The 288358-nt window shown below is 35.9% G+C and overlaps 11 protein-coding genes and 2 long non-coding RNA genes across 33 annotated transcripts; 8 read left to right on the top strand and 5 right to left on the bottom strand.

Moving 5' to 3' along the window:
* The first annotated feature begins 30242 nt into the window (after positions 1–30242).
* Positions 30243–35507, top strand: LOC114241719 (uncharacterized). Its single transcript, XM_028172687.2, has 3 exons — positions 30243–30524; positions 33899–34108; positions 35153–35507. Exons 1-3 carry the CDS (start codon positions 30482–30484, stop codon positions 35362–35364), a joined length of 465 nt encoding a protein of 154 aa, XP_028028488.1. The 5' UTR covers positions 30243–30481; the 3' UTR covers positions 35365–35507.
* LOC114252013 (polypeptide N-acetylgalactosaminyltransferase 3) lies at positions 35404–45723 on the bottom strand. 2 transcript variants are annotated; one of them, XM_089737593.1, is made up of 7 exons: positions 45564–45723; positions 45344–45492; positions 44727–44824; positions 43922–44102; positions 42816–42954; positions 41396–41581; positions 35404–41142 (listed from the first exon to the last, which is right to left on the bottom strand). In XM_089737593.1, the coding sequence occupies exons 1-7, from the start codon at positions 45573–45575 to the stop codon at positions 40105–40107; spliced, it is 1803 nt and encodes a 600-aa protein (XP_089593719.1). In that variant the 5' UTR covers positions 45576–45723; the 3' UTR covers positions 35404–40104. The 2 variants fall into 2 exon arrangements, with proteins under 2 accessions (XP_089593719.1, XP_089593724.1); XM_089737598.1 differs by lacking the exon at positions 44727–44824 and having other exon boundaries at positions 45564–45682.
* Positions 45724–48690: 2967 nt separating this feature from the next.
* On the top strand, positions 48691–52694 carry LOC149503291 (uncharacterized). The gene is made up of 3 exons (XR_016325232.1): positions 48691–50521; positions 50978–51098; positions 51189–52694. It is a non-coding gene; the product is annotated as an uncharacterized LOC149503291 (long non-coding RNA).
* Positions 52695–52998: 304 nt separating this feature from the next.
* Rhau (ATP-dependent RNA helicase Rhau) lies at positions 52999–65612 on the top strand. Of its 2 annotated transcripts, none has more exons than XM_089737580.1 (12): positions 52999–53342; positions 54065–54901; positions 55211–55380; positions 56902–57064; positions 57140–57428; positions 57718–58180; positions 59670–59900; positions 61147–61325; positions 61890–62214; positions 62795–63063; positions 63643–63820; positions 64346–65612. In XM_089737580.1, the coding sequence occupies exons 1-12, from the start codon at positions 53205–53207 to the stop codon at positions 64461–64463; spliced, it is 3360 nt and encodes a 1119-aa protein (XP_089593706.1). In that variant the 5' UTR covers positions 52999–53204; the 3' UTR covers positions 64464–65612. The 2 variants fall into 2 exon arrangements, with proteins under 2 accessions (XP_089593706.1, XP_028042284.2); XM_028186483.2 differs by having other exon boundaries at positions 63640–63820.
* A 2063-nt stretch (positions 65613–67675) lies between these two features.
* On the top strand, positions 67676–70281 carry LOC114252008 (enoyl-CoA hydratase domain-containing protein 3, mitochondrial). 2 transcript variants are annotated; one of them, XM_028186476.2, is made up of 7 exons: positions 67676–67855; positions 67925–68037; positions 68363–68498; positions 68708–68806; positions 69599–69690; positions 69762–69850; positions 69918–70281. In XM_028186476.2, exons 1-7 carry the CDS (start codon positions 67838–67840, stop codon positions 70205–70207), a joined length of 837 nt encoding a protein of 278 aa, XP_028042277.1. In that variant the 5' UTR covers positions 67676–67837; the 3' UTR covers positions 70208–70281. The 2 variants fall into 2 exon arrangements, with proteins under 2 accessions (XP_028042277.1, XP_089593686.1); XM_089737560.1 differs by having other exon boundaries at positions 67687–67855; positions 67925–68115.
* Positions 69719–72741, bottom strand: Arf102F (ADP-ribosylation factor 2). Its single transcript, XM_028186477.2, has 4 exons — positions 72608–72741; positions 72241–72503; positions 72018–72143; positions 69719–71282 (listed from the first exon to the last, which is right to left on the bottom strand). Exons 1-4 carry the CDS (start codon positions 72672–72674, stop codon positions 71196–71198), a joined length of 543 nt encoding a protein of 180 aa, XP_028042278.1. The 5' UTR covers positions 72675–72741; the 3' UTR covers positions 69719–71195.
* A 1035-nt stretch (positions 72742–73776) lies between these two features.
* LOC114252007 (uncharacterized) lies at positions 73777–113428 on the top strand. Of its 9 annotated transcripts, XM_028186475.2 has the most exons (11): positions 82635–83375; positions 95858–96187; positions 96452–96481; positions 99488–99624; positions 101340–101539; positions 102211–102335; positions 103515–103662; positions 106585–108276; positions 110283–110654; positions 111278–111504; positions 112167–113428. In XM_028186475.2, exons 1-11 carry the CDS (start codon positions 83324–83326, stop codon positions 112394–112396), a joined length of 3543 nt encoding a protein of 1180 aa, XP_028042276.2. In that variant the 5' UTR covers positions 82635–83323; the 3' UTR covers positions 112397–113428. The 9 variants fall into 9 exon arrangements, with proteins under 9 accessions (XP_028042275.2, XP_089593672.1, XP_089593653.1 ...); XM_028186474.2 differs by lacking the exons at positions 82635–83375; positions 106585–108276 and adding an exon at positions 73777–73986 and having other exon boundaries at positions 109071–110654; XM_089737527.1 differs by lacking the exons at positions 82635–83375; positions 106585–108276 and adding an exon at positions 78951–79030 and having other exon boundaries at positions 109071–110654.
* Positions 113429–115270: 1842 nt separating this feature from the next.
* On the bottom strand, positions 115271–120932 carry Taf11 (TATA-box binding protein associated factor 11). Of its 3 annotated transcripts, none has more exons than XM_089737496.1 (6): positions 120738–120932; positions 120334–120409; positions 120056–120160; positions 117136–117568; positions 116410–116594; positions 115271–115543 (listed from the first exon to the last, which is right to left on the bottom strand). In XM_089737496.1, exons 2-6 carry the CDS (start codon positions 120374–120376, stop codon positions 115410–115412), a joined length of 900 nt encoding a protein of 299 aa, XP_089593622.1. In that variant the 5' UTR covers positions 120377–120409; positions 120738–120932; the 3' UTR covers positions 115271–115409. The 3 variants fall into 3 exon arrangements, with proteins under 3 accessions (XP_089593622.1, XP_089593628.1, XP_089593638.1); XM_089737502.1 differs by lacking the exon at positions 120738–120932 and adding an exon at positions 120693–120710; XM_089737512.1 differs by lacking the exon at positions 120334–120409 and having other exon boundaries at positions 120738–120875.
* Positions 120933–123599: 2667 nt separating this feature from the next.
* SdhA (succinate dehydrogenase, subunit A (flavoprotein)) lies at positions 123600–146587 on the top strand. The gene is made up of 13 exons (XM_089737487.1): positions 123600–123958; positions 124340–124598; positions 125095–125168; positions 128053–128228; positions 131131–131283; positions 133318–133475; positions 135759–135923; positions 136524–136723; positions 137471–137668; positions 141226–141370; positions 143911–144146; positions 144838–145011; positions 145808–146587. Exons 1-12 carry the CDS (start codon positions 123911–123913, stop codon positions 144991–144993), a joined length of 1968 nt encoding a protein of 655 aa, XP_089593613.1. The 5' UTR covers positions 123600–123910; the 3' UTR covers positions 144994–145011; positions 145808–146587.
* A 3607-nt stretch (positions 146588–150194) lies between these two features.
* Positions 150195–154470, top strand: LOC114243893 (uncharacterized). Its single transcript, XM_028175540.2, has 4 exons — positions 150195–150392; positions 151574–151717; positions 153012–153138; positions 154324–154470. Exons 1-4 carry the CDS (start codon positions 150260–150262, stop codon positions 154421–154423), a joined length of 504 nt encoding a protein of 167 aa, XP_028031341.2. The 5' UTR covers positions 150195–150259; the 3' UTR covers positions 154424–154470.
* Positions 154471–155052: 582 nt separating this feature from the next.
* Positions 155053–157872, bottom strand: LOC114243894 (uncharacterized). Its single transcript, XM_028175542.2, has 2 exons — positions 157500–157872; positions 155053–155361 (listed from the first exon to the last, which is right to left on the bottom strand). The coding sequence occupies exons 1-2, from the start codon at positions 157751–157753 to the stop codon at positions 155184–155186; spliced, it is 432 nt and encodes a 143-aa protein (XP_028031343.1). The 5' UTR covers positions 157754–157872; the 3' UTR covers positions 155053–155183.
* Positions 157873–171071: 13199 nt separating this feature from the next.
* spen (spen family transcriptional repressor split ends) lies at positions 171072–277702 on the top strand. Of its 8 annotated transcripts, none has more exons than XM_028184400.2 (19): positions 171072–171496; positions 191500–191814; positions 246571–246762; positions 251282–251528; positions 251985–252311; positions 253058–253348; positions 255913–256113; positions 256303–256421; positions 256670–256792; positions 259232–259346; positions 259533–268681; positions 268784–268929; positions 269752–269816; positions 270074–270180; positions 270883–270989; positions 271895–272013; positions 272322–272522; positions 274135–274293; positions 274410–277702. In XM_028184400.2, exons 1-19 carry the CDS (start codon positions 171414–171416, stop codon positions 274536–274538), a joined length of 12195 nt encoding a protein of 4064 aa, XP_028040201.2. In that variant the 5' UTR covers positions 171072–171413; the 3' UTR covers positions 274539–277702. The 8 variants fall into 8 exon arrangements, with proteins under 8 accessions (XP_028040201.2, XP_028040200.2, XP_028040199.2 ...); XM_028184399.2 differs by having other exon boundaries at positions 259208–259346; positions 268796–268929; XM_028184398.2 differs by having other exon boundaries at positions 259208–259346; positions 268787–268929.
* Positions 277703–281496: 3794 nt separating this feature from the next.
* LOC149503290 (uncharacterized) lies at positions 281497–282203 on the bottom strand. Its single transcript, XR_016325216.1, has 2 exons — positions 282063–282203; positions 281497–281574 (listed from the first exon to the last, which is right to left on the bottom strand). It is a non-coding gene; the product is annotated as an uncharacterized LOC149503290 (long non-coding RNA).
* Positions 282204–288358: the final 6155 nt, after the last annotated feature.

The raw sequence follows: 288358 nt of genomic DNA, 5'->3' as shown, positions 1-288358 counted from the left end.
AATGATTAATATACAGATAGATGAACTGGAGCTAATTATTAGGGTTCCCCTTTTTGATATTTTGTGAACCCTAAAAATATAATAGTATACAGAACAGTATTTTGGAATGGAATTAGAAATTTTCAAATATGGATATCTTACTCAGTTCCCATTACACAGTCACTGAAACCTACATTATGTATCATTCAGTAAGAACATATACAAAAATTGGTGTGGTGGAAGCCATCACAGAACACAAGATATTTGACAGATGCCTGAATCTCAATTACGACATTTTGAAGATAAGCTTGCATATATACAAATTCTGAACAACAACATTCGAACTGTCGGTTTACCGAGCAATATCACCCGCTTCGTGGAAGATCTTCCCTCCGTCGCTATATCTCTCCACACGGGTGACCTGTGACGAAACAATTGCATTCACACTTCATCATCAGCGTGTCAAGAACTTCGACTACCACACTTCCTACACACAGCCACAACAGGACCATCGCTATCGAACCTTCCAAAGGTTGGTATATGTTTACTAAACTCCCACGATGAACAGATAAAATATCGTGTACTAAGAAAATTGTAATTTACATAATTACTTGCGGTAGAATGTCTTTTGAGCCCACATGAATAGATAACAAACACCATCTTACCTATTTCAAACCGAAATGGATTTCAAGGGTCCAGTCAGCAGCCCTTGTACTATAAAAACTGAGAGTTAAAACTCATATCAGAAGGTGAATGGCAGCGGTTACGTTATTGATGTCTATGGGCTCCGGTATCCTTTTAACGTTAGCTGGGCGGTGATCTCGTCCACTAAGCATTAAAAAAATAACTTTCCAAGTCTTTAAGTGTCTGTTAGAGCAGATTAGTGCACTCTATGTATCTACCTATCTATCATTAAGTCATTATGTACTGTTAAATTTTGAAAACGATTTGTCTAAGTTTTACGTTACGGAAAATTTATAAAACAATCATAACTAAACGACGAATTTCACAAATTGATCAATTATTAATACAGCAACGTCCCGTTGCGTTCAGCTCAGTTAAGAAAACAATGAACAGCCACTAAATACAAATAGTATTTTCTAATAGCAAAGTTTTGAAATGTGGTAATGTCCGTACTGCCACATTAGTTCAGATCTAAGAGTAAGGAGGTAGGAAAGAATGGGTCTGCAATTCATCTCGATTTGTCTCTTGGGTCACGGAGGCATTGTCGTGACTACAAATCAGGGTTGATACATGAAGTATTTTGATTCCATTTCATTACTCTAAAGTAAGTTCAAATTTACTAGGAACTATCTCTTATTGCTTTGTGATCATTTAAAATTTTATTTTATAGAGGGGATTTCCGTTTGGGCTTTTCCGCAACTTTTTTTCATTACACATCCCTAACATAGACCTCCCGGGTCGCGCGTGTCAACATGTGCGCATCTAAACTGTTCGAAATTACAGTACTCCGTTAGTGCGATCAATCTTTGCTTAAATAACTTTGTGTTTTGCTAAATACTACTAAGTAAAAGTAATTGTAGTAAATGACACGCTTTAAAAAAAAAAGTATTACAAAAATTATTGTAGTACCTTTTTTTATTTCTTAGGTGGTTGGACGAGCTTACAGCCCACCTGATGTTAAGTGGTTACTGGAGCCCATAGACATCTACAACTTAAATGCGCCACTCACCTTGAGATATAAGTTCTAAAGTCTCAAGTATAGTTACAACGACTGCCCCGCCCTTCAAACCGAAACGCATTACTGCTTCACGGCAGAAATAGGCAGGGCGGTGGTACCTACCCGCGCGGACTCACAAGAGGTCCTACCACCAGTAAAGTATAATAATTAAATTTTTAGGTACCTATATTCCGTTTTTATAAGCACAATTGTGTAATTGAAATAAATTTTTACAAGGCGATTTATTTTTAGTTCGTTTTGTAACGATTTAAAAAGGGGAAACATGAAACGATCTTAGTAAAAAATTTCTGTCCTATACGAATTCAAACACTACATTGCTTATAAAATTTGGTGGGTATGATCTTTATGAGTCATCCACAAGGTATACAATTGATTAAAACTTTACTGCAACGAAGGATCGTTTGATTTACGGCTCCATATAATATATAGGTTTAAAGTACCGGTCGATTATGTGAATCTGCACGCGAACAAATAGCTTTATTGGCTTCTGTCGTCATAAAATTCCTTGATTTACCTGTAACGGAGACTGAGCTATTTATAAACCGGTACAAACTATGTTATTGATCTAACATTATGAGTTAAACGACCATGTTGCAAGAGGGTAGAAAGCTTTTTTTTTCGGGCCGGGGGCCGAACCGGTACGAGGTCCCCGCGCCTAGGGGGCGCGCGGGGTATGTGGGACTTGACTTGATCTGCAGGTGTTCGGAGCAGACCGCGGGCACAAGGAAGTTAACCCTACCGCACTAAGCGACTCCCCTGCCCTCACTCTTACACCCGACGTCCGATCTCTGTCCGGGGTCAAAACCCGGTCAGGGTAGGGGGGTTCCCGCGGTCAACACTACAACCAGACACGCGGTGCCACCCGGAGAACGCCCGACCGACGGAAGAGGGTAGAAAACTAATTAATGCGAAATTTGATAATGGTTTTCCTAATAATTCACTTAACTGCGCGTGCTTAGAATTTTTTTTATACGCCAGAATACGCTATACTGTTTAAAAAAGATATACTTATACATTGCTTTTAAATTTTACGTGTTTTATTTTAATAACATGACGTACATGCATAATTCTTGCATTGCGGAAGTCGTTTGTGGATACGTATTTAATACGTATTTCCTTATAAAATTTGTACCTGCCTACGGAATTTGAGGATGGGCTTAGTCGCGCTACGAGTACACCAGATGCCTTACCGTTCAGTTTTTTTCCTAGTGTGATAATCTTTTCAGTGGTCGTAACTGAGGATCAGTAGCCTCGCAGGCAATTATTATTTTTAATAATTATTTGTAAACACATTACATACAACTTACACATATCTTGAACTTGTAGGTCTCAGACCCGAAACCACTCGCTAATAAATTCGAATACCACCACTACGTAATGAGCTCAAATACATTTATCATACGATTTCCTACCATCGCTTAGCAGACAATGACACATATTGATTTATTTTATTTTATTTATTGCATAGATGTAAATCAACTTAGTATGCCTATTTCAGCGGCAAGTGGCAGAAATAGTAGTGGTAATCTGTAAATCTGTTTTGGTTCGTCCGTGACCTAAAGGATAGGACCCCGCATTGCATTGAGTGAGGAGACTATGCCGGGACTTGTTCCGCAGACATCGGCATTTTAACGAATAAATTATTCGTTTTTTTTTTATTGCTTAGATGTGTGGACAACCTCACAGCCCACCTGGTTTTAGGTGGTTACTGGAGCCTATAGACATTTACAACATAAATGCGCCACCCACCTTGAGATATAAGTTCTAAGAACTCAGTATAGTTACAACGGCTGCCCTACCCTTCAAACCGAAACGCATTACTGCTTCACGGCATAGGCAGGGCGTTACTTAAATTGGGCTTCATATCTCGAGTTGGGTGGCATCGTTATACCGTCTATGAATGCTATTTACGTTACATTATCTAACGTCTATTTGTAGGGAGCGACTTAGCTGTAGCTCCGGTATTGCAAACATCCATGTATAAATGTAAATGGGCCGTAAGCTCGCCTGCCTACAAAGACGATTAAAAAAAACTTTGATAACCGCTGGACTGCCGCAGGACCGTGAACTCCTCAACCCATTAGCAACAACGAAAGATTGCATTCGATTGCGCGTTAATTTTTATAATATTCCGAACATTAATATAATGGACGTGAATTTTATCAGGCGCGTTGCGGTTCGTTTTAAAATTACACTGGAATTGTTCAATCTGTTTCGATCGCGAAGTAAAACAGCCGAAAGTGTTATCGAAAACGAAATCGGGCTACAAAAGAAACTGCGCCTGCACTTTCATTTTCCAAATAGTTTATGTATTCATTAAGCTAAACGCACAATTTTAACTGCAATTAACTAAATTAAAAAAATATATCAAGGATTCGCTAAATTAAATTAAACGTACGACTTTGTGTTTTAAAGGACTTTTTCGTTACATTATACCAGAAACAGGACAATACAAGTGCCCCTAGATTGTACCAAATATATTTAGAGCGCTGACTGCAATTGAGTGGAGCCAGGACCGCTTGGAACAATAGCCGGCGATGTACTATACTAACCATTAGAACCTTACGAGATTGCTCAATATCAATTTTATGGTGTACTACTGTTTTTTTTTTTCTGCTAAGCAAATAATGTTGACAAAAAGCTGCCGAGTCATCATAATGGACAGGCGACCGACATCAAAAATAGCGGAGCCGAATTGTGCAAGTCACATCTCGGACACAGGATCGACCAACAAGGTCCAATCAGTCGTGCGTGACCGTACGTGCAACGGCTGAGTTAAATTTAAATTAAATCAACTCTGAACACAAATCAGATGATAATATTACGTTAAATGAGAGACGATTATTGCGCCGCCGTCGAATACAAATAACTTATTATCTTGAAAAACTCGATTCTGGGTTAACAATATAATGTTGAGATTTTGAAAGTTAGCAATTGTTTTTTTAGTGAGAATTTACTATAGCGAATCACGTATAGCCGACAGATTCGTGCTACATCTTCGAGGAATATGGATTTATGGCCTGAGCCTATCCGTAAGTATATAAGGTCCTAAGGTCATATACCTTATCGTGGTCGCTACTGACCTCTGACCTATTGGACGCTTCTAGTTCTAACACTACCAGCAGCCAAAGCACAGGGAATCATACACGTCGAAAAGCTTAATATCACACTTAGCCCTATAGCACCAGCCCGCTGAGCTTTTCGCCGCATCTTCACAGCGGGTTGCGATTTCGACCCGGTCTTAAATACAACTACGAAGTAGTCGGCCTGCCATTAGGGGGTTAACTTGTCAATTGAATTGAAATAAGTAGAAATTAGCAGACAATGAAAAATGCGGGATTTTAATATTCGTAATTACACAAAATTATTTGGGGTTAATTTCAGTTTTCTAATAGTGGGCCCAGCAAACGTTGTACTGCCCGTACAATAAAAACATTCTGGATAATGATCGTGTCTGATCGTGATAGGAGGTGTTCAATAATAAATATACGTAAAAAATCATTATACATATTGATATATTTATTTATTTATTTTAAGATTCGTTCGTAATCGCATACCTACAACATCATCACCCTGGGCCTTAGAGCCCAATGTAGGCCAGGTCCCGGATGTCTTTCCAGACTCCTCTATTCATGGCTTTCTCCTTCCACTGTTCAACGACAATCCCTTTGAGATCCTCTTCTGTGCGCTCTAACCTGTTTGACCAGAGTTTTAGCCTGCCATGATTTCTGCTGCCATCCGGTTTGCTATATAGCACTTGTTTCGGCATTCTGGTCGCTCCCATTTTAACTAAATGTCCTGCCCGTCCTCTTACATGCCTAAGAAAAGTCTTTATCAGTACCAGGGTGAATCCAGTGCATAAATAGCTACATACAAGGTGCCTTTCACAATAGTTCACAGTTCACGAAATAACTCCATCTATCTGAAATATTTAATTTACGTGATGAATTTAATGTCTTCTTTAAATCAAGCATCTTTATGTATCGTATCGATTGGATAAAAGGAATACAACGTATCCATATTTATAGTGTATAAACCACTTGGCAAGTTCATTAATCAGTTATAGAATCTATGTAAATTAATCGAATTTAACATCAGATTATTTCGAATATATATTTTTTATTTTTTTATTGCTTAGATGGGTGGACGAGCTCACAGCCCACCTGGTGTTAAGTGGTTACTGGAGCCCATAAACATCCACAACGTAAATGCGCCACCCACCTTGAGATACAAGTTCTAAGGTCTCAAGTATAGTAACATCTATCAAGCAGAAATAAGCTTTTAAGAAGTTCTCAATACAAATTATCACTTGAACCACATATGACAAACAGATGTGAAACAAATGACAAACGTCATTAATCTCTCAAGGCAGAGTGACCGTCACTTTTACCATTTCGGCGACCAGGAAGACATCGTAAACTGGAGCAAAGCAGCTAATTGATGTTTAATTACGTATTCATGTAAAACAATATAGCGTATTCAATTATGATCTAAGCACACTTTGCCGACCAACTATGTTTAAATGTCACATAGTGATGTTTTTAAACATTGTCGACTTGCTTCGAAACGTGGGCATGGATCTTGAATTATTATAAATCGCAGTTTATATTAGAATAAGGAAGCATAAATGCAGCTTGATGCTTGTGAGATAATAAATTAAGCAATCATTGAGTAGATTAACATGTATATCATAGTTTGATTTGGTATTGGTGAAGTAAATGGTTTTTTAATGTTTTTTTTTAAATTGGATTAATGTCTGAACGAACATGCACCTGGTTTTAAGTCCTTATCGAAGCCTGTAGATATTACAACATGAATGCCACCACCTATCTTGTTAAACGAGGAGCGGTTTCACAAGACACCCTACTATCAGCAGGTTTAATTTTTGTTAGACGATTCTTTCGTTTGCAAAATCATTTGTGAACATATGACAAGTACATGTTTCATTAGAAAAGTTCACAGCTGCATGCGGGATTTGAATACTGGTAATATGACATCGATAAAATCGATAAGCGGCGATTTAAAAATTTTAAGATATTCGATTGTGATTTATTTTCGTAGTAAACCTGCTTGTCTCGCATGACTCAAAATTGAATTAAATTTATGGCCACTGTAATAACAATACACAATCTGAATATGTCTACTCGATAATTACAAAATGTTGAACATGATTTTTTGCTCCTATATCTAATAAACAGTTAAATACAGCGCATTGTTTGCAAGGTCACATTGTGGGCGTACCAGTTCAGTTTTTATCAATTGAAATTGCATTCGAACTGCAATAAAAGGTACATGTGTACAATAAACTCTACAATAATCGATTTTTTATCGAATGTCAAATCAATGTCCAGTCGTATCGAATCGATATCGCACTGAAAACAAAGTACCATCGAGTATTTTTTGCCGATTTTGCAACAATTGTATCTAATCGATTAAAAAATGTCGTTAGTGAATATTTTCAGACCGACTGACCTTGTCTCGTCTTGGCGCCCGTCACTGCTTCGAAAGCCTAAAGATCTAAATACAAAATAACTGACTAACTGACAGCGGAAAAGATACCTACATTCCAGTTAGATAACAAATGCAAGCCTCATAATTTTACAATACTTGATAGGATTACTGCTACAATTAACAACCAGAGAAAATCTATACATACAAAAATGAATTGCTGTTCGTTAGTCTCGCTAAAACTCGAGAACGGCTGGACCGATTTGGCTAATTTTGGTCTTGAATTATTTGCGGAAGTCCAGAGAAAGTTTAAAAGGTAGATAAATATGAAAATGCTCAGAATTAAATAAAAATAACAATTTTGTATTCCCTTTGACGTGTCCCCCGTCGGACGGATTCCTTTTGTTTGTTTCAAGTTTATTTTATACAAAAGTTTAGGTCTTTTATTTATAGGTTGAGGCACTACGAAGGCTGCCGGGTGAACTAGTAAATAATAAAGTTTGATATTGATTTGCTATTATATATATTTCAACTAATCATACATACTAAATAAAGATAAAACCACTATATATCGAGTTTATCTGGTCTGGAAAACCAAACGCTCTTTCGCGATGCACATACATACAGCCATTGAAAAGTAACGATGAACAGAAGCTGTCCAAGTTGCTTGTTGCCTAGAATTGAAATGAAAAAAAAAACAGTTTGGTAAATTGTCTTTTTTTTTTTATACTGGTAGGCAGCGGCTTGGCTCTGCCCCTGGCATTGCTGAAGTCCATGGGCGACTGTAACCACTCACCATCAGGTGGGCCGTATGCTCATCTGCCCACAAGGGCAATAAAATAAAATTAAAATAAAAACTTTATTTCAATTTTTTTTAAAACCATAACATTTTGTTAGTGAGAATTACTTAATTTATAAATTATGTTAGTAACTTAAAAAATCTAACACATAACTATCATTACATACATTTTATATCATCATTATTATACATGCTGACAACTAAAAAACGTCTCTCTGTTCATCCGTGCCAAATTCTTGTATGAGATACTATATAGATTCTCTAAGTTACGGTTATATCTTACGGTTTGTTCCGTCCGAAACACGTCTGCATGTCCCTAGACTGCCTCCGCTGAGCTTGTATAATCTCAGGCTTAGGCGTGGTTTTATTGAGTCTACAGATGGGTTTAGTTCATTTCCGACATGTCTCACCTTCCACCCCTACGCATAGCCGGAAGACGACGTTTTCATCACGACCCAAAAAAAACCTGAATATGTTTTTATTTATTTATTGCTTAGATGGGTGGATGAGCTCACAGCCCACCTGATGTTAAGTGGTTACTGGAGCCGATGGACATCTACAACGTAAATGCGCCACCCACCTTGAGATATAAGTTCTAAGATCTCAGTATAGTTACATTCAGTTCTCAGTATAGTTCATTATAGAACTTAATAAAACCTTAAATCCGAACCATCTCTTTTACTTTGCTGCACGCAGTTACGAAATCTCCTGAAGAATTGATACTTACATAATTCGCTTGCAACAATCAAAACCGATTTATTATTTTTAATTTATTCTTGTACAAGTCGATTTCATGCTGCCGAATTGGTAATTACCCTAAATACTCCACGTGTACGTTGAATAATTGAAGTGGCGACACATTTTTTACCTGGCTACCGATTCCTCGGAAGGCGACCTTCTCCACACAGAAGGTTAAATATGCTTATACTTATTTATTGCTACTGTTATATTCTAAATAATAGTACTTCATTTAACCTTTTGAACGCTGCAGGCATTGTCCGGCTCACAGGAACGGCACTCGATTAATAATTATTCATTGAACTAGACCTGCACGCTTACGTTTTTTTGCGAAATGCAGTTTACTTTGGCACATATTAATTGCTTTCGATTGTGTACGTGACGGACGTAAGCTACAAAACTGTTGCCATGGACACAATGAAACAACTTGACTTTAAAATGTCCGTAATATCGACAGCAAAAATTAACACCCTTCGTTGACTTTCCAAGTATTTTTTTTTTTATAAAATTCCGTAATGTCTAATGAAAAATCTTAGCGCCGCTATCGTAGCGGGAAATAAATAGACCAGTCATTAGATATAATAATCATGAATCAGACCAATAGCGTGAGTTGAGGGGCCGAAAAACAGAAATGGTTAGATTTACCCAAACAACATAATTATAATAGTATTTTTTGTAAATTTCTCTAAAGTTTTCATCGCGATATTTGAAGCACACTTAATTGCAAAAGTTTGTTTTCAATATAGACTAGTGGTGGACCTTAAATAAGTCAATGATCAGGCACACTCCTCTTTCATGACTAATGATATCGAAAAAATTGAAATGTCTCTGCTTTAAGAGTAACTCGGTTTCTGATAGTGGCGTTATTCTCTATCAGAAGCGTAGTACAGTAATATACTCGCATCATACAAAAACCCCTCACCAATTTCACGCAACATAAACTCCGCGATCGGTTTTTGCTTCTTATGATGACAAATTATTTCCTTGTCGAACTAATTGTGTCGGACTATTGTGCCCGCTGTGACTCGTCGATGTTTTTGTTGTATCGCACATTATAGGCCGTCACCTTGCACTTTCAATTTTGTTTGTGACTGTACTTAGTTAGTATGAATTCGAGCTACGAATCAAAAATCATTGTTTAAAATAAGTTGTAATCGTTACTGCTTTGAATCGCGCATATCGCCATCGTCTTTTTTTTATTGCCCTTGGAGGCAGATGAGCATTCGGCCCACCTGATGGTGAGTGGTTACCGTCGCCCATGGACGTCAGCAATGCCAGAGCCAGAGCCAAGTCGCTGCCTACCGTTCAAATTCGTTTAAACTAATTTTTATTTTATTTTTTGATACTGAATATATATCAACCTATTTATTTTTAAGAAATGAAGCTACAAACTCTTAGTAATTATATACAAGTATCAAATTCATCAGATTAATGCATTATTTAATTATAATCATGTTTCGCAATAAATATATCAGTTTCTACATAAATTATAACTTTCAGAAGTTCTTTGCGTTCTTTTTTCGAAAAACCACAATTAAGCTTTCTAAAAGGTAACAAGCCACACTTGCCCTTGGCAGTGAAGCCTTAAAATTGTCGCCAAGGCAGTCTACAGCTTGATTAATTACTTTCGAAGAGCCTTGCTTTATATATAACAAGTATATGGAAGTTACTCCCAACACAGCCGTTAACAACGGTCATGGTGCTATTTTCGTCTCCCCTAAATTATAGTATCAAAAAATGCGTTCAAATTTTATACGTTCTATGTAACAAATAGGTTTATTTTGTCTATTAAGCGTTAGATGGGGTTTGAATATTGTTACTAGGACTTGTTATCGGACTAATATTTAGGATTTACTGTTATGAAATATTGATAGCGATAAAAAATAGAATTCACAAAGGGCATACAAACATTTAAAATGATATGTTTTCGTGTGAGCGCAAAACTGTACAAACTAAAATAAAATTTTATATAATGATTATTGTCTGCTACTAATCTTACTGTTTTTTTTTATTGCATAAACAGATAAACGCGACACGTGAGCAATCGTTACCGTAGCCCATAGACGACCCAATGTGAATTTCACCACTTACTTTTAGACTAAAGGTCTACTTCTCAATTGTATAGTAAACGCACGATATTATGTAATTAATATTCAAAGAATTAGGAACCGCCCGCCGTGTTCGAATACCGGCATTACTTCATATTAGTATACCGGGCGTCTTATTCCTTATCCACTACGATCTATTATTCATGTACTGATTAACTGAGTAAATCATCAGCGCAGTCTAAGCCGCTGGGGCTAGAAACTCTTAAATTTTTTATAGTTAATAAAACAGTCCGTAATTTTCAAAGCACGAAATTTCACTGTTTTTAAAAGCTATGGTAGGCAGACGAGCTTTTGAACCGACAGTCCTTCTGATGATGAGTCGACACTGTGGCTTATGGACTTTAATAAAGCCAAGGGTACAGCCAAACCTTTGTTTATTGCTTATTGCTATTGTAATATAGAGTTCAGCAGATTTATTATCTATACAAATAACTAAAATTGGAGAGTCTGTTTGTAATAATAAAATAACCACTTTTTACTAAGTGCGTAAGTATGTATACACAGTACATATGCCAAAATAACATTTTTTTTAATTTTGTCTATCTGTCTGTTTGTCTGTCTGTCTGTTTGTTCCGGCTAATCTCTGGAATGGCTGGACCGATTTTGACGGGACTTTCACTGATAGGTAGCTGATGATATAAGGAGTAACTTAGTCTAGGTTAGAGTCTTTTCTTAGAGTAGCTTCGCCCCGCGTCGTCACCCGCGGTACGACAATAACCGCGGGTAACATCGCAGGACTCAGCTAGTAGTTAATAAAATTCAACCAGGACATCCTGCTACTAAGATTCAACCCCTAACAAATAGAACTAGCTGAGGATAGTTTTAGACTACGAAGTCTGGTCCAATCTAGTCTGCTAAGTCATTTAATGATTTCTTAATTAATTTAATTACGTACTGTAATATAATTTCGGTACAGTGTCATGCTTCACCCATACCAAACCTGAGCGGGCCGCTAGTTAATTATAAACTCAATGAGGGTACACAGAGCATCCGCTGTTGCGTAACGATAGACGTTTGAGGCGGCAAATAAAATAGAAAGTGATATAGTTAAGATTGGTTTCAGCCTTGTTAGGGTATATGCAAATGAAGTTGCATTAATATTCTCATTCGAAATAACAACGTCAGTCATTATTGATGTGTAAACTTGAATGTTGATTCCGTTTGCTAAGTTACGAGATGCGAAGTTGAAAATTATGATTGATTGAGTTTATTAATTACAAACGACCTTCTTTAACGATTAGGGGAATGTTATGTGATAGTAAAATTTCGCTCTATGTGGGCAGACAGGCTTACGGTTCACCTGATATTAACTAATTACAAATTTAATTTAAAGTTTAATAATATAAGGCATCCTATTCTTCGAATCCAGTGACAATTAAGTGTTTTTTTTATTGCTTAGATAGGTGGACGAGCTCATGGCCCACCTGGTGTTAAGTGGTAACCGGAGCTCATAGACATCTACAATGTAAATGCCGGCATCCACCTAGAGACGCGAGTTGTAAGGTCTCAGTTTTAGCAGTACATTGGCAGCCCTTCAATCTGAAACGTATTACTGCTTCACGTCAGATATAGGTAGGTTGGTGGTACCCACCCGTGCGGACTTCTAAGGTGTAATTACACCAATTATAATTTTGTAGGTTTGATTTTTATTTCACGATTTTATTCCTTCACAATGGAAGTCAATCGTGAAAAATTGTTAAGTATTTTATTAGAAAAATTGGTAATTGCCTGCGTGATTCGAACACCGTTGCATCGCTCGACACAAATGCAGCGGGCGTCTTATCCTTTAGGCCACGACGACTTCAAACTTGCTCGAATCAAATTGAAAGGATTAGAGGCAGCGATGCAATTCGAACTTAACTCTGTACAAAGCCGTGAACAATAAGCAATTTGTGAATTACAGCGCCGATTGTAAATTGCTCGGTGACTCTGGTTTTTATGAGGTAGCCAAGAATAAAAAGATTTAAGATCTCTCCAATTACTTCTGAATTTCACATTTCATCCATTTCTTGTTTACTAATGAGCATGCGAAAAAAAATTTAACGATTTTTTGTGCGTTAGACCGACGACTTACTTAAAATATAACTAAACTTTTTTTTAAAAACGGTATCTCCTGATTTTCTAACTAAATTTACTACTAGCAAATCTTACTATGTAACAGCTTAAAAGTTAAATCTATTGGCATTAATGTCACGAATTGCACGAAAATCTGTATGCAGTTCCATACCATTGAACCACTGGTCCAACTAAAATTCTCTTAATCAGGATAACTAACGCACGATTCGACATTAAATTAATTCTAATTTAAATTCCTCTATTGTGCGCTAAATACCTTTGACCTTTATCGTATTTACATCACATTGCGCTCCATCCGGTACAATTACTTTGCTAATAAGTACTACAATAGCTTAATTAAGACGTGTAGTTGCTAACACCCACACTCACAAAACATTCTTCAACTGACACAGATCAACAAATAGAGATGAGCTGAGCCGTTGTAAAATAGTACATACATTAGTTTTCACATATTCGAGTCTCGGGGATGTCGAAATCAACTAAATAAATAATATTGTATATAAGTAGTTGAGTGGCGGCATTTACGTTGTACGTATCTATGGGCTCCGGTAACCTCTTAACATCAGGTGGGCCGTGAGCTCGTCCACCCTCCTAAGCAATAAAAAACAAAAAACGTAATATATATATGCATGAAGATATGTAAAAGTTTTAATGTAAAATAAATATTGGGAGAAATAAATTCTGAAAGAATTTTTCACTATGTAAGTGCTAATCATAGAAGTTTAGATTTATTCTAAAATATTAAAGGGTTATAATATTTTAATTTTTTTAAATATCGTGAGAGACCACATGATGGACACGTGCAACCGTCCGTCCACCTTTATCAGCCGCGAAACTGTTATACGTTCCGATTTGAAGGATAGGAAGGAACTATATTTAAAATGACCCCTCGATCCACGCTTCTCCAATTAGGGGGCGTTCACGATGTAAAATCTTCCGGTTATCGGTTAACGCCATACCCGTGTACAGCATTAAAACAGCAATATTACTAAAACACTCAGCATCTACTTATTACCCAGTTTTTGAAAAGTTGAGCAAAATCTAATCACGAATAATCAAGAAAATGATTTGTCAATATCTGTGGCTTCTTTCGTGTCTTGTCAAGTTCTAAAGAACAAATCGCTGTTTTTTAAAAGCCTTCGACTGCACTCTACCAGAGTTGCGCAGCGGTCGCCGCCGGGGGCGCGCGTGTCCTGTCAATGATTTATCAATAGCCGACCGCAATGGCTGCACGACGGACCACGCCGATCACTCTTCCTATCCCCAACTATAAGCTACAAACTGAAAGCTATTATTTAATAAAGTATTCCTTAATGTGTAAGCATTTTCAAAGATTTTCATTGTAAAATAACAATAAAAAATAGATTTATCTATTGTAAATGGATACATTTTTTTTTTCGGGCGAACGTCTTAACGCTTATATTCTAAGAAACAAATTAGAACTTTTTTTTTAAAATGATACGCCAAAAATTGTGAAGCGCATGTCGGCAAACTAGTTTCTTCACCTGGTGTTAATAGGTTACCGGTGCCTGCACTTCACAACGAAAATACCACGATCGAGAAAATAAAGATTCATTTAAAATTATTAAGTAATTACTTCTTTGAATTACACCAATTCGTTTTAAACTATTCTGGGGACCCCTTCTCTCTTCCTATAGTCCCGTTGTCAACAGAAACAAGTTGCGCACGCGTCTCGCCACGCCCTGCCCCTACCGCGTTAAATATATCATAGGTCATCTAGTCAGGTTTGTCGAGCTCACGCGACGTTGCTACTAAAAGCTTGGCCTATCTCCTCGGATTCCAACAATGGTATGGCATGCAGTAATTAGTTAAGCAACACCGATAATTCTTCGAAACTGAAGTGATTCATTGAGCGAAATCATTTCAACTTTGTAATAAAATAGTTCCGTTTAGATTTCATTTTCTAATGTTTTAAACTTAACTGGAAGATTGTCGTAATCTGTTAGTAGAATTATTTCAATAAAAATTAATGTAACATTTGTATATTTGTTCTCTATTGTCTAAGGCCTAAGCGATTCATTCGAATGTGACGATTTTGGTACGGTTGGTATTGACCCATCAAGGGAGCTCATAATCTGTCATAGTTCCATTGGATACTTGAATGTAGGACAGTACGTCTGTAGTAGTTTTTTTTTTCATTGCTTAGATGGGTGGACGCGCTCATAGCCCACCTGATATTAAGTGGTTACTGGAGCCCATAGACATCTACAACGTAACTGCGCCACCCACCTTGAGATATAAGTTCTAAGGTCTCAGTATAGTTACAACGGCTGCCCCACCCTTCAAACCGAAACGCATTACTGCTTCACGGCAGAAATAGGCGGGGCGGTGGTACCTACCCGTGCGGACTCACAAGAGGTCCTACCACCTACTTTCATTGGGTTTCATACATAAAACTTAATTTGAGGGCAGCGTGTACCGATTTTACCACAGTACAGCTTAAAATGGTATTAGCACAATGCTACAAACTTTAATCAACGTAATTATGATTACTTTAATTAATATTACTTTTCCAAATCTGTACAAGTTAACAGTGTTGAATTTTTGTAAATTAAAAAACAGTTACTTTCTGTCGTGTAATTTAAGTCCCGATTTTCGTTGACGGAAAATAATTTCGATAATGCATCCAAGTAGTTAACTGGCCGTGATGAATTGATCGATATCTTGTTTATACCTGATTCCCCGTCATACTTAAATGAACGACGTCAGATCTGTTTCAGACTCGACTTTGTATGCATGTTGGAAATTCATTTAGCCTATAACTATAACGCACGTTCTTGTCTGTGTTTTGAATTTGGAACACACATATTATTTTAAAAACTTCTTTCGATTTTGCGCCATTTCACATATTTTTTCGTGTTTATTATCAAATTACAATATGGAATGGGGTATTAAAGAAAATAGGATTGCTGCAATCGCCTTGCACAAAGTGGGTATGGAACCGTCGGTCATGTTCCAGACACTTCAAAAGCTTAGTATCAGCCGTAAATACGTATATCGTACTATGAACAGATACAACAACACTTCGTCTGTCAAAGACCAGAAAATATCGGGGCGGCTGCGTGCTGTTAGAACTACAAAAGCTGTTAAAGCCAGAATTCGTCGAAACCCCATTAGGAAGCAAAATATATTATCGCGAGAAATGAAGATTTCCGCTAGGACATTGTCGCGTATTATAAAACAAGACCTGAAGCTCGGAGCTTATCGTCATTAGACAGGAAATGCCCTAAATCAATATTTACAATTAAAGAGAATCGATTGAAACAACTTCTGTCGCGATACGCGGGTGAAAGGCACAGAAATATTCTCTTTACCGATGAATAAAATTTCACAATTGCAGAATACTACAATAAGCAAAATGGTAAAATGTACGCTCACAGTTCTAAAGAAGCTGCTCAAGTGATCGGAAAGGTACAACGTGGTCATCACTCTGCGTCAGTGATGGTTTGGTGGGGCGTGTCTTATCAAGGAGTCACAAAAGTACATTTTTGTGAAAAAGGAGTGAAAACTTCAGCCAAAGTGTATCAATATACAGTCTTAGATCATGTGAAACCTCTCAGCTATACACTTTTTAAAAATACACTGTGGACTTTCCTGTAGGACTCTGAACGTTGTCAAAGGGCACGAGCTACCAAACCCGGGCTTGAAAACAACGTTCCGGACTTTATAAGGGCTGAAAATTGGCCCTCATCTAGACCAGACCTCAACCCTTTAGACTTCAAATTATGGTCAGTTTTAGAAGACATGGCCTGCTCTAAACGACACGGCGACATTGATCTCTTAAAAATCTTCGGAGCAAGCAGTGGCGAAACTCCCGTTGAAAACAGTGCGAAAATCCATAGGTTCGTGACCAAACAGCATAAAGACCTGTATAAAAGCCAAAGTCGGCCATTTCGAATAATTTTTTTTTTTGGCTGAGACTTTAATAAATGTGTAGTAAAATTTTATAATATTACATTTGTTCATTAAAAAAAATGCATTTTCATTTATAACAGAGCTTATGGCTGGGCTAGGTATATAATTCTAAATTAAATACTTAGTGAAAAACGAAAAGCAAACTCTATAATATCTTTTATAATATAATAGTTATTACACTATTAAAGTATATCTTGGATACTGGTAAAAGTATCAAAGAATTTTTAATGCAGTAATGTTTTTATTTAATTACTCTTTTATTAATGTAATATGACCGGCCCATAATGATATTAAGAAAATGCGTATGTACACATACATAGCTTACCTGTTACAAATAGATAGACGCTTAAATATAGCTATGAATATTGTCTACCCTTTGCTAAGCTGAACAAATTCTGTTTTACCCCCAAGTTCTTTGAAAACATATACACCTCAAAACGAAAGAATGAAGAAATTACGCAATATTGTCAAATATTATTACACAATACACTCTGGAATTATTACTATATATAGGTATATTTATTTTCAGGTATCTGTATACTTGAATCGTTGCAAGTTTTCGGTTTTATTACATAATTTTTGTACGTTGTCCGCTCATTAACAGGCCTGTGGTACAATCACCCCTTACCCATATGCTTATCTCATTATTTATTTGAAGCAATTTCTTCATTCATGGAATCGAAATGAGAACCGAATAATAATTTAAACATACGTCTTCATTTAGCTTATCACGGACGTAATAACGCAAAATTACTTCAACCGAAAACTTTGATTGTTTCATTCCCATTACACTAAGCGAGCCACTTAACCGACTTTTAACTAACTTAACCGTTATACCTCCAGACCATGAGTGAACATTTACGCAAATGTATGTTTAAGCTATTTGTATGTATGTTACAGATTAAAATGATCAAGTCAGATCTAAATAATTCATCTTTAGTGTGAAATTCTACTATACAAGTATAAGTATAATTTACATAGAGGCACATCTGTGATTTATTATGGTATTACAGAAATCTATACAACCATTCTTAGTATGTGTTTCTTTTTGAAATAAATGAATTAAACAGTATTTCAGTCCAGAGGTCGAGAGCCAACTAACTACCTACGGATTAATTTCTAAAACGATTTTTCCAAAAATAAATGCGGCATTATAGATGTATAATATCTTTGGTCCTATTTGTGCATCTAGTAAGCTATGAATCGCAAGAGATCGTTCAGTTTACGAAAGACAAACAAAACAACCGCACGGTCACGCTTACACAACTATGTAGTGCGCGTTTGTCGATTGAAATTTATCCAAATCTCTATAATTCACAAAGTCAGTGTGAAATTAAGAATTTGTGGCGAACGCACGATCCCAGATAGATTCAATTGTTTGACCACAAAACTCATTTCGTACTGTACGCATCGAGTGTGAAATGATTACTGCGAAGAGTTCAGAACAAAGTAAGCCATTGCAGTGGGAAATGCGATACTGCCAGTATCGTTCGGGCCAAATCTGTGTGGTCTATTGAACTGGTACGCGTTTTAATTTAAGCAGAAATTTATGTTTTTTTTACTGCTCTAAATTAGTAGGCAATTTCTCGGTCACCTGTTGTGAAATGCTTACCGAAGTCTATAAATATCATGTTGACTCATCCTGAAACATGAGCTCGGAATTAATGAAAGTCTCTTGTCACATTGCACAGCATTGTTGAAATTCACAACAGATTTCAACTATTTTACTTAGCCCTTTAAATCTCAAGAGACTGCAGCTATCAAAGACAGTCACTTATAGCGCATTGGGCAAACAAAGCGACATCAAACGCAGGTGTGGCTAGTCCAACGTGAGTCACCATGGATAGTAGAAATAAACGAATTCGCATAAAGATTCCGAAAATCAATGTTCGAGGTAAATGCTCAGGATTAGCAGCTTAGACTTTTTATAAATCCTATGCTGATTTGAGCAACGGTCAGCTGCTTCTGGTCGCTGATATGTACGTTTAATGATACCGGATCTTATGATATTTTAAACCGGCCGTTCAAACCAGCATTTTTATTGATTTGTAGTAGAAAATTAGTATCTATCTAGTAGACAATCTCAAAGCTTACCCATTGATGTGTGCTGTAAATCTTGTTTGGATAACAGGTGATTTGAAACTTCTACAATTCCTAAAAGACTTTTGTAATTTCTACAATACATACATACATATAATACATACATACTTTCTTTTATGTAACACTAGATTATAGATTTCCATTCGCGTGCACTAAATTTGCATTATAATTAAGATATAATTAAACATACTGGCACATTTAACAAATGAAATCTAGCGTTGCTCGAGTCATGATAGTAGCAATGATAAGACTATATGGTAATCCAGGTCAAATCTAATAAATAAACTATATTGTTGCAAAATTTCATTCAAATTTATTCAAACTTTTAACGGCCTTTCGGATAGTATTTATATAATTGACTTGATCAGTTTGATAAAATATTTTTTGGTGTTTTTTTCTTCTCTGCAGATTTTGTCTCTGTCATCTTCGATTCTTCCTTTTTTTTTCGAGTTCCTTCTAAGTTTGGGTCTACCTAGATGTAGTAGTGGCCTTTTAGACACCACACATTTAATAATATCGAGTATAATATATTGTAGCGCGTGTGAAAAATGAAACTTCCTGGATCCCAGAGACCATTAAGAAATTATCGGTCTCATCATAACATTTCAATTAATTAGCATTAACTTTTAAGCATGTTATTTTAAATATGTCTTAAAAGTGCATTACTTTTAATCGAACAATTTTACATAATCGTTTCAATGTTGATTTAAACGAGCGTTGATAAGGCGTAATTATTTATGGTAATGTTTTTTGCAAAACAAAACTTTCATTGTAATTGAATAACGTCATTCTTAACAAGTGGATTAAAAACATGTCCCCGAATTTTATTTATTTATTTATTCCATTCAATACAAAGTCAGGCTATCAGTTTTCACCAAAACGCCTGACTCGTTAACACAAAAACATTATTGTAAATATTAAGTACTATTATAATATTATGCTAAGAATAAAATTATTTTGGAATAAAGTATTCCCCAACTATCGGCAAATACGTCAGCATCCTGGATTTCGGACAGAAATTCGTTTAACAGCGCAATTGCCCTGGCCGTTGGACAGTTCCTAGCTCTACGGAATTCACACTACTAATTTTATCCGAAGTCAGCTAAATGCTCAACAATTCTGCTATACGGGCTATGTTAGATATATGTATGTAACATATATCTAACATCTAAAATCATAGATTTTATTTTACCTCTTATTTTTAGACTCTATTTTTGGATTAGGTTTTTAAAAATTCGAATTCGTAATTCTGTGAATAGCCGCGAAAAGGACAACTGCAGCTTGATTTGAAAATCTATATATGTAAATAAAAATGAATTGCTGTTCGTTAGTCTCGCTAAAACTCGAGAAAGGCTTTTTTTTTTTTCTTGGACTGATTTGGCTAATTTTGGTCTTAAATTATTTGTGGAAGTCCAGGGAAGGTTTAAAAGGTAGATAAATATGAAAATTCTCGGAATTAAATAAAGTTTAGGTCTTTTATTTATCGATTTAGGCACTACGAAGTCTGCCGGGTCAGCTAGTATCTGTATAAAATTCGATGTTCCATATTTCCCTATTGGTTATTCCTGGATTTCGATAACATTTAGTAGGCAGGTCGTATTGTAATTTCCGATGTGACCACCGCCCTGCCGAATTTTTCCGCGAGGCATTCATGTGTTTGAAGAATGACTGATTTGGGACTTTTGACTCATTTTTCTGAAGGTGGAGGTATTTACATTGTGTAGCACTTCGGAAGGCTATGACCTCGTTCACCGGTCTATGCATAAAATAGGCTTCTAATTTCTGTTCTATGAACAGGAGGTTCTTTAAAAAATTTACTAATGAGTATATTTCAATATATCACCGAAGCCCTGCGAGACATACAGTGGTTCTTTTTACGACAGATAAAAGGTTCACGGTATAATAAACTTATACTGTTGTACTTAGCTTACATAATTTGATTAATTGTTAGCACTTTCATGAACGAGGTAACGTAGGTACATTTTGATATCAATATATGTGATAGCATAAAATAGCAAATAAAATATGAATAAAACCTTAATGGTTTTTTTTTTATATTTATGTATTGAAAACACAACCAATTATTTCAGTATTATAAGTTCATCTCCATAATTACGTATCTTTTAATTAATCAACTTTGATACAAACTTTCACTGATGTATCGATAAGAATAGCGCTTTTTGATCAGATAACATTTTGCAATATTCATTTTGTACATAATAATATATAGTTACATACATATGTACATAATTTATTTAAAGTAAGCATTATTTATAACACATTTGTTTTCTAGAATTTTTATTAAAAAAACAAACCAAAAATATATGTGTATGAGACAAAAATATTATTCAAAATTGAAAAACCTTAAGTACGTTTGAAGAAATTCTTTGAAATGTAGTTCATAACTATTAAGCTTCTGTCTCAAATAAAATCCGCATTGAAATTGGTCGGAGGCTTGAGATAATAACAGCCCAAATTCCACTATTAATTAATTGAACAGACTATTACAAACTCTTAGTATATAATTGGTAACCACATATAATGCAGTGTCACTGTGTTTCAATCTAAAATTCGTCGTTATCTATACGAGCCGATAATAATATGCCTAGAGTTTAACTTTTTTCGTTACTTGAAAAATCGATTAAAAATAATCGCATATACGAAAATATTGTAAATGAAACAGGCATTCAATTTTTTAATTTTCTATGGGTAATAGAGACTATCTCCTTGATCTGAGCCAAGATCTGCTTGGATCACGAGAGCGGACTGACGAGATAACGAAAAGTGACCGCCCAAAAAACTGATGTCCATATCTAACAACGTAAGCCCCTGGTTCGCCTCGACGTAAAAAACGTTCACCGTGTTACATGACCTCCGCGACGACATGGACCTAGAGTTCATCAGTAAATATCTACAATCGGCATCAGTGCGCCATTTTAAAAAAGCGACACGACACGAGAACCTTCTCATCGTGGCCGCCGGTAACTACATTCCCGATCCTGCGGACTGAATGGTAAACAGTCGACGTCGCCCAAAATACGTCATTTCGGATCCACCCGATCCACTAACGGTGCTTTTAGGTACCTTAAGCACCGGTCATCGTTCTCTTGCTCTCGTGCTCTTGCTAGGGTTAGTGTTAGCAACGTCGTCAGGTTTGAGCCCCGTGAGTTCAACTACTCGCTCGGTTGCGCTGACATAGCCTCTCAAGACTAACAGCGTAGGTAGAAAAAAAAAAGGTACTCCTTAAAAAGAACAGCGCATGGTTTTTTTTATTGTTTCTCGTCTCGCAATCTTGGTTTTATATGATCACACAGTTTTTCATCAACGATTTGCCACTTTACAGATGTGTAAGTACTATAACAACTGGTGCTTGGGTTGGCGTGAACAAACAAACTTAATTAAAAATAGATGAGCCATAAGTGGGTAAGCCCACAAAATGTAACGACGATCTATTGAGGTTCGCGGGGATTCGCTGGATGCAGGCAGTGCAGGACCGGTCTTTGTGGCGAAGCTTGGGGGAGGAATATGTCCAGCAGTCGACGTCTGTGGGCTGATAAGAAAAAGAAGAAGAAGAGCCATAAGCTACTCTTGGCCAAACAGAACAAATAAAAAATTGAATTGTTGTTTTGAATTGCTTGTTATGAATATCAGTTTCAGTATTTGCCGGGTTTTTTCCCATTTCTTTACGAAACACAAACCAGTCATACTATTATTTCATCAGTTCTACAATGAAACTCAACCTTTCAATTGTACCTGACGGATAGGTCTCTAAGTATTCAAAATTGACAGTAAATAAATTAGCTGCATTCGTTTTTGTAAATTGAATTAATCATCCTTGAATCGAGTTCCGTTTGCATTCACGTGTTCGGGATAAACGTCACTATGTATAACGAACTATTTAAACAGTGTTATGTCGATTTAAAAACATGTCCGATTTAATCCGACAGGTATTTAAAAATAACATGTGCTGCAAATTTGGAACCGCCTTTTTTTATTTGAAAACGGTTTATATACTCTTTGAACTAAACAACTGGAGACGTTTTTTATTTCTATTGTAACTAATATTTTAATTGTTTTCGAATTTTATTTGGTTTCATTTTCAAATTAAAGTCACTTTTTATAAATTTTACAAAAAATGTTTTAAAATTACTAAAATTGCATATCTATTGATGGTATAGGATAAATCTATGTAGCAAAGCAATCGTAAATTCCGGCTGTTATACGATACAAGAGTTCAACATACTGATGGTAGGACGTCTTGTGACCCTGCCTATTTCTGCCGTGAAGCAGTAATGCGTTTCGGTTTGAAAGCGGCCTAAAAGTGAGACCGTACAACTCATGTCTCAAGGTGGCGGCATTTACATTGTAGATGTCTATAGACTCCGGTAACCACTTAACTACAGGTGGGCCGTGAGCTCGTCGACCTATTTAAGCGAGAGAAAAAAACCTCATGTCATGCAGTATTCGATTCGTTAGTCATGCTGTATTAGAATTAAATAGACACGTTACAAATTTTGCACTACTATTTCATAGGATTGCGAAGCAACGACCTATAAGACAATCAAGTAAGCCCATACGAAGCATGTTTTTTTTTCTCTCTTGTACGTAAAGCCGTTCTAGCGTAACAAGCGTCAAAAAAAGCAAACGTCGTAAGGGGATGATCGTAGCCCTCAACTAAATTCCTAGACGTTACCTGGAAGAACTCAGAAAAAAATATCTTGACCAACCAAAGCACAATGAGTGTGTTACCCGTGTCCATGAAATTTTTGTTAGGTTTACATAATTAAATTCACATTACTATCCACAAAACTGTTTAATTTATAACTTTTTTTTTTGTTGTTATTTATTTTTAAATATTAGTCTGATCACAACATTATATTCAGCTTGAAAATTGAAAATATTTATTTAAGCATAAAATCGTATGACAATGTGAGTAGTGAATTTACTAAAGAATAAAAATTTAAAATAAATTAATAACGCCGAAACTCAAAATCAATTTTAATTCAATTACTCCACGAGTCACTGGAACATGCTACTGTTTCGTAATGAACTGAACCACTCGAACTAATTCAGGCTACCCTTGACACTTCAATCTCATTTCTCGGCACGTCCGCCGATGATTGTGGCTATTTTCGGCAGATATAATCATTCCAATATTATTTGTATTAGTATTTTACAACAAATGAGTAGGTACGTGATTCGCTGCCGGCCTCTATCGGCCTATTTACCATGACCATTGATATTTCATAAGCACACGTACTATCAACTTCTTCCTAGAATTTCGTTCTTAAGTCGTGGCGCAGAAAGTTTAGATCTAGTCTACCATTATGTAGATATAATTTACACAAAAAGAAAAGGTATTTTCAACATATCAGACAAAATGAAACAACTTAGTTACTCCAATACAAAATAAACTTAATTAACGTGCATCCTTCCATTTCACTTAGTATCTGACCGAACAGGCATTTAAATCGAAATAGCATAATAAAATACTAAATAACATAGACAACTAAAACGTTTAATTGGATCATTACTGGTTGATTTTAATCAGAACTATATAAAACATAAAAGGCGAATGATCGTGTTTAATTAAACAAAATTACGCTCACAGAATTTATGTAACCATAAAGAATCAGAGAAGAAAATTTACAAGAGACACCACATATTATAAATACGTATTATAACATAATTTTTATATTAATATCTGAATGAGCTATCAATGTATAAAATGACAAGGCTAAGGTGATTAGATAGTTCTACACATCAAAGAGAACAATTTACATATGACTTACACTTCATGCCTTATACATAGTAGGTGGCTCATGCCTGAAGGTGTCCACGTTATGGCATCCGGAAACCTCTTCCTACCAAACGGGCCGTAAGCTCATACAATAAAAAATGTAGCGATATGAAAACCTTCAGACGCAGACATGAAATTGAGTAAGCATTCTCCTGCCCTTTTCCCAGTCACTTGGGGTCGGCGCAACATGTTTTCTCCTTCCATACTCGTTTATCATATACCACTTCTTCACTCACTCCCCACACATATCGTCTTACACGCAATCCATTCATTTCGTCTTAGGTCTAACTCTTCCTCTATATCCTTCCACATTCATAGTTAACACTCTCTTACCAACCTTATTTTCATTTCGTCTCATCACATGTCCATACCATCCCAATCGCGCACTTCTCAACTTCTCTGTCACAGGTGCCACTTTCAGAATTCCTCTAAAATATTCATTCCGTATTCTATCCATTCTCGTTACTTCACACATCCATCGCAACATTCGCATCTCTGCTGCATGCAATCGCCTTTCACGACATGAAATTGGGTAACGAAACTTATTACAAAAATTGAAAACGAGCGAAGCTGAGGTATTATAGAAAGCGCGAAATTCTCGGTATTTTGTATTTCCATAATTGACTAAATCAAAGCAAGAAGAGAAGTAACTGTATACGTGGCGTGTCTCGTAAAGCACGACGATCGAAGAGGCCTAATTACCATTTCCCCACTGACAGGCCTTAATGATATTTTAAACGATTTTCACACCCGCTGTATTTACCCGGCTCGCCGAATTCAATTAACACCCATCGATTTTTGGGGGCCGCTTAAAACTTAACTTATGGTTATAAAACACGCCATAGGCGGGGGACGGGTGATGATTCCGCCAAAACTTACATAAACAACCGAAATGATGGGCTATGGTGTGAATTCGTAATTGAGGTCGTAAATCTGTCAGCTCGTCCTCCCCGTGGAATGAGGGAGAGTTTCGTGTGCGCTCAGTAATTACAAAATTTGTTTTTAATCGTTTCTTATTGTATTTACTTTCAATGTTATCTTTGGTGATGTCACGTGATTTTATTAGTGTGGGTTTATCCTAGGTATTATCCAGAGGTGCGAACCAAGCCTCTTCAAACAACTGCTACTTCTCGATTTTCAGTCCGGAGTAATAATAACGCCATCTATTTTCCTTCTGATTGTCTATCTTCTATTCCCCCACTTGTCTACTTATGTACTAGTGTTAGTTGTAAGCTCGTATATAATTCGCCTTACTATATCCGACGGAAAACGTCGATTCCTTTCAAGGCATCTATATATTCCGCGAATTTAAAATCCGGTACCCCGTGTGCTTGTGTGCCTACCTTAACTAACAAAACAGTTCAACTATGGCATAAAAAAACTAGTCTACTTATACCTATCACAGATTATTAATTGTGTAATGAAATCAATATTAAATTAACAATAAACCATTAAATTAATAATATTTCATGATTAACCACCAACTAATATAACGTGCAAAGCGAACCAAAATGCATCTGAAATTCGTAACTTTAAATTAAGATATTTAGGCTATCACGTCGCAACGCCGAGTTCGAAACTTCATTGACGGTCACGCGATCCCATCGCGCCACAAGTGCCGATTGATACTTTACGATTTTGTAATGTTTTTTTTTTAATATTTATTTCACGGTAATTGCGGTCGATTTGTTTCAGACACGAAAAAAATCGAAACACGAAGAATCCTTTTCGCAACATTTAATCGAGATTACGAAAGCAACGGTACAAATATTTAATGAAGACACAAGTCGAAAAACTTAAAGATAATCCTTGCTATTTTGTTCGTAATAGTTAAATTAACCATTGCAATATTTATGTTTTTATAGAATGACGAACATACGGTCCACCTGATGGTTATTTGGTCATGTTGCTCATGGACGTCTGCTATGCCAAGCAGCTGCCTACCGCTAAACGTAAACGAAAAACAATATGGAACATACGAAATACGTAAGCAGAAAGTAAAAGATAAATTAAAGGTAACGTCTCAGCATCGTGAGGGCAGCCACAGACGTGCGCGCGAATATCGCACGCGATCGCAAGTCGCTTCGCACTCGCACGTCGAGTCTCGTCCTTCGAGATCGTATCGTGGGGTCACTGTGTCGCCGTCGGACATTCGCATTCCTTTGCCACGTACTAATCTTGCTATAATTCCGTCTAATATAAAATTTAAAGCACACAAAACACTTTCTAACGTTTTCTCTTTGAATAATCTGATGCCGCGGTGTTACATTTAAGTCAATAAGTAAGATAAGCCACATTTATTATACGTCTGAAATGGTATTTAGGAAGTTAGAAACAATTTCCTTTGCTGCGCAATGCATGACTCAATAAAAATGTTACATAAATTTCTTAACGCTACGTCATTTTTCAAACTATGCTTTGACTGTAGCTGTGAAAATGCGTACATCCAAGTGCGACGATCACCACTCTCTATCAGACAGAACCTGGGCACGATTACTTCCGAAAGCAAAAAAAAAGTACCCATAAATAAGATGCGTAAAATAATATGTTAATTATTTTAACTGTAACATTAAACATGATAAATCTAAATACACAATCTTCGACTAGATTAAACTGACAGAAGAGTCATTGCTACAACTTAAATAGACACAGAACGGCTCATTAAAGGACGGTAGCTTAATCCGATGTAGTTTATTAATCTTCGTATACCAGAAGATTCAATTAGACAACTACCGGAAGGCACCAAAACTGGCATTTACAAATTATCAAAGATAAATAAAATCTTCTGATCGTGCAGAGGAGTTTCCGAACTCGTTCGTGTTATCTTTGCGGCATTTTTCATTAAATTTATCGTCCTCTTAATGTATCGAACAAAAATTAATTGAGCCTCTTAAGCGAAAGTATGCCGAGCTGATATAAAACTTTTGGGAATCCAATGACGATAAGCTTAATTACGATGAATGAAACAAATGCGTGTTGGTAAGACAATAAATACAGCTTTCATTCACCTAACCAAACCCTTTCTTTTAAACATGTAGAAAATGGTGTATAAAGAATGATGAAGGTTTACGCATGACTAAATAATACAGATAACCAAAAGACAACAGAACTTAAATAACGCCACTGACTTTGATCATTATATTGATTATCCCTTTCTTAACAAAATAGAATTAGAATAGAAGAAATACAGAAATACTTGAACGTAATTAATTATTTAACTAATTAAACGCCATATACCTAAATATATAAAGCACAAATAAACAGGTTACAGAATCGAACAGAACGTAATCGGGATTCTTCGTGTGCTGTTTTCATGATAATTGCCCTTGGTAATGTGGGGCAGAATATGAAACCAAGTGAACTGATGGCTATCGTCTCGTAATAACGCTTTGAACATTATTTTCACGTCTTCGAAACTAGATCTCGGTGCGGAGAATACAAAAACTGCAATGTTGTACCTACGCACAATCCATATAAGTTTCAGAACATTTTTGTTTTTGTCACAAACCGATACCGAACGTGTGATAACGTACAATTTATCCCACGTAAACAGCTATGATATTCTATAACGCATTTCGTCTATAAAACTCATGAGTAGAGTTGCATACATGGGGATAGTTTTGCCAGCAAGAACGTGTTATGTTCTTTAGTTGTCAGCAAAAGCAAACTATAATATTTGGTACAGAATTCTACAGATGATTTAGCCGTTATAGATTTCATTTGTATCAGATTATTAAGATCATCATATATTAATTTTTGGTATACAGTGTGATGTGTTCGTATTACGCTGTGACCCCACCCATGACGCTGTTGAAAAACGGCGCTGGTTTTGTGGAAATGTACGTGCAACCCGCATCATGTTGCGTCGAGATTGGGTTTGCGGTAAATGCAAGCATAGTTTTAGTCGGTTATTTCATTTAATTTCTTTTGTAGTCCACTCCTTAAAAATCGATTCGCACTAAAAGAGTAAATTGTAGTTGCACGTCGGAGCTCAAATGTCCAGTTTTTATCCTTCTTTATTTCTTTAATTTAAAACTAGCGACCTGCCATCGCTTCGCTTCGGAAACATTACATTTTATTATTGATGATAGCCGAGTCCCGCGATGCTACCCGCGGTTATTTTGGTACCGCGGGTGACGCCGCGGGGCGAAGCTAGTCTAAAAAAAGTAGCCTAAGTTACTCCTTATATCATCAGCTACCTATCAGTTCATTCTATCTATTTATTCTATTAGTTCAATCCAGCCGTTCCAGAGATTAGCCGGGTCAAACAGACAGACAGACAAAAATGTTCATATGCATGTAGTAAAAAGCGGTTATTTCAATATTACAAACAGACACTCCAATTTTATTTATATGTATAGATAGTTTGATTGAGTATTGTCAATGTGAACTTCACTACCACATCTCGTCTTTTAACTCTCGAGACTTTTTTCCCATTTTTCCTGTAAATAGCTTGTCATTTCCAAGATGACATGTAAAATATAACTATACCAGCGTATTCGTGATGTAACAGTGGTTAAGTCGTGTTAACGGACGTCAGAAAATCAGTGCTTATCTATCGGAGGCATCCGTTTTACGTGCCGACACGATGCCGCCGTCGCATCGTTTATGGTAGACGCTATCTCAACCATTATTATTGCTCATACATGCTCTTGAATTACATATATTCGAATTATACAAGCACACTAAACTGAATTCGCGACGTGAGATTAGGAAACGCGAAAGTATTCGGGACTGAAGGATACCACATGCTAGATCACTACTATGGTCGTATGGCACTTTTCTAAATTAACAACTTGAAAAAATAAGGACAAATTATAGTTGAAGTATACTTCGCTTTTACTTCTTGAAAATTGTCGCTTAGAAAGTATGCTTCCAGATTCTAAGGATACAATAGAATCTACTAAATGAATGTTGCATTGTATATTGAGAATATACCTACTTTAAAAAACCCCAATGCAAAAAAACAAAAGCGTCTAATATTTAAAATTTCGCATTCAATTCGCTATGACAAAAAGTTGAGTTTCTCTTGGAATTTATGAAATTATGGCGATTTCACGGTTATATTCTCGTTAATATTGTTTCGGGTTCCCCTTTTAAGGACCGATATTATTTAATCCAATACAATTGGGATGTGCCTTGAGTTTAGTTTAAGTCCCAATGAACATTTAACGTGAATCTATAGATTCCGGTTGTCACTTAACACCAAACAAGCTGTTGGCACCACTCAAGCAAGCAGTCTAAAGTGAAAAATTAACGAACAGTAGGAAACGGTTGAAAAGAAATTGCGACCCAGCACGCTATGCTAAGCCGGCGCTAGATATATCGCACCGACCTAGTTTCAATTATTCAAATAATAAAACCAAACATCAAAACTGGTAACATCGGTCACGAAATAAATCAAGCTGTGACTATTTCACAACTTCACAAAAAATTTAAACAGTACCCATGTAATCAAAGTCAATTAATTTCTTTTACAATTATATCTACCTCGTGTACGCTGGCTTAGAGAACACCCGCCTAAATTCACGTCGGTCGTGACTACGAGATATTATTTTATTTCCGTCAGTAGATACGCGCATCGTTCCTCGACCTGTGATTCGGAAAATTCTATAATTTTCCAAAGGATTAACTTTGTTTTTCAGTTCATACGTCAAAATAATTTACTGTCCAGTGATAACGGTACGAACTAAAAGATAAAACATTTTGCCTTGGCGATTAGTGTGATAAAAGTTGTGTTGACTAAAGCAGTGCGTATTCCATTTTTAAATATATTTCCAATCTGCTATGCTGAAATGATTCTGTTTATTTTCAGTATTACGGCTGTGATTAATTTAGGTAAGTACAAAATATGGTGAACTAAATATCATCACAAAAACGTTTAACCGTTCCAAGCTATGATTTTCTGGTGTCATGCATTAGTAAATTTGTGCAACCATTAATACTAATGTTAATAGAGAAAACAGAAACATAAGCCAACCATTCAGTTAGAATAATGTTACGCGGTTACATCACAATGTTTAATTCAATTTGTTTGCATGAATGAGCGGGCTGGACGCCCGCGCCGCTACCAAACAATAGCATAGAGCTCATCTCGCCTCTGGATAAATATTTATTTATTCCGTTGTTGACAATCGTATTTACATTGTCAATGCGATGTGTCGCCACGACGCGGCGCGCCGCGTGGGCTGGGGATTTTATGTTGATCATCGCTAGTTATGAATTTGGGTCACTGTTTGTGAGATAAGTGGCTGTTTTATAAATAATGAGGACACGCGACAGGGTTTAGAATAATGTTTGGAATTATTACGCATGATCACTTCAATAAACTCACACTCATTTATACAACGAAAAATGTTGGCATTATACATCTTGTTATGTACTTTTGTAAAATAAGTTTTTACACTAATTCTAATTTAGAAGAAAAAGTTTGAATCGTGACCTTCAGTAATTTGTATAATGGTTATCTACTTGTATTACTATTATTACTATAATAATTGAAATAGCCAGTGGAAACTGACACTAAATGAATTAAACTACTGTCGTATAATTTTCAGATCAATGCATAACCCCACTGTTTTTACAATGTAAATAACAAAATTTTATTCCTTGGCTTATTTAGAATATGTTTTCCCTACACTACAGAGACAAAACATAATTGTAACGATGAAACTGTAAAATCTAGAATCGTTAAAAGCCGTGGTAAAATATATTAGGTACACACTAGAACATTCCTTATAAAACTAGGTGTTATTGAGAAGCTATATTTTTATGATAGTATTACATTTTATTAAACAAATTACAATAAAACAAATGCCTACAAGTTATTCTTATCATTGTTATCGAAATAATGTTTTGCAATAAAATAAACTGTGTTTTGATAAAAATCGTTTTGAAGTTTGCGAACTGAATAAAAACGTAATACACAATAAATCCTTTCTTTTTTTTTCAAATAAAACCTAACATTAAATACGATTAATATTAAAATCTCAGTCGATATCTAAGATTCCCGATATTTTAGGTATAATGCCATTTAATTATCTCAATCAAGCAGATAACTTGTCAATATAGATAAGATGTTCTTAGAATCTCTACTGTGCTCAATATTATTTAGAGATCATTCTTCTTTTTTGTTGAATAGATAGATATCCGAGCTCACATGCCGTCTGGTGTTGAATAGATATCAGACCTTAGACGTCACATCGTAGATGCCGTCACCCATCTTGAGGTATAAGATCGAAATGTTAATTGTATTGTATTACAGCGATCCCCAAAACCTAAACGAATGACTGCTTTGCTGCAAAAATATCTAGGATGGCACCAACCTTCCCATGGGAGCTAACGCAACGCCTTAATATAAGTAAATGGCAATTGTACAATATTCAGATAACCCTTTTGCCCATTCTCATGTAGTGTTATTATTCTAAGCCCAGACCGCATAACCTCCTGTTTCAGTATAACTACTAATAACTACCAATTTGGAAACTACACACTTTTGATATTCAACCTATAACTCTCAGAAATATCCGGATCAATCAAGACCCATCCATCAATCAAGAGCAAATTCTCTCGGTTCCATAATTACGCGGTATAGGTAAGCTCAGAGTCCAACGGAACGATGCCCTGATGACCAGCGAAATGGCGCGAAATCTGAGAAAATGACATGTTATTAGAGCAGTTAAAACCATCGGAACTTCGTATTAAATGAACACAGACATGTAGGGATGGTGAATTTGTTTGAAAGTGTGTTTCGTAATCTCTGAAATTTTCGTGCATACTTAATTTTTTTTTACCTACCTCTGTTGATAACCTAGAGGGCTATGCCAGCTTCATCGAGCGTGTAGGCGAGCTCATGGGGCTCTACCCTGACGCATACTTCCGCTGCCAAAACTCACGTACACGAAAAAGTTTCGAACATAATGAAATGAACTTAATTATAACAATTAAGCAATAATTATACACCCTGTGTATATAATTATAACATTGTGTGTATAATTATAACAATAACCCTGAATGAACAATATTCTTCCTTTTGATTTGAATTGGGTTAAGAGAGAAAACGGTTGTCCAGAGCTTATTACTTCTAAAGCAGCATCATATTTTGGTAGGCATCTGCTATATGAACGTGTAATCAAAAGACTGGCAATACTTATTGATAACGTTTTTAATTGAATGTAGGTCTCTTTATCTATGAAATTACCGTTTAGTATACAGAAAGATAAAAGTTTTTTTTTATATGTATTTGTTTTTCTGTCAATTAAAATATGCACCCATGATATCGATGCATCTTTACCAGCACAGTGGTAATTCTTCAATGCCCTTAGCTCACGGGGCTCAAACCGGAAGTGTTACTAAAACTGGTCCTAGCAAGAGCAGTGCTTCGCAGAATCTACCACCGGATCGGAAACGCGACCCAATGAGAAGATCCGGCGAGAAACTCAGTGGGCTGTCTATGGGTTAATTCGCTCATCGAGTCCTTCGTTGCAAGCGACGGGTTCGACGAGGACGGTGACTAGTGCTTGTTGTACCTAAAAGCACCATTAATAGATCGGAAGGATCCGTAATTACGTGTTTTGGGCGACGTCGACTTACACTGCCAAAAAGTGGTTCAAACTTTAGAAAAAGTACAAGTCTGTCGGCACAAGGTCTGATAAATACCGTGGATGGATATTGTAAGACGGCATCTTCAAATACCTATTATTGCAAGTTTTAATGTAACAGCCCTAGAGTGAAGTAGTCATTACTCGTCTAGTACGATGCGATCGGTTACGGCCAAAGGCCACTGCACAATATACTGGTATATACTAGAATACAGTAGGCCTGATGTCCAAAGTATTCCTAAGGAGTACTTACACGGTATTTAAATTGGCATAGCTGCTGATTACAAACCAAGTATCTATGAAATCACAGTGCGTCGACTTTAATTCGTTTTACCAACAGGAAAAGTAATAACACGACAAAAACTTTTATTAAATAGCTCTCAAAAACGAATACTGTGTATTATGTAAATGTATATTTGTAATGTGTTTTATCTAAATTTGAAACCAAAGGACATCTCTATAGCAAAATTTTTGTTGCTGGTTATCTAAATCAATGCAGTCATTGCATACCTTAGTCACACACAGAAATCTACTTATTACACATATTTCGATGGCGATCACCGACACACAAACAGAAGAGTTTTTGTAATTTTGTTTTCTTTTTTTTTTCAGTTGCCTCTGAAAGTTGTTTCTATCAAAGATGCCTTGGTTGCTATCCACAAGAAATGATTTCAGCTGGCTCGTTAGTAGAGTGTCACCCAAGAAACTGGGTGTCGGCCCAATGGGTTCTAAACTATGGTCACCCGCCACCAAGCACCGACTCGAGGATACCAATAGAATATAGCTGCTTGAAGATGGTGGCTACACCTGATGATAAGACATGTGAGGATACATTAACATAAACAGAATTCAATAATAGTTGTTGGTAGGGCCTTGCGAGCCCGTACGGGTAGGTAGGTACCACTACCTTGCCTATTTCTATTAGGATACCTTGCGGGTTCCAAAAGACTGCCTAACCGTTGGGCAAAATCAATAGTAGGTATCACCCACGGGCATGCCTATATCTGAAGCACTAAAAACTGCTTAAGAAGCACAGGGAGAAGGGACTTCCTTAGACTTCCTTAGAAGAGAGTTCTTATTTGTAGACGCTCGAGTAATTATCAATTAAAATCATCTAACGACTGAGCCCTCGAGCTGGACTACTTGTCCTGTAAAGACCTAGAAAGTCCTTCGAACCACAAGCGTTCCCTCCAACACAATAGTCAATCGTGAGGGCATTGCTCTCACAGATTTCCAAAAATTTGAGCGCGAATAAAAAAAGAAACCTTATTCCATAAACATTACAATATGAATGCCGCCACCACCTTGAGACGTGTATTGCCGATTGTATAGCGGCTTCGTCCCTTCACCGGATCGTGACTTTTTCGCGGCAGAAATAGGCAGGACCACGGTATCTAACCGAAACTGTTTTATAAAACTTGCGTAACTACGAGTGGTAGTCATATGTTGTAGTGGCAAAGGTTATTAACACTGACCTATTCCTGTCGCGAAGCAGCTATGGGTTGCGGCTGAAATAGTAGAGTAACCATCATTCCGGCCGTCTGGTGTAGTGGTAAGTGACATGGTCACTACACAAGGGGGTCGCGGGTTCGAATCCCGCCAAGGGAAGATATTTGTATGATAAATATAAATGTATTTTCCAGGGTTATGGACGTCTATTAAATATATGTATGTGTATAATAAAAATCTTACATTTATATCAGTTATCTGGTACCTGTAACACAAGTTCTTTACGAACTTATCACGGGACCAGTTAACGTGGCGTGATTGTTAGTAAAAAAAATAAAAAAAATAAAAAAAATAAAAAAATCCGTGACATTCAAGCTTGGATTACATGTATTAAGAAAAGAAAATCGCTTTTTTCAGACGGAAATACAATGGATGTAATTCGAGGCTGTATACCACGAGCGCAGATCGACTCCGTGTGCCTGGGTCTTATAGCAGTAGAAAAAGCACGAGGACATAGCGACGTGCGGTGTTTTATTTGCAACGGAGACAGCTGCAATTCCTCTACGCGTCTTCAAAAAACACCTTTGCTTTTCATCTTAGCTCTATCGCTATATTACATCTTTAGGTGAAAACAATGAAGCTGATATCTGGTTTCAAAACACAAGTTATTCATTAATTCGTTTTTAATGCATTATTGTTTTTTGCATACAACCATTGTGTGTGTTAAATATGAATTATGTAAAAATAAAAACATTTTGTTTTTTGTATCTTATTTCAGTCTCTCAATAATATCATAATACACAAATATTAAGAAGCACCTTTATATGTACATTTAGAACGTAACTATAACTTATTATGGCAAGGTTCTGTTTGCGTGTATTATTTTGGGCGGGTTAAATATTTTAGTTATAATAAACGTGGATTATTAACATTTTTGTTGATTTTAGATATTTTATAATCTACTATAATAATTATTAATAAAATGGAGAGATTATACTGAAACCGCAATGAGCTTTTTGGATGAATCCAATGTCATATCACAGTCATAATTGGTTTCAATTCTCGCGCTTGTACAAATTTTAAAATACTAAACAGTTGATTACAAAATTCGTCATTACTAGACGACATTAAAAAAAAAAAAAACATTCTTCAAGATCGCGCTAAAAAGTGGGCCCTTATTTTTAAACTACTGTTATTTTTACTGCATCGTTTGAAAGCCGCAGAAGCTAGGACGAAAGTAGCTAGGCATTTTAGTTTAGTAGGTAATAATGAGGATATGCCTTGCTTAATGTTTTTTTTGGCCACGCCAATAATACTTTTTACATATATTGAATGTACAAATCAAACAACTGTTTTCAGCGATTTCACGAAATATAGGTAGGTATATTATTATATGGTTTTTCGAATGGAAGTTTCTTGTTTATTATTAAAATATAAAATGGGCATAGTTGTCGTAAAGTACGAAGATCATTGCTGCTGGTATGCTATTTTTTAAATACCTTCGATCAAAACGATCATTTTCAATTTATTCACGAAAAATCCCGCATTCGCGATAAGCAACTGTGCAAGTTTCTTGACAAAAAATTACGATACTCAGTCAGTTTCATAAAACGGAGAAAGCGTTGGGCCCTATCTTTGCGACACGCAAGAAAAACCTTGCCGGTTTTTTTCTACATTACGTCTTATAACTGTATAAAATCCTACATATAAGTACATGGATGGATAAATCCGAAACTGTTAAAAATAGCAAGTTTCTCGAAATCACAAGATTAACTTTTAATAAAGATATATATTGAGGAGTGAAAGGCTCATTTGGTTTAAGCGACATTTCGCTTAATACGCGATATTTATCTTTGTAATTAAAGATGAGTTTTATTTAGCATTACCATCAACAATTCAATGTTTTTAATTGAACTTCAATTAAGTTTACTCCATTCAAATAGCTGAAGAAGTTTTTTTTTGTTATGATTTTTTTTTCCAAATTTTAAACTTTAAATGGATCTCCTGTACGTTGCAAAAATTAAACCAAATAGTCTTTCACCCTCGAAATTATTTTAATAGATTCGTATCGAAAATTCGATTGACTCCGAACAAGATTCCATCTCTGCAGTTTTCAGTTATGGTAATAACGTTACATTTAATAAATAAAGATGGCTCTTTACTTTACTTGTACTCTTACAGTACCAGATTTAACCCTCCAAGTCTACTACAAAAATACAACCTATGTTTCACTAACAATTACTGGAATGTAAACATTTGTTAAATATTGCTTTATAGCTAGCTTATAGCTTTTCTATTCGACGAATACCCGCCACAAGTACACTGTGATAACTAGTATTTAAACTTTAACGGTTTTAAAATAAAAAATTATAGATAAAGCCTTAAGCGACTATGTGAATGGCGAAGGCGCATCTTTGATTTTGTATTCCATACGGCAATAGTGCGAACAGATCTTTGATTAGTGCTCGGTAATGCAGACCTGTTTCTTTGAGTTTTCAAGTCATCTTATGTTACGTACACTGATTTTATATTTTGAAAATGTTGTGATTCATACTCACATGAGCGCAGTCTCCTCTAAGTGGTGAAACTACATTCCAAATTAATGATAGCCACAAAGATTTAAAAACGCCTGTAAAGTTCTGAAGAAACGAATAACTTTTGTATTTGTTTTACTAACCTCCGATCCGAAAAAGATCGCATTTCAAAAGACTTCTAAAAAAAAAAGAACTATCACATAGTTATTACATTTCTTATAGATAATATTCAAATACATTTCATATATATGGAAGACGAAAAGAGCGAAAATATTTAGAAAAAAAAAAACAATCTCTGATTATTCAGTACGTACCACTATCAAATTAAGCAAAATATACTAAGAAATTCTTGTAAATGATAATCATAAAACAAAGGGTGTATCATATTACATAATAGAATAAGCATTTTTTTAAACAATACAGTGAATGACAATTTTAAGAATTTCAAAAAACTTCTTAAAAAACCAAGAACTATCACATAGTTGTTACATAACTTATAGATAATATTCAAATACATTTCATATATATGGAAGACGAAAAGAGCGAAAATATTTAGAAAAAAAAAACATTCTCAGATTATTCAGTGCCACTATCAAATTAAGCAAAATATACTAAGAAATTCTTGTAAATGATAATCATAAAACAAAGGGTGTATCATATTACACAATAGAATAAGCATTTTTTTAAACATTACAGTGAATGACAATTTTAAGACTAGAAGACAACATTAAATAATTATATATTGTTATTATTTTATTTCATTGTATTGCACTTATTTCCTCCTCCTGAGGTAACGGCGCAATGCGAGTGTACTTCGGCAGTCTCTCCCCTGCCTATTATTAAATTGTGTTAATATAATACTATCTAAAATAATATACGCTTATATTGCCGGCTACTTTTAGATTTAATCGAACAACTGTCATCAGATCATTCGTTTCATTTTAAATTTATTTCATGTAAATCATGTTATATTCTAATCATGTCGATTTTCGTAGTGTTTTATGTACTCTTAATTTTGGAGTGTAGAAGTAAGGAGCACCTTATTGTTTAGGAAAAAAGTTGAAAAATTGTCCACCTGTTAACAGCAAGTTATTTAATTTCATTTATTGAAGACTCACCGAAATAGCGTTAGGGTAGAAAGTTGAAATGATATGAATATAGTGATTTTAGCAGACTGAAGTATGCTAGATTGAAAAACATATTATTTCATTTAATTTAATTTATTAAAGACTCACTGAAATAGCGTTAGTGTAGGAAATGGAAATAATATGAAAATAACGGTTTTAAACAGACTGAAGTGTGCTAGGTTGAAATTTTTTATATTTTTCGTGACTTGTGTAATTAAAAATTAGACAGTATTTGAAATCACAACTATTTATTTTGATCACTACTTTTACTTAGGAACTGTTTCTTTCCTTCTTTATTTTTATTGCTTAGATGGGTGGACGAGCTCACAGCCCAGCTGGTGTTAAGTGCTTACTTGGAGCCCATAGACATCTACAACGTAAATGAGCCACCCACCTTGAGATATAAGTTCTAAGGTCTCAACTCAGTATAGTCTCTCTTCAGTATAGTCACAACGGCTGCCCCACCCTTCAAGCCGAAACACATTAGTGCTTCACGGCAGAAATAGGCAGGGTGGTGGTATCTGCCCGTGCGGACTCACAATTGGTCCTCCCACCAGTAAAATCTTCTACCTTATAATTTAGTAGTCCACTATAACAGTTTATGGTGCTGTGTTTAAAATCTTTCTACTTGCTACTATGGCGCACCGTAAATGGATCCGTTTCACCCAATATTTTTTTAATACTCTGAGATAGCCCTTCATGCGGCCAATGATCGGAGGCGCTGGCGGGACATCACAAGGAGTAAAATCATGTCGAATTATAATGGTCACGACCCTCAGCAGTGAGGAAACGACGCGAGGAGGAGGGAGAGATAGTGCTCCTTACTTCTACCCTCCATATTCTTAATTGAAAGACACATTGCGTTACCAATGTCGTGTGCGACTTTTACTAAACTCGTCCCATACAGAGAGAGTTACCGTCGATGTTGTGACAGTTAAATGACCGAACTAAGAGACCGCTAAAACTTAAAATTAAATAAATATGTCAAATCTAAAGCACAGAGATACAATAACAGACCTTTTTTGTTATTCGCAGTAAATAATAATAATAATGTTAATGAGATTTAAAAAAAAACGAAAATAAATGCGATTTAAAGCTAAAGATTACAGTACAAAAAACTAATAATACTATAATACGTATTTTATATACTGTTGACACAATATCATTTATGTAATATTAGGCAGCGGCTTGGCTCTGCCCCTGGCATTGCTGAAGTCCATGGGCGACGGTAACCACTCACCATCAGGTGGGCCGTATGCTCGTCTGCCTACAAGGGCAATAAAAAAAAATAAAAAAAATGTAAATTTAAAAATCAGTTTTTGTTAATACTACTCCTAATTTTTTTAAATTAGATTTAATGTTCAATGCGATCGCTACAAGCATTGTCAAAAAATCTACTTAAAACCTATTATTGCTGTCTTTTTATATCGATTAATAATATCGAATTTTAATGAAACCTGTTTGCATGATGATCACATTTGAATATAAATACTTCGTTTAAAGTGCAATGTAATTATTTTTCTATTTATTCGATATTATGTATGAAATCACAGGTGACATTAGTGGAGATGCTTAAAAGCTACTGCAACTTGTAATGATATGTCTTTAAAGCATGTATTAAGTACCAAATTATCACTTATCTTGTACTCAGTTACTGCTTTTATGGCCGTACTGTTAACTATTTGGACTATTTACCTATATCACATGATCAGCGCCAAGGCACACGTTCAAAATGCCATATTTGACTATCGTCTTCAACGCATCGCTTAGACGTTAGTGCTTCGTCAATACCATCACTATTTTTCTCGGAGATTAGCAACGTAAGACAAGAACCACTTATAGTTTTTAATCTAGCACCATCTTGCTCCCAAATTTGCTTTTTATTGTCACTACAACTTTTCCACACGGCTCGGCCGTTTCCTTGCTGCAAACACAGCCCCTCGTCCGCCATTATCTTGCCTTCCGGAGTATAGACAAGTAGTCTATCAAGGTCTAAGTCAGTACCGCATTGTAGACCCAAAGCCGGAGCTCCAAGCCCCGGTGTTCCTCCAGTAATACCCAAACAAGCTCCCTTTTCATTCTTGATTCGCCCAAACCATCTCTTGGTTGTCGGAAAAAAGTGTTGCGGCCACACATTTTCTAAATACCATTCGAAACTTTTGCAGTGTAAATTCTTACGTAATTCCACTCTGTCGTAAACGTTTTGTTGATCGCGCATAGCAGAAATTGGCGGGTTGAATTTGAAAAAGAAATCTGCCCATTCGTCCATCCACACTGTGGCAGCGCGAGCCAAATTCGAGTTCAACACTTTAGAGACGCCCCCTGGGTATTTGTACGGACTATGTCTCCTGAATATATGTCCGACTCGTGAGCACGGCGTTATTTCGACCCTTGCACCGCACTGCCATGCCCTCCACGACAACTCCAAGTTCTCAGCGCCCCATATCAGCATACCTGAATCATAACCGCCCAATCTCCAGAACAAACTTTTTCTGACTGCGAACAACCCTCCCGCCATCGCCGGCGTGGGATATGGTTTTGACGGATTCCTAATCTTCTTTAACATTACATCTCCACTCGGAGTGAGCCAACGGAAATGTAAGCGCCAACTGAACGCACCCCAGTGGGCGTCTATACTTTTAGTATAGGCTAAAGTGTCCTCTGATAATAGATCTATGTGGGGACAAATGAAAACGTCATCATTACCTGCTCTGTCCAATAGGGGCTCGAGCCATCCTTTGGTAACCTGAAACACAATATTATAGGTGTCATTACAAGAAATACTCAATAAAGCGACCTTTGAGTTAATTTATTGTTACAAGTCTTCTTTTTTCCTCCTTTTTTCAATTGGTCCAGTTTGGTGGTCCAGTGGTCACCATTTTCATACGAATATGATCTAATCTTTTGTATTTATTAGATTATGTCTATTTGATAATGATTAAATTGAAAAAAAAATTATTAAAAAAAAATGAGAATCACTATAATATTGTTAAACAAACCTCACAATGTGCGTCCAAAAAGACTAACACATCTCCAGTTGCAACCCTGGCGCCCATCAACCTGGCTCCAACTAAACCATTCCTGTTTGAACTCCTCAGTATTTGCACTTTGTCTAAATTAGCTACTGCGTTATCCAATTCTTCACTTAGATATCTCCTGTCACTCGCATCGTCAACAAGAATTATCTGAAATTTTAATTTTCTTAATTTTAATTACTTAAAAATTTTCATTGAAGTGGTAAATCGAGATAATTTCTAGTTTACTACGAAATTTGAAGCAGAAGTATAAACACAACAAAACAATACCCCTCGGACTAAAATTTAGTAAAGTCGAAAACAACGTTTCCCCTTTCTGTTTCTCTGCTGCTTGCTTTAATGTTTGCCATGCTCTTATTTAGTCTTATCTTAAAAAATGTAGAACGCAAATTCTTTTGAGGCTCAAATCGATTTCGACAGCTGCCTTTTCTATCCGGGGACGATGCCTGCAGTATGGGAACAGCATTAAAATCCCAGTGACTAGCACGCTCAACCCTCGATTTCTGAATCGATCATTATCGATACAGACCCCGAAAAAGAAAATATGTGATGCGCCATACCGTGACAGCCATATTTGAATGAAACTTATAATATCTAATACAGTCGAAAATTAGATCCCGCATCGTGATATGAGATCGAAATCATTCGAAGATCGACGACAAAATGAACCTAACAAGTTAAGGAATATTTAAATAACACAATTTCGGCTATCAGCTATAGGTTAAGGAATATTTAAATAACTTAGTCTTAATAACCTCTTTTGTTTATGCCGAACGACATGACAGACTATGAAAAAAACTGGTGATTGAAAAAAAATGAACGACAAAAATTGAAATGCCAACAAAACATGTTTTTTTTATTGCTCAGATGGGTGGACGAGCTCACAGCCCACCTGGTGTTAAGTGGATACTGGAGCCCATAGACATCTACAACGTAAATGCGCCACCCGCCTTGAGATATAAGTTCTAAGGTCTCAGTATAGTCACAACGGCTGCGCCACCCTTCACACCGAAACGCATTACTGCTTCACGGCAGAAATAGGCAGGGTAGTGGTACCCACCCGTGCGGACTCACAAGAGGTCCTACCACCAGTAATAACATTCAAAATAATAATTTTACTTTTTATTGCTGAGCTCTAAATATCGGATAACTTTCAATCCGTTTTATTTTAAATATTATTTATGATAATTATTTAGAAGAATAAAAAATATTATTGCAATTGGACCAACAAGCTCACACCCCATCGGTTTCAAACGGTTATCGGAGCACACCAGGTTGCGTATCAATGAATATATAATATACTATACTATATAATATATAAAATATATAATATACTAAATTAGACAAAAAAAAACAATTCCTTAAAACTACATAGGAACCTTACCTGCTTTAGTAAAGGCTGTGGGGACCTCATCAGAACTGACATGATGGTCCTCATTAACGTAGACCAGGCCTCATTATGGAAGACTATTATAACACTAGCAGTCGGAAGTTCTTCCGTATCATACACGACGCTTCTACAACTAATTTAATATTTTTATTAAGTAATTGAAACTAAAAGGTAAGTATTACTCAATAGCCATCTCCTCTCCCGCCGCTATGACGGGTGGGCCAAAGCATCCTACCATTTTTGTCTAGCCCTATTGTCTTCCGATTTTAAAAACAGGCTAGCCCTGTTACACTCTATGTGCAAGTGCTAATCACCACCTGAGATATGTGAGCGGCAGTAAAGGGATTATTAAGACGCACATGATATATTTCGGAACGAATAAATCTTAAGATAATATTATATTATATTTTATATTATTATATTATTATATTATATTATATATTATAAAGAGGAAAGATTTGTTTGTTTGTTTGTTTCGAATAGGCTCCGAAACTACTGGACCGATTTGAAAAATTCTTTTTCCATTAGAAGCCGACATTGTCCCTGATGAACATAGGCTAGTTTTTTAATTTTTTTTTCATTTTTTTTTTTCATGTGTGTTTTAATGTTTCCGAAGCGAAGCGAGGGCGGGTCGCTAGTCTTAAGATAAAATGGAACAGTTTAAAATAATGAATCATTAATGTTTTTTTAAATTTCCAAGTAAATAAAATTTAACTCTTATATAAAAGTGTTGATTAGATATTATTATTTGTTTTAATGCTTAATTAAAAAAATAACGTTCTTCAATAAGCAAACAAACAATCCTTGGCATTGAGGATTATCGATGCAAGGAGGAGGATCTTGTGTCCATTTAGTACAAACTGTTGGAAATAAACATATTGCGTAACAATCGCGGAAGTCAATGGCAAGTCAACTTGGCTGTCTATCTTCAGACACCCTGCCGCTAACGTGTAGTTGTAGATATGACTAGCACTTACCCAGAATCAAGTCTTTCCAACTACAAAAATTGGTATAGTTACAGATTAATTATCTTGAATTTAATCTTTTGTTTACTTTTATCTATTATATAGTAAAAAATAAGTTATAAAAAAACCACTCACCTATCACTTCGCATATCAGGAAGACTTCTATTAATAGCTATCCTATCACTAACAAGTATATTATAAGAATGTAATGTATAGAGCTCCCTAGCAGTGATGAGCTCTCGTGGAGACAACTGCACAGGTCTACCACCCTCTCCGGCTCCAGGTACTGGTGAATAGTTATTAGTGTGCATTATTTCTGTAAAGAACACAGTATTTTAGACTTTCGCAAGTAAAGATAATTAATAGAACAGTTTTACACTCACTGAAAATGGTTTCATCATTTAAATTTATATTATATTTTTTAACTTCAATACTTCAGTGTTCAATCATAGCAAAGTCAATAAGATAATCAACAAGCTCAGATAAAATGAATCTGATCCATACCATAGATACCATAATTGGATTCACAGCCAGGGTACCTGGCGCCTGGTACCTGGCCACCCTCACTAAATTTGAAAGGCACTAAAGTGTTTTAAATTTTAATGGAATGAGCTCCCCTCCACGGTGTTTCCCGAGCGCTATGACATGTCCTTCTTCAAACGAGGCTTGTGGAGAGTATTAAGCGGTAGGCAGCGGCTTGGCTCTGCCCCTGGCATTGCTGAAGTCCATGGGCGACGGTAACCACTCACCATCAGGTGGGCCGTACGCTCGTCTGCCTACAAGCCTGCCTGAAACTTAGAACTCATGTCTCTAGGTGAAGGCATTTACATTATTGATTTCTATAGACTCTGGTAAACATTTAACTCTGGAACTCCAAGTAGTAAGTATTTGATTAAGTAAATTAAAAAACAATGTAACACAATTCCAATGATTCTATTACCTTCTGATATATTCCCTCCTCCTATACCACCAACATAATGTCCAACGATAACTCTCATACCACTTTCATCAACATATGAGTTCTTATCATACTTCAGTCTACAATATTAAATAAAATAAATTATATATAGTTGTACCTCAAAATAATTCAAAACAATTACTCCATACAAAACACAGATAGTCTTTAGGAAACACAAAAAAGAACTAGTTTTGACAATAATAAACAATGATATTGTCTTTGTATTTTGATCATTCGGCAAATGCTAGTTCTGATAAATGAAATTAACGTTGTGGACAACATTCAATTAAAAAATTGTTTTTTTTCTTATTGTTATTTTTAGGAAGAAAAACCAAGTATATTCAGAAAAGAATCTCTACCTCAAGTCAATGGCTCTCAATGAAATTGGTCAAATTTATGATTGTCTATCCATTAATTCCACCTCTTGTAGGCCAATTTACTTACACCTACTACTGTACAGCTTCTCAGTTCAAACAGCCTCATGTCTCAAGATCCATGGGCTCCAGCTACCACTAACACCACAAGGCCATGAGGTTTATCCATCTAGTGTAATGATATAGTGTATTTTTATGTGCAAATTTATAATGTAGAATACACACCTGTTGTACCAGAGCTTCTTATTTTTTCTCATAACTGTATTATACAATTCAAAACTAACATAAAACATAGCGTTTATTAAAAATATCAATATTAGTATCAATGTCACAATCCTTTTCTTACGTCCTCGACATAACAAAGCACCAAACTCCTGAAACAAGGTATATCATTGAAATAAATATTTTAAAACTTTCAAGCTCACTTTAAAAAGAAATAACCTACGGTCCGAAGCATTTTATTAAGAATTTTGTCTTTATTTCTCAAATGTGTTCATTTAAAATCAGTGAAACACATTATTATTTTGTAAACACATTAAATCTAGCATTTTTTAAATTTTCTGATTAGTAATAATAACTCATACTTTTTTTTTTTTTTTTAAGAGATTTTATGACCTGGTAACTGAGACCTTTAAGTCATGTCTTATTTTTAATTTATATTCATATTTTTATGAAAAATGATAATATGGAGTGAAACGAAATGAAATGAAGATGATTAATTTGAGATATTAATCTATTGGGATGAAATGACATGATATGGGATGAAACATAATCTTAGTAAAATGGTGGTCATTTACTGAGATTTTTTCAGTGGACTTTTTGGAGGATCCCGAGAAGTTACGTCCAGAGGCTTTGTTTCATTTTCCCACGTTTGTGCACTTTCACAGATATTAAATAGTTAATAAACCACCATTATTACACATTTAAACCCGAAGAAACACTAAATAGACAAAATAAAACAAATCACACAACTTCACTCCTCGCGTTCCCGCCAAAAAGTCATAACTCATACTTCAGTGTAATAACCATAGATTATACACTTAATATATTAGAGAGTAATAACATAATAAGTGTAGTTAAGTATCTTTAAGTGTATAATCTATGGTTAAGTACATATGTATGTAATCCTACATTTATAACGTAGGTAGTGATTATAAACTCTTTGCCTACATTGACTTTATTTGATTTTTTTATGGGATTTTTTGACCTGGTAACTAAGACTTTTAGGTATGCCTTATTTAAACTTATCTTCATAGTTTTATGAAAAATGATAATATTATGGAGTAAAATGAAATGAAATGAAATGAAATGAAATGAAGATGATTAATTTGAGACATTAATCAACTGTGATGAAATTTAATAAAATGAGATGAGATGGTATTTAATAATAAGAATGTTGTTGCAATAATGCATGAAAAGAGGGGATACGACATGGCGACAGTTGGAAGGAGGATGTCGCACATTTGATCCGGACAGAAGTATTAACAAGTTAATGGATTCCAAACAACTTTATGAAAATGTTACCCAACTTAAAGACGAAGAATTTTAAGTTTAAGTTTTTATTTTTTTTTTTTATTTTTTTTTTATCTAGAATTTAATTTTTAAAAATAACATTTGTCTCTTGAATTAATGGTGGTTTCTTTGTTATTTTTGTTATTTCATTGTTTAATCAAGGAAAAATTCATGTTTTTACGTTGTACATGACAGCAAAAAAAAGTATTATAGATTTTTAGTATTTCTCGTTCTCTTTTGGTAGAATTCAGTAGATTTTAACCTCCACAAGCAATAGATTCGTCAAATAAAATCTGGTCACACTGACCTATACTATAGACTATATTTCCACAGTTGCCAGATGGGGGGATTCCCTGCAAATTAGGGGGGTTTTTCGATCTTGGGGGGGAAATTCGCGGGGAAAGATTCTTTGGGGGGACATTCGGGGGAAAAAAGTTAGTTGGGAGAAAATTCGGAGGTTTTTGAGTATCAATAATTCATCCACAAACACAATTCGCAATTATACTATTAGAATGATAATTTATAATCTATCATACTATTCACAAGTCAATATTATAAAGAACAAATTAAGCAACCAAATGGCAATAGAAACTGCCGAAGCGGTTCGCAGGATTCGATTTTCACTGCCAAATAGATGCATAAATTTTGTTCCCACGTCGGACATGTTAAATATCTTTAACTTCGAAAACGTGTATGCTTTAAATAATAATAACGAAAGTGAATATGATTGTAATAATTGTTTAAAGATGGTTGAAGTTATAGGGACAGCTTGATTAAAAAATAAAAGAACCTTTTTGGTTTTTTATTCCTTCTTTAAAATAAGTAAAAACTGTTTTGGGGTTTTTTTTCTTCAAAAAGCCTATTTTCGGGGGGTTTTCGAAAAAAGTTGGGGGGAACTTCACACGGTCATCTGGCAACACTGTATATTTCACTATAATAAACACAATTTAATTCATATTAGTCAGGGGGGTGCAACTCAGGTGAATGAAGTTAGCCCCTCAACAAATTTTTTTTTTCCTATTTTATACTTATTTTCTATTAATTGGTTTGTTCATCATTTGTTCATGATTGTTCATTGTTAATAATTGTTTGTTCTGCATTTATTTATTTAAAAAAAATATTTAAAAATATACCTACAAGTTAGCCCCTCTAATGCAATTTTTTATATTTTTTCATCCTTAATGACTCGTAAATATTCATTTTCGATTGTTCTTATATAAAACACTTTTGTTCTCTTTCGAAATTACTCGTTTTTTGTTTAATTTACTATTTTTATTAGTTGAATAAATGTATGCAAAATATGTGTACTGCGCATGCGTCAACTATAATGCCTAAACTTTCTACGCGGTTTTAATCGTGAAAAAAAAAAACAAATATAAATCCTGAAGGAGCAATTAATTGGTATACAGTTTAATTAAAAAAAATAAAAAATAATTAAATGAAATAATGTGCATTGGCGTTAAGTTAGACCAAATACATTTTTTCCATCCTTATCGTTATGAAGGTATAAAAAAGATAGGGAGTTCACATAGGTAATATAAACGAATAAGTAAATATGTTCATTATTTATCTTTCAAGAGATAATGTAGGTATACATTATAATAACTTTTTTACACAGTCGAAATTATATTCCTAACATTAGTAAAATAACATTTTAATACGATAGGTAAGAGGATGAAAAAAATGTATTTGGTCTAACTTTACGCGAATGCACATTATTTCATTTATTTATTTTTTAATTTTTTTAATTAAACTGTATACCAATTAATTGATCCTTCAGGATTTATAATTGTTTTTTTTTCACGATTAAAACCGCGTAGAAAGTTGAGGCATTATAGTTGACGCATGCGCAGTACACATATTTTGCATACATTTATTCAACTAATACAAATAGTTAATTAAACAAAAACTGAGTAATTTCGAAAGAGAACAAAAGTGTTTTATATAAGAACAATCGAAAATGAATATTTACGAGTCATTAAGGATGAAAAAATATTAAAAATTGCATTAGAGGGGCTAACTTGTAGGTATATTTTTAAATTTTTTTTTTAAATAAATAAATGCAGAACAAACAATTATTAACAGTGAACAATCAAGAACAAATGATGAACAAACGAATTAAAAGAAAATAAGTAGAAAACAGGAAAGAAAAATTTTTTTGAGGGGCTAACTTCAGTCACCTGTGCAACTCCCATACAAAGGAAAATAACATACAACTAGCGTCATCTTACTCCTGTGGCGACGTCATTTTTGTAACTTTTAGGCATTAATGATCTAATAAACTCACTAGATGGCAGATATGAGTTCTGACTCAATAAAAAATGTAGCGTACTTTGAAGCAGTGCTTCCACTTTTAGGGAATTCTCCCTTTTTTAGGGAAAAATAGCTGATATTTTGGATGATAAAGACAATTTAAAAAATACCAGGATTTAGGATATTTCGGGGTAAAAAGCAAAGCCTATACTAGTAACTGTTGTGAATTTTAAAATAAACGATAATTAAAGTAAAACAATGAACATTTTATTTTATGGAGAGAGAATGACATTAAGTCGAGTTGACAAGTAAAAGAATAAAACAGAGTTGTGTATAAAAACTATAAAGGTTTGATTCAACAGTAACCCTCTAGTAAAGTAAATCATAGATTAAGCCACTGCTTTTTCTTAGGGATTCCCCAGAATCCCAATAAGTATAATCCGCCAAATTTTTATTTACCTATTTTCGTTGATGTCACCAGAACTTACTTGTATTGTAATATACAGGTACTTCATGTACCATGAAAGATTATCATGGTAATTTCATTTACGAAAACCTTGTAATTGTCATTTCACTTTTGCTAGCAGTTCCTTCTTCAAAGACTGAGGTGGAAAGATTATTCAGTGTTCTCAAATTTAAAAACTGACAAAAGAAACAGGCTTTCTAATGAAACCCTGAACGGCTTGCTTCATAGAAAGTTCCCAACTTTGCCAGCAAACAATTGCTCAATTTTAGAACCGAACAGTGTTAGGTTGTGCAGCAAAAGAATATAAAAGCAATGCGTCGACTTCCTTGAAAATTCTAATCCTATAGATCTATGATCTTCTGGGGGCGTTTATATTATATATACCTACATTAAATAATATGCTGTGGTTTATTTTCTGTATTTTATTTACGCTTTCTATATGAGTCGTCTATTATCAAAGGTGGCAATCTGTGCATTTGGACAAAAAAAATTTATTGATATGTCAATACAGATTTATTTGAATATAATCGTCTCCTTCAAAGAATACGGTTCAAAACCTGCATTAAATAAAGGTTAATAGTTAACCTGTTATTTATCTAAGATGTCGTTCCGAAGAGTTTTGTGACTGCCAATGGAATATAAAGTCAATAATTCGTTTTTCTGATTTACCAATCATTGTCCAAAAGTCAGATTGCCGGCTTTGATAATAGTCGACTCATATAAAGGATTTATGAAAGTTGTCTAGGAAATTTTAGGGTAAATTCAAAAGAAACTAGGGTAAAATGTGTTAAAAAAAACGTAAGTGGAAACACTGCTTTGAAGTTTTCAAAATTCCAGGGCCGTAAAACAATCTCAAAAAAAAAAAAAAGTTTTCAAAATGTCGTAACGATTTAATTTTTTAAATCGTTTTTTTTTGGTCTTGGTGTGAGTTATTTTACGTTGTAGTATTAATTTAGAGCAACTTTTAGCTTTATGAGAATATTAGACGATTAGACATTGAGAAACTCTGTTTTGAATTCTCTTTAGACATAACTTGGCTCCAATACTTTTTTCTTCGTTAGCGTTTCGTAAGCCTGTGTAACTATTTTCATTTCTTACAGAATGTTTATTATTAAAAATCAGCATGCCTCGAAGATCGAAAATGAAATGCTATTTCGGATGCCTTGATAACGGTGAGTTGACACTATTTTCCCGGTATATTATTTGCTAACATAATTATTATTCATAATATAATTAAATGAATTAGCACCAACTAATGGTCCTTCCTATTTCTGCTGCCTAGCTATCATATATGTTAAGTTTTGATCAAAACAGTCGGTATTAAGTCTCGTACTATCACACACACACCTCAGATAATAAAATTGTCTCGAGTGGGTGGAAGTATTTATGTTTTGCAACTCAGCGTATTATATGCTTATTGTCAAGTGGGCCCGAACTAGTTTTTTGGAATGATCAATCAGTCATGCTTTCCTGTTTAAATAAAATACAGCACAATTGATCTCACATCCAAAGTTAGATGATGGCATTCACGTTTTGTTTCCTGGTGTTTGATAACTAAGTTACACCAAGTGGCCTGTGACCACGTTCATCCTTCTACCCAATATAAAATAATGTTTTTATTTTTGTAGACAAAGGTTTGATAATGACAAAATTTTATGGAAAAATTATAAGGAGCACTAAAATGTCTGAAACATGAGAATATTGATGCACTATATTTGAACCAGAACGTGTTATGTAATATATTAATTTGTAAGTAAGATTACATTAACACTAAATTTTTCATGGTCGTATTTTTCAATATTTGTTACATACTTAAGATACTTTGTTTCTCCGTTTCAGAAGAGAAACTGATTCAGCAAGGAATGTGAACTCTCAAGGGATCTTAATTTTTTTTAAATATGTTTATAATTGATAAATTAATAATTGAAATAGTTCATAAGAACTAAATTGATGCCAATTTTGTTTTAAAATAGGTTGTTTAGTTCTTATAGTTATAGTATTACGTTTGAATAGTTGTAATTAGTAAGTTAGTAATATATGAAAATACTGATATAAATTTTTGTAAATAACCTTTTGTAAATTCTACGAGAAGATGATTTTAATTAATGATCAAAAGTCAACGGTCTTTAAAAGCATTATTTGCAATTATTTAGATTTACTGTGGAATATATTTGCTAAGTTGTGTTTTCTGTATGAGCAGATATAAATGAAAATGCCCAAACATGATTATGTTTCTTACATTTTCATTATGTGAAATCAATATGCTTGTGACTGAGTATATTAATAATTTATTAAAACTTAAGTGATAGACAGCAACCCCTATGGCACTGCTGAAGTTTATAAGCACTGGTGACCACTTATCACGGGCCGGGTTGCGTGCTCGTCTGCTGTTGAGTGCAATAAAAATTTTCGAAACCCTTTCTATTATTTAGATGTAATATTAGTGTACATTTAATTTGGATTAAAAGATAAATTTACATTTTATGTTTGCATGTGTATGTTTATAATTCATTTGCATGTAACGAACACCAGTTTCTTTTTTAACAAAATGTAAACTAATGGTTTGTAATGAATGTAATTAACTTTAAGATGATTTTCTTTCAATCTGCTGTTTGTTTCATCTAGTATTACCAAAGCTAAAGCATCAGAAACGTCAGAATAGAAATAATTTAGATAGGGAATAAAAGTATAACTAATGTAATCATGTCTAAGATTACTATAAGCGTCATTAAGTACAAACTATCAATATTTAAGAGTACTTTAAATCATCATTACATTTTTTAAACATTTTTTGTTTTTCAAATCATGTAATAAAACGTTTGTGCAGAACAAAATGTCACATGTTATGAACATGATTGTGGGTTAATCGTTTCTTAAATTTCTAAATGTTTATAAGAATGCTAAGAATAATTTAGTATTCACTTTAGTGTGTGTATTATCTCTACAATGCTAGTATAAATGACAATTATTGTATGACGAAGCATAGGTAGTGTTTATAGATGTAATATTTTCATACAAGGTCATGATCTGTCACGATCAACTTTAAGCAAGAACTGCTATAGTTAAGAAACAAATTTATTAAATTTAATTCAAATTGTCTACTATGTTTGTAATGGAAAGCTGACATGTTTATATTTCGCACAAAGACTTAAGTGACATTGAATGATTTGATTATCTAGACTTAATTAACTTTTAGATAACTTTCGATTTAATGTTAATAAGTACTCTAGTAGGATTAATCTAGAGGAGTTATTGTTATTCGAAATTTTATACAATTGTACGTTCATACTATCTTTTAACAGTAAATTGTTTGTAATATAGGGAAATTAAATAGCTTACAGAGAATTACAGCTTTTTATTTAAAAAAACTGTTTTCTCTCTGTATGAAAAGGTCTTATCGATTAGAATGCTGAACACAATCAAACGTTCTTTAATATTTCATAAGTACTACCGGGAATTTCAGCGATTCTAAACGATAAGATTTTTTCATAAAGAGAGTTAATTATAAAAAATATTAAAATTACTAAAAAAGCCACCTGGTGGGGGGTAGGGAGATTAATAATCGACAGCAGCGACGCCTGCTGTCCTGGGCTCTAACTAAAGCAAAAATAAAAATGAGAGTTGCGCATCTATCTCAAATATATTAAGTGTATAATCTATGATATTAGTTGAGGTTGCAAGAAGTAAGCAGGATAATGAGCTCTAATGCATAGATTATACACTTAATAATGCATTAAAAAACAAAGCGAAAAATATATACCAACACCATTTTTAACATATAATATTATACAATACACATCCCATACATTTGAAATTTTAACCCACAAAACTTATCTTACAGATATTTTTTTTAAAATGCCTCGGAGATATAATTCTTTTGATAGGTTTGATAGGCCACGACCACCGAAATCGGGTCTAAGAGGCAAAGAAATTGGAATGTATTATAAAGCTTTAAGTATTGAAAAAGGAAAGAAAAATAAGAAAAACAATGTGGTAAGGGAATTATGAGATTAATTGATAAAGTATTTGACTGTTGTAAATATTAAAAATTAATTAAAAAAATCACCCTCTAATAATAAGCCGAACTAAAGAAACCTGTTCATAGGCAGGATATTAGGCCAAAGTAATAAAATTAATATTTTGTAATTGATACAGTTGCAAATTATCAAGTTGAAAGGATTTCTTGAATTTTATGAAAATATCATTATATGAATATATTTGCTTGAAAGTGCTATTTAAAGTTAAATAATAGTTTAAATACTATCCTTTATTCAACAATTTATTTTTCTTATAAAACCAACCCTGCAAAAAATATTATTGTGAACAAATTTAATTATGTGTATGTTTTGACCCAGTAGATAAATTCTATTAATTAAATTAATTCTTATTTAAACATTAAGCATATATGCCAAATTTTTTTTTGGAGTGGCATTGACATACACTGAACTGCGAAACATTAGATGTGATATTTAGTAGTCCAATGTATGTGATAGCAAGTTCGCAAAGCTCTTAAACATGATCATATAATTGCCAGATTTGCGGAAATTGGAACAGTAATTTTATAATTCACATAAAAGCAGTTTTTAACATTATTTTATTTTAAACTTTTGCTGGTGTCTGTTTGTGGATTAGAGATTCCAAGTCTGTCAAGGTTCATATATGAACTTTATTTAATTAAACTTTTATCTTTTTGAGTATCAGTTGGTTAATTTCAGATACGCTTCAAAATTCCACCAAGCATTGTCTCATCACTGTATAGTAATTTAGCATCAATAGAAAAGCTTGCTAAAGGACTGAACATTTGCATAAAACCAATAGAAAAATTGACTATTGCAGAAACACAAAAAGGTACAATAGGCTTAAAACCTGAACTGTCATTACATGAAGCCAAGTACATGAACACGACTGCAGCTGAAAACAAAAACAGTGTTAAGGCAAGTGATAATGAAAATCTATGTAAAGCAAAAACACCACTAACTGATTTTAAAAAGCTAGAAGATATTTCAATGATATCTGAAGATGCTGAATTATGTTTACCAAGCGGTGTTGACAACAAATCAAATGGTATACCTGTTTTTGGAAGTATCCAAAAAGAAATAGATGATACTGCAATATGTTCACCAGAAAAAAAAAACAAAATTTTGGAAACTGATAACGATGTTTTAATGACCCCAGGGTCATCTAAGGATTTTATTTCAGTAAAGGATGAAACTGTGGAAATCAAATTAGAGAACCGTTTTTTATCACTTAGAAGTTCAGTTAACTATAAATATGGCTACGAAGACATCATAACTGGGACGTTTGATGAAAAATTAGATGAATGCTTGGCAAGAGGAATCAACATTAATATTAAGAATGAAGTAAATAATGATCTCAGTTTTGCCATGATAGAAGAATACAATAATATGTTGAGCAAAGATGGTTATAAATTGCACATGAAATTTCGTGACAAGTTACCTACATACCAAAAATATGAAGAGCTCTTAAACATAATCAACAATAATCAAGTTTTGGTCATAAGTGGAGAAACAGGATGTGGCAAATCGACACAGGTATAAAAATTGTAACCCATAGTAAAACAAGTTTTTCCAAACTGATCAAAGTTGACATATGTGTCACTTACGATTCTTGCATTGCAAAACTCATGGGAAATAAGAGAATATTGACAGTAACACTAATAGTTGACAATAAGAACATTAAAATGTGGAAAAAAAAATGTCTAAAAATTTAAACAGATTTAAACTTAACTAAATTTAAATGAAACTAAAAATTATGTCACATCTACACTTATTATCTACGCTACAGAAAATCATTTTAAAATCATAATTTGTAAAATACTAACAACATCTTGACGTTTTCAGGTACCTCAAATAATTCTAGATGATGCCATTATTAACAAAAGAGGTGCAAATGTGAAGATTCTAGTAACTCAACCAAGGAGAATCGCAGCTTCATCATTAGCTATGAGAGTGGCTGAAGAGAGAAATGAGAAACTGGGGAATAGTGTGGGATATGCTGTTAGATTGGAGAAGTGAGAATACATCACTATTCTATATCAAGCCCTTATTTGTGGTGTATTATTTAGGCATTTTTCATATAGCTAATGCTGGATTAATTAGTAACAGAATTCAATGGTATTCTTGGTTATGAATAAGTTTTTGATCGATCATTTGAATAGGTTGGCAAAACTCAGTTGGGCTTAGGCTTATTTGCTTTATTGAGTTTTTTTATTTTTATTGTTTAGTTGGGTGGCCGAGCTCACAGCCCACCTGGTGTTAAGTGATTACTGGCCCATAGACATCCACAGCGTAAATGCGACACCCATCTTGAGATATAAGTTCTAAGGTCGCAAGTATAGTTACAACGGCTGCCCCACCCATCAAACCGAAACGCATTACTGCTGCACGGCAGATATAGACAAGGTGGTGGTACCCACCCGCGCGGACTCACAAGAAGTCCTACCACCAGTAAAAGGTCCTAACAACAGTAAAATTATTTATGGTAATCTCCTGTTATATATGTCATTTGATTATTTCCGCTCTAGGCAGGTAAAATAGTAATAAAAATAGTCTAGAAATATATTTTTGTTTAGATGGGTGAATGATTTCAAGACCCCTCTGCTGTAAAGTGGTACCGGAGCCCATACTATTACAACAGGAATGTCGCCACCCACCTCGAGACATGAGTTCTAAGTCTCTAAGATGAAATCGTCTGTACTGTATAAAAGTTTTCTCATCTTACAAACCGGAACCCAGGACTTTGCCCCAGAAGTAGACAGGATGGTGGTACCTAACTGTGAAGGCTCACAATACGCCCTATTATCGGTATCAGACGGTTCAGTACTATTTTAGGTCTACATCACACAGTCCAAGTTGGAACACAGATCATAACGGGACAAAACTTAAAGCAATTTGTGATAATAAAAAAGATTCAATTTTTTTTTTTTGTATACTTGGGTGGATGGGCTCTCGGCCCCCCAGCCGAAGTGGTTACTGGAGCCCATAGACATCTACAATGTAAATGCCACCACCCACCTTCAGATTTGATTTCTCAGTCTCAGTCAGGTCTCAGTATAGCTACCACGGCTGCCCCACCCTTCAAACCGAAACGTTCCTACCCGTGCGGAATCACAAGAGGTTCTACCACCAATAATTTTTTTTTTTTTTTATTGCCCTTGTAGGCAGACGAGCATACGGCCCACCTGATGGTGAGTGGTTACCGTCGCCCATGGACTTCAGCAATGCCAGGGGCAGAGCCAAGCCGCTGCCTACATAATTGCGCAAATCATAATTTTGCGGGTTTGATTTTTATTACACGATGTTCTTCCTTGATCGTGGAAGTTAATCGTGAACGTCAAGTACGTATTTCGTTAGAAAAATTGGTACCCGCCTGCGGGATTCGAATTTCGAACATCGTTGCGTCGATAGATACGAATGCACCGGACGTCTTATCCTTTAGGCCATGACTATAGGTTATATTTTGAAGTACGTCCCCATAAATTCACCTATTTATTCTTTCATGTCCAAATAAGTCATTTTTTTTAAACTTCCAGGGTTGATCCAAGGCCTCTAGGAAGCATTATGTTTTGTACCACAGGTATACTACTGACTGAACTTGAAGTTAATCAAAGTTTGTCTAACTATAGCCATATTATCCTCGATGAAGTGCATGAAAGGGACACACATATCGACTTGTCTATGTGTATGCTAAAAAAGGTTGTTTTAGATTTGGCAATTATATTACGGTAACAACATAAAACAATTTGTGAATTAATAATGCGTATATTTTAGGTACTGAATAAGCGAAAAGACTTGAAACTAATACTTATGAGTGCCACAATAAATGCTGAACATCTCACTTCCTACTTTGGTGACTGTCAAAGAATCCACATTGAAGGTATAGCATATCCTGTCCAAGATGTTTATTTAGAAGAGATATTGAAAATGACTGGATATAAGTTGCCACCCGCTGAAAACAAAAGAGCTGATAAGAGAAAGACTTGGCAAAATCACACGAAAAAGGCTAAAGCTATGGCAGCCTCTGAAATGGAAAAAGACATACAATATAAAGCAGAAATTGGTGAGTACCGGTGTCACTTGTACATTTCATAGAGTAGACTAATTTTGATTAAATTAGATGGGCAAATGCTGCAATGACCAATCAGAATAAAAAAATTCAGTAAGATTCTGGGGGGTAGCAGTAACTATACTACCTATTAACAGATTTTTTTCCAAAGGGTTTAATGCCTCATTCATCTAGTAAATTCTAGTACTATTTTCTAATTCCTTGTAGGCTTTCGCTTGTAAACCTATATTAGACTATATTAGAATCCTATATGTAATAAATTGCAATATTTAATTTTATACAGGACCATGGCTAGAAACCATAAGAAGCAAAATCGGTTGGGATGTATGTACTACATTACTAGATGCAAGGATCGAAGATATTAATATTGATTTAATTGTAGAAGTTCTTAAATTAATTAGCAGTAAAGAACCCGGCGCCGTCCTGGTGTTTTTACCAGGAATCGGTGATATAACCAAGCTCATGTCCGTGATGGATCAGAGTTGCGAATTTCCGAAATCGAAATACGACGTATATCCTCTACATTCGCGACTACCTTCTTTGGAACAACACAAGATTTTCCAAAGACCACCGACCGGTATCCGAAAAATCATAATAGCCACGAATATAGCTGAAACATCAATTACTATCGATGATATTGTATACGTAATTGATTGCGGTAAGATTAAATACAGCGGACTAAGCATAGCGGACAACATCTCGACTTTGAAGACTGAGTGGATATCTCAGGCCAATTTGCGACAAAGGTATGATGATTAGTTTAAGTTTAAAAACTAATATAGTTTTTATCTAATTCCACAGCTTCCAACTACTAACAGAAATACTATTTTAATGACTCATTAAAATAGAAACGGAAATTAAACAATTTGATCATGAAGATTTTAGAAACTGTTTTTTTTTTTTTTCGATTATAAAGGCGGGAAATTCTTTCCGAAATTGAATAAACCAAAATATACTTAGGGACAGATTTGTTTGAAATGCAATCATAGATAGATTCATTTAACCCTTTTATCGTTTTTAGAGTCATGTGGAATGGCAAAATTTCTCTAATTTTTCTTTGCATGTTTACTTTTAGCTAAACAAATATTGAAAATAAATCTCGGCATATTATTTTGAAATTGTTCAACAGTTGGACATAACATATGCTTGTATAGATATTTATCGTAGATATAGATATAGTGAGAAAAGATTTTCCTTCGCAATTTTTTGGAAATTTCGTATTTATCGTGCTCTCTCAAATAGCTTCAGAACCATAATAAAATAATAATTTAATAAATAATAATAATTTCTCACTACATCTATACTAATATTATAAAGAGGAAAGATTTGTTTGTTTGTTTGTTTCGAATAGGCTCCGAAACTACTGGACCGATTTGAAAAATTCCTTTTCCATTAGAAGCCGACATTGTCCCTGATGAACATAGGCTACTTTTTTATTAATTTTTTTTTTTTTTTTTGGTTTCATGTGTGTTTTAATGTTTCCGAAGCGAAGCGAGGGTGGGTCGCTAGTCTATATATACTCGTGGTATCTTTGTGTGCTATATTTTGGCCATTCACAATAAATAAATAAATATTTACTAACAATCACGCCACGTTAACTGGTCCCGTGCTAAGTTCGTAAAGAACTTGTGTTTCAGGTACCAGATGACTGAAATAAATGTACGATTTTTATTATACACATACGTATATTTAATATGCATCCATAACCCTGGAAAAGACATTTCTATATTTATCTATACAAATATCTTCCCTTGGCGGGATTCGAACCCGCGACCCCCTTGTGTAGTGACCATGTCACTTACCACTACACTCACGTCATTTCGGATCCTCCCGATCCACTAACGGTGCTTCTAGGTAGTTCAAGCACCGGTCACCGTTCTCGTCGAACCCGTCGCTTGCGACGAACGGCTCGACGAGCAAATTAACCCTCAGACACACTGAGTTTCTCGCCGGATCTTCTCAATGGGTCGCGTTTCCGATCTGGTAGTAGATTCTGCGAAGCACGGATCTTGCTAGGGTTCGTGTTAGCAACGTCGTCAGGTTTGAGCCCCGTGAGCTCACCTACTAGTTAAGGTTACGCTGGAATAGCCTCTCAAGGCTACCAACTTAGATAGGAAAAAAAAAACCACTACACCAGACGGCCGTTAAATCAATCAATCAATCATCAATCTTATCGACAATCCATCCTATTTACGCATTTCGCGTACCCTTACCAATAGATTTACAATATCGCAGACGAGGCCGCGCCGGGCGATGCCAACCCGGCGTCTGTTATCACTTAGTGACATCGTTCAGAGCTGGGAAACTCGAACCGAGCCTAAAGCCTGAGATGCAGAGGAGCGACCTTCTCGAGCCCGTGCTTGCCATAAAACGGCTTCGACTCGGTAAAGCTGCTGATGCTTTAAAGGATATGGCGGCTCCACCGGCAGAAGAAACTATTAAAGCTGCCGTTAAACATTTACAACAGTAAGTTCACTACTAGCTATTGAAGCCAGAAGCTAATTCCACTTAGTAAATAATCGGCAATTAGGTTGGCCGTCCCAAATCAAGTGTGCCAGCATTTAGCAAAATGGTGGTGGTAGGACAAAATTTACTGGTGGTAGGAGCTCTTGTGAGTTCGCGCGGGTAGGTACCACCGCCCTGCCTATTTCTGCCGTGAAGCAGTAATGCGTTTCGGTTTGAAGGGTGGGGCAGCCGTTGTTACTAAACTTGAGACTAGAACTTACATCTAAAGGTGGGTGGCGCATTTACGTTGTAGATGTCTATGGGCGCCAGTAACCATTTAACATGAGGTGGGCTGTGAGCTCGTCCACCCATCTAAGCAATAAAAAATAAACAAATAAAATGCCTGTTTTCTTAGTTAATTTTCATAAGTCAGTAGTAAAAAATAGTGGTTAAAACGTATTATTTTTATTGGCAATAGCATCGGGATTGTTATTCAGTTTTTTACTGCATTCGTTGCCCAGACACGTTCAGTGGTCTCCGAAGCCCATACATAATAAACGTGAACGCAACGCCACGCAACTTGATACATAAGACAAATCAAACAAAGTTTCGATTGTGTAGCGTAATAGCTAGTCATCAAACTGGAAAGCATGACTGCTTTGTGGCAGTCGTAAGCAAGTTGATGGAGTCTACCCATGAATGCCTGACGAAAAGTCTTACCTCCAACAAATGAACAATTTTTAGCTTATTATAATTAATTTTAATTTCTTGTTAAGTAAAAAAAATTAAACCTGCCTCTGCGAGATACAAATCTTGGTATAATCAAATCGTTCGCTACGGGTACACTTGGCGTTTTATCGTTTAGGTCACAATTAATTTTTAACTTTGCAATACCAATTGTCAACAAATCTAAGATATAAATTATAGATAAAAAATAAAAAATAATTGTTGTTCGTTAAAACTCGCTAAAACTCGAGAACGGCTGGACCGATTTGGCTAATTTGGTCTTGAATTATTTGTGGAAGTCCAGAGAAGCTTTAAAAGGTAGATAAATATGAAAATGCTCAGAATTAAATAAAAATAACAATTTTGTTTTCCCTTTGATGTGTCGTCCCCCGTCGGACGAATTCCTTTTGTTTGTTTTAATTTTATTTTATACAAAAGATTAGGTCTTTTATTTATCGATTGAGGCACTACGAAGTCTGCCGGGTCGGCTAGTTATAGATAAAAAATAGATCCCCCCTAAAAATTTACTCGTAATTTTTAGATGTGGAGCCCTCAATGAATCAGAAATCTTAACACCTCTTGGTTGGCATTTGGCACGTCTACCAGTTCACCCTGCCGCTGGTAAATTATTGCTGTTGGGGGCGCTGTTCGGTTGCTTGGACCGAGCCGCCAGCGTTGCCGCCGTTTGGGGCTTCAAAGACCCTTTTCAGTTAGTCATTGGTAAGTCGGGTTAAAGAAGTGATGTTTACTTGTAGTGCCGTCTTCGCGGTAAAACTTGAATGTGACATTTTACAACGCCAATCGGTCTCCACGTTCGGATTCATAAAATAACAGAGCGAAGCAACATCGCATGCACATCATATGCAACATGCAACCAAATCTAAAGGACTCAAACATAACCGAATTCGACGATGGCTGGTGAAGTTCAATTATATTAATAAAAAAGGGCCTAGTGAATCTAGAAAAGTGCACGCGTTCAGAAACTCCGTGTGGCAGTCCCAAGTGCATATGTGCAATTACTCATTTATTGAATCCTAGACGTACATCGGCGACCTAGGATACCTTGTTGGGCAAGCTCCGTATATATACATCTACGACCAGGGATCGTTGGTTTGTCCAGACCCAGTGTGTGTGTGTCGCGAAGATAACCGACTGAAACAGAACTACCGAGCCGAGAACCAACGTTTCACATACACTTGAGGACATCGGGATCACAATGATTTCCAATTAATAATTGCTTAGACCATTATCGAAGGATTTAACCAAATATATTCTTGTTCACAGGAAAAGAAAAACAAATGGACCTAGCAAAAAAGGAATTAGCCCTAGGTGAGCCAAGTGACCACGTTGCGATATCCGAGGCAATTATACAATGGGAACAATGCCCCAGGCAACATCGTAATAATTTCGCATACAAAAACTTCCTTTCCATGAATACTCTGAAATTACTCTCTGAAATGAAGCATCAGTTGGCGGACAATTTGAGGCAGATGGGCTTTTTGAACACTGGCAACATTAAATCAGCTTGGGAAAATAGAAACGCTAATAATCTAAGCCTTTTTAAAGCTATAGTCGCTGCAGCGCTGTACCCCAATATTGGTTCTGTGAGGTAAGTTACATATGAAACACAATTAACTACTAGTGAAATTTTTGCTTTTGTTTTATGTTGCTATTTCTGTCGCTAAGTAATCATGCATTCTGGTAAAAAAATATGCTGTAGATAGCCAGACTTGCTCACGATCCCACCCTGTGTCAAGTGGTTTCTGGAATCAAGAAACAACAAAATATTAAGACGGCTTGGAGACATTACGTTGATGATTCAATTGCCCTATATTGTCAGCTGCTTTACCTTACAAACAAGGGAAAAAATATCATGATAAAAAAACTTCTTCAGCTATTTGAATCCGGTAAACATAATTGAAGTTCAATAAAAAACATCGAATTGTTGATGCTAATACCAAATAAATCGGACCTTAAATTACAAAGATAAATGTCGCATATTAAATAGCCAAAAAGCCTTTCAATCCTTGATATCATATTTATTAAGATAACTAGTCAAAATGCATACCTAATTATTTTAATAATAATAAAAATACAAGTTAATTCCTAATAATTTAAGATTTGCGTAAATCTAATAAAAAAACTGCATCAGTTACATACATAATTTCTTAATCAAATATCAATTTCAGATGGACGAATCTTCATAACCGAAATCCACGTAAGACTCCCCGCATCAAGGTTTGGACTCCGGAAGACGGCTCGATCGCGCTGCACCCCAGCAGCGTCATGGCGAACAAACACAACGGCGGCCTCAACGCTCAGCCGATGTGTGCGAGCCCGGGCGCTAACTGGCTGGTGTACTGGTTGAAGCGGCGCTCGACCGATTTGTTCTTGTTTGACGTCACTCTGGTCTATTCTCTGCCTCTGTTGTTTTTCGGTGAACTTCACGTGTCTCCAGGTAAACCACAACTCGGATTAAATGATAATAATAACAATAATAAATAATAAGACGCAACGGATTCCCAAGTGTTAAAAAAAATTTATCCACAAAACCACAATTCATTTTTTTTTTAAATAGTTTTGTGGTTGGTAACTAAGACCTTTAGGTTAAGTTTAGTTTTAATTTTAATGTAAAGTTTTTTTATATGAAAAATGATATTATTGAATGAAATGAGATGAGATGAAATATAATCTCACAAAAATGGTGTTCATTTACTGAGACTTTTTCAGTGGACTTTTTGGAGGATCCCAAGAAGTTACGTTCAGCGGCTGTTTAATTTTTTCACATTTGTGCACTTTCACAGCCACTGACACATTTACACACATTCACTGACATAGTTTCATTGCTTAAACTTATTCTTTAGGCTTATTCTTAGGCTTATTCTTTAGGCAACGACGACTTCGAATGAAGTTAAGTGGCGTTCACGTTACGATTTCTAAGGGAATGCTCTTTAAGCAGACAAACCGTGAAGTTATCTTTCCACATATGTAAAGCAAAAATTAACATCATAAAAATATCTTCTAATTTTATTAGCAGCTGAAGACCCAGATGATTGTATCATATCGATAGAAAAGATATCTGTTTGTTGCAAGAAGGAAACTACACAATTGCTGTTTGAAATGCGGTCGTTATTAGACCACGTTCTAGCCGACAAGATCATGGCGTCTTCCGAACACTCCGTAAAAAATAATGCCTTTGAAGAACAGGTTCTGAAGTAAGTCCTTACACTGATTTTAATTCGTGTAAATCGGTACTTCATGTAATAGATGCGTGTCTATATATTGACTATATCGATAAGAAAATTATTGCTTAGATGGCCCATATCTACAACGTAAATGCGCCACCCACTTTGAGATATAAGTTCTTACCCTTAGGTCCCGTTACAGGTACAACGGCTGCCCCACCCTTCAAACCGAAACGCATTACTGCTTCACGGCAGCAATAGGCAGAGTGGTGGTACCCACCCGCGCGGACTCACAAGAAGTCCTACCACCAGTAAAAATTAGTTTAGTTGACACTATTATTATGACTATATTATGACTTATTCAAAAACCAATTTAATTGAAATTGTTACAAGGTCAACAGAAATTAGATATTTTTAAAATGAAAATTAAATGTATAATACATATATGTATAAGGTTTCTAAGTTACTGTAAGACACAAATAAACGATATCTACAATACCTACAAATAATACGAATTATTGAGTATTTTTAATCAAATGTTTTTATTATTTTCAGTGCAGTGATAAAGCTTATTACAGCAGAGGACGAGGGCGCTGAATATTTGAACAGCGACGACGACAATTCCGAATCTGATCATTCAGAATACGAAACGAACAGGAGGTGGTACCGTTAAGCTCTCTCGGTCATTGTACACCAGCCTAACGTTTGTCGCTTCCCTCACGTGGACTACACTACATATGGGCGTGAGCGAAAATGCGAGCTCATCATTAACATGAAAAGTAGTTTAAAAACGATTTCCACGTCGATTTTCGTTAAAATCGATTTTTATGGCGTATGTAGGTAAAGGAAGCACTTGGTGGTAGTCAGTACCTTGCGATGCCATCCATGATCGAACACTGAAGGAACGTCACATGTGGTTGCGAACCTCAGCAGTGAGGGAACGACATAGAAGAAAGGCAGACAAACATACGGCTTATCTTTTTTTTTATTGCTTAGATGAGTGAACGAGCTCACAGCCCACCTGGTGTTAAGTGGTTACTGGAACCCATAGACATCTACAACGTAAATGCGCCACCCACCTTGAGATATAAGCTCTAAGGTCTCAATATAGTTACAACGGCTGCCCCACCCTTCAAACCGAAACGCATTATGGCTTCACGGCAGAAATAGGCAGGGCGGTGGTACCTACCCGTGCGGACTCACAAGAGGTCCTAGTCCTCCAGTATCTGGTGGTGAGTGGTTACCGTCGCTCGTGAACATCAGTAATGCCAGGAGCTCAGCCAAGGGATATCTACCGCAGAGTACTCTTTGCAAGCCTCCTTTGAAGAAGGACGCGTCATAGCGCTCGGTTCGACGAGTTTGACATAAAAACGTAACAGACACTTTCGTATAATATCAGTATCGTAATATCGTATAATTTCAGTATGAAGTTAATATTAATTCTAATGTAGATTATAGTAAGGTAATATAATAGCAAGGCTCGTGTGATTTGTTTTATTATTTCTTTCGGTTTTTTTTTGTAGATTGCCTATAGGGACATAATATTACATTTTGTTAGTAATAGTAATAGAAGGTGCAATGTTTATTAATAATCCTAGTTGTCGGCAAAGAATAAAGTACATTAATATGGTTTTCCATTATCACGAATTCAGTTTTTATTTTACAAGTAAAAATTGCAAGTGTCTTGGTTATATTATTTGTGCCTCGCCGAATTGGATACCATTAAATAGATGTGATTTTAAGAAAAATATAATGTAAAAACGGTTTTCGTTCATCTTGCTATTTGTTTTTCTGTTCCGCAAAATAAATGAATCTTAAGGAAGATTTTTTTACATTTTGGAGTTTATTACAAAAAGGGAAAAACGCGACCCGTTCCCGATCACCTTCTTCAGCCAATAAATACCCTGAGCCGGGAATATCTAGCTCCTCCCGGATGCCTACATGACATTTCGCCCACACATCGGTAAAAAATGTTCCTTCGAAATCAGATGACAGGTGTCTTAAAACTTTCATATGACCTATACCAGTGCCTGCACCCACATAGAGGCTCTTCAGTCCTTTCAATACGGTTTTACAGGAAAGCCCCCGTTGCGCCGTAGCGCTTTAGAAATGTCGACCTTCTAGATGATCTAAATTTAAAATCGATACGTAAGTATCTTAAAGTAGCGTCGAAACACTACTTCGACAAAGCGGCGCGACACGATAACCTCTTACCGTGGTCGTCGCTAATTACTTGTCCGACCCAAGCGATGAGGTGACGCAAAGCCGCCGACGTCCGAAACATGTCTCGTCGGATCCACTCTTGGTCATCACTTTTAGCTCCTCGAGCATCAGTTATCGTCCTTCCTCGTTAAACTCTTCAATTACGACGAACAGTGTGCTTAGTGCGAGTTTTTTAACGTTCTCGATAGCGTAAAAGTTAGCTCATATTTGTATGGAATGGGATCGTTTACGTACGTTTGCCGCTAGGGGCGCTGTTCTAACTGCATACAAAATTGGGTTAACTTTTACGCTATTGAGAACGTTAAGAAACTCGCACTAAGCACACAATTTAGCAAGCGATATAACCCACAGACACAACCCGCTGAGTTTCTCGCCGATATTCTCAGTGGATCACGATTCTGATCTGGTGGTAGAATCTGCGAAGCACTGCTTTTGCTGGGGTTAGTGTTAGCAAACTTTTTCAGATTGAGCCTTTGAACTCACTTACCCGTCCGGGCGTAGCTGGAAGCTGGAGGCTACTCTTCAGCTACTAGCGAATGGGTACAGAGAAAAAGTAGGTACCTACCTGCCTTATTGATTTAAACATAGAAAAATACCTATATAGTGCTTAAACTAATTTTCTGATAAGAAAAGACGTATTGTCAGTTTAACGTGAATTAGTAAAGTTTGATCTGAAATTAGAGGACTATATATTTAGATACTACAATACCTTTTTTGGAATATTACAATTTTTCAAAATATATAGTTCTCGGATTTATTCGGGCGGGAAATAGTATGTTAATTTAAAATGACATTAAACAAGGCAAGATTAAACGTACATTTATGTTTCCATGTTCGAAAATCGCAGAAAATACTATACTTTCCAAATGTTACTTGGCCTAGCTTTGCCCCATGCCATTATCCCCCGAGTGGCAATGAACCCATTCGATAAAATGAGCCGCCTGCTGTACTTGTCTTATGAAAATTAAGATACATAGGATAGGGCTTCCTGCTATTCTGTCCGTTTTTATTCTTCATTTCAATATGGCAATCGGTTTCTGCCGATGCAATTTTTATAACTATCGAGTTTATAACCATATTCAAATAGTCTACTAATATATATTTATATTCTTTATATGAATCGGAAAGAGGTGAAGTTGATTTATTTGAATTTGTAATCGATTGTACTACTCAGTAACATGTTGAAAATTTATTAAGACTTAATTGGGATTTTTCTAGAAAGGATGCACTTCGGCAAATGCTAACATAGACACAGCCAACTGAGTTTCTGGCCGGATCTTCGTGGGTCGTGTTTCCCATCCAGGGGTAGATTCTGCGAAGCACTGACTGCTCTTGCTGGGGCCAGTGTTAGCAACACTTCCGGTTTGAGCACCTTGAGCCCCGTGAGCTCAGCTACACGCTAAGGTGAAGCTGAAATAGCCTCTCAAGGCTATCAGCATAGGTAGGAAAATAATAATAATATTATTGCTAAATGGTTAATAGCCCAAGTTAACATAATGAATTTAGTAATATATACGTTTAAGTCGGAAGACGTAGTAATTACTATACTAATCTGTGTTTGTTGTATAGCGAAATCTTGATAGAAAAATAAGAATATAAAAATTAAAATGACTTGACCTAAAGGTCTTAGTTACCAAGTCATAAAATTAAAATTCCTTTAAAAAAATCTTGTTATGTACATAAGTACTTAGAGATAAAAGTGTATTTATTAAACTATTATAATATTATTATTGTAGGTATTCAAATTCTTTAGTACCTAGGCACTTGCCTACTTCTAATAAACTCTACTCCTACCTTACTTAATCGATCCACATATTCTACATCATGTTCAGTTTTGTTCAGGCAAGTTTTTCACGATTAGAAACCTTATGTATACCTTTTCTCTTTTTATATTAAGACTTTTCTTTGCAGAAGACCGGATCAAGGTCATTGTCAGTACTACGCCGTTTTGTTCACAATGAATATATAACTACTAGAGAAAATAATGGAACAAGAGAAATCACACTGAATCATGAAAAGACCAAGTACATACTATATGCTACTTAATGGGGATTAATAATAATACTTTTGGAAATTTGTGGCTAAATAATGAAAGCAAGAAAGTTAATAACTTTAATAATTCAAGAGATTTTAATTTTTAGCGTGTATCTGGAAAAAATTTACTGATCTTACATATTTCTAAGTCCTTTTTAGCTATAGCATTTGTGTTTTTAATAACACATTTAATAATTTACACATAATGTACTTCATTATCAATACCTACAACTTTTTATGTTAATTTGTCTGACTTACTTTTATTGAAGTGTCAACAATGTACTTTTATTAGACAAATTCCTATTTATTATTTAGGAATTCACTATCACTGAACATGATGAACCATTTGATAGAAGCTATCAATAAAAACAAAGAGGACATATCATTAAGAGCAATAATTATATCTGCAAAGGGTAATGTTTTCTCTGCAGGCCATAATTTAAAAGAATTAGTAAGTGAGATATTGTTAAATCTTATTAAAAATTATGAAGTCTTGTCCTGAGTAAAATATGTGAAAATATTCAATGCATAATTTTATGTTTTTCTAAGAACCGTTTTAGATTCTTAGTTTTTTGTCTCCTAAAACAAACTTGGTTGTCCCAAGCACCGATTCAAAACACTACACACTGCAGCTAAATTTTCACATTAAATCTATTTTAGCAATCTAGTTCTGGAGTTGACCAACACAAAGAGATATTTAGTAAAGCCACAGAGTTGATGAAATCTATTATTTTAAGTCCTGTACCTGTTATAGCTAAGGTATGTATTTTTTTCAGGTACTTTGATGTTTTACTATAACTATTGTTTGTGCAATTAAAATTTATACTGATACTTTCATTTCGATGCCTCCAATGAACACTACTTTAACTCAAAATTTTGAAATTTTCGTTTTTCACGCAAATTGCTTTACTATTTTAAAAGTATTACAAATCATTATTGATGGGGTTCGAAGCAAGAGTCAATCAGCTAGTTACACAAGAAAAAACCATAAATATATCTGCAATAATAAAGATTTTATCAACTTTTTTTGTTTACACGCTCCTCCTGTAAACCTACGAATTTGGAGTTAACATAGTGTTCATTGGAGGCATTGATTTGATAGTATGCATAGTATATCTTTTGTTTGTTGTTGACATTAATAAAAATGAGAACTTCTAAGAAAGATAATTGGTTAAGGCCATTAAGGCCTATGAATAGATACCAAATAAGTGTTGACAAACAGCAGTGATAGTGGTAGTGTTTTTCTTTTTTCTTTCTAGCTTAAATAAAAAGTTTCATGAAGCACATCTTATTTCATAACAGTTCTAATTGGCATACCTTATAGAATCATGAGCCATATTCTCTAAATAATTTTTATAAAGATAAAAAGGATCCTTTAGGATGCAGTTTTATTCTATTAAATGATTTCATAGATTAATTATTTTGTGACAAGAGATAGTTTTGCTATTCCAATAATGTTTCAATTATATGAATATATTGCTTTGGAGATGAGTTAAATATATTGTCAATGTTTATATTATTGTTATATAAATTTATTTATATAATTTATAGGTAAATGGATTTGCCACAGCGGCTGGTTGTCAATTAGTAGCCACCTGTGATATAATCGTATGTTCTGACTCAAGCAAGTTTTCCACTCCTGGGTAAAGAAATTTATAAATAAATCAGTAATTTAAATAGAACAAATATATTCAAAATATGATTACAATTGCAGTGCAAACTTTGGTATATTCTGTTCCACACCTGGAATTGCTCTTGGAAGATCTGTTTGTAAATCTAAAGCAACTTATATGCTTTTCACAGGTTAGTAATTATTATGCGAAAGTTTTTATTAAGCACTAATTTTTTTTTACATTAATATTCATTTAAGGTGAACCAATAAATGCACAGGAAGCATATGAAAGTGGCCTTGTCACAAAAGTAGTTCCAGCAAATGAACTAGATAATGAAGTTGAAAAAATAATTGAAAAGATAAAACACAAAAGCCGCAGTGTCATATCTATGGGTAAAGAATTTTTCTATCAACAAATTGAACTGAGCTTGTTCAATGCTTATGATTTAGGTGAGAAAGTAATGGTTGATAATGTTGCAAGTAAAGATGGACAAGAAGGTATAATGAGTTTTGTGGAAAAACGAAAAGCAAAATGGAGTCATAGATAAGATTACAAGATAAGATCAAAAGAACAGCAGTTTAGACACTTAGTGATATCTTCTAATAAATATATTTAATGAAATATCATTTTATTTACACCTAAATTTTATTTGCCACTATATTATGTAACTCAGTATAATATGCGTTTTCGTTTCACACTAAAGTTCAAATTATTTGAAATGACAAATCAGCCCAATCATTTATAAGACTATTATATCTATCATATTTAAAAATAAAGAGACTTCTTATTGCCAGTCTATTGAACCATTAAATATGTTTTCTTGAAAAAAGTTAAATTTGTACATAATATACATGAACATACTATATAAATTTTAATTTTGTGTTACGAGACTAATTCCTATTTGAGGAATTTGACAGCAGCAGTACAAATAGCTATAAATTACAAAAAAGTTGCTTCTCAATTACACTTTGCTGTAACAAATAATAATACATTGATTTATCTTAGATATTATTCATATTATTATGGAAATGGCATTGCTCACAGCAAAAATTAAACATTTACGTTTGAACCATTTATGAGTTTGGAATTGCATTGATAGTAAAGTTAATATTATCAACCACCACACTATATAGACGGCTTCTCTTAACATTGAACATTGGTTATATTAGACTAAACATGTAGTTAAAAGATGTTTTGATTTATGTTCATTCTTGTTAATTGATCAAAGACACAGAGACACACATTTTCATGGTAAATTAACACAATATTATCAACTTTAGTAGATTTAAAAATAATGGGGCATATTATCACAAACATAATGTGCAGATATTACATTTTAATTACAGAAAATAAATAAATGGATTCCTCCAATTCAAAAATTCTACAAATAAAAACATGAAACAAGACATACATATATAAAATGATATATAATTTGCTTAAGTCTTTTAGTTTGAATAGCATGAACAACATTATAGTTGAAGTAAATCGGGAATGTATTTTTCCTTGTTTCCCTGGGATTGATCTTGAACTTAGCTTCATTTCTTCGCTAGCTCATTGGACAGCCAATCAAGACCTTCATAAAGCCCCTGTCCTTGTGTAGCGCATGTTGCTTGGATGTACCACTGTTGGAAAAACTAGCATTAAACTATATACAATTTTCATTTATTTCATTTTAAATTATTAGAGGACACACACACTCGCATAATATTCTACAACAGTGTGATCTAATTTTAGTAGCATTTAAGTTTGTTTAACCAGGTGGTCACACTATACATAGCTGTAGATTATTATTGTACTGTAATAAGCATTTTTGTACAATGTAGATAAGTGGTTACCAAAAAATGAATACAATATGGTGTAACTGACACAAAATTATGTATTACTGTGAAACATTTCATAATTTAAAAGCTTCCCATTTCAATTGGTTGTGTCATACACCATAACAGGAACCAGACCAAGTGATATTTCACAACCGCAAGGTGCTTTACCATTTATAAATTTATTTATAGTATTTAGAATCAGATGTATAACTGTAAGACAGCAAATTTACTACAAATGGTTATGATAATGCCAAATTAATTAATTTTTTTTTTTTTTTTATTGCTTAGATGGGTGGACGAGCTCACAGCCCACCTGGTGTTAAGTGGTTACTGGAGCCCATAGACATCTACAATGTAAATGCGCCACCCACCTTGAGATATAAGTTCTAAGGTCTCAGTATAGTTACAACGGCTACCCCACCCTTCAAACCGAAACGCATTACTGCTTCACGGCAGAAATAGGCAGGGCGGTGGTACCTACCCGTGCGGACTCACAATAGGTCCTACCACCAGTGAAAAAAATTAATAATTGCTTACCCGTCGATTTCTCAGATTACCAAGGTTTAGGGCATTCGTAAGTTCTGCAGCAGTCATCGCATTTGGCATGTCTTGTTTATTAGCAAAAACTAAAATAACTGCATCTCTAAGTTCGTCTTCTTTTAACTGAAACATTGTTAGTATAAACAAATTGTCGATTTTGAAGAATTTTTCGGTATTGATGAAGAGGACATGTTTCTGTTCCTGTTTAAATAAAGCTTACCATATTAGCCAACTCATTTTCGGCTTCTGCTATTCTTTTTCTGTCACTAGAATCTACAACAAATATCAAGCCTTGAGTGTTCTGGTAATAATGACGCCAAAGAGGCCTGATTTTGTCTTGGCCGCCAACGTCCCACACGGTGAAACTAATATTTTTGTACTCAACTGTTTCCACATTGAAACCGATTGTCGGTATCGTAGTCACGATTTCACCGAGTTTTAATTTGTAAAGTATGGTAGTTTTTCCCGCAGCATCTAAACCAACTGAAAATAAAGACAAATTATTCACGATTTAATCTTACATCACGACATTATTTGACGATAACAAAAGAAATGCAGTCTACAAGATGAGCTGTCACGTTACTAACCCATAAGAATACGCATTTGTTTTTTGCCGAACAATCTAGTAAATACACTTGATATTGTTAGACCCATGATTATTTATAACGTTTAATATTATTTACAGTAATTTGAAAGGAAGATTACGAATTTTCTTGTGAAGTTAACTAAACAAACGACAAAATGATAAAGTTTATAATCTCCTTTTTGTTCTGACCAGTTCTGACAGACTGACACGCACTATCATAGACTATCCTTGCTAATAAAAATAAACAGTGTGATATTTTAGTTTTTAGTCTATATTACACTACAAACTCAATAGAATCAAGATCAAGCAATAAAAATATCCCCTGAATTACATACTTAGGATTTTATTATTAATCCATGGATAAACGTGCCCATAATCCGCCTGATATAAAGTGCTTAACGCGGATGGCTGGCGCCACCCATCCCATGTTTAGTGCTTCGAACATCGAGATATTATATACTACGAATCTCGATGGCTTCGAAACATAAATGACGCTCTCTTGACGAAATAATTCACATTTCTTTGGCTCAACACTTATGAAATTGATGGCTTTTTTTTGTTAACAACAACTGTATAAAGTTTCAACGCAAACGGTTAATGTCAATGTGTAATAGCTGTTTATTTTTAGTAAAACGGTGTACTTTAAAGGTCTATGATTTTTCCTTAGCATATTGTTGAAGAAGACCTGTTAAAATGTCAATGAAAACGAATCGAGCATTCTATTTGGTGACATCAAATTGGCCTGTTACTCGGTTCAATTAGTATATACCTATGGACCGACTCTGTTTTAACAGTGTTTCGTGTGTGATACTTACACGTGCACCAACTCTATTCGAGGAATAGTCTTACGTCAGTATACTCATAGATAATACACTTAATATCTAAGAGTGTGATCTCGCCACAGAGCTAACATACATAAACGAATTTTATATAGGCACTCTCGTAATCGAGAAGATTGTGAAATGTAACAGATGTTTGCATTTGACGTAACTAACTACAATTATTCTAAGATTGCCTGTGCACATTTAACAAATTTTCAAACAAGGCATTGGAATATTATAATGCTGATGTGTATAAACTATCGAAAGTATATATTTAAGAAAAACTACATATATTATTTGCTTGTAATAGATTTACAGTCGAGTATTGTTTGAGTTTTTCAAAAGTAAAATGAGCTATGAGGAACGGAACAATACTGACCTTGAGTTTGACTGTGCTCCGTGTCAACTGGACATCCAATCAAAAATCAACCTTGCAGAGTAGTGTTTAATCTTTGAATCAACCATACTATGATATTTCGGCTGTCATGCGTCGTCATAGAAACCATTAAATAAAAAACTTTGTAATCCTTCGACGAAACCGACATGGAGGTATTTGAAGGTAAGATTAAAATAAAATAATAATATCACTTAAACCCATCTGCTTTTGACGTATATATGGGCGCCATGATTTGAAATCAAATTAAAAACTAACAGGTTTCAATCGTAGAGAAGAATCGTGGAGTAGTGTTTTTTGTTGATAGACTTGTTCAACTATTTAAGATCGAGTCAATACTTAATTATTCTAGAGCCTCTTTCTATGAAATTGCATTATACTATGCGGTAAACAGAACCCTACCCAAAATAAGCTGTATCTATCTTGTAAAAAAAAAACTATTTTGCTAATTGATTGTAACTAAAATAATCGAATGAAAATAATCCTACCGTTACATACTATGAACTATTAAATTTTAATAGGACAGGATCCGCGAAAACAAATTAATGCCTATACTTGAAATTATTAATATATAAATATCTAAGCTATGTTCTTTACGAAATTGCCGATATGTAGTACTAGAACCATGTTTTCAATTAATTGTCCTTTCAACACTTGTAATGTATATTTATTTAACTAGCTACAAAGTACAAACAAAAATTTAGTTTGTTTACAGATTGATACATATTACACACCCTATTTGATTATTGATTATATTATAGGTACATACGCTACCTATTATAAAAAAATTACACACGCAGCTTAATTTCAAGGCGTATTCATTTTTTCGCACCTTTTATTCAAACAAAAATTAATCTCAAATTTATTATAATACAAGATAGTTAATAATTAGTTATTTATTATTATATAATTAGTTTAGTAACGAAAAATGTATATATACAACTATAAAACCGAATCGTAACTTAAACTAACAAATAAATACGCTAATGCTATTACGCTTAATTTGCGTAGGTATCACGATTTACTAGAGACAGTAACATTACAAACCGACATTATTCACATTCAGCATACAGTGAGTAAAGACAAACTTGGTCAGCTAATGTTTTATCGCGTGGTTCCAAGGCAGTAGGTAATTATTATACAGGCGCGCAATAGGCCAAATTACGTCACTCTGCCGTACTCGAAGATGGGTGGATCAGAGCGGGTCTACGACTATAAACAGACTAATCAAATGAAATAAAAATTTAGAACTTTTCACAGGGAGATTCTCGTTAAAACACCTACTAATAGATAAAATGTTATTCTGTTTAAATACATACACACCTTTGTATACTGTAATGTAGTAATTAGCACGTTGTACATTATGAAGTTAAAATCAATAGTGGCAGTTTTAGGTTCACTGAATTTTCCTCGGAGCAAGTGCTAAAAATTTCCTTAAACCGATTTAATTTTAAGGTCACTAAAGACAAAGTACGCTAGTTGATAACGAACAATTAAAACTGTTTACTTCATTATAACTTCGTAAACAGTCGATGATAGGTACAATAAGAATTTTCCCAAAGACTTTTCTCGTGAGAGCTGAGAACCAATCCACGAATAATACATAGTGCCGTTAAGGTCACGCGAAAATCCATTTTATAATCAAACTAGAATGTAAAATTGCCAAAATAAAATTAACCACATTCGCACCGTCCTGCCAAGCAACGACTCGCGTTCAGTAAAAAATCTCCTGCTTACCGTTCCCTTTAAACAAATTTACAAATGTATTTATTTTATTAGAACACTAGCGACCCGCCCTCGCTTCGCTTCGGAAACATTAAAACACACATGAAACCAAAAAAATAAAATAAAAAAAAATAAAAAAAAGTAGCCTATGTTCATCGGGAACGATGTCGGCTTCTAATGGAAAAAGAATTTTTCAAATCGGTCCAGTAGTTTCGGAGCCTATTCGAAACAAACAAACAAACAAATCTTTCCTCTTTATAATATTAGTATAGAGTATAGATTATTATTATATTATTATTATTATTATAGTATAGATATAGATTTTCAAGATCCTAACCTGTTAGGATTTTACAGATAGTGCATCAAAACATGATTCGATTCTAAGTAATCACTGATAGCGCTTGTAAACAAAACAAATATCTACTTCAAAATGCTAACTAATTAAATAAATCGTGAACAAATAAATATTTATTTTATGAATCTGAATTAAAAAATGATTCATAGACTTTCAAAATAAGCATCCACGCAGCATCGACGAAGGTGTTACATAAAAAAATCGCCATTATAAAACATGAAATCGTAATTGCTATTCAAAGTCTCTAAGTCAAATTTTATAAAATATTTCCTTTCGCTGAACAACAAAAACAAATACTTCAAAATACTAACTAATTAAATAAATCATGAACAAATAAATATTTTTTTTATGAATCTGAATCAAAAAAGGATTCGTAGACTTTCAAAATAAGCATCCACGCAGACATCGACGAAGGTGTTACATAAAAAAATCGCCATTATAAAGCATGAAATCGTAATTGCTATTCAAAGTCTCTAAGTCAAATTTTATAAAATATTGACTTTCGCTGAACAGCAAAATTGATTGCCTAATAACTATAACGTAGTCGTCAAAAACTTAGTTTTATAACGTTATCACTATTAGTGTTACGATCTTGTTTGAATAACAGTTTCTTCTATAAGCTCATAATAATGTTCCTGTCAGTTATTGTTAGTACCGAATCCGCTTTCAATTTACTGTTTCTATTTTTATTTTTGATGCGGTGTACGATTTGTTACATTATATTCTATTGGAAGATAAAAATCATGAAGTTGGAAGTACTCGTTTATAAAAAAAAAGACTGTTATGAATAAACGCGGTTATGCAACATGGATTCATCACTTTTTTTTTTATTGCCCCTGTAGGCATAGGATCATACGGCCTACCTGATGGTGAGTGGTTACCATCGCCCATGGACTTCAGTAATGCCAGAGCCAAGATGCTGCCTACCGTTAAGTACGATATATTGTAAACTTATTCCCAAATTTATATTCCATGATTTTAGGCATTTAAAGCTATAGTGCTTTTATCAGATCGGAACATTGATCTCAATAGTTGATCCGACTCTCGACTTTCCCATTACTGCTTATTTGTTACCTACCTCACCATTACCTCCAAAATATTCAAAGCTCGACGAATTATGGCTGCTGCGCGTGTGTGCGTGTTTGCAGTAATAATATAAGGATAATAAAAAAAACGTGAAATGAAAACGTAAAAATAGTTTTAATTATGCCCACGTCTCTAGGCAAAGGCAAGATACTAAAATCTCTTGCACATAAATACGGATAATTTTATTTGTAATGTTATGAAGAGCTATTTATTTTGTAAGAGTTATTGTAACACAATTCTGAAGATACCTATCAATTGTAAGTGTTATATAAAAAAAGACCGTAACATTCAATTGACGATTGAATTGATATATTGCAAGCACTGGACTCCAATTGAACCCGCATTAAAGTTGTAAAATTCATACTCTGTCCTCGGAAGGCAATTCAAGTTTCTTGACCCCTTCTCGACGTCACCGTAACATGATGTAAGCACATACATGATAAAGCATAAAAAATGTTTTTCTTTTTCTGAAATAATATAATACGGTTAAGAGTTAACGCTAACTAACGCTAACTAACTAAGGTAATTAATACTGACTATCGTTAGCGGGTAAACACTGATCTTATTCTGCCCATCTCTGTGGCAAGCCGTAACACCTTTACATGCTCGTTATTTGGAACCTCTGGGTCTGCGCAGGGACTTCGGTTCCCTCTGTATTTTGTACCGTATGTTCCATGGGGAGTGCTCTGAGAAGTTGTTCGAGATGATACCGGCATCTCGTTTTTACCATCGCACCGCCCGCCACCGGACTAGAGTTCATCCATACTACCTAGAGCCACTGCGGTCATCCACAGTGCATTTCCAGAGGTCTTTTGTGTCACGTACCATCCGGCTATGGAATGAGCTCCCATCCACGGTGTTTCCCGAGCGCTATGACATGTCCTTCTTCAAACGAGGCTTGTGGAGAGTATTAAGCGGTAGGCAGCGGCTTGGCTCTGCCCCTGGCATTGCTGAAGTCCATGGGCGACGGTAACCACTCACCATCAGTTGGGCCGTATGCTCGTCGGCCTACAAGGGCAATAAAAAAAAAACTTATTGAGGCAATCAAAATATAACTGACCTACTGTCATAAAATATTCATAATTAATGTAACTTTTGCTAAAACATGCTAGCTTAAAACTAGGTAATGTTTAACGCACATTGTTTTTACATTTAATCGAAAATTACTTTAGACCAACGTTTACTACCAATATATTATAGGAAATTGAAGTCATCAATCATTCGCGTTCGCTGCTGACCTGTATTCCTAAATAATTGATCACTTGTGCGGCTTTATGAGAACAACCCATTAAATTATTTTTAGCAAACTCGAAGATGTTGAGGTTTCGTCTTTAAAAATAAACCACAGTGCGATTAAGATATTTTAATCAAGTCCCCGAAGTTTTTAACGAGTACCGGAAAACTTACTAATACGAATATTATAACAATATAGATGAAAGTGAATCCTGAATGAACTCTATTAGAATAACCGATTAAGTACTATAACAGTGCTTCGTTCAAAAATTACGGCCATAAACCACCTACACGATGTTTTTATTCTGATGAGACAAATCCGTACAATATCGGTCTCGTTTTTATCCTCTTTGTTCTGGTGTATTTGAGTGACGTTAATCACATTAATCTTAAATTTATAAAATATATTGCGGAGTGCATTTTATCGTAGTTACAACTTAACTCATGTTTAGGAGTTCGATATAAAGCACACACTTTGATTTCAAGGTTCATTTATTTATGGTCTTCCCCAAGTGCGGTGCCACTATTAATAAATGTTAAAGTTATGGTTCCACATTCATATACAAATTCCGGTAGCAAGCATCATTGCTTTCGTGCTTATAAGGATAAACAAAATGCAACATTTGGAGAACTGTCTTTGTTTAAAGTAAGTTTTAACTTTGTTAGTAAGTTTAACTTTCAGTAAGTTAAGTTTTCTTTTATTGCCCGTGTAGGCAGACGAGCTTACGGTCCACCTGATGGTGAGTGGTTACCGTCGCCCATGGACTTGAGCAATGCCTGGGGCAGAGTCAAGCCGCTGCCTACCGTTAAGTAAGTTTGTTTACTTCTTTAATGTTATTATTTTTAGGAATAAAGTAATCAAAATGATGTAAAGGCACGCACCCACGGTCTAAATAACGTTCGATTACGTACAGATCTGATGTTTAAATGAATATAAATTATCAACTTTGAAACACATCCTCTTTCTCCTTGCGTCGCTTTCCTCATTACTGAGCATCATTCTCTCAGGTACAATTTCCCTCGATCTGCTGCTATCCGTGGCTTCATGGAGGGCATCGTGGAACTTGAAACATACCGAACATTACTTCATTAATTTAAAAACTTACAACTACAAAAATGTAAACACTACAAGATTCCCCTCATTACTAATAAAATATTTGTAGCGTCGGAAATGGTAAAAAACAAACACATCACTGGGTTTAACTAATCTGTCGTTCTTAAATCCGTCCCACAATTATTTTCTTTTGATATTATCTACGGCGTGATTCCGGTTGCGTCAGTTCTTTGTTTTGTGTATAGAGTATACTCGTATGACAATAAGACGTGAACTGGTTCTTGCACAGTACAGCTCACGATGCTCAGAGCACGTTTCTCGTTAAATACATGTTAACTAAATTCAAACGTTAAATAAACAAACCGTTACTACACCCTAGCCTGTTTGCGTGGTACCTACACTAGGTACCTACTAGGTCATAAAACCATCTGACCACATTATGATATCACGTTCGTCTGTTTTGGAATCTTGTTTTCGCACAAGAAGTTATTTCTGCGTCGTTTATTAATGAAACTACGTCTTAATGTTATGTATAAGAAGTAAATCAAAATTAATAAAACGAATATGATAAGCCAGTTTTAATTAATTCGCTAAAAAATCTTGTTATGGAACTAGTGAAAACCGGTCACATTCCGCTGTGTCTATCACTAATTGTATGTAAAACATCAATTTATTGAAACTAGTCGAGCCCCGCCCCAGCCCATATTGTACGGTGATGGTACTATGATAGTAACTTGAGTACCAACAACGTCCGCACAAAATTTCACTACAATCTGATAAACGATTTAGGAATGTGTAGGGAATAAATATACAAACATTCGTTTTTAATTAAATAGATATGTATCTATAAAAAAATCTATCCACATTCGTAACTTATCTAGATAACAAAGTGTCGGACTGGCCAAATAAAATGTCGCAACCGCCAAGCGTCATCCTATTTAATAACCACCAATCGTATGTACTTCAGCCAATATGCTCGTTTACCATTTGTTATTCTAAAATTATTCGAAGTTCCTTTCAATTGTAAGTTAGACTAAGCGCTTTGCTTCTAAAAGGGTAATATTAACGAAACTGATTAAAGTTTTTTTTTTATTGCTTAGGTGGGTGGACGAGCTCACAGCCCACCTGGTGTTAAGTGGTTACTGGAGCCCATAGACATTCACAACGCAAATGCGCCACCCACCTTGAGATATAAGCTGTAAGGTCTCAGTACAGTTACAACGGCTGCCCCACCCTTTAAGCCGAAACGCATTACTGCTTCACGGCAGAAATAGGCGCGGTTGTGGTACCTACCTACCCGTGCGGACTCACATGAGGTCCTACCACCAGTAAAAATGTAATTATATACAAAAACTGTAAAGCTGCTATTAACAATTAAACTACTAAGCGTTGCGTACCGTTGAGGATGTGCAACCAAGTATGAGGTGCATTAGTCGGTCGCGCACCATTGCCTCTGATGCTGGGACCGTGCTTTCACATATCGACAATTTCGAACAGTGCCAATCAAACAACTATATTTCTATGAAGCGTGACGGAAAATTACAATACGAGGCCGTTTGTCGGTATATTTGTTTAAAAGCCAAAAATAACAACATTTTATAAGACTAATGTGTGAATAGACATATTTTGCGTACAGCAAATTTGAGTTGATAAATTTGAATGCTGTGTTATTGATACGCTTTCCTGTTTTACATGCACATAATTTCGTAAAAGCGAGATGAAGCAAAACAAACACTAACCTAACTGTGTCACAAGGCGTCGTTTGTTCACGACTTTAGCATATTTCACGGTTATAACGCTTTTGTTTATTTTGCGAAACAGAAGTCTGGACATGCACTCACATATAACTCTTGCTAAATAATAACTTCGATACCTATTTCAAAATCCAATATTCAATTAAGCAAATCGTTCATAAACAGATGTGACTATTTGACTCTGAGCTGAATAGTCGAAATGATTTGGTTGGTAAGAAATAAGGAAGCAATTTTCAACAGGACTAAATTAGCGGGAACGGAGAGGATGCGTTATGTTTCCGTTAACGACTACGTCTAAAGCGGGCATAATTATGTTTGTGTCTCAAACTGTAAGACTAAGGAGTGTTTTTATTTACTCTCGCATATGGGCAGGCGTGCTCGCGACTCGTCTGGTGCTAATTGTTATTGGAACCTATGGACACTATTACATCGTATCGCTCTCTCATAGTATCGCTATACTATGAGAGATGGTGGTCTCAACTGCATTAAAATTACAACTATACTATCCTCCATTCAAACGGAAACAGAGTACTGGTAATATAATAAGTATAAGAATTAGTAATAGAGTAAGGAAAAAATATGAAGACACTGTACTGCTGTGGCTATATTTCTCACATTCTTAATGTCCTTAAGTGATCGTGACTTCTCACTTATAAGATTAGAGTAATGTAGTCTATACTCTAACTCTAATAGCTCTATACACTATTATGTCGAAGTAAGACATCCAGCACGTACTTGAAAAGTTATGAGGTGCTTTATTTTTTGTGAACTTAGAATCATCTTTTCAACTATTGAAAAAACTCATTCGAGAAATTCTTCCACCGTTTTGGAATACTCAATATACAAGATGCGCCCAATTTTGAACGATATAGAGTGAGTGGTTCTTAGGTGGAATCTACCTTTCCAATTTCATTTTGCACAGATTAGCGCCAATAATCCAAATTAAAATAACTATAATATAGTAGACGAAATTATGATGGTTCGTCCCTTTTTTGTTATTTAGCTACGGTACCCAAAAATAATGCACAAAACTTTTTCTAAATGGATATAAGGATTGGCTTAAATTTGTTCCATTATTTACAATAAATAACTCATTTATGCAAAACATTAATATTGTATTAAAGATAAAATCTTCTCATGGCACTACTGAATCAAAAATTTTTTTTTTACAAAATTCCTTTATCCTTTTTTGCCCAATTGTGTCCTGTTTCCCTAATATATGGATAACTGTTGTTGTTTCATTCACACCCTTCGTGATTTATACATAGTCCAAACCCATTATCCCAATTCGAATTGGTCCGCTTCTCGAAAGTGCTATACGTTAAAATTCCATTTTTAAAAGGGACAGCGGATACGTTGTCTCCGGTGCTGTCAACACTATGCCATTAAAGGATTTCAAATCGTGTATACCTATGCTTCAATCGAAGTCTTCGTAAGATTATAATATATTATAATAACTCAATTGCCTGCAGTTAGGCCGTGGAATTTGTCGTTGCGGGATTTCTAGTAAAATTGTGTCATATTTGTAAGTAAATTCAGCACAGGAATATGGTTCAACAGGGATGGTGTATTATTCTAAGTCGAGCGCTGCGCGTGCGCTTTTAAATGTTTAGTTGTGTTCACAGCACCAACATGAACAGCCGTCACGTGTGTTGGTTCCCGCTGGTGTTGTGATTCCTGATTCATAGATTGGTTCATAAACGGTCAGTTGTGTAACTGGCGGCGCGGCGCTTTGAAATCTTCCGTCCTCTTACCACGTATCTAAATTATTCAATGAGTATTTAACGTTGAGTTCAGTATTATAGTTGTGTAGCTGACGACAACTCGTGTATAAAGTGTTTTTTTTTGTCGAATTGTTATCATTTCCTGGCGGTTTGCACATGATAGTAATTGATAAGTGAAGTGTTAAGATAAGCTACACTGGAGAACGGAACCAGGCTTGTTGTGTTAAAATTGAAAGTAGGTTCTTCTCAACGGATTGATTATTTTTGGGTTTTTGTTCAATTTCTTTTTCAAATTAAAGGGAGATGGTACGATGGGACGAATTATTGATTCGGATTTAAAAAGTTCCGTACGTATGAGTGATGCGCTCTGCGCCGGTACAAGTGTTGCGTTAGGACTATTTTCGTAGCACGGAAATAAGAGCGGCAAAAGGAGCAAAAAGCCGAGATAGCCTGAAAAACTTGAGGACGTGGTTTCGAGTGTATTTCGGTCTGCCGTGAGCTGATGTATAGGTAGAAAACACTATTTTAAGTGTGAAATCTGTGTCATATTGTGAGATTTGTTCCAGTCAAAATGAAGAAGAGCACTATTTCGAAGTTGAAATCTATTTTTGGATCGAAAAAAGGTAATTTATTCTTTAGCGCTTTATCAGTTGGTAATAGTCGAAAAATCTTAGCTCAAAGTGTTACATATCGTTCATTGTGCTGGACCAAAACGAGTATAAATTGAACTACTTTCCCTATACAGATTTTCTTCACCCGCTCAGGGTCTATTCACGTTGTAATGCTTGCTGATGATGCACCCCGGGGGGTCTTGAACTCGTTGACACATCTAAGAAGAAAAAAAAGCAATAGGTACATTTAGTTGTACATACAACAACAAACAATACATTAGTCGGTGTTTACCGAGCGCTTTGACATGTCCTTCTTTAAAAGAGGCTTGTGGAGAGTATTAAGCGGTAGGCAGCGGTTTGGCTCTGCCCCTGGCATTGCTGAAGTCCGTGGGCGACGGTAACCACTCACCATCAGGTGGGCCGTATGCCTAGAAGGGCCTGCCTAGAAGGGCAATAAAAACATAAAATAAAATAAAGACTATAAAGATATAAGAAAAATAAAAATCAGCATCAAGGCCCCGCTTTTACCCATGCGTCTGAAACTGAAGATCCTTTAAAAGTTCTTATTAGAACGCTCCAGTTTATTGCGACCAATACTCGGAGGTTTACGCGTGTACCGTACTGGTCATCGAATCCTTTCGACTTTCGAAATAAGTTTTCCTTTACCAGAATGATCTACTTTAGCTCAACACAGATAAGTAATAATCCTCTATAAATTTCACACGCCGGTTCAGGGCTGATTAGAAACGTCTCAGCGCTTATCTTGGAAGTTAACCTCGTAATATTCACATATGTAACAAAAATAATATGATAATAAGCGATAAAAAATTTAAAAATAAGCCAGACATTTTTAAATGTCACATTGTAATGATTTCTGCTTCTAAAACGTTATAATCTTGTTAGAATTTTGTATGTGGTAAATAAATGACTACGTATTTCTATTGATTCATTTGATTCAAAAATCGTTTCATATTAAATCGTTTCAATCATATTGTGGTATATATAAACATACCTCTATGTATTTGGCGTTGTTTATCCTATTTCTATTCCTATATATATTATTGAAACTAAAAAAGTTTCGAATAAATTATTATTAATCAAAGTACTCAGTAAAAAAAAGCAGCTGTACCGAGATAAAAAAATCCTCTTCTCGCATTAAACTTGAACAGCTGCTAAACCCCAATGTCATGTATAATTTCCTGGGGATTTCACCCTTAACCGAAATTAAGGGTGAATACATTATAATATTGTACTACAGTAAAAAAATCCCGGCACCTTCTACCTCTGTAGTGTAAATTAGCAGATTAGGTAATGGCCCACCTGGGGGTATATATCCCAGAGTCCTTAAGCATAAAGCCCAAGTCTCAATATTATTGTAATATCAATTTTCCTAATCATTAAATCCAACCGCATTACTGCTTGGCGGCAAAAATGGGACAATGTGACCAATCTGTCTGGTATAGCACTCCCTACCAATCAAATACAAATACATATGTATACTTTGTATACGCATTGAAAGGGAAGTACCTAGTGGTAGTTGACCTGATTAATAGCAGGCAGATTATTATTATATATAAATGTTGTCCTCTGGTGTATATAATATAGTATAGTAGTATTGTGTATATAGCATAGCTATTAACGCAACAAGCGCGTTAACAATTTTTAAAGTAATTTATAAGTGTGATTTTTATTCGAATTCAATAAAAGCTATTCTTCAAGTGACTAATGGAACGAAAATGGAATAAGAATAAGAATCAAATAGATGATATCATAAACTCAAATAAATGTTTTATGTAATGTAGCGAAACTACAAATAATAACCTTTAATTCTGAGCATTCGGCAAGTGCAAAATATGTGTTGCTCAGTCGAAATACAATACCGCTGATAAGCACGTGGTTACCGCCACACGCAATATTGTGACTCGCTACTTGCTACCAACTTACTCGGTATTTATTTGCAAGTCTGCTCTCAACAGTGCCTGTCCATTTGTGATATTATTTCATTTTAGAAACAATGCTCTGCGGTATTCGATTTCGAAGAAAAAAAGGTCAGTCACAGTATAATATTGATTTACGTTATATCGATACAGTTTTTTTATGTTATATAGATTTTACGTACACTAAATACTATAGTTTTGTAATCTTTGTTTTTAAGAAATCAAGTCTTTTGCTTTGATCACGTTTCGTTTTTTTTTTTTTTGTAATTAAGTGATTTTCCACGGCCACGACGTCATTAATCATCCTGTCATCCGTTCTGCTTACAGCTGATGATCTCGCCTAACATCACCGCATCAATCTTAGAATTTTATTATATAACTAGAAGTGTCTTAAAAACCTCCTCGTTCGTGGGAAATTTTGAAATCGTGATTGTAACAAAACTATTACGTGTACATTCGTCTTAGCATCTTTGTTATTAATCTACTATTTCGTGCGTTGCTCCCGTTCGAACATAAAGACTACAATGTATGAGAATATTTTATGATAAAACATTAATAAACCTGTTAATCATTTCGTATCATCAATACACCACGACATAATTGTTGTCGCACAATTATGTTCCTATTGTTTTATTACTGTCGGGTCAGATGATGATGGTGTTGGAATAATGTCAAGCTTCAGGTCACACCGTTGTTCTCTCCTCTACGTATTTGATCAAAGACAGTATTGTTTTATAAAATCTAATCATAAAATCATAAATAATGCAATAAACTGTCCTGATAGACGAAAGAAATCGAGGTTTCAATTTAAAAAAAAATAATGTTTCATTTTTATTGCCGAATTACTAGTGTCAGTTGTTTTTAATAAACTTTACACCGATTTCCAAAAACTTATTTAAGAGTCATATCAATGTTGCTTAATTATACGGAATGAATCGATAGTGTAGTGCGTCGGGTGTCAATTTTAAACTGATTTCTATTTGTTTATCGATGCAAGACCTTTGGAAACATGATCCCTTTACTTTCACTCTGATTAATTGTCATTTGTATCGCGGGTGTTCTCTGGATTGAATTTTTTTTCAATATGTATTAACTCTAACTTTTATGTCTTGTAAATTGTAGTGTTGTTGTTACTAAACGTGCACTATAATATATGCTAGTGCATATGTTATATATTATTGCACTAAAATATTTGAAAGACTCGTTAATTTATTAGTGTATTTGACAGCTAGCACATGACCTACCCGGCTATTCGTTTATTCAAACGACCAAGCGTGATTGTTACGCAAAAAAATGGCATTTTGGCAATACTAATTCATAAGGAAGTACTCAAATTATTGATTAATGGAAAGAATACAGAAACCTAAATAGGATAATAAGGTACCATTAGGCAGTGGCTTAACCGTCCCCCTGGCGTTGTTGATGTCCATGAGCAATATTGACTACTTACCATAAGATGGATTGAGTGCTGGTCTGACTCAAAAAGGCAATAAAAAAGTACTTACTGCTCTGAACCAATTATGGGAAGTAAAATTAAGGAAACCGAGGTCGCAGTTACGAATTCTGTAATAAATAACTTGACAAACTATTATCATGTTCTCTGGTCTGAAATGCGGGTAATTCATGGCAAGGAAATTTTATCCAGTTTCAATCTATATATATAAAAATGAATTGCTGTTCGTTAATCTCGCTAAAACTCGAGAACGGCTCGACCGATTTGGCGAATTTTGGTCTTGAATTATTTGTGGAAGTCCAGAGAAGGTTTAAAAGGTAGATAAATATGAAAATGCTCGGAATTAAATAAAAAATAACAATTTTGTTTTTCCTTTGATGTGTCTTCCGTCGGACGGATTCCTTCTGTTTGCTTTAAGTTTATTTTATACAAAAGTTTAGGTCTTTTATTTATCGATTGAGGCACTACCAAGTCTGCCGGGTCAGCTAGTAGTTAATAATTTTAGAGGATCACGTCGGTCGTAGCATACGGTTTTATCTCTTAAATTGTGGTACCTAATGACTGAAATAGCTTTCCGCTTTAAATCTGAACTGTATTTACGTAAGAGGCGTGAACGAACCATTTAAACTTTACGAAGCTCTCATATCGGTTGTTTGCATTGGATAGTTTAGGTTCTCACGCGCGCGTCTCGACCACGAAGCCTGTCCGTACAAGACCGTCTGACGACTGTCTAATCAAATTAGCCGAGCTCGAAAATAAATGCACTGCAATCACTTTCGTTTGTATATTTTATCATGTCTAACGGAATCGTGAGTCGGGAGACAGGGACCTGGCAGATTCGTGTCTTGTATACTTAAGAATAGATGTTGAGTGCTGTTTGAGTTCGCTGTTCTAGTAGTAATGCAGTGCTGCTGGAATTGATAAACAGAAAATATAAAATTTATCATTTTCTTGAATTTCGTTCTGAGCTGATCTTCGGAACATTTCTTTGTGAGTAATTGCTCGCACCTACATTGTTTTTGTTACTTGATTTAAAAATAATGTAGGTACATGATTATACTTAATAGAATTCATGTAAAACAAACATGTATTAACATCGGATCTGAGGAATGTTCTATATACGAGCCATAAACTGGGATGTACCTTTTTTTCCCTATAAAACTTTATAGGTCGGACCTCCCACCATTTTGCCGGCTTATCGTAAATTTATGAGGTCATTAATTTTTTTCTGCAGATCCAATTTTGGTACTTATATTTTAAGTAGATCCCAAGAACGGTATCGACTCATTAGAAAATGTCAATTATTTTTTTACTTCAAATTTCAATTTCATTTCCATATTAACTTTGAAGCAAGTAATCGTATAAGTGCGTGTCGGACAACGCAAAAGTGAAGGGTTCAGTAGTTAGAATGATCATTCTGAATAATAATACATTGTAGTGTTTTTTCAGTCGTTCAAGTCTGCAAAATGTTTATCAGATAAATTTATTTTATCCAAATTTCCTCAAGCTCCTTTGAAGTTATTTACATTATTTTTTTGCAAATTTTATTGAGTGATGAATTTGATTGAGTGGGTCATATTTTTTTCAACATAAGTAGCACATATCTATACATTTCAATGAAAAAAGAAGATAGAAGGATACATACACCAATGTTAAATACCAATTTAACTATATTCTACAGGCTCAGACTAGACTTTTTTCATTATTTGGCTTCATGCAGGTATTCGGCACTATCTTCCAGATATGATCTGATCAAACAATATCCAAGTTAAGTAATATATAAATAAATGACCATGATGCTATACCAAGGACCACATTTGCGTACGGAACCCTAAAACTGAATCTCCAAATAATTATTGGTCGAATAGGAAGTAATTTCGTGGTTTATCGTATTATTCACGCAAATCGTTGCTTGTAATTATTAAAGTTCTCTTCATAGAGTAAAACAAATTTTTAATGCATTGTGTAATAGTTTGATGTTTCAAATTTTATTTAAAACGCTAAAACGCACTATGTAAGCGTTTGGTCCGTTGGAATCTTTTCCGTTGAATATCCGGTATTAGAGCTCCAACGGAATATAAATAGATGATAGGACTCGTGTCGACCTGCCCACGATTTCCTAATAAAACGTTATTATGAGAGATACCATCGTAAAGGAAATTAAAATATATCTGCTATTATGTTGACTTTTCGGAAACAAAGGTGCAAAAGATACATCTTTTTCTTTTCAGTGTTAAACTAGATTAAGCTATATAAAATGTATTATATCTAGAATGTATTCTATGCGATCCATTTATAACATCTTCGGTGTCGGTACGAAGCTCACATTATTCTAATACAATTGAGATTGAAGCTTGTCTGACGGTGAGTGACGGCATTAGGAATATGTGCAATTTATGGGCTCTTAAAAAATCACTTACTATCGGCAGGCCATTACCTGATATACCCAATTATGTTAATAAAATTAAATGCTAATAAAAATAACTACAGAATGTTTATGTGTAAATAGAAGTTAGTTGAAATAAATTTTGCAATTAAAAACAAGATCACTCAACACAGCTTTAATATTATATTGTAAAATATTTGGTTATTAAAGCTATTCTGCTTCTTCGCTATTCCGGATTGAGATATGGTTCAATATATTTTATAATGATGAAGTTTCCATTATTTTAATTGTATTTTCTATAGATATTATTAAATTGGATAGCTTTCGTTTGATACTTAAATTAAAGAAATTAGACAAGGCTTATCATGAAATTGACGCTATTTTTTCTTCTAACTTTCTTATAGTTATTAACAGTCATCGTTAGCAAGATTCTGTCAGCTTTTTATCTCAAGAACAGACACTCTTTATTCGACCTGAATGTAAGCGCTATCAATTTCAATGATCTTTAACTGTTATTGCGATATCTTCATTAATCTATATAATAAACCGCTTTAAAACCGATACCTATAAGGCATTATATCTATTTGGATTTCGCGTAATCCAGATTCGACAGTTAGGGCAATATCTTTTAGAATATCTTAAGAATATTAATCTGATGAAATACATTTGCATTATGAATATATTTACGATGTTTAGACTAAGGGGATTTTTACTTCTTATATAATCTCCATTAGTTACCGCATTAGTGCCAGGTACGACCTAGTACCATGTCACCCTCGCCCTTACTATTACACCTCGGAGTCTCGGGACACCCTTAATGTAATGTTCCAGAGTTTGTTCTTTAATTGCTGCTTAATGCATATAATTATAACGACTTAAATCACAAAATTTATAGTTATGTTTTTTTTTATTGTCCTTAAAGGTAGAAGAGCAAACGACGTATCGTTACCGTCGCTTATCGATGTCACCAATGTCAGGGCAGAGCCAAGCTGTTACCTAAAACTTAGATAGTTGGACGAGGTCACGGCCCATCAGAGTTAAGGGGTTAGTGGAGTCCATAGACATTAACAGACAGTTGGTGGTACATACCCGTGCGGGCTCACAAGCAGCCCTACCACCATTAATAATTCGTGTCGTCGCTCGGGTCGGCAGGTGCTGAATTAAATATTAAAAGCTATCTTAATTATTAATGACTTCGACGGATTCAGCACGGTTTGGTAACAGTGACACATTTGGATCGCGAAGCAGACTGTGGGTTGACTAAATTCTTCTTCTTCTTCTTCTTCTTAGTCGTACACTCCTAGCGGAGTGGTCGTGGTTACGTATGTCTTAATGTTTGGTTGCGGCTTTTGAGAGACTTTTCCATCTCACTCTGTTTGTGGCGGTACGTGTACATTCAGTAAGGGAGCACTTCGTAGATGACTTAATCAAGTCTGTCCACCTTGTGGATGATTGGCCGCGAGAACGTTAACCGTCTACTCTTCCTTGAACCACTAAAAGTTCCAATGAGCTTTCATTACGAATGATATGTCCAAACATATTAAGGATTCGCAATTGCACAATCGAAAACTAAATTGACTAAATTAAATCGTTGACTAAATTAGTGTCTCTCAAATAGCTGATTGGAAAAATAGCCGATTTAGAGAACGAAAAATGAAACCAAAACTTATACCTAGTCAGGTCATAAATTCTGTCACATGTTTAATGTAAAATAATTGAAACAAGTTTATTCATTATGTAACCATTCATATACCAAAATGAACTTAACAAAACATAGATTCTTATGACACTAAAGTTTATTCAAAAGGACCTCCGTGATTTTGAATACAGGCCTTCAATCTGCGCGGCCAGTCGTCTATCGCAGCACGAACGAGGTCCATGTCAATATCGGCGGCTGCCTTAATCAAGGATGTCTTGAGTGACTCCAAATTGGGATGAGGCTTTGAGCACGCCTTTTCCTCCAAATGTTGCCATATCTTGTAATCTAACGGATTCAAATCTGGACTGGAGGAGGGCCAGTGTTCGTGCCGGATGAATTCGATTTCACGCGCCGCCAGCCAGTCTTGTGTACTCTTCGCTCTATGAGCTGGCGCCGAATCTTGTTGGAATACCCAGTGCCTGTTATTGAACATGGTATGAGAAACAGGTTCCACAAGGTTCGTCAGGACTGTATTTTGATACACAACTGCATTCGTTTTTACACCTTTCTCACAAAAATGTACCTCTGTTAAGCCCCAATAAGAAACTCCCAACCATACCATGAGCGAGGATGGAAAATGACCTCGTTGGACACGCGGAATACGGTTGCTCGCTTCTTCACTACTGTGTGCGTAAACCTTATCATTTTGTTTGTTGTAGCTCTCTTCTACGGTAAAAATTTTTTCATCCCAAAAAAGAATTTCCCGATATTTTTTTCCCGCGTACCGCTTCAACAAAGCGCGGCATCTCTTCAGTCTCAGGGCCATTAGACAAGCATTCAAACGATGTCCTGTTTTTCTTCGATATGCCCGAAGCCCTAAGTCTTCATTTAACACCCTTTTCACCGTGGTTCTGCTTAACCCCATCTAAAGGGCCAACAGTTTCTGCTTACGTTTGGGATTTCTTTGAATTCGCGCCTTCACAGCTTTTATCACTGCTGGAGTCCTAACAGACCGAGGGCGACCACTTCTTGACCTGTCATCTACACCAGAGTCTTCATTGTATCGTTTGATGGTACGATAAACGAATCTTTTGGTTATATTAAAAATTTTCAGTAGGTTAAAAATTTTAATTGGTGCGTAACCGCAACGATGCAACGCAATAACTGCAACACGGTCTTCTTTAAGCGTCCACTCCATATTTAAAAATGAGTAAAATTCTAAAAGTATACATTTTTATTTTCATGAACAATTCGCAATTCGAATTCAATAAACTTTTTTGTGGCCAGCATTCTAAAAGAAAAGTTTTTACTGTGTGACAATACTTATGACCTGACTAGTTATTATAGGAGAAATTAAATAAATACATCATATTTAGATTTGCTTATTAGGATATTTTCGTATTTGTTAAGTTTTATTTTAAGTTATGTATTATATTCTTTACTGTACAAAACAAATCAGAATATTGTCATACATTTGTAACTCGTAAATTATCATTCGTTCTGTAATTATTTATTTATTTTTATTTATTATCTTTAAAACAACGTCACGCACAAAGTCAAACAAACAAGATATTTTTTTAGTTCAATGACATTTATAGCCTAGCAACCATGCAATTTTGATCTACATTGCTTTGCCGATTGTAATTAAAAAATACTTTCTCTGTTTAAGCACACGAGCAAACGAGCACGGCTGGTTTCTCTAATATTTTAGTAACAATGGCTTATAAAGTGAAAATTGAACAATAACTTTATTAATGATTAGCTTTTTTTTTTCCTACCTAAGCTGATAGCCTTGAGAGGCTATTTCAGCGTAACCTTAACTAGTAGGTGAGCTCCGGGGCTCAAACCTGACGACGTTACTAACACGAACCCTAGCAAGAGCCGTGCTTCGCAGAATCTACCACCGGATCGGAAACGCGACCCACTGAGAAGATCCGGCGAGAAACTCAGTGGGCATGATTAGCAATTGTAGGAACAATCACAGGCGACTTTGAAATTATACTTAGTCTGTTTGAAGACGACACAAATGAATAATGAACCTAAAGCATTCAAAGTAAATTACACTTTAACATCGAATGTAATCTAGTAATGTCGCTTGTACAGTTGTAACTTGAATCTACATCCTGGTGTTTGTACCCTTTGAGTACAGAGTACCGTTTGGCGACATTACTAAAACATAGTGCATTGCTTGTTAACGCCATGCTTGACATTAAAAAGATCTTCTGTTCAGTTGATGTTCCTTACGCTTGTATCCTATACGTGTATAGAATTTTATGAAATCTATTTAACAGCAAACATATTTTTGGAACAAGCAAAAAAAACCTGTGGCAATTTGTGAATTTTAATGATTTGCGGATTGAGGCCTTGCCATATTAACCTTGTTTAAAAATGACTATGTATTCAAAAAGCATCCATCTATTATGTGACATGAAAGCCTAATGGTAATTCCTGGTTTCAAAGAACACAGCAAATCATGCATAAATTTAGCTTTAGGATGTCTATGTGTCCTTTAGAATCGGTTTGCGATATATGCATGTACGCATTTCAACAAAGATACATTCTCGATAATGTTTGTGTGACTCTATATACCTGTTTTTACTGTTGGTAGGTCATCTTGTGAATCCGCACGGGTAAATACCACCACCCCGCCTATTTCTGCCGTGAAGCAGTAATGCGTTTGGGTTTGAAGGGTGGGGCAGCCGTTGTAACTATACTGAAACCTTAGTACTTATATCTCAAGGTAGGTGGCGGTATTTACGTTGTAAATACCTATGGATTCCGGTAACCGCTCCACCCATCTAAGCAATAAAATTAAAAGACCTTTATATTTGTTCACATCATAATTATGATTATTTAAACCGTATACATGTTAAAAAATTGCCATGTTTATTTATGTGTTTACGAAGTGAATTGTCTTATGAAATCATTTTATTAACTAACCCAGTCCTGAGTCGATTAATAGTCGAGTCATGCGCTCCACTTGAACGCTCCCGATCGGGATGCGCCTGCGCTGCCGAGAGTTCAGCCACCCGATCATTGTGCTGCGTGTGTCGATACGTTTATGATTTAATGTGCATAAAACCCATCACTACATATGTTTTTTTTATTGCTTAGATGGGTGGACGAGCTCACAGCCCACCCGGTGTTAAGTGGTTACTGGAGCCCATAGACATCTACGACGTAAATACGCCACCCACCCACCTTGAGATATAAGTTCTAAGATCTCAAGTATAGTTACAACGGCTGCCCCACCCTTCAAACCGAAACGCAATACACGGCAGAAATAGGCAGGGTGGTGGTACCTACCCGCGCGGACTCACAAGAGGTCCTACCACTAGTAATGACGCAAATTATAATTTTGCGTTGTTATTCCATCACCGCGGAAGTCAATCGTGAACATTTTTTGAGTACGTATTTCATTAGAAAAATTGGTACCCGCCTGGGATTCGAACACCGGTGCATCGCTCAACATCGCTATACACTAATACGCAAGTCGTAATCAATAATGTAGTGTATTTAATCGGAATTAGTAGTCAAGGTCACAGAACTGGTTTCTCTTGGAATTCTGATAAAACATGTTGTATTAGTACAACCGGCGTATTTATTGTTGACTTTTGTTATGAAAAAAAAAAGTTCCTTTTGCATACTACACTTGAAACTTTTACATATATTTCAGGGTGAGTGATGGCACTAACTGTTCTATGTCAATCGACTCCCGTAGCCAATAATGCAGGGGGGGCCGAGAGCTTACCCAAACAATAACAATAGCAATTTGAGTTATAATTAAAAACCCCTAGGTTTAAAGGTAAAAACTGTATTAGTAGAAATAATATAATCTTTCACGATTTAATTTTTATCTTTATTACAATAGCCTTAAGTACCATACGTAGAACTAAGTTGTTTCTCTTAAAACATTATCTAGGTGTCATTTCTGTCGGAACATCAGCGAACGGATTTGTTTATGCTTTTGTTTCTGAGTACGGATGCTAACAACTAGAGATGTCAACATGAAATAATATATCTAAGACTTGACATTAATAGTCTAATTACATACCCGTTTGCTTTTACTTAGCGACTAAATTTTTATTCGTTTTTTTCCTACATATTATAATCAAATGTCTCAACTTCGTGACCGTTCGTATCTCGAAATTTGAACTAATCAATATGGAGGTTGTACTTATTCGCAGATGACGTCATGTTTACATGCCATTGAGCTTCGCCCTTGCATGCTTAGCTTAGTTTTAGAGGTTATTTTAGTTTATTAAATAAGTTGGTAACGATCAAAGAAACCATGCGCAAAGGAAATATGCACATCTAAAATGTGGATGGCTCCTAGAATTTTATGAAATGTGTTCAGTCGTATGATGTTCGGAATCTATATACGAGTATTAAAACGTGAAACAAAAAATGTATACCCCTTTATACGAAAATTGCGCGGACGAAGGAGTATGAAATTTCCCACACTTATAGAGAATATAGAGGAGTGCAGAATGCTATTTTTTTTAAATAAGCATAAAAGTACATTAAATCAAGAAAAAAAACATTACACACACTAACATGTATTTGACACTACACATGTATAAATTTAGACTCTTGGTTTATTGCATAGACCTAGGTTTCATTTCTCAGTGGTTTATTGTCAAACTTTTGTTATTACTTATAGGCTGTGGTCAAATTGGGAATGTCTATAATGTATAATGAGTCTATAATGTAGTCTTGGCGAAATCTGTGATTAAAGAAGTACAATAATAGTCTTTGACAATAGAACCATAATAATGTTCAAATTTATAATTTCTATTAATTATAGTTACATCAAACGACTGAAACGTCATGATATACAGGGAGTTGGTGACAGATGGTGATTAACGAGGAGTCTCCTGGTGAGGAGCCTCTTCGACGCGATGGCACACGCAACGGATCTGCTCATAGTCCAGGACTGATCGCAGATAGGCACATAAAAAAAAAAAAATTAATTATAGTCGAATTTCGACTACTGTGGGACCACTAGTCATTCTAAATAAACAAATTATACTTACTTAGAGTTACATTTCGAGTTACATTGTGTATTGTAATTTTCAGGGAAACGGCAGTCTCAACATCAACAGTCTGCAAAGTCTTCCCGATCGCCGTCTCCCGAATCAGTCACTCCGTCTGCAAGCAATGAAGTATTCCAACCGATTCAGAGGACGCCAACCCCTAATCGAGTCGGACCTCCACCTTCCCCTCCAGTTCCCACCCAGCCAATTGTCCCGGTGGCTCCGGAACCTTCGGGACCCTTACCGTTAATGCCTTGTCTTGTCTGCGGACGTACTTTTGTGCCACAGTCTCTAGCTAAGCACGTCAAGATTTGCGAGAAGATGACTATTAAAAAACGGAAGACTTTTGATTCCTCAAGACAGAGACGAGAAGGTAATTATTTAGATTATATTAAAATATATTATCACAATTTATTATAAGTAGCTATCTATATATTTAGTAGAACTCTTGTTTGTATGTATTGATTTTTTTTGTCAAATTATTTTCATATAGATTCGATAGCAGTAGAACAAAAAGATGAATTTAAAAAATAATCATAATAATAATTCGAATGTACTGTTTGAATATTATATCTATGTTGTTTAGATCTGCATGATTTATGTGTTTAATTTTTATTTTTATTTTGTGGGTAATAAGGGCTAATGGCAGCCGTCGGTCTTAATACCGGTGAGTGGGTGCATGTTTACATCCTCGATACTAACGTTCAAGCACGTTTACGGCCGCTTGCTATTTCGCTCGACGACCGCTGTACACAATGGTTACAGCAACGCTGGTTTATGTGTATCGTAAATCGTACGCTTGCCGTATTAGAAACACTGAGCTGTTAACTGAGCAATTGACTTTTTCCATTTCACAATGGCCCGTGAATGGCTTCGTAAAACGTCCGTGAACTTAATGTCCCGCAAACCACACACGCGAGTCTATAAAAAGAAAGACAATAAATAACACAATTATCTCTATATTAATACGTGAAGCAAAAACTTTGTACCCCTTTTTACGAAAATTGTGCGGACAGAGAAGTATAAAATTTCCCACGCTTATAATTTATAAAGAGAAGGAGTGCAGAATCCAATTTTTTTTTATTTATGCATAAAAAATGTATTAAATCAATTAAAAGAACTTTACACACACTACCATGTATTTGACACACACTCGCATATAAACTCTTTTGTTTATTGTCAAACTTTTGTTATTGCTTAGTCTGTGGTTAAATTGAGAATAGATTAATATTGTTTAACTTAATACCATTTGTCTATAGTATATAAATATAGTGTAAATCGTAAGTAGTAAGTGTAAATCTGTGATTAAAGAAAATATATCTTTGACAATAGAACCATGATAATGTTTGAACTATTAATTTCAATTAATTATAGTCGAATTTCGACTACTGGGATACCACTAGTATTTTTAGAACAACAAACATTTTTTTAAATAATAAATACGGAAATACATGAACATCTGTCATGTGGTATTACAAACAGCTGTTCGCCTGTAAAATCTATTTTAGTACTTATAAAGTCAACTACAAAGCATTTCGTATCGCGGTTGTAAAGAAACCACTCTCAAAGAGGTGTCTTGGAGATTTTATTTCAATTATAAAAAGATATCGATCTTATTTTGTATTTTATAAATGTAAAAACTAAAAAAAATACAAACTCTCTACACTCGAATAATAAAATCGTATAAATAAATAGAAAAAATCCCGCGAACATAAATGCAATTGTATGGCTGTATAATAGTAATGTGCTGTTTGTAAATAACATAATTGAAAATTCGACCTCATGTGTCAAGGTGGGTGGGGCGGCATTTACGTTATAATGTCTATAGACTCCGGTATCCACTTAGCCGTGTGCAAATTTAACTATCCAATAAAATAAAATAAATTTTAGTTAATCGTGATCTTATAAAAATACCTAAAATTACAATTCGCAAATTATTAGAAACGTTGCCTTAAGTGCATAATTACAGTACAGTAACGGTTTTTATATACCGGTATAAATACCCGTTTGCATCATATATAACAAGAAACGTTCGATGTGTTTTTTTTATGTGTCTACAGTATGCTGTGGATGTGTGCAATATGCATACCACAAAATTCATAAGTTGACCGGATATTTTACCTTGTATGTATGTATGTAATCACTCATAGATACATGTAAACAAAAACATGTTTCAAACTAAATGAATCATGCTAAAAATAATTTTCATTCATATTTAAATCTTATTGTGTAATGACGACAATAGGTACCTAAAACTGGTTGAAACTAACGAGGTTCTTATTTACATATTTTTTCCTAACAAATAGCTTGTATAATATTTAGCAACACGCGCCCACTGTCGTCGGTTCTTAAACCCTTGCTCTCGAAATCATTATGCTGATGATTTTTAAACAAAGTCACATATGCCCGTGATATCAATCGATCACAAATCACTGTAGGCCGTTTGGATTGGTTAAAAAATAATTTTACGAAATACCGCCCGCTTCTGTAACCGTAGCAAATTTACGAACCAGCTCACAAGATTTTACACAAAAAGCTTGATTCAAATCGATTCAATAGTTTTCTAACGGTGTCGAAACAACCAACAACCAAACGCGACTTGCTACATATTTAAAATTAGGTACACCTAAACACCGCTTCGGAAACATGCTATTGGGCTTTCTATAGAGCTATATCGTAAAGATATGAAGTAATTCGTCAAAGGTAATTGCGATTTTAGAAATATGAGGGAACGTCTTATAGAAGTACCGATTTTAGGCAAACGCTTTAGTGCTTTACAACGAAGAGTTAGTAAGTGTGCGCGTAGGTACAATCTTACAACATTCGTTCAATGTTTTCCAAAACCTCTCACGTAAGTCTCAAGACTTCATTAATGCACAACAATTGCGCTAAAACGGTTCCCATTTACGAAGTAAATAGATTGAGTCTGCGACAAATTTTGTAGCCGTAATAGTTTTTTTTTTAATAAGAGCTACAGTTATCACCGAAAAAAACAAAGATTGGAGCGATTAAAGATTAGGAAACATCTACTTCTATTCATTTAACTAAACATCCATGATTCTAAATAAGTCTTGGTGAATGATTGGCCTGTCGTGTTGCGTGCTGTCAGTTTCTCGTATTACTAAATATATTCATACGTTTTTTCGTCACGCTTTGTTAGAACTAAAACAATTAAAACTAATGAACCTTTAAATGAAATAACTCCTACCGATTAATTGTCTCAGCATGATAACAAACCTGTAATCCAACATAGTTGGTAAACGCACGTCAAACACACTAATAAGAATTGACTTGATCTTAATAGTATATATTTGACATTTTTACGCAAAACTACAGAAATATCATTAATGAATCGCAGTACTTGATGGAAATTAAAAAATGTAGACGGAAAATACCACCCTGCCTATTTCTGCAGTTGAAGGGACAGCCGTTGTACTGTAAAACAGAGGCTTTAGAACTTATGTCTCGAGGTGGGTGGAGGAATTTACGTCGTAAGTGTATATGGGTTCCGACAACCACTGAACACCAGATGGGCCTTGAGCTCGTTCACCCATCTAAGCAATAAAAAATAAAAAAATAAAAATAAAATACGTAATATGAAGAATTAGATGAAATGAAAAAATGTATGGCAAGTCCCAATACCGGCTTGATATTTATTTACAATTCATTCCAGGTACAGATTTAGAACAATACTTGCCAAAGAACTTCGGTCTTCCAGAAAACAGTCCATTCCTCGAGAAGAGTCCCCCGCCCACTGCCAAACCCACATTGAAACCTAAACCGCAATCGGTCCGCAGTGCCATAACAAAGGTAATGGTTAAAAACTAAATAGTAGCGGAGATTAACTGACTCCGTGGTGCAGTGGCTAGCGCCCCTGACTGCTGTGCCGAGGGTCGTATGTTCGAATCCCGCATCGGCATGTGATGAATAAGTTTGTTTGAAAAACATCCAGACAAAGAGTGTCTGGATGTTTGTTACTTATATAGATATGTAGGTATGTCGACATATACAAGTACGTATCAGTATCTTTAGTTACTATAATATACAGAATCCTATTTCAGGGCTAAATGACCGTGTGTGATAAAAAAAGATAGCAAAAACGCTGTTAGATTTTCACTATAAAAAATTGCCTTTTGAACTTAATTAAAAAAATAGTTGTAAAGAATACAACATATCATTAGTTTTAAGGCAAATGTTAGAGAAATGTGTTTTTCTTTTTTGTTCAAAGGACATAGGCACCTAAAGTTTTTGTGGACAATCATAATTTATTCAATCGAAATTGTGCATCCTTTTTAGTTCACCATGTTTTCGTCATAAGATATGAAGCTGTCGTGTCTCATGCAAATGATTGCCCACACACTTGAACATTGGAAAACGCTTGTCATGTTAATTTGTTCACGCTCCACAGACGTGCCCATGTCCGTTCATAAACATATTGTGAAATCCTACCATAGGAAAAAAACTAAATATTTAAATACGTCTTCTTCTTCCTTCGGTTTCCTCAATACTGAGGGTCGTGACCACCTCCTCGCAACAAGAGTTTATTACGGACCATTCCACGCCATTTGTCTCTATCTGCCGCCGAGTGTAGAGCATCGTCAACTGTGGTGTCGAGAGTAGTGCGTATCTGGTCAGTCCAACGTGTCGGGCCTCTCCTCCTCCTCCTTCAGTCGATCGCTCATTGCTGAGCATCGTGATGCGCCCGCCTGTGACCTTTTTTTGTAATTTTTAGCCACTTATGTCGGTCAGTGGCACAGTGAAGTGCGTGGCTCAGTCTCATGTCCAGATACTCAGACACTTGGTCACTCCATCTTTTTAAATACGTAGTTGAAAGAAAAATCTTAATTACTGTTTTCTTGTCAAATCCTATTTAATAAATAGTTTGCATAATAGAACACAAGAATGCATCGTCCGCGCGTGTTTGGAATAGCATAATCAGCGAATAGGTAGGAGGAAAAAACGTCATTACATTAAAGTGCACATCACTGCTTTTACCACTAACCGTCGACCTAGGAGGAGCCTATTTACACAGCACAAGTGTATATGTTTTTTTTATTGTTTAGATGTGTGGACGAGCTCACGGCCTACTTGCTGTTAAGTGGTTACTGTCGCCCATAGATATCCACAACGTAAATGCGCCACCCACCTTGAGATATAAGTTCTAAGGTCTCAAGTATAGTTACAGCGGCTGCCTCACCCTTCAAACCGAAACGCATTACTGCTTCACGGCAGAAATAGGCAGGGTGGTGGTACCTACCCGTGCGGACTCACAAAAAGTCCTCCCATCAGTAATTATGCAAATTATAATTTTGCGGGTTTGCTTTATATTACACAATGTTATTCCTTCACCGTTGAAGTCAATCGTGAACGTTTGATAAGTACGTATTTCATTAGAAAAATTGGTATGTACACGCCGGCGGGATTCGAACGCCGGTGTATCGCTCGATACGAATGCACCGGACGCCTTATCCTGTAGGCCGCGACGACTTCGAATATACATAAATAGTTTAGATTTTCGTTTTCAGCCAATGGCAGAACTGCAGAAGTGTCCGCACTGCGGCCGAGCGTTCGGCGTTCGTGCTTTCGAGAGGCACGTGGAGTGGTGCGCGGACAAGGCCAAGATCTTGCCGGCCGCGCCCGCACACCCGCCGCCGCACATCGCCGACGCCAAGCAGAGACTGAACGCGCGAACACAGTACAAAGCACCCCTAGCTCGAGGTAGAAAGTGAGTATAACCTCTTTAACTCGAAACTATTTATTTGTAGTCCATTTAATTTAACTACTTGTCCCCCGGTAGTCGAAAATCGATTATAATTAATTGAAATTATAGGTTTGTACACTATTATACTTTTATGATCAGAGATTTCGCCAAGACTACATACACTTTAGACAAATATTAAAAATGACAAACAATACATTATAATCTATTCTCAATTTGACCACAGACTATAAGCAATAAGAAATATTTGACCATAAACAAATAGTATGCACGCGTGTGTGTGTCAAATACATGGTAGTGTGTATGATATTTTTATTTATTGATTTAATGTATTTTTTATGCATAATTTAAAAATAATAACATTCTGCACTCCTTCTCTATATTCTCTATAAGCGTGGGAAATTTCATACTCCTCCGTCCGCGCAATTTTCGTAAAAAGGATACAAAGTTTTGCTTGACGTATTAATATTTAAATTCTCCTTAATGGGTCCGCCTGTGACCTTTTTTTGTGATTTATAACTACTTATGTCGGTTAGCGGCACAGTGAAATGCGTGGCTCAATCTCGTGTCCAGATGCTTGGACACTTGGTAACTCCCATCTTTTTTTGGCTCCGACCTCTAGTACGTAAGGAACTATAATTAACAATATAAGTTACAAATTATAATTCGTTTTGCAGAACGTCTCAGTCACGTGACAAATCGTCGAACAGTCGTTCAACGTCCGTAGATTCGTCTCGAGGAGTGTCTCCGCCGCCTCCGCGTGACTGCGGCGACTATGGCGCTGCTAGATCGAGAGCCTCTGGTAATATACACATTCTAAGCTACAAGTATAGATTTAAATCGTTTTAACGATCTTTTGAATTTTAACGATCTTTTGAAGCTTGCAACATTATTGCATCCCCGATACACGTCGTTTCGGATCCTCCCGATCCGATGCTTTTAGTTACCTCAAGCACCGGTAAGGGCTCGACGAGTAAATTAAACCACAGACACAGCCCACTGAGTTTCCCGCCGGATCTTCTCAGTGGATCGCGTTTCCGATCCGGTGGTAGATTCTGCGAAGCACGGATCTTGCTAGGGTTCGTGTTAGCAACGTCGTCAGGTTTGAGCCCCGTAAGCTCACCTACTAGTTAAGGTTACGCTGAAATAGCCTCTCAAGGCTATAGGTATGGCTTAGGTAGGAAAAAAACATTCACGCGATTTATCCGAAGCTATGATTGCTTAATGGTGACATGCAGACATTTCCTCTCCTCAATATTGGTTTAAAGAACATTTACTTAAGTCCTGTGTGACGATGGCAGGGCAGATTTGGAACTCGCACGAATTGATATCATCATCTTACTCTTTACCGGATAGAACACTCATTACGAATGACCTCACGTCCTAAGATAGGTAGTGGTAGTTCTTTTTTTAATCCCCTTGTAAGTAGACGAGTATGTGACGAGTTTAATGCCAGAGGTACGGCCAAGCCGCTGTGTACCGCATTTGATCCTAATTTATTGTAATTACTTTGTAGTAGGTATACTAAATTTAAACTGACAACACTGATATAATATGTTATTTTCAGTTGTAAAAAAGATGATTTGATTGGAATGTGGTAAGAAAAGTAATGCTGTCGTTAGTAAAAATTAGGTCAACAAGAAATTAGCCAGTGCATTAATTACCATACTAAATTTTTTTTTATTGCTTATATGGGTGGACGAGCTCACAGCCCACCTGGTGTTAAGTGGTTACTGGAGCCCATAGACATCTGCAACGTAAATGCGCCACCCACCTTGAGATATAAGTTCTAACGTCTCAAGTATAGTTACAACGGCGCCCCACCCTTCAAATCGAAACGCATTACTGCTACACGGCAGAAATAGGCAGGGTGGTGGTACCTACCCGCGTGGACTCACAACAGGTCCTGCCACTAGTAATATATAAAAGTACTAATAATGTTTCAGTGGTACGAACATGTATGTGTATCAATCGATTTCAGAGTCGGCGTCCAGCAACGATTGCCACGAAGACGCGGCGCCTCACGTGCCGGTGATCAGGACGTCGCGCGGCTCGCGGACCAGCTCGTCGGGCGACGCCGGCGTGAGGGCGCGGCAGGCGCGACTCGCCCGCGACATCACTAGCTCCAGGTACGGCTCGACTGTATACTTCTTAGCATTCATTGTGTTGCTCTTATAATAAACTATAGCAGAATTATTTTGTCCGTACAGTTTGGGTCACACAAAATCGGAGCGGTAAAACGAATATTTCGCTCTCTCTTCCACTCACGAGCCTTATGGACGGGCATAGTGATGCGCATTATTGTTGTCGATAAGCGTTATCGATAGTGTATTTAGTTTTGTCATTTTGTGGGTTTGTGATAAAAATGAAAGCGAAAATCACTAATCGAACACTTACACCACATATCGCCGCAGCAAGTTGACGAGAACGGCAGAAATTAACATTTTGTAACTTTTCGGGATTTATTCTTATTTCAGTGAAAAATTTTAACACATTGTTGATAACAACACGTGCAAATATTATTTTGAATAAATTCTGCCGTTTTGATACAAAAAAAAAAAAAAGAAGTAGCCATTGTGTCACTAAAGAAATTCAGAGAACGAATGCATAAAAACACATTTCTCTTCGATATAATGTACTATAATTTGCAGGCAACAATGTCTCACCACCCTTCGTATACCACCCCGTGCCGTGTAACCTGCCTTCGATGACTCATTTGTTTTTATCGATAATGGCGTTGCGCCCGCGCAACATTCTCACCGCCCTAGTCGGGCTGTGTTTTATGACCCAACTGCACGGACAAAATAATTCTACTATAGCGACCCGCCCTCGCTTCGCTTCCAAAAATGTAATTTATTATTGATTCCTCCACTATTTAATGGATGTTATTATACATATCGACGCTTGAAAGGCAAACGTAACTAAGCCACAATAACTGCTTTATACATAAATGATAGGCAATTACCATATTCGATGCGCAAATAATATATATTTCTAGGTCTATTAAAATCATTTCAATCCTACAGCTAGATTCGTTAAAATAATTTTTTTTTCAGGTATTTCAACTTTAAATTAGTCTACTGTAAAGTTCACGCATTGTCGCTTAGTCACGTTTGCCTTTCAAGCGTCGATATAAACCTTCCTCTTCAATCACTCTATCTATTTTAAAAAAACCGCATCAAAATCCGTTGCGTAGTTTTAAAGATTTAAGCATACATAGGGACAGAGAAAGCGACTTTTTTTTATACTATGTAGTGACTAGCAGTACTCGCCCACTTCGCTGGGCATTTAAAATTAACATTATTATTTATGGTCATTATTATTAGGGAGTCCAACACTCATATAAATATTAAGCCTATCCATTAAGTACATGTATTTTCTACATGGATACCAAGTTTCAAGTCAATCGGATGCATGGTTCAGTAGTTATAACGGAACATCCGTAAAAACCACTGTAGTTTTATATATTAGTATAGATATAGATACGTCACCTGTGTGTGTGTGTGTGTGTGTGTGTGTGTGTGTGTGTTTTGTAGTTTCTTCGGTTTTCGCGACTATCAGTAAAAATTATTGAAGTGAAACTTCTTTAGGCACGTTGACAGTAAAATTTAATTCGCGACGGATTCGTGTTACGGCTAGAGAGAAAAGATACAATTTAGGAAGAGCGAGAGTGAGAAAATAGGCAAAATGTCTCGCGTACCACTCGACCCTGGAGAGAGGAAAAAGACAAAGCATTTCCTATTTATAAGAGAAATTTGGTTTAAGGATGAAAAATGAAGAAAACACCATACTACACACCGCAAAAGAAGTTTCACTTCTTCACGCGCACCATTTTATTATAGTAGCTATTGTTGTGCATTATACTATAAAAAACAACAAAGTATGTGGTGCAATTTTCCGCTTTTTAAATTCAGTTTATGACGTCTAAGGCGTTTCTCGGTGACATTAGAATATTTTATCGTAGTTAAGATTTTCTAAAAAAAAATCTTAACACTTACGTTTCTTTGCACACAGAAAAAAGTAGGCCTCATTGATCAAGAACATTGTAATTGATACTTTTAATTATATATGTAGTCTTTTTTATTTTAATATTCTAAAAAAAAAATATTTTGTAGTCTATTTTAATGTGATATGCGGACTTTGCGAACCTATGGTGTCTGTGTAGCTATTATTCGCTGGAATGATGTAGATTAATATAATTTATTTTCTACTTCAATATCGATGTTATATAAATGTTGAGTATTACATTAAAGGTTAACTGGTTCCATCAAAAACTGTAAGAATTCCGGAACGAATTGGAGATAAAAACAGCGGGTCAATATTATATCCTGTTAAAAACTTCAACTACAAATTCTTAATGAATTAAAAAGAAACCCTATTTTCTCATTAGTGGTAGTTAACACGTTGACAACCAGACTGTATGAGGTATTTTTAGCCAGAGCGTATGAGGTCTTTTCGAGGCAAGATTGGACTTGTTTACCGTATGAGACCTGATAGGCCTTAAAAATGTTTTCGAATATACCTATACTTATAGGAATGTGGACTTGCCGCCTTACGCACCAAGCAAGTTTTGTCTGCGGCATCAGGAATAGTCGCATGTGGGGCTTTTAAGTCGTATAACGCAGTCAACGTGTCAATAGTTAATAGGTCAATATTGTCTAAGTAATGTTCTGTTAATGATATTGTCTGCAGCATCTATTGAATAAGACTATAGGTTTGTTTGTTTGTTCCTAACTTGCATGTCTGTGCATCGTTTGATAGATCTAGTTTTAATTTTTACTGTTGTTTATAGTTTAGACAAGGTGTTTCGTAAAGTAATCTAAAATGCGAGCTATAGGGCGAGATGATTGAACAAATTGAAGTATTTTACACAATTAGCAGTAGCGAAACGTAGCCTGGATTTACTAGTAACTTATTTATTAGCAAATAAGGGGAAAGGAAGGTGTTTTCTGAAAATTAAACTGAATCATATCATTCATTTTTATCATTCCTATCTCCTTATTTGTAAACATACGTCACAGCACTAAGATCCTCCCTTTCCCCTTCCGTAGAAACGAACAAGATCCTAGCCCTTCTCCTATAACTTCGAATAAAGAAACAGTATGTGAAAAACATCCTGTACAAAATAAATTAAGAAGCAAATTGACAACAAAACGTCAACAACAGTTGCAAAAACTTGAAGAAATCGGCAATAGATACAACGAAAGGACTCAAAAACAGCAGAATAACGTAAAAGCCATTAACGAAAAACCTGACAAAAGCTTAATTCCTAAACCTAAACATGTGACTGTGAAAAAAGAAAATAAGACAGAGCCCTCTAAAATAGACAATAAAAATGTAAAAGACAAAGATGAAGAAAATATTATAGATTCTTTGAATCCAAATAACACTAAACAAACTACTCCGGTCAACAAAACATCTATTAAGATGTCAAACAAAGAAAAGAAAAAGATTGACGAAAATAAGAAGAAGCTGAATATTAATGAAAAGAAAAAAAGACAATCTATGAAAGAAAGTAGCATGAGTCTGGATAGCCTTGATGAAACTCCACTGCCTAGTTCGAATAGTAAAAAACAACAATCAGTTGGAATAAATACCGAGCTTTTATGTGTTCCATGTGTGATACACGATGCCCCAGATGAATCCAAAAATTACAATACTCAAAGTAAATTCCTTCCGAAGAAAAGTTGTAACAATAGTGCTGTTTCCGATGTGCAAGTGGAAATGCTATATGAAAACCCTGTAATGATGCATAAGATTAAAACAAAGAAAGCGTCAAAAGAGCTACCAGCTACCATTCATAATATAGCCAATTTAACAGAAGAAAAAAGTTTTCATGACAGCACTGATTCTATAGTAAATTTAGAACCTATGGAACCTTTGAATAACGATAACATAATTTTAGATAATAGTAATAACGACAATGTATCGGTTATCGATGAGAAATATGAAAACGAAGTATGCAAAGATGGTGACGAAAAGGTAAATTATAATTTATGTGTTGATAACATTGAAGAAAACTATACTCTCGATCTAAGCGATGAGGATGAAGAAGACGGTAATCTTGAAAGACGCCACGGCAGCGGCGAAACTTACACAAAATTTACTGAAAATCCTGCCGACTTAGAAGAATTTATGAATATCACTGACAAAATGCTGGCAACGCAAACTTCAAACGTTGAAATAGAAAACCAAATTTATGATCTTTCAACTCCGCAAACGAATTCCATAGAAGCTCTTAACAATTCTACCGAGAACCTTGAGAACCCAATTTCAGAAGATCGTCACGAATTTTCAGAAACCTTCGAGGAATTGAAAAAAAATTTTAAAATGCTATTAGACGGGGCCGGTGATAACATCCAAAACGTTATAAATAAAGACCAACAACTAAAACAGAAAGCGGAAAAGAAAGTATGCGACATGGAACACATTATTGTTTACGAACTAAATAACGCGAGTCGTCAAGCTACTAAAGATAAAGAACATCGAGAAAAAAAAGAACCGAAGCTCTCTCTGCCAGATATAACGCAGAACAACAAAACTACAAGAATCTCTGGCAACAAGAAGAGAATGCAGAAAATATGCGCTCATTCGAATAAGAACAAAATGTTTGCAGAACAAAAACGAAGCAATAAAGAATATCAAACATTCATTATCAAAAAAAACAATGACGATAACAGCGATGGCCAGTCCGTTTCTTCAGAGGCTCCTCCACTAAAATTGCCTAGAATAGAAAATAAGAGGTTAGAAGGTAGAGAATTGAATGGTCACATTTAGCATAATCTTCGTCATTAAATAATTTTCATTTAAATAGACATTGGGCTTGTTATATGCTTTTATTGGCTAAGGACAATTTCGGCGTTGTGTTACATTAGTAATTGACCTATCTTTATTAAAAGATAGGTCAATATTAAAAGATAGGTCAATAGGAAAAGTAGGTTGTTTTAAAAAAACATGTTTTGAAGTACCTATGCCAGTAACTGATGCTGGCAACAACGGATTCTCTGATAAACCAAATAAAAACGAGTGATACAACGAGCACTACTCACGGAAGTGCTGGCGGGACGTTATCACACGAGAACTAAAAGTCTAGAGCTATTAGGCTATTTAGTAGTAGGTTCGTTATCCTTCGCGCCCGATATCAAGGAGAGTAAGACAATGAACCATCACGCAAATATGTGCTAGTGTTTTTGTAGTTTTTTTTTCTACTTTCGGTATATTTTTATTTATTTACTTTGTAATTCCCTTTTTTAAACTATTATTTTCATTAAACTCAAGGTATGCAGAAATTTATAATTTAATAGAAATATGTATTTAAAACACTTTGAGGTCATAACGGCACGATATATTTATCACGTCACGTCTATAGTTGCCATCTAAGATGTCAGCTAGAGTTGAAGTTTCAGCGATAACAGCATGTTGAAAACTAATGACAATACTTGGCGAGATTTTATACTCTTAAAGAGAGAAGTTCTCGGTCATAATATTGTGTTTATTAATGTTGTAATATGATGTATTTTCGATATTTTTTTTACAGGCTTGACGATGGCTATGATCCATTCGAATCAGCCGCTAGGCAAATGAAAGAACTCATGTCATCGGAGTCCAATATTCCTAAAAAAACTCAACACTCCACGAAAGCCTTAAGCAGAACTCTTCCAGCACTATGTAGCACTAAAGAAAAATCCCCTCCTATTTATCTTCGCTCTGATAATTCAAAAATGATCAAAGACACACTAAATAAAACATACCAAAAGACCCCAACTCTGCAAAGAATGAAATCTTTCGGGAGCACAAATAATGAAAACCACAATCATAACAATAATTTTAGTGGTAGGTGCAATTCTTTTAGGATAACAAGAAATGAGAAAAAGTCTAATCCAAAATTAAACACTACATTTACTAAATCAAGCAAAGAAAACATTAATGTGCCTGATAAAATTACATTCAATCGCAATAGTAACTTAAATAGGTCATTTTCCAGTTATACAGCTTCTAGTTACAGTACACCGAAATGCAAAGATAAAATGCCAAAAATTGCAACTTCGATGTACCATAGTTTTCAGAGGTCCACTTTAAAACAACCACTTAAACTTGATAGAATAAATAAAAATCACGATAAAAAAGAACTTGTTAATCTCGACGCAATACTAACGGACGATAATTCATCTATGACGGACAGTAATTACATTGATCCAAGACTCATAAATGAAAATGATAATTTACCAATTAACGTTAATACAATTCTCGATAATCCAGATTTAGTTTGTAGTATGGATTCCTTATTGACAACTGAAAACCTACCAGCTAAATTTGAATCTTTTAGTAATAATGTCCTTAATAATAATAAGCTAAATGGTATCGCGAAGTCCGATAATAAAATTGAGAAAGGAGAGACAAATAATAATAGTTATGATACAAAAGTTGCTCCTATAATTGACGATCTGAGTTCACAGTATGAGAAACTAATGTCTTCATTAGAGCATAGTATAGCGTCTAAAACTTCAATTAGGGACGACGATTCCTTATGCGAAGAGTTTGATCTCGAAGAATTTATAAGTTCTTTTGATGAGGAAATTCATAGACATAAAACAGAAAACAAACGCACTTGTAGTTCCACTACGAGAGTAGTTAAACAGTCTGAATATTCAAATAGTAACAAAACTTCAGAATTTAATAGTAATGGTTCTTCTCCAAAACTCTCGAACGGTATGATACCGGTTAACAAATCTATGTCTCTTAATTTTAGCAGTAGCAATATGATGAGCGAAAACCTTTTCCCATCCTCTGTGAAACGTTCCACTTCCCTCCTGGATTCCATACAAAAGAAAACTGGTAAATTAGATGCTACGAAAAGTCGAATCAAGACTGATCAACTCGAACAAGATCTGATGCAGTCTCTTAAGGACTTCGATAAATTTTATGAATTCGAAAAGAATGAAAAACCCAAGCAATTCGCTAAAGAAGTTAAGCCCAGCCCACATTTGAATCAAAAAATCGAAAAAAGGGATCATCGTAATAAGTTCGAACGTAAAACCAAAAAGACGGATGTAGTGTCCAATGGTAATTACTCTTCAAATGGGAAGACCAGCAACGACTCGGCATATAGCAGGTTAGTCAGGTAATTTTTATGTCTATTGCTCTTTTTTTTTATGTTTATCCAAAACATTAACTTTTTCTACTAAAATTATTAGGCTAGTCAGGGAAGCATATAATATTAAACAATCACATACTGGTGGTAGGATCTCTTGTGAGTTCGCACGAGTAGGTACCACCACCCTGCCTATTTCTGCCGTGAAGCAGTAATGCGTTTCGCTTTGAAGGGTGGGGTAGCCGTTGTAACTATACTAAGAACTTAGAACTTATATCTCAAGGTGGGTGGCGCATTTACGTTATAGATGTCTATGGGCTCCAGCAACCACTTAACATCAGGTGGGCTGTGAGCTCGTCCACCCATCTAAACAATAAAAAATATATAAACAGCAATTAGAACTCTAGATGTCTTAAATGGGTAATCGTGTACAAGTTTTGTAATATAAATAGTTAGCTAACTTATTTCGCTCATAATAAAGTTATTTGTAATGAAGTTGTCCATTCGTAATGAATTTACGTAATAAACATTTGAAATCTTGATTTAGATTTTCTGATAATGGCCTAGACGATTAAAATTATTAATTAACTCACTAACTTCTGTTAAAATTTGATGGTTGCACAAATAAACAACTAACTGAACATAATTTCCAGCCTTAACAGAATATCGCCATCGAAATTATCTATTTGCACGAAAGACACCAACGGTCTCGTGTCGCTAGAGCAAATTCCGGCCGGTTCTGACTCAGGAGGCAGCCACAAGGAAGATGCCGGATCCATATCTAGCGAAGAGTTTCTTGCAATGGAACGTTCTACTGAACTCGAAGATACGACGCCCGATAATCGTATTTATAAAGAAACTGATGCTCATAAATTAAATGGTAAGTAATGTAATTTAATTCGTCGTTTTCAAATAAAGGCGGTCGTGATATTCACGCAATGATGTATCTTAATTAGTAGCTATGGAGGGTAGAGGTAAGGAGAACCGTCTCATATGGGTGGATGTTTGAAAAAGTGTACCACTTTCAGCACTAAATAACAGTTCAAAAATTGACAGTGTAATATACAAGACCTCACATGTTTACGTCGTCCAAATTAATTTCGTCAATATAACCTAAAATTATTGATGTGATAAAAGGTGGAGACATCGATTTCATTTTCTTATCAGCTTTAAATAAAATACTTTTTGTGTTTTTGTCGTGCTTACAGTTCTTTCGTCCTTTTTTATTTCTCTATCTTATTCCAATACCTTTAAGCGCCTTTTTTAAAATTTACCCGGTTGCTACTGTAGCGCCACCCTAATTTTAACGGACGCTTTTTACACACAGAAACGGTTCTCCTTACGGAAATCGAGGTTATAAATTTAAAAGTCGATTAAGAAGCTACTATAGAAAAAAAAAACAATTTGACAATCTATTAAACTCAATCAATCACAATCAAATTCACTAAACATTAAAAAAAATCGATAATTCGCTTTACCACCTAACAATGACCAACGGCGAGTCGAAACAGCAAGAATAGCCTTTGAATTTTTTCCTTCTAGAAAAACGTGTTTGCTCACGTAATTCGAACACGTCCGGTCGAAGCCCGACGTGGAAACCCCAGGGTCAGCTGAGCTCCAGCAGCTCGGAGGCCTCCCTCCACCAGGCGCAGCGGGACTCGCCCGCACTGGCGCCGCGCCTTTCGCGGTTCTGCCATGAATGCGGCAGCAAGTTCCCTGTCGAAACTGCCAAGTTTTGCATCGAATGTGGCGTGAAAAGACTGGCCGTTTAAAAAAAAAGAAACGTGACACAAATATCCTAGTGTCAATATTTTGTGTTTCGTCACAGTACGGTAGCTTTCATCTGTGTGCTTAGTGCGAGTTTTTTAACGTTCTCGACAGCGTAAAAGTTAAGCCAATTTTGTATGCAATTGGAACAGCGCCCCTAGCGGCAAACGTACACAAACAATCCCATTCCATACAAATATATGAGCTAACTTTTACGCTATCGAGAACGTTAAAAAACTCGCACTAAGCACACTGATATGTTTATAAATGAAGTTAAATATTTTTAATGAAGCTAAAATTTTCCAACAACTTTCTAATGAGCAGCTGTGGTATAGAAAAACGAATGCCATCAATGTAGCGAGGTGCTCCATCCTATCAAACGTTCTACTCATTGCCAATTTGGACTTAGTGCATTTAAAATGAATGCATTTAATGTTAAAATGTTTTTAAACATTAATAACAGATTAACACTTTAAAGGCCCCAGACTTATTTGTTAAAATGCAATAATGAAAATTTTGTGTATTCTTAAATTACTTGAAATTAAGTAACGCCTAATATTACACTAGTTTAATAATTTTTATATTGTTACCAAAAATTTTATATGTTTGTGCCTTCTCGAGTAGCTAATATTTATTGTGTATACTTGTTTTGCTTTATTTCCTATGATATCGATCTGGCTACATAATACTATAGTACGTGTGTAACTTAGGAATCTGTGATAAGTGAGAATTTCGAAAATAGTGAATTGTGTTTTATTTTGATGCGGTTGTGCCAATTTTTGAGTTTTTAATTGAATTTTATTTACAATTTACGTTTTATTTCGGCATTGTATTTGCAAAGTTGATTTATTTTATTTGCTTCACGATAATTTCAATATTTCGTCTACTTACCTACTGTGTAGTTGGCCATTTTAACAAGACTGATTATTTTTTCGAAGTTTTCAAATGAAATAATCCTTAATTACTGTTGTATATTTTTTTTTTAAATAAAATAACAGTTTTATCATGTAATAAATTAACATTGTAATAAGATACAACGATTTTTATTTACAAGATAAATGTTTTTGTTCTACTATGTAGTTATGCATTAATTGGTTTTTCAATACATAGGTACATTGACATACTCCATAAATATATTCTACATTATATTGATAAATTTGATCATAGCTAGCAATAAAAAAATTGGAAATACTTTAGAAATAGAAAATGAAAAAAAAATGGATTTCCAGAGTGGCACAATTGTTAATTCATTAAATATTCATGGGATATTGGAACCGTTTTAGAAAACCCAGACAGGAGGTAGAACAGAGATTCCTAAAATTAGAAAAATAACCTCTAAGAACTCTGTTTATAGCATTACAAGCATTAGCACAGCGCATTTTCAGCTATCTTCAAGTTACATTGCGGTTCACGCCATAGCAAACTGATAAAAGCGACATTTTTTTTATTTTCCATTCATGTTGTTTATTGCTGCGGCAGGGTCATCTACCAGAACGGTCTCTAGATGCCACGTGTAAAAGGATCTATTACCGAAAGGAATAAATATGGACAGAACTGGCCTTGGAGAAAATAAAAAAAAGAACTGTTTTTGAAAGTGTCTGGGTCCCATTGTCGGTAATTGATGCAGAAACATGATAGAGTAAGATCCCAGGGCCCCCAGACGTCACGTATTTTCTGACGAACGAAATGTGGTCGATTGCGTAGTGTTAGTATGTACCATATAGTATGTATCTCTCTCTTACAGTTGACTCATATCAAATAATTATTAATATTAAAAGAAAATCAGTAAAAAATTAAATAATCAGGTAAATAATGAATCAAATTATATTTTTTTACAAATTATTTACCTGATTATTTAATTTTTAATTGAGAGAGATAGAGAGACAGAGAAGTCAATATATCCTAATACATGTCTCACTCAGTCTCATGCGCGTGGATAATGCCCACGCGCTCTTACCCACAGAGGTACCTATTAAATTGAATTTAGGGGATGATTGGCTCTTTAAAGCGTCTGCAAAGCAATTCGGCCGACGAAAAGTGTCTGGGAGTATTGGCCACTTATTTGTTAGAATATTGCCTAAAATATACGTAAAAATCAGCTTTCAGAAAATACGTGAAGTAGGTCATGATTTTATGTACCTTGAGTACCTGATACCTGAAAATTGGCCGTCTAAGCAAGGTAGCAGGTAGGCATGCGTTCTTAGTACATACTAAGACTACGCAATCGGCCACATTTCGTTCGTCAGAAAATACGTGACGTCTGGGGGCCCTGGGATCTTGGGACTATGACGGAGCCAGTGGAAATGAGTCTCATATAAAATTTATATTTTACTGTTTTACATCCACCACCTTGAGATATAAGTTCTAAAGTCTCAGTATAGTCGCTATGCCTCACCCTTCAAACCGAAACGCATTACTGCTCCACGGCAGAAATAGGCAGGGTGGTGGTACCCGTGTGGACTCAGAGGATTATGGTGGTATAATTATCACAAGAGGTCCTACTACCACTAGTAATTACGCAAATTATAATTTTTGCGAGTTTGATTTTTATTAGGTACACGATGTTATTCCTTCACTGTGGAAGTCAATCGTGAACATTGGTTGAGTAGGTACGTATTTGGTACATTGGATAAAATTGGGAACCCGCCGGCGGGATTCGAACACCGGTGCATCGCTAGATACGAATGCACCGGACGCCTTATCTTTTAGGCCACGACGACTTCGAATATACATAAATAATTTAGATTTTCGTTTTCAGCCAATGGCAGAACTTTGTTCATAATAATTGGCACAGTGTAAGTTCAAGTAAGTATATAAATATTATGTTAAGCATTGATATCCGATCTGAAACCACTTATTATTTAAGAATAGGAAATACAGAAAAAGCATTTTTTTAAATATGTAACCATGTATTTATAAAGAAGTTTTATTTTAATTCAATTTTAGCTCGAAAATATCACATAAATATTAATATTTACACTTTAAAATTATGTACTACTGATGAGTTGAAAACAAAATCTAGGTCTTGAAGAAACTCCTGTGAACTTTTCTTGAGGGAATAGCACCTCTCACCCTCAAACGCCTCAGAGCTTCGCGTAGATGTTTTGGCTGTAAGGGACCTGACTCACCAGATTTCTCTAAAACTTCCAAGGCTGAAAATTTAAATAATTTGTTAATCTTTTTTTATTGTCTCTTGTAGAAATAGTTTATTTTTAAGCAGCACGAACATACGGCCCACGTAATGGAATGTTACTGTGGCTCATGAACATTAACAATGCTAAATAGACACAGACCCGTCCCCACGGAGCCAGGCGTTTGACAAAGTCAGGCAAAACGGTTTAATTTACAAACTGTATAACATGGGCGTGCCAGAGAATCTCGTGCTCATCATACGAGCACACACATTTACACTCTTCAGGTCATCCAATCAAATTTCTGCAGGAAATCCGTCGGAGCACCGTGGTATGTGAGGAATGTAGGTATTAACGAAGCGTCAGAGCGCTACTTCGACAAAGCAGCGTGACACGAAAACCCTCTTGTCGTGGCCGCCGCTAATTACTTATCCGACCGCGACGGGGCCAGGCAAAGTCACCGTCGCCCGAAACATGTCGGATTCCCCAAATTCACTCTCGATGCTTTTAGGCCTTTCAAGCACTGGCCACCGTCCTCGTCAAACTAGTCAATTACGACGAAGAGTTCGGCGAGCGAACTAACACATAGACACAACCCACTGAGTTTCTCGCCGGGGGTTCTCAGTGGGTCGCGATTCCGATCTAGTGGTAGATTCTGCGAATCACTGCTCTTGGTAGGGGTAGCGTTAGCAAATTCTCTCAGGTGGAGCCCGGGAGCTCACCTACCCGGCCGGGCGTAGCTGGAATAGCCTCTTAGGCTACCAGCGAATAGGTAGGGAACAAAAATGCCAGAGGCAAGCATTGCCTGTTTATTTGGGGTATATTTGTAATAAATTTAAATTAAGTGCCTCAAGTTAAAATTTGCAATATTTATATTTGATTGTTACCTTCTTCAACAACTTCACCGATAAAGACTTTGGCAATACCAGACATAGCAATAACAACATTCTGTCCAACAGAACAACCGGTGATTGTTTGCATAAGTCTCTTTACAGCAGCTTTTGGAAAGGCTGCTCTTCTATACATCTCATATCTATTCAATTGTTCTTCAGTGAAATTTGACACCAAAACCCTGTAATAAAGTAATGATTTTGATGCTGCACTCTGCAGTACTTTGTGTTTTCTTTGATAACAATAAATTTTAATACATAATAATATACTATACACACAATGATAACTTTGGTCAACCATGAATGTGTTGACTTTATTCTTTGTATTATGTTAACAGTCGTACAGTATGATTTTACAGAATCTACTTTTTTTTTCAAGAGGGTGCAAGGTGAAGCCATCTTAAATTTTAATACTGTTTCAATTTAAGGGCTGACAGCTGTCCTACCCATCAATCTGAAATATGAAACTGCTTCAGAGATAAGCAGAGTAGTAATAACTTTAGCCCAAATTCACCCTAAAATTAACTATTTTGGAAATATATACAATTAATTGTCATTTGTGATCATATGTTAAGCAGATATTTACTAGAAACATTAGTTTTTGCCAGAAGAATTGCTAAATGCGAGGTAGGTTGCATTACTCAGTATAAGAAAACACATTAGGACCCCACTTGGAGCAAAGTTACTAATAGGAAATACAGAATATAGAAAATATATACATACTGCATTTTCTCCCTTTCTTCTTCTTCCAGCTCTTTCTTACTCTTTTTTTCTCTCTCCCTTTCGTTAATGAGATCCTCAGCAGTTTGAAACTCATAAATATGGGAACTTTCAGTGTGATGAAAGTCAGTGGTTGCTGGTACTACTGAAGATTCTGCATCACCAACTCCTCTATCATATTTTTCACCATCAGACTGAAACTGGTTGTAAGAATTTTCAAACTGATAGTCATTTCCATATGACTCATAATGGTCAGTTACATCAGTGAGAACATCTGTTTGATTCAAGTATTCAGAATTGTCTGTATAAATATTTCCAAGTTCATCAGCTTTGTGAACAGTTTCAACATTTTGAGAAATTTCTGCATATGTATCTATCACCTCAGTTTCAATATTTGTATTCTGATCGCTTTCACCATAGTTAACCAAAGTTGTATCTGCGAACAAACATATCTTATACATCATCAAATTATACAGTGTATTTTTTTTTGTAATCTAGTTACTTTACTAGTTAAAAATAATATTTTTACATTTTCCTTAACACATGTTAGGCAGGAACCTTGCAAAATTGTCATTCCCGATCCTGTGAACAGAATGGAAAGCAGTCGACGTCGCCCAAAACACGTCATCTCGGATCCTCCCGATCCACTAACGGTGGACCGTTCTCGTCGAACACATCGCTTGCGACGAAGGGCTCGACGAGTAAATTAACTCTCAGACACAGCCCACTGAGTTTCTCGCCGGATCTTCTCAGTGAGTCGCGTTTCCGATCCAGTGGTAGATTCTGCGAAGCACGGCTCTTGCTAGGGTTCGTGTTAGCAACGTCATCAAGTTTGAGCCCCGTGAGCTCACCTACTAGTTAGGGTTACGCTGGAATAGCCTCTCAAGGCTACCAGATTAGGTAGGAAAAAAAAAGCAAAATTGTTTGTCACCTATTTGTACTGAAACATGGTACAGTATAAATCTAGATTTTTCTTGATTAGCTGTAGGGTGTGGAAAATGTGTAAACATAGGCATGAAATGGAGGAAGTACTATGGATTATCTATTGCCGGCAGAACACAAAGAGACTACCTACCGATGCAATAAGTTTGAGACATCAGTTTTATTTAGACTACTTAGATCCAAAAAGAGTTTGAAAAATGCCTGTTTCACAACACAATTAAGTGGAAAAGTGAGGCCTATAAAATCAAAGGCAGCTAAATCCAAGTCTGCCAAATATTTAGGTAAACTACAAAAATCGGCCCTAAACATGTCATTACGGATCCTCCCGATCCATTGAAGTATTGCTCTTGCTAGGGCCAGTGTTAGCAACACTCCCGGTTTGAGAAGCTGAAATAACTTTGTTCGGGTAACTACAATATTCTTTATTTTAAAACAGATACAGTCAAAATCTGTTATAACGACATCGAAGGGACTGCTCATATTCAGTCGTACAAACCGATAGTCGTTACAACCGGTGATGCTTAATGTGTATCGTGTGCAAGTACAAACAAATCGATAGGGAATTATTGGAAAAATATATTTATTCAACTGTGTACATTTTGCTTATTACATACACATAAGTACAATGCATATTATTTATCTGTGAGCATAAAATCTGTAATTTTGGTCTGTTTGGAACACTTCTGTTTTGCATAGATATTTTGTAATTAACGTATCGTCATAATTGCTGTGGATGTGGAAATGTTCATTAGAAAGAACAATCTTTCTTAATACACTAACAGCATTTTCTTTTTCTTTGCAACATTTTGAAAGTTTCACGAATAACTCCACAAAGTTTTGGTACGTCTTGTGTATAGATAAGTAACAAACTAACTAAAGAGATATGAAGAAGCGGGCTTTGACTCTACTGCATGCACGTGTTTTGTTTCTAAGAATTAGAAAAGACCCTACACTAAACTAAATCCTATTGTTTTCTTTCCTGATTTTAATAGCCATTGAAGACAAATGTGGATACCTATTCAAATTGTTTACAATACAGCTTAGCCGGTCGTTCTAACAGATCTAATTCTCCGAAATATTAGTTAAATGTGGTCGTTTTATGAGGTATGTCGTTATTAGCAATGTCGTATAAAGCAATGTTTTTAATAAGGCGGTCATATAGCATTCAGCCGGGACCTTTGTTCTAGGTTATTATAACCGGCATGTTGTTCTAAACGATGTCGCAGTAAACGGTTTTGACTGTATTTAAAAGAATAGTATAAAGAATGAAAATATTACTAATAATCTGAATTGTAGATGATAAAACTTTGTTTAAATTTGAGAACAGAGTAAAATAAATATTTTTGAACTGAATTTGCTAGAGATTTAGCTGCATTTGTTATAACATGAAAATATTAAAGCGTGTCTAACTAACTAATCAAGATGGCGCCATAGTTAATCCATTTTACTACATTAAGTTTAGCTGCCTTTGATTTTATACGCCTCAAGTGTCCTAATAAAAACTACTAAACCAATAACTATTTAGCCAATAAAAAAATCAACACCCTGTAATTGGCTAATACATCTTCTCATGATTCCAAATCATTTTATTATAAATGCATTTATTAAGTTTATTATTTAAAATATAAACTTATAACTTGATACATTTAAAAAATAATATTGTAATTTTTAAAGATTAACATTTGTTTGTTTTTTTTCCTGGAACAAATGCTATTGGTGCACTTGATAGTTCCTATGTAATGTTGTACATTGTATGTGTTAAAGTAGACATTACACTTACAGACAGAAATTGCTGAACTAATAGGCAGACTATAAAATACTATAAAAACCAATAATTCTAGACTTCTTTGAACTTATTAATAAATACTGCTAACTAATAGCTACTACTACTAAATGTGTTTCAAAATGGATTTTGTATGTAAAGACAACACAAAATTACACAGTTAGATCTGAGTGACTATGAAATAAACAATTAACTCACACTCCGGTTCCTCCTTAAGTAGTTTCTCTTCAATTTCCATAGAAATGTCATGAGAATCATCCTCAATGGAGTCACTATGTTCCAACTCTCGTGCTAATTCTTCTTCTGTTAAATAAAAAGTTTATTATAGGTTCGATAAGTATAATAGTTTACTATTGTTAATTAAATAAAAACAAGGAAGAAGAGTTGTTAGGTAGGAACGTAAAGCTGATACAACGTAATGTTGAGCATAATAATATATTAGTAGATTTTCACTAAACCTTTTTTTTTAAACCAACCTTTCAATCGTTCAGCTTCAAAAAGAGCGTCGTGATTAGACATATTACCTGATTTTCTATTAAATCCATACAGAAACTAAAAAATAATAAAACTTAGAATATATTTTCGACAAAAAGAAAAGATCACTTAATTTTGCCTTATCATGTAAATTTAACGTATATTTAATGTGTAATATGTATGTCTAGCGTAGGATGTTTTGTTTCTTATGCATCATGCTTAAAAAAATGTTTTTAGTTTTTATTTGTTCCTAAAAAATTTAAACTTTTTTCATGAAATCCACGATTTTGTCAACTTCACAAATTTGTTTCTTAATGTATAGATACAATGTATTCGTCGTCACAGTATCTATTGAACGCACCGAGTAATGTTAAGAGTGATGTGTAATGTTTTCGAGTAATATCACCTGTCTGTAAAAGTGATGTCATATCACATTACATTGTGAAGTGATGTTTTGCGCAAGTCTATTTCTTATGCATCATGCTTAAAAAAATGTTTTTAGTTTTTATTTGTTCCTAAAAAATTTAAACTTTTTTCATGAAATCCACGATTTTGTCAACTTCACAAACTTCACATGTAATTATTTTTAAAAGGGTTTTATGACCTGGTAACTAAGACCTTTAGGTCAAGTCTTACTTTAATTTATATTATATAAATTCTTATTTTTATGAAAAATGATAATATAAAGTGAAATGAAATGAGATCAAATGAGATGAGATGAAAGAAATGAGGTGAGATGAGATGATATGGTATGAAATATAATCTCAGTAAAATAGTGGTCATTTACTGAGATTTTTTCAGTGGACTTTGATTGACTTCCACGGTGCAGGAATAACATCGTGTAGTAAAAATTAAACCCGCAAAATTATAATTTGCCTAATTACCGGCGGTAGGAGCTCTTTGTGAGTCCGCACGGGTAGGTACCACCATCCTACCTATTTCTGCCGTGAAGCAGTAATGCGTTTCGGTTTGAAGAGTCGGGCAGCCGTTAAAAAAAAAAACTTTTTGGAGGATCCCGAGAAGTTACGTTCATTGGCTTTGTTTGATTTTCCCACATTTGTGCACTTCATGGATACTAAGCAATTGAAACCACCGTTGTTACACATTTAAACCTGAAGAAACACTAAATAGACAAAATAAAACAAATCACATAACTTCACTCCTCGCGGTCCTGCCAAAAAGACCTTATAGAAACAATACGCCTGTAACAGATAACATAATTTATAGGAAATGTAGATTTGAGCGTAGATATGGAATGAAATCGATGAAATAGAACGAAAAATGCTGGAATGAGGTGAAACAAACTATCCCTTCAGTAAAATATTGAAAATTTATGGACCGAGAGTTCAAAGAATCGAAGAAGCCAGGAAATAAAACAATTTCACAATTCACATTCCCGCCACAATTTTTTCGTATTGGATGCCTCAATTTTTTCTTAAATTTGTAGAGATTTTAAATAATCTGATACATAAGGTCTGAATTTAAATTGCGTGGTATATTCATAAAAACTGGAACGCATTATTGCTTTTCTTCTAGTTATGCAAGGTGACTGTGTTCTATGCGAAGCATGGATGTGGTTTCACTTTTAAATTTTGCGCAATTTAATATTTTTGATTAAAATATTGTTTATTATAATTTTAGTAATCATTGTAAAGAGTAATTGTAAATCGATTTACTTGATATTTTATTGCTTTAATTTAAAAATCTGGAGTTTATAAAATAAAAACGCTTTTACTCTCTTTTTCAACTGGTTAATAGCAGCGCTGATTTTACGCGAGAAACGTCAGGTCGGTTGAGAAAATTAAATAGCTAACTTAATAAACAATACATGCTATTGATTTACTAAGGATATTTTATATATAAATTTAACATTAGAACGAAAAAGTTATTAGCGACGCCTACTTTGAACATACTCTCTGGCTAGGTAAATCTAACTTCGCAAAGAGATCAAGCGTCGAATCGTTCGGGAGGCCGCCCAAAATAAGAAATACTCTATTTAAATGGTTTAAATGCTGTTTAATTCTCAATAATAAGTAGTTGGAGAGACTGTAACACAGCCCTGGTTTTAATCAAAGGCTTTCTTATAGACCACAAATGCCAAGCAAAGTGGTAGGTTGTATTCTTCGGTCTTTTGTACAGCCTACCGCAGCGTATAATTGTGATCTATGGTACTATAGCCTTTCCGAAAGCCGGCTTGTTCAGCTGGAAGTCATTAAACCTGCGCGTGAGACGATAATTCGTAATAACTCTCGAGAACAACTTAAACACATGACTCAAAAGTGAGATGGGTCTATAATTCTTTAAACGAGTATTGTCACCCTTTTTGAAGAACAGAACTATCACACTTCTGCAAAATTGATTATCAGTATCGAAGTGTTGAAGTGATTGTTTGAAAACGCTACTCTATTTCAGTCCGATTACAGGACCGGGCTTCGGAACCCATCCTTCTGCAGCGGCGCGTGAGGCAGGGAGATGTTATTTCTCCAAAACTATTTGCCGCTGCATAGTAGGATGTTCTCAGCTGTGAAATGGAAAGGACTAAACATCAACATCAACGGCAAGTACATAACTCACCTTCGGTTCGCCGAAGATATTGTGATTATAGCTGAAACCTTGGAGGATCTCAGTACAATGCTCAAAGACCTCAGTAGAGCTTCTATCCGAGTGGGCCTATGGACTATAGTCTGGGCTTGTGGTCTGTGAACATGAAAAAATCAAAAATTATGTTAATTTGCTCATGAAGCGCCCACTGATGTAAAGATTGGAAGCTCTACGCTTGAAGTTGTTGACGAGTTGGAACAAACTGTCCAGTTATTAAGGTCCACCTTCTAAAAAGAAGTCAATAATCGAATCCAACTCGGATGAGCGGCGTTCAGAAAGCTACATAAAATCTTCACATCACAAATACCACAATGTCTCAAAACGAACATATTGGACCAGTGTGTATTTCCAGTGATGGCATATGGCACTGAGACTTGGTCGCTTATAATGTCGCTTGTAATGGTCGCCGAAAAGTTGTTAAGTGGCGGCTGCGAACCGGAAGATATAGCGTGGCTAAGCCTCCCACAGGATGGACCCACGACCTATTAAGGTTCGCGGGGATCCGCTGGATGCAAGTAGCGCAGGGCCGATCTTTGTGGTGTGGCTTGGAGGAGGCCTATGTCCAGCAGTGAGACGTCTGCAGGCTGATATAATAGAAAAAAAGTACCTAGTAATAATTTAACAAACAAAGTATGATTTTCTCATGAATAAAAAAAAAAATTGAGTTGGGAGAACCTGACATCAGTTCGGTGGTAGCGTTAGTTTCGGTCTAAATAGGCCACGTTTCTTTTGTCCTTGGTGATAGATCATAAGAACAATAAAAGGGGAAAGCTTCTGTCATAGAGTAAAGCGAAGTAGTTTTCAAAAAGCCTCCCCCCACCCCTGGTCTAGTTGTCTAGCACAGAATACAGATCAGTGAACTTATGTGTCAAATGTGTCTATGATTTTGACAAAACGAATTGGAGGGTTAGGTGGATGTAAAATTCTATTTTCTAAATTAAAAATACTGTACTCTGGGTGCGGACAGAGAGTTCCATCATGAGTGCATTAATGAAAGCTGCAGTTTCCCGCAGTCCTGCGTCACTGGTGCGTAAAAATAACAACAACTTTCTACAAATACAGAAGTTATGTAACAACGAATGAAAAAAATGTTTATAAAATAAATCAACGCTATCGTTCTTGAATAATAGAAAGTCTTTCAGTGGCTTACTTTATAGCACTTACCTTATTGCAGTTTTGGACGGAAAATTTTCCAGCTACCATGCTCTCAGAAACACTTCAAATTTTAAATAATTAGTATTACAATTAAATTATTGCCGACTATTATGAGCAGTTTAAATTGTAATATAATTAGGTATATTAAAATAATTACAGCGAGTTACCATTAATTAAAATAAAAAAAACTTCGGCCTATAAACTTTGTTTATAAACATGTAAGAGTTTTATAATTTGTATGCTTTGTTTTAGGCATCATACTTATATCGAAATATTCACGTGGCTGCTTCTGGTGCTACTTCTAAAGATGCTTCAGTTACAACAAATATGACTAAAGCATACACAGTAATTGACCACAAACATGATGCATTAGTTATTGGGGCTGGTGGAGCAGGGCTGCGAGCTGCCTTTGGTCTTGTCCAAGAAGGATTTAAAACTGCTGTCGTAACTAAGTTGTTCCCTACAAGATCACATACTGTTGCTGCACAGGGTGGAATTAATGCTGCTTTGGGTATGTTATAAGCAAAATTATTTGTTTCTTATCAATATCTTATTTAATACCAAAAAAAAGGTAAAATATGACTGACCATGGCTTGTACTAAGACACCACAGTGGTTATTGTTGACTAGAGTACTTGAATTCATTATTGTCTATAATTATTACTATTTAATGAAGATTGACAGTAACTGCATTTTGTATATGTATATCCACAGAATTACAAAATACTTTGAAATAAAAAATTACTAAATGCACAAAAAAATTACCTTCACTTTGTTATGATTTTGCAATTACATGCAATGCATGCAATCAATAATAAAAATGCTCTGTTGCCATTCAGAGTAAAATGAGATTTTGGTATAGCAGTCAATGAGTCAAACATACTTACAAAATGAACCACATCTTATCTTAAACAATTATGTACCTAATTTGTTTTTAATTGGTGTAAATTTATTTGTTGAATTTGATATTTATTTGATTATTTCTTAGAATGAAATATTTTTGTTCAGGAAACATGGAGGAAGACAGTTGGCTCTGGCATATGTATGACACAGTTAAAGGTTCCGACTGGCTTGGAGATCAGGTAATATCTGTAACTTATTATCTTTGTTGATTTGTTCATAATAATCATTGATACAAACTACTATGTTTTATATCTAAGCAAATATATTACAAGGGTTATAAATGAACAAACAAAGAAATTATGGGAATATAAAGGCCAGATAATCAGAGCTAATTATTTAATAATGGGATTTTACAATATCATTTGAACAATGCTACCTTAGAATTTTTTTGTAGCTTAGATAGCACTTAAACCGCTGTTACTATAGTCCACAAACATTACTACTTGAATACCGAAAACTCACCTTGAGACATGAAGTCGAAGTTTCAATTTAATTTCCGCGGTGGGCCTTTCAAACCAGAACGCATGCTTACCTTGCGGCCGTAACAGGCAGGGTGGTTATACCTGTACGGGTTCAGAATGCATACGACAAGAAATAATTAATGATAATATTCTGAGAAATAGCATATAAATCTTTTTTTATTTTATTTTGAAATACTTACCAATACTCTGTAGGTTCTCTCAAACATGTGATAACCATCATTTTATAAATTATTAGTAACTTTAATGTTCATTTTCTATTGAATAAACCTCTATACTAAAACACTAAAACACATAGGAGATATCTATATGTATTAATAAAAGTACCATATATTTTTTTTGTAATGTCTAACAATCAGGATTGTAGAAGATAGTCTTAAAAATCGTCAAATGAAAGAATTACACTTTAAGAATAGTTAGATATGCTCATAAACATATTCTTATTTGGACTTCAGTCAATATCACTGAGACATTAACACATTCATGCATATTAGCATTATTATTCACATATTAACACGGTAGTATGTAGAAACCTAATTATTATGTTTGTCTAAATGGACAAGTGCGATAGTTTTGTTTGTCTTTAAAGTGTAAGTGATATGCAATGGTCACAAACAAGCCGTTTTTGTAACTAAAAGTGATAATCACAAAAGATTTAAATTATTTGTAGACTTTAATTATCTTAATAAAATCAAAATTATCATTTACTTCAGCATAGCATACATGACAGACCCTCTAAAATAATTAATTACATCTGGCCACGTGACTAATTTAATTTTCGTGAATACAATAGTCTCAAGGCCTTGGAAAAACATTATGTTAATAAGCACAAGTAATTGGTGCGATCTAATATAATACGAAAATTGTATTTTTAAACATTTCATATGTTCATTATTGATTAGTATTGTATGAAAAAACTTTTTGAGCTTCTATAGCAATATTTAGGTTGTCATATTTATTTTTGGGAGATGCTTCTTTTTACCTTTTAACGTTTTATTTGTTATTTATTTTAATTTTATGTTTATACCCGCAAACACGCAAAATTATAATTTGCGTAATTACTGGTGGTAGGACGTCTTGTGAGTCCGCACATGTAATTACCACCACCCTACCTAACTCTGTGCCGTGAAGCAGTAATGCGTATCGGCTTAAAGGGTGGCGCAGCCGTTGTACCTACTGTAAAAACAGATCTCAGAAATCGTGTCACGAAGTGGGTGGCTACATTTACGTTGTACATGTGTATGGGCTCCGGTAACCACTTTACACCAGGTAGGCCGTGAGAGCGACCACAAATATTAGCAGTAGAAAAAAAATTTAAATCTGTCGATCAGGTACTTTTAATACCTAAATTGATTAAGAGCAAAAAAAAGGTTAAATAAAATAGACAAATCTTTGAATTTTATTAAAATTTTATTCGGTAACTACGCTGACACACCTCTAGCCGCTAGTGACCAAACCGGCTTATCCTCGGAAATAATCTTGTTTACTGAGTCAGTGTAGGAGGTTTCTTTATCTTATTACGCCTTATCTAACGGAAAATATACAAGATTAATCTCGTGCATGTTTAGTCTTACGAATTGTTTTAAACTTTCGCATTTATCTACGTTATATATAGGGTTTTTGCCAAGGTTTTAACTTCCCACCCGTGATCATAGCCCTTCCTACAGTACCGATATGAAAATCGTTGTAACAACCCGTCAAGTATAGTAGTATTTATAAGAATTACAATTAGTTTAGTGTAATTCGTAATAATGAAATGAAAATAAGAAAAAGCACGTTTAAATCGTAAAAGCAGTTTTAATTGAGCCAACGACTCGCGAAAACCGGTGAAAAAGCTAGTACTTAGAATGTTTGGTTTTCTTCCATATCCTCATACCATATCGTAAAACGATTGACACAATCTACCTTCAATAAATAAGACTACGCTAACTCTGAAGGAAGATAAATGTGTCCCCAACTTAACTGCTATTTATGTCGTCTTGGCCTGCGGGATAAGACGCCCGGTGCATTGGTATCGAGCGATGCTACTGAGCCAGTGTTCGAATCCCGTAGGCAGGTACAAATTTTTTTAATGAAATATGTAGGTACGTACTTGTAATAAAAATCAAATCCACGAAAAATGCGTAATTACTGGTTCCATGGTGTCTTGTGAGCCGGCACGGATAGGTACCACCGCCCTGCCTATTTTGCCGTGAATCAGTAATGCGTTTCGGTTTGAATGGTGCGACAGCCGTTGTACCGTAAAAAAATAGGTTTAGAACTCATGCCTCAAAGTGAGTGGCGGCATTTACGATGTTAATATCTATTGACTCTGGTAACTACTTAACAACGGGTGGGCCGCAAATTCGTAGGTTTAGAACTCATGCCTCAAAGTGAGTGGCGGCATTTACGATGTTAATATCTATTGACTCTGGTAACTACTTAACAACGGGTGGGCCGCAAATTCGTTCACCCATCTAAGCAAAAAAAACTACAATAGCCGATCTACTGAAAATTTTACACACACCGCATTTTTAAACGCATAGTATTCGGCTAACATAAACCTATGAAGTTCAAGAAACTATTGTAATGTTGTCTGTCGTAGGATGCCATTCACTACATGACCAAAGAAGCGCCTCATGCAGTAATCGAACTGGACAACTACGGAATGCCATTCTCCCGCACCCCGGAGGGAAAGATTTACCAGAGGGCCTTCGGAGGACAATCCCTCAAGTTCGGAAAGGGAGGACAAGCTCATAGATGCTGCGCCGTAGCTGACAGGTACCAAAACAAATTACACTACACGCTAATATACATTTTATTTGTATTTAAGCAAACATATATTAAAATCCTTAAAACCGATAGACGATTAAGATATTTTCTTGTTTTTATTAAAAAAATAAACAAATAGGTTTTTCTTACTGAAAGAACAAAACAATAAGCATCTTATTAGCATAAAAAGTTTATGCAAATTGAACTGTGAGAAATGAGCTGATAAAGTTGTATATTGTTTTTCATGAATTATGCTAATGTAAAATTAACTTGAACGTTTACATGTGGTAAGACGTATTGTTAACCCACACTACCGTGTGACACGTCATTTCGGATCCTCCAGATCGGCTATCGTTGCTTTTGAGTACCTCAGACACCGGTCACCGTTCTCGTCGAACCCGTCGCTTGCGACAAAGGGCTCGGTGAGCCCATTGAGTTTCTCGCCGGATCTTCTCAGTGGGTCGCGTTTCCGATCCGGTGGTAGATTCTGCGAAGCACTGCTCTTGCTGGGCTTAGTGTTAGTAACGTTGTCAGGTTAGAGCCCCGTATTCTCCCGGTTAAGCTGACATAAACCATCGAGTTTACCAGCATAGCTGCATAGGTAAGAAAATAATACGTGTAACTACAAGCATTCTGCCTATATATGTCAGGAAGCAGTCATACATTCCGGTTCAAATGGTGAGGGCAGCTATCTATTATCGCGGTCTTCTCAATATTATGTCTATGTTATGTACATATCGATATGTGTAATGTGTTGTTGTGTGAAAATTGTATCTTAGAATGAAGATACTGTTCTGTGTTTATCCACAAATTCTTCAAATGTTAATAAGGTTTAAAATTTAATTCGTCTTACATAATCATTGTGACATTGTAGTAGGTATGTGAATAGGGCATTCAAATATATCTTATCATGAAATACAGTAAGTAGGAGCTCTTTATTCGCTGTGTATATTATGTTCCGTAAATTTGTCGTGAATAGAGAAACCATGAATATAGAAAAGCGCGTTTACAAAAGATATTCGGTTGGATACTTACATATTTCCTCCATATATCCTTTTTATCAACGTGTGTATACCTCTGTACCCATTAGATGCGCGAACATGGAAATCTTTAGCCGCGAATATAGGAATTGTATCGCATTTTCTTTTAATCCTCGATTGAAGGAAGCGCGAAGAAGGAGCTTTTACTGCATCCCTATTAACAACAAATGGCGTCAGTATTAGTATAGGAGGTGGTTTTTGTTTTTAAAATTATTTCCTCGCTCGCTCAATGCACATCCCAGACATCGCGGTTCGTACTATTCGCATGGAATAGCTGTGTCGGTCTGAATAGCGATATCCCATACTTCGCGAATATCTATCTTGACGTGAAGAAAACAGATTAGATAGTTGATTTTTAAGCGCATTGTTACGTAAATAATTGTTTGCGTTTTGCGCAACCGCATGTACAAAGTTCATAGCGGCAAGTTACATTCGCTTTCATGTATTTTATTTGTTTGTTTGTTTATTTATTTATTTATTTATTTATTTATTTAATGTACAGTGAACCTCAAAAAAAAAGGTTTCCTTTCACAAATTCAGTATTAATAAAACATAATTAGAATTAAACTCATATCCGAGAACATACATTTGAAAATAAATATAATAACTAGTTAAAAAAATCTTGCACATTAGGGTAATATTAAAGAAAATGTTTTCTAAACAATTGCCTACGTTTAGAAAATTATATAATGATGATAAGTTAGCTTTTTATGTGAATGCAAATGTATGTATATGTGCACGTGTGGGTTTGTATGTATGTATGTATGTACGTTTTTATGAATACGTTGAAATTCGAGTTTGCGAATAAGCGAACAGGATAATGTGTACCTGGCAACAGCAGGTAAATTAAACTTAGGTATAAACCGAGCGCATCATTAACATATAGGGGCTTCGATCAATAATACTACTTAGATGCGATGAACAAAAATAGTTATTATTATTTTATATTAAATATTATTATATATAATTTGGAAATACATATATTTATGTATTTCCAAATTATATTTTTATATATGGGCTAAAATATGGTCTGAAATAAATTATTATTATTATTATTATTATTATAACCATGCATAAGTGACAAATACAAAAGTGGCGTTAAAGATTTAAGAGAGCGTACACACTGCGCAACTATTATAATTAATAAATATTATAAAAAATATTTATTTACATAATATAACATTAACAGCTATTTACCAAATCCATAAATGTCTATGTGGTGTGAAATTGTGAACGAAATCCTATTTTAAAGTCAGTTTTAATTTGTTAAATTGTTTTTCGTACGCAGAGTCAGAGTAGCACGTGTGAAGTAAAAATATATGTACTTTGCACACTACAATAGCGCTTATCGTTGAGTGGTAACAAACTAGGCTATGTTTTTCCTATTAACTTGTCTCCGTGGATAGAGTATAGCGAAGGAAATCGAGGCTGCCATCTTGTGATCAATAACGTAACGTCACACAAATAAATGTCAATAACGCTTACCTGGAAGTATTATTCACGTCTTTGTTAATAAAATCTATTTAAATAAAAATGAATTGCTGTTCGTTAGTCTCGCCAAAAACTCGAGAACGGCTGGACCGATTTGGCTAATTTTGGTCTTGAATTATTCGTGAAAGTCCAGAGAAGGTATAAAAGGTAAAGGAAGCTAATTAAGAAAATGCTCGGAATTAAATAAAAATAACAATTTTGTTTTCCCATTGATGTCCCCCCCGTCGGACGGTTTCCTTTTGTTTGTTTTAAGTTTATTTTATACAAAAGTTTAGGTCTTTTAGCTATCGATTGAGGCACTACGAAGTCTGCCGGGTCAGCTAGTATTTAATAAAAAATGTGTAAAGTGAGAAGATATTCAAACGGTAAATGTTATACAGAACCGGGCACTCCCTCCTTCACACGCTGTATGGACAATCACTCCGCTACGACTGCGAATACTTCATCGAGTATTTCGCTCTCGATTTGCTAATGGAAGACGGAGTCTGCAAGGGATGCATCGCCATCAATCTCGAAGATGGAACACTGCACAGGTATGCTTACAATATTAACATTACTTGTAACTATACTTGAGACCTTAGAACTTATATCTTAAGGTGGGTGGCGCATTTACGTCGTAGATGTCTATGGGCTCCAGTAACCATTTAATACCATGTGGGCTGTGAGCTCGTCTACCCATCTAAGCAATAAAAAAAATTTATATAAAAAAAAAAAAAAATTACACTATGCATTTTGAGAAATGGCAAACAAAACTAAAGGTGTTTTTTTTTAATGTGTCAATCAACTATAGGTATTAGAGAGAAAGTCATGGTAAATACATAAATAATTTACATAGTTAATGTCGTGTAACTGTTGCTATTAGTTAGTTATTACGGTTTTAGCGATCATTCGGCTAATGAACATCCTACCAAAAAAATCGAATACTTGAATTTAGTAATATATTCGATATACCGAATTGATAAATTAGACCATGACATATTATGACAACGTCCAATACGATTGTAACGCCACTTCCCAGGTTCAAGGTCCCAAGGTCCAGGTCCATTATAGGTGTAAATCATTCAAGGGCTTACGCAAATAAATAAAAACCTCAAAATCGACTCAGCCATTTAATTCAGTGACAAACACGCGTCTAGAAAACTTTATATAAACACTAGGCGTACTCGCCTGCTTCTCTGGGCATTTAAAATTAATATTATTATTTATTGTCATTTTTACAGGGAGTCCAATACTCATATAAATATTAGCCTATCCATTAAATACGTGTATTTTCTACATGGATACTAAATTTCAAGTCAATCGGATGCATGGTTCTGTAGTTATAACGGAACATCCGTAAAAACCACTGTTAGTATAGATTTGGTAATTTCGAATCGTCGTTCAAGTATCGATAGTATATAATCTGACAGATTCTGTATCGGAAGACAGGTGATACTCGAAAAATCGTTCAGTATCGAAACATCAAAATAAACACATTACGTTTAAGATCACTTAGCACCAATTGAACGTCTCAACTTGATAAGATAAAAATTTGAAAATTGTACCGGTTAACGACCTACTAAACTATAAATAATACATCTTTTTTTTTTAATATAAAATTAGTCAATGATAACAGTTAACATTAAGAGATACCCGAGAGTAGGTAGTTACTGTTGTTTTTGACCTCTGTCACTATGCAAACATACACGTCTAAATTATTACACAATCTATATTAAAAAGTTGAAATAATTATAATCGGTCAACGCGACACGCGGCCCGGCTCCGACCGTCTTGTTTTATGAATCTAATTTTAATGTTACATCCTTGATAAACATTCTTTTGTTACATCTGAGGCAGAATTGAGAAATTCAATGAAATGTGTGAATAAATACAGTATATCTTTGATTTTCGAGAAGCCAATAAATAATTAAAATATATTATACGGTTTAATCTGACGAGTCTTTCATGACGATATAAACGTGTTAAGAATTTGAGAGGTCGCAAATAATAAAATAATAGTTAAAAAAACTAACAAAATACGCTTTTATAGAAAATCTAACTAAAAAATAGAAAATAAAATTTTAATAAATTTTCATCAAAATATTGTAAGAAAAAATTATGTTATTGTAAAAAAAAGCGTGGTGTTTTTAAACCATTATTTATTTATCATTTTTTAGTTGAATTTCAATTTTTTCAATTTTTGTTTAAATCAATTGTCATCGGTCCTTAATAAGTATATCAAATTTCGAGTTAATCCGACGTTTTGGGGGGGGTCAAAATCATGTTCAAAGATTCCGTTACATACTAACATACATACGTTTGAAGCTAATAAAAGCGTATTAAAAAGCGAAATCAAACATTACTTTTAATAAAAAAATTGTATCATTAATTATTATTCTGAATGAAACTAAAGTAAGTACAGTTTATGACCGGTATCTAGACCCTAGAACTTATATCTCAAGGCGGGCGTATTTACGTTGGAGAAGTCTATGGGCTCTAGTAACCGCTTAACACCAGGTGGGCTGTGAGCTCGTCCACCCATCTAAGCTATAAAAAAAGGTATAGATGACGTATGGTTTGTAATCCAGGTTCCAAGCGAAGAACACGATCTTGGCGACGGGAGGCACCGGCCGCTCATACTTCAGTTGCACGTCGGCGCACACCTGCACAGGGGACGGCACCGCCATGGCCGCTCGAGCCGGTCTGCAGAATGAGGATATGGAGTTTGTGCAGTTCCATCCAACTGGTAAGGTTTTTAGGGACATGGCCCCCCTCGTTATTTGGACTGTCTACCGCAGGCAACGAAGGGCTTTCTCCCGTTCTCGGTAAACATCGGAGACGAGAACCAGTGCACCAAGACCCCGGATTTTTACTGGTGGTAGGACCTCTTGTGAGTCCGCATGGGTAGGTACCACCACCCCGCCTATTTCTGCCGTGAAGCAGTAATACGTTTCGGTTTAAAGGCTGGGGCAGCTGTTGTAACTATGCTGAGACCGTAGAACCTATATCTCAAGGTGGGTAGCGGAATTTATGTTGTAGATGTCTATGGACTCCGGTAACCACTTAACACCTGGTGGGCTGTCGTCTACCCACCCATCTATGCAATAAAAAGATGGATAACAAACATCCTGATACCGATTAAGAATCGAACCCGGACTAGTATAGTTATAGCAGTCACAACAATGACGAGGAGTTTGGAGGAATCGTAACCGATCCGGAATTAATGTACTAAATACTTCGATATTAATTCAAGTCGAATAGTAGATGTTATAGAACAAGTGAAATCCGTTAAAAACCAATGACGTAATAAAACAATATTTCATGGATATATAAGTTCCAAGTCAAAACTTTGGCGTGGTGGAAGATCTTTCTCGTTTCCTTTATACACAAAGACAATATTCATCTTAGTTCACCACGATTACATAATCGTTATAAGAATTCATAAATTCAAATTTGATATTTAGTGAAAACAATAATAAACAGTAATAATTGGATACAAAAAGCGTGGAATATGCAGTTAACTTGTATATCCAGTTTCTATAGCAGATTAACTTGTTCAATTGGAAACAATGAAAAACAAAAAAAAATACATTTACATGAGCTTGTTTTTGTTTTTGTTTTCTTGTTTTTTCTTCACCTTATTCCACTAGGTGGGGTCGGCACAGCTAATTTTTCTCTTCCATTCTCTTCTATCAGCCGTCATCTCAACACACTCCTCTCTCTCTCATATCGTCATTCACACACTCCATCCATGTTTTCTTCGGTCGACCTCTTCCCCCTCTACCTTGCACTACCATTTCCATACATCTCCTTAGTCACATGCATCTTCTCTCTGCGCATCACATGTCCATACCACACTAACCGTCCGCTCCTTAATTTGTTGCTTACCGGGGCCACTTTCACACTTCCTCTGATATACTCACTTACTCATTTACACTTCTTAATGTTAAGAAAATCGTGTCATAATGGGTTTTTGTTAAGAACGCAAAATAGTGAATGATCTAAGCTGATGGTTAGTGGTAGCTCATGGACATCAACAATGACTGTAATCTAAATTAGTGATGTATGGCTCGTATTCGTTCATTTTATAAAGAGCACGTGTAACTTAAAACTAAAACGTATCAAAAAATTTCAACGGCTTTTGTGTTATTTTGTAAAACGGCAGCCCGGACGAAAACAGCTAACTCTACGTATCACATTGCGCGCCCTGAAAAAAATACATAAAAAAAAACCGATGTAATTATTTTCGCGAATGGTACTTAATTCAATATAATAATATCCTCTTAGTAGAAACGAATCGGATACGGCCAAACGAGGCAAAATTTATTCCGAAAAATAAAAAACTATCCGATACTCGTTCGCTGGCATGCGTCGTAAATCGTAAACTCACTTGTTCACGGTTCGTAAACAGCGTTCTATTCGCGATTACTTACTCATTTACTAAATGCGAAAAAGATTTTCTGCTAGATGAGTTTTGCGAACATTGTCTTTTGTTTTTTTTGTTTTGATTATTCGAAGTGTTTTGTTTTGTACACACATAAATTTAATGATCGTTTTAGAATTAAGTACGGTTGCTGCGCTTATCCACCCGTATTAAATTTTACATTAATATACCCGATTAAGTACATACCGTACATAGGGTTGCCACATCGTAACAAAATATATTAACTGAACATAGTTAAAATATGTAAATCGAATCGTAACCTTTTAAATAAAAGAGTTTCATCCAAACAGATGGCATTGCATAATTCTGTTAATCCAACTAAAATTATCATTTATATATGTTTATTTATTTTACCGTGCGTGATTTTTTCCCAGTTATACTTAATTATTACCTTTCTAATTAAGTTTTTAATTCACAATCTCACTTCCACGTTTCGAATATTTCAATAAATTCAATTTAAAAAGTGACAATAATTGAATCATCATAATTGATGGTTTGAAATTATGTCTATTTTGTTATTTATGCATGCGTCCAATGACCAAAGTAATAAGATTTAAAGTTGCTCGTTAACAACCTCGTGCGCAGGTATCTACGGTGCCGGTTGCCTGATGACCGAGGGTTGTCGCGGCGAGGGCGGCTTCCTCGTCAACTCGAAGGGCGAACGGTTCATGGAACGTTACGCGCCCGTCGCCAAGGACCTGGCCAGTCGAGACGTGGTCTCGCGTGCTATGACGGTTGAAATAATGGAAGGTATATATTAATGAAATACCTAAGAATTATATAATAATTAGAAATGTTTTGTATATTGTATTCATTCATTCATTTATTCATTCATTTGACATGTTGACATTCCCGAAATTACGTGACATTTATATTGTATGTAATGAATAATAACACAACTCTACAAAAAGAAATTCGTTCTTTGTCCTAACGTTTATATTAGGGTTTTCCGGTTAATTATTCAGAAAAACGAAAATACAATACCTGATTTTGGTATAAAGTTTGCTTTTGTGATAGTTATAATAATCTTTTTTTTTTTTTTTTTAATTTTAATTAATTTTATTTTTTTTCAAAAAAACCGCGCTATGAGAGTGGAGTGTTTACGTTTACACAGTGACACTAGATAGCACAACAACGATCAGGTGTTTTGTACAAGTCCAGAAAAACTTAGAATGTCACGAGAGTGCTGATGCATTTTGTTTCATATGTGGTCAATTTATTAAAGTTCAAAAGCAACCTGTTTCATGCCGTGTATTTTTTCGTCTAATTACGATCTAAAATATCGAAATTTTATGCTTTGCAATCAAAGTCAAATTTGGTGTTGACCCGTGTAATAATTACGGTGTAAAGGTCGCGGTTGCGGCCCGGAGAAGGACCACGTTCACCTACAGTTGCACCACCTGCCTCCCGAACAACTGAAGCAGCGTCTGCCCGGCATCTCGGAGACGGCCATGATCTTCGCCGGGGTCGACGTCACTAAGGAACCCATTCCTGTGCTACCGACAGTGCACTATAATATGGGTGGCACTCCCACTAATTTCCGCGGGGAGGTAAGTTGATAAGTTTTTGTTGTCAGACACAAAGGCTTAAGGTACGCGTCCATTGGCCGGCGTCAGACGCACTGCACACAACGGATTTTATTTTGCTTTTTTTGTTTTTAAAGGTTTTTTTTAGACATCTACAACGGAAATGCGCTACCCACCTTGAGATAAGTCTCAAGTATAGTTACAGCGGCTGCCCCGCCTTCAAACCGAAACGCATTACTGTTTCACGGCAGAAATAGGCGGGGCGGTAGTACCTACCCGTGCGGACTCACAAGAGGTCCTACCACCAGTAATTACGCAAATTATAATTTTGCGGGTTTGGTTTCTATTACACGATGTTATTCGTTCACCGTGGAAGTCAATCGTGAACATTTGTTGAGTACGTATTTCATTAGAAAAATTGGAACCCGCCTGAGATTCGAACATCGGTGCATCGCTCAACACGAATGCATCGGGCGTCTTATCCGTTAGGCCACGACGACGTCTACGCTGCTGAGGCTTGGATGCAGATTGTTGAGCGACAAGAGATTTTATTCTTGTTAAATTTAATGTATACCGCTCAGCCCCTAGCAATCTATGGCTGGGGGAGGGCCAGCGTTTTTTTCTGGACCCAAAAAATTAAGAAGTTTATGTATCTAGCAAGAAATCTAAAGAAATGTAGTTTCAAATAAACGTGCTGGGACTCACTGCTGAAAATCCCAGACATCAAAAGTGTAGTTGGGTTGCAGAGCGTGATGAGTGTGGTGTCCGCAGGTGATCACGCACCGTGGCGGCGCGGACCGCGTGGTGGCGGGGCTGCTGGCGGCGGGCGAGGCGTCGTGCGCCAGCGTGCACGGCGCCAACCGGCTGGGCGCCAACTCGCTGCTGGACATCGTGGTGTTCGGCCGCGCCTGCGCACTCACCGTGGCCGACACGGCGCGCCCCGGGGACCCGCAGCCGCCGCTCGCGCCCGTAATGTGCACCCTCCTTTTTACACGCTTTATATTAGCTTCATTTGTATGTATGTTTGTCACTGACTCCTTTAAACGCGATTTTGATCCACTTTAAACGGCCAGATTTCATTCGAACTTTGTAGATTTATCGAGGACCGATGACAATACACGAATTTGATAAAATTATTTTCCATTATTCAATTTGCAAAATAAGATTTTTGCCAATTTATATAATTTTTATCTATAGTTGATAAGGCAGCAATTGATGTTAAAGTACTTAATAGTTTTAAAAATACGCTTTTATAGAAAATTTAAATAAAAAATGAAAAATAAATAATAGTTAAAAAAAAACACGCTTTATATAAAAAAGCGTGGGGTGCTTTTAAAGATATTATTGAAATAATAATTCTTCTACTCATATCTGTCAGAAAAATATTTATAACTAATAACACCATGCACCCCACGCTTTTTTTACAATAAAATATATTTTACACTATTTTCTATTTAAATTTATTAAAATTTATTTTCTATTTTTTAGTTGAATTTTATATAAAACGTCAAAGATATGTCATATGCTGACATGACTCTTAAGTCTCAGCCCTATAGCACAGCGCAGTACTGCTTCGGGTCAGAAATAGACGGGGTTGTTCCTATCCGTGTGACCTCACAAGATGCCCTACAGTCAGTGATAATATAAGTAAAATATTAAACGCTTGTGTAGTCGACCACAAACATACAATAATTGAAGAGTAAATTTTAAATAGCCCTCATGCGATAATACTGGGTCGAATTTTATCAATCACGTATCGATGATTCGTCGCGCCTAACTCACAACAGCAAAACAATAATGTAATCGATTATCGTATTTTTTACACTATATACACATATATAACTCTTTACGGTAATTATAATTTTGTGTGTGCATGTCGTGCTATAAATTATAAATCAATTTTAAAATTTCTTTAATACGTAATGCGCGTATTACAATACGACAATGATATGTACTGTTTATCGAAAAATCACAACAAGAAGGATGTAAATAAATCCTTACTTGATTATTCGTAAAGCTTGGTTATATCAGAAATGTGCTGTGATAAGCATAATGGAATCGTTTCTGCAAGTGCTTTATCGACGTCCACAAGTATTTTGTTATCTAAAGTCGATAACAACGCTACATCGAGTACGAGACTAAAAGCTTCGTCAAACAGAACGCGTACTTAGCGCTGCGTTTTAACGTCGCGCTCTTTTCATGTCACACCTTATAGTATACATACTAATTGCAAATTGACTAGATGAGCCTAACGCTCCTTGACGCAAAGTAACATACGCCAAAATTAAAAAAAATTACATCGCCTGACGTCAAAGCGTCCTAACGCCGCGACAGAGCTTACTTGCTTACTTAAGGTTTCGTCAAACAGAAAGCGTACTTAACGCCGCGTACTTAACGTCGCGCTCTTTTCATGTCACACCAATTAACTAGATAAGCCCAACGCTCCTCAGTCAGGTTTGAGCTCCGTGAGCTCACCTACTTGTTAGGTTACGCTGACATATCCTCTCAAGGTTATCAGCTCAGGCATTTTGCAATGATTTTGATTTTGTGCAATCTTATTGGTTAATATTTCTCCGTTTCTCCGCTGCGGTGGACAGGCACCCTAAAGCTTGCGTTTTCGAACGCAATCACAACCAGTACAACAAATTAGCTTTTATAGTTACGTTACTGTTGGAGTAGAACAGCCGTTTTATATAATTGAAACTACTGCGCTTTTTTTTTCACTACCTAAGCTGATAACCTTAAGAGGCTATATCAGCGTAATCTAACAAGTAGGTGAGCTCACGAGGCTCAAACCTGACGACACTGCTAACACTAATCCTAGCAAGAGCAGTGCTTCACAAGATCTACCACCGGATCGGAAACGCGACCCACTGAGAAGATCCGGCGAGAGACAGTGGGCTGAAAGTTTTTTTCTTATCTAGTCACTAGCCTACAGCTGTTCTGGGGGGGGGGGCAAGGACTTGAAAGAATTAGCTTACAATTAATTACAGCGAAGCACTTCTCTTGTTAGGGCCGATCTTAGCATGATCTATCAGGTTGAGCCTGTTAGTTCATCCATCAGTGCGCTTGGAGTTGAAATAGCCCCTTATGCTACTAGTAATTCGGTGTGGAAAAAAACAATAATTAAATGAAAACAAAGAAGCTAAGCGATACTGTGAGTGGGTCGGCTAGTTTTAACACAGTTATAATAGCCGGCAAACTTCTTGAGCATTTGTTGACGTAGTGGGGGTAAGTTCGCGCATGGTACACTCACGTGCAAAAACATTATTTACTCTGCGTCATAATGCAATTAAATTATTAAAATCAACATATGTATTTATTTATATATTTATTAGAACATCAACATAAAATAAAGGTTAATAATTGTAATAATTTAATCTTGGGGTAAAATAGATATTCCTTCTATTAAGTCAAAACTAGAGCTGTTGCCAAGTCTTGGTTCAGGTGAAGCGAAGCTGGTATTTGTATATTTTTTTCGTTATCATAATCTTGACCATCATCATCATCACTGTTTTCATCACCCGAGTCAACTCGGTCGGTTCGGTCTTCTTTTTTGTCTATAATTAATTTTTTTTTTTTTAAATATTCGATTCATATTAATCGAATATAACTTTTTTCAATTACCAGCTTCCGATTATTTTCTGTTTTTTTTTCTCCATCTGAAGCCTAGCTCTTTCATAATTCGTCATAAACTTCATTCCGAGCCATTAAAATTTATATCTTCTTTAAATTTTCCGAAGCCTTTCTACGGTACGGAGTTTCGCTGCTTGTTATGTAGTTATTATGATTACATCTTTTTATTACTGATTGAACGGAAATATCCATTCCGGGAACTTTCTTCTTCCCTGATCTTTTCTTACTCGGAGTCCGAAACACGGCGAGCAAGCCAGAGCCTTTAGCTTCGTTAATAATGCACCTAACAGTACTCACTGATGTTTTTGTTGCTTCCGAAGTCTGTTTTACTTTTTCCATATCATTCTTCCCCTGTTTTATAATGAAGCAATATACGTCTTAGACACTTTTTCTACCCTTTCTTTTGAATACTACACCAGTTTGTCGCGGCATAGTGTATTGTTTATAAAAAATCAACAAACACTCAACAAATAGCAATGGCAACAAAGTCAACAAGCAATTATAACAAATAACTTAACGATTAATAACGATAGACTTTCCACTATACGCAAGCGTACTTTTGGGAGCAAGCGGAACGAGGGCGCGGTGCGGGGCGCAGGGTTCGACTGATCTACCAATAAAGCGCTCGATACGATTTCCCCTGCCGTCGCGCCTCACCCTCATCACCAAAGTGATCTAAAATTCGGTTCTGCGCAGTCAAGGCCATTTGCTCACGAAGTTTGCCGGTTACTATACGATGATTCTAAAAACAACCAGAACTGTATACGATATATATAAAACGTATTTAATGACCTCACAATATTTTATTTTTGAATTCAATACATATTATTTTAACGGAATTGTAAAGGAGATAAACATTAAATAAAATAAACGTGTTTTTCTTTTATCAGACAACGGGAGAGGCGAGCATTGCCAACTTGGACAGCATCAGATACGCCAATGGTTCGATCTCTACAGCCGACCTTAGACTTAGAATGCAAAAATGCATGCAGAAGAATGCCGCCGTCTTTAGACAGAAGAGCACCTTGGAGGAAGGTACGTGAATTATGTGTCTTAAAGACGTACGTTGAAAGTTTAATTTTGAATGCAACCTTTTAGACGTGAAAACAAATAGGTTAAGCATAATTTTATTATAATTTAATTCTTGAACTTGATCAATAACAAACGAAAACGTGCGCAGGCATATACATATATAAATGTTGTTTTATTTATTTACTCATACGCAGTTCTGATTTTTCGTACTGTTCACTCAGCATGCCGTCTCACTCAAGTCACGCGTCACGTCATCTGTGCGTTTCTGAGATTGACGTTATATGCTTCTGTATCGACGCTGCTAGGTACATACTAGACGTTACTGCAATATATATGCAGCGTTTTTTACTGGTGGTAGGACCTCTTGAGAATCCGCACGGGTAGGTACCACCACCCTGCCTATTTCTGCCGTGAAGCAGTAATGCGTTTCGGTTTGAAGGGTGGGGCAGCCGCTGTAACTATACTTGAGACCTTAGAACTTATATCTCAAGGTAGGTGGCGCATTTACGTCGTAGATGTCTATGGACAGTAACCACTTAACACCAGGTGGGCTTTGAGCTCGTCCACCCATCTAAGCAATAAAGAAAAGGCGTCCCGTGACGTCATTCAACAAGATTCGTTTCCGGGTAGACAGATGATGACTTCATGACAGCTAACACATGTTCCCTGAAAATAATTTCAGTATATTATATTGATGTGGCGTTTTGCCGTGGCGTTATTTTCAGAAATAGATAGCTTATGAATGAAACATAAGGTCCAAATCTCTGTTTAAATAATGACTGTACTTTTCTATAATTTTGTGGTCCGGAGCTAAAAGGGTCAAAGTACATTATTGTATGAAATGATATTCTAGTGCCAGTTTATTAAAAAAGTATCGTATTTTTCTGTGTTAAAAGGGCGTTAGTTTATCGACAATAATTCCATAGTTACTATCTAGAAAATGCCAATGCCGTGTGCGCATTCATTAGCTTAGTTATTAATGGCTCATTGTTCTTTATTAAGCCGATTTAAGTTCGACTTGCGACCCACCGTCGCTTCTCTTCGGAAACTGTAATTTATTAACATTAAACGGCCGTCTGGTGTAGTGGTAAGTGACATGGTCACTACACAAGGGGGTCGCGGGTTCGAATCCCGCCAAGGGAAGATATTTGTATGATAAATATAAATGTCTTTCCAGGGTTATGGGTGTATATTAAATATATGTATGTGTATAATAACAATATTATATTTATATCAGTTATCTGGTACCTGTAACACAAGTTCTTTACGAACTTATCACGGGACCAGTTAACGTGGCGTGATTGTTAGTAAATATTTATATTTTATTTATTTACTATTGACTTGTCCACTATTTAATGGATGTAACATATAAACCTTCCTCTTCAATCACTCTATCTATTAAAAAAACCGCATTAAAATCCGTTGAGTAGTTTTAAAAAATTAAGCATACATAGGGACAGACAGATATAGGGACAGAGAAAGCAACTTTGTTTTATACTATGCAGTGATATAAAAACGAAATTTTAGTTTAATTTGTACCGTCTCGTGCCTAACGTTGCTTACTCCTTTTTGTTTATATTTTAATATTGTACACATATATCTGAACATTATAGATATGTTATTGAAATAGTGTGTTTGACTTTTATTATATTACGAGTGAAAATATCCCGCGAATACTAAAAACAAATAACAAACCACACCTGTACACACATAAGCACACACTGACCTCAGTACGCTTCTAAATAGTTTGAAAGGAACGTAATCCGAAAGCGCATGTTAAATCAAGTTCGTAAAGTCGTAAATCGCATAATAATATCCCGTCGAACGAGGACTTAATGTGATGGAATAGAATCATATCAAATCAAATGAAATTTTTTTTTATTCAACATAAATGAAAGTACATACTTGTTGAACGTCAAAAAGAACTACCGCCAATTCAGAAAAACTAGCCTCCGTTCTGAGAAGAACTGGCAAGAAACTCAGCGGGCATATTGTATTTTTTCTTTTTTTTAATATTAGATTTTTTTTAAATATTAACTTTTACAATGTGTATTATAACGTAACGATTATTGCGATATTGAAATTCCCGGAGCGAGCAAGTAAGAAACGCTGTAAAGAGGTACATCTCTATAATTTCCCGTTCATGCGATCGATGATGATTTTTGGAACGAAATTCCTTATCGCGCGTTGCGGAAGGGGGCTAGACGGAAAAAATTAAGACGAAAAGTTGTAACGACACTTTTTGCTATAGTTGTAAGCCGTGCGGCGTGCGAGTGTTTTTCTGTCTGTCTGTCTCTCCCACAGAAAACAAAGCAGTTATTTTAATTAATTAATTATAATTATATAAATATATTTTATAAAATAAAATTTTATTTTTTATTACTATTCCTTCACTAATTAATCGAAAGGAACTTCGTTCCATCCGGGTGTCCCTTGACACCTCTCAAGTTTTTTCCACATTTTTTTTAAATTTTAGTGCCATTATTTTTATTATTTGCAATTGTAAAATATTATATAGCGAATTTTCGTTTTTTCTAACACAGGTCAACGCCAGATTCACGAGATCTACAAGCAGATAAAAGATGTGAAAGTGTCCGACCGGTCGTTGATCTGGAACAGTGATCTAGTGGAGACGCTGGAGCTTCAGAACCTTCTCATCAACTCGGTGCAGATTGTGGAGGGAGCACTGGCGCGGGAGGAGTCGCGCGGAGCCCACGCCCGAGAGGACTTCAAGACCAGACGCGACGAGTACGACTACTCTAAACCTCTCGAAGGACAGGTGAGATATTAATGTAATGCCTTCTTGGGGATTGTCAACACAAATTTCGGGGCAAGGTACAATCATCAAGGTGTATCCGAAAAAGAGGATTAATAAAAGTGCAAAATTTTCAGGCTTGCAACAATATTATGCAGTTAAAGCTGTCGTTTAGTAATAATTTTTTTTGCGATTAAACTCTCGACATCTAAAAGCAGATGAATTTTCATCGAAAAAAGACAATATTCAATCAAAAAAGTTGTAACATTGTATGGCACATTATTTAATTTAAACTATTTTAAGCCCAATGGATTTAATGTCATACGTACCGAACTGTGCGTGAAGCTAGCTTTTCTACCTATTAGATCGCATTAACGTTAATTATGGCCCATTGAATTTCTAGCCGGATCTTCCCAGCGAGTCGCATTTCCGATCTGGTGGTAGATTCTCCGAAGCACTGCTCTTGCTAGGGCCAGTGTTAGCAACGTCGTCAGATTTGAGCCCCGTGAGCTCACCTACTTGTTAGGTTACTAAAACAATAAGTCAATTAAGATTTGCAAGGATTCCAAACATCGCCATCTAGTGGCCATAATGGGAAACACTATACGTAGGGAGAGAAAACTTTTAAATTTTACGAAATAAAAAAAATACTCAGGTTTATGTTGTTCATCGTATTAAATCCAGTCAAATAACTATCGTCGTCTATCATCAACAGAGTAAGCTGCCGTTCGAGCAGCACTGGAGGAAGCACACGCTCGCCGAGACCGACCCCGCGACCGGCGACACGCGCCTCACCTACCGCCCCGTCATCGACCGCACGCTCGACGCCGCCGAGTGCAGCACCGTGCCGCCCGTCATCCGCACCTACTAGCCGACACCAACACCACAAGTAGGACTCTACTAACCATCCTGGGAATCAGTCGAGAACGGATCACGCGGAAGTGTCTCGAGTATCGCACACTCGGGTGTTCCGTCTAATATCCGGATAGACTTTTATAAGACCTGATCTAACTGACGGACTGTGGCGGGTAGCCATCATACAACGCAAGATATTTGACAGATGCCTGAATCTCGCTTACAACATTTTCAAGATAAGCTTACATATATACAAGTTCCGAACAACAACATTCGGACCGTCGGTCTACCGAGCAAATATCACCCGCTCGGTGGAAGATCTACTCTTTGTCGTTTAAGCCTCCCTAACGGACGACCACCATTTGCCGATTATGAACAAACATGTCAATTCTGCTTGAAATTATCCTACTGTATAGTTCATATCTAGTGTTCGTGCAGTGGTCGAGATTGAAGTCTAATTAAAAACATCGAACTGTTGATGCTAATATCAAATAAAACGCACTTTCGCGTGCAGAATGTCACTTAAACCAAATAGCCTTTCACCCCTCAATATAGTTTTGTCTAAATTTATTTAACAATTTTTTTATTGCATACATGAGTGGACGAGCTCACAGCCCGTCTAGTGTTAAGTGGTTACCGGAGTCCATAGACATCTACAATGTAAATGCCGCCACCCAAGGTCTCAGTATAGTTACAATGGCTGCCACACCCTTCAAACCGAAACGCATTACTGCTTCACGGCCGAAATAGGCGGGGTGGTAGTACCTACCCGCGCGGACTCACAAGAGGTCCTACCACCAGTAAAATTTTTTTCTCCATCTGTTACACAGGGCTACATTGAAACATTTTTGAACGTGAATGACCACCGCGAGACCAACACAGCCCGACGTGCGGCGCCCGCCCGATACATCTTTAGTGTTCAAACGAAACGCCACTGTTTAGTATAAATGTTATGTTAACATTAATAATTTATTTTATTTAAGATTTAAGTTTCACTAGTTCAATCTCTGAAATGTAATTTTTTTTATCTAAACTATAATAACATTGAAAATAATTATGTACAAATGAAACAGTGCCAGATACTCAATAGTGTGCCGGAAATATCTAAATACGAACGTGTATCATGAGAGTACACCAGCAGACCATAATTTCTGTAAACTATAAACCGTTAAGACGGAATGCGGCATTTATTGTGATTTTTAAACGTTGTACAAATTATTACAGCAGCTTATCTATCTTAAGTACTTAAAGAAACAATAAAGAAATCGGTATCATCTAAGATAATAATAATATGACAATACATGTTATTTTAAAATTTTAACGACATTATTGAATAGTTTACATAGTTGTGTAAGTTTTTACTCGGGAAATAACGAAAATATTTTCCTTAAAATCTAAAACCCATAAGATTCAGTTTGTAACAAAGCCAGGGTCGGAGCTTGTCCAGTTAAGCTTTTCGACGCTTACAGATGTGTAAAATGTTCATGCGCTAATTTTATTTTGTAAATTTTGAATATCGTTTCTCAGTATTATTTATAGATTATATATATATTTGAAATGTACATACCCGCAACGTTATATGAATCAGAAATAAATGTGATGTAACTTTATATTATCGTTTTCTTTTTCAAGTAAGAACTTATAGATTAATAGGATTTGTTTTCAATTTCGACACAGGTATACGAGTCCCAATCGATACCGAGCTATTTATTATTTCTTATGCCTTTGATCAGTACTGATACATACAGCCCAGCTGTTAAATGCTCACTGATATTCAAGGACCATTAACTACCGTTAACGGTAAGATTTCAATCTCATTTGAAAGTCATAGCGTTCATGAAACGCTTTGGAACTGTTCATGTCAGAGACTAATGATTTGTTGGGATGAAGAAGGGAGAGCGCAATTGTTCCAGTAGTGCGGACGAACTGTGCTGTAGTGGTGGACGGTGCGGTGATGGTAAAAATCGAGATTTGTGGGATCGCCATAATCATTCATTAATAATTGAACATGAGGCACTGAACATTGATATTCTGTTTATAAGAGACTAGCGACCCGCCCTCGCTTCGCTTCGGAAACATTAAAACACACATGAAATAAAAATAAAAAAATAAAAAAAATAAAAAAAGTAGCCTATGTTCATCAGGGACAATGTCGGCTTCTAATGGAAAAAGAATTTTTCAAATCGGTCCAGTAGTTTCGGAGCCTATTCGAAACAAACAAACAAACAAATCTTTCCTCTTTATAATATTAGTATAGACTATCCCGAATTTGTATACATCCAAATTAAACATTCTATCAAATATAGATTTTTCCTTTATAATCAGAGCGGGACCACCTAAGATAGCCACCTAAGTAGCTCATTCTAACATGGAAAATTCAGTCACGTTATGCACTCCATAGACTGCATATAGTTGCCAATCAAATTAAATATGGCAATTATAGTTCATTTACCAAATGCTTAAGATAATAGGTGGCAGCTGAAAATATAATAGGGGACCCTGTGTAATAGTAATAAAAAAGTCATGGCTACTTTTAGAATTTATTATTAATTATATTCATTTTTTATTACTTATATACAATTGCGCCTGGTTGCATTTTCATCCCAAGTATCTACGTACGTAGATACGAATATTTGCGGTTATTTTTATTTTGAAAAATAATCTGATCATGTAGTACATTGTTTCCTTATTAGTTTAAGATTAAAAAACATAATGATTGTGTCATTAAAAAATTTAAGAACGCACATTAGGCACAGTATTAAACGACTGTCCACCCAAAACATGATGAAACTCAACTTAGAAACATAGTGCTTATCATAAATTCACTCTAAGGAAAATAAAATTTAATAACAGTGTGATTACAAAATAACAGGTAAGTATTTATTGAATTTACTGTCAAACTTGTACTTATTCACATATTCGTGGAACCCAAATAGATAAGGGGTTACAAAGGTCAATGCTTGTCCATATTATGATAAGTTTAAATAAAAATTAAGTTACTTCAATAACTCACAGCTAGCAATATGAAATGTTGTTTTTCTTATTAAATAAAAATACTTATGACGTTTTTGTAATTCTAATTAAGTTTCGAAATATATTGGAAACATTACGTGCACTCGAATGTTTTTTTCCTTATATCATTTTATAAACAAACTTTAAGATTTGTCTTTCGTAATTTGAAGGCTTAGTTGGATTTGTAAGTATATTGTACCATATAGAAAGATGGGTCGCTGCTTGCTACTATATTAAGGATGCCGTATCGTAATATCTCCCCATACACACAGCCCATTGAGTTTCTCGTCGGATCTTCTCAGTGAGTCGCTTTTCCGATCCGGTGGTAGACTCTGCGAAGCACTGCTCTTGCTAGGGCCAGTGTTAGCAACACTTCCGGTTTGAGCCCTATGAGCTCACCTACACGTCAAGTCAAGGGGAAGCTGAAATCGCCGCTGTAGGCTATCAGCATAGGTAGAAAAAAAAAAATCCTAATACATATTATTATATATTTAAGTGATGTGCGATTGCTTGTGTCGTTTTTCATACAGCAACGGACTAATATATCAATATAATATGATTTACATAAAGTGGACCAAGTTATACCTGTACCTACAATACAACCTGTTTCGTTGGTTTTGAATTAAAAATACAAATAACCCAGCACAGGTGACGCCTAATTACCATGATTATGAAAGCTATTATGTAAAGTATTCTTGTCTTTATTCTTGTAAGCAGCCTTATATAATATACATAGACAGATATTTGCAAATGAAATAAGATACATAACGTAAAACGTGTATTTTGCATAGAACGGTCATATCATCTAAACCATTCAAATGAACCTGCATGGAGAAAATAAATTTGGACAAGCGACAACGGCATGTTTTATGGAAAGTAAATAGTATTTCTATCTCCAACCAAGTCTACCAAGTCTTATGGATGGCATCTCCTTATAAATATATATAGAACCCTATAAATCGTTCGCAGTCTAAAGCAATAGCATTTTTGCTTACGGCAACAGCTATTGTAACAACGAAACTCCACGTCCTTACGGTACCATCAGATGCAATAACCCTTGCATTAGACGCCTTCCGCTCTAACACTAGGAGAGACCCCGGTAACCGTATTCGTCGAACTCGGCAAAGAGTTCGACGTGCAACCTAACCTTAACATCAGCCCGTTGAGTTTCTCGCCGGATCTTCTCAGCGAGTCGCGATTCCGATCCGGTAGTAGATTCATTCGCGAAGCAGCTACTCTTGAGTTGTTAGGTCTCCCTTGGAGGCGCTCGGGTAGCTGTTAGCAAATCCCGCCCTTTCTGGCTGAGCCCTTGTTCGTCAACCTGTCCTTGTGAAACTGGAAAGGCCTCGAGGCCACCAGTAAGCTCTCAATCATAAAAAACAACAGAACTAGTGGACTAACATGGACGGAAAGAAAACAATCCCAAAGCGCGCTACGGACAGTGTATAGGTAGTGTAGGCAAGTGTAGTGTGTGTGTATACGTAGTGTAGTGTAGTAGGCAGGGACAGGTTATGATAAAATAACTACCTATATATTACGTTATAATTATACGAGAATGTACAACATAATAATATGTCGCTCAGAATAAAGAGCATTATTCTGACAAAAGGCCTACACAGTTTTTTACTGGTGGTAGGGTATCTTGTGAGCCTGCACGGGTAGGTAGCACTATCGTGCCTATTTCTAATATGAAGCAGTAATGCGTTTCGGTTTGGAGGGCTGAGCAGCCTTTGTACTGTAAAAACGGTGACTTAAAACTCAGGTCTCACGGTGACTGGCGGCTTTTACGTTGTTGGTGATTATGGGCTCAGGTAACCACTTAACACTAGGCGGGCCGGGAGCTCGTCCACTTATATAAAACAAACAAACAAACAAAAAAAAATGAATGATTTGGCTGACAGTGACGACATATTGTGTGAATATAATTTTTTGCTACTTTTAACATGACGTTACGACATCGGGTTTTTTTCTTAGCATTAGTCGTAAATGCTCGTTTAAATAGGATTTTTAATATTTTTAGAGCTATGTTTGTTGCTATGTGGTATGATCAAAGCTTAAAAACAATATTTAATCACAGCCACCTGTGCGTATGTTCGAACTTTAGGACCAACAACTTATCATATTTGTGTATTTGATACATTACGTCGCCTTCTCGTCGCTGGAAACTGATAACTGGACATTGGGGTCGTGAACTCATACTGAGCAGCCATCTTGTCAGTAGTTACTCTATTGCCTACTGTAATAGTCGTTCTCTTTGGTCCGTGTAATTCATGGTGCTGCTGAATCCAAGAAAATTTCGTTGCACGTACCGCAGCGTTTGCGAAGACTCCAATAGTTTTGAGCTCATCATTGCACAAAAGAAAACTGTGACACTGAGCAAGTTAATCTTCGAACTGTGTAAAGGTATATTATAAACACGATAACACATTCTAAATATGGCGAACAATCTATATATTAATCTAAAGTTCATATTGTTCCTAAATTATTTTAAAAAATACTTTAGAAAAACACTGAGGCTTTTACTATTGCCAATGATTAAAACATGTTAACCAGCCAGCGTATTAATTAATATTGACGCAACATTTTCAGTTCTTTGTCAAAATATAGTCCAAATTCGAAGTAATTCGGTAGTAAAAATATTGTTTAATGTCGTGTCCGGTAAAGCCTAGCTTACTACACACAAAAGAATAACCCCATAGCTATTACTTTTTGTTTTTTTAAATACTAAGAATTATTTATATTGCCAATTTTCGTACAGAGTTATTTTGCAATGCATTATTTGGCAAACAACATAATATACCTACTTAGACCATTTAAAATGTATTTTTAACCTAATGCCTTATAATATAAAGTGTACCGAGCGAGTGTCAATTCTTGGTATTATCGCGATTCATATTTATGCCGGGTTTCTTTTATTCGGTACTAGCGACCCGCCCTCGCTTCGCTTCGGAAACATTAAAACACACATGAAAACAAAAAAAACAAAAAAAATAATTAAAAAAAGTAGCCTATGTTCATCAGGGACAATGTCGGCTTCTAATGGAAAAAGAATTTTTCAAATCGGTCCAGTAGTTTCGGAGCCTATTCGAAACAAACAAACAAACAAACAAATCTTTCCTCTTTATAATATTAGTATAGAAAAGATCTCGCAACATTACTCCCCTCCCACTTTACCATATTGCTATGAATTTACTTCTCGTAGATGGTCAAGTTAGCTTGCTGAAACTCTTCAAGCACGTTTTCGAATGAATTTCAGCAGAATCTAAAAAAAATATCAATGTACTCGGTATGTAGTTTCAGCCCGTTGGGATAATACGCTGTTGCCGTTTCTTTTCTGCTGAGTGTGTATGTTAAGATCAATGTATCAGTTAAAATGTAAATACCATCAGTACACAACACTCATGCATTAATCATTAATTATAAAGTAAGTACTTTAATAGTAACTAAGTTTTAAGCAAAATAGTTCCCGCAAATGGAAATTAGAATCCCCGGCTTCTACATTAGGTATCTTTCCAAGATACGCCCTAACACCGTTCTCTAAATATAAGATCCTGTTCTGAGAAATATCCTAATTTCCTTTCCAGCCTGTGAACTGAAGAAAATGTCTTGCATTCCGCCATCCGCTTTTACGGCTGGGCGTATCCGTGAAACTCAACGTGAAAATCGTGACTTGAAGATGCCCAATGTTAATATGGGCAAGAAACCTGACAAATATTTCAGTTTCACAAGTGAGTTGTTGTTGAATAAATAAGTTACATAAATTTAATGAGACAGTTTATAGAAATGGTAAATAGATATGAAAGCATATTACAGGTTCACAGATATCATAAATAAAATAAAATTGTTTTTAGCAAATTATTCGATTTTTTTAGGCTAAGGCCAAAAATTTACTTTTCTTATGTTTTTACATCCCGTTTGTGATTCAAGCCTAGGAGTGAACAGTCGTCAACAGATTTATTATAAACAAGAATGAGGTGGCAATACTTGAAGAAAAAATCATCTACCCAGCTTTCTATTTATTCAAATTCTCTTATAATACTTATGCCTTTTCTGATGGTTATTTCGGTTCGAAGGGCAGGTTAATGTTGCGACTTTCACCCTATTTCTCTACAAGGGTGGCAGTATTAGCTTTAAGATATATTTGGATCTGATAACCGCTACAAAACAGTGGATCCGGTAACCACTTAACAGGTAAGCTCGTGTGCTCATGGCAGGCTCTAAAAAAGTGTAGCTCATATTAGATTTAAGTACCAAATGAGACTTTCAGTTTGAACACTGTCCGATATTGTTGAGAGCTCCACGTGTTTTTTTATTGCTTAGATGGGTAGACGAGCTTACAACCCACTGGAATTACCCAACCCATTACCGGAATCCATAGACATCAAAAACTCACACGCCACCATCCGCCTTGTTACACGAATTCAGAGCCAGTCTCAGTTTTTAAGGTACTACCGAAACTTATTACTCTTTCACGGCAGAAATATACGTTTGCCTACAATTGCCACTAAGGGCGCTGCTCCAACTGCATAGGTACCTACAGATTTGAGTTAACTTTTACGCTATCGAGAACGTTAAGAAACTGGCACTAAGCTCACTGCTTGTGGGATTCGAGATTATCCTTTAGGCCACAACGACTTCTGTATTGAATAATCAAAAACATTAATTTATATTAAGATAACTAGCTGACCCGGCAGACTTCGTAGTGCCTCAATCGATAAATAAAAGACTTATGTATAAAATAAACTTAAAACAAACAAAAGGAATCCGTCCGACGGGGGACACATCAAAGGAAAAACAAAATTGTTATTTTTATTTAATTCCGAGCATTTTCATATTTATCTACCTTTTAAACCTTCTCTGGACTTCCACAAATAATTCAAGACCAAAATAGGCAAATCGGTCAAGCCGTTTTCATGTTATGTCGTGACAACGGAAAACGGGTTTCATTTTTATATATATAGATAGGCGTATTACTGGTAGTTAGTTATTTAATGTAAGTAATAATCGTTAAAATAATTTCAGATGTTGAATTACCTGTAAAGTATAACAGCAAATTCATGAATAGTATCTGGGGAAAGTACAACCGTTACTCGCCGCACAATGTGAAAAAAGTCAATGACGCCTTCGTTTCTTCTGGGGATTTTCAGCAGTGAGTCCTAGCACGTTTTTTTTTGAAACTACATTTATTTAGATTTATTGCTAGATACATACACTTCTTAATTTTTTTGGTCCGGAAGAAATCGCCGGCCCTTCGCTTATAGATAGCAGGCGCTGAGCGATATACGTTAAATTGAACAAGAATAAAACCTCTTGTCGCTCAACAATCTGCATCCAAGCCTCAGATGAGATAAAACTCAACCGAGACTGGGAGGGAGTAACGATCGCGCAAATTCTACTCCCACAGGCCGCATGACCAATGAGCCTCTCGGTCGGCAGGCAATCCGAAGCCCGCTTAGACATCGCCGCGAACACAACTCCTGGATACTCCACTGGGTCAGAACCAACATGCATCGGAGAGTGCGGTCATCCGTCACGCTTAGGGCGTTATCATACTATATAACGGATTGCGAGCGTTCTCAAAGCAACGGGCGCGCAACGAACACGCCGCGTATGCGCAGCGAATTCGTTACGGACGCGCAAGGAGATCGTCGCGAATAGCAGCGTAGACGCCATTTTTTATCGTCTCGTACAAACGCCAGCCCGTCCACCCGCCTCACTTCAGTCAGTATCAGGTGCAATAACTCATAACAAAGTAGTCGCTCTCTTCCATTCGATTTAATTGATAATGGATCCTCCCAAATTCGTCTATGCTTTCGTTTTCGTCTTCGGCATCTTCGAAGTAACAAGTTTTGTTACTGAGTGTATTGTACGACGTTAACTCGCTACAAATACGCGACGAAAACGTTGCGTATCTACCACGGGTCGGCGACGCCGCGATGTCCTCACTGAGCAGCCGCCGAGTCTTCACGGTGTATTCACGGCGGATATGCTCCGCCCTGCATGCGCTCGCAAACCGCTAGTATGATAAGGCCCTTAACCGTCGTCTTCTTGGGTCTGCTTCGCTGGTCCTCAAACCGGTATACGGGCAGAACCAGATTTCAGGCGAGATTCTATCCCGGCTTGACGATGGCTTGGTACGGAAAAAGAACGGTGCTCCCATGTGGAGCAAGCCCCGAGCGTGGGTTCCGCCGTGACCAATTCACATCCGTTTTTTGTTTATGTGCATCCAGATGTAACTGTGTATATAGTACGCATATTACAAATACGTACGTTTAATGGGTAAATTATAATACTCTTCAATACTATAAATATAATTTTATTTGAATAATTTCAGATTGCCTGTGAATTCCTCTAAGAACGAACCCATGATAACTCTGCCGTCGCCGAAACTAGACAACGTTTGGGCCGCAATCAATGTATCTCAGTCTCATTGACAATTTTGTTTTTTCTTTCTTAATATGAAATAAAATAACATTTTTAATTAATTTTTTTTATGTTAGAATATATGGTCGTTGTAAAAAGATCGTTTACGTGTCCACCCTCGATAAATCCAAAGCGCTTCCTCCTCTGGATATTTGGATTTGTCAAAAGGTCCACTATAGCGCCATGCGATTTTGGAGGATTTTATTGTATATAAAATTTAAATACACGGTTTTTTTATTTCCAAGGTGCCCACCTAATGGTGAGCGCCCACCATCCTCTGTGGATATTAGCAATATAAGAAACACATGTCAGCCGCTATCTACCACTAGAGACTTTAGAAATAACGAAGGGATTTCATTCTCAGTACAAACCAAACAGTGTTTTTCACGGTAACAACAAATTCTACTCCGACGGCGGATTGTAAAAATTTACGAGATCATCTGGAAGAGTTTCTCGAACCTCTCTCTATGGAACAAATTTCAGAGAGCTTTATCACTAAGATTCTGAACTATTCATTATTTAATAATTGTTCACAATCTGTCAGCTCTTGTTTGTTATCACATGAAAATGACTGGTAATTGAGAGATTAGTCTTTAACTAAAAGAGATTTAGGTATTTTCACATCATTAAACTCTTTAAGTAGATTGTTTTTACAGTTTAATTACTAAGTATTATTAAAACACATATTATATTCTATCTAATCATTCATTTCTTAACTAAATTATTTTCCATAATTGCATAAAAAATTTACAGTGGTTTAATATGGCCATTTCAATCAATTTTTATAGAAAAACTAGCACCGCAAGAGCAACCTATATCTGCATTTGGGTTCTGTTGCACTCGGAAAGCAGACCTAATAAGTTCAGTGTGATAATCTATTGTTGAACCTTTAATATACTCAAGTGACGTCTCATCAACCACCACTTTGACACCATTTTTTTCAAATATCCTGAAAAAAAAACTTGATTAGACAATGAAGTTTTGTTTCATCTATTTCCTTAAAACAATAATGCGAGCTTCCGTACATATTCAATGCAATTACAAAAACATTGAATTACTAAATAGCATAACCTTAAATTCCTTAGACCCTTTGGCAAAAATGTTAACTTTGGCAAATGTAGTAATGAATAGTAGTATTTTTTTTCAGTTCAGAAATTACGAGATTGATATTTAAACAACGTCAACTGGAATATCATGCAACTTAAAAAAAAAAACATAACAAAATAAAGTTCAAGTAAATTTGAAGATTAAAAATTCATCATTTCATAATGCCCCTAAAAATTAATGCAATTTTTTTTAGGCTGTCATGTCCAATGAAGCCAATCATTTTACGTCTAGCTATTTTGATGTCCTCATTATTTAAAAGTAGCTATTGCTAATGCATCGGTTTCCATGGTTAAAATAATTTTTCAACAAGAGAAAATATTGACAAAAAAAAACGAATATTAAAGCAAAGGGGCAAGCAAGGGTGTGGTATGTAAATAGGGTAATAGGGTTTTGTATTAGAGTAGCAACAAAATGAGAATGTTATAATAAAGTATACTAAAAGATGTATCGGTTTTTTATACTCTTTTTCCTTTCATAAAAATTCATATAAAAATATTAAGATGATCATAAAAAATAATTATGCTGTCTTGGCTTACCAAATCAAGCATAAAATATACTCTAAATGTTTGCTCAGAAACCAAAAAAAATTAAATTGGCAATTATTGAAAAAAAATATTTTAACACTAATTTTATTTATAATATAAATGAATGGATACATAATGAACAATTTATTCTTTACTAACTTTTACACTCTGCTTCATGCATTATAGGCGGCGGCTTGGCTCTGCCCCTGGCATTAGTGATGATCATGAGTGACGGTAACCATTCACTATCAAGTGGGCTGTATGCTTGTATACCTACAAGGGCAATAAAAGAATTTATAATCTATAAATAGAAATCACATATCCCTAGAACAGCTTCTTGTTCTGAACGGACAGTATTCTCTGTGCTTTTCTGTATCATTGATAATCTACATTCAAAATTTTATGATCAGTCTCATCAAAGATCAAATTATTTGGTATAGATGTGCAAGGTTAAGAAGCAAATTCTATTTATAATATATTACAAGTATGGATTGTATGCTTCATATAATTATATACTTATTTATATAATTATTATATATATATTAAAGAGAGAGAGAGAGAGAGAGAGACAAAGAAGAAGTTGGATTGTATAAGTACTTCATTTGCAGCCTATTTACTCCACTGTTGGACTTAGGCATCTCCCATGGCACTACACACGACTCAATCCTGGGCCTTTCATCTAAAAACTCTCCACGAGACAGGCAGTGCCTAGTGTGGAGAGTTTTTAGCAAACTGTTATGTGTAAATGTTTTCAAGGTTAATAAATAAATTATTATTATTATTATTATATAAAAGATTGTAATAAATAATTGGTTATTAAAAGTATACATTTCATATTACACAAAAAAACAGCAAAGCATTGCAAGTAACAGCTAGTATACCACAAGTCCAGCACTATTTTCATAGAAATTTTCTCTTTTAAAATGTGTAGTTTTATTCTTAAAGGTTATTTATTTGTTTTCATAGTGTTTGATTAGTTGCTATTATTTTAACTCCAATGCAGGAGAATTTAACCAATCAAGACTAAGCAATTACTTTGATAAAAATTTGTTACTAATAAAAGGTCCTGATTTTCCTAATTAAGTTATCATAATATTAGTAACTTTTGTTGTACTTGTATATATTTTTGGGGATATAGGAATTTAGTCCAGACTGATTGAAGTCTCTCATTTAGACCATTAAGAAAACTCAATGTAGAAGCCAAAAAGAAATGAAGAATAATATTACAATATAATATTTATTATTATTATTATTATTATTATATAGAATGAAAAATGAGTTATGATATTATATATTTGAGAAGAATGCTTCTTAATTACTAAAATAATAGCACTGAATATTCTTTCCACGAGTTTTGTTACAGCTCTTTTCTTATTCTTTTTATTCTGCCATTATCTTATGCAATCAAAAGTGAGTTGTATAGCAGAGTACTTCGATATTTTGCTCTAATACATACCTGTCATCACTATCAACAACATTGTCTAAGTTGAATTTATACTGGAATCCAGAGCATCCACCACTTTCTACACAAAGCCTCAGAAAGGTATCGTTTTCTTTACATAATTCTTTTAATTTTTGTACACAATTGTCACTAATACTGATATCTGTACTTGAAACAGAAGTTGCTGGTTCTTGGGAGAATCTTTTGTTTAATGTGTTTACATTAACAAACTTTTTTAACTGGTGTAAATTTCTAAAACGTAAAAACATTTTCTTTCGTATTCTAGAAAAATATCTTCCAGTGCTTTAACTAAGTTTATTATTTAATTCTATTCTAGTCACAGCCTACATAAAGATACTTGAGACATACATAGTAGACATGCGTAGTTCCGGACCGAAATAGTTCCTGGAACTATGTCCTCATATGGAACTATATCATTCAATCCGAGTTGTCAAAATTAACATGTTCAGACAGTTCCATTTCCATTCCAAGTGTACTGTTATACGAACGCGTTGAACATGACGGACATGCGGACATGATCATAGATTATACACTTAATATATTTGAGACATGATTAGAGCATAGGTATCGCGCGGCGCGGAGGCGTGGCGCGGCGAGTCCACCCGAATGAGTCCCGAAGCGACACGAGTCCACGTAAAGAGATAAGGCGAAATATAGCGCTAATACGAGGGAGTGAGATGGAGCGAGTGCATGCAACTGCGTGTGGAGTTCTTTCACATTACATTTTTATGAATATTGAAGTTATGTTCTACGACCTACGTGTTACAGTCAATAGTTGAATGAATTAAAATGTTTTGCTTAGGATTTTGACCTTGACCATGCATCATTCTTACGAGCACTTAACCTTAAGTGTTTGTAGACCATTTCTTAGAAAATCATAATAAAAAATTAGAGAATTTTAAAACATTCACCACTTTCGCTAGTTTTGTTAGCTACATTACGTAATGAAAATAAAATATATTGTTATCTCGGTTATGGGAAAAAGGTTGTAAAGCTAAAACGAGCTCAATATGTTGTATATCAGAATAACGTGGTATTTTAATTGACAATTGATAGGTTATAGTTTCCGGTGCATCGTACAATACATTGAAAAATAATGAAAGTAGTAGACTAATTGAAATTATGACAAAGTGGAATAGTACATTAATAAATTATGAAACAAACTAACAATGAACCTAAAATTAAAAACCTTACAAAATAATAATTATAGTAATAATTGCCATCAGCGGCAATTTATTTTTATAGTGTTTTAAAAAAATTGTATTATAATATCTTTTTTGAAAAATATTGTGTAATTAATGATAATTTAATACGTGATTCGCTACACTACAAACAGCTACTAGACTTAACATGTCCGCGGAACTAAACGGCTACAAACAGTTACCAGACTTAATATGTCCGCGGAACTGAGCAGCTACAAACAGCTACTAGACTTAACATGTCCGCGGAACTAAACAGTTCCGCGGACATGTTTACTGGAACTAGTTCCGACACTCTAAAGAACGATGTCATGTTCAATCCTTTTCCGAACATGATTAGCGCACGTCTAATACATAGGTGTACCACAATTGACATTGACAATGACATATTATGTAGACTTGCGCTTTGCTTGTACCGAAAATTTTCGAGAATTACAGAGGCCGATCCGACATTGATTTTTGGCCAAATAAGATCGATTTTTAATCGTGTAATAAAAATCTAATGCGCAAAAATTATAATTTACGTAATTGATCGTGAGCCCCCATGGGTGAATAACACTACTCTGAAGTACTCTGCCTGTTTCTGCCGTGACGCAGTATTAAGTTTCGGTTTGAAGGGTAGGGCAGCAATTGTACTATAAAAACTAAAATTCGAAACTCATGTCTCAAAGTGGATGATGGCATTTATGTTGTTGATGTCTATGGACTACGGCAACCACTTAACACCAGGTGGGCCGTGGGGTCGTACACCCACATAAGAACTTAAAAAAAACAACCAATTGGCAGCTCAATAAAAAAAATCCAAAAGAATCGATCAACCGCACATAATTTTCTGGAACTAGCACTATTTTCAATGATGAACTTTCCAATTCTACATCCATAGCAATCTCACCTCTATTATATTTTTCTCCTATTAATTAAACGTTAGTTCTTGTGGTAAACACAATAGTCCTTTCTCTAAAGGACTATTATAGGATAGGTCCCTAAAGGACAATAGTCCTTCCTCTAAAGGACTATTGTGTGACTATTCCTCTGAAAGCGATAATTGCATTTCTGTCTTCATATTTGGTAAATTATTTATTTATATACTCCATACACCGCACGATCAGATGGAATAAATAATTAATAACTGGGAACAAATGACGCAGGGTCATCTGGCCCCAAATTGGGATTATCTGTGTTATGGGTATCAGAGAGTGATATATATACTTAAATATTTTTTAAAATATAGATATATAAATAATAAACACTCTTAATAAACTCTCTATCTTAATAAACTCTAAAATAAACCTTTCATCACACTAATGTTAGCCCGATGTGGGAATCGAACCCATAGCCCTCGGCGCAGTCAGGGTCACTGCCAGCTGAATGCAAACTGAAAAAACCGCTTCTTGAATAATCGAAGTTTTAGACCTCGATTTTTTATGTGGTTCGATAGAGTACCGAATCGATTTTTAAGTTCGAAATTTTTCGAAAAGAATTGACACCCCTATTAAAGAAAACAAAACATGTTTTTCTAATTTATGTAAGCAAAAGAAACAAACGCCATACGTGTAAAGTTTTTTAGGTTAAATCCATGGCTGTAAAATACAAATTGTAACAAAAATGTATCAACACCTTGATGATCTAAAATAGAAATAGAAAATAAATAAGCCAAAGAACCCAAGAATACACGCCCTAGGACTCCATTTCATTGTATCCATTTATTCGCTTTCATAGATACTGTATGACAGTCCGCGACCGTTACGCGAATGTGGTATTCACTCACGCGGCCCGCACGCACATAGACACCCTCCAATCCCAACAATCCCGCTTTTGCAAGTAAGCCATCCGTAAGGAGCTCCGTGGTTCGTGAGGAACGTTGACCTACACGACCTCGGGCCTCGAATTAATCTGGAATCTTTTTGTAACAAACCCAAACTTTGAAAAATTCTCAGTCTCGTTTGTTTCTGCGTTCTGGCACGATAAATACTTCTGAAGGTTTAACTTCTACGAAGTGCCAGTAAGGGTAAAACCAAAATAGTCTAGATTACTGGCATAAAGGTAGATAAAAAAAGAGTGTAAACCACGCTGGTGTTAATTGTGTTTTTGTTTGTTTTGCGTAGTTTAATAAACAAAGGTGAAATAGCCAATCTTTAACGTTGCACGACAAAAGCTTTTGAGGTGAAAAATGAAATGGGTTCCGAAAATGAAACTTCAATGTAAATTTGAAAGAAAAGATCGATGTTCGCCCAAATTATACACTAATGCCGGCCACTCACATGCGCGCAAATATTCGTACATTGTACGAATGTTTGCGCGCATGGGAGTGGCCGTCAAATATTCATTCGCAAACTTAGCGGCTGTGCAAATGGGTTCGGTACTCAATTTGCGAACCCATTTTTACAATGTCTCACGAATTTCTCCTCCTTTTTGATTCGTCAATAGAACATTGAAGGGAAAAAGAGTTTTGAAGTCTTTCCCAGATATAATTAACAGCGATGCTGTTTTTATGGGATTTCTTTTGATGAAGATACGCTACACAGTAGACGTCACGATCTATGAAAATAGCGAAACGTCCGTTGCCTTCGCAATCCTGGGCGCAACTGGTCACACGAATGTGTGGGAGACTACGCGAAGGATCGCGGTTCGCGCGCTTTGATGTCTGTTAAAAAACCGACACAGCTTGGAAAACCACGAATGCAGCGAAAACTTTGCATAATCATTTGCAAATGTCGTCCTACACTTGCGGGTTTGCGTATTCGTGCGAATGTGAGTGACCGGTATTGCATACAGTCTGGCCATACTAGTCTGTTTCAAAGACAATCTTGTAACACACATTTTAATTTAGCGTTTGTGATTTATTCACTCTATGCTTTGTATATAATGGGACAAATAATTATAAATATCTGAGAAAAAAAAACATAATTATCATTTACCTAGATATTTACTATTAAAACTTGTTTATTTAAAAGTACAGCAAATATGCAATATCTATTATCCTCACAGAAATATGTAAAAAGCTAAAGTATTCGAAACCTTTAGACCCTTTTGTTTGGTTACATTGATTCGTTATTATTCTTCTTCGGGGGAAAAAAGATAAAATGGCGATTGTTGTTGATTCTAGCTCACAATATGGCCTACCAGGACTACCACATATACTCAACGATATATGTACCTGCCCTGTTTCGCCTTACAACGATTACACTTGGTTAATTTGGATACATACAAATAGTCGGAAAGGTTTTCGCTGGCGGTAGAAATACAAAATCTCGCTGCTAGTCAATGAATTTAGTTGTTGTAGCAACACAGAAAATTCAAGTCTGTCTTATGCTAAAATAAAAAAATTTTTAGATCGGGGAAATTAAAAATTTAGTCGAAATTTAGTCGAAGCTTAGTCAAAGTTAGTCGAAATTTATGGGCCTTAAAAGAAAAATATGATAAAAAATACAATGACATTTTGTTCCTAAGTTTTCACATTTCATGCAATCAATATATTGAAGTACCTACATATTATTATTTTGGAAGTACTGGAATTGACGGCTTCATTTAAAATTTGGAAAAAGGGGATTATGTAAGGATATCTGTGGCATTCCGGGAGATAATATATTATGCATATCGCTCATGCATAATCTGCTAGTATCAGAAAATTTGAAACCTTAATGTTATTGAAATTATTGCAAAATAATCTGCCACTCAGTTAAGTAATAACTAGCATAGCGTCTCGGGTTTCATTTTGTTATCGCCATCCACATCAGATGAGTCCAATAACTTACATGAGATTTAGCTTATAATTATGCGTCAATGTTTTCGTTGCCATGATCATTATTGTGGACTTTTTCCTTCATGCCTTCAAAATGGCTGCATTTTAGAATGGGAACTTCGAAAAAAAGTTCATTTTTTTTATTGCCTTTGTAGGCAGACGAGCGTACGGCCCATCTGATGATAAGTGGTTACCGTCGCCCATGGACTTCAGCAATGCCAGGAGCAGAGCCAAGCCGCTGCCTACCAAGTTCGATTCGAATTCGTTTTTTTTTTAAATACGGATGAGTTTTGAAATGTTTGGCTTACTCCTCCTCCTTTAGCTTGTCTTAATAAATGGATGACCACTTCCAGCCTACCTGATAGTAATTGTGAACGCTTCGCATGCGGACATTAGGTTTGCTGATGGAGCAGTAAGCCACTGCCTCAGCATCAATGTAAATCTTTCTCCATAGACCGAGATTTTTCAAATCAGCTCTGAGATTATAATTTTCAACAATCCCTACGGACGAAATCTGTGGAGTTAATTCGAAGCAACTAAGTAATACTTTATTTTTTCTGGCCTTGATGAGTTACCGTTAATTGAATACCGGAGCTTGTAGACCGTACAACGTGAATGCCGCCGCCCACGTGAGAAATGGGGTTGAAATCTAAATTACGAGTATGTACTATGTTGGTAGCTCTCTTACCCTCTAAGACAACACATTATCGGGTCTAAGAAGAAATAGACAGGATGGTGGTCGAGCTAGCTATAAGCCATGCCACAGGTATCATTATGCAAATTTATAAATTTTGCGTGTTCGATTTATAAAGTCACGATTCCTTCATCACAGAAGGTTTTGACCACCGGTACAGTTCAATCTCTTGAAACGAATATATCGAGCGTTTATTCTTTAAGCCACGACCTCTTTAAAAAATGCTTGTTGTTCAGACCAGAAGTTTTTTTTTATTTTATTTTTTTTTTATTAATAAATAAGTAAATATTTACTAACAATCACGCCACGTTAACTGGTCCCGTGATAAGTTCGTAAAGAACTTGTGTTACAGGTACCATATAACAGAAATAAATGTAAGATTTTTATTATACATGACGGAGTAGGGACGTCCGTAATGTTTGTAAAAAGTGTGACGTCAGCCTTGCGACGTCACGGTCATTAATTTGTTGACGAATGACTCATGTTTGGGTTTCCGAAACAAAACTTCACGAGAACTTCACGAGAACTTCGTATATTGCACGAGAAGCATAACAACGTTACAGAGATATCCGTACAGTACAACGGCTCGGACACGAATCAATCAGTGCTAGACAGCACGGCCGTATTTATGGGGCTTCGTACCCGTGAGCGTGTTGACACGTTTTAAACACGTGAGCGTGTTTACACGTTTTTCAAACACGTGAGCGGGTTTACACGTTTTTCAAACACGTTTTAAAGTATTGAAATTACAATAAAAGGAACTGTTTAACATCAATTTCTTATCACAGAGTAATTAGTTGATGATCAGTAGGTAAATAGTCATATTTGCGCCGACACGGCCATACTGACAGGCGGTGCGCGCTCTGCACCAGCCACCCATGTATGGTGTATCACCAGAGAGTTCTTGGAGTCCATCTGAAACAATGGAATGTCTGTTTCTGAGATTGCTATCTGTGTACCTTTTTATGTTACTTTGAAAGTAACTTATTTTGTGTAGTTTTATATTGTGACGTACACTGTGGTACTTATGTAGTGAACGTACACTGTGGTACTTATGTAGTGGACGTACACCGTGGTACTTATGTAGTGGACGTACACCGTGGTACTTATGTAGTGGACGTACACCGTGGTACTTATGTAGTGGGCGTACACCGTGGTACTTATGTAGTGGGCGTACACTGTGGTACTTATGTAGTGGGCGTACACTGTGGTACTCATGTGGTGGCGTACACTGTGGTACTCATGTGTTGGCGTACACTGTGGTACTCATGTGGTGGCGTACACTGTGGTACTCATGTGGTGGCGTACACTGTGGTACTCATGTGGTGGCGTACACTGTGTTACTCATGTGGTGGCGTACTTTTATTAATCAAAAATAAAAACTTATCCTTTTGCCGATTGTTGATTTTGTTGTTCGACCATCCTGGTTTGTGAAGTAGATGGTAGAGGTTCATCGGCTGATGCTGGTGGGTAGTCTTCTTCCGCCGATACGGTTATCTGGTCTCCAGGTTGTTGCTCAGCGGAGGCGGCATGTGATCCCACTTGGGCGGTGCGCGCTCTGCACCAGCCTCGTTGATTCTCGTAGGTTTTCTTTGATTCCCATTGATCTGCAGGAATAAAAAGTTTCTCTGAGTAGCGCATCTGTTATACTTGCGTTACTTGTGACTATGTAAGTTTGAGACTATTAATGCGATTTTATTGTAGGGTTCTCGAAGGTTTTCGTAGATTTCTCGGAGGTTTTCGTAGATTTCTCGGAGGTTCTCGTAGATTTCTCGGAGGTTCTCGTAGATTTATTGAAGGTGGGATAAGAATGTGTAAGGTGTTGTTCGTTGTGTAAGGATATCATGGTCTTCAGATGAATTTTGTGGTGAAATTTTAGTAATCAAAAATAAAAACTTATCTTTTGTATTCATTGATCAGTTGATTGTTGATTCCGTCGCTCGACCATGCTGGTTTGTGAAGCAGACTGTACAGGCTTATCGGCTGATGCTGGAGGGTAGTCATTATCCGCCGATACGGTTATCTGGTCACCAGGTTGTTGCTGAGCGGAGGCGGCGTGTGATCCCGCTTCTGATGACGGAGTAGGGACGTCCGTAATGTTTGTAAAAAGTGTGACGTCAGCCTTGCGACGTCACGGTCATTAATTTGTTGACGAATGACTCATGTTTGGGTTTCCGAAACAAAACTTCACGAGAACTTCACGAGAACTTCGTATATTGCACGAGAAGCATAACAACGTTACAGAGATATCCGTACAGTACAACGGCTCGGACACGAATCAATCAGTGCTAGACAGCACGGCCGTATTTATGGGGCTTCGTACCCGTGAGCGTGTTGACACGTTTTAAACACGTGAGCGTGTTTACACGTTTTTCAAACACGTGAGCGGGTTTACACGTTTTTCAAACACGTTTTAAAGTATTGAAATTACAATAAAAGGAACTGTTTAACATCAATTTCTTATCACAGAGTAATTAGTTGATGATCAGTAGGTAAATAGTCATATTTGCGCCGACATACACATACATATATTTAATATACATCCATAACCCTGGAAAAGACATTTATATTTATCATACAAATATCTTCCCTTGGCGGGATTCGAACCCGCGACCCCCATGTGTAGTGACCATGTCACTTACCACTACACCAGACGGCCATTTAAGTTGACCAGTTGGAACCTCTGGACCTGCGGGCGGACTTCGGTTCCGTCTTTTTTTTTCCCTACTATTACTACCTACCTAATCACTGATCGCCTAAAGGGTTATTCCAGTTTGGCATGGACGGGTAGGTGAGCTCACGGGCTCAAACTGAGAGAATTTGATAACACTAGACCTGGCAAGAGCTTCTCTGAATCTATCGACGCATTGGAATTGCGACCCACTGAGAAGTTCCAGAAACTCAGTTAGGTTAGTTGAGTTAGTTCGCTCGTCGAACTCTTGGACGTGATCCACGAGCTCGACGAGGATCCGGTGGATGCAACAAGACATTGCGTAGCCCCGTCGCGTCGCCTGGGTTGGATAAGTAATTAGCGGCAGCCACTATAAGAGGGTTATCATGTCGCGCCGCTTTGCCGAAGTAGCGTTCTGACATTACCTTAAGATACTTACGTACCGGTTCTGCATTTAGATAGTTGTGAAGGTCGACATTCCTCACGTACCACGGTGCTCTGACGGCATTTCTGCAGAAACGGGATTAGATGACCTGGAGAGAATTTATGTGCATGCGAGCCGCATGAGTGGATATTACACTTGCATAGGTCATGACGAAATGTTATGTCAAGTTTTGTAAACTATCACCTTGTTACGAAGTGACAATAACCTTCTCTTGTAGACATAGACCTCTTAAAGATCGCGGGGTAACGGTTCTCTCTGTGATTCTGCCTGTTTACTCTTTTCTTTTCTTTACTATCGTCCCACCAGCCGTGGAAGAGTTCACAGATATATTCTTTAATACTGTTTTCAGAATAATATTTACCACAAGCCTTTAATTTTTTTCATTGCCTATGTAGACAGACGAGCATACGGCCCAGCTGATGGCAAGTGGTTACCGTCCCTCATGGAAGTCAGCAATGCCAAGAGCATAGCGAAGTCGCTGCCTATCAAATAGGTACACATTCTTTTCATATCAGTTATTTGTTTGTGAAATCATTGGTGGTTCACAGCAACATTTCAATTAACGTTTTTCTGACCCACGACTTTTCGGAAATTTACACCAGGAATTTCTTAATAAAAAAAAACATATTAAAATCGAAAGATTTTCGACCGTTAAACGGTTTCGGTATCCAGAGACAGACATCAAGACACATCAATTAAACTGATAGTACAGGATCCCTGGTTTTCATCATTTATTACTAACAAGCTGATTTTTCGTGAGTAGCTTCCTTTTGACTAGACGCCCAACTTTTTTCCTTACAGTAACGTTGGTAAATGGTTAGCTTACCAGGGGTAGAAGAATAAAATATGTTGATTTCACGAAACTTAAAAAAATATTACTAACCGAATTTTTCTTTGTTAATTATCGAGATAATTATCTAAATAACATGAAAAAATATTTGTCCTACAAAATATAAGGTTTTAATAGGGAGCCCCCCTCTCCAACATCTATCATAAACAAGGTAATGAAAAATAATTACTAACCAGCTGATTTTTTTTAATTGGTTTGCTAAAATTTGCATAGTTTACCACCCACATTGTCCTACAAATTGCATGGTATGTCATCTTGGTCCTACGCTTAATAGTTGCAGTACTAATACTTAATGTAAAAATAATTACTATCAAGCTGAATGTTCGAGAATGGCTTCGTTTCAATGAGGCGCCCAACTAATTCTTGTACGAAAATTCTCGATTGTGGTTTATAACTAAGATAATAGGGATGAAATATGTTGTTTTGACGAATTAAATTTTTATTACTAACCGAATTTTTTTTGTGTTTATTATCAAGATAATTATCTAAATAACGTGGAAAAATATTTGTCCTACAAAATATAAGGTTTTGGGAGTCCCCCCTCTCCAACATGTATCATAAATAAGGTCATGAGAAATAATTACTAACTAGCTGATATTTTTTTTATTGGTTAGCTAACATTTGCATAGTTTACCACCCACATTGTCCTACAAATTGCGTGGTACGTTATTCCAGTCCTCCAGTTACATAGTTGAAATTAATAAAATTAAAAATAATATTATTTCGTACATTTTGCATTGGAGCTGAGGCACACTATTATCCTTGCTCACAAATGCATGCGCACAGCATTACTTACGGTGATCATAACCACGTAAAGTTGTTTTTAGTCAACATCGTATTTTATTTGTCTTTTGAAAAATAATTTGAATACATAGTAATCTGTGCTGCAAAATAATAATGGAGTGCTTTTTGTGTAATTTGTTAAAAAATAATAATAGAGATATGTGGCTTTCTTGTAAGACTTTTTTATCTGCACAAAAGCATTATAAACACATTGTGATGTTGTATTTCCTGAAAGTTGGAGTGATGAAATAATAGGTTATAATTCCTCTTGTTACAAGGAATTTAGGTAAATTTAATGTTTTTATGTTTATTTATATATATTTCATTTCATTTTGTATACTCAAAACTTACTAATCTTGTAGGACTAATAAAGCATACCTTTTTTTGTAGGACATTGTTTTATTTGGACGTAAAATATATTAACCTATCACGTGATACCTTTGTCCTACAGTTACTAATAAATAAATAAAACCTGCGGTATTGACAACTTTTGTAAGATGACATACCACGCAATTAGTAGGACAATGTGGGTGGTAAGCTATGCAAATGTTAGCTAACCAATAAAAAAAAATCAGCTGGTTAGTAATTATTTTTCATGATCTTGTATAAGATACATGTTGGAGAGGGGGGACTCCCTAACAAAACCTTATATTTTGTAGAACAAATATTTTTTCAGGTTGTTTAGATTATTATCCCGATTATGAACAAAGAAAAATTCGGTTAGTAATAAATTTGTTAAATTCGTGAAATCAACATATTTTATCCTTGCTACCCCTAGTAAGCTACCACTTACCAAAGTTAGTGTAAGGAAAAAAGTTGGGCGTCTAGTCAAAACGAAGCTTCTCACGAAAAATCAGCTTGTTAGTACTTAGTCTGGCCATAAATACTGTTACAATTAAAAATAAACAAAATATTACATTTGAATTTGGAATCTGCAATTTTTATATGATTGCTCATTGAGCTTTCTCATTTGGGCGCCAATACATTGTACAATATTTTGCGATATTAAAATGGAGTGGGGTGATAAAGAGAACCGAATCGCTGTGATTGCATTACACAAAGTAGGTATGGAGTCAAATGCAATTTTTAAAACTCTCCATACGCTTGGTATTAGTAAAATGTTTGTGTACCGGGCGTATAATAGGTGCAATGAGACCTCCTCTGTTTGTGACACAAAAAGATATGGCCGTCCACGTAGTGTTCGTACGAAAAAGGTGGTCAAAGCAGTAAGGGAAAGAATTCGAAGAAATCCTGTCCGAAAGCAAAAGATTTTATCTCGGGAGATGAAGATAGCACCTAGAACCATGTCGCGTATTTTAAAAGATGACTTAGGACTTGCAGCCTATAAGAAACGTACTGGTCATTTCTTAACTGATAATTTAAAAGAGAATAGGGTGGTAAAATCGAAACAACTACTGAAGCGGTACGCAAAGTACAATTGAGCAACATTTTAACAAACAAAATTACCGTATTTATGCTCAAAGTTCTACGGAAGCTTCCCAATTAGTGCAACGTGGGCACTATCCGACTTCAGTGATGGTTTGGTGGGGTATTAGCTATGAAGGAGTGACTGAGCCATACTTTTGTGAAAAAGGTATCAAAACATCGGCACAAGTGTATCATGATACCATTCTTGAGAAGGTAGTAAAGCCCCTTAACAACACCACGTTCAATAATCAAGAATGGTCCTTCCAGTAAGACTCGGCGCCAGGTCATAAAGCTCGGTCTACGCAGTCTTGGTTGGAAACGAACGTTTCGGACTTCATCAGAGCTGAAGACTGGCCGTCGTCTAGTCCCGATCTTAATCCGCTGGATTATGATTTATAGTCAGTTTTAGAGAGTACGGCTTGCTCTAAACGCCATGATAATTTGGAGTCCCTAAAACAATCCGTACGATTGGTAGTGAAAAATTTTCTCATGGAAAGAGTGCGTGCTTCTATTGATAACTGGCCTCAACGTTTGAAGGACTGTATTGCAGCCAATGGAGACCACTTCGAATAAGCTTTTTATACTTTAAATTGTTTTATATTTATGTATTAAACTAACACACTGTAAAAGTAATAAATGTTATTTGCCATAGAATTTTTTTTGTTTTCCTTTGTAACAGTATTTATGGCCAGACTAAGTATAAATTATGAATAATGTGCCAGGGATCCTAATGATTTAAAAAAAACAGTATTTTGTAGTATTAGAAATGACACTAGAAATGGTCAATTTATTTAATTCTTACGGGCTTGACGGATAAAAACAGCCATTATACTATACAATGGAGACTTAGACTAAATGTCTTAAGAGGGTGGCAGCATTCAGGTTGCGATGGCTACGGAGGTCAGTAACATTCTAGCACTAGATAAGCCGCGAGCTTTTTTACCAGTCTGCGCAATAAAAATATAAATTGAACTTTTGCACAAGGGATCTGGGAATTGGTGCCAATTTTATAATGCGAAACTCAGGTATTACTTATAACAATTTGTATCAAAACTATAGGCGATTAACTTCATGACCTGGCGTAAACAAATATATTGGATTACTTTTTTTTCTTTGCTGGAAGTTTTCTATTGAGGTACGTATATTTTGAACGGAACTGATAAGTAAAAAAAGGTAATGTGAGTGGTATACGTCAAGATAAAATTTAATTTTCGCTTTTTAGAAAATTATCTGGAAGTATGAAAAGATTGTTTGTTTTACAATTAATTATTTTGAAATATGTACTTAATACTTATTTCTAATTATATAACTATAGCCTTCACAAAACCCGTTTCTAAATAATAAAATAAGTCCATAATTTTACTTAGGCCTGCAACACTGCAGTGTCTTTCTCATTAGTTGGAGCGAGAAATGCGAGAAAGAGATAGTGTTTTTGCCGGAGCGCTGGCCAGCGGACCCGAGATTGCTAGATCTGGGAAATTGTTTAAATTTTTTGAATGCTTCTTTGGTCAAATAAACTTCTTTAAAACAAGTTACCTAGTATAAGCGTACTTTCGTCTTTTTCATAACTATTTTCAACGTATTAATGTTAGGAGCTCGTAAGAAATGTCCACCAAAATTTATATAGAGGTTGTAAATAATAATCACTGTTATATTCATTTACGAAGTATTACAATAACGAACAGTGTTTCAATCTATAAAATAATAATGTTTTTCTTAAGTTACAATATTTTTACTCAAAAGCTAGGAACACTACTCCACTTTGCGCGGCAGCGGTCAGAAGGCGGAGCCTATCGGCAAACTCGCGTCGAGGCTCAGTTCTCTGTCAATTCGAGAGCTGCCAAGAGTACGCACGCGTCTGTTACGTAGTGTGTTAATAGTGCAGTGAATTACGGTGTGGAGATTAACGACCCAAGTGATGTGAAAAAGTGTTGTTTTCTCGAAATAGTGCATTGTGATTTGATTGATGTGACCATGAGAAAGTTTGCAATTGTGTGAATTGTCAACATGTGTGCAGCACAGTTTTGTGCAAAATTATTTTTTGCCACGTAGCGATGCGGACGGGTAATGATTCCTAATGTGGAGCTTGAAGCAAGATGGTTAGAGAGACTCGGCATCTGTGGGTTGGAAACTTACCCGATAACATTCGTGAAGATCGAATAAGGGAGCACTTCAAACGGTACCTAAATTGATTTGTTTTGAATAACTTTTCAGGAAGCGGAGCTGGAACTGCATACAAACGGAAAAATTGTTAATGTTATGATTAGAGAGCTTAGCCATTTTCATTATCAAATTATAGTATCAGTAACTCAAATTGCAAATAGGCTTCTACGTTTGTAGTTTAATTGATATTGGTCAAATTGCATTCAGATTTTTGCTTCATATTCGGGCATTTAAACTACCTACACGAATCATAACATAACCGTCAAATTTTCACTTAAAGTAAATTAGCAAATGATCACATACTATCTACTTGCTTGGGTTACGGTTTGTTTATCGTGTTTAAGCTACCAGTGAAATCAGTTTCTGCTAAAACCAAATGTGAAAACAAAGTAAACAAACAACATTCGAGGTTACGGTCGTGAGTAAAGCCAGGCTGTCACAATGGGTAATGGATAATTCACAAAATGTTTTGATATTTACTAATGTACAAATGTAGTAAATCATTAAGGGCTCCAAAGTTTAAAGTATACGAAGTACACATTGATACCAAAGAAGCATGTTGTTATTTGTAGCTAACATGTATGTTTGATGATTAAATCTAGATGTGAATAATTATATAAAATATAATATCAAAATTCACGCAATAGCACATACAATATGATCATGGTATTTTTAAAAATATGTGAAAAAAATTTAACAAATAATTATGTACTCCATTGATAATGTCCATGAGTGACTGTGGCTGCTATGGTGGTGGGCCATAAGCTTATCTGTTTTTTGATGGAACATATAGCCTCTGTGCACATTGTGGACGTCAATAATGCCACTGGCACACCCAAGTACTAGACAGAGACCACTCTTAATTGTTGTTGGCAAACAAATAAAATGTTGACATGTCACAAGGTGGAATTTTGTTTTGAAACAGAAAAAGAAACATAAAAAATATCTCTAATTGAAAAACTAATAATAATCTTAAGTTTCCGGTGAAGCTAATAAACAATTTTTAGATGATTTTGAACAATAATGTTTATTTTATTTTATTCATTTAATTGTTATATATACCAACAAGTTTTACTGATAGTTTATATTTGGAATATCTTTTGATTACTATTAGTCTAGGGAGTTTCTACATATTTCTTTCTAATCTAGAGAAAATCGTAATCAAATTCATCAATAATAGTTCTTGAATTGATTTATGTAACCTTGAAAGATATTATTATTTTTTATTATAGATTTTATTATAGATATAATTACGTGCAAAGTAATAATGCTTTAACAATAGTAATATTGTTCAAATGTGTATCTACTAAAACACAATTTGGGATAATTTAAAAAGAAATACAATCATTACTTCATTCTTGAATAGTTTAACAGTTCAGTACTGTATTTTTTTCCATGTACTGATTTTTCAACAAGCTTTTAATAACTTGATCTGTATAATCTATTAAATATATATGTAATGGGAAATTTGAACATAATTTTTGCCAACTTTGAGACATCTAATAACTTGAATTACATGGACCAAGGACTTATGACCAAACAAGTATTTTATTATTTTGGCTTAATACCCTGACTGAAGATCAGCTGCATCAAATATAAATTTCTATTTTTAGTTCAGCCTGCTATAATCTAAATTTTTTTAACTACATTTTGTTTTTTAATTGCTTTTAACAAGTTGCAGTGATGTCAATAAAAAACCACCTTTAGAAGAAAAAAATATGAATCAAAATGATAAAATTATGTATAATTAAGAAATATATTATGATTTACCACTAGCTTAATGAATAATATCTGCAACATGATCCTTCTCAATGGTTACTTATGTACAGCTTTGCTGATAAAATTGCTAATCATTTCACATGACACGGAATGAAGTACTCCTATGCAGATTAAATATTGAAAGTGGCTCAAAATAACTAAACTTCAACATTCTAACACTTTATTGTTGCTAGCTACAATTTTCTTTCCATTTGAATCTTCAGAGACTAAGTCTGTCTGTATATTGGCACAAAAAATGGCCACAGTACGTCTTTGTTTCATGTAATGTAATCTAATGATCAAAATATTAGAGTCTTAACAAGTAGATTAGCACCAAGACTTGACATTCTCATAATAATTATTACAAACCTGGTTAGATATTTGTCTGAATTACTTAAAATACAATAAGAGCATAACTGGAAAATCCTCATTGCTCAATAAATTATTTTACTTGCTAAAATTCAATATATCTTATCAATATGAGATGAAGTAAAAAAAACAAAGCAAGTAATAATTGTACAGATCTTTAAGATATACCACTAAAAATAGATATATAAGATACTAGCTGTAACCGTCCGCTTTGGTGGGCATTTAAAATTAACATTATTATTTCTCACCCCCACACAGATTCTCATCATTAACGCCCCCGCAACTAGTGTAGGAGTTCAACACTCATATAAATATTAGCCTATCCATTCTTCTTCTTCTTCTTCGTCGCTTTCTTCATTGCTGAAGGTCGTGTCCCTGAAACTTGACCGTTGCCTGTCTCGTGAGCTGTTTCCATCTCGTCCGGTCCTCAGCTGCTCGAATGGCGGTTGCGACTGGCAACCCAGTTAGAGCGGTTACTTGATCACACCAACGGCTAGGTAATCGGCCGCGGGGTCTCTTTCCTTCTACTTTGCCCGTCACAATCACTTTGTCCAAGTTATCTGACTGTCGGCGGGCAATATGACCGAAGTAGCTGAGGATCCTCTGGTAACAGATTGTTGAGAGCCTGACTCGGATGCGAAGCTGATCCAGGATAGATTTATTTGTCCTCTTGGCCGTCCACGGAATTCGGAGCATTCGTCTCCAGCACCACATTTCAAATGCATTTATTTTCTTGCGCTCGGATGCCTTAATTGTCCAGGACTCTGCCCCGTAGAGAAAGATATATAAAGTATAGAAGTATAGATTCAATGTTATGCTTACAGTTAGTCTATGAACTATTTATAAAGCACCTAATGACAAAAAAGTGTAGTCCTGTTGACCACTTCTGACAACTTAAAATAATAGAAAAAAATAAATCTGTTCTGATTTGCTGCCGTGTAAATGTTTTATTCCATTTTAATCAATACAATAAAATAAAAAATGAACATTTGTGTTGTCATTCGACAAATAACTTTACATCTTGCACAATAAGACACAAACTTGGAATCTAGCTTTTTGAAACAAATCTTTGTTTCATGTACTTTGTTGTGAATACTTTCTCGTGCAAAAAGTAAAATGGAGCAGAATAAAATGAAGTTGATTTATCTGAAATTAATTGCTTTGTAATTCATCAAATGACATGAAATGTAAAGAGTTAGCCGACTTAACCTAATGGGTGTAAGGCTCTAATAAAGAATAAAAAAAGTGAACAGTTCAAATGAAATGACATTAGAAAAATGGTGGAAATTTACTTTATTTACTACAATGGAATTTTTTAGAACCCTTTTTTTTCATACCTAATTGCTGGTAACCTAAAGAGCTTATTCCAGCAAAGTCAGACAGGGTAGCTGAGGTCACAGGTTTAAGCTGAGAGAATTTGCTAACCCAACCATTGAAATCCATTGAGAAGATCCGGCCAGAAACTCGGTGGATTATATCTGTGGACTAGGCTAACTAAATGCACTTGAAATTAAAAGCACTAAATTATCCACAAACACCACATATTATAATATTATATTAAAACTAGCTAACCTGGCAAACGTTGTGTTGCCTTAAATAAGATTTCTAGGGAAATTCTCGTGTAGAAAAAAAAACCTCATTCAACTACATAATACCTCATTATAACCAAAAAAAAATTATCCAAAAAATAAAATAAAAAAATTAATGTTTGGGGTGGACAACCCTTATCACTTAGGGGTACGAAAAATAGATAGTAGCTGATTCTCAGATTTACTGAACATACTATTGATACACAGATAAAACAAAAAAAAACATGGCTAGCAAGCTATGATTGATACACAAATAAAACCAAAAAAACATTAGTGAGTAAGACAGGAGACCAGCTTCGTCCTAATCCCTACTACGTGATGTTTGCTGGATGAGTGGTGACACCTGGCGGGGATAACTGATCGATTGATAGTTGAACAGAATTTAAAAAAATTTATAATTAAAGGAACTTGAAATTATAAACTCTGAATAAGAATTTATCGTACTACAATTATAATAATTGATTGCCATCTTGCAACCTTATTGCGGATCTGTGCATAGAATAAAAAAAAAATTAATAGGGGTTGATCCTATAAGAGTGAAAATTGAGAGTAATATAATTTTTTTTTATTTTAAGTCATGACAAAATAAAATAAAAAACTTGCCAAAAAAATTAAAGTTTAAACAAATAAAAAATAGGGGTTGATCGTAGAGAAGTGAAAATTGCAGATATGAAATTTTTTATTCTAAGTCATGACAAAATAAACACAAAAATCTTGCAAAAAAATTTAAAGTTTTTAATTAGCAAATAAGAAATAAGGGTTGATCGTAGAGGGGTGAAAATTTAGGGTTGTATGTATTTTTGTATGCTGTATCATAAAAAAACAAAACAAAAATTTTTATCTAAAAAATAAAAAAAATAATTTATGGTGGACCACCCTTAACATTTAGGGAGATGAAAAATAGATGTTGTTTGATTCTCAACCCTGACCGATATGCACGCTAAGATTCACGAAAATCGGTCGAGCCGTTTCGGAGGAGTTTAATCACGCACCCTGTGACACGAGAATTTTATATATTAGATTACATTACGTTTTCATTATGGCGACTATCGTTTCGGTTCTCTGTAGAAGAATATATTGAATTTTTGTAAATGAAATAAAACAAGAATTTATAATTTTATATAAATTAAAATGAATTTACAAATTATTTCTTATAGTTTGCTTACGGCTATAAACTTCATTTATGAATTTATCTATCTTTTCGCACTTCATAAAAATACCCTATCTATTTATCGACAGTTAATATAATTTTTTGGTGTACCTCATTGGTGATTTTTTTTTTAATTTTTTTTTTATTGCCGTATAGACAGACGAGCATACGGCCCACCTGATGGTGAGTGGTTACTGTCGCTCATGGACGTCAGCAATGCCAGGGGCAGAGCCAAGCCGCTGCCTACCGTTTAATACTCTCCACAAGTCTCGTTTGAAGAAGGACATGTCATAGCGCTCGAGAAACACCGGGGAGGGGAGCTCATTCCATAGCCGGATGGTACGTGGCAAAAAATATCTCTGGAAACGCACTGTGGATGAACGTAGTGGCTCCAGGTAGTATGGATGAACTCTACTACGGTGGCGGGCGGTGCGATGGTAAAAACGAGTTCGCCATAAGTTTAGTATTCTTCATTTTCCCAAGGCCACAAGTTCGATGAAATAGTCTCCAGAAACTTATTCCAATAGATTATTACGCTATTTTACAAATACACAAGAGCAAGATTAGATATGTAGAAAAATAGAATAGAGATACTAATAAAAAAAACAAACCCTATGTATTAATTTTTTTTTTATGTGATTTTATGACCTGGTTACTAAGACCTTTAAGTCATGCCTTATTTTAATTTATATTATTATTTTTATGATAAATGATGAAATGAAATGAAGATGATTAATTTGAGACATTAATCCACTGGAATGAAATCAAATGAAATGAGATGAGATGATATGGGATGAAATATAATCTTAGTAAAATGGTGGTCATTTACTGCGACTTTTTCATTGGACTTTTTGGAGAATCCCGACAAGTGACGTCCAGCGGCTTTGTTTCATTTTCCCACATTTGTGCACTCTCATATATATTAAACAGTTAATAAACCACCGTTATTACACATTTAACATTACGAAATACTAAATAGACAAACTAAAATAAATCACACAACTTCACTCTTTGCGTTCCCGCCAAAAAGTCCCATTAAAATTATTAGACGAAAGGCACAGATATCATAATTTTACTTATAGACGACTGGCTGACTACACAAGTCCTTTCGGCGGGGTGAACGAAGACTAAATTCTGTTACACAGCATCTGAAAATATATTCAGCGTGGTTCAGAATGTACGGCTTACCGTTTCGTTGCCTGCTTTGTTCACGAGCCCTTTTATCAGTCTTCAAATCGACATTCTGGAATCCAAATCCCTTGGGCCAAAATGTCTTCTAGCCCTAGCGCGGTACATGTGTATTTTTAATGAGTCCTGTGGGATCACGTACTCACAGTCGTCGCCAATCACCTTTCATGAAAATACTGGCTGATACTGGGTTGCCTTTCCCATGCGGGGCCAACGCAACGGCATGCAAATTCTCCACCGTATCGACATTGCTACCACATGTACATTTTTATTAAGGCATATTCATTATTTATTTATAAGGTTCGTTGAAAACCTTTAGCTATATAAGGTGCGGCTTTCTTTCTTGATCATGTATTTTAGCCTATGAGGACCAGGTTAACTATCTCAACGATTTATAAAATGGCTTCAAGACTAGCTGCTCAATGGTATAATAGCCGGCAAACTTCTTGAGCATTTGTTGACGTAGTGGGGGTAAGTTTGCGCATGGTACACTCACGTGCAAAAACATTATTTACTCTGCGTCATAATGCAATTAAATTATTAAAATCAACATATGTATTTATTTATATATTTATTAGAACATCAACAAAAAATATAGGTTAATAATTGTAATAATTTAATCTTGGGGTAAAATAGATATTCCTTCTATTAAGTCAAAACTAAAGCTGTTGGCAGGTCTTGGTTCAGTTGAAGCGAAGCTGGTATTTGTAATTTTTTTTTCGTTATCATAATCTTGACCATCATCATCATCACTGTTTTCATCACCCGAGTCGCCATCATCGTGATGAGTCGACATAGGGCTCATCGGTGTAGTTTACAACTCGGTCGGTTCGATCTTCTTTTTTGTCTATAGATAATTAATTATTTTTTGAAGATATTCGATTCGTAGTAATCGAATGTTACTTTTTTTAATTACCAGCTTCCGATTATTTTCTGTTTTTTTTTCCATCTGAAGCCTAGCTCTTTCATAATTTGTCGTAAACTTCATTCCGAGCCATTAAAATGTATATCTTCTTTAAATTTTCCGAAGCCTTTCTACGGTACGGAGTTTCGCTGCTTGCTATGTAGTTATTATGATTACATCTTTTTATTACAGATTGAGCGAAACTATCCATTCCGGTAACTTTCTTCTTCCCTGATCTGTTCTTACCCGGAGTCCCAAACACGGCGAGCAAGCCAGAGCCTTTAGCTTCGTTAATAATGGACCTAACAGTACTCACTGATGTTTTTGTTGCTTCCGAAGTCTGTTTTACTTTTTCCATATCATTTTTCTCCTGTTTTATAATGAAGCAATATACGTCGTACACAATTTTTCTACCCTTTCTTTTGAATACAACACCAGTTTGTCGCGGCATAGTGTATTTTTTATAAAAAATCAACAAACACTCAACAAATAGCAATGGCAACAAAGTCAACAAGCAATTATAACAAATAACTTAACGATTAACAACGATAGACTTTTCACTGTACGCAAGCGTACTTTTGGGAGCAAGCGGAACGAGGGCGCGGTGCGAGGCGCAAGTTTCGACTGATCTACCAATAACGCGCTCGATACGATTTCCCCTGCCGTCGCGCCTCACCCTCACCACCAAAGTGATCTAAAATTCGGTTCTGCGCAGTCAAGGTCATTTGCTCAAAATGTTTGCCGGTTACTATAACAACTACAGATTTTCAAAACCTTCCATCTGTAAAGAAACCATTCCAATCTGCCCGTTACCTAAGTATCAATTTAAAAAAATGTACAGGTTGTGATTATTGAAGAAACTCAATACAGATTTTTCAATACAATCACTTTCAATTCACGTTTCTCCTCGCGCTTTAAGATCGACGTCAACACTTATGTATGTATATGTTTATGGATTGTAGTAATCACTTAATATCTATCATATGGGCCGTGAACTCGTTGACATTCTTAAAACTCACGTCAGTCACAGTCAAACGTCAACATTTGAAGTGTCATTCAAAATTTAGTCAACTTAATCTCATTAAAACAACTCTCTTTTAAAACTGTTTGCTATCACCGGCTCCACTAAATTAGTCACAATCCTGAGAAGAAACGCCTAAATATAATAGGTTAGAGAAAGTCTTTTCGCATTATAGTATGTATGAACTTGTAATAAAATCTCTTTGGCTATACTAAGTATTTGTAGCTGGCTGGTGCAGTGTCTGTGAAAGTAGCACAAATTTTGTTTAAGCGTTTTCAATCCGGAAATTTTGATGTCAAAGATGCACGTCGCTCTGGTCGCCCTATTTCGGATAAAATGGATGCCATTTTTGAAAAAGTGGAGCAAGATCGGCATATCAGTAGTTACGACGTAGCTGAAGAACTGGGAATTGACCACAAAACAGTTTTGGCGCATTTGAAAAAAACTGGGTACACAAAAAAGCACGGTATTTGGGTATCTCACGAACTCACTGAAATAAACCTGATGAACCGTTACTCATTTGTGATTCTTTATTACGACGTAATGACACCGAACCATTTTTGAAGAAGCTGATAACTGGTGATGAAAAGTGGATCACATACGATAAGAACTTGCGAAAAAGGTCGTGGTCAAAGGCCGGTCAGGCTTCACAAACTGTGGCGAAACCCGGGTTAACTCGCAACAAGGTGGATGCTGTCATTATGTGCTGTTACCACCAGCCAGGACCATCGATTTTGAACTCTACTACGAACTACTGATGAGATTAAAGCAAGAAGTTGAGAGAAAGCCGCCGGAATTAATCAACAGAAGGGGTGTGGTTTTTCATCATGATAACGCTAGACCTCACACATCTTTGGCCACTCAGCAAAATTTAAGAGAGCTTGGCTGGGAGGTGTTAAGGCATCCGCCGTATAGTCCTGACCTTGCACCTTCAGATTTCCACCTGTTTCGGTCTGTTCAGAATTCTTTAGGCAGTGTCAGGTTAACATCACGAGAGGACTGCCAAAACCAATTGTCGCGGTATTTTGATCAGAAGCCCCAAAATTTCTATAGCAATGGGATCACGTCCCTACCTAAGCGGCACGTAAGTTGGCAAGGTTTTAGAGTAGTGGGGGTAAGGTCGCTCATAGTGCACATTGCAACTAAAAATAGTCACTTTTATTGCCCGAATATAATTTAATTTAATTTTTTATTTGCCATAATTTATTTTTAAGCATGTGTGTTGAGAAGAAAGTTAAAGAAAAGAGAGGAATTCGAGAAGTGTATTAAGTGTTAATAAAATACAATTAAAAGTAAAGAAGTTTACTTTAAAAAATATACTTAATATTAAAAATTATGTGTCGCCTTCACTATCGTTTTCTGATAGTGCTACCCCTTGCATTAAATTTATGGTAGTACCTGAGCTGGTGGAAGGAGTTGTCTCCTCATCCTCGACATAACTCTCGTCACTGGAAGAGTCCTGTCGTCACTGGCGTAAATAATGAAACGCTCAGTGACTGAATCGACTATATGGTCATCGGTATTTGGTCCTAGCATTGCAAACAAATTTAAAACAATAATAACAATTCGTAACAAAAACTCAATATAAACAATGGGTACCTACAACTTTAGTAGGCGCAAGTGTAGTCAGGAGCGAACCGAACGTAGACGCGGTGCGGGAAGGGAGGGTCGACTGACGCACCAATCGCGCGCTCGGTACGGTGCTACGTCTTTCCCCGCGTCCCGCTTGAGAACCCAAGAGACTTAAAAAACGACTTGTGCGCATCAAACGACTCTTGCCAAGTTACGTGCCGGGGACTACACAAGATGGCAAAAGCTATCGAAAAAATTGGTACCTACATACTTTAGTTAAATGTAAATAAACTATATTAAAAATTGTTGTGAATTTTCTAAAAAGATGCGAAGAAACTTTTTCCCTAACCTATTATTAAGTGCCAGAATATTTTTTATTACCATTACTAATTTTACGTTATTTTCCTTTTAAAAGTAGATCAACAATTCTATTGTTTAAAATGGAAGATTATACTGTTTATTAAAATGAAAGCGCCAATAGCGATTACCGAACATCTCATTTTCATATCATGTGATGTCTGTTGAATGTTAAGTAGTAATTAACTTAAATGTTTTACTACATAAACCTGCTTTTAGAGTGAGTAACAGTTTCCTTAAACCTAAGAAAGATTGCTATAAAGCAGCACAAAGGCACGGCTTAAAGAGTTGTTATAGTACATATTCGCGCCGTCCGGAAAGTAAATATATCCTTGTTTTTCTAGTATTTATATTTCACAATTTTGAAAACCTGTGGAAGTTATTTTAAAATTTTAAATTTCAAGAATACACGGCAACGTCTTAAAAATAACCACATTTAAATATATAACATTTTTATATGCTTGGGAAAAAGGTATAATGTGGACTGTGTTCATAGTAGTCAGGGTTGCCCCATTCATCGTCGAACTGATTCATGTCCTTTTTATTTCTACGATAAGTATGTACATAAAAAAAAAGAAGAAAATTTAGTTAAATACATATACATATGCGCCTTTAATGTGAAAGGTAGCCCTTTTTTATGGCGCCACATTTTCAAGGAGTGTCAACAAGTGCAACCTTATGGCATTTGAAATATTGAAAGTACTCAATGAAGCTAAGCACTGCTGCTTTTTCAAGGTGGGTGGCGCATTTACGTTATGGATATCTATGGGCTCCAGTAACCACTTAACACCAGGTAGGCTGTGAGCTCGTCCACCCATCTAAGCAATAAAAAAATAAAAAAACGGGAGTGCTGTGAGGAATTATTTCAGATGATCCTTTTTACTACGGCTTTCCTTTAGTTAGACTTTAGAGCATACTATCTAGAAACAGTGCATGCCTAGGAATCTTTTTTGTCTGTTAGGTACTGTACAACTACAGTGAACTTTGTTTAACGGCGTTTCCTGAGCGTTATGACATGCCCTTCTCCTAAAGAAGTTTTCGGAGAATAATGAGCAGCTTGACTGTGTTTTTGCGTTCACGTCCATGCGCGATGTTAGCCACTTACCATCAGTTCGGTTGTATACACATCTCTTATCGGCTACAAAGAAACGGGGTTATCGGCTAAATATCTCTACATTCCTCATGTACCATGGAGCTATAATAGTTCAGTTAAAGAAGCGGGTTTTCAAGACTTTGAAGGAGTTTATGTACTCCCATTAATAATGATCATGTCACCTTATTACGAAGGAACAATTGTTCTTCGCTCGCAGATCATACATATGGCGCTTAGATACTTGACCTTCCTGGTCTATGATATTCTCAGCCCGAAAAGGATAAGGTGAGCGGAGTAGTGGTTTGCAACTGATCGGAAGGACATTCGCATCGATAACTTTCTTTTAGTATGCAAAGCTGAACTTTTCACTTGGTTAACTTCGAGACGCCACTTTTGACTGAACAACAAAAGACAGGCTGAAGTGAAGTAGGGCCAGGATTACACGAAGGACCAAAATCAAAACGAGTGATTTACCAAGAACTTTCGTAAGGTGAGCACGAAAATGTCCGGCAGGCCCAAGTCGTACTGTTTATAAATCAAACCTTTTTACCAGACTTTGTCGAACGTCATTGCGACATAGAAGAAAGAGGGCTCCCGTAAAAAGCTTGATACACCCAAACAGATTATGTTATGGGTCTGTTAAGATGTTGTACGTCCGAGTGTTTGAGTAGAATCTAAATTGCTCGTCAATAAAGATACCCTTGAAGAACACCTGAAGTTTCTGAGGTGCTTGCGGAGCTATTGTCTTATTACTTGCTTAGAGACATAAGACTAATCAGGTAGCTCGATAGTTCTTTGCATTCCAGGCTTGTAAATGCTGATAATGTCTGCCGCACGATCTCACCAGTGCGAAAAATACATTCGTTGTGTCTTTTGATTTATTGAGAAGTTCTATAGAGCTTTGAGAATTATCTCTGCCATTTTGTTTATTAAAATATTGCTCAGAAATAAATAAAAAGTGGACGGTAATTCTTTTTTCTGTTATTCTATTTGGGAATTTCCAGAGGAGCTGTTTTGATTTTAACACCCGACTCGTTTTTAAACCACTCTGCCTTTTTCTCTCTTTCCTTCATTGCTTTGATCGCTTCAATATTATGAATTCTACATTTTCTCACAGATTTTTTCTCGCAAACAAGACCCTAAAGTTATTAATATACTAGTTAAGAAATATCCGAGAAGCAAGGAAAGCTTAAAAAATTCTCCATACCTGCTTTGCGTAATGTTATTGCAGCCAATCAACTCTTGACACGCATAATATCAAGCATATTTAACAGAGAATGGTCCGTAAATGAAAAAAAAAACAATGTATATGTTAAAACTTTTTTTTTTGTTTATTGTGATAGTTGTTATGGATTGATGATTATTACAATATCTTTTTTCTATTTTAAAACACTCCAGTTACTTAAATTTTAACCTCGACATTGGCAAAATGGTGTCGGTAAGACAAGTAATAATATGGACAAAAGCAGGAAGATGTATCGAGATGTATGTAAGATCGATTAATTTAGAGGGCTTCAAAACTAGTTCGTTTGCTACGAGTTATTCAACTATACATTTTTTAATAAATTTACACTACTTCATTCATTTCATTCACTACCTCGTTCATCCTCAGTGCGTTTCCAGAGATTACCAACCGGCTTTGAAATGAGCTTCCCTCCGCAGTGTTTCCCGAGCGCTATGACATGCCCTTCTTCAAACAAGGCGTGTGTAGAGTATTAAACTGTAGGCTTGACTCTACTCCTGCCATTGCTGACGTCCATGAGTGACGGTAACCACTCACCAGATGGACGGCATAGTAGCCTGCCTACAAGAGCAATTAAAAAAATTGACTATTTAAATTGATATAAAGCATATAAGTTAAGTAATAATGGAGATTTCTAGTCAATTGGAAAGTATCCTGTTGGATACTTTCCAATGGCTCCATCTACCATTCCATGGGGTCCATCTACATTTCTACCTCAATGAAATTAAATTACCCATTTTAAGCAAGATTCTGTTTAAATTAATTATGGAGTTGTTATAAATAAGCATAAATTTTCCTAGTTAGTAGTAGAGTAGTCGAATAAATAATAGAAATGTTTTTAGAACTTGTTTTTTTTTTTTTAAATGCATCTTAAAGAAACCGTAATTTTTAATTTCCGGTAATAAGAGGTTGTAGAACAAAATCATAGTTTAATAAATTGAAGAACGCATTTAACATAAAGTGCAGTTTATTATATGTTTGATTACTTAAAATAAAAATATATATATAATAGCCGCGCCGTAAAGGCAATTGACTTGTATTTGTTGCGACATCGTTGACTTGTTCGAATTATCAGGCTGTGACGCGCAACGCAAGGCGTGCGATCTGGCAGCGTGGCGCCGCTCTGCGGGTCGAATACGTTTGTTTGAATTCGGAGCGGCAACGTCGCAACACTTCGAAACGCGTTGTATTTTAACAGACTTGATCAAAAGTTTAAGCAATTCTTTAGTCACGAAACGCTTCATAAATACCGGCGTCATAGTTTTGTGGTATTGTGAGGGTCTACGCATGTGAAACGAAAGGGTTTGTTTCTGTACTACCTTAGCTCACGAGAAAACGTAAATTACTGTTCAATATCTGCCTTGCTTAATCCGTGCCTAAAAATTGTTTATTTTTAATTGAATTTTTGATCTATACAGTTTTAGTTTTATTAATATTAATTAATCTATCTCGGGCTATAATCTATCTATTTTAGCTTGGTGCAGTCGGCTAGCCAGGGCTAGCCATAATATGGCATTCCATTCGGCTATTGGATGTTATGTTGCGCTCTCGTATTCGCTTGGTTCAGTACATTAGAAGTTCTCGATAGCGCTTAGATAATGCTACTGTGCTGACCAGTCGAGTAGGAGAATGTTATTATCTCTAAATCGGTTTATAACATGGAGCAGGCTCGCAGGATTTTCACGTTTTCTCTAAGTTGATGTTACCGAAACTTCGCTTTAACGAGGGCTCTGAACAACTTCAAGTAAATTTATGTAATTTCAACTGTCTGACCATGGGATCTTTACAAACAAACATTTTGCTATTCCATCCGGCAGCCCCAAATTATAATGCTGCTGTCTCAGTTCATATAATAAGCTGTAGGCACTACACAATCGTGATTGTGTTCTTCTCTGACACGCTGCTTTACTAACATCATACGCAACATTCCGAACACCACCAAAATATAAAAAAGAAAAATTATTAGTTTTAAACATTAAAATAAGTAAGTATAATATACAAATTGGAAATTTAAAGGATTTTATGTTTATAAAGTGAATCGGAATTCCACAATTTCTTGGGCTGTTTGCGCGAATAGAAGAATGGACTGAGCGTGAAAAAATCGAATGCAGGAAGTTTTTAAAGATCTACTTTTCTTAAGGCTTTATTGTTTTATAAGCAACCGTCGCCGCCGCGGTCTAATAAAATACAGTTTAACTTGATTTTTTTTTAATTCAAATAGGCTATCACATTTGATTATAAATCCCATGACTTAAATCCGATTGGGAATGCCGCTTAATTACTAAAAATAATCTAAGAAACTTAGGGCTTTCCCTATTCCAAATATGTAAATGTACATAAAAACTACCATATATTAGGTATTATAAATAAACTAGTCGTACCTGCCCGCTTCGCTGGGCATTTAAAATTAATATTATTATTTATTGTCATTATTAAGGAGTCAAAAACATATAAATATTAGCCTATCCATTAAGAACATGGATTTTCTACATGGATACCAAGTTTCAAGTCAATCGGAAGCATGGTTCAGTAGTTATAACGGAACATCCGTAAAAACAACTGTAGATTTATATATTAGTATAGATATCATGTGCTATGAAGACGAATTGAAGTAAGAGATACAGGTCTACATTACCAAGGACTGATCTGTCAGTAATGTTGTTGTATGAAGTACAGTTGCTAACAGTATAAAGACCTTTCGTTATTCAGGCACTTTTAATTTTAAAACTTTTAATAATGTCATGTCACATAAAGCTCGATCTGTTCGATCGATCTTTTTACTGGTGGTAGGACCTCTTGTGAGTCCGCGTGGGTAGGTACCACCACCCTGCCTATTTCTGCCGTGAAGCAGTAATGCGTTTCGGTTTGAAGGGTAAGGGAGCCGTTGTAACTATACTTGAGATCTTAGAACTTATATCTCAAGACGGGTAGCGCATTTACGTTGTAGATGTCTATGGGCTCCAGTAACCATGGGCTGTGAGATCGTCCACCCATCTAAGCAATAAAAAAAAGATATTTAATTTCGAAACGAACGATTAAATTTTATTAATTTCGTTGTGAAGTATTATATAATAGTTTGCACTTTTAAATCTGAAAATATATTTATCAAACTTGTTCTCAATTTACAATCCTCTACAATGCGACGCTGTGCCTTCACCATCTTCTGCCGGGCTTACTACCCTCTGCCACCGAGTCCCACATATGACATATTTATACATATTTTACAGATTTAGTATTTTTTTAGTTATACATAGCTTACATTTATAGTTTCTTGTTTCCATACTTTAGATTTTCGATCTGTGACGTCACAAAGCTACTGACAAATAATTTGTTCACCCCGTGTAATTTCCCTACTGATTTGAAATTATTTAATTCATACAATCAATATGTCCGAAACAGAAGTGTAATCATACAGCAAATTCGGAGAGAAAGCGAGCATCAATGTTACCGTACATTACCGTACTACGATTAGACTCCACCCACTCTCGCTCTATCGACCTGCGCGGTCATCTTGTTCTGGCACCGTGGTGTTCTCTACACAGCTCGAAATTATTCTTTTTACAAAATAAACTTTTTACATAAAAAACATAGATTTCGTTAGTAATTTTGTTTTGTAATAGCACCAAAGCTAGTCAAGGGATAGTTTAGTTTTATATTCCTAAGACACGGAAGTTGAATAGTTAAATGCGTCAATACGAAAATATGGCAGATCAGCAATGCTCAACATTTTGAAAATTAAAAATAACCAGATACAAATTTTATTAAATATATTTCATTTATTTAACATCCGACTATTCTGAAAGATGTACTTATCTAAATGAATCAATTCCACTAAGCAGATGTTACATTAAAAGTTTTACTACGTTACATACATCACTTTAATAAAATATCTTTTGCAAATCTACTCTCAAACTGCCAAAATTTGCAGAATTGTGAGTGATGCTTTGACAATATTTAAGCTATTAAAATTAAGTTATATCAAGACCCAGTAAGTATATCAGAATATTTTCTTCTAAAATCTCAAAAAGATCACTTTAACAGCAATATTAAATGTATTCGAAAAAGTAATTATTATAATTTAACTAAGAATGCTGAAAGTATTTGGCGTATACGAATATATTTTTTAATTTTTTATTGCCCTTGTACGCGAGCATACGGCCCAACTGATGATGAGCGGTTATCGCCGCCCATGGACTTCAACAATGCCAAGCCGCTGCCTACCGTTAAGTACTCTCCACAAGCTTCGTTTAACGAAGGACATGTCATAATGCTCGGGAAACACTGTGGAGGGGGGGGGAGCTCATTCCAAAGTCGGATGGTAGGTACGTGTCAAAAAAGATCTCTGGAAACGCAATGTGGGTGAACGCAGTGGCTCCAGGTAGTATAGATGAACTCTCTACTCCGGTGGCGGGCGGTGCGATGGTAAAAACGAGATGATGGAATCGCCTCAGACAATTCCTCAGAGCACTCCCCAAGGAACATGTAGTACAAAATACAGAGAGAAGCGAGGTCCCTTCGCAGACCTAGAGGTTCCATATTCTCTAATATAAATATTTTGGATCGGGGTACTCTTATAGGTAAACGAAAATATAAAAAAAATCGGGCATAACTTCGATTTAAAATTTAAATAGGTAAAGTAGATTAATGAAAACATTAATTATTCTGATACTGAATGGATGAAAATATCTAAAATTATGATGGAATGTCACAACTAATGAGAAATCAAATATGATCTTGAAAATAATATCATTGAATAATACGTATATATTTCGTAATAATCTCGTTTCTATTTCCTAAAAATATTACAGTTAATGGATGCTAATTATAAAATTTTAAATGTAGTTGGTGTAACATTTAAAATTTTATTAATTTGAAAATGTTAATTTTAGTTTAATTAGCTACGTACCATTTATAAAATCGAGAACATTTTTTATTTGCGAAATGATTACATAACACATTACCAGAACATTTTCTTGATGAAAACTAATGATATAGAAAATGCATAACTTAATCATTGATTAATCAGGAAAAACATTAATTGGACATATTCACGAAAATTTGGTGCCTAATTAATTAATGTGTCGTTTTTAGTCAGCAACGTGACGTCACAATTTATATTCCCTAACTTGTCGCTACCGGTTGGTCTCAAGCGGCAACAACGCTTACAAAAATGTTCGTTGTCCCGTCTCACTCACAACCACTCGCACGTTCCACCAAAGTTGCTTAAATGTACATGCGGTAGGTAGATATATTATAAAATGAGAGCTCTGACTCCGAGTTTCACACGGAAATCAAATACAGTGTGTCTGGCAGCGGGTTGCGGGCTGCGGCCATGTAAGAGCGTTAAATCTGGCAACATCGCACCAGACGCCGACCGATCACGTTGTTTGTGGCGTTATTTTAACATTTGCAGGCATAGAATAGATAAATTATTCGTATCGTAGAACTCTTTATTTATAAAACAAACTCAAAATCATATGATCCAAAAGAAAATTTATTCAAAATCATGTTCGGGGAAACTGAAATTACTGGGCTAGTACAAAATTGAAAAAAAATATGCTATATCCTTTTTATTAAAAGCTAAAGTGCTTTAGCTACAGAATTAAAAGTATTAACGTAAGAACGAATGTTTTTTGTTTACATCTACATACTTATTTATATCTCCCCGTATCTATTTGCGCATGAAACAAGCAGACGAGTAAAGATACTGAAATAAGTACTTATATACATGGCAGCCGAAAGGCCGGAGCGGCAACGTTGCGCTGTGTCAGTTACAGCTACACGCTACATAACTTATCGGTGCGGCAACAGCGTAAATGTTCCTTTTAGTTTCTCTCGCTCTTTTAAGTATTATCGACGTGTGCAAGTGCTTGGTGCTGGTATAATTTAACGGGTTGTAGGTTGTAGGTATTTAAACTTTTCAGAGTTAAGAAAGTTCTTATCGGCCTGCTTTTTTTATCCAACTACGTTTATACTTAATATTCGCTTTAGCTTAAGATGGCAGTTAAGCTCACGGCGTACTTTGTGTTAAGAGGTTACAGAAGCCTATTAACACCATAACGTATATACCGTCAGGCAGCTTTCACAAATTTATTGATGAAAAAAAATTGCATGCATTGCAATATGGGCTATCCTCAGATCGCGTTCTATGCTTGCTTCGCGGCATAAATAGGTGGGGCGTAGGGCACCCCGCGTGCTGAATAATAAGTGGAATACAAATGAATATTAGAGGGAAGGTAAAACAAGTAAGGTAGGAAAATAAGTTGAGATTACCACTACTACGGAAAAACTCATGGCAGGGAAGTAGTAGAAAAAGCTCTTTTGTAGCTTTTCCTACCCAAATGTCTAATTACTAGTTCTCTATTAACTAGGTACTATGGGTGATCGTGCTATAAGTAGGTACTCGTCCTTACTCGCGACATGTTTTATTTCTGCTGCAAAGCATTCTCATTCGTTTTCGTGTGAAAGATGATATGAAAAGTCTTAATAATATTTGAGACTACAATTTTTTTTAAGGCATTCATGTTGTAGTATCTCTCGACAGCAACCACTTAATATTAGCTCATCTTTGATAGTAGACTTTAAATAAATAGAAAACCTGCTTCATATTTTATCATTCACAGGTAGGGTTGCCAACTTTTTGAACAAACAAAATGTACAAATAGGAAAGGTATATTAAACATCATGTTGATAGGGTTTTAAATTTATACAAGAGCTTTCCCACTATTCTGTTCTTATTTGTCAGTTTTGAAAACTTTGTAAGCTTTACTGTATTTAAAATCAAATAAAAAATATACGAGCAACTCGTTCTTAATATACTCAATGTTGCTCTATTTGCGTCATTCCACAATTAACTGTCATTCATTATAGAAACCCTATTTCTGTAAAAGTAAAGATGAACAGACGAGAGACAGAAATTAGATATATTTTGTGAAAATTCTAACAATATTTAAATAACCAACAATGTACTTATAAACTTGATGAAACTTACAATATAATAATAGTATGGTTGGCAACGGTTACTAACAGTATGGTTGGCGACTCTAGATTGAAGTGCCACTTTCAAGTTTCTTATCTTATGCACTTTCATATTTTATGCATAATTAATTATATGTCATCCTAGTTAAACTACATATCCATTTCTAGGCATATCTGAGCTGATTGGAATTGTTTTTCTGTTCAAAACTGAACACGATCAATAAAAAATATCATCTGCTGATTTTATTGGCTTTTAGCTACTAGTCATAGAAAACTAAATTTTGAAATCTGTTTGTATTTAATTAAGACTTTCGTCACACATGGTTTCGAATAGTTAAGACGACATATCCAATTGCCAAATTTAATGCGAAATTAGTTTTCATTTTTGAAATACTGATATCTTATATCTGAGGTGGGCTATTTGATTGCCCTAATGTTAGTAATATTCGTAATATACGTAGCTAAAATGCCGGTTAAGGACTAAAAAAAGTAAATCATACTTTATCCTAACAATAAAGTGTAGTGATTGAAGTTATTGTTAAGATCAAATAAAATCATAAATTTGTTCGATTGCTCAGAAAATCGTTCCCTCTTGCTTTGCTTGATGTTTAAGAAATATGTTGCCTTGAGTGCATATTATGTGTTGTAACTCTATTTTGATATCCTTGTATGTACGTTTAAAATAGTTACGCGCCTTTGCATGTTGATGTTTGATATTTGTGGCGTGCATGAATATACATGCTATTGTGTACTCCTCCCCCTATTGTTATTATTAGATGGTAAATTATTTTTTACAGTTATGGCCGAGTCCAGAATGTCAAATTGTTGGGTCGAACAGAAAGCGTACCCACAGGCGCAAGCGTCAGTGGAAACAGTGGAGTTTGTGCCACTGTTGCGTTCATGGATATCAAGTCTGCATCAAAAGCTCACAATATTGAGCATGTGCTTGACGAACGCACACTTACCACGGAGTACTACGAACCTGCTGCAATCCCGTCGTCTGCGGGTGCGCCTTCGGCTGGTTCCTCGCCAGCCGGTTCCGGTTATTCAGGCTCTTCGTCCTCCGTGAATTCCATCCCTGTTCCAGCTTCTGTATCACGTTACCATATTACGTAAGTAAATTAAATACATTATGTAAACTTCGTTTGTTTGTTGTCTATACTTGATGTTTAGATTACCCAGAAAACAGCTCATGCATAGCCTAGTGAAAAGAAATGAGAATGATTTATGGCCTTGTTAAAAATAAAATTTCAAAATTTGTCTCAATATTCTTTTCATATGAAAATGTTAGCTGCTTTGCTGATAATTCGCTTACATAATATTTAATGCACCACAATGTTTTTCATCTCCATTAATAGTTTGTGTTACAGTTAACTAAACCAAACATTGTAACATTCACTGCTTTTTCCGTCTAATAAGCATGTTTTTGTGCACCCTGTGTACATCTTGCCGCCGCCACCGTGATAATGATGTGTGTCTACGATCACTACTGTTTGCAGCTGGATTGCAGTGTATGACTTGGATTGCAGTGCAGGATTTATTAAGTGACAGTGAATTTAGAGAAGTCATTGTGTTTTTTTATTGTGAAAGTGTTGTGGACCAAGTGCAAGTTAAAATGTTATCTCTTAAATATCGAGCCTTGAAGAACCTCTACTGCACATCATCATGGTAGGCGGCGGCTATAAACTATAACCGCTATCCTTTGACATAACAAGAGATGTTTTTGTCTATCTAAATACATCAAGAGCATCCTTGCATAAAATTGCAATGCAAGAAATTCGCACGACTAATAGATTTTTTAATATATAAAAAATAATTACTTGAAATATTTTATAGGAACTAAGAGTAATCTTAAGTACAACACAGAGTTTTCAACGACAACTCTTTAACATTCAGGCTATTCAAAAATCAAGCATTCGTCGCGCATGTTTTATAATTTCTAGACTAATACAAGTAATGTTTGGTCCGCATAGCACATTACGGTTTTCAGTTATGTTGCACTAGCAGAAAGTTCGGCCACTTTTCATCTTATAATTAGAGTTGTGAAACAGCTTTCATTTAATTGATTAAATTGACAAAATATAAGCTATTCAAACGAAACTGTTTTCGTGATCATCTTTTGGTACTATTTACCACTGGACAAGTTTATGAAATTTCTTTACTTTTAAATTTATCAATGGCTAAAATAGATTCATTTTTATTGCGTAGATGGGTGAGACCGAGTTCACGGCCCACTTCGTAAAAACAGTCTACACTGACTACATACAGGAGTTCATAACACGAATACCGCCAACCACCACCTTGACACAAGTCGAAGTCCCAGTTGTATTGTGTAACGACTGTACTACTCTTTAAAATGTAACGTATGACTGTTACGCAGTTAAACAGACAGGATGGTGGTACATACGGGGGTTATTGCTTACAATACGTCCTACCACCGTCACAGTCTCCTTGTATATAATACTCTGAGTAAGTTGCCATTCATTAGCCCTAAACACGTCATTTCGGATCCTCCCCCACTAACGGTGCTTTTAGGTACCTGAAGCACCGGTCACTGTTCTCGCCGAACCGTCGCACGCGACGAAGGGTTCGGCGAGTAACCCATAGATACAGCCCACTGAGTTTCTCGCCGGAACTTCTCAGTGGGTCGCGTTTCCGATTCGGTGGTAGATTCTGCAAAGCAGTGCTCTTGCAAGGGCCACTGTTAGCAATACCTCTTGTTTTGAGCCCCGAGAGCTTACCTACACGTTAGGGTAAAACTGATATAGCCTTTTAAGGCTATCAGCATAGATAGGAAAAAATTCGGTAAATCCTTTTGGCGCCTTTTACGACACCCACGGAAAAGATGGGGTGATATGTTTTAGGACGACACCATATAAGCAGAGCCTGTTTAATTTCAAAAGCCAATATATTTAAGACCGCCACAGTATTTAGGGACCCCTTATAATAGGTAAGCTTTCGAATAAATGAAATCATGGTCGAGGTTGGTTAGCTGTCGACGCTGATAATTGTCGGTATTACAACGCTTTTGACATCTTGTCATTACGAATGATTTTTGATTGACAACTATAGGTTGCAACATTTTAGAAAAGAATACACGATATTTGACCGCTTATAGAAGACGAAGAGTTGGATCCTGTTTGGACAATCTGAATGTATAAAAAACGTTTTTTTTGTTTATGTGAGCTGTGTGGATAGAGCTGGCGGACGTAGTGTGTGAAATAAATGCGGGGTGGCGGGAGATGTTAGCTGTGTGAGCACTATGCTATGAACGAGCCTGCGGAAATCAAGGGATCCTCCCGCGTTTTAAATAATGTGAACCAAATGGACTAGTTGTTGGTACGTGGGACAGTACAAAATCGGGAAAGCGATCCGATTTCAAGAACCGAATGAATTGTTTACGAAATGATAATATTGTTGTTATAGTTGCTTTTTAGTTATTAAGGCTCTAAGTAAATCACTGTGAATAAAGTTTTTTCGTTCGATAGGCTTAGATCTTCCAATAATGGTTTTATAAAGCTTTAATAACTCTACCGAGAAATTAGGAACAATACAAATCTGATATTTCAAACAATTAAAAATAAATTCATGTAGTTGGAAATGTAGCATTTAGCTAGAAAATATTATAAATATGTTTTTATAAAGTGACAGATACGTCCTATTTAATCAAACTAACCGTTATTTATACAATATAAACATAACCTTTCGACCGTTTGGGCAGTCACGTCAATCAGTAAACAACTAGTGCTAAATTCTGTTGGTTATACAATATATCGTAGGTAATAAAATATAAAACTAAATTACTTACATGAGAATTTTAATGGTAAGACGAAATGGAAGTGTTATATTATAAATTTTAGTTTAAAAGGAAATATTTATCTGTTTCAAACCGTATCACGGGGTATCTAATGTTATTTGAAGCATGTGCCAGGAGACTGGGCAACCCACAGCTTTGCGGTGCAGACTCTTCTGATGAAGGTAGGTTGTTATTTATTCGTCATTCAAAGATCTGAAAGGTGCACCAATCTGAAAAATAGCTTTAGCTTATACGTTGTCTCTCTGGCCGAGACGGAACATCGGACTCGTTTCTTTGTTCAATCATCATTGGTGGGACATCACCTCGTTTAAGAGAAAAATCCGACGGTCAGGCCACTGCTCTGTTGCAATAGATCGCCGTTTCGTTTGTCGTATGATGGTGTGTTACATTGTACGAACGCACTCTGTAGTTTTTATATTGTAAACTCGCCACTCTGACAATATATTTTCTGTAGAAAATAATATTTTTTTTAAATCGAGTTGACTGTCTAAGGGGCTGCTCTCCAGCTACGCTCGGACGGGTAGATAAGCTCACGGGCTCATCGTGAGAGAATTGCTAACACAAGCCCTAGCAAGAGCAGTGATTCGTTGAATTTACCACTGGATCGAAATCGCGACACATTGGAAGAAACGACGAGAAACTAAGCGGGCTCTGTCTATAGGCTAGGTTTAACGTCGGAACTCTCGCCAAGAAGGGTGACCGGTGCTTGAAGAGCCTACAAAGCACCGAGAGTAGATCGGGAGGTTCCGACAAGACATATTTTGGACGATGGTGGCTTTGCGTTGCCCCGACTTCTGGGTCGATTATGTATAGAGTTATGGTGTCGTCCCGCTTTTTCAAAGAAGCGTTATGACGCTGTCTTCAGATATTTACGCATCGATTCTTGTTGGAGATCGTCGTGAAGATTTACAATCCATACATACCACGGTGTTCCAATGGCTATCCTGCAGATACGGGATTGGCTGGCTGAGTTGAATAGAGTTTATTGGGGTGCGAGCTGCGTAAGTGAACACTACACTCGCATAGGTCTTTACGGAACGTAAGTAAATGTTGTAGAGTCACCTTAATAGGCACAATTTACATCGCTTCGTCCTTTCAACGTGGATATTATCGCACCCAAGTAAATTCAATAGGCAATCACCGCCTTGGACGATCTAAGTAGCTGAGGCCAGTCCAATTCAGCACTAAAATATAAGGTCTGTGTCTCAATCTTTTTGTCTAACCCTGGCCATTAGACGTATCTTCTGGCTGAACATTTAGTTTTTACTTCGCCTAAATGTTTCATTCAGCAGTTTGGTTTTGTATAATCTATAGTACACGTATACTGGTCTACAAAGAGACAATTAGCATTTTTTTTGCATTTCGCCGATTGAAGCCATGCTAGAATTTTATCTACTGTTGATGACGGAAAATACTGCGATAATATAACGCGCACTCGATTATCACGTCACAATAAACGGTTTACTAATTAATGCGCGAACACTTCTGCATTGTGAGCTGGTGTTTCACCCCTCTTGAACGCAGCTGCTATCCCGATGTCAACGCAAAGCTTTTTAGTCAATAGTGTAATTTCTAATAATAAACCAGTAATTTTCATAAATTTACATAATTACTGGTGATAAAGGTCGTTCGAAGAGCAACACAGACTTCTTTTTTGTATAAGGACTAAGTAAGCTGTTTCCTAAAGACAAATTTAAAAATGTTGGTAATTGCTGGTGGTAGGAGGGCGTAATGTAACCGCTCGGGTAAAAATGTATCCTGTCAACTTTTGCCACAAAGTAGTACGTTTCGGTTCGAATGGTGGAACTTCGATATTTGTGTATCTAGGAGAGTGGCGACATTTGCATTTTGATGTGTATAGGCTCCGGTGACCACTTAACACCAGTTGGTCCGTGTGCTGGTTCATCCATTTATACATTAAAAAATATCCTTGTTTTTTAGTAACTTTGTCAGTAGACCACTTTGTTATTAATATGAACATGAATTGGTTGACAATATTCGGACAATTATTCGGTTGGCGACAATATAAATTTTTCAACAGGTAAATTTCAGTCAGCGTAATTTTGAAATCACAAATACGTAACTTACTGTTAGCTTTACGTATTTATCCATTATCATTTGCTAGCAAATTTTTAACTACTTAACAACGTAATAGGGGTTAAAGTATGAAATTGCCGATTTATTGTAAAAGGTACTTCGAATTGACATAGAACATTCATGACTTGAGATTTTTGGTGAAACTTTTTTCAAGTCTACCTATGAGTTTTTTCCTTTAAAAAATATGCAATATTCGACTATCGACTTTCAGTTGTTTTTAATACGCTTTTATTAGCTTCAGACCTATGTATGTTAGTATGTAACGGCATCTTTGAACATGATTTTGACCCCCTTGAAAACGTCGGATCAACTCGAAATTTGGTATACTTATTAAGGACCGATGACAATTAAATATTTTAATAAAACTGAAAAAAATTAAATTCAATAACAAATGAAAAATAAGTAATAGTTTAAAAAAACTAACAAAATACGCTTGTATAGAAAATCAAAATAAAAAACAGAAAATAAATTTTAATAAATTTAAATTAAAAATAGTGTAAGAAAAAAATGATTTTATTGTAAAAAAGCGTGGGGTGCTTTTCAGGATATTTTTTGTATACAGCTTAACCCGGCGTCATGGGGGTGGAAAACGACTACACGGACGTGGGGGTGGGTCATAACTACCCGATATATTGACTTACGATATTTCAATAATATTAAAAGAAATTATTAATTATTTCATGGTAATGGCTTTATTGTCTAATGGTTTAGTAAATAAAATAAGAATTTGTATTGCAGAATATCGTAATTAAATCTTTAAACCTTCCAAAAGATAAACATGCAAAAATTAACAAAATTGGCGTTCTTTAGCTTAATCGCACTTTTCTATGCACTAATTGACAGTATTTAATTATTTATAGCACTTTTATAAACTTAATTACGATGTAATTAGATAAAACTTACTTAAAACTAATCAGAATCATCGTTGTGAATGCAATCATTGCAGAAAGGTACGACATGTTCAGGTCAAATATATTTGTTGCAACCATAGCATGTATGGGTTGTTTCGCGGTGTTTCTTCGCAGGACATACCTAACGTCTCTTATGAGTATTGGGTCTCTTAGCTGGACAATCCTCCGCATCGTCGCTAACAAATAGCCCTATTTTTTTCGCATTTCTCGAGGCAAACGTGTCATTTCTGGCGGACTTTCAAATGTTCACTCACAAGGGCAAGGCCTAGTTTCTTTTAATAATGACATCGCTTTTGGTTCGACTCATTATTGATTCTATGTATTCCTTTCGCCAGGTCCAGAGATACTGTAACCGGGCTATATAGATAATAATGGGAGATATTTTGATTAAATAAAATATGTTAAATGAAAAATAAAAACGAATTTCAACTTTTCAGTACAAATCGGCAATTTCATACTTTAACCCCTAATGTTATGGATATTAACCGGCCCAACTTAATCAAATTTCTACATCTACATGTCAACTGGACAGACAAAACATTACATTACCTAAAACTATCTCTGCAGCTCTGCCTCCCAATGATTCATTATTTCTGTTATGTACACGTAATGGAAGCATTCCTTCATTTTAACTTAGCTTATCATAATGTATATCCATGAAAGGTGCCTTTGTCTTAAAACAACACATAAAATTGTTTTTTTAAGTGTTGTTTTAAAATTATCTGGAACAAACAAAAGATCAAGTTGAATGATATTTCCAGTATAACAAATATTTACAATCTTTTGGTGAATTTTCTTACATACATGCATAGAACTTAGGAAGTCAAAGCTGACTTCCATCGTGGGTCTGGTAACTTCTGTAATAATGGAGATGCTCATCACTGCATATTTATTTTGACTGGAAGTGCATCAATGCATTCTGTGTTTCGTTCTTTGTCTTGGATAATGTCTCTGAAGAAATCGTGGACTATGTTTTCGTCTTATTAGACGACAAAACACTATGATAAGCACAGGCATCACTCATGTATGCAATTTCGATATTACAAGGTACAAGAATTGACTTTACACGGAATCATCCAGTTTTTTAAATTTTCTTCAAATTATAGGTCGTCCCTATTCAAACACGAAATGAGGCTATCAGGTACGATAATTGGCATTATAGGGGAAAACTGCTAGGGCTGTCAATTTTGGTAAGATAAGTAGGTACTTAAGATAGGTACCTAGTTATTTAGTATTAAGAGTGAAATAATGTAAGTAGATATGTGGGTGGGTAAGTAGGAATGCTTGGAATGAAAACTAGTATTTTATGAACATATTATAATTTAGATACATATATTGTAATAACAATAGAAATGACTGTCAACACTTAAAGGTAATCAATCACATTTTTTATCTAAAAATTATTAGTTCTCTCTTTCATATCAGATTTTAAATCAGAATATTCCTTAGGTAGTTAAACTAGAAACAGGCTCTTGTAGTAATTAAATAATACAAATATAAAATTAATGAGTCATAATTATAGGGGGTACCGAGTCACATTTTTTAATCTTAAAATCAGTTTTCTCTTTATATAAAAATCAGAATATCAGTTTAACTGAAAACAGGCTCGTGTAACAATTAAATTATACAATTAAAAAATACTTTGAAATCAACAACAACATTAAAAAATTCATCTTAAAAATGTCGAAAGTTAATCTTTGGTTTCCTACTAATTAGTTATAATTTTCTTTGATATTATCTTATATCTTTTATTTGGAGTCTGTCTGGCTTCTTTTCAAGTAGTCCTTTTTCCACGTTAATGTTTTACTTATGATCTTTCACTTCAATCCGCTCCAGTGTCGTAAAGAAAGATATTTTCAATTCTTCGTTAATAGTGAAAAAGTTGTCGAAAACAATAGGCAGTGTATTTATATCCAGATCAATACACTCAATATTAAAATGCATTGCATAATCGCTTTGTTTAATGGTGTCATCGACCAGCTGATTATTATTATTATTTACTGGTGGAGCAAATGGTTTTTAAAATGTCGGTTCTGACTTTTCTATTATGCTGGGCACGTTTATTTTTGTACTATCTTCTTTACCTTTCGATATCTTTTTCGTGTCACTTACTGTTTTTGTATTTACTTTAGTTTTTTTTTACAAGCGTCAGATTGACGGCCTTTTTCATTTTACTTTTTGAATCTTCAGTTCTTGACCTGAGGCTTTTTCGTTTACAGTTTTTGTGCCAAATTCATTATTTCTAGAATCAGTTTTTTCTTTGGTTTTATTTTTGGTGTCTTTTTATTTTGTTTCATCTTCGTAAACTTACTATCAGCTTTTCTGACGTTGCTGGGACTTGTTTCTTCTAATATGTTTAAATTATTATCCAGAATCTCTTCTGTATTTCTCTCATCATCACATGATTCATTTGTTTTATCAAGGTCTGTCTGATTCCTTTGTTAAGATTATGTTTTCTACAATTCTTCCAGGAATAATTTCTATCTTCTTTTTTTGTATGATATTTTAAAACTTCCCGTGCCATGCCTCATTTCTTTGAGCATAGAAAGAACCGTTTGATCAATTGCATCTTTGAAGTTTTCATTTCTAGCTTCTGGATTTGTACTTGGCAATCTAGCGATGAAGTCGTCGTGGCCTAAATGATAAGACGTCCGGTGCATTCGTGTTGTGAGCGATGCACGGGGTGTTCGAATCCCAGGCGAGTACCAATTTTTGTAATGAAATACGTACTCAACAAATGTTGACGATTGACTTCCACGGTGAAGAAATAACATCGTGTAATAAAAATCAAATCGCAAATTTTAATTTGCGTAATTACTGGTGGTAGGACCTCTAGTGTGTTCGCGCGGGTAGGTATCACCACCCTACTTATTTCTGCCGTGAAGCAGTAATGCGTTTCGGTTTGAAGGGTGGGGCAGCCGTTGTAACTATACTTGAGACCTTAAAACTTATATCTCAAGGTGGGTGGCGCATTTTACGTCGTAGATGTCTATGGGCCCGCCTGTAGTTCTCGCCCAGTCTTCAAACGTTAATCCATCAATCCAACCAGAACTGGTACTATTATAACGAGAACCTTTTGGCCCATTTTATCTCCATGTATCATAGACATGTGCTTTATATACCACATATGGTGGCAGTAAGGTTCCCTTGCAGCTGCAGCCATCATAATAGAGGTTGAACCTTTTGTGTGATTCATAATGCGCTCTAAATACTTTTTACTCCTTTTTACTAGAACTCTTTTTCTGCCAGGGTCTTCAACCAAATTAGTTTCATCATAGTTGACGATGTTACCTAAAGAAATTCCTTGTAGCGATATTTCTAGTTCATCGAAAGATACCTTTATCACCTCTGGCGAGACTGCTGCTCTTGAACTTATATTTTGGCTCAATCTACTGGTAATTGTAAGTTTATGTCGTTTCAAAAGAGATTTTATTAGTAAAATAGGTGACTACGTAATTGCAAAAATCTCCCGACACATTGTTAAATCCTTTCACCCATTACGAAAAAAAGCTGCGATCGATCTTCAAAACGGTTGATGGTAACGCATCGAAATCGATCCATCTACTTGGAAGCTACAATGGCACAGACAACACGTGTAAATAGCCAAAATGTAAATTTTTAACACATTACTTTTTGCGTCTGGCACTATAAATTCAAAATGTTCATAATTATATCCCCAATAGGTAATTAGGTATTTCATAAATCAAGTGACAACCCTGTCCCTATAGTCCCTCTAAGGGACCAGTTGTCTCTCGACATACTGCGTCGTCCCTTTATTAAATACCCCACCCCAATTGACCCCCATCCGTACCTAAAGACCCCGAGGCGTACCGAAAAACATCTATATTAAAAAATTATGAGTCTTAATAAAATACAATTTTATGATTTAAAAAGCCTTTCAATTGTACTTACATTATGATATCCAGACTCCAGAATAACCATGAAACTCGCTGATATAGTTTTTACGATACAAAAATCACAAAAACAATGTTTAAATCGATCGGTAAATGATGAACTTCAACGGTATTTTCAAACAAGCAACTTCAGAATGTTGTTTTGACAATTATTTCTATCTTCATGTCAAACAAGTGTTGTCGGTTCAAAAAAGAACTATTCTTCTGTACATTTTTGCCATTTTACAAACTATGGTTAGTAGATTTTCTGAGTTATTAATATGAATATTTCAATCCCAATTTTATCCCCATTCACCCCTCGATTCCTATTAACCCCGTTTGACGGTAATTGTTTATCCATAGACACAGCGCACTGAGTTTCTCGCCGGATCTTCTCAGTGGGTCGCGTTTCTGATCCGGTGGTAGATTCTGCGAAGCAGTGCTCTTGCTAGGGTCAGTGTTAGCAACTCTCCGGTTGAACCCCGTGAGCTCACCTACAAACGTTAGGGTGAAGCTGAAATAGCCTCTCAAGGCTATCAGCATAGGTAGGAAAAAAAAAAGGTAATTGTAACACAGTTTTAGTATAACACGATTTAAAAAAAATCTATTATGTTTTAGAAATATGCCTTTTTCTTTGAATTGCGTTCAATAAGGGAAATCCCAAACTTTATAGCTACTGGAAAATCTCATTTCATTTTGAGAAGTGACAATGTGCGTTTTGTTCTTTGTAAAGGAAATTGAAGTTTTAGGATTTGTTTTTAACATTTTGGAAAGTAAAGTGATAAATGATAAAAAGTAAATCATAGCCTTTTTACAAGTTTATAAATGCATAAGAATTTCAATTTGTGGTATTAAACAAATGAAGCTGTAACGTTTATGGCAAATTTTAATTTTGGACTACAAATTTAAATAATGTCTGGACAAGATCATGAAGAAAAAATTGAAACGAAAATTTATTTCACTCGATGAAAAAGAAAATATTTTTGGATTGTATAAATTGCTGAGAAAAACCAATATCGATTTCAAAATCATTAAATTTAAACGAAGCTACTATGTATCATAAAATTGTACTCCTTAAGATATAGCTTCGGTATAACATGGTACAACAATGCATTTTTTATGTATTTCATATCAATATTTCGTATAACACGGTTGAGATATAACACACGACAAGTCCTCAATGTTTAATGTACAAAGGAGAATGCCCACTCTCCATAGTGTGATGGGCCCAAGATGGACATCAAATATTACTATAAAAATGGACTGTATCAAATTCTTAAATGTATTGGATATCTAAAAAATATACTGAAATTGACGCCACTATTATAAAAATAAAATAAAAATAAAAAATAGTTTTGAGGTTAATTTTCTATATACTTAAATAAGTTTCGGATTGTGAGATACTTCAAGATTTTTTCTTTTCTTAATGTTTAATTTATTAATTATAACAAGAGTTCCTAATGTATTTTTATCCAATTGTAAGTTATTAGGGTATAAGAAAACATACACAATTAATAAATCTAATATTTATATACTTACTTAAAATGTTAACTTAATACTTAAAAGGTTTTGATGCTAACAATAATTTCCCGCAAAAATCAAAAACATTGTTTTTTCAATAGAGTTACTGTTTTTAAACTACTTATTGTAAACTGGTGGCGCTCATTTGGAAGAAAGTAAATGCATATTTATTTATGCCAAAATTAATGCACTAAGTATTTTTTCTCTAATCTATTTTCCGCTTTGGGCATGAAATGGGCTTTCTCCTTTAAGTTTTTTTTAATAGTTACATTTATCATAATATAAATATGAACCAGGCTAAGGCCCATTCTGGGTTATCCTGAATATGCCATACTGTGATACCTAGTTACAATCTTAGCAGTGACAATCTTATTACTGTACAAAATTAACGAACTTCGAGTAAGAAGTGTGAGTGGATTTAACAGTTATTTCTTGATCTTAAACTTTTTTCTGCACAGCAGCCCGAACCTCATGCATGAAGTTTCCGTGCGGGGAGGGGGTTCTCGATGTTAACCTAACACAACCAAATTAATTTTGAAAATACCAATTGGCAAATTTACTGTAAGTTAGCTTCAATTTAGATAACAGCCTCCGGCGAATAAAGTCCGTCACGATCAGTCACGAAGACTTGTTATGCCCTTGAACTCGCTGACGCGGCAACTGCTACAACTCCGCGAGACGAATTGTGCCAGACTTAATTGAGGCTGTAAACGCAATTTAGAACATTCTGCCCTGATAGACAGTTTGTTTGCCAATGACAAATTAATGCAGCTCAAATTTTCAAAACTTTCATTCGAAAAGTTTCATGGGATGGTCAATGAACCATTAGCTCATGCCCCTGATATACGTAGTCTTGCCATAAATACTGATACAAAGGAAAAAAAAATTCTATTGCAAATAACATTTATTACTTTTACAGTGTGTTAGTTTAATACATAAATATAAAACAATTTAAAGTATAAAAAGCTTATTCGAAGTGGTCTCCATTGGCTGCAATACAGTCCTTTAAACGTTGAGGCCAGTTATCAATAGAAGCACGCACTCTTTCCATGGGAAAAATTTTCACTGCCAATCGTACGGATTGTTTTAGGGACTCCAAATTATCATGGCGTTTAGAGCAAGCCGTACTCTCTAAAACTGACCATAAATCATAATCCAGTGGATTAAGATCGGGACTAGACGACGGCCAGTCTTCAGCTCTGATGAAGTCCGAAACGTTCGTTTCCAACCAAGACTGCGTAGACCGAGCTTTATGACCTGGCGCCGAGTCTTACTGGAAGGACCATTCTTGATTATTGAACGTGGTGTTGTTAAGGGGCCTCACTACCCTCTCAAAAATGGTATCTTGATATACTTGTGCCGATGTTTTGATACCTTTTTCACAAAAGTATGGCTCAGTCACTCCTTCATAGCTAATACCCCACTAAACCATCATAAGTCGGATAGTGCCCACGTTGCACTCTGTCGACTAATTGGGAAGCTTCCTTAGAGCTTTGAGCATAAATACGGTCATTTCGTTTGTTAAAATGTTGCTCAATTGTAAAAAAATCTCATACGTAAACAAAATTTTCTATGACCACCCTTTGCGTACCGCTTCAGTAGTTGTTTCGATTTTACCACCCTATTCTCTTTTAAATTATCAGTTAAGAAATGACCAGTACGTCTCGCATAGGCTGCAAGTCCTAAGTCATCTTTTAAAATACGCGACATGGTTCTAGGTGCTATCTTCATCTCCCGAGATAAAATCTTTTGCTTCCGGACAGGATTTCTTCGAATTCTTTCCCTTACTGCTTTGACCACCTTTTTCGTACGAACACTACGTAGAAGGCCAGATCTTTTTCTGTCACAAACAGAGGAGGTCTCATTGCACTTATTAAAAGCCCGGTACACAAACATTTTACTAATACCAAGCGTATGGAGAGTTTTAAAAATTGCATTTGGCTCCATACCTACTTTGTGTAATGCAATCACAGCGATTCGGTTCTCTTTATCACCCCACTCCATTTTAATATCGCAAAATATTGTACAATGTATTGGCGCCAAAATGAGAAAACTCAATGAGCAATCATATAAAAATGACAGATTCCAAATTCAAATGTAATATTTTGTTTATTTTTAATTGTAACAGTATTTATGGCCAGACTAAGTATATTGATACCGTTGGCTTGTGTCAAATTATAAGATGCCTCTACTTTTCATCTTTTTACTATTGTTCTTAGTCAGGGCAATAAATAATTCAAAAATTTATACGTTTGGAATTATTCCATCTAACATTATGACTCACGGTATTATCGTATTAATTCACTGAAAAATACGAGAAAAAATAACGATATTATATTTAAATTTTGAACCTTATTCGCGTGCGAATATTCATATTGTTTTTTCATTTTTGCACCAATATTTATTAAGTATTCTCATGTTATTAAAATTAAGCGAGGTGAAAAATGAATTGCTGCGGTGTTAGCATTACATCAGCCGCCAAATATCATTTTTAAATTCTGTATCAGCTTGACATTAGACGAACCTAATCTACATAATAATGTATAAGTCCTCTATTTGTGACAAAAAAGATCTGGTTGTTAACGTAGTATTTGTACTGAGAAGGCGGCCTAGACAGTAAAGTTATGTGGCTATGGTTAATTAGGCTAAGGTTAACCGTCGAGGTGAACCACTTTATTTTTCCTGTGAATTTTATTATTTGAAAATAATAATCATAAGCCGCTATCAAATAATAAAAAAAATAGTTTAAAATAACTAACAAAATACTATTTTTACATTATTATTTTTTTCGATTTATTTTATATTGAATTGTCATCGGTCCTTAATAAGTATACCAAATTTCGAGTTAATCCGACGTTTTTTTTTTTTTTTTTTTTTTTTTTTATGATTGAAAGTTTACTGGTGGCCCGAAGGCCTTTCCAGTTTCACCAGGACAGGTGGGCGAGCTAAGGCTCAGCCAAGAGGGGTGGGATTTGCTAACAACTGCCCGAGCGCCTCCGAAGGAGACCTAACAACTCAAGAGCAATTGTTTCGCGAATGAATCTACTACCGGATCGGAATCGCGACCCGCTGAGAAGATCCGGCGAGAAACTCAGCGGGCTGATGCATGGGTTAGGTTGCACGTCGACCTCTTTGTCGAGTTCGATGAGTACGGTTACCGGGGTCCCTAAGCCTGCCCCTAGTGTTAGAGCTGAAGGCATCTAATGCAAAGGTTATTGGATCTGATGGATCCGTAAGGACGTGTCTAGGGCGTCGACGGTGACTGGCTCCTGCATGATCAGGATTCGGAGAGTAGTCAGCGGCGGCAACGATAAGGCGATTATCATGACGCATAGCCTTATCGAAGTATCGTTCCGACGCTGACTTCATGTATTTCCGAATTGATTCGAGGCCCAGGTCGTCGTGTAGGTCAACGTTCCTCACGAACCACGGAGCGCCGACAGCTAACCTGCAAAAGCGGGATTGTAGGGATTGGAGGGTGTCTATGTGTGTGCGGGCCGCGTGAGCGAACACCACACTCGCGTAAGTCATGACGGGCCTTATGCAAGTTTTGTAAAGTGTCACCTTGTTCCGAAGGGACATTTTACTCCGCTTACAGATCATGGGGTAGAGTCTACCGAGAATAAACGCGGCACGGTCACGGACTGATTTTATATGCGGGCGGAATGTCATCGATGCATCCAGGGTAACGCCCAGGTACTTGACCTTCCTGGCCCAGGGTATGGGTTGTCTAAAGAGAGTAATCGGGGGTGTGAGATTCCTCCTCCTAATCCGGGAGGAAATCCGTGTGGAGCTTCCCCTCTGAAATAGCACCGCAGTACTTTTCGCTGGGTTGATGTCTATGCGCCATTTTCGGAACCACTGTCCTAGGGCTAGGGCTGCGCTCTGAAGCTTCTTCGCGATTAGGGACTTATTTCTACTAGAATAGTAAACAGTCGTGTCGTCGGCGAATAAAGCTAAATGGGTCGGCGGCGACCGGGGAATATCGTTGACGAATAAGCTAAATAGGAGGGGTGAGAGGACAGAGCCTTGCGGGACTCCAGCTGTGAGAGGTCGTGGGGAGGAGCGGGTTCCCTCGACTCGATATCGAAAAGAGCGGTTCGACAAGAAGTCCCGTATGATGAGCACGAGACTATCCGGCACGCCCATGTTGAATAGTTTGAAAATCAAACCATTGTGCCAGACTTTGTCGAACGCTTTTGCGACGTCGAAGAAGAGAGCTCCCGTGTATAACGGTTTTGGTCGATTAAGCCCCACAAGAATGTGCTCCGTGAGGCGGTGCACCTGTTGAACGCATGAATGATTTGTACGGAATCCGAATTGTTCATCGATGAGAATGCCCTTGGATGAGACGAAATCTCTGAGGCGCTTGTAGAGCAGACGCTCATACAGTTTGCCTAGAGACATGAGGAGGCTAATCGGGCGGTAGCTCGTCGGATGATTTTTTGGTTTACCGGGTTTATGTATGCCGATAACGTCCGCTTCTTTCCACACCGCGGGAAAGATACAGTTCGCCATAGCGGCATTAAAAATAGATGCCAACATCACGATGAGTTGGACGGGTAGAAGTTTAATAACGCGGTTAGATATACCGTCGGAACCGGGAGCCTTGCGAGGACGTAGGTCTTTGATCAAGTCTTTAACTTCCATCGGGGTGACGGGTGGTAACGCATCCGAGGGTGGCAAGGAGGCTCTGCGTTCTACCTCACTGTCTACTAATTCTACATGAACAGGGTCCACGGATTGAGTGCTGGGCGTGCACTGGGTTTGCAATGTATCGGCCAGCAGCTCTGCTTTTTCGTCATCATCAAAGGCCGCGAGTCGGCCTGAGGGGCCTACGAGGGGGGGCATAGTTACTACCGTATCCGATTTGAGAGTACGAGCTAAGCGGTAGTAAGACCTTTGGGAGGGCGCGAGTCCTTCTAAGAAATCAGACCATCTGGCATCTCGGACTTCGGCGATGCGAGACTTTACGTCGCGTTGTAGGGCACGCATTCGAATACGATTTTCCGCGGTAGGATACCTGTCGTAGGCGCGTATCGAGGCGTTCTTAGCTCTAAGGAGTTCCCTAATATCGTCGGACAATTTGAAGCGGTGAAGGAAGTCCTCCGCTACAACTTGTTTCGATGACCTATCTAATGTCGAGGTGATGTGTGATGTTAAGATGTCTATGGCTTCAGCGGTATCCTGAGGAGACGGGGTAGAGTCCGGGTTAAACGGGAGCGATGGTGGATCAGATTCAGCCAGGCTGATGCCCAGCGTGTGCCAATCCACCACAGTCCTCGTGACGGGAACGGAATCGGGAGCGCGACCGAGCTTCATGACGACGGGACGGTGGTCTGAATCTAACTCTGAAACTACTTCGATCGAGTGTAAGCGCAGAGTTACGTTTTTTAATAACGCTATGTCGAGTATATCCGGGCGGTGCGCGATATTTAGCGGGTAGTGAGTCGGGGTTAACGGAGCGACGATATCGAAGGCGAGATCATCGACTAACGCGTCAAGCCGCCTGCCATTCGGGGTTGTGGTGTGTGAGTTCCACCTGATGTGTTTACAATTTAGGTCGCCCGCCAGAATGACAGAGCTCCCCATACCGAGCAGCGCCTCAATATCACTGCTTAGAACGATCTTATCCGGTGGAAGATAAACGGACGCGATAACGATCGGCGCGTGTCCCGTCAGTGAGATTCGGCACACTGATGCTTCGATATTAGCGAGCGCGGGAGGATCGAGCGGGACGCAATGCAGGGCTCTTCTATAGTAAATAACGGTACCACCACCACGGGCAGAGAGCCTGTCGTTCCTGACCATGTTATAGTTCGCGATTTTAGGGTCACGGCGCGCGGGCTTAAGTAGGGTCTCCTGCATTAAGAAAATGTCAATTTGATGGTCACGCAAAAAATCACAAACCTGATCACGTTGATTTGCGAGACCGTAAGCGTTAAAAAATCCTATTGTTACGGATAAGGGTTTTATTCTACTAATGTACGCCATTGATTACCGGCGGAGTGAGGGGAGGACGTACGTATTTAACGACGCGTATACGTCAGCGTATTCTTGCACAACGGCGATGAAATGTTGTGCAGTGGAGGCGGCGCGAATGGCGTCACCCAAAGCGTTAACACGCTCAAAGTTGATCGACTGAAAAAAGTCAATCGCTAGAGCGAGATTTTCGGACGCGGTCGGAGGGCAGGTCGCGGGGGAGGGACGTATCGCGGGGGTGGGACGAGTCGCGGGGGAGAGAGTTGTAGCCGTGTTCGTGTACGGCAACGGTTTAGCCCAAGCCGAGACGCTGGGCACCGACGCCGGCACGAAAGCAGGCTTAGCCTTCGGCACAGAGGGTACCGTGGCTTTGATGTCTGGGCCGGAAGCTCGGAGGCGGTTTTGACGGGCGACGCGGCGATTTATTTTTGGAGCTCGGGGCATCCACGGTAGTTCGCGGGGTGACCTTGTGTTCGGCACAGGACACAGCTAGGCGGTTCCGTCGCGGTTTTTTGGTCGCGAGCGCAGAGGGCCGTGGCGTGATCGCCCAAACACTTAACACATCGGGGGCGCGCGTGACAGTTACGGGAAGAGTGCCCGTACAGTTGGCAGTTATGGCACTGACTAGGAGTGCCTTTTTTATGGGGGACTTCGACGGCAATACCGGAGAGCCTACAGACGGTCCGAATGTTAAAAATTTGCTTACCCTCGGGGGTAGGCTGGAGGGCGACTAAAACCATATTGTATGGCTCCCTACCGCGGCCGGTGTGCATGCGGTGCACGGAATTTACTGGTAGGCCTTGTTCTATCAAATCTGCCTTGACGAGATCGGCATCTAGCTCCTTCGGGATTCCACGTATGACAACGCGGAGTTCGCGCTCCTCCTGGAGCGTATAAGTGTGGAAACTTATACGCTCCTTTCGGAGGTAACTTGAGAGGGCCCTATGGTCGTCGGGTGTCGTTACTTTTATTTGAATCCCGTTGGCGAGATTACGGGCGCTGGCAAAATTAATATTTTTGGCCTTAAGGGCCAGGGAAACTCGGTCCCAAGCTGCCTTCTCTTGAAGGATAACCGGGGGAGGGGTCTGAGTTTTAGATTGCGCCACCGGTCGCGGCGACGGAGTGGCACGGGCTGGAGGCGCAACGGGAGTCTGAGGGCGGGGGCGCGACGCGTTCGCGGCTTTGCTAATTTTAGCGGCCGCGAGAGCTCGAGACTCCGCGGCACGCTTCTTACCCTTTTGTACCAGGGTGAATCCATCCGTCGATGAGGCGGGGGCGAGGTCGACCTCCATCTCCGAGTCAGAGTCGGAGGACGAGGAGGCGGGCGCAGGTGACCTACAAGCAGGAGTTTTGGAGGGCGCGACGGAGGCCGCGGATGATCGCGCTGCTGGAACGGTGGCCACGGCGGACGACGCAGTAGTTTTACTCGCCAGTATAGGTGACGCAGGAACGGCAGGCACGACGGAGGCTGCGGTGCTCGATGTAGACGCTTTGCACGAAGGCGACGCAGGAGCAGCGAGCACGGCGGAGTCTTCGAGAGAGCTCGCAGTGTGATTGGCCTTGAAAGCCAGAAACTCTGAGGCGAGCTGTGGGTGACGAAGTCGGAGGAATTCCACGAATACAGCGTCCATGATCGCTGAGTACCCAGGTGGGGCGGCCCCGGGTCTTGAAAACACTCGCCTTGCGGCGAGGCCCCAACTTCTCGGACCTGAGCGGTTCTATTGAACACAGGTGGCAATGCGGCGCGATTACTACAGGACAAAGAAAAAGCACAACAAAACAGAAATTACAAAAAGAAGCAAAACAAATAAATACTTGCAGGAAAACACTTTGTCGGCAAATGTTCCACGAACACAAAAATAACTAAAACAAAACAAATAAAAGCTTCCAGGAAACACACTTGGTCGGCAGATGTATCACGAACACAGGCCGCGCGAACAATGGCCGGGCTAACAAAAGCCGGGCGAACAAAGACCGGGCGATCGAGTGGACGATGAGCACGTCCGCACGTGACGGGTGCCTCTATCGGAATCTAATCCGACGTTTTGAAGGGGGTCATGTTCAAAGTTTCCGTTACAAACATACATACGTCTGAAGGTAATAAAATTTTGTATTACAAATATAGCTTGCCATATTCAACATTGTTACATCAGCCAAATGTAGGTGTGTAAACCTTAATATTTTCGGTAAAGTATTCTTGTTAGTTGGACACTCTTGTCAGACTGGACGTGGTTACGCTAATGATGTACATGCAGAAGCAATCGTTAGGTTCCCAATTATTTCGATGGTTGTCCTCCGGGCGATATTCGTCTACATCTGGCGGCTCGAAGCATTTCGAGTACACTGGACCATGGTGAAAAACTCAGTTCCTTTGTTTATTAGTTCATTCCAGCTGGTTGATGATTTGCAGCGTGATTTTTTACTTTCCAACTGGCCTTGAACTACTAGTCCCTCCATCGAGTCCTCTTTTATGGAGACGTGACCAAAGAATTTTAAAATTCGTAATGGCGCAGTTGACAAAAGTCTGTCTTGCCACTCTTGTCAAACATAACTCTGCATTAAGGTGCTATTCTGATCACAGATGGCCACGGCATGTACCTAAGCGGTAGACGGCAGTGGACTGTATTAATTTGTATGAGACTTATTCCGACACGTGACTATAACTTCCTCTCGACATGTCGTCATTCTTTTGATGCGTAGCGGCAGACTGAATGGAATTCCCGCGCAAATACAGTACTGCCATTGAACTTCGACATTACGGGCGTGTCAAGAGAGTGATTTTTATGAAATAATTTAGTGTCGTTCAGGTGTATTTTTATCTAACTTTATTTATTTTATTTCATTATATAGTTGCATTTGGTTATTGTTTATTGTATTGTATTGCCTTGGGTGTAGTTCTGCATGTTTATTGTTGTTTGCTAGCTTCAGATTCAGAGAAAATAACAAAGAACACGGCAGGTTCCATTAAATTAAGTAATAAAAGCTTTATTATAATTCGTAGTTTTAGTCATAGTAGTCTTTTCTATAAACTTCTTATTGTCCTTAATCCTACATTACGCGGGGCCAGTTCAGCATTATCGATTAATTTATAATCCTAATGTTATGGACTTAAAAAGGAAAAATGCTTAATAAAATATGTAAGTTTGTTTACCTACATCTAATTAATCAGCAAAAAAATCTCTTAAATTTTTAAAACAATAATTAATCGTCATCGAATAAATAATTATAAGTTTTTTCAATTAAAAACTCAAAATTGTTTTATTTAAATCATTACCAAAGGTAACGTTGATTATGCGAGAAAAAGTCGAGAACTTCGATGAAAAAAAATCTAATGCAGCGAAATTTATGGGAAAATCGAGTAACCTATAAAAATATTAGAATAACAAAACACAAATTGCTATGATGATAAGGCGCACAATTAAGATGAAAAATACATTTTGAACGGAGAGCCTCGCATGCTTCGTTGCCATTATATACTAGAATAAAAATTTAGTGTTATTAGAAAGCAAGAAAAGAAGACAAATAATAACTCTTAAACTACTTACTTTTTACAGTATAAAACAAGAACATTTTATGACAATAATAGAAAGTAAAAAAGTGATTTTTGTAATTAAAAATTTGGTTGAAATAAATACATTTTTTTTTATCAATCCTGGAATACGTATAATAATCAGGATAATTTCGTAAACTCAGGATGAAAATTTCAAACGTGTTAATTAACTATTGTCTATTGGACTCAGTCTACTATACACCCACACATCAATCAAATATTGGCCCTATTGGCCATCAGCAACAGCATTCTTTTTAATTTTATCTGTTTTATTACTACCAGATGACAGGTCAATAGGAGAAGCTTGTCCAAAAGGAAAGGTTCAAACTTTATCGAAACTTATATTAAAACAAGAAACCCCGTTTTTGAAAGGAATAATGTAAAAATATTGGACCATTTGATGCTAGCTTCAAGTGAGTTCTCGATTATTTTTACTCATTGTTTTCTTTAGTTTTTTTCGATCTCAATGGAGATATAATACAAAGGGGATGGCCCATTTTCGGCCCAAAGCGGACAATAGATTATAGAAAAAATACTTAGTGCATTAATTTTGTCATAAATAAATATGCATTTACTTTCTTGCAAATAAGCGCCACTATAGTTTACAATAAGTAGTTTAAAAAAAGTAACTCTATTGAAAAAACAAGGATTTTTATTTTTGCGGGAAAAATATTGCCAGCTTCAAATCCTTTTACGTATGAAGTAAATATTTTGAGTATATAAATAAAACATATAAATAAATCATTTTAAGTATTATTATTAATCAAACGATTTTAATGGATTTTATGCACATAAAATAACATCGAAGACATACCCATTGGACTTTAACTTGTAACTATACTTGAGACCTTAGAACTTATATCTCAAGGTGGGTGGCGCATTTACGTTGTAGATGTATGTGGGCTCGAGTAACCACTTAGCAACACCAGGGTGGCTGTGAGCTCGCCCACCCATCTAAGCAATAAAAAAAACTTTACTAGTATTGTTATTTAAATATGTACAACTAAAACAAAAACATAAAAAATAATGTGTACTCGTAAAAAAAAGATTAAGATATAAATCAATTATCGGTTATTTAAAAAAATAATCGATATATGAATTTCATGTAATTATTTTTCTTTATACTGACAACACTGAATTTAATCTGACTGACTGACACTTCGCTTGCTGCTTGTGGTGTTGTGCTTGCGTACAAAATGGATGTGTTTTGATTTTTCTTCGATTTATTTTACTTTTATCAATAACGTTTCATACTACGACTAAAAAACATTGTGTGAATTGTGGTTTTACCCTGACCGAGATTTAAAACCGTGTATATGCTCTCCTTTGCTATTTTTAGATGATACTAATTGTGTATGAAGATGAAGAAAATATAGATATTTAAAGAATTAAGTGTGTTTTTATACCCTATTGGATAAAAATAAATTAGGAACATCTTAAACATTAAGAAAAGAAAAGTTCTTGAAGTATCTCACAATCCGACACTTATTTATATAGAAAATTAACCTCAAAACGAGTTTTTATTTTTATTATATTTTTTATAATAGTGGCGTCAATTTCAATATATTTTTTAGATATCCAATACATTTAAGAATTTGAATCAGTACATTTTTATAGTAATATTTGATGTCCATCTTGGGCCTAGCACACTATGGAGAGTGGGCAATCCCCTTTATATTCAAGTGCATTTTATATGCAGTTCATTTATAGTACAAATCAGAACTAAGTAGTAGCTTAGTTGTGTCTCTTCTTTGGCATTACTGACGTCTATGAGCGACGGTAGTCACTCGCCATCGGTTGGGCCGTGTGCTTGCAAAGCCTGTCTAGAAACGCAAAAACAATTACAATGCATAACATCGAAAAGAACTTTTGTTTTGATAGCAATTTGGAAAATGTAAAAATTTCAGAAAAGGAGACATGAGTAACCGTTGTGAAATAAAAACTTAAGTTTCTTCATGTTAGACAATATAATTTTGGAAGGACAAGTACTCGTCGGATCTAATGTTGAACCTCACCTGCATTTTTATTTTCACAACAAATAAGAATTTTCAATTCTTCTAGATTCATATTCAGGTTTTCGATTAAAAATATATTTTGTTCGTTTCTAAATTAAAGGGCATGTTTTTTCCCTACCTATTCGCTCGTAGCCAAGGAGGCTATTTCAGCTACTGGTAGGTGAGCTCACGGACTCAACCTGAGAGAATTTGCTAACACTTACTTTTACTGGTGGTAGGACCTCTTGAGAGTCCGCGCGGGTGGGTAGGTACCACCACCCTGCTTATTTCTACCGTGAAGCAGTAAGGCGTTTCGGTTTGAAAGGTGGGGCAGCCGTTGTAACTATACTTGAGACCTTCGAACTTATATCTCAAGGTGGGTGGCGCATTTACGTTGTAGATGTCTATGGGCTCCAGTAACCACTTAACACCAGGTGGGCTGTGAGCTCGTCCACCCATCTAAGCAATAAAAAAAAAAAAAAAAACACTAGCCCTAGCAAGCAGTTCTTCGCAAAATCTACCACCGTATCGGAATCGCGGCCCATTGAGAAGATCCAACGAGAAACTCGTGTGTCTAAGGGTTAGTTCGACGAGGATGATGACTGTTGCTTGAGGGGCCTAAAAGTTCCGCGAGTGTATCCGGGGGATCCGATAAGGCAAGCTTCGGCCGACGGCCGCCTGGGTCGGCTAAGGCCTTTTCACAAGGGGAAACAAAGTCCACTCGTGTTGCTATATCTAAGTTTTGGATTTTTTTTATGACCGGATGCCTGCCTGTCGTCAACCCTCCTTGGGAATGGTTTTGTTGGCCTTGAACCTAGGTTGCATTGGCTTTGGTCAGGCTTTGGCTCTTAGTCATCTTCTACGACACCCATGAACTAAATTTGGGTTGGTAGTATTCTTAGGCGCCCACCGACAAGCACGCGCCGACCCCAGGTGACTGGGAGAAGGGCAGGAGAATGATGATGACTAGTTCCACTCGTGGACAAAGACCTAGTTTTACTTCTTTTATTATTATTTTTATTTTTTCTAACGTTTCAAATACTTTACAGGTTTCGCGGTTACGAACTAGTAATTAGATAATTGTTAATTATATAGTTAATCTTATACCTTTAAACGAGCAATTCTTGTATATATATTAATATATATGTTGGCACACGACAGGGATGGCTGAGCGGTAGCTTCCGTCATCACTCGTATTTGGTTGAACTCAGTTTATAAAAAGTCAATAAAACCTTTTGAATAATAATTATTGAAACTCAACACACACAACTTTCACAATGACAGGATAAACCGACAGTTTCGTTGCACATACCGACAGACCGACTGACTGTCAGAGACTCACTGACTGAGACGGACGGAATGACTGTCTGACACGGAATGCCACGACTCTGTCCACGTACCGCCATTTTATACTGTGGCGTTACGGAGTCTACCCTTCATTTTGTGATATTTATTAAAACAACATTTCATCATTTAAAATAATAATCAAAACCACCGTCTTAATATTACTAAAAGTCGTTATCCACGACAACTAAAAGTCGTTATCCACGACATATATATAATCTAAATCTCGGAAACGGCTCCAACGATTTTCATAAAATTTAGTATACAGGGGATTTCGGGGGCGATAAATCGATCTAGCTACGATTTACTTACGAATTGAGGGCAACTAACCGCTTTAACCCGGCGTCATGGGGGTTGGGTCAAAATGACCGGAGACGTTTTTGTTAGCTTACAGATTCGTAATTACGCAAGTGACGGTATCGTACCTCTCAATAGCTGGAATTTATGACTTCCTCTAAGCATTGTTTACAATTATATAGTCATGCTGCGACCGTGCTTGGAGCTAACTGTGACCAAAGTTAAAAAAGGTAAATATGACCCATCCCCGTACTCGGTGTAGCAGTTTTGCGCCATTGTTTCCAAATATGGCTTTTATGTTTTTTCATTGTTTTATGTGTTGTTATTTTACATTTTATGTTTGAACTATCATTTCTTACTATTTTACTATCTTTTTATTGGTATACCGAAAAAAAAAATGGATTGAGAGGAAGGTGAACGTATTTTATTAATTCTTGAAGCATATGAATCGGATGTCATGTCCTCTTATCAGGAGTCTGCTGAAGTCAAGTCTGCACCATCACAACAGTGTTGATAATTCAACTGGAGAAAAGCAAAAGTCGGAAATCTATACGTATTACAATTCAATAAAATATGGAGTGGATACGGCTGATGAGTTGTACGCTACATATGACGTGTGTCGCAATTCAAAAAACTGATTTTTGAGTTTTCTACGCCTTTTTCAACATGTTTGCTGTCAACGGACTTACATACATAGATGGAATCAATAATGAGTCGAACCAAAAGCGATGTCAATATCTGAAGAAACTAGGCCTTGCCCTTGTGAGTGAACATCTGAGAGTCCGCCAGAATGTAGCACGTTTGCCTCGAGAAATGCGAAAAAAATAGGATTATTTGTTAGCGAAGATTCGGAGGAGCCTTCAGCTAAGAGACCCAATACTCATAAGAGATGTTAGGTATGTCCTGCGAAAAAACACTGCAAAACAACCTATACATGTTATGGTTGCAAACAAATATATTTGACCTGAACATGTCGTACTTTTCTGCAGTGATTGTATTCACAACGATGATTCTGATTAGTTGTAAGTAAGCTTTATCTAATGATATCGTAGTTAAGTTCATAAAAGTGCTATAAATAATTAAAGATTATCAATTAGTGCAAAGAAATATGAGATTAGGCTAAGGAACGCCATTTTTGTTAAAATTTACGTGTTTATGTTTTGAAAGGTTTAAAGATTTAATTACGATATTCTGCAATACAAATTCGTGTTTTACTTACTAAGCCATAAGACAATAAAGTCATTACCATAAAATAATTAATTATTTATTTTAATATTATTGAAATATCTTAAGTCAAAATATCGGGTAGATATGACCCACCCCCACGTCCGTGTAGTCATTTTCCACCCCCATGACGCCGGGTTAAAGACACAACAAAATGGCGTTATCAAAAAAAAAACCGAGCAAACCTCTCTAGTGTTAGTAATTCATCAACATTTGAATAATGTACTAATTAAAACCTAAATTTGTATAAAATAATTTTTTGCCGATGTTTCTTAGTACGCAGAAAGAACTAACATTATTTTAATAACTTATCTGATTCAATAAATTTGGACAGTTATTGGACCGCAATCTTTTTTGTAATGCATTTGGGACTACCCCCGTAGTCGAGATAACACTGACGCTACTCTTTTATATGTAAAATAATATGAAACGCATCCACTTGTTCACTTACGAACTTATGCGTTAAATGCAAAAGCGTTATTAAATTTTATACGGTAAGGACATCATAATCGCATGCGTCTGACTAACTACACTAGAAGCTGAACGAATAGAAAGATTGTCACTTAGATTTAAATGAGCGAAGGCAAAGTAGTAGTAGGCAGCGGCTTGACTCTGCTCCTGGCATTGCTGAAGTCCATGGGTGACGGTAACCACTTACCATCAGGTGGGCCGTACGCTCGTCTGCCTACAAAGGCAATAAACGAGATTTCAAAAAGAATGAATACATCAGTCGACGCTTGAAAGGCAAACGTGACTAAGCGACAATGCGTGAACTTTACAGTAGACTAATTTAAAGTTGAAATACCTGAAAAAAAATCTATTTTAACGAATCTAGCTGTAGGATTGAAATGATTTTAATAGACCTAGAAATATAAATTTTTTTGTGCTTCGAATATGGTTATTGCCTATCATTTATGTGCAAAGCAGTTATTGTCGCTTAGTCACGTTTGCCTTTCAAGCGTCGATTCTGATAAAATTAAAAACTGCGTCTTGTAAATTAAAATTTGAGTTACTAGTAATTTTAGAACAATCAATATTGCCACAATTTGATGGCTCATATAATATTCAAAACTATGCACATATTTTATTTTTGCGTTACAGCATCGAGATGTTTGAAATATCATGTTCGACAATAAACCAAGCACTCATAAAAATACAAGCTTATTAGTTAACTAATTGGTGCACAATGTACAGCATATCGACCTTGTGCACTACGTTCGCAATGCCAAAACCGTCGTACGTATTATATCACAGACGAGATAAGAATGGTCTTAAAGCTTGATTATCTGTTACTTAGTTGTGCTTTTTGACTGTTTTTTTTTAAATGTAAATTGTGTTGGTGTGCAATAAAGTGTATTCTCTCTCTCTCTCTCTCTTAGATGTGTAAACTATTCCATTCTTTAGTTTCAATGCTATTAACAAGTGTGCTTAAGTGAAAAGATTTTTCACTTAAGCACACTTGTTAGAGAGAAGAGAAAGAAAAAGGTTACTATAGTGCGCGCGGAAGCGCTAGTTACCTCCTGAGGTATGTGGCGGGGTGGGACGGGGGAGGGCGTGATTGACAAGGCGCACACGATATTATATTTAAGTGCAGAAAAATTTCCGAATAACATGTTAGAATTAATGTAATGGGTACCTAATTGTAATATTGTATTTTTCTATTTCTTGGTTAAACAAAAAATGCATAATATTCAAAAGTGTTTATTATATTTTCTTATTTACGATACAAAACAAATTTATAAGCAAATTAACATTTCTTAAAAGAAAATAAAAAACGCTATCACTGTTATAGTACATTATCAAAAATATATATTATAAATAACGCTATCACTGTTATAGTACATTATCAAAAATATATATTTATTTATCTGTTTTGATTTTTTATCAACAAAAACTGGCGAATTTTCGTTCATAGCACCCCCATGTCGAAATCATCAATGTGGATTTTCTTTTTTATTTCTTTAGGGAGAAGTAAATTTTGGTTTTTCCGATTCGAATTTCCTTCAGCTACAATTCTCATTACTATAGATGTGTAGCTCAATAATGGTAGATGCATTGAAATATAAGTTAAACGCATAAATACATATATACTATACATAAGTGTAAATATAATAGGTTGGGGAAAAAGTTTCTTCGCATTTTTTAAGAAAATTCACAACATTTTTTAATATAGCTTATTTACATTTAACTAAAGTATGTAGGTACCATTTTGTTCGATAACTTTTTGCTATCTTGTAGGTAGAGACGTGATCCCGTTGCTATAGAAATTTTGGGGCTTCTGATCAAAATACCCCGAAAATTGGTTTTAGCAGTCCTCTCGTGATGTTAACCTGGCATTGTCTAAAGAATTCTGTAGAGAACGAAACAGGTGGAAATCTGAAGGTGTAAGGTCAGGACTATACGGCAGATTCATTAACACCTCCCAGCCAAGCTCTCTTAATTTTTGCTGAGTGGCTAACGTTTTGTGAGGTCTAGCGTTATCATGAATAACCACCATCCACCACACACCTTCTGTTAATTCCGGCCGCTTTCTTTCAACTTCATGCTTTAATCTCATAAGTTATTCACAGTAGAGTTCAGAATCGATGGTCCTGCTGGTAACAGCTTATAATGAATAATGCTCTTCCAATCCCACCACACACACCGCATCACCTTGTTGTTGCGAGTTAACCCGGGCTTCGCCACAGTCTGTGAAGCCTGACCGGCCTTTGACCACGACCTTTTTCGTAAGTTCTTATCGCATGTGATCCACTTTTCATCACCAGTTATCAGCTTCTTCAAAAATGGTTCGGTGTCCATTACGTCGTAATAAAGAATCACAAATGAGTAACGGTTCATTAGGTTTATTTCAGTGAGTTCGTGAGGTACCCAAATATCGAGCTTTTTTGTGTACCCAGTTTTTTTCAAATGCGCCAAATCTGTTTTGTGGTTAATTCTCAGTTCTTCAGCTACGTCGTAACTAGTGATATGCCGATTTTATTGCCCTTTTTCAAAAATGGCATCCATTTTATCCGTAATAAGGCGACCAGAGCGACGTGCATCTTTGACATCAAAATTTCCGGATTGAAAACGCTTAAACCAAATTTGTGCTACTCTCACAGACACTGCACTAGGTCTATAAACATCGCAAATTTTTTTCGCGGCTTGCGTTGCATTTTTACCTTTTTATAGTAAATTTTTAAAATGTATCGAATTTCTTCATTAGATTCACTCATCTTGACAGTGCGAAAAATAAATAAAAATCACCCATTTTCCTAATTTGAATTTTGAATTACCTTCTTTAGATAAATTCTTCAAAAAACTTTTGATAATACCAAAACCATCCAGACACAAATAGTATAGCCAAAGAGATTTTATTGCAAGTTCATACATACTATAATGCGAAAAGACTTTTTCCCCAACCTATTATATCGGTGAACCTTGCTTTTTAGTTAACTATAGTTAAAGTAAACTGTCTTCTCAATGTTAAAATTGTTGGTTAACGTTTGTAAGTCCAACGCAAGTCAACCACGTGTTTAAAACGGTATTCAATAGAATTCATCACTTAGCTACCCCCACTATTCTACTATTAATACGAGTTACTTTTGACACAACACATTCTGGCTCTAGCAGCTGAACGTGGCGGAGCTCTGTTGTAAATGTCAGCGACGCTGACATGTTCATTTGTAATAACAACACGGAGCTAGACTTGTTATCGGACGCTAACGTCGTCATTTATAATAACAACGTGACGCAAGTCGCTGACGTCACCAGTCACTCCGTCCAACCTCCGAGACCCTCCTAGAACCTCTGAGAACCTACTAAACCCTCCGAGAATCTAATTGAACCTCCGCAACCAATGATGTTATAGTAAAAAGAGGTAGATACGTTATATTAGTACTAATACGAAGTCAAGCTTGTCCGCGGCGTATGTACCTATATATATATGTTACGGTAAGAGTGAATAATTGAAGATTATTAATAATTATCTATTATTATTAATAATTACCGAAAGTCGAAGTTAAAGTGATAAATTAATCACATTTGTCGGTTTTTATTAATAATTTAACCCTAGTAGTGATAAATGTAATAAGTGGCTTAAAATATAGATAAAGAGCTTGTCTCAATCATCGCCACTACTTCCACTAAAATTCAAGAAGTTTGAGATTCTGCGAGAGTCTCTCCAAAAGCAAGCTGAAAAAATGTTAAAACTATCCAAAACAAAATTTCCAGTTGGAAAAATAGGGGACAGCGTTAGGGTGGGTACGCGTGCCAGAAGTCGATCGAGCCAAGGCAGATAGCTTAAACATAATCGGCGTTATTATGTCAGTTACTGATCATAACCTATACAAGCTGGGGACAAAGTATGGCGTTCTAAATCAACTGTATTCACGAAATGAGTTTACAGTTTGCAAGGAAAAGTTTGTCAGTATTGATGAGGTTCCTAATACAATTTGCAGTGGTCCCTCCTGGCTGAGCCTTTGCTCGCCCACCTGTCCTGGTGAAACTGGAAAGGCCTCCGGGCCACCAGTAATTCTTCAATCATAAAAAAAAAAAAAAATTGCAGTCTGCGAGAATGTGCCCGCAAGGACTCAAATTTGGGGGGGCAAGGCTTTCAACACTGCAACTGTACTGGCGAATGCAACTCTAATCGCTGCAAATGCAAAAAAATGCACGTTCTTTGCAATTCTAAGTGCCATAAAAATCTTTCTAACTTTTACCAATATGTGTCGTGAATTAATAATAATTACTACTAAAAGTAATAAATTTCGATCGTTTATTCACATTTACCAAAACATGTGGTTATTATTAATAATTTTGTAAAAATATTAATAATTTTCAATTAATCAGATTTACCGTAACATATATATTTATAAACACACTAAACTATACGATTTATGCGGACGAATTAAATCGACAGTTAGTTGATGATAATATCATATAGCCGCGTGAGCAGAGTTAACTTGACAAGGTTGTAATGTGTAAAAAAGATAGCATGCTAACTAGCAAGACCGTAAACAAGACGGATATATATTACGCAGTGTCGTTGCGATGTCACGACTTACTTCATAGATTAACAATTAAAATGTCACAGAAGGAATTAAAATGGTTTGATGGCTACGGTTTAGTAAGCAGAATTGATATATCTAAAAAGACCTTCTGACTATTCTTTTAAGAAATAAAACAGCAAAGGACAAATAATTTTATTTTTTTATTTTCATTTAGTTCATTATTATTTGGCCGCCAATCCTCTTCATGTCTTTGTCTACGTACAATATTTATCCATTGGTTACACCTTAATACATTTGCCGGAAACCTTTAAAAATAAAATCAAATTTGTTATTTCATTTCTCGGTTGTTGTGAGCTAATGTGTAGGCAATATCATGGAAATGTCCTTTCTGTTACATTACTCTTTTTAATCTTGACAGACATCTCCCTTACACTCGGTGACCGGAGTATATGCCGTCGCACCCGAGCCTTTTTTAATAAATTTAAGCTAATATTTTAGATTTCTTAAACAATATGAAAGCAAATCAATTTATAATCAATACTTACGTATGATATGTCATCCCTAGACTGTTGGGAGTCTTACTTGTATAGTTTCTACAGTGTCGCATACCACAGGACGGCATTTTAAAGAAATTTCGCGGAACAAAAAACAAAGTCAACGTTACCAATGCTTTCACGAGACTAAGCTTGAGGGCGCTAATTAGCTCAGTTTTACGGCGCCGCTTTACGAACGCAAGTAACTTATCTACCTCTTTTTACTATAACATCATTGTCCGCAACCATTTAAAAACACCGCCGATCCTACACTCTCTCTTATATCCTTAATTTCCGCTAATCTTCCTCTACTCCGTCAAATAATATACAAATATATATCTTATTTAATAAACATACACAAATATACATATATAAATAATAAAGATATTATACAATATTCTGAATATCGCTGACGGAGCCCTTTTTTCTTTGCCCTACCTTTTCGCTGGTAGTCTAAGAGGCTATTTCAGCTGCGCCTGGACGGGTAGATGAGCTTATGCGCTCAACCTGAGAGAATTTGCTAACACTAGCCCCAGCAAGAGCAGTGCTTCGCAGAATTTACCACCGGATTGGAATCGCGAGCCACTGAGAAGATCCGGCGAGAAACTCAGTGGGCTGTGTCTGAGGGTTAATTTACTCGTCGAGCCCATCGTCGCAAGCGACGGGTTCCACGAAAACGATGACCGGGCCACAAGACACGCAGACGCGTAACTTTTATACGCACTGGATTATATTTATAGTATTAGCTGGATTATATTAATAGCCAGTTTTCAGTGTCACAATCTATTATTTACATTCATTAAAAGTTACTCCCGAAGTATTATTTCGTTGGGAAAATCAATCTTGTTTTGTAATTTGTTTTAATACTTAACTTTTGTTAACAGCATTTCTTTTATTTATGTCGTGCAAAACTACGCATTTTAGGTCTTTATTAAGCTCATGTAACTTACAACAACACAATACTGTTTGTACACTGCGCGTTATGGCGGTATATCTATCTACTGGGCTGGGCTGGGCGTCCTTGGGGTGAGCCGCGCTGTCTGGTTGTAGTGTTGACCGCTGTAACCCCCCTACCTCATCCGGGTTCTGGCCTCGGAGGGGATCGGACGTCGGGTGTAGGGGAGTCGTTTAGTAGGTGGGCCCTAAAATCCTTGGGCCCGCGGTCTGCTCACAACACCATGCAGATCGTTGAGTCTCAGCTATTTCACCCATACTTCTGCAATAAAATAATAATAAAAAATCAAAACAACCAGCGAGCTCCAATAGTAATTATAATATAAAAAATACAATGTAAATGCTAAAGTAAACAAATTCTAGATTTTGAAACTTAAAACGAAATCGAATAAGAAGAGTCCGGCACGTACTGGAGAGATCCGGCATCAATTACATGATTGCTTTTTGTTTTATTTACATTTCGTCTGGCTAAATGAAAACTTCGACACAGGTTTGGAAGCGAAAAGAGTTCAAAATAGGAGGTCTTCAATTCGTCTATTTTAACAAATAGCAGCATACACATGCTACTTTGTTTCTGGGTATATCTGTCGCTAGATTTGACTTTTGTCTCACCTGAAAATCATTGTTCAGTTGAGTGATATTTTTTTATTACAATAATATGCAATCTGTTGTTTTAGTCACAACCAATATGAAATCTGCTTTATGCTTCAAATGGTTCTACTTACACTATTGACGAGTCGATACTTTTTGGAAAATTTGGCAACACATTGCAACAAAGCTGTTAAGGCAATTTTTTTCTTAAATATATAATAAATTTTATGCGGGGACTAAATATCTATCTATATGGCAGATACCAAAAATATTTCAAGTATGTACTATAGAAAATATTAAGCATTTCCTGAGACTTCTATACATAGGACTGTTGCCAACATCAGGGCACTATGAGTATGAACTGAAAATGAAAAATGCAATTTCGTTACTAACAACAACAACAATATCGTTGCCTCCGGATTATCATTTCCGAAAGAAGAGTCAATGAAGTCCATTCTCAGAAACCACTTTCATTTTATTATAATATTATTATGAGGATATAATAATAATAAAATGTACATAAGGGCTTATTTCTAGCAAAATTAACCACAATTAACTTATTTAACACTAACCAATTATGAGAGCGATTATTGATTTCAAAGAAAACAATTTACAACTTAATTTTAGCTGCAGAAAAAAACAGTTCTCTTAAACCTGGGTGAGAATATAAAAATCGTTTTCTGAATATGAAACGATATTTCTTTGTCTATCAAATTAAGTTAAAACCATCATGACACGACAACTCACAGCCCACCTGGTGTTAAGTGGTTACTGAAGCCCATAGACATCTATAACGTAAATGCGCCACCCACCTTGAGATATAAGTTCTAAGGTCTCAGTATAGTTACAACGGCTACCCCACCCTTCAAACCGAAACGCATTACTGCTGCACGGCAGAAATAGGCGGACTCACAAGAGATCCTACCACCAGTGAAGACGTTCAAAACGTTATACATGCGCGGGCTAAGACACGTCCTTGCAGGTGATATCTACAATCGAATTACGCAATAGTCGGTATTCGATGCTCCGCACTTTAAACGCCTTAATAGAGAGTCGCTCTATCGACAGTTCGCGCTCTAAGGGTTAAAAGAATTTGATTTTATTCACAAAGGATTATAGAATTTTTCAGTGACTTGATGCACATTGATGATACCAAGAAATTTTTTCACACTGGTTACTTCTCGTTCGATTTTAACGCTCATCTATATATTAATTCGTGAAGCAAAAACTTTGTTTTTTACGAAAATTGGGCGGACGGAGCAGTAAGAAATTTTCCACAATTATAGAGAATATAGAGAAGGGGTGCAGATGTTAATATTTTTATAAATTATGCATAAAAAATAAAATAAATCAATATAAAAAAAATGTGATGTGATCATGTATTTGACACATACATGCGCATACATACTATTTGCTTATTGTCAAACTTTTCTTATTGCATAGTCTGTGGTCAAATTGAGAATAGATTAAATATTATTTGTCTTTATTAATATTTGCCTAAAGTGTAGTGTTGGCGAAATCTGTGATTATATAATTTGACAATAGAATCATAATAGTGTACAAACTTATAACTTCAATTAAATAAAGTCGAATTTCCACTACCGGGGGATCACTAGTTTCTTTAATGACCTCATCTAATACAATGCCTAAATTAATTGCAGGACATCTCAACGCATCTTAAGATATTTCAGGTATTTTTGTTCTCAAAGCTCTTCCCTTGCGGATCGTTTTTAATAAAATAATTTATCTTATGTTGTGCTTCATTTTTCGCTGAAAATATGTCTTAGAAGTTTAATCTTTCGCGTCATGCTCAAAGCACACGTGTACCTAAAACAATAACAAACGTGATATAAATACGGTCTCCTGTCCGGTTGAGTTACACGGGACTATTACCAGGATACTTTTAATTTCGATTTAATTGAAAGGTAGCACAAAATGTAATGGATCCATATTATTTTACTGTACATAGAAAATATTTAACTGTTATAGCGATTTCAATCTTTTAGGGTAACATTAAAATAAAAAATAATCCTTACCAGTAATTTTTATTAAAAATGCACAGGCGTCCATTAACAGCGAAACAATATTGTTTCAAAAAAAAAAAAAAAAAAACCGTGTGGCACTCGAACTGCCACGATAAAGCTATTGCATAGCATTTTTTATCAACTTATGCAATTATAATTAGACAATGATAATTTAATATTAAAACAATAATAAAACAAGACCACGCTATATTAAACATTAATAAAAGCAAAACATTCACTGTCCCCTTCACACTCATAAGCTAGAACGCGCTAGAGAGAGATAGGCAGACTTTTCATGATGCGCATGCAGTGTGACGTCACGCCACGCGCTTATTTACAAACACTACACAAGCGCAACGTGTGAATGTGTTGAACGCGAGCTACATAGTAGGCGTAGTGGGGGTGTCCGGTTATTTTCGTTACGGAATTTCTTGATTCAGTCGCCGCGCTCAAAGCCCGCGATAAAATCTATGCAATAGCTTAAAAAAACAATTTAATTGATTCCAATAGTTACTGTCTTTATTAATTTAGTCTAAAGTGACAGTACTCCTTCCTAACACGCCGGGGGGGGATTGGTTTTTCAGGATTATAAAGACGATTTCGGTACAATAAAGTTTATTTAAATAGACATTCAACATTGTGTGAAGTAGATTAGGTGATTGTCTTTTAAGGCTATCCACAAAGCATATAAAATATAATATTTATGCGTTTTCGTCTTTCAATATTGGCCTGAGACAATGAGTTGCCCAATTTTCAGATAAACATCCCTAAAACAAAAGAGAAAAAGTAATACAAAAACGAATCCATGTATCTTGCAGCATCTGTGATTAAGTCAAATTTTGATCATTGAACGATCACTAATAATGATTTCATTAAAACTGTTTCCGTTATTTCGTTATTTACACTGAACACAGGTTCCCGATAAAACCGTGTAAATATAATCATGAATCGAAATAAACTCAAATATGTGTTCGATTCAAACATTTATTTAAGTAAAACAAGAATAAAACATTTTAGAGAACGCGTACCTATTGAAACCTAACTAAGAAAATTAAGGCTTCATTCATGGAAAAAAATGACAACATCCGTTACTCTTTCTCTATTATGTAAAAGTCTTGAAACGAACCAATATTATAATTTATGAATTTTTGGTTTTGTAAGATAATATCTTTTATTTGTTGTGGATGCTTTTATAAAAATAACACAAAATATATTATAAATAAAGGACTCCGAAAAAAGTTTAAGCTTAAAAGGCGTAAAACTATAATTATTAATACACAAATAGGTTTGTTTTAATGATTGGTTGAGCGGTAAATCTGTTATCATTTGTATTCGATAGAACTAGATTCATTGTAATAAAAGTCAATAACGCGTTTAAAACCATAAATTTCTCAAAATCATTTAAATTCTTTACAAAGTAGTTTTTACAACAAAGCAAATCGATTGTTTGATTCTGAATCTAGATTATATCGTATGCCACCCTTTTATATTGGCGTCGCCGACTTGATAATATGTTTTGTATTCCGGACTGCATAACATCTTATCGTTGAAATAACAATCGTAACGAATGTCTCAATTTTTTTTCCTACCTATTCCCTTGTAACTTAAGGAGGTATTCCAGCTACACTCGGGCGGATAGCTAAGCTGAAGGGTTCAACCTGAGAGAATTTGCCCACATTAGCCCTAGTAAGAGCAGTGCTTCGCTTCGAGAAACTCAGTAGGCTGTACCTATGGGATAGTTCGCTAGTCGAACTCTTCGTCCTAATCAAAAAGTTCGACGAGAATAGGATGGTGATCGGTGCTCGGGCCTAAAAGTACCGAAAGTGGATTCCGAAGATCCGACAAGCCATATTTCGGGCGACGGCGGCTTTGCGTTGCCCCATTACTTGGATCGGTTAAGTAATCAGCGGAGGAGGGTTATCGTGTCGCACCGTTTCGCCGAAGGAACGTTCTGACGCTACCTTAAGATACTTACGTATCGGTGCTCCGAGGGTTATTTTGCAGAAACGGGATTTGATGACCTGGAGAGAATTTATGTATGTATATACATGCGGGCCGCGTAAGCGAATATTGATCAGTGATCGATCTATAACCTCACACACAGGCATAGACTTTCGCCCTATTTTAATAAGATCGCGATACGTATGTTTTCTATATGGCTGCAGTGACCACCCAAGTACTGTGGTGAGCTCATTCATCGCTTTTAATAAATTTCTATTAGAAACGATATTGATTAATTATTATTATAATATTGTTTAATTGAGAAGCTCTGAAATGTTTTGGACCTTCAAGCATTGAAAAACAATCTGAACAAACCGTAGTTTATACCTAACTTTTATATTATATATAAAAAAAACTGCTACGCTTCGCATTGTTGAAACTTCTTTAACTTTTAGTATGTTGAGGATACTATGTATTAAGGGGTTAAAGTAATTGCAGATTCGTACTGAAAAATTGAAATTGTTTTTTTCTTCATTTAACATATTTATTTAACAAAATGTCTACCATTATTATCTATACATTGCTGCCATCATTCATTTATGCCTTTGCGATAGAACTCTGGTGATCTAGATTCTACAAACTGTGTGAAAGCATTTTGTACTGCCTCCTGGGAAGAAAACTTTTTATCACGTCGAAAATTGTCCAAATCACGAAAAAAATGGTAGTCCGTTGGAACAAGGTCCAGCGAATACGGAGGGTGACGAATGGTTTCTAATTGCAGTTCCTGTTAAGTTTAAAAGGTTTCTCGTGCTGTATGAGGTCGCGCGTTATCATAGAGCAATAATGTTGAAGATCGATTTATGAGTCGGGGCTGTTTCACAGCAAGTTTTGCTATCATTGTTCGGAATTAGACACAGTAGACATTTGCTCTTATTGCTTGACCAGATCTGAGAAAGCTACAGTGAATAATACCATGCTGAGACCATCAAACAGTTACCATTTCCTTTTTATTGGTAAGCTTTAGGATACTTGCGGCGTTTGACCTGGGGTCAGCCATTGCAGTTTTTGCTTACGGTTATCGTAAATAATCCAATTTTCCAATGTTTCCATCCAATATTTCTTCATTTCTGTATCGATTCAACAAGGCAACACAAGTTTCAATACGCGTGTCTTTCTGGAGATCAGTCAAATCATGAGGCACCCATTTTCCATATTTTTTTCATTGATTTTGACGCAAATGAGTCAATATTGTTGGTAGGGTAACGTTAAACCATGCCGCTAATTCCTGGGTAGTTTGGCTTGGATCGGCTTCCACCATCTCTTTCAATTCATTGTTATTTATGGGAGGTTTTCCACGTGGTTCGTTCTTCAAATCATAATTACCATCACGAAAGCGTTTAAACCAAAACCGCACGGTACGTTAATTAGCAGTTCCCTCTCCAAACGCAACATTGATATTGCGAGCTGTTTCTGCAGCGTTAGTTCCGCGTCAGAACTCGTATTAAAAAATCAGTCGAATTTTCGAAGTATCCGTCTTTCTTATCTAAGCTGAATAAAAAAAAAACAACTGATAGTCGATAATCAAATGTGGCACATTTTTTAAAAGAAGAACCTCATAGCATCACCACGTGAAAAAGTTTCGCTCAAGAATCTCAAACCATGAAGGTTTTATGTCAATTCAAAGTACCTATTACAATAGAACGGCAATTTCATACTTTAACCCCTATTACATATTTCTAAAACCCCTCCCTGTAATGTCAAAACTACAAACTACTACCTGCTAATCTACCGAACAAAGATTTAAAAAAACTACAAAAATTCTGCTATATATTATATTTCTAGTAGTATATTTGACTGGAAGTGTTGACCACGACCACTCTTCCAAGAGTGCATGCGACTGAGAAGAAGAAGTAGTATATTTGTATAATATAAATAGTATTTTATTGGGCTTTCACGAGTCATAGACCGGTTTTCGTGGTCACAGACGACTGAAATTGCTCGGAATGGTAATAGTCATTAGTACACCGCACATCTGGTGCCAGTGCCGTCTGTGCCAGAATTTCTCTTTGCAAAAGCGGTTGTCTGGAAGAAATCACTTTTTGTGAAAAGACAGTTCAATACATATTATTCCTGTTTATTGATTAATTGTTCATGTAAACCATGTTTTGGTGTGTAATTAAGTATTCTCAACTGTATTCTTTAATGCAATTTAATTTGTAATGTTTGAATAACATATGTGTACGTATTTATGTATGTACGTTTGTCACTAATCATGTATGTTAAATTAGAATCACTTCTTTTTGTCCTCTGGAATTGAAATACTATTTACATTTTGATTTAGTTTCGACGACAATGCATTTTATGCTAAGCCAGACCTGAATCAGCATAATTAACTCCAAATAAAGTTCAACGGTCAATAGCACCGACACGAAATATTGTATACGAATTTTATTGTCGTAGCCGGTTTTAAGTTTTACCATGATCTGGTTGTTGTGCTCAGGGTTGGTCATATATAAGGTTAATTCGTTTTCTTAGATTATTTAAATAAAAACTGTTGTAGTATTTTTTATTTCGTATTTGGTATCTTATAACTGGAGATAATTACAAGATACAATTTCGCAACTTGATAATTTTATTAACTGCATATCGCAAAAAATATTTGTAAAATTCGTTTACTCAAATCTGATTTAACAACTACAAGTAGGTAGATTAATTAAAAAATAGTTATTTATATTTTTCGTTAAATATTTTTTTATTTTATTTCTTATATAAAAATACATAACCAATTTATTGTGCACGATAGGCAGACGAGTTCTCGAGCCACTTCATAATAAGTGATTTCACCGATGCTTTGATTAATGCCGTGTGTCGTATCTAAATTCGTGTTGTAAAATGTGAATGCTCCATATATAGTCTAAAATACGCAAATTTATTTACAAAAAATAAGAATTATGGAAGAATATAAGACTAAAATATGTTAAAATTTATCGCGATCTCCAGGAGTTATTGCTTCTTCTAATATTGTCTCCAAAAAGACTAACAGTCGCCAATCATATACTTCAAACAAATGTTTCCCCGCAAACTTATAATTTGCGTAATTACTGATGGTAGGACCTCTCGAGTCCGCACGCGTAGGTACCACGGCCCTGCCTATTCCTCCCGTGAAGCAGTAATGCGTTTCGCTTTAAAGGGTGGGGCAGCCGTTGTAACTATACTGAAACCTTAGAACTTATATCTCAAGGTGGGTGGCGCATTTACGTTGTAGATGTCTATGGGCTCCAGTAACCACTTGATACCAGGTGGGCTCTGAGCTCGTCCATCCATCTAAGCAATAAAACAAAAAGTGTTGTATTCATCTAGGGTATGTACTATTTATTGCTTCTCCGAAAATTATGTCAATAATACCCATTCTTCTAAAAAACAAGCTGTTGTTTTCACATTTAATCGGATGTACGAAACACACTTCTTCTACCCCGGAATACCGAATCTATTTTCCCTATTATAATAAAAGCTAGCTGTAATAGGTTCTCGTATTCTTCATTTATTACAGCTCTTCGTTTATCGTCGTTATAAATGTGCGTTTTTAAGGAAAATCCTAATTCCCTAAAAGGACGCCGTTCATAGAATCATTAAAACCGTGATGTGGTTTTGTTGATAAGATTTTCTTTCGTAGAGCTTATTGCGATCAATTCAAATCTGGGGCTTTCATTCTTTTCCTCATATTCATTGGCGCTTATTACAAAATTCTGATTAATCAACAAGTTTTATGGACAAAAAATCCAAGGCACTGTTGGCGAACGTTTAAGATTTTAGAACTATGAATATATTTAATTTTTTGTTATGTTAAAACTCGTTCATTCTTCAATTTTGTTCTACGGATATTAAAGGCTGCAGTATTGCCATATCAGCTTAGAAATTTTGTTTGACCATTAATGTCTTAGTAGTTATTCCCACTCTATAAAACTGGGATATTGACTTTTATGAATAAATAAAAAAATGCTACGCTTGCAACTTGGTGCACGTGAAAGAAGTGAAACTTATTTTGCGGTGTGTAGTATTGTAGTTTTCTTCATTTTTCATCCTTAAATCATATTTCTCTTATAACAGGGAATGCTATATATAAGAGAATAGACCTAGCTCGCTTTGTCCTTTACCTCTCCACGGTTGAGTGGTTCGCGAGACTGTCTATTTTCTCACTCGCTCTTCCTAAATTGTATCTTTTCTCTCTAGCCGTAGCGAATCTGTCGCGAGTGAAATTTTACTCTCTAAGAAGTTTCACTTCAAAAATTCTCAAACCATATAGTATTATCATTTTTAAGATTTACATCATGACAGACCCAGTGTTATTTTATTTCAGGTGAAACTATACAATAGACGAACGATCACTGATCAAGCGGTAATGAAGTACGAAATATGGTGACTAGCCCAACAAATGTATTTCTGTATACAGCGACTGTTTTGAGGCCGAGTTCATCAATTATTACTTCTACAACACGTACTTCCTTGTTGATTTTACATCAATATCTACTATCAAATTACACAATAATTAAGTTCCAAATGAAACTATTTACCCTGATCGTTGATAGAATTTTAAATCGTTCTTAAAATTGAAACTAAACTGGCTGATCCTAAACATATGGTTGAGAAGTAATTCAAAAGCAGAATCGAAAGTAAGACAGTTAAAAAGTTAACCGTGATATGCATAGCGCGACGTTTTTTAGAACCTAAGCAAAAATTTATAACCTTTACATATAAGCATACATAATATTAGCATAATCAATTAAAAATAGATATTACTAAGCTATTTGCCGAAAAGGAGATATTCGAATATAATAATTCGTGCGAATTTCAACAACAGCAAATTATATTTTGCGGTGAGTCGAAGCGCGTTCAACGTTGAGGAATGATTTTTGGATTAATTTTATTTCAACAATGTAGCGCATAATGGTGGCATTCCGATGTTGGCGACCGCGACCAAGTCGCGCGACTTACTGCTTAGTATGAATTTATATGGAACCGTAAACAACGCAAGCGCGACCCGGTCGCGCGACCTTTACGGCCTGCCCACGGGGATCGGCGGTGCGAACAGCGAAGCGGTGGACGAGGCGACCATTCGCGCAGCACCGTTTGCAGGCCACGGGTACTCACGTTCGCCGCCGCGACTAGTAAGGAAGTCCGACAGCGAAATGTCTATATCGAAATTATCTCGATATTGCTTACAAATTAATAGTTTTTTGGTTCAGGACCTATTATTTGGAAAAGATTGTGAAGTACATAATTTGAATAAGAATCGGAGTATACCTATAGATGGAGAATTCCACAAGAAGTACGAGAAATACTTTGGGTGGCTAGACTTCCAAATAGCTGGTCTAGCTAGTATTTCAGCTATATATTTTTTTTATTGCTTAGATGGGTGGATGAGCTCACAGTCCACCTTGTGTTAAGTGGTTACTGAAGCCAACGTAAATGCGCCACCCACCTTGAGATATAAGTTCTAAGGTCTCAAGTATAGTTACATTGGCTGCCCCACCCTTCAAACCGAAACGCATTACTACTTCACGGCAGAAACAGGCAGGGTGGTGGTACCCACCCGCGCGGACTCACAAGAGGTCCTACCCCCAGTAATTACGCAAATTATAATTTTGAGGGTTTCATTTTTATTACACGATGTTATTCCTTCACCGTGGAAATCAATCGTGAACATTAAAATTTGTTGAGTACGTATTTCATTACAAAAATTGGTACCCGCCTGATATTCGACTACCGGTGCATCGCTCAACACCGGACGTATTATCCGTTCAGCCACGACGAGTTTAAAAACAAAACAAAAAAAAATTAATAAAAAATATAAAATATAAAAATTTCGGCGTTCATTTTTCGCGGCGAAAACAACTAAACTCATTTAATCACTGCACTATTCGCCGCGACTACCGCTCGACTCCGTGGCTTGCGCCGTCCTTATTCATGCATTTGTTTTGCTCGCCCGCCGCATCGTAAGTCGCCCGCGCGATTCGCTCGGTACATTCCGCCGGTCGCTTCGCCGGTCGCCGGTGCGCGTGGCTTGTTAGGTACATTTCTATGCTCTTATTTTAGTCGCTAGACGCTTCGCCGTTCGCACCGCGCGAATATTCGTATCGGCGAATGTCCCGTGGCCAGGCTATTAGGCGTGGCTAGCAAGCGACCGTGGTCGCGCGACGCTACTGCTACTGGAGTAGTGACGCCGCGCGACCCGCCCCGTTGTAGGTCAAAATGGCATCATTTTCCACACATGATGACGAATTATTAATAGATGTAGTGTCTAAACGTCTATACGATTCGACACTCCGCTCATATCGAGATAATGTTATTCGAGGCGATATTTGGGAAGAAATTGGCAAAACTCTGGTTTCCGAAAGCGAGGCAAACAAAATGTGTGTATCATCTGTATAGCTCTTCTCTTCCTAGTTGCGGACAAATTGTCCGACACAATTGTACTGAGTACTAGAACACAACTGTATACAATAAAAACTGCGGACAGACTGGCCGTCGGTCGCGGTCGCTGACATCGGAATGCTACTGGTCGTCAGGCGACAGGCGACCAGGGTCGCGGTCGCCTGTCGCCCTGGTCGCCAACATCGGAATACTATTTAAACATGTAATTTCGAAGTTAAGTACTAAACTTTAAAAATCTAGTATCTATAACAAATTCACCTCAACTGAACATTGAACAATAACAAATTTATGTTACATTGAATCACCACACAATATTTGAACAAAATACTGACATTCGTCCACTTTTTTTTTACATACCTAGCCTGCCTTTGATTGCCCAGTGGCTTTGAAGAGTTACTCTGGCTTTGTCTTGATTGTTGGGCGAGCTAACGGGGCTCACCCTTTAAGGATTTTCTACTATCTGCCCTAGTAAAGGCAATGCTTTGCTGAAACTACCATCGGAATCGCGACCCACTGAGAACATCCGGTGAGAAAATCAGTGTGTTCTGTCTGTGGCTTACATCGCCCGTTGAACTCTTAAACGGTGACCGATGCTTGGAATGCCTAAAAGCACAGAGAGCGCATCGGGATGGCCCAAAATTACCTGTTTAAGGTGACGGCTGTGCGTTGCTCCCTTGTCTGGGTTAGGTATTTAATTTGAGGCGGCGCCGATAAGAGGTTTTCCGAAGTTGTAGACTTAGTTGGCCGCAACCACGAAAACTGTAAAGTATTAGAAACTCGAAACTTGCTTTGACATATTATGTACTTGAGAGAATGGGGTGGTTTTAAAAATATGAAGTTTGATTTTAATCCAAATAAATCGCATTGGAACTGTATAAAGAAATGACTAAAATATACATCTTATTTATTATTTATTCGTCGAATATTATTTAATACATACACTACGTTAATTTAAAATTTAAAATACACCTTAAAACTATGACAAACTGAAAAATGAATAATATATTATGCATATTAAGTCACAAAGGATGGACAGAGGATTTCCTTTGTTTCTGGCCCCTGTAGTAGGCGTTCTTCCCCCTGGTGAAGGTCATGGGGAAAACTAACGAGTCGTAGACGTGTAGCGCTCTACAATCACTAGCGCGTCTCCGCAAGGCTTTGTGTGGGCGTGCGTGGACGCACCAGTCTCCTAGTCGAACTCATCGATTACAACGAAGAGTTGGACGAGTGAGTTTCTCGCTGGATCTTCTCAGTAGGGCGCGTTTCCAATCCGATGGTAGGTTTTGCGAAGCACTGCTCTTTCTAGGGTTAGTGTTAGCAAATTTTCTCAGGTTGAGCCCGTGAGCTCACCTACCGTAGCTGGAATAGCCTCTTAGGCTACCAGTGAATAGGTAGAGGAAAAGTCCATCGATGAGCAAACGAGCGCCAATGTATTGTGTTCCCAACCCGAAAGGCTGGTTCTGGTCCGGCAAGGTGTTTCGGGACACCAGCAGCACGGCCGACGTCGAGTCGTCAACTGTCGCCTCGACGATTGTCGGCCGCGCGTTTTCGGAGGAGCCTCGCGCTTTATTGTAGGGTTGACCTTTGAATCTCCCCTACCTACCCTGCCCAAAGTTCCGCCTTGGGCCGGGATCGGACGTCGGGAGAGAGTGATCAATGGGGTTTAGGGTTATGGGATAACTCACTGAACAATGAATGACTTGCTTATGTTTACATAAATATGAATTTCGTGTTTAATCTAATGCCAATTTGCAAGTGCACAAATGTGAAAAGGAAACAAAAACCTTGGACGTTGTTTCGGGCATCCAAAAAGTCCATTGAACTCAATGAATTTTTCACATTTTACTGAGTTATTATTTATTTAAATTAATTCAATTTCATAATCCAATGCATTTTTCATACAATAAATATGGCTTTTGTTAAGATTTGGCTGTATGGACAACATCACCTGTACACCGTACTGTTTGTAAAAAAATTTTTGGGAGTTGACAAGCCACGTGTTAATAATTATAAAATATGAACTTTCTGAAGAAAACATTCTCGAATAGTTAGCATTTGATTTGTTATTTATTGCAGGTCACCTCAGGTCCAAACTAAACCTAACAAGCACACTGCAGGTAATAATGGCAAATACTCTTAGACTCTAATTCTACAGGCTCCCCTTTAAAAAAATTCTAACTATATAGATACTATTACTATATTATATAGTTAAACTGCCGGTATTTAATGTGTAATAAGATTAAAATATTCTAAAAATATATGTAAAAGAAGAAAAAATGTAAGACGCTAGAATTGTAAGCAATATTTTTATCTTATTATAAATCTTGACTATTATTATAAACCGATGGCCGTTAGAAACACGTTATCATTTCTTAAAAACTCGTATTTTCTATACGAGAGAGCTGTTATGGCTGTTGGCTCTGGCGTGCGCTTCGCAATAGTCCTAGCGAGAGATTGAACCCTGCTTAGATTTAATTCCAGACAGTAAATCAATGTCATGCGCCTTTGTCCATACTTATTTAAGCGTTAGAATACACGTGTAAATTTTAGTTTTCACCACATCACCACAAAATTTGCACTTAACCAAGAACTGGAATTCTGAAAAATTAAATTAGTGGAATTAAACATAATGCGCTATAAAATGCTTCCTACATTTGTATAGGACGTTTACAAATAAAATTATCACATGTTACCATTCATAAATATAGTGGAAAAAAACTAAAAATTCACAAAAAAATAATGTAAAAATTTTCGTTTTTTGTATAAATAACTACGGCTGCATTAAAACCAAGTTGATTCCCACCCACAAGTAGCTTTTATATTTTAGGAACCACATGTCCGTAATTTGTAGACAAACCCACAATATATATTTGAATATACACAACAAAACTCAATAATTATTCAACAGGATATATTGCTCATCATCACATAGTATAAAACAAAGTCGCTGTCTCTGTCCCTATATCCCTATGTATGCTTAATTCTTTAAAACAACGCAACGGATTTCGATGCAGTTTTTTTTTAATAGATAGAGTGATTGAAGAGGAAGGTTTATATGTACTAGAGGTCCCGTAGTAGTCGAAATTCGACTATAATTAATTGGAATTGTAAGTTTGTACACTATTATGATTGTATTTTCAACGCCAAGACTACACTATAGAAAAATATTAATAAAGACAAACAATATTTAATATATTCTCAATTTGACCACAGACGTCAAGAACAAAAGTTTGACAATAAATATATAGTATGCATCCGTGTGTTCGTCAAATACATGGCAGTGTGTGTAAAGTTTTCTTTATTGATTTAATGTATTTTTTAAGCATAACTTTAAAAAAAATTTTGCACTCTGCACTCCTCTATATTCTCTATAAGTGTGAGAAATTTCATACTCCTCCGTCCGCGCAATTTTCGTAAAAAAGGATACAAAGTTTTTGCTTCACGTATTAATATAAAGATAACAACATCCATTAAATAGTGGAGAAATCAATAATAAATTACAGTTTCCGAAGCGAAGCGAGGGCGGGTCGCTAGTAATACATAATGTTTTACTTCATTATTATCTATAGGTGAATCAAGAATCATATTTATAAAATGAAATAAACACAAGTAAACTTAGTTTTTCTTTTCTTTAAAGAGATTCAAAACTGAACACTGTTAACGTTATCTCACACAATTGTAGTGAATTTATTAAAATGTTCTTGCACTTGTAGGCTTTAAAAAAATATATAATTTTGAATATTGATCTACTATTGAGACTACGCCTTGAGAAAGGCGCGCGAGGCACTGCACATTGATCAACAGCCTGCACTTTCAGAATGATATTGTTCTAGAAATCAGGAAGCTAATCGTGATCTTTAAAAATGTAAAGAAATGTTTCGAATGTTAATTTCTTCAATTTAATTTTGCTTGGCACAAGGGTGCTGCTGGTGGCAGGTGGAGAGGAGAAAATAAATATTTTTCCCTAAAAATAGGAAGCGTTGAAAGGGGAAATCTTAGAAGTAAGATTCTTTGTTCTCTTCTTTAACAAAAAAAAAAAATATTTTTAAGAGATGCGAGCGATTAACATTTTGTCCACTTTACATTCTGTAAAAAGTCTGTTTACTATCGATCATGATTTAACGAAAGAAAGATAGGTTACTTTCTAGAAAAACCTTTGACAAGCTTTGCTTATCGTTTGTTTCTATTGTTATCGGAGCAGTCACTTGTATAATAAGGAAACAGTCCTAGAATATTTAATATTATATAACAAAAGTACCTTGCAAAGTTGTTATGGATTCGCTCAAAAATTTAGATTACACGCGTGGAATGAAATTCTGGTATCTTAACATGAAGGATTTATTTGGATGCTTTACCAATTACAATTATTAATATACTGTAATTACAATACATTCGTAAAGACATAAAAGATAGCTACAGCTTTTTGTCTCATCCAGAAGGCCATAATATCTTGCTATTTTACTCTTTTAAAACAATTTTTTCAAGTATTAGTATACCGTTTTAATGTTATCTTATTTTTCGGGACGGTGGCTGAATATTTGAACGAGATCCCCGGCTTTGGTGGCGCGTGTTATTATGGGTCTACTGTATCCATAATTACCACGAACTTAACGATACCAGATGCAACTGATTTTTAACTAGTTACTAACAGCAAATAGGATGAGATGTAGTCATCTGAAATAATATCAGGTCTAAATCCTATCTCAGATACCAGCCCTTCACATCAGCAATTTAATTAGTGCATTATTTTGTATTTAACATTACACTGTTATTTGTGATGCGAAATAAAAAAGTATCTATAATTATTATTAACGAGTTTTAGATGACAGCTTACTTGTTTTTAAAACAAGTAATTTCAAACATTAATTTACACATGGTCCATTACGATAAATACGCATTTTTGTTACGTTAAATCTATTCTAAATTAAAACAAATTAAAATAACTTTACCTAATGTCAATTTTAAAAAGCTTATTACCGCAATGACAATAAGATAATTTGTACGTTTCTACTCGTAGTTAATATGAGATATCGTACATACATTTCTTTTTCTTCTCAGTCGTGTCACTCTTGACAGAGTGGTCGTGATCGTCATTTAGTGTTGGAAGGGGCAGACTTGATGCGTCTCACGATGTCGCGCCAGTTATTAGTGAGTGGATGTATTTCTCACTGTGAAATTATTTTTGTTGCTTAGAAGGTTGGATGAGCTCACAGCCCACCTGGTGTTAAGTGGTTACTGGAGCCCATAGACATCCATAACGTAAATGCACCACCCACCTTGAGATATAAGTTCTAAGGTCTCAAGTATAGTTACAACGGCTGTCCCCTAACCTTTAAACCGAAACGCATTACTGATTCACGGGAGAAATAGGCAGAGTGATGGTACCTACCCGCGCGGACTCACAAGAGGTCCTACCACCAGTAATTACGCAATTTATAATTTTGCGTGTTTCATTTTTATTACACGATGTTATTCCTTCACCGTGGAAGTCAATCGTGAACGTTTGTTGAGTACGTATTTCATTAGAAAAATTGGTACCCGCCTGAGATTCGAACACCGGTGCATCGCTCAACACGAATGCATCGGACGTCTTATCCGTTAGACCACGACGACTTCGACGACGAATTATTCGTACTTATTAAAAAAAGCAGTGTTGTTGATTGATGTGAAGGGTGTAAGGGCAAGTTTGTAAATTAAAACCAACTTTAAGCAAAAAAATCCGATATCCAGGAGGAAACGATCATTAAATAGTGATATTAGTAAAATTAAAAATATGTTTTTTCTGATCTTTTTACCAGCAACCACATTTGCCACTTTAACAATTTCGTGGTGACACACATTTGTGAAATGATAAAGTGTTCTAATATGAGTAATCCGATTTTACTCTTTGGTAGCACGTAATCTTTTGTAAGTGAAATTTAGCAATCGATTTTGTGTGGTAGTGGTAGTTGCAGTACCATCGAGTGCTTAAACAAACAAGTTTATGTACCTTACTTAAGTAATTCATAATTTATAGAATTATCTGTAGTTAAGTGACAAGTCAATAAACTGATTTCATCAATCAAATAAGCTATAGATTACATTATTAACTCATTGCACTCGAGCCTCGCCGATACGGCGCCCGGCTGATTTGAAGTGTGAACTCTAGTGACGCTGCTACGGCACTGTAGTGTTTTGTACCTCGATCTCTTTATTTACGATATGCCGTAAGATATTTTTCTCTGAAGTATCTATGTGGACTAGGCTCGACTGACATTGTAGCCAAATCTTAGCACAGTTCAATTAGTCTCAGCTAGAAGCTTCACCTAATGCTAACAGGCCTAAAAAGTGCAAGGCTTACTCTGACCGTAACACGCCTGGAGGTAGGCGGAAAATTTATTATTACGTTATATTAAATATCACACCAAAACTAATTGCAGAGTGTAATAAGAAAAAAGTAAAATTTCTTGTTTTTAACATATAAATGAATAAACAGCTGAAATTTTATTACAGTAAAAGTTCCTTAAACGCTCTTCTTGCGTGATTGAATATGAAACATTCAATATTTTACTTTTTTTAATATTAGGGTAGAGTCCATCAATCCTTTGAATCCCATCATTTTCTTTTCTTCTTAAGTGGTATTATGGAATAAAAAAGAAATTAAAATGTAATCAAAACACCTGGCCAGATATATTTCAACTTATAATTCTTAAGAAGGTGATTAAGCCTCTTAATCTAAATATATATAAATAGTGGTCCTGCAGTAGTCGAAATTCGACTATAATTAACTGGAATTGTATGTTTATTTATTTATTATTATGGTTCTATTGTCAAACATATTATACTTCTATAATATAATCACAGATTTCGCCAAAACACTCTAGATAAATAACATACAAGACAAACAATATTAATCTACTAGCCGTACTCGTCCGCTTCACTGGGCATTTGAAATTAACATTATTATCTATTGTCATTATTATTAGGGAGTCCAACACTCATATAAATATTAGCCTATCCATTAAGTACATGTATTTTCTACATGGATACCAAGTTTCAAGACAATCGGATGCATGGTTCAGTAGTTATAACGGAACATCCGTAAAAACCACTGTAGATTTATATATTAGTATATAGAGCAGCGACCCGCACCTGCTTCGTTGAGGGAACTGTAATTTATTATTGATTATGAAAATAAAATGGCAGATTTTTTTCCTACTTACTTGACACCTGTCGTTATATTTTGGGTCATTCACACTATATCTTTATAAATTATAGCCTATGTGTTATTCTGATGTGTGAGCTATATTATTGTAGTTTCATCAAAATCCATTCAGTAGTCTTTGCGTGAAAGAGTAACAAACAAACATACATCCATACATTCTTACAAACTTTCGAGTATTATATCAGGAGGATTACTGCTGTCCGTGTGTATGTTAGTGTATTCCTCCTAAACGGCTGCACTGATTTTGATGATTTTTTTTGTGTGTTCGTGTGGATTCGAGAATGGCTTAGAATGACACTTCGGTCCTCTACAAAAAAAAAATACAAATTTCCTGATTTAAGACGTGTGTACAGAGCAGCGTCTGTCGGGTCCGCTATTAACATTATATTGCATAAACAATAATTGTCTCTTGATCAAGATTTAGTCACCTGTGTAACTGTTTGTTATGACTAATATTAACTCGTAATGAGCACATTAAGAGATTAAAAATTACTTTTGCCCCAAATATATCTTTATTATATATCTTTATCACTTAATTTTAATATGCCCATAATATTTATTAAAGACCAGCGCGGAAATGTGATAACACAATATTAAAATCAAAATGTAACATTGCTTTTTTTGTTTTAAAATTTAGCTTTAAGATGTGAGAGCACGTCAAAAACACTGCTCATTAATCTTTTAATATATAAAATTCTCGTGTCACGGTGTGCGTGATTGAACTCCTCCGAAACGGCTCGACCGATTTTCGTGAATCTTAGCGTGCATATCGGTCAGGGTTGAGAATCGAACAACATCTATTCTTCATCCCCCTAAATGTTAAGGGTGGTCCACCCCTAAATTTATTTATTTATTTTTTAGTAATTTTTTTTATTTTTTTATTTTTTTATAATACAGCATACAAAAATACATACAAATTAAAAACTAAAATTTTTTTGCAAGAATTTTGTTTTTATTTTGTCATGACTTAGAATAGAATTGTTTTAAATCAAAACGAAAACGTTTACGTGGTTAATAAATCAAAACGAAGACGTGTACGTGGTTAATAAATATACCTGTTTTATTATTGTGAAAGGTTAGTCAAATATTAAGCAAATGAAAACAACACAATATTTCCTAAGTCACTGTTTTCTATCAATACACTGTTAGAAGAATTTATTAACTATTAATAATTTATTTATTGGACTAAAAAAATGCATACATGGCAAAACAACGTTTGCCGGATCAGCAAGTAATCTATATATTAATACGTGAAGCAAAAACTTTGTATACCTTTTTACGAAAATTGCGCGGACGGAGGAGTATGAAATTTTCCACACTTATAGAGTATTTAGAGAAGAAGTGCACAATGCTAATTTTTTTTTAAATAATGCATAAAAGGTACATTAAATCAATAAAGAAAACATTACACACACTACATACCATGATTTGACTCACACACACGCATGCATACTATTTATTGTCAAACTTTTGTTCTTGACGTCTGTTGTCAAATTGAGAATCGATTAAATATTGTCTTTGTTAATCTATATATATAAAAATGAAACCCGTTTTCCGTTGTCACGACATAACATGAAAACGGCTTGACCGATTTGGCTAATTTTAGTCTTGAATTATTCGTGGAAGTCCAGGGAAGGTTTAAAAGGTGAAAAAATATAAAAAAGCTCGGAATTATATAAAAACAAACAATTTTGTTTTTCCTTTGATGTGTCCCCTTGATGTGTCTTTTAGTTATCGATTGAGGCACTACGAAGTCTGCCGGATCAGCTAGTATTTTATAAAGTACTAGCGACCCGCCCTCGCTTCGCTTCGGAAACATTAAAACAGACATGAAACCAAAAAAATAAAATAAAAAATAATAATAAAAAAGTTCATTAGGGACAATGTCGGCTTCTAATGGAAAAATAATTTTTCAAATCGGTCCAGTAGTTTCGGAGCCTATTCGAAACAAACAAACAAACAAATCTTTCCTCTTTATAATATTAGTATAGATATAGATAGTCTTGGCGAAATTTGTGATTATAGAAGTATAAAATACAATCATAGTGTACAAACTTACAATTCCAATTAATTATAGTCGAATTTCTTTGTGTGAGTTTATGTATGAGTTTATCTTCCATTTCTTTTGTGGAGGCTCCAGAGTCCGAGATAACCGGGTCTGTTACACCAACCCCCCCTCCCCCGGTATCAATAAACGGATTAAACTATAAATAATAATAATAATTAAGCATTTGAATGGTATAATTATAAAAATGTACGAACATAAGTTCTATACTAACTAATATGATATTTAATTTTATAATAATAAAGGCTCTGTATATATAACACGATTACGAAGTGTGGCATTGTGCGCGTATTGCAGATTTACTATACATACTTAGGTAGATTTCGATATTTTTTCTTGTTATTTACATCGTAAATAATTGTCTTATCTAAAAAAAAACACGATATTTTCACTCAATGTAAAGTCATTCAAGTTGATGTCGCACGTTTACAGTAGTACTGATTCGTTGGCGTTGTCCGTTTTTTGAATTGCGATATAGTTATGTTCCACGTTTTAATATAAAAATGCGTTTTCTTCTAAACTACATAGGGCCTTTGAGCTGGAGCAGTTAGGTCTCCTCAAGAAGCGGTCGGAAGTTGTTGGCGAATCTTCTGCCCTCCTAGGTCTCGTGCAGAAGCGGTCGGGAGTTGTTGGCAAATCTTCTTCCCCCCTGGTTGAACGCCCTAATTCCTCCACCCGTCGTGACCCGTCATTGGCCCGAAGGACCACTAAGTTCATGCGGACGAAGTCATGACTCGAGTTAGTTTTATGTAATTTTGTGATTTACTCGAGTTAGTTTTATGTAAATTGATGTGATTAAACCGATAAATCCCCTCAAATCAATTTTGTTATAGATAAAGCTAAAAGAAAAAAAAATGTCATTCGTCACATTCGTTTCAATAGTCACTTAACACAGTTATGGGGCATTGACTTTTCTTTGTTTACAAAGTATTTATTTTTGAACGGAATGAACTATAGAATGCGTCACTGTACATTGAAATGGTATCTAGGGCTTGCTGTGATTGTGGAGTGTAAATCCTCAAAATGTAAATAGTCATTAACTCTTAAGTGAATAAAAAAAAAATTGAGCTTAAAGTTACTTTGAGTTTGTTAGAACGTTGGTTCGTGCTTGACTATCTTCAAATTCTATTTATCTCGACATCGGTAAACACCCTGCCGTTTATAGGCTCTCCTCGTTTTGCAACGAGCATTTAAATAAAAATAATGACAGTGATATTTTTACAGATTCTCTGTCTAAATATAAATAGAAAGAACACCTGTGCAAGTTTTAACTACCTATTTATTTTTATTCGATTTGGTTTCATTTGTTTTTTATATCTTAAATTTAGTTAACTTTAATTTATATCCTGTTTGTTTTATTAAGTTTGTTTACTTAAATATTGTAATCGGAGTGACAAGTAACGTGTCCTATTCTTATCCATTATTCATGTATTGTGTAATTATTAGCTCCTTTGAAGTCCTGTAATATAAAGTTCGTAGCCTATTTTTTTTATGTGTCATCATCATCTAACAGGTATTGAAAATCTATCTTCAATTATTAATAAAAAAAATATTATTTTTTAACGTCATGATTATTTTTAAGACTAAACTTACCAGATCCGATCAAATTTGTTCATTTCCAATCTTTAATTCTATGTAAATCTAAAAAAATATTATTTACACATTTTAACGTGATAATATCGTTATTGAACTATAAGACAATTCTATAATGTACATATAAAATTTTCTTCACTCCGTTTCCAGTTTTTTTTAACATTTCCAAGCAAAAAGAACCATCTGCATTGAGTAATAAAATAGTAAACTTTTTAATTACTGGTCAATTTGACCACGCGCGGCACGAATAGAACTTTCGGTCCATTTAGTATTAAGTTTATTATAACCCAACTATTACTATAATAACTATCGAAATTAAGAATAAAAAGATTACGTTTTTTTCTTTCAATTGCATAGACGAGTGGACGAGCTCACAACCCATTGGCATTGCTGAAATCCATGGGTGACGCTAACCACTCATCATCAGGTGGGCCGTACGCTCGTCTGCCTACAAGGGCAATAAAAATAAAAACCTGATGTTAAGTGGTTCTCGGAGCCCATAGAAATCTATAACGTAAATGCCGCTATCCACCTTGAGATATGAGTTCTGAGATCTCAGTATAGTTACAACGGCTGCCTCACCCTTCAAGCCGAAACGCATTACTACTTCACGGCTCAAATATGAAGGGTGATGGTGGTACCTACCCGTGCGGACTCACAAAAGGTCCTACCACCAGTAAAAAGCTGGTTATAAGAAGTCTTTAAATTTAATATTATGAATTAATCTTTGGTTTCATATTTCGTGATTACAGTAACTATAATTGTTATAACACACTTAAAGCTTCGCCTTCATGCCTTGAGGGAGGCGCTGCTCTTCAGCACTCTAGTGTCTGCGGGCTCCGGGAACTAGTTATTGGATGGATATTGTTGAATATCTACGGCATTAAAAATACCTTTTTTTCATTTTCAGAGGCGTTGAGGAAAGTCCAGCTACAACAACATGTCCACTTGCTGCATCGGTGGCTGCTCCGGCCACTTGGCGGGGTACTAATGATAGTGCAACTGAATTCTGTCGACGCGGCAGTACGCCAGCTGCATATGGAAGGTATCAGCGGAACAATTCGACTGCTCCGTATTCAACACCGCCTTCTACAGTTGAAAGGTAAAATAATTAATTTCCTGCATAATATTAATTTATAAAGACTATAAGAAACTACTCGTATTTTATGAGTAAGCTACTTGACTACTATACGGTTTTATTGAACCTGTTTATATATCAGTTTTATCATTATTATTCGGTGTGTCTTCAAGGTTTCATGGAAGTTCAGTTTGGAATAATTGATGTTATTTTATATGAATAAATTAAGTTTATATTTTATATGAATGATAGTGAGATGAAATTTTGGCAAATTAGGATATTAATTGGTCATTTTATCAATTGGAATATGTTGTGATTGATCAAATTTTAGTGATTTTTAACCCTCTGCACAAATATCTCGATTTGCGCTTTTGCCACTCACAAGAAAGCAGTACACAATACTTGAAAAGTATCTAGGAAAATACTAATCGTTGATAAAATTAGTATCACACTACAAGACGAACAAGTCATACAGAATACGTAAATTAATTTCACTTACACGAACGTCCACTTATTCAATATCGACTTTCATAGGTTTTGTCAATGTTTTTCAGAAAACAGCTAATTTATTTTGAATAGATACAATATTCGGTGTAGCGGTTTGAAAAAAGTGGATAGTTCAAATTTAAAATCACTGGGCAAAATTTTGTCAGTGCAGATTTTTTACTTATGCGCGAGACCTTGAAAATTTCGGAGGGAGTTATCTCTCTCTCTCTCTCTTTTTCATTTATTTATTTGTATGAGACATGAGGCCGAAATATGTATCGGCTGGCCTCGCGGAACGCCTAATTGCGTCAATACAGAAAGTGGCGTGATAATGGTATCAAACCTTACAACTACTAGTAATTAATTAGGTTGTTTTTTGTGTTTAACTTTACCCCATGCAATGTTTTTTGTCTCTTCTTATGACACGCACTGATACGTCTTCCGATTCCGAAATTAAACCGATTTAAATTAATCAAACTTTGACCGCATTATTTCTCGAAATGTTCTTCTGGTTGAATCCTGTCAACCTATCCTGGTGAAGCTAGAAAGGCTTAAGGGTCACTAGTCACCAGTTCTTCCTAAAAAATTCACTAGAAAAGCTGCACTACAAAATTAGTCTTTTAATTTAATAGAAAGGACGACCTTTTAATTTTGTACAAAAAAATAACAATCATTTGTTGAAACTGAACACATAATCACAAGCGTTAGTGTTCCTATCTCGCACGTAAATTAGTTGTCGGATTTACTGTTTTCATATGATGGTCCTTTTGCCGTTCTTGGATAATTAAATAGGAAAAATGTGGTTTTACCGGTTTCATTTCCGCCACCCGTCATCACAACATGCATCATGACGACTGAACAACTCAATTTATTATGTCGACAAATATAAAAGTCATTATCACATATTTTTTAAATTAGCCGTATTTTTTATTCTTTGTATAGGACGTATTAGCGGGTTGAAATTAGCTATCACCATTCACATCGTTCCGTGGTACAATTGCGAATTTCTTGATGAGATGTCTGCCTAAGCAAAAACCAATTTTGTGTTTGTATTTACAAATCTGTAAATAAATATACCGACTGTTTGAAAATTAAGAAGGCGTGATTACTAAAATAATAAAATACTAAAATAAATAGCATTATTAAAATGTATAATATATGGGTGTGTATGTCCATTCCGGTGGATATTTATCACCGCCAACAGAGCTACAGCAGTGCTGAGACTGATAGATTGATAGAGAGGAAGTTAATTGATGATAAATACATATTTCGATTATAACGACAGTCTATTATTATTAAGAAAGAACTGATGTGCTGGCCAACTTCCCTGAAGAGCGAATATTAATTTAAAAAAAACTAGCTCGGACTCAAAACCGTAAGAAAATTGAAATCGACTTTATATTCCTCTCATTCTTTCTATAGTGGACCAACCTGAAAAGACTTAAAAAAGAATTTAAAGAGATTGGTTTAAATGTGGTTTTACTTGTAAATGTGTTTTCCAGATTTAAACAAACGATGATAAATGAGATTTTTCCTAATAAGTGACAATTAATGAAAATAGGAATGTAAAGTATAAACCCATATAAGCCATAAAAAAAAGTATAAACAGATATACGAGTATATCCTGTTGCAAAATTTTTTCGGACGTATTTTCATAAATTATCCGAATGTGTTCAGTGGTGTGACTTGCCACCTTGCTGTCCTTTCCGAGTTTACCCTGGATGGGCGCTTTAGGCATTTGCGACAAAGGAGGTTCATTCTTCCAAATTTCAGCCTTGGTGAATTTGACAATTACATTGGAATCGCAACTGTCTTACTTTTAAACCAGAACACACGATTAATGCGGCCGATCAAAAGTAGTTTAAAAGTAATTTTAAACACATGTAAGGTGCTGCATTACTTAGATAAATTGGATTCTGTTTTGACCTAGAATGAAATCACGGATGTTGCACATGTGTTAACCGAGTAAACCGATATTTGGTATTTGGAGTGTCCGAAATTCGAGTTTATTTGTACGGCGGCTAAAATAGTACTTTTAGCTTGATTGAAACGTTTTAATAAAAACCTACAAAACAAAAACAAGGCAGCAGCTTGGCTCTGCCCCTGGCATTGCTGACGTCCATGAGCGACGGGGACCACTTACCATCAGGTGGGCCGTATGCTCGTCTTCCTACAAAGACAATAAAAAAAAAATCAAAATTTTAGTAGTGAGTTTTATAATTTCATAGTTATTTTCTAGAGTAATATTATAGTAGTAATATGGACTTGAAACAACATATCATTGCGTCATTAATGAATAAACATACACATATCGTATATCTAATTATTTCAAATATTCCGGTTTTTATTCTGTAGTTTAAATTGAAAAATTCCAAGACATAACAACAATAACAATAAAAATAATTAATGGTACCTACTACATATGTATATGTCAACATACACATTACAGTTCCGGAATTAAGTTTAGTTCTCGCTGTGAAATCTTCTTTATGTCTTCTACCGAATGAAAACAGGTGACACGAAGTGGTAATTTGAGTTTAGGAAAAAGAAAGAAGTCGGCTTGAGCCATATCTAGTGAATAAAGTTGTTGCTCCATGGTATTTGTTAAGTTTTTGGTCAAAAATTCGTTGACAATTATGGCGTTGTGCGAAGGCCATCTTATGTTTCGGTTTAGTTGGAAGGTGCCACTTCGAAGCTTGTTGACTAGTTTGTGATATTTGTGATCACACCACACCACCACATCTCATCACCAGTAACAATTTGTTTCATGAATCTTGGCATGCAATTGACTCGTTCTAGCATATTTTGGGACTAGCCGAACGGCAACGTGTTTCATACTCAAGTGATTCTTTAAAATGTTGTGGATCGACTCGTGAGACTGAAATGTCGACGTCGCCCTAAACATGTCATTACGGATCCTCCCGATCCATTAACGGTGCTTTTAGATAACACAAGCGCCGGTCACCGTCCTCGTCGAACCCGTCGCTTGCGACCAAGGGCTCGACGAGCGAATTAACCCATAGACACAGCCCACTGAGTTTCTCGCCAGATCTCCTCAGTGGGTCGCGTTTCCGATCCCCTGGTAGATTCTGTAAAGCACTGCTCTTGCTAGGGCCAGTGTTAGCAACACTCCCGGTTTGAGCCCCGTGAGCTCACCTACAGGTCAAGGAGAAGCTGAAATAGCCTCTCAAGACTATCAGCATAGGTAGAAAAAAAAGAAACCGAAAGTTACATCTCTGGAACTTTAATGAAGATTTTCAGTCATAATTTCTTCCGCTTTTGTGTAAACACGTGTAAACTCCGCTTGCGAACCTTGATAGGCCTACTAGAGCGAGGAAATTTTTCCATCACATCTCGACCGCTTTTCAACGCTTTGCACCATTCACAAGCACATATTTTTGATAAAGTCGATTCACCGGAAGCCTTCTATATGTATATCAATCAGTCTGGTTTCCATTACAGGGAATCTTAATTCGGGACCGGATAAATGTGCGTGACTTGTTCCCGGTTATTTTTTGTTTGTCTTATTTTTTATTGAGGGATTGAAACAATTTCCTTTATTATGGAATCATTTATTATATTTTCACCATACCATCACCATCTTGACAAAACGTCCTAAGTCTTCATTCTAATAATAATGATCATAAATCTTAATTATTATTTTATTTCTTTTCATTTTGCATTAAGATAACCGTTATTTTTTAGATAAATCGCTACTATGTAATATATACTATACAATGTATTATAACTTTCGACTAATTGACACCGGTCTATTATAAATATCGTTACTGAGCTTACTGAAACAAATTGACAGCAATTGCTCTGTCTCCCATTATTTCGCTAACAATGATTTCAAAAGAATCGAATTGAAGAAGAGCTTACATATATTATTACGCATATTTAGATATTGAGAACAGACAAAGCATACGTACATACCTGTACCTCATAAGAATGTTTTTGCACGATCTGGAAGTCGAACCCACGGCTTAGCAGTCAGAGCGGTAAATTCTAAAAGAGATTATTCAAAAAAGCTCTATGTGCCTAACTATATTTTCAGAACTACTTCTCATCACCGATGGTATGGTAGCGGCGAAAAAGTCGCAGGTGCAACGGGTGGCGAAAGCACGCCGAGCACACCGGGGGCCGGGACTGAAAGCGGACGAAGGCGACGACGTTCCGGATCCGGTTCATCAAACAGTGATAGCAGCTCACCTGACGCTAGCGATACTTCACGTGCATCTACACCCGCTACGCAGCCTAATTCAACACACCATACCAACCATCGCGCCTCGCAACAACACCAGGTTAATGAAACAAAACAGCATTTACTAAAAAAAATACCGTAAAATGGATGGAATCTGAACACTTTTTAAGTTCTATATTGATTTTTATCGTTGTAGTTATCCCTACTCACCCAACCGTTGGGCGAATCGGGTCACGTATGGGGACAATAGTTTTTCGATAGGGCTTGCACTATTTAGTTGTTAGATAGGTACCCCTATCTTTAGGTAATTAACTTTTTAACAACTTTAATGAGTTACAAAACTGATGACTAAATTAAACTATTTAATATTCTTAAACACCAAATAAAAGTCATTTTCGGTTCAACAAAGTTAAATCTCTAACAACCGGACAAAAGTATTGTGACATCCCATATTTGTCCCTATTCTACCTCTGGTCCCTATTCCCCCCAATCTACTGTATCTAAGATAAATAAAGTACCACGAAAGCAAATTGAAATAATTATATTTTATGTACAGTGGGCGGCAACAGCTAACGGACGACCTTTAGCTATTTGTGTGAGGAACCTACCAACACGTTCAACTGACAGCTCTTTAAAAGATGGTCTCTACCATGAATACAAGAAACACGGGAAAGTAGTGTGGGTCAAAGTAGTCGGTCAAAATGCTGATCGATATGCGGTTGTACGTTTTAAAAAACCGTCCGACGTGGAAAAGGCGCTAGAGGTGTCACAGGATAAATTATTCTTTGGTTGCAAAATATCCGTGGCCCCACATCAGAGTTGCGAAGAAGATGCTGAGTCCGCTAAACCCTATGAGACTGATATTGATGAGTACCATCCGAAGGTAAATAAATATACACTACATTATAGTAATTTTCTTTGCAAATACAAATAAAACTTAATAAAAAAACATCTGCATTTTAAATCAATTTGAATCTCTTAATATAATACATTATATAAGATTTTATTAGTAGATTACATTAGTGACATACGTCGATACATATATTCCTTAACTCCTGAGACTGCCGCTATTACTGCAATATCTTCAGCAATATTCTTACTGAACTCTCTTCTAACTGATCTCCAGTCCCCATTTAAAATAATTACTGATATTATGTTGCAAGATAAAGGGATATTGTCGCCATTCGCCATATGGGTTGCGGAATATATTATGTTATGGTGTCTCTTTGGGCACCAGTAACCGTTTTACATCAGACGAGCACTTAGATCTCCTCGACTGCTTATCACAACATAAAACTAAAATACAACAAAACAAAATTGTCATTTGGTCTTCTTTTTTTCGGCACGCTTTGCACAACGCTTTTTACAATTTTTTATTTATAGTTTTTGAATTATTTTGTTTATTTACATGTAAACCAGTATCTTATTTATGATCAATGCACAATTTAAAAATATACTAATAAACACCAAAATGTGGGAAAACAAATGCGGAAAGTCAGTTGTCAGTTTGATTTAGTAATATTTATAAAAAGAAATAATTTTCAATATATTGTCAGCATTAAATAAAAGTGAATATTCGCTGTGTAAATGGTATATTTGAATGCAAAATTTGCGAATCATTTGTTTCAGGCTACTAGAACGTTATTCATTGGTAACTTAGAAAAGGATGTTACCCAACAATTGTTGAGAGAGAAGTTTAAGCACTTCGGTCGGATCATTGAAATAGATATAAAAAAAGGAAGCGGTGGCGGTGCCGGCTACGCTTTCTGCCAATACGCTTCCATATCTAGCGTCGTAGAAGCAATTCGAGCCATGGATGGCGAGTACGTCGGAGGATCCCGAGTGAAACTGGGGTTTGGAAAACCTGTAGCTACGACCTGCGTGTGGGTAGATGGATTAACTGAACACACTGAGAAGCAGGTAAATATTTTCTATATTTTTTATTTTTAATTCATCACATGCACACGGCAAGACTTTTGTTTGTCATACCTACGACAATACGTTAATAGAATTTTAAATTAAAATGTTATCAGGTATTTCCTTGGGTTTCGGTTTCAGTGTAGAACAATACACAGAAATAAAGTAAACAATAGTGCAATTAATACTACTTTTACGATTTAATCTCGTCTTTGTTTTCATTTCATTACTTCCGAATTTTTCGGTTTTCGAATTCTTTACAGTTTTCGTTCGCTTGTCGTAAAAGTATTAATTTTGTTTAAGATTCGCTAAAACGTAAGTAAGTACTCAATATTGTTTATAAAAATGTAAACATATGAAATAACTCAGTTCCAAAGTAATAATTTAGCAGTGTGGAAGTGATGTCTTTTTTTTATGACAACACTATAGGTGCTAAGTGATTTCACGCGTGTTACATTTCTAATTCAGAATGAATCGAATAAGTTAAATTTTTCCCAAGATAAAGTCTCTGGTCCATTAAATTAATCGATTTGTATATCACTTGGTACGTATAATCATGATCCAGTCAAAACGCACACACGAAATTTCATCCAAATTCATTCAGCCATTTTTGCATGATTCAGTAACAAACATCCCAACATACCTTAAAGCCCTCTCATGCTTAGCGCGCGTGTATTAGAATATTATATCGAAGGAACATTACAGTCATTTTAAATGTATCTTTTGTGATATTTCTTCCTAAACTTAATGAAAAGCTTAAATATTTTATTTCATGCTTTTTCCTTTAAAAGTGGCGAACCTCACTTAAAACTTTTAACCCCTAATTTTCAAAAACGCCCATATTTTTATTTATAAGCAGGTATATGGAATTTCGTGAATCTTATTACAATTTATAATTATAATAAATTAGTAATTACATTTGTATAGTTAAACCCAATAAAATCGAATTATCAGGGATTCGTAAAAAAATGTGGTACATGTTTTTTAGTTTCATGATTATCGGGTGCGCAAATTATATCACCAGAAACAATGTTATTAAAAATAAATACTATCAGGCAAAAAAACAATGCAATCTTATTTATGACATACCAATAGACAGATTGAACTTTCAAATTTAGTATTGTGAGCACAATAAAGGCTCTAATCCACATTAAGTGAAGTAATTTGGATGTGATTTTTTGGTGATTAATGGCGATAAACTTGGTCATGTGTTTGTTTCATTTAAATTACCTTACAGATGAAAAACAAGTGAATTCTGTTAATATTAGTGAATTTGCTATAAAAAGAGGATTTGCGCTTCATCATAACTTGAACACAAAATAATTGAAGTTTATTAACATGGAAAATTTAGAAATCTGTAATTAGAAAAATTTATCTAAGCCTCATATTTAGCAAAACGTAGCTTCTAATTTAATTTTCTAATGATCGTGGAATTAAAACGTAAAGTGCCACCAAAACACAGTGTATTTCGACGATCTTGACCTGACTGCATTAATTATGCGACTAACAGGTATTATTAGTGACTCAGTTGCTATTTTGAGGCTAAAACAACATTTTTCATTATTCACTGTTTTCTTCTGTGTTTTTCAAATAACGGCACATAATATTTATATACTTAGTTTCGTATATAAATGAATGATACTTATTTATTTGTATTTATTAACCTCGTAGTTATATTTTGTTTAAATCCAAAAGGACTAATCAGACAAGAAAGATCGATCGGTTATAAGTTATGTATTCAACGATTACATCATCATGATTGAAATAAAGTTGGGTATGATTAAATTCATTTAGAAACTTACGTTTGATTAATAAAAGTGAAGTAGGTAATAATTGAAATCAATGTTCTAACACAGTAGTCACGCTGCTCATTAGTAAAGGAAATAAATATTTACGCAAATAACCATAATTGTTTCATTGACTTAAATAATAATAACATTTCAGAATAATGTTTGAAACGGGTACCTGCTTGCTGTTTTTCGTTACACACTTTTCATTTTTGATTCAAATCAATGTTTCTATTAATTCGTATTCCAAATTTCGGAATATTTTACGGCTTGAGTTATGGTTGGAGATAATGGAAACTATAATAAATCAAATATATAAAATAAAAATAATGAACTCGGGATAATAAACTTTAAAAGTAGTGTTAAACGTGTCGTCTGCAGTTCGCGAAAATTCAAATAGTTGGGCGTTATCAAAAATAGGTACGCAGTAAATTATGTCATGTATTGTAATTATGTAATTAAGTAGGTATCTAATTTTTGTAAGAACGTACTACGTTGTTACGGACTTGCGCCGCCATTGTCTATCGCCGCGTCGCTCCGATTCTTACTATTTTCAGAAATAAATTTAACAAAAAGCTGAAAGTATTAAACATAACCTCCGATATTAAATACACCGTTACGTCCAGTGGGTTCCGTGAAAGCACGAAATATGACAAAAATCAAAGCACACAAAGCTCACGAAACACATTGGACTTCGGTCGCAGAGAAAGCTTTCTGTAAGTTTTAGACAGGAGACGAGTCACGAATGGGGATTCGTTATAAAAGCACGTGATGTGTCAGGTGCTAGGGGCGGTGTCTCGGTGCGGCGCGGCGACGTCAGTGTGTGTGGACCGGGCGGCGGGCGCGGCGCTCGTGCACTTCGAGCAGGCGGCGGCGGCGGGCGCGGCCGTGCGGGAACTGCGTCGCGTCGCCGCCACCATCTCCGCTGCCGAGCCCGAACAGCCGAGGCTTTGCGTTGATTACGCTTCGCGAGAGTGTCAGGTACACTCATTTTGTGCCTATAACTCTTTATTTTTAATGTTCGGACATTCGCTTGCTTTCAGTCGATCGCGATTTCGTAACACGAATTCCATATAGTTGCACGTAGTTTATACTATAGATCATTATAAAATTATTTTGACAATAAACGGTATAATAGTAATTGTAACGCTTGGATTATTTCGTCTGCAGGAAGCTTTCTACGAGCAACTGGAAAAACATGGAGGAACAGCAGCATTGGCGGGTTCTGAAAGATTGGCCGGCGAGATCGGAACACGATATTTGCCAACCGCTCGACATGAACCTAATAGGTGAACACGATGTTTTTGTTAATGAAAAAAATCAGTTTGGTCCTTTTTTGCTTCTCTTTTGAGATTTGAATAACCTTTAAGAGCTAAGAAAACAAAGTGTATAAATGTTATTGACAGTAACGATTTTAACAACTGAATAAAATCAAGCTCAGTTTCCATTCCATATCTAATGTTGTTTTAAATTTACCGAGCGATTCTGTATGATAAACTATGTACCTAATTTATATCTAATTAAAATATTATCGTAGATACGACAGTTGTGGATCAAGGTCGAGAGCATCGAGTTACGGCCGTAGCTCATCTAGAACACCTAGATATTCTGTTCTGGACCACTACGACCCCACCGACTACGCGGCAGATCGACGTTACAGGTATTTACGATTATTTTAATATGAGCACATCATTTTGTAACTTATACATGAGCATTTCTCAAAATAATTGCACCACCAATAGAATAATGTACTAAAATAAAAATGTTAAACTAAAGTATTTTTTTTGTTTTAATTTGTAGATAGGTGTCTAAAGATTTTGAATATGAGGTTTGTTGTGAGGTTTAATATGTAATAAAGTAGATAAATGTGTAGAAATATACCAAGGGCGGAGAAATATTCTTATTTTGTTACCGTCTATCAATTACGTTAATTAAAACACCAAATCAATTTCGTCAACTTTTATGCATTTCAATATGGTGACATAACCATCATTTTACGTTTCTATAAAAAACTGTTAACATTTACAGCAAAATGTTACTTAAATAAGTTGTAATATATCCTTTACGTTACCATTTGCCCATAACTTTGTTTTAAAATCACAGTAAAGAAGTTTTAATGTTGTTTTATTTTTAAATACGTTCACAAATGAAATAACAATACACTTCTTTTGCTTTTTTCATAAAAATTGCAAGTTTTAAGATAATAAATAAAAAATTTTAAAAGAAATACGTGTCCGCTTTTATGGGACAGTAACAAAAATGGAATACTGGTAACAAACTAGGATTTTATAAGGCTAGTTTTCGTAGTAGTTCAAATTATAATAAACTTTGACCCGTGTTAAAAACAATTATAATTATATTTATATATGTAGATTATAGTATAAACTGCTGTCAAAGGACATTTAAACATTTTTCGTTTAAAAAATACCCTATTCAAATATTTAGTAACATTTACGAGTAGGTAACAAAAATATCGTTTCAGTTCTTTTTTAATCATAATGAAAAGGAGGCCTAACGGTTTCTAATGCAGTAAAATCCTTTAATAGCAATAATCACATTCATCGGCTGGATAGTGATCGTATAAATCATAATCACATCTTTGGCACCAGAAAAATGGACAACGTAATAATATTTTTATTTCTTCAGCGTTCATACTTGATACAAAATGCAGCGGATTATTAGTAGTAGTAGTGTAATAGTAGAACAAAAAAACAAAGAAATTGACGCCGTTGTAATTGCAATAATTATTATAAAATTATTTTATACAGAAAGTTAAATAATAATATATTATATATACTCAGCCTAATGATTTCCTATTTTGTTACTCTCTTTTCCATTTATACGTTACCACGCAAAAGTAACAAAAAAGGAAGTAACAAATCAAGTACAACATGTTATTTTATTTGTAAACACATGCAACTCACACGATTACTCTTATTTCGATTTGATTAACGAAATCAAGAATGGGAGCTTTAATAGTAGGTTAAGTGAAATAACAATAAAATTTGCACTTATCTATGTTTTTTGAGTAACAAAGGTGGAATTTTTTTCTGACCGCTAGCTTAAATATTGACTTTTACCGTTCGTACCGGCACCAGAAAGAACTAGTCGAAATTAAAACAAGACGGATGCCAAGCCGGCTAATGCTACCATTATTCTAAAATATAATTGCATTAATCGATTCTCATATTTCTTCAGAATTATGGTAACAAAAACTGGAATTTCTAGGTGGAACTTTTGACGGGACAAGTTAAAATCATTAATTAGAAATTTAATTATAAAGTAATGCTAAAAAGGATGTTTTAGGATGAATTGTGACTTATGGCTATAAATAAATAATATTTTATATTTATACAATACCCATGTCCATTCAACTAAATATCGATGGTTTGGTAAGATATTGAGATTAGGACACTGCACTTTTCATACAACTGGTTGAAGCTGATTTATGATATATATTTTTAATGAAAAAATCTCATTGTATTTATATCTGTTTTTTTCCTTTCTAATAAGTAGAGTAGTTTTACTGCTTCTTCTTCTCTGTCGTTTCCTCATTACTGAGGGTCGTGACCACCTTGGTCCAGTTTTTGCACCAGCTTCCTCCAATTATAAAAAAATTATAAAAAGTAGTAATGATCTAATATATTAGCCGGAACAAAATATAAAAAAAATGGGACAGAGGCTAAAGTCTATTGTGCAATAATTTTGAGAAATGCTCACATATATAATAAAAAAAATTTAAACTAAGGCTAAGAAACTTTCTCGCTTTTGTGGGTAGGTACTGAAATTTTTACCACGAAGTAGTTATTCATTCCGGAGACTTTGACCTATCGTGTTTCAGGATGGGTGGCAGTAATCATGTTGGGATGTCCGTAGGCTTCAGTAAACCCTAATCTAGGCATAAAAATAAAAAGGTATACACGAGATACATAAATATAAATGAAATTTTAAAATGTTAGATATATTCCTTATGTGATCATAATAATTAAAATTTCAATATTATTTTGAGATTGTATGCGAGACAGTAGTAGCTTGTTGCATTTAAAAATTCTTTTAATTTTCAATTGATCATCAGAGTTCACGACGACATATCTTCCAGTCCGCAAAATGAAGATGTACCTTATGAAGAACGACTACAGTCAGTCGTCGTATCACCGCATCGCGCCAGGAAGCACCGCCGAGACTCAAGCCCGGAAGAAAGGAAACATTCAAAGGTACTTAATATTGTTTTATTACTTTTGAGACTAGAGGATTTTACTTGATGCTAAAAATTATAAAACTTCTCATGTAAACATACAATAGTACGCGTAATCGAATGCGTACGTAATCTTCATTGTACTTTTCTACATAACTGCCTAATTTTTCAAAGTCGAAAAATATTAACATTTAATATCAATCAGGAACGACACCGAAGTCGTCGATCCCGCTCAGGATCTCGATCTGTGGGCACGAGCACGTGGTCGGGTCGGCGCCGACACAGGCGGAAACACGAGGGATCCGGGTCGCGCGCCGGGACTCCGCTGCGCGACGAGCCCGAGGCGCTGCCGTGCGAGCCCCGACGCGGCCCTCGCGAGCGTCCCCCGTTGCCGATGAGCTTGCCGTTGCCCAAGTTCGCGGAGCAGCTCCTACGCACGTGCCCACCAACGCCGCGCCCGCAGTCTGCCCCAGCTCCCGACTCGCCGCCGCGCCCGCCTTCCGCCTCCTCCTCGAGCGGCCCCTCCGCGCCGCACTCGCCTTCGCTGGAAGAACGCATTCGTAGTCTCGATGAGAAATACGAGAAGTGGAGCGGCTCCAGGGCCCTAGCTGACGCTCCTGATCGTGCTCGATTTCGTCATCGTCTCCTCGAAGTCGATATCAATGAAGTGAAGCCTTCAGAAGTAGTTCGTTCTTTACTGGCGAAACGGTCTGTTTTCGATGAAGACACTGAACGCTTAGAGAGTGTAGTGCGTGCTCCTAGTCCTATGGAAAGTCCGCGTGCGCGCCCTCAATGTGTCACCCCGCGAACTCTTCGTTATCCTTTTCCGACTCATGGTTTACATTCGACTAATCCGCCTCATCTTTCTGTAACTTCTCACATTCCTCTGCCATCTCTTCCTTCCCCTACGGAAGTTGAAATAGACGGTGAGCGTCCGATTGATCCTCGTCTCGCTCGGTCATCTGACAGACTCGTCCGCCCGGAACGATTGAATAAAATAAACGAAAATGAATACAAAATGGATTTGCGTCATCGACCGATGACACCTCCCATTGATAAATTGCCTCTGGATTTAATTGAACATATTCCACCTGAAGAAACATCCATGTGTTTGGATAAAAGATCATCTTTTAGCACACCTGGGCGCAGTGATGACAATAAAAGCTCAGAATTATTCATTGCAGATAAAGCTATTTCTGGAATCGGTTTAGAGTGCAAAACGAGATTAGATTATTTTGACCACGAAAAAACTGCCAAGAGAAAAGATTCCATTGAAAAAGAATCATTTTCTTTGTGTGCGAATGTAGATATTTCTGATATAAAATTGCCTGATGATCCTCCGCCATCAACATTTTCAGAAGACAATACAGCCAGAGATGTAATGGATATGATACTTAAACAGATAGAACAACATCAAGAATCACAGATACTAAAATTTTTGGAAACTAGTTCAGAAAAATTATTTAAATCTAATTATCAAAGAGCTGAAGATCGATCCATAGTAAAATTCAACAGTAAAGATAATAATAGTACTTGTCAATCCACAAATGATAGTGAAAAGAATACCGAAATATTGATTCCTAACCACACAAGCAAAGAGATCACTGATGAGTTCCAAAAAAAATTAAACCAATGTGATGGTTTTAGTAAAATACTCTTTGATAGAACAAGTAAAGAGAAAAATGTTCTTCAAGAAAAATTAATAGAAAAAGAGAAGTGTATTTCTAATTCAAAACCGCAAACATATTGTGAAAAGAAAGTTGCTTATGAAAAAAGTTTTGATGATCGTGGAAAAAGTGAACGAGATAAAACAAAAACCCCTAGAGAGCGTTTAGAAAAAGATAAGTCTGAGCATGAGAAGTCCAAAAATCATAGACAGGAAAAACATGATAAAGATAAAAAATCTAAAGATGGACTCCTAGATAAAACGAGTTCCGATAAATTAGAAAGAAAAGTTGAGAAAGATCATGAAAAACAGAAAGAAAAAAAAGAAGATGCCACAGCAGAAAAACACTTAAAGCCGTCTGAAGAAAAATCTAAGCATGATCACCAGAAACGAGAGAAATCCGAAAAAGAAAGAAGAAAGGATTCAACGGACGAATGTTTATTTAAAAGCAAACGGGATGATAGACACAGACATGATAAGTCTAAAAAAGATGATTTGAAACGTGATTTCAAGAAGGATTCTGAAAGCAAAAGCCGGAAGTCTTCACGAGATGAAACAACTCGAGAAATCAGTCGAAAAGATTCTACTGATTCTTCAACTTCTAGAGCGTCGCATGAGTCATCTAAACACAAGGATGCAGAAATCAACGATATAAAGGAAGAACCCAAATCAAAGTCAAAAAATAACGATCATAATACTACCAAACATGACCAAGACAAAGATTCATCTCTCAAACCATGTGAAAATAAACATGATGTTCCTGTCAAAGTGAAAACTGAAGAAAAGGATCATCACAGGTATTCTTCTGAGCATCAAAGCAAAACTAAATCAGATCATAGTGTTGATATTCCAAAATGCAAGACTGAATATAATGATAAACAGAGACATTATTCAGTGGACTCACCAAGTCTTGACACGAAAAAAAAGGAACGTCTGAATTCGTGTTCTAGTTTGCCGTCTAATATTGGAAACAAAAGAAGAATGTCATCACAAGATAGTTTGGATTCTTTACATGACGATATAAAGAAAATAAGAAACGACTTGAAACATCCCGAACGAAGAGATTCAAAAGACACAAAAGGCGATAAACACAAAACGACCAAATTTAGTAAGGGTCATTATGCTAAAATTATCGAGGGTAAAACAAAAGATGAAAAAAGAAATCAAGTTAAGCTTATTGATGACTACGGTAGCGATCATAAAGAAAATGAGACTAAAAGTAATAAAAGCGATCGTTTGAAACCATACAAGAAAAGCCCAAAGGATGAAAATGATAAATGTTCAGATAATCATAAACCAGATGGCCTACAAAATGACTTAGACTTTCTCGCTACATTACAATTGAGATCGAGCGAAGAGGACGAAAAACAGAAAGCTTTAAGAAGGGAAATGAAAGAAAAAAAGCGATTACAACAATTGCAACAAATTCAAGAATTACAAATGCAACAAGATGCTCTACAACATTGTGAATTAATGATTAAATTAAAAGATGATAAAAAATTAAAATCTGAAGATAAAAAGAAAGACATGCGTGAGAAGCGAATGTCGATTGATCGTAAGAGCAGGGAAGAAAAATATGATAACAGGCGCAAAAATCGCAAAAATTTGCAAACCAGTGATAGTTCTGATTCTGATGATGAACCTAAAAAACATTCTATTTTTGACATAGTCGATGATGGCCCAACGTATATTTCTATGTATGATAAGGTTAAAGCGCGTTCATGTAAAAATATGCAAAAGCAAGAGGAAGAAAAACGTCAAGAGAAGATTAAAGCTAAATTTAGCCAGCTGAAACAAAGTAGAGCCAAAAGAGAAGAAAAGAAAAGGTCAAGTTGGGATGAAGATAGTGACTCAGACCTGGAAAGAAAGAGACATCACAAATCCTCAATTGATAATTCAACTGATGATGATTCAACATTTAGTAAAAAACATACTAAACTTGACCTTTCAGACTTTATTAATGACATACAGAAAACCGAAGATTTTTCGGGTGATTCAATCAGTGAATCACATTTATCGAATAAATTATCTCGTAAAAACTCTAGAACTCGCATCATATCTGATTCCTCTGATGATGATAAATCTAACAGGAGTATTAGTAAAAGTCCTATTTTTCGTAACAATGTTAAAAAGGAATTTGTTTCAGACTCTGATTCTCTGTCTACTTACAGAAATGATTTTGAAGTACATGATCAGTTTGATAAGGAAAAAAAGAACACATTATTAAATCTTTTTGGAAAAAGCGATAGCGATGACAGTAAGATTAAAAATGTTTCAGAAGGTGATAGCAATTTTAAATCCTCTGTTATGAAATCGCTTTGTATTGACTTCTCTTCCGAAAATGAATCAATAGATCGACTTCCAAACAGAAATTTCACCGAAATCCGAAGAAAACATAAGAAAAAGCAAAGAAAACACAAAATCGAACACTCTGACGGCGAACCAAAGAACGATAAGAATGATTCTGTAATAAATGAAAGAGAAGTTTCAGCAAGATATAACGATAAAATCCGCCGACATAGTACTAAGAAAGAGAAACGAAGAGAAAAAACACGAGAAAGTATTGATATTGACGAATTTCACGACGATAAACAAAAAACAAAGAAGGAAAAGAAAATCTTATCATCTAATTGCAATTCCTTCGAAGGTGGTGTAGAAACAATAAATTTAAAAAAAGAGGGTAAAATGGAGGATATATTTGGTCCTCTAACAGATGAATCCGATAAAGAAATAAATGTACACCAAGTTAGTAAAACTGATTTCACTGCCCAAGAGTGTTCGACTTTTGGTAAGACTGAGGAAAATGATACTACGTTTATAAATATTGACTTGAAAAATAGCGAAAAAGATGAAATAAAACGCCGAAGAGATAAAAAGCGTAACAGGGAAAAACACATAGTAAAGGAAGACGAAAATAGCCTAGATGTTGATGCAGTTAGCAAAGCTATAGAGGCTCGGCTGTTTGCGGATTCTACAGCAGACGAAGAGAATCGTGCAAAGCCTGAGAAGTATCATGGAATTCATAATGATAGTGTTGATGAAACGACCTCCCCCTATAAAGATATATCAGAAAGACATGAAAAAAATAAAAGAGATTACAGGGACAAGAAAAAGAAAAAAAAACGATACAAGGATGAACGAACAAGTCGTAGAGATGCGTTCCTTTCTCATGAAACTAAAAACGATAAACTGGAGAAGTCTGATGTTATTGAAGTAAGTACTGCAGACTTATCATCAAAAACTAAAACAATAGAGGAGACACTACCGACCGAAATTTCTAGTAATAAATTTGAAAATAATTCACCGACAGAATCACAGAGTCTACCTTTGTTAACTGATAGCCCACCCAATATTTTAAAAGCAGATAACGGAGAGGCTAAATCCAACAATTCCAATATCGATGACAACAAGACTGAAGTTAAAGATTTAGAAGAAATGGTATGCGTCGATGAAGTCAACACAGAGGTAACTGTTACAGAAGAAAACTTTAAGAATACCGTTGAAGACATTTCTTTAGTGCACGAACAGAATGTATCGAGTCCACCAGATGCTAAGAAAGATATTTTTCAAACAACCTATAATTCCGACGCAAGTGACGCCGTGCGCAGTATTTCAAATTTAGAAAACGAAACAGAAAAGGCATCTGAAATCTGTACTGATCTTAATGATCGCCTCTGTCAAAAGGTTGATGAAAAGCCAAGAGCAATAATATCTCAAGAGGAAACCGAAGACGCTGTGGCTGCTTTGTTAGGTGAAAGTTTTGGTGGAAAAGAAGATTCTTTCACAGACTGTTATGAAGCAACCGAAAACGTAACGATACAAAAAAATGAGATCGGCCCTGAAATTATTGTCAGCGAAAGCATCCCCGAAGAGGATGCCGAAGAAATGAGACAAGCAGTTCAGAATTTGAATGCAAGTGAATTAGAATCAAAGCCAGATACCCCGGTTTCTGATAACGATTTATTACTAATTGATACAGATAATGAAGAAGTTGAAGATTCTACGCAAGACGCAATAGAAAGACTGCCAGTCAATATCATTGCCACAAGTCAAGCTTTGAATGTCACAGTCGAGCAGTTGAAGCAGGACGAAGTATCCAAGACCAAAATAACTAGCAAAATTGAATCTGTTAGCGAAATAAAAAATGATCCCAAAAAAAGTGTAACTGTAAAGATCAGTGAATCTGATTTAAAGGTACCAATTCCTAAAAAGGATTGCACACAGGTAATGACATCTACAGCAACACCAGTTATCACATCTTGGGCCCTAAGTAATAATAAATTGATTGAGTCGCCAGTCATTAACATGAAAACCAATCCTTTGATTAATAGAGAAAAAACTGAAAGCAAACCAACACATATTACAGCTAATATAGTGCAAATTAAAGCTTCTTCATCACAAAATATACAAGTGACTAATTCTCTCAGACCTATAATTACTCCAGCAAGAATTGGCGCACCGTATCAAGTCATAAATCAAATAATCAGACCTCAAGTTTCAAATATACAGCCTCCTACCATTAAAATTCCGGAATCTCATATACTGTATCAAAAACCGCAAGGGATAGTAATATCACCGAGAATGTCATGTGATTCTCTTGTGCAAAATACAAAAAATAGTCAACAAGCTGAGAATGCACCTACTCCACGGATAGCCAACATGGCAATTTTAAGTACTACACCTACTTTGAATTCTGCTGGTATAACTACTACGTGTGCTTTACAGCAACGGTCACCTGGACAAGTAACTGTAGTAAGGATGCAACAACCGCCGTTAAGTCCGATACAGACGATGCACATACAGCATGGACCGCGAGCAATTGTGTCGCCTAACAGACATAATTCTGTGTTAGTACAAGCTCCTGGGCCTAATATGCCTTTTAATAGGCAGACTACACCAATACACGTTACACCGGTTTTGACTCCGATTAATAAGCAGGTCAATGTAAACAATTTGATACAACATAACAAAGGCTTAGGAGTGAGTTCCCCACTGTTGAATTCGATTAAAACTATGCCCGGAGAATGCAAGAAACTCGAACAAAATGCAACAGAAAGTATAAAAGAAAGTCCAAAAATAATATTATCGCCTAATAATCTACAACATAACACAAACCCTACCATAATGGCTCAGAATCGCTTAATTTCAATGCAAAATTCTATGCATATGGGAAATTTAAATACTACACTACATTTGAACAACAAAGTTTTAATTAATACAATTAGTCAACTACACGAAAAACGAGAAAATCAAAGTGCAAGTCCGGAACAACTCGGTCATATATCATTTGGGGGCACGCCCATAATTCACGTTGCGGGTGTCAGTCATTCAACAGCGTCTATTATTCAAAGTAATGTAAAACCTGTGATGTGTAGTATTCAAGACTCCAGCGCAATGAATCGTGGGCCAGGATCAAACGTCATACATGCAGTGAGTTCTCAAAGATTAATGACACCTCTGCCTTTGAGTAACGTTAGACAACTAGAAGCAAACAAAGGGCCATCAGTCTTGTCTATGGCTTCCGTTAAATCTCCTACAGTTCTAACTAAAGTTGATTCATCATCATCATCAAATACTTTTACCAAGATTTCACCCATCTTAATAAAGGAAACTTCGCCAGAGTCTTTACGTTCAGAAATAAAAATAGAAAATAATGATGACATTTCTAAACCAAGTGATAACAAAAAAAGTAATGAAAACAAAATAGAACAATCAGAATTATTACAAAATGATTGCTTTGCCAAAGCTATCACTGAAGTAGTTGGTATTACTGAAAGCAAATGTGGGACTGATTTTGAAGAATTGTTGAAAGATAACACTAATGAAATCAAAGTCATGAATGATCCAGAAAAAAAACTTGAAATTAATGTTGGGAAGACGATTACTGTTCTTTCGACAAGCTTAAGTAGTGCTGACAAATTGAGGACCGAGAACAACGAAAATGTGGATTTGACACTCAATTGTGCAGAGAATAATGAAGAAAAACCGACAGTTGAATATTCACTGCAAAAACTTATCAAAGACAAAATAGTGCCAGATGTTGATGTTTTTTCTCCTCGTAATGAAACTAAACCTACACAATTTGTACCCGAGGAAACAGAAAATACCGAACGTGAGTGTAAATCAGATATTTCAAGCTTCCAAAATATTAACACTAATAAAGACATGAAATCCGAAAAAATTGAGAGTCATGCTTTTCAAAACCAAGAACTGCCTGGTATAGAAGATGACAATGAAATTAAAACTCCTGATGAAATTGATTCTTGGAGTGCTAAAGACGTCAACATAGAGTCCGTAATTAAGAAGGTCGACTCATTGTGCAAAGAAAATAATGAAAATGAAGTGAAAGTTGATACTTTGATAAAAAATGAAAATACTGTTCAATGTGACGGAAAGGTTGAATTAGAAGAAAATCTATCGGATTCATCATTCCAAAAGATGACAACAGAGACTCCAAATAAGGTGACCTTATCTGAAAACTCTTACGAATCACTCGTAGATAAGAGCCCTTCAAGCAACAGAAGAGGAGGGAGGAGCCTCAGAGGCAAGAGATCAGATAAAAAGCAAGACCGAGTTCAAAACCGAAATATTACAAAACCAATGAGAGGAGTGACCACAAAACGAGGGCGCGGCAGGGGGAAAGTTGATAAAAATATAAAGGATTTAGTGAAGAATAGTACTTGTTCTATGCCGGGCGATGTATATGATTTCCATGAGGATTCAGGTGATGAGTCAACGACTGCACCTGCTAAAGTAGAAAGTAGACCTAGATTGATTTTAACAATTAAAAGTCCTTTATCGGGTCATTGTAATATGATAGCCACGTCTACATTAAGCATTTCTCAGAAAGATCAATCTAAATGTGCGGAAAAAACAAACAAAGAAGAAAAACTTGAAGATTTTGTATCACCATCGCTTAATACGCGTAAATCTAGAAGACTCCAAGAGAAGGACGTTCAACGAGGGACTGCAGATGATATTGATGACATCTTAAAAACTGACAACATTCAAACTAAAAACAGTAAAAAACGATCAACGAGGCAAAACGCCGTGAAAGTGAATTTAGATAAAAATAGCAATTCGGACGTCAGGAAGTCCCCGCGTGGAACAAAGCGAGTGAGGGACAGAAGTTTATCGGACGCGTCAATCGAAAGTGGTGATGAAAAGCATAATAGGAAAGAAGATCATTCATCTGATGCGAAGATACCGCGTTCACAAGGCATTAACTCTGCAGACGAGGTTGCTCAACGTCAAATTTTAAATTTGGAACAAAACACTGCAATTCCGTCAGCTGTCGGCTGTTCTGTGTCTACGCCGAAAGTGGCGCTCGCCACCGTCACAACCGTACCGCCAACCACTCTACCGGTGATCTCTGCAGCTGCACCAAAGTCCGGATCGAATGTCGCTACTGTTCATCCAACGGTTCCAACACCAATCACCAAACCTCCCAAAAAAATGATATCGGAGATGAGCGCAAAGCTCGCAATTGTCTTTGAAACCCAACAAGAAACGGAACGGGGCGGTGAAGTACAAGGAGCGCGCGTGCCGGCAGTGCTGGTGCCCATTGGCGGCACGGAGGCCACGGGCGAGGTGCGTGTGCAGTCGCCGGCCCTCCCGCATCGCGGTCCCGATCCACCCGCACCCGCCCCCTTACGTCCTGCCGACCGCGCCACGCCAGTTCTTATCAGGTGAGCGCTTTTGTTAAAATTTATTTCGCATTTCATAATTAATTACGAATATATGTTTCTTATTAAAATCATAATTCGCACTTAAACACAAAAATTTCCTAGCAGTACACATAGAAGCAGCGAGAGCGGGCACCGTGCGTACATGCCGACGGCCACCGCTAGTCTGCCGCGCGGCGCGCACCATCCGCCTCCCGACCCGCCGCTGCTGCACAAGCAGCTCGCCGTGGTTAACCCGCACCATCATACCGGTAATTCTTCTTCTTCTTCTCCATCGCTCCCTCATTGCTGAGGATCGTGACTCCGTTTTATAGTCCTATTTAATAGAAAATATTAAAGTTAATATGTAAGATTCAGTTTAAACTCAAACTTATTTCAGATAAAAGTTTTATTATAAATTGAAATGGCTGTATCTTATTCGAAAAGTATTTGTAATTTCATGGAAAATTAAGTTAAACCTAGTTTTTTTTTTTTAATGCTTTGATGTTTGGACGAGCTCACAGCCCACCTGGTCTTAAGTGGTTACTGGAGCCCATAGACATCTACTACGTAAATGCGCCACACACCTTGAGATATAGTTCTAAGGTCTCAGTATTGTCACAACGGCTGCCCCACCCTTCAAACCGAAACGCATTACTGCTTCACGGCAGAAATAGGCGCGGCGGTGGTACCTACCCGTGCGGACTCACAAGAGGTCCTACCACCAGTAATTACGCAAATTATAATTTTGCGGGTTTGATTTTTATTACACGATGTTATTCCTTCACCGTGGAAGTCAATCGTGAACATTTGATAAGGACGTATTTCATTAGAAAAATTGGTACCCGCCTGCGGGATTCGAACACCGGTGCATCGCTCGATACGAATGCAACGGACGTCTTATCCTTTAGGCCACGACGACTTCAACGACGATGTTTGTTTGTTCTTCTATTATCCTTTGTTAGTATGTTTTGACATGCAATGGTATAGTCTTTTATAAACTTCAGACACTGATGAATTGACCAGACTCTTGACCAAACTTGCATGCTTGTAAAATTATGTAGTTTGTTGAATTATTTATTTGTCCACTTTAGGTACGGGCTCAAGAGTCACAATTACAAGTGTCCCTTCAATCAGTCCTCAGGGTCAGATAGGAATGGTGAGTATTTGGTTTATTATTAAATGAAATGTACTGCTGAAGAGGACAGTTTTCTCGAATACGAGCAATTAGATGACCAGCATAACCTCAATAGGGTGATTGCCAAGAAGATTTTCTTTTCTAGTGTGCAAAATACTAATGTTTCTGCACTCTAAGTAACCAGCTAGCTTTTTATAGTGAAATATAATGTAATAAAATAAAATAAATATAATATAATGTAAATCGTAGCATTTGTAAGTTATCTAATAAACTTTCAGGGCGAATCAATGTATCCACACTACTCTCATCAACATTACCAAATGTATCAACAGCATTTTCGTGCAACTCAACACGAAAATCGCGCATCACCTTCGCCCTTTACACGGTAAGTATTTACATGATCTATTATATATTGATGTATTTTTTTGTGTAATTGGGAAATTTCAAATTATAAAAATAATATAAATATGATTTTATATTGCATAATATTATTTATAGTAATTTTCTTTGATGTTTGTTTAATTATTTCATATGTGAAACTTAACTCTAAACTCTAACAAAAAATTTAAACATAATAATTTTAGCGATAATCATACACAAAATAACATGTGTAAAAATTTCTACTTATATGGCCTAAAAATGTCATGTCAATGTCGGGTAAAAGGAATGATTTTTGTATTGTAGGGTCCTACAGTCCTAGTAAAGAGAGCATACTGGTGGTGATCATAGTATGCTCGACTTTTTTGACGACTTATCATTAATTTTCTCACATCTCTAGATTAAATAAAATACAATTGTTTAAATTATAAAACACTACAGTTATCTGTAAACTAAAAAAAAAAGAAACTACGCCCTGTCACACTATCCTTAAAGTTGAAAACTTATTGACTACCATTTTATTTAAAAATACTGAGTCCTTTTGTCCTCAGGCATAAGACACTTTTTTTTTTAAATTCATAATTAGCCTTGGTCGTAGACTAGTTTTCATCAAAAGTGCTACCCAATTAAGAATTTTTTTGCGCAACAATATAATGAGAATTGTATTGAATGATTGCGAAAAATAAAACACAGTAATACTTTCTTGCAGCACGTTAGAGACCGAGGGCTGCGAGACGCCGACCCCGCCGCTGGAGCTGCGCCGGCCGCGCGCGCCCCGCCCCGCGCACTCGCCCGCGCCCGCAGACAGGCTCATCAGTCAGTATACTATGATATTAGCATTCCTTGTCTCAGCCGATGTAACTAGGTAGGCGTTGCCTGTGGTGGACCCGTAGTTTACCGAACTCTGATCGAGTCAACAATCGTATCCGTGATTCATAATTGATTAAAAAGATTAGATAGATTAAATGTAAAAAAAAAAAAAAAACTAAAATTGCATATTTTTAAAACAATAATCTAACATAACATTAAACTGGTGGTAGGACCTCTTGCGAGTCCGCGCGGGTGGGTACCACCACCCTGCCTATTTCTGCCGTGAAGCAGTAATGCGTTTCGGTTTGAAGGGTGGGGTAGACGTTGTAACTATAATATTATAAATTGTATCTCAAGGTGGGTGGCGCATTTACGTTGTAAATGTCTATGGGCTCCAGTAACCACTTAACACCAGGTAGGCTGTGAGCTCGTCCATTCATCTAAGCAATAAAAAAAAAACCCTTTTTTTCACACAACACTGTGGCTAATTACTATATAATCTAACAGATTAAATTTAACGATTGGTTACCTATATTCTTAGTAACACTATATTTTAAACTAAAATTGAATTCACATCGTCTAATAATATACTTTAATGAATCCTTTACAAAAAATGTTTAGGGAAGATTATTAGAGTCAGATATTTAACAACAAAAGAACATTATTATACATTGTGTTTATTCTAGTTACCTGGCAATTAAACAAAATTTTCTTTTCACTAACATTATGTATGTTAAATAATTCATTGTATTGCGCGTAGTTCCAAATTCTAAAATTTCTTTTTTCCCTACCTATATATATAAATAGGAATGAAACTTTACTATTGAACTTTATTAACATAGTTATATAAATCAGACACCAAACATATCACCATTGACGTGTGACACATGTACAAATATATACGTCTGCAGTATACGGAGGCGCGCGGTCCCCGCCCCCCGCGCACGGCCGCCCCCTCGCCGCCCCGCCGGGCCCGCCGCACGCCAGCCAGGTGCCGCGGGAGGCTGACTCCTTGCAGATGCTCCTTAGGGTAACTTTATTAACATTTTCGGCTTATTATCATAATATTCCGATGAACCTTTTTACCTTTGCAATCAACAAAATGAAATAAAACATATTATTATTATTTGGGATTTAAACGTATCCATGTATAATAATACTTCTACTAGCAGTCGGTTTTTTAATCAATAATTTTACTTTACTACTACTACTTTAGTACTGCTGCTTGTCCGGGAATGGTTTGAAATTATGTTCAGCCTGTGTCTAACTCATTTAGTACCCAAATAAAATGCTTTGAATCTATCGAGTTAAGTAGCCAAATCTGTTTTTTGTTGACAGAGATACCCGGTGATGTGGCAAGGTCTGTTGGCTCTGAAGAACGACTCTGCGGCCGTACAGATGCACTTCGTGGGCGGTAACCCTGGCGTGGCGGGCGACACGCTGTCTCGACACCACGAGCAGGCCACGCCGCTGCTCCGTATCGCTCAGCGCATGCGCCTCGAGCCCGCGCAGCTGGACCAGGTCCACCGCAAGATGAAGGTTCGTAATAACTCCGAACACAAGTCAATATTATTTGTGTTATCTGAACAACACGTTTACGAAAAATATTATTTAACCAGCGACCCGCCCTCGCTTCGCTTCGGAAACATTAAACTGTATTATTGATAGTTGAGTTCCGCGATGCTACCCGCAGTTATTTTCGTACCGCGGGTGACGCCGCGGGGCGAAGCTAATCTAAAAAAAGTAGCCTAACTTACTCCTTATATCATCAGCTGTCAGTGAAAGTCCCGTCAAAATCGGACCAGCCGTTCCAGAGATTAGCCGGATCAAACAGACGGACAGACACACAGACAAAAATTAAAAAAAAAAAAATTTTGGTGTATGTACCAGGGTTGTTACGGATGCAATAATTTAGACATCCGCGGATGCAGATGCGGATGCGGATTATTAGAAGTTCACATCCGCGGATGCGGATTGGATGCGGATGCAGATGTAATGCAGATACGGATGCGGATTTTGCGATTTTAAAAGGATAATTATTTAAAAAAATATATGCTTTTAAAATCCCAAAATCCATCAATAAATAACTGAAAATCAATTTAATTTTACCTTTGTATTTATTTAATCATATTTTTTGAACAAAATTATCAAGTTTTTGGTTTTACTTATGAAATAACAGAATTTTAAGCTTAGAGTTTCATAATAAAAATCTTTGTTTAATAATTAATCTTAAAGATTGGTGAATTATATCTAATAAATAGCAATATTGCAGTCTTCTCAGCTTCCAACCTGTTTCTTAGTGGATTATATATTAACCCAGCTCCACTAAGTAGTTGTTCGCTGGGAACACTGGCTGGTGGAGTTGGTAAATATCTGCATGCTAATTTGGAGATAAACTTTTTTTCCTGCCGGCTTCATAATTTTTTTTCTTCAATTCCTTTTCGTTATTCGCACTTTGGAATAAATAAAACTCATCCGGGTGTATTTATTTACGGTGATTTTTCAAAGAAGTAGTAGTGCGTCCCTTCCACGAGTAACTTTTATTGCATATCTTACACTCCGACTTCTCCGGATCATTTTTGTCTATTGTATATTATTATATAAGACTTATAGTCTAGATACTTCTTTTTATTGGTGGCGACATTTCACTTAAAATTTATATCAAATATTCATTAAACACGCAAAAAACACACACAGTAAACACTGACTGTAACTATAATTTATTGACAATGAGAAAAAACACAACAAACAAAACCTGTAGGATCTTGTTACCAATATGCGCCTTCCTATTCGTCAGTTACCGAATGAAGTTAGCAATTACCAAACAAACGTGAAGAACGTGCCACTCTGGCTCCGCCCACTTTCTTTACATGTTGTTACTTGTTGAAATGAATCTGCATCCGTAAAACTCCGCATTGATTGATGCGGATGTGAATGCGGATGCAGATGTCTGAAATAATGCGAATAGTCCGCATTTGCGGATGCGGATGCGAATATTCGTAACAACCCTGGTATGTACTGTATATATATTCATATGTATGTAGTAAAAAGCGGCTATTTCAATATTTCAAACAGACACTCCAATTTTATTTATGTGTATAGATAATAGATGTTTGTTAAATTGCTATAATGGATTTCGTTTTGCTTTCAGATGGAAAACGAACATTGTATGTTGCTTGCATTACCATGCGGACGAGATCATATGGACGTCTTGCAGCAGTCTAACAACCTTACTGCTGGTTTTATAACGTACTTGCAACGTAAACAAGCCGCTGGAATTGTTAATATCGCTCCACCTGGCCATCATCAGGTAATAAATACTCTTATATGAACGAATTTAACAATATTAAAATCTTGTAAATCCGACGTCTGGATTAAATTTTCATGTTTTGTTAGTTGTATAAAATACGATTATCTCTTTTACAGGCAATGTTTACCGTTCACATATTTCCTTCATGCGATTTTGCAAACGAAAACCTGAATCGCATAGCGCCCGACTTGATGCATCGTGTCGCCGACATTGCGCATTTGTTAATTGTCATCGCAACTGTGTGAACGCGGAAACGAAAAAGTAATACTGAAACTATGGATTAAAAAGGACCACACATAGACTAAAGGTCTATCGAACCCTGTTTATGAAATGTGATAATACTAAAAGTATGATAAATTACAAAGGACGTTTTGCACGCTGACGCCTGGCTACACTACTTATGGTCGTTCGGAACATAATTAAGATCGTTGTAAATATAACAAGGTTGTGAAACTTTTGTACTGTTGTTTTAAGATTAGAATTCGATCGACCTGTTAGAGTTATGACTGAACTTTTAAATGTGAAAACTACACATTTTAATAATTCAAAATGAAAATCCTAAATAGTCATTATTCGGTTCGGTATTCGGTAATGAAACTATTTAGGGATCTCGACCTTTATAACATCTAGCTTACCGTCATTTAATGTTGACACAGTGTAAATACGTCATAGTTTATATCATTGAAAATATTTTTGTTATCGTCGACTGGGATCGATGCCAATTGAAGTTAATAACCGCAAAGTCACTTCATAAAATCTAATTTTGCGTTTCTGAGGGAATGGCGGTATATCGAGCATTTTTAACTGTTAGTGTAAATTGTTGTTTTGTTTTAAGCTATATTAGATCTAAAGAAATAAACGTGTAAATATTGAATCTATTCTTATTAAATTAACTTTAAGATGTTACAGTAGATAAAATTAATCGAGGAAAACTGGGTCGAATGTTTACTGTATCATGTAAATAACTACATACTTTAATTATTCTTAATGGTAAGGAAAAAATACACGTGGAAAATAAACTGTGATTCTGACTCTTAAATATTAACTTAGGTAGCATTTGGGGGCATATAAGAGCAGTGTGTATCTATTACGAACGTTGTTGATCTAGCGGCCATGTCTTTACGGAAATAAATACCATTGTATCAAAGTATAAATTTCACTAATATGTTCCATAAAAAGAAGAAATCATCCGAGAATTTTTATATAATTATATCTAAATAATAAAAGAACAAAAAAAGCTAATTAATCGAGGTTACTTAATTGTGTAAATAAAAAGAAAAATGTTGCCGATGATAGCCATTTATTGAAATAATACTAAACCTTGATTAAATAAATAAAACTTATCTTCATTTAATAAAATTTCAATATAAAATATTAACTAAATCCTTCGATCACAAATTATTTAATTTAAATTATTTCACTAAAATAATCTAACTTCATTCATTAAAAATTTTAGAATCAAGTAATGAATAATCTTTTAGTTTTTACGATAGAAAGAGTTGTTTAACTCAAAGAGAATATTATCACTTTCAGTGGTGTTACATAGGCTGGCCGCTACTTCTGTAACGCGTGCACCATTATCATTTTCTATTCCAATTACGTTTGACTTAGTTGCCAGTAATATACGAGCATTTGTAATTATCATATTATTATGGTACAGAGAGCAATAATGATAAAAGATCATTTAGAAGATAAAGATTTTTGTACTTATGACATTGATAGATTCCATAACTTTTCATGTGGGTACTAATTAATAATAATTTGTCGCTAACATCTCAATACTACAACAATAAAATTACAGTGCGACTTTGCTATCGTAAATTTAAAGTACAAAATATTTTATGTAAAGTAATAAATAGTCTACGTGTTAAAGATAATAGTGCAGAACGTAATTATTGTTTTAAAAAAAATGTATAGGGTAAAAAATATGAAGTCGTGTCATGTTTCCGTCGCAAATACTTTGATGTCGCTAGAAGAAATATTAACGAACTCTCAACTTCGTCCATTAATTTTAAATTACATACGTTACAATTTTAATACTGAACTAGAGCCCATTGAAAAGGGATGGTAAGTCCTTATGAAGGAATTTTCTGTAAATATTGCATAAGTATCCGTAATTTTTAAATAATATAAATTTATGTAATTAAAGAATAAAACATACGAGTGTAAAGAGATTAACTAGCTACTATATCATATGTATTTTAATTACTGTTACTTCTAAATAGAAAAAATACCATTACTAAATACTCTTTTCGGATTCCTTGTAAAACGACTTACATTAATAACCTGAGAAAGTGGCAAGTAATCTTAATAAAGTTATTGCTAAGTCTAAAGTAACTAAAAAACTATTAGACCTCTTTATTGAACATTTTTTAATAAACAAATATTGTGCAGTTGCACATATATTGTTCATGCAAGTTCTCGAAATTAGTTTAAACTGTCTTAATTTAACTAAGATTTCATTTATTTATTATGAATTCCAAGATTTATCCGATTCAAAGTAAAAGTAGAAATAAAATTTCAAGCCATCGCCAGTACAGCATACTAGCTTTTAAATATCAAACTAGAAACGTAAATTAAGAGAGTAAAAATTATAATATTATCAAAATTACAATCTGCTTGATCACGCAGCCTGCAGATGAGGAAATGTCAATTATAAGTAGAACTTCAAACTTATTGCTTTCTGTATTTGTAATTCCAAATTAATTCCCTTCGACGATAAAATAGAAAGTAAGTGATAGCATAGTTTTGTATTGTTTGTGTTTGTACATATCTTTCATTTCGGGATGTCTTCAAAAAGGGCTCATTGAGGACATTGCGAAATCAGAGTATTTTTTCTGATCCTATCTCATTCTATTCCCAAATACGAAGTTATTACGTGAGAATGGAATGACGTAAGTCTTACTCGGTACATCTTCGACCGCGGCTGTTGCAAGAGTGAGAGATGATGATAGTATAAAATATTTTGTAAAAAAAAACATTTGATCTCAAGTGTGCAGCAAATGTGGAGCGAGAGTTGATCTTGTTGCGCAACAGCCGCTTCCGGATTTGTACTGCGGTCTATGTCGGTTTTGTCTGGACATCGTATTTATAGAAAAAAAATGTGATCATAATTATATTTATAGATTTTATTACTAGAAAGTATCTGTAAGCCAATGTATATTTTGTAAATATGAAGATAGTATTGTAACGAAACTTCCCTTACCCGAACAACCCAGATTCCTGTGTATGTAAACTCCTACCAATACTATTAAAAAAAATACTACACGAGAGTGTATTCATTTTTTAGTTTTGTAATGTTGTTTTCCGATGATTTATGATACTCATTGTTTTTAATGACTTTGAATTACTTAAATACATAAGTAAATTAAAAAATAAAAGAGTGAATTATTTATTGATATAACATAAATGGTTTTATAATTTTTGACAAACATTTCGGATTTTATTAAAATATTAAATTGACAAACTTAGTTCAATTTTGTAGAATCAATACAAATAATATAGTAATAGTAGTAGTAGAATCCGATGTGTCTGTAAATTGAAGAAAAGTAATACAAGTAGAGATTGGTAATTTAAGAGTAATATAGTAAAACAAACCAGCGAATTTTTGAAATGTTTTCTGTCCGTTTGTTTGTATGCGCATCAGGAACTATTACTGAACGATTTTAAATATTCACAAGTAGACATTAATGTGGAGCACAATGTCTAGACTTTTGTTTCATTCAAATAGGATGTTGCAAAAAACTAGATCGTTAATTTTGGAATATAGTTATATACTGTCCATATTAGAAGTTGCATAGCAAATAATATTATGAATGCTATGTTGTAACTGTCAGTCTATTACAGTTTCGCGCCTAAATCACTGATCCGATTTTGGTAATACCTAGATCGAACCTTAAAAAATGTAGGTTACCTTTCATTCGTAAAACATTCATATTAAGATGAAAGGGGTATTTCAGTATACAGTGACATCGTATATAATTATTTAACTAGGTTTTAATAAAGACTTGATTCGATGGCTGAACTAAATGTGGACACTTGCTCCAGAACCTTCACTTTTCATTGCTGGCTCAATATTCAGTTACTAAAACATTCAAGTACATATCGTATATTATTAAGAGATTTTTTCTTGTTTCGGTTTTGTTTCCAAATTATTGATGAAGTGGTTGATTTTGAATGATTTGCGGAGGAGATGATTCTGGAAAGTTTGTCACCAATAGGAAGTTATTATATCTACAAGTTCTACGGGATGTTATTAAACATAGTTAAGGTTCTAATAAGAAGCAATATCTGCGATTCTTAAATAAACTGATGCCCCAATGAGTTGCGCTGCCCTTTTTGAAAATAATAAGTGAACAGAATAACGTAATAAATATTTTCTTAGTTTAGTATAAATATCAATGTCTACTACGTATTTATTGCTAATATAGATGGATGAGCACACGACCCATCTGGTGTTAAATGGTTACCCGAGCCCATAGACGTCTACAACGTAAATACCACCACCCACATTGAGACATGAGTTCTGGTCTCAGTTTTCACAGGCTGCTCCACCCTTCAAACCGTAACGCATTACTGTTTCACGGCAGAAATAGGCAGGGCGGTGGTACCTACCCGTACGGAGCCCCGACACATCCTATCAGCAGTAAACACGCTCCACCACCAGTTTAGATAATAATATATTTAGCCAGTGAGAAGGGCGAGGCGCGTGCATCTCTACAAATGTAATTGTGTTGTAAAGTAATAAACGTGAGAGTGTGTTAAGATAGGATGATACTCGTGAACTATCTAGTGAATTAATTGGATAGTTTGAAGAATATAAATTATACATTAGGTACTCATACCGTTAGCGTTTAGAAATTAAAAAGGAAAAGTCTTTGGTACTTTCAGCAGGTACTTCTTTGCACCGTCTTGAAGATTTTAATTGCCACCTACTATAATTTGAAAAAAAAATTATAATCATAAAATAATTTTTTTCCTGCTTATGCTGCTCATTACGCTGGTGTGTCGACTGTTCGATCCTTCAAACTGGACCGCATAATTCTGAGGCTTCAAATATAGGCTGGGTGTTAGGCTCATTCTAGCTCACATAGGTAGTGGTCTAAGGGCTGAGTCACACCGGAATGGCAGCGGCCGGCAGCGGCCCCGACGTCGCCTCTGGCGGCCTCGCGCGGCCTTCAGACTGCATGCGCCTCCTCTTGACTAGTCTCCTCTTGACTAGTTTAGTTTCTTCATTCGGCAATGATACTCGTGTTTTGGAGTGAACATGATAGAATTGGTTATTATATATGACCGCAGTGCCGCGAGCGGCCTTGTGTCGCCGCTGGCAGCCGCGGGCAGAACCACCGACAAGACGCACGTGGCGCCCGGCTGTTCGCTTCACCGCGGGTGGGCGGCAGCTGTGTCGCGACCTTTTCAAGCTTTTCAAGCGACTGATCTTTTAAGTATTTAGATAAAGTTTAAAATGATTTCACAGTGAAAGAGATTTTTTTTGTATTTCTGTTTTCCTACCTAAGCTGAGAGCATTGAGAGGCTATATCAGCGTAACCTTAACTAGTAGGTGAGCTCACGGGGCTCAAACCTGACGACGTTGCTAACGCGAACCCTAGCAAGAGCCGTGCTTCGCAGAATCTACCACCAGATAGGAAACGCGACCCACTGAGAAGATCCGGCGAGAAACTCCGTAGACTACCTCTGAAGGTTAATTTACTCGTCGAGCCCTTCATCGCAAGTGGCGGGTTCGACGAGAACGATGACCGGTGCTTGATGTACCTAAAAGCACCGTTAGTGGATCAGGAGGATCCGAAATGACGTGTTTGGGGCGACGTCGACTGCTTTTCATTCTGTCCGCAGGATCAGGAATATAGTTACCGGCGGCCACGATGAGAGGGTTCTCGTGTCGTGCCGCTTTATCGAAATGGTGAAAGTGCTCGCCGCGACGCTGCCGGCCGCTGCCATTCGGGTGTGATTCGGCCCTAATAGTTAATTCAAGATGGAATTATATGGAGACTAGTATTGGTCTGTGCATACAAATTTAGGATCATTCCTTGTTATTGTTTCGAAGACGGGAAAACGAACTAACGGCACCTGATGTTAAATAGTTACCCGACACTATAGACACCACAACGTGAATAACACAACCCAACCCACCTTGACAGTCGAGGTCTTTAATTAAACTGTTTTAGTAATTTCGCAAATTATAACATTGCCTGGTTTGATTTTACGAGTATTACACGATGTTATTCCTTTCATTTGTAAAAATTAGTGAAGTATATATTTCATTACAAAAATTAATATCTGCATACGGGATTAGAACTCTGATATAGTCGCATTGATCGATACAAGTGCATCATTGAGATTTGACGATTAAGGAGGATAGAATTACTACGAACGGAAGGGAATCGAGAAGGCTGAAATTTCATACCTGTAGGTATCCTTTTAATAATTGCGGGCTGGACGCACACCGTTTCAAGCCCTTTGGCCAATCCAGACTGATATGAAATGTACGAACATTCTAAAATACCTACATAAACTAGGGCAATGTGTGTCCAATTCCGCGTGTTGGCATATCTTTAACTGGCTGATTAAAATTAAAATATTTTCAGTAATAAGTAGGTAAAGCGCTTTAATTTTATGCCAGTCAAACCACATTATTAAGATAAATAACGTCAACGTAGAAATCTTGCATCTTTGCATCTAATATTACCTACTTAACTATAAAAAAAAACTCGCTGTGGAGGAAACTGAAGTAGCATCTCCTACCAAATCGCCTATAAAACTTTGAAAGTTCGTCTCTTATTTTTAATAGCTGATTTAAATCATTTTTGCAACACCGTAAATTATATTTATTAACATTATTCGCTAAGCCTAATAGCTTACAAAAACAAGGCATCAATCAAGTACCACATTGTGGAACTACACATAGAAGCATGTATAATTTAACTATTATGTATATAATAACAGTACTAAACTAAACTACACTAAACGTACTAAATAAAATGTCTACATTGTGAATTAAAATTTCTTTGTCATCATTATACTAAAATGCTTTTGGGCATCAATGTTACAAATTGTCTTGTTCAACAACCTTGTTTCATCATTAAATCTGTTAGTTTAAAGATTCGAATCCAGGTGATTGGATCAGACTGCTGTGTTGTACAGGTGGTGCTTGACCTATTGACGACAACATTGCTTGTTGGTCTGACGTCAGTAGTTTGTCCGGGTGACATTTTTTCGCCTTTTTGATTTTCCGATGACTTAGTGATTGCGGGTGATGTCATCCTGTAATTAGAAGAAAACGTTTCAAAATTGAAAATTTTTGCAAACAAGTCTCCTAAAATCGTGAATTTAGTACTACTTACAATACCTATAAATAGGAGAATTTGTAAAATGGAATATGAAATTGATTCGCGCTAATTACTCCAGACTAATGTTTCTGTTTAAAGTATAAGAGCATTAATATTGATGTACTGAACGGAAAATTCTAATGTTGAGATGTTATGTAATGTTCAATTTGACCTACCTACGCTTTGAATATTTACTCCCGATTAAAAGGACCCGACCTTAGTTCGCGCGAAGTTCCCTTGACCTAAATTTTCGTAAATGCGAACGACGAGTCGTACTTTTCTAAAAAAGGCTTTGACTAACCAAAGTAATTACTTATAAATATTTATACACTCACTACAAAGATTACTGAAACTGGCTTAAATAGGATTATAATATATTTTTAAGTCGTATGGGTTTATTATTGAAACATTTAAATTTCTTACCTTACACGGGGAGTAGCTCTCGTGCACAGTGGAAAATAGAATCCGTAATAGGCAAGAAAATGTAACTAGATTGGTTTTAGTATAGGTTGTAGGTTGGTTTAGGCGGGTGAACACCGCAGTCGGAGATTTGTGAATGCCGCCCGCCACTGCGTCACACCGTTTGTCCTCACTGCGCATTCACAGTTGGTATCTCCATAGCACTTTGTAACTTGTCCAACGTAAAATAAGATTTAGTTTTCAACAATATAAATCTAAATTTACTGTCAGTTTTTCCATATTTGAAACCAGGTCCTGAAAAACTAGGTCAAGTACAAGCATACATTTTCTAAAATTTCGCAGATCAAAGTTTAAAATGAGAAGCCTATAATCCTATAATCTCCAATAATTCCTGTCGTTTCCATACTTCTGCCTACATTTTGTGATTAGCAATATCGTTGATGAATAGCAAGTATAACGTAAACTAACATATACCTAATTTTTTTTTTCCTACCTAAGCTGATAGCCTTGAGAGGCTATTTCAGCATAACCTGAACTAGTAGGTGAGCATAGATTATACACTTAAGTAGGTGAGCTCACGGGGCTCAAACCGGAGTGATGCTAACACTGACCCTAGCCAGTGCAGTGCTTCGCAGAATCTACCACCGGATCGGAAACGCGACCCACTGATAAGATCCGGCGAGAAACTCAGTGGGCTGTGTCTATGGAAAACTAACATAATACTCTATTGGTGTTCTTATTTTATTTAGGTCAGACATAAAAATATTACAACATATTATTATAATTCTTGAATTAAAGCTGCGTTAAATTTGAATTATGTCATCAGTTTTGTATCCCTTTTAATTAACTAAATATATTTGATTTATGTGGAGTTAGGCTTTGGTGGTCTTACTTTGTTACAAACTAATTCTAGATACTTTAACGCTATTGATTTAATTCTTGGGACACCCAAAGCCGTTCGAAGCTGCTCCTCATGATAAAGATTAGCAAATCAAATAACTTCTTTTCGCCCCAGAGGGACGTGAGATACTTTTTTTTTTTTTTTCCTACCTATTTCAGTAACCTCGAGGGGTTATACTAGATTCGGAGAATTAGTAGATGAGCTCGCGGGGCTCAAACCTGACAACGTGGCTAATACTAACCCTAGCAAGAGCAGTGCTTCGCAGAATCTACCACTGGATCGGAAACGCGACCAACTGAGAAGATCCGGCGACAAACTCAGTCAACTGTGTTTGTGGGATAATTTACTCGCCGAGCCTTTCGTCACAAGCGATGGGTTCGACGAGAACGATGACCGGTGCTTGAGGTACCTAAAAGTACAGCTTGTGGTTCGGGAGGATCCGAAATGACGTATTTAGGGCGACGTCGACGGTTTACCATTCGGTCCGCCGGATCGGGAATGTACACTCGCGAGCAAAAGTTTCGAATCACTTACTTGAAATTGGTTCCGCGCGATCTTGTTTACTAAATATTTTTTTAATAATCATAAAAATGACATCATCTTAAACGTTCAACAATTAACTTTAAACTGATACTGAATTCATTAAAATCAAGCCAGTATTTAAGAAGCTATTCCGGATTAAGTGAAGGAGGTAGGAAAACAAGGAAATTAATATGGAAAAATAATGAATGAATAAAACAACAAAAATTAATAAATAAAAAATTTATTTAGCCTTCAAATTATGTTTCAGTACTTTGTGTTCCCTCCTCTTGCCCTAATAACTGCTAGAAGACGATTCTTCATAGAAAATTATTATAGTTTAGTGACATCTAGCGGTTAAATTCTGTACCCTCATCTTCAGCATTGTAGAATCGTAAGAATGAAAATATTGAATAATGGTTTCAAGACAATTTCTTAATCAAAAAATGCTTCTATACTCTGCTAGATGGGGATTAATAATGTTTAATATTGTTACATGATACATTGTTAATAATAAAAAACTCCTCACTTAATATTTATGCGAGAGGGTTAAAAACGCCACGCTATAACATATTTCTGTTTTAAGCTTTTGTTTATATATTAATTAGAGTATCCGTTTATCTTTACATTTCTTCACTTAACACATGTTCACGATTGACTTCCACGATGAACGAATAACATTGAGTAAGATAAGATAAGGATCAAATGCACACAAATCATATTTTGCGAAAATGCTCGTGGCAAGGCAGATTATAAGCCCGCCCCACGCTGCCTATTTCCAGTTGTAATATCTGTGGGGCTCGATAGCTTTATACCAAGTAGGCCGTGAGTTCGTTCACTTGTCAATGCAATAAAAAAACATTATAAAATCTACTAGTACCACCAATCCAATAGTGAATTGGAAATAATGTAGTGTCTATTGGCAAAAAGCTACGTGTTTTCCAGTGCAGTTTAGTAGTTTCCTGTTAAAAAATTAAATCGAGACTCAGGAAATATCTTGTATGGAAATCAAAATGATTTTTACTAAAAATTAAAAGTGATCTCAGTCTTCGATCTTCGATGTATTTGCGGTAGGCGGTACACGGTATCGTACGGTACGGTGAATCACCTATGAAACTTTCGACTCACTAAGTCCGTATGATACTTTATGAAGTAGTGTTCTGTATATTGAAAAAAAAATTTTTTTATTGCTTAGGAGGTTGGACGAGCTCACAGCCCACCTGGTGTTAAGTGGTTACTGGAGCCCATGGACATCTACAACGTAAATGCGCCACCCACCTTGAGATATAAGTTCTAAGGTCTCAGTATAGTTACAACGGCTGCTCCACCCTTCAAACCGAAACGCATTACTGCTTCACGGCAGAAATAGGCAGGGCGGTGGTACCTACCCGCGCGTACCGCTACCCGGTGGTACCTACCTACCTGACTCACAAGAGGTCCTATCATCAGTAATACAGTTGTAACACGCAAACAGTTAAAAACGCACCATCGTCATCGGCTCAGAGACGTCCACTGCTGCACAGAAGCCGTCGTCCTGCGCCGCGGCATACAGAGGACTCAATACACAATAAAATGAACAATAAACAGACGAAACTGTGTAAGTTGTGCAATAAAGAAGGAAGGAGCTTATTACATATTAATGCGGCTCATATGCTTCGTAAAAGCATCTTACTGTTCTCTCATAATTAATTTGATTTTAAAATTGATTAAAAGTGCTGCACGAGATGCACGTATAGGTAATCAACATTTTACGTTTCTTGAGAAAGCTATCTGAGAGAGTTCTGAGTGAATTTGCACTTTATTTATGGGAACAGGTAACTGCCAAAAAATTCAAATTTTTCTGCGCAGTTTTAGTTTTAATAACAATAAATTCCAAGTTGGTGTACCGCTTGTTTAACTTTGCACCAGACCGCATTTACGGCCGGTCTGTTATAATTCATTATTAGCAAAAGTATTTATGCAGCGTACATAAAAATAGATTTGTGTACTTTAAAAACATAAAAACACGCTTTAATACTCTGTAGAACTTACCATTAAATATATTAGTCTAATGTAAAGAATTATTGTATTATTTCGTACCTTGATACACGAGCAAAATTTCAGGTGTTCAAGTTGGGAAAAATATAATAAACTATCTGACCCGGCAGACTTCGTAGTAGGGATGGCGATTCTTTCCAAAAAAGATCGATTTTTAAATCGATTCGAATCGTAACCTGATAAATCGATTCATAAAAAAATCGAGGTCTAAAAAATCGATTTCTAAAAAATCGATTTTTTTCAAATTTGTATTTACAATGTAAATATAAATCCATTTTATGAAAAACAAAAATGATACCATAATAAACAATCTCTGGGATCTCTTATCAGTAAAATCAGGAATTTATTAGTTCAGGGAATTCGATAATTACAATTATTTTTATTACCATATCAAAATATCAGATCAGATATAAAAGAAGACATTTATTTTCTAAATGTATTTGTTACATTAAAAAGTGAAGAGAGTAGATAACAATAGCTTATAGTTCCCAATGCTTCATATCTAAGCTTTTTAAAAACAACAATTTGTCAAGTCTAATGGGATCCAAGCGGTTCCGCTCATCACTTGCGATGTTGCCGGCAATCGAAAAAAATGCGCTCACAGGGAACAGATGATCCTACGATACTCATATACATCACGGCTATTGAGTGAACATGGTGATAAATAGAGTTTTTTTGTTCTTGCCAATAAAGTATAGGATCATACTTTAGGTGCACAACTGCCTGTGATAAATAGTGTTTAAACTCTTCGTTTAAGCCTTGACTTTCCAGTGCAAGTGTATTACATATAGAGAGTTGCTTTTTGACAAGCAACTTATGAAAATCCCAAATTCCTTTTTCTAAATCAGTCCCTTCTATCGTCTTCTAATTCTTGTCGAATTCTTCACTACTATTTTGTGGAAGGTGTTTTTTACTAAAGAGAAGCGACGAAAACTAAACATACCGCCATCTCGCGAGTTTTTAAGTAATTAAACATTTAACTGGCAATGCCGTAATATTGTGAGTACATTCAGCTAATTCTACATATTTTTTTTTTACCACAACAGAAAAAATCGAAAGTCGATTTTCAAGGGTAAAATATCGATTCACTGAATCGATTCAGTACGACATATCGATTTAAAAAATCGATTTATTTGGTCCGAGAAATCGATTCTTCGATTAATCGATTTGAGATCGCCATCCCTACTTCGTAGTGCCTCAATCGATAAAATATAAAGGACCTAAAATTTTGTATAAAATAAACTTAATACAAAGAAACGGAACCCGTCCGACGGAGGACACATCATAATTTTATTTTATTTCAAGCATTTTCATATTTTTATCTACCTTTTAAACCTTCTCTGGACTTCCACAAATAATTCAAGATCAAAATTAACCAAATCGGTCCAGCCGTTCTCGAATTTTAGCGAGACTAACGAACAGCAATTCATTTTTATATACATATATAGATTATTCTGTTACATAGATAGAAACAGTTCAAGCGTGCGTTCAGTTAAAGCGTGTTAATATGACAATCGCAGTTAAAATTAAGGAAAAAAAACGTATGCCTATGTAGGATTTCCTCATCGTTCATCATTTTCAGTCCACAATCGCCACTGAGCGGAGACCTTTTCAAGTAAGCCACCACCGATCGCAGTCGTGAACTAATTCTGAGTTGTAACCCGCAAATAAATCCGTTATCAGATATCGTGACAAATCACGAACGCTCAGAACCAAGTGTGTCTCAACCGGCCAACTTGATATTTACTTTATTCACATTAAAAAAAACTCTTTCAGAAGATTGTGATTATAAAATTGTGAGGTCATTATTTTAATAATTTTTTTCCAAGACCCTTTTTCGATCTTACTGCTAGATTCAATTGGTTCCACCCAACGTATGTTCTATTTCACAGTATAATAATAAGCAAAATTCTAGTGAATGTGGGTGAAATAAATCAACATAATTTCCTCTCAATGTACACGCAAAACCACCATGAGTACGTAAAGTATAGTAGGTAATTTAAGGTTGAGCATAAATCAAAGGAGACTTTAGAAGGCTTCCAAGATGTAGAGCGTGAAGCACATACTTTCGTTATGAGAATATGTTGCATATAAAGTTTCTATTTACTTAATAACGTGGATGTAATAATGTTACAAGTTACAATTCTACCACTATTAATGATGCACTTGCAGATTTAAAACTGTTTTCGTCATTATATCATATTAGTTAGTTGCATTGAAATCCGACTAATTTATGTAGGTATGTGTAATAGCTATGTGCGTTTACTTTACTTTAACTTCTTTTAATAGGATATTTCATTGTAGGAGTTTACAAAGAGTACACCTGCGGACGTCATACTAAAACAGAATGCGTAGCCGTGATGTAGAGGGTAGCGTCCTGAATTGGATTAAGGTTGTTTTGACAAACACGACGGCTAGAACCATTTGGACCGCTCAGAAAAGGGCTGTTCGGTTTATGGATAATCCTAATTTCAAGGATTGTTTGGGACCTTTGATTCTACTGAGAAACTTTGGCTCTCTGTGTGTGTTGTACTTATGTTCTATTTGGAGTACTCTGAGGATATTTTGAAGATGATCTCGTTAGGTATTTTACTAACGCACCTTTCTCAGCAGAGCACAATCCGTATGTTCATCATGATTTTGGCCACGGGCCACAGTTCTTAGGAAGGAACAAAAGTGTTTCCTGAGGGTTACGAAATGTTTTTTAAACTGAATTTTGGTAAGAATCCTTAGTCGTCAGTTGTGACTTAGCTGTTGTACCCAGATTGTAATGTCCATGCTTAGATACTTAATAAAGGTACGGCGATGGAGACGACATGAGAATAGGCTATTGGCACGATAA

This window comes from Bombyx mandarina, chromosome 03 (assembly GCF_030267445.1).
Source record: "Bombyx mandarina strain Sakado chromosome 03, ASM3026744v2".
Classification (NCBI taxonomy): Eukaryota; Metazoa; Arthropoda; class Insecta; order Lepidoptera; family Bombycidae; genus Bombyx; species Bombyx mandarina.
This window is presented reverse-complemented; position numbering and strand designations above follow the sequence as displayed.

What these genes read in the sequence shown, in the direction of transcription:
- LOC114241719 (XM_028172687.2), top strand. Translation starts at nt 30,482, where the DNA reads ATGATTCTGTTTATTTTCAGTATTACGGCTGTGATTAATTTAG. An exon ending in TACGGCTGTGATTAATTTAG is followed by an intron (nt 30,525 to 33,898) that starts GTAAGTACAAAA and finishes TTTTTTTTTCAG; the next exon opens with TTGCCTCTGAAAGTTGTTTC. An exon ending in TACACCTGATGATAAGACAT is followed by an intron (nt 34,109 to 35,152) that starts GTGAGGATACAT and finishes CGCTTTTTTCAG; the next exon opens with ACGGAAATACAATGGATGTA.
- LOC114252013 (XM_089737593.1), bottom strand. An exon ending in AAGAAGCTCTGGTACAACAG is followed by an intron (nt 44,825 to 45,343) that starts GTGTGTATTCTA and finishes TTAATATTGTAG; the next exon opens with ACTGAAGTATGATAAGAACT. An exon ending in CACAGCCTTTACTAAAGCAG is followed by an intron (nt 41,582 to 42,815) that starts GTAAGGTTCCTA and finishes TTAAAATTTCAG; the next exon opens with ATAATTCTTGTTGACGATGC.
- Rhau (XM_028186483.2), top strand. Translation starts at nt 53,205, where the DNA reads ATGCCTCGGAGATATAATTCTTTTGATAGGTTTGATAGGCCACGACCA. An exon ending in GATGTGGCAAATCGACACAG is followed by an intron (nt 54,902 to 55,210) that starts GTATAAAAATTG and finishes TGACGTTTTCAG; the next exon opens with GTACCTCAAATAATTCTAGA. An exon ending in GCCGTTAAACATTTACAACA is followed by an intron (nt 59,901 to 61,146) that starts GTAAGTTCACTA and finishes CGTAATTTTTAG; the next exon opens with ATGTGGAGCCCTCAATGAAT.
- LOC114252008 (XM_028186476.2), top strand. An exon ending in CTGAATCATGAAAAGACCAA is followed by an intron (nt 68,038 to 68,362) that starts GTACATACTATA and finishes TTTATTATTTAG; the next exon opens with GAATTCACTATCACTGAACA. An exon ending in AGCAAGTTTTCCACTCCTGG is followed by an intron (nt 69,691 to 69,761) that starts GTAAAGAAATTT and finishes TTACAATTGCAG; the next exon opens with TGCAAACTTTGGTATATTCT.
- Arf102F (XM_028186477.2), bottom strand. Translation starts at nt 72,674, where the DNA reads ATGGGTCTAACAATATCAAGTGTATTTACTAGATTGTTCGGCAAAAAA. An exon ending in ACAAATGCGTATTCTTATGG is followed by an intron (nt 72,504 to 72,607) that starts GTTAGTAACGTG and finishes CTTTATTTTCAG; the next exon opens with TTGGTTTAGATGCTGCGGGA. An exon ending in AAAATGAGTTGGCTAATATG is followed by an intron (nt 72,144 to 72,240) that starts GTAAGCTTTATT and finishes ACAATGTTTCAG; the next exon opens with TTAAAAGAAGACGAACTTAG.
- LOC114252007 (XM_028186475.2), top strand. Translation starts at nt 83,324, where the DNA reads ATGAAGAAGAGCACTATTTCGAAGTTGAAATCTATTTTTGGATCGAAA. An exon ending in CTCAAGACAGAGACGAGAAG is followed by an intron (nt 96,188 to 96,451) that starts GTAATTATTTAG and finishes GTGGGTAATAAG; the next exon opens with GGCTAATGGCAGCCGTCGGT. An exon ending in CCTAGAATAGAAAATAAGAG is followed by an intron (nt 108,277 to 110,282) that starts GTTAGAAGGTAG and finishes TCTTAATTTTAG; the next exon opens with CAGTAGCAATATGATGAGCG.
- Taf11 (XM_089737496.1), bottom strand. Translation starts at nt 120,376, where the DNA reads ATGTCTAATCACGACGCTCTTTTTGAAGCTGAACGATTGAAAG. An exon ending in ACTTAAGGAGGAACCGGAGT is followed by an intron (nt 117,569 to 120,055) that starts GTGAGTTAATTG and finishes GTTTGTTCGCAG; the next exon opens with ATACAACTTTGGTTAACTAT. An exon ending in GAAGAAAGGGAGAAAATGCA is followed by an intron (nt 116,595 to 117,135) that starts GTATGTATATAT and finishes ACTTTATTACAG; the next exon opens with GGTTTTGGTGTCAAATTTCA.
- SdhA (XM_089737487.1), top strand. Translation starts at nt 123,911, where the DNA reads ATGAGTGCATTAATGAAAGCTGCAGTTTCCCGCAGTCCTGCGTCACTG. An exon ending in TGCTGCGCCGTAGCTGACAG is followed by an intron (nt 128,229 to 131,130) that starts GTACCAAAACAA and finishes AATGTTATACAG; the next exon opens with AACCGGGCACTCCCTCCTTC. An exon ending in TGTGCAGTTCCATCCAACTG is followed by an intron (nt 133,476 to 135,758) that starts GTAAGGTTTTTA and finishes CCTCGTGCGCAG; the next exon opens with GTATCTACGGTGCCGGTTGC.
- LOC114243893 (XM_028175540.2), top strand. Translation starts at nt 150,260, where the DNA reads ATGGTGCTGCTGAATCCAAGAAAATTTCGTTGCACGTACCGCAGCGTT. An exon ending in AATCTTCGAACTGTGTAAAG is followed by an intron (nt 150,393 to 151,573) that starts GTATATTATAAA and finishes TTTCCTTTCCAG; the next exon opens with CCTGTGAACTGAAGAAAATG. An exon ending in TCTTCTGGGGATTTTCAGCA is followed by an intron (nt 153,139 to 154,323) that starts GTGAGTCCTAGC and finishes GAATAATTTCAG; the next exon opens with ATTGCCTGTGAATTCCTCTA.
- LOC114243894 (XM_028175542.2), bottom strand. Translation starts at nt 157,753, where the DNA reads ATGTTTTTACGTTTTAGAAATTTACACCAGTTAAAAAAGTTTGTTAAT. An exon ending in GTTGTTGATAGTGATGACAG is followed by an intron (nt 155,362 to 157,499) that starts GTATGTATTAGA and finishes TTTTTTTTTCAG; the next exon opens with GATATTTGAAAAAAATGGTG.
- spen (XM_028184396.2), top strand. Translation starts at nt 171,414, where the DNA reads ATGGTTAGAGAGACTCGGCATCTGTGGGTTGGAAACTTACCCGATAAC. An exon ending in GCGCCTCGCAACAACACCAG is followed by an intron (nt 251,529 to 251,984) that starts GTTAATGAAACA and finishes TTTTATGTACAG; the next exon opens with TGGGCGGCAACAGCTAACGG. An exon ending in TCACCTTCGCCCTTTACACG is followed by an intron (nt 270,181 to 270,882) that starts GTAAGTATTTAC and finishes ACTTTCTTGCAG; the next exon opens with CACGTTAGAGACCGAGGGCT.